The sequence below is a fragment of the Dermacentor albipictus genome, chromosome 7 (genome assembly GCF_038994185.2).
Source record: "Dermacentor albipictus isolate Rhodes 1998 colony chromosome 7, USDA_Dalb.pri_finalv2, whole genome shotgun sequence".
Lineage (NCBI taxonomy): Eukaryota > Metazoa > Arthropoda > Arachnida > Ixodida > Ixodidae > Dermacentor > Dermacentor albipictus.
This window is the reverse complement of record NC_091827.1, coordinates 64,140,041-64,385,078: the sequence shown is the minus strand read 5'-3', so window position 1 is coordinate 64,385,078 and position 245,038 is coordinate 64,140,041. Positions and strand designations below refer to the sequence as shown.

At 45.7% G+C, this 245,038-nt stretch overlaps 3 protein-coding genes and 1 non-coding gene across 11 annotated transcripts; 2 read left to right on the top strand and 2 right to left on the bottom strand.

The window, feature by feature from the left end:
* Nucleotides 1-17,374: 17,374 nt before the first annotated feature.
* On the bottom strand, nt 17,375-190,632 carry LOC135904793 (uncharacterized). Of its 6 annotated transcripts, XM_070522308.1 has the most exons (10): nt 115,299-115,433; nt 112,834-113,035; nt 100,187-100,264; nt 87,113-87,232; nt 68,403-68,469; nt 60,256-60,339; nt 56,891-56,960; nt 52,226-52,321; nt 32,618-32,743; nt 17,375-17,683 (listed from the first exon to the last, which is right to left on the bottom strand). In XM_070522308.1, exons 4-10 carry the CDS (start codon nt 87,115-87,117, stop codon nt 17,679-17,681), a joined length of 453 nt encoding a protein of 150 aa, XP_070378409.1. In that variant the 5' UTR covers nt 87,118-87,232; nt 100,187-100,264; nt 112,834-113,035; nt 115,299-115,433; the 3' UTR covers nt 17,375-17,678. The 6 variants fall into 6 exon arrangements, 5 of the variants coding, with proteins under 5 accessions (XP_070378409.1, XP_065291842.1, XP_070378412.1 ...); XR_011507427.1 differs by lacking the exons at nt 87,113-87,232; nt 100,187-100,264; nt 112,834-113,035; nt 115,299-115,433 and adding an exon at nt 190,376-190,632 and having other exon boundaries at nt 60,256-60,319; XM_065435770.2 differs by lacking the exons at nt 60,256-60,339; nt 87,113-87,232; nt 100,187-100,264; nt 112,834-113,035; nt 115,299-115,433 and adding an exon at nt 190,376-190,554.
* TRNAT-UGU (transfer RNA threonine (anticodon UGU)) lies at nt 107,185-107,257 on the bottom strand. The gene has a single exon. It is a non-coding gene; the product is annotated as a tRNA-Thr (tRNA).
* Nucleotides 123,558-144,180, top strand: LOC135904751 (protein Skeletor, isoforms B/C-like). 3 transcript variants are annotated; one of them, XR_010565201.1, is made up of 12 exons: nt 123,558-123,725; nt 127,089-127,223; nt 128,041-128,113; nt 129,547-129,649; nt 131,104-131,272; nt 132,991-133,066; nt 136,366-136,417; nt 136,480-136,495; nt 137,592-137,809; nt 141,125-141,214; nt 143,143-143,195; nt 144,037-144,180. XR_010565201.1 is itself a non-coding variant. In XM_065435714.1 (10 exons), the coding sequence occupies exons 1-9, from the start codon at nt 123,653-123,655 to the stop codon at nt 143,169-143,171; spliced, it is 945 nt and encodes a 314-aa protein (XP_065291786.1). In that variant the 5' UTR covers nt 123,558-123,652; the 3' UTR covers nt 143,172-143,195; nt 144,037-144,180. The 3 variants fall into 3 exon arrangements, 2 of the variants coding, with proteins under 2 accessions (XP_065291786.1, XP_065291785.1); XM_065435714.1 differs by lacking the exons at nt 136,366-136,417; nt 136,480-136,495 and having other exon boundaries at nt 131,125-131,272; XM_065435713.1 differs by lacking the exons at nt 136,366-136,417; nt 136,480-136,495.
* Nucleotides 146,311-178,112, top strand: LOC135904792 (protein Skeletor, isoforms B/C-like). Its single transcript, XM_065435769.1, has 10 exons — nt 146,311-146,462; nt 147,894-148,028; nt 149,443-149,518; nt 154,097-154,199; nt 155,910-156,078; nt 159,635-159,710; nt 162,956-163,176; nt 171,942-172,031; nt 176,848-176,900; nt 177,946-178,112. Exons 1-9 carry the CDS (start codon nt 146,411-146,413, stop codon nt 176,874-176,876), a joined length of 951 nt encoding a protein of 316 aa, XP_065291841.1. The 5' UTR covers nt 146,311-146,410; the 3' UTR covers nt 176,877-176,900; nt 177,946-178,112.
* Nucleotides 190,633-245,038: the final 54,406 nt, after the last annotated feature.

Sequence of the window (245,038 nt, the reverse complement as noted above, 5' to 3'; positions counted from 1 at the left end):
GAATCAACACGGCGCAATCATAGACCTGAAGTCAAAATCGATAACGCTGTCGGAAGATCAAGCGATACCGCCGGAGAGCTTTCGTAGTCATTATGCCTTGAGTGTTCTCGAAGATCAAGTGAGCATCCCGCCTCGCTCGAGCATGGTTATTTCGGTCGGCGCCGAAACACCCGCTGACGTAGAAGGCGTCATCGAAGGCGACCAACGTCTGCTGCTAGACATTGAAATTTGCGTCGCAAGAGGGATCGCTCGACTGCATGGAGGGAAAACTGAAGTGTTGCTGACAAACTTCAGCCAAGAGTTCAAGCACATCAACAAGGGCACGACAACCGCGAACATCGAGGAAATTCTGGAAACCAGTAATGCGTTCGTCCTCTCGGATTCCGTCGCATCTACCCCGACGACGAAGGTTCCCGAACCAGACTACGACATTTACCCGTCTCCCCTTGATTAAGCAACAGCAGCTCAGAATTCTGCTCCGACGATACAAAGGTTGCTTTCTGACGTCATCGAGGACTCGATAAACACCAGTCGCCAAGCATGGCATAATCACCGAGGAGTGCGCTCGACCACTCCGCCAGTGCCCTTACCGAGTTTCGCCGCGAGAACGTGCAGCTATAAGAGAACAAGTCGACGAAATGCTGCGCAACGACATCATCCAACCGTCGAAAAGGCTGTGGGCATCCCCTGTTGTCCTGCTAAAGAAAAAGGATGGAACCCTACGCTTCTGCGTCGATTATCGTCGTCTGAACAAGATCACGAAGAAGGACGTATACCCCCTCCCACGAATAAACGACGCATTGGATCGGCTCTACAACGCTAAATACTTCTCGTCGATGGACCTGAAGTCTCGCTATTGGCAAATAGAAGTAGTCGAAAGAGATCGCGAAAAGACGGCCTTCATAATCCCAGACGGCCTCTACGAGTTCAAGGTTATGTCATTCGGACTGTGCTCGGCGCCTGCAACGTTCCAGCGCGTCATGGACACGGTGTTAGCAGGACTGAAGTGGCAGACTTGTCTCGTTTATTTGGGTGACGTCGTCGTCTTCGCCGGAAATTTCGATGATCACCTCAGGCGGCTTGCGACAGTACTAGAGACAATCAAGTCATCAGGGCTTACTCTAAAGCCGGAAAAATGCCGCTTCGCTTACGATGAGCTTCTGTTCCCAGGCCACGTAATCAGCAAATCTGGTGTCCGTCCAGACCCGCAAAAGACAGCTGCCATCGCACAGTTCCCGCAACCCATCAACAAGAAGGCAGTGCGTGGATTCCTTGGCATGTGTGCCTACTACAGGCGCTTTGTCAAGGGCTTTTCATGCATCGCCAAGTCGTTAACACGTCCAACTAAATGTGATGTTGAGTTCAAGTGGGAAATGCCGCAGACCGACGCACTTGAAGAACTCAAACGACGCATGCAGTCGCCGCCGGTACTTGCGCACTTCGACGAGTACGCCGGTACAGAAATCCATACTGACGCCAGTAGTCCAGGCCTCGGTGCCGTTCTAATCCAGAGAAGAAACGGAGACGAAGAGGTGATAGCTTACGCTAGCCGGTTGCTGTCAAAAGCGGAAGGCAACTATTCTACGACCGAAAAGGAATGCCTCGCCATCGTTTGGGCTACAGCTAGATTTCGCTCTTATCTTTATGGCAGGACATTCAAAGTCGTCAGTTACCATCACGCATTGTGTTGGCATGCGAATATAAAGGATCCTTCAGGACGACTGGCGCGGTGGAGCCTGAGACAGGGGGTGGACACTCCTCGGTTCCGATGGCACAGGAAATTGGCGCCATCTCTGTAATGGGCGACGCAAAAATCCGTTTCCCTTGCATGGCCTCGTAGATCATCGCGCGCACGCGCGCCGATCCAGGTGGCCAAGCCCTTCCCCCCGCTCGACTCCTCTCCCTACGCCCTCTCTCGTAATACACTCTCAACTCCCTCACCTTCGACTGTCTATGCGCCGGGCCGCCGTGCCATCCCCGTTGGCCCGGCTGCTCCTTAGTCCGCTACGTAACGCTTTATTTTTGTTATCTACTGTCATCGAGATGCGTGCGCTGCTGTGCGTTGACCGACGTGGCTAGTTTCGTCAGTTCAGTGTTCCTCGGTAGCTGTGTGCTTGTGCTCCGCGATGTTTCACCCGTTTCACGACTCGTACCGCTCGTGCATCGTGCAATGGTGCACAAATACCTCAAAAACAAGCCCTGCAAGGTTGTTCCGGGTGCCCAAAGACAACAGGTGAGCGCTCAGACCCAAGGGCATCAGAAGGCGCATGTACACGAACACAGCCCTGTCCATTTGTGTACTCCATGAGGCTCCGGACGTCGTTGCGCCTTGATTGTGCTACACTTGCCTCTTCCCGGTAGAGAAAGCTGACAAATAGATGTTCCTCCTCATTGTCACCTGGTCTGTGACTTGTGTTTTTCTGTGCCAAGTCTCATTCTGCAACTTCAGTAACTTGCCCAGCTTTCCATACCGTCCTCAGTGCTTTTTCTGTGTATCACGTTCTACAAACCAACTAACAGCTGAAAAATTACTGTTAGTGTTTGTGTACTATCTCAGTAACCCCCGATGGGAAAACCGCGCGAACAACCTTCATGTGTAGGCATGATACGCTTTTTTTTCCTCTGGAAAGCATGAGCATTGCAAGTGTCCTACATGCAGATTTTTGCAGTTCATGTTTATTATACAAGGGACAGCCCAGTAGGTACGACTTAGTGCCTTAAGTGACGTAATTTTACTGCTAAGCATTGCATTCGGGTAGAAAGAAGAGTCGTGTTGGCTTGTTTTACCTGGTCTTTGATTGAGGAATAAGCCTTTCTGCGAATGTTTTCTATGTGCTGCTGCAAAAGCCGACTATCTTCTGTTTCCTTTGCCACCGTTACTCAAGTTGTGGCCAAGTGCGAAATAATGTGATAATGTGTGTTTCAGATTTTAGTACGATGTTATTTTTTTTGCCATGTTTTTTTTTCCAATTTGTTCAGTAGTAATGAACATGTCAAGCATTTCATATACTTTCGTGCAGATTTATAAGTAAGCTTTCTTTTGGTATGGCTCTGAATCAAACAATGTTAGCATTTTATTCTATCTTTCAGGTGTTTTGCGGGTCATTGTTTTTGCCATTACTAGTGAGTTTTCCCTTTTTATAGTTGTCATGACTATGTCACACACGCCGTCCAATTATGTGCAATATCTTAGTGCACATATCAGGAGCTCGTCTACATTTAGGTCTTGAGGACGTTATATAAAAATCTTGTTTTTATATGTGCGTACATGAAATGGCCTTCGCGTTTTCTAGCGCTTTCACTGCACGCTTTCTTTTGTTATTTCACCATCTGTGAACTTTTGTCTTTAGTACTCTTGTATATGTCATGCACCTCTCACTTTTGCTCATTTTTTGAGCGTGTATCACACCACGTTGTAAGAAAGATCTCTTTTCGGAAACGAAGTCAATAAAGCGAGACTAAACATCTGTTGTGTTGGAAGTGGAATTTTTTTTATGTCCCGGCATATGCTGGTATAATATAAGTATGGGCAAGACTGCGTGCGTGCCAACGCATAGCCCATGGCGCACCACGCGCCAGCTCGCAAGCAATGCCAATGCGCCGCGTAGCGCGCGCATTGCTTGCGAGCTGGCGCGTGGCGCGCGGTAACAAGCGCGCTATAAAAAAGAAGAAAAAACGTGCCGCTTACGGGTAAAAACAAAAAAAAAGTGATCGGCGCGCGCGGCATGGGGGAAAGAGAGAAAGGGAGTGGAGCGGGTCGGCATAATAAAAACAAAAAGGAAAGAAAAACGTTTGGGAGAGGAGGCGCCGCGCGGCTGCTGTTGCTGTTGCCATGGCAACGTAAACAATCATGTGCGCCGCCATTTTGCTTAATGCGTCGCCCATTGGTTAGGGCCGAAACTGAAGGGGACCTTGGCGCTAGCGTCGAAAGAGCGTCTGCTCGAAAACGGCCAATGGGATGTATACGGAGTGTCCGCCCCCTGCCTGAGACTACAAGAATACGACATCACTGTAACCTACAAGACCGGACGAAAACACTCCGATGCCGATTGCCTATCACGCGCACCCATTGACCCGCCACCGCAAGGTGACGAGAATGACGACGCCTTCCTTGGAATGATAAGCGCGGCAGATTTCGCTGAACAGCAACGGGCAGACCCGGAGCTAAAAGGCCTCGTCGAATATTTGGAAGGGCACACCGACCTTGTCCCCAGGGCATTTAGGCACGGATTATCTTCCTTCACGCTTCAAAACAATCTACTCGTGAAGTAGAACTTCTCACCAGTCCGCGCCAATTACCTTCTTGATGTTCCGTCAGGACTTCGTGCAGACGTATTGCACGCCCTGCATGGCGATCCGACCGCTGGACACCTCGGATTTTCCTGGACACTATCGAGGATACAAGAAAAGTATTATTGGCCGCGCCCGACCACCGACGTCGCCCGTTATGTCAGAACATGCCGAGACTGTCAGCGACGCAAGACACCGCCAACAAGGCCAGCCGGATTACTACAGCCAATCGAGCCTCCTTGCCGACCATTCCAGCAGATCGGGATGGACTTGCTGGGACCCTTTCTGACGTCAATAACCGGAAATAAGTGGATCGTCGTGGCGACGGACTACCTCACCCGCTTCGATGAAACAAAAGCACTGCCGAAAGGTAGCGCAGCCGAAGTGGCGAAATTCGTTGTCGAAAACATCCTGCTGCGACATGGTGTCCCAGAAGACCTCATCACCGACAGAGGAACGGCCTTTAAAGCGGAGCTCACCCAAGCCATTCTGAAATACAGTCAGACAAGGCACAGGAGGACAACGGCCTACCACCCGCAGATGAATGGTCTTACGGAGCGGCTGAATAAGACCCTCGCCGACATGCTAACGATGTACGTCGACGTCGAGCACAAGGCCTGGGATGCCGTCCTGCCGTACGTAACATTCGCTTACAACACGGCGGTGCAAGAAACAACACAGATCACACCGTTCAAGCTGGTTTACGCCAGGAACCCGACGACGACGCTCGACGCCATGCTGCCGCACGTCACTGACGAGGAAAACCTTGACGTCGCTAGCTACCTCCAGTGCGCCGAAGAAGCCCGACAGCTCGCCCGCCTGCGGATCAAGAAGCAGCAGAGGAGCGACAGCCGACACTACAACCTCCGATGACGCTTCGTCGAGTACCAGCCCGGCGACCGTGTTTGGGTATGGACCCCGATACGCCGATGAAGACTCACTGAGAAACTACTGCGACGCCATTTCGGACTCTACAAGGTCATCCGACGTATTGGTGCACTGGACTATGAGGTCGTGCCAGACGGCATTTCGCATTCACAGCGGCGCCGCGCATGATCTGAAGTGGTCCACGTGGTGCGCCTTAAACCCTTTTACGGACGCTGACGAACTTCTTTATTTTTTTTTGTTTTCTGAGCTACAAGTGCTTTTGTTTATTACTTTCGTTTGTTTGCAGCATCGGGTTGATGCTTTTTAAGAGGGGTGTATTCACACGTGTACCTATCTTTATCGGGCGACCACGTTTCGCCGCTTAACAAATGTAATCGCATAGCGCGGGACGCACCTGCATGTATCCGAAGTTTCTGGAAGGTTACCGATGCTTCTACCTGGCTGTTATCTGATTTCATCGCGTGGTGCGAATGGTGTAGAACTTTGTGGAAGCCGCGCGGGTCCGAACGATTAGTCTGGAACATTCGACGACTGCTCTATAAATGCCGACGCGCTTCACCCCCTGATCAGATTTTCGACGATCACCGACCGTGTTTGCCGCTATCGTTGTGCTATAAGTGTAGCCTGCTTTTGTGGGCACAAGTTCGCCCACTAAAAGTTAGTTTTGTCTTTCACAGCATTTGCCACTGTGTTCTTCAAGGTCACCACCACGTGACAATGTAATTCAAATATTTTTTTTCAATACCTAGTGCGTGCATACGCACTAAGGGGACAATATTTACCCTTCCTTTGCAAGGTCTTCAGAACAGAATGATGGCGGTTGCGGCACCCGACCTATAGTATTGTCACCTTGTTTCAATGCTGCGTTTATTTTTTCAGTGAAAACTGGCAAGCACTGTTCGTAGCGCACGTGTATATTTCTGGTCATAGTTACTATAGAACGTTTTCATAGACGATATGGTGGGCAGTGTCATGTTTATTAACGTGGTGGCGCGTCCATTGCTAGCCGTGACTGCTTCTATAGCCTCCTTGTTAACAATTGATGCGCTTAACGCCGGAGAGAACGTATGCCATGCATCTTACAGCAATGTAAATTTCTACATGATGACATGTGGTAGTCGCCGGTATAAAGCTTCGATCGAAACGGGTGAGAAGAAGTCCTTTGTCTGAAAAGAGGTTGTTTGAATAAAGCTAAAGGAACTTCGCGCACCATTGTGAACTCCATGTGCTGCGCACGACTGGAATATGTTAATGGAATGCTTACATCAAGGTATGCGACCCGCTTAATGTGTTCCCCCCCCCCCCCCCCTATCCTGACGAGTGGTCCAGCACCCCTTTAAAGTCTAAAGGTAACCATCTTTCTTTTTGTAATGGACAACGCAGAAAAGAAAAAACTCCGAAAGCCCTTATGCCATCACCAACCTCATCAAGACCGCTGCAGGGCTGCTTTTACTCGGTTTTACTGGATCGAGCGAGAGGGCTGCAAGATGTACACAGGCTGCTACAAAGGGGGTTTTGCAACTTTGCAAGCTTGCAGGAAAAAATACGGTAAGAGCTCATGTTCTTTCTTGCCTGGAATATTTCTTGCGGACCGGATGCCTTGAGTCAAAAGCCAGGAAATTATGTTGATAAAACAAATTCACCTACGCGTAAATATACCCGTAAGACAAGTGAACGCTCACCTGGTCGGTCATAGCTTAGAAAAAGCGTAACTCATGTTTAAAAACAGTGATAGGTAGATTAACAAACAAAGATGATTAAAAGAGGAGAATGGGCAAAGCAATATTCGCTCAAGGCAGCTCTGTGACTGCGTAGCACTGTCTTTGGAGTCAAGTATCTATTCCAAAACAGTACCAAAACAGTCCAGCTTCTATGATGTTTGAGTTCGCCCACTGTGAAACAGTTAGCTTTTTTTACAACATACGTTAACTTTTTGACAGAATGGATAGCTACCGTTGAAAACGCAAATAATATTAGCTAGTTCTTAATGAAGTACTGGGATTCGCTGCACATTATTTGGCCAATGTCACCCGACCTGAGAAGCTTATGTTCGACACAGAGGACTCTGACACTGATGCTATCATATATCAGATAGTCATAGGATATCACCATGCAAGACACGCTACAACAAAGCATGCCAAGCGTGCGCGTGCTGCTCCCCTTACGCATCGTTTTGATTAGCAGAGTGACTTAGCAATTATAGCTTCAACAAGGCCCTTTGCAACGCGAAGCGGTAAGAAATGCTGTGAATTGTAAATGAATTACTTCTTGAGCTGGCAATGTCATTTATTCAACACAACAGGGCTCAAGAACCTAGTGGGTCAGCCAACAGTGAGAAACTATTTAGAAACAAAGGGTCAACTAAAAGCGAGGGACTTTGTAAAATAAGCGGCACAGTGCATTTTGTGGCTATGATAAGCGGCAGAACTATTAGGGTAAATTCGGTTTGAAGTGGCGATCTTCAACAACATTATATGAATTAGGTTAGGAACTTTGCTTCGCCTCTGTCGTACGTCTTGGGGCGATATAGTGAAAAGTCAACAAAAAGCTGGGAGCACTGTCCATATTATTGTTCACAGTTTCCCGACAAGCCAGCAGCAAAGATAAGGTACAGCGGTGAGAGATGGTAAAGCATACTAATTAACAGTTATGTGAACTGTAATTTCTCCAGCTCTCGATAAGCCAAAGAGGGAGACGAGTTTAATGAGCGTAAACCAGTGCTGGTTGAAGTTGACCTGTTCGTGTCATTAGCTACACATTTGTCCTCAAGTACTTGTTTTTCCCAGTTTGGGAGCTACTATTCCACCTTTTAATTCCACAAAGGCTAACTATTCCACCTTTTAATTCCATTTGGCTAACAACGAAATCCTTGTCCAGCAGAACCATTCTCTGTTGTCGTTGACCTTTTCGGGCCACTACCACCTACTCCTGACGGCAAGAGATGGATCGTCACTGCTGTTGGCCACTTGACCCGGTACAATAAAACAGCCTCAGTACGTTCAGGAGCTGCCTCAGAACTTGCGACCCTCATTTTGCAGGCTATCTACTTACGTCACGGGGCGTTTCACGTTCTTTTGAGCGACCGAGGCAAGGTATTTATTTCAAGCACTCTTAATCAAATTCTGCAAGCGTCCAACACCGTGCAGAAGACAACGTCTAGCTACCACTCTCAAACCAACAGCCTAACAGAGCGATTTCATCGCATGCTGTATGACATGCTATCCGTGTATATTCAAGCGGACGATCGTAACTGGGATGCGATTCACTCATTTATAACATTTGCATACAATACATCTGTTCAACGGACAACCGGATATTCTCCGTTTTTCGTAGCATACAGCCGCCACCCAACCTCATCACTCGACGTTTCTTCTCTGGCCCCGTCGACGCTTCACGATTCATTTGCGACCAGTTAGTGTCTTGTTTTGCCCAATATCGTCGTCGCGCCCATATGAACACTGAAGCAAGCCAAGACGATCGCAAACATTGCTACGATGCCTCTCACCGCGTCCTTTTCTACCGCCCGGGTGACGATGTGCTCCTAAGGAAATCTTTACGAACACCCGGTTTTTGTGAGAAGCTTGAGTCTCGATATATTGGCCCCTACAAAGTGATAGAGCGGACCTCGCTCGTGAACCATGGCGTTACACCTGTTGATGCCCCAACTGACCGACGCTGCCGTGGAAAAGAGATCGTGCACGTTTCCAGCCTTAAGCCCTTTCATCTCCGTTCCACTGTCTAATGTGCGGCCAGAGTGGCCCTTTCCGTCCACAGGGGAAATTAGTGTGAGCATTTATGCAGACTTCATCTTCATCTGTAGAAAGTCATCAGCAATCATCGGCTCGTATCGGCAGAGAATGAATTTCGGCTGGTGCTGTTAACTATCAACTTGTGCAAAGTATTACGGGCTCATCGACACAGCGTTTGTGTTAGCAGAGTGGTTTATAAATTTGGGAGGAAGCTTACAACTGTTCACAATATACAGATATCTGTATCCACATTACTGCTCTAATGTCGCTATCACTAATTGTGCAACTTTCACATTATCAAATGCTGCAAAAAAGATTACGTGACGCAAAGAGTAGGCCCTCTGACAAAATATCGGCCCGAAAACTAATACATAACATACACTGATCAAGTCTGAAGTTAAGTATATGTCATGTTTACAGAATGCTGGCTATCAGTATTATCTAATTATGCTCAGGCGCCACGTTCCCTAAGACTGTTGGCATATAAAAGTGTCATTCCATCTGAATTTGACTATGCTTCATATTTATGGAATGCACGCTATGAGTATTAATGACACATATTATTAACAAGTTACCAGAACTATTGTGCTACTGTTCTTTTAAATAACTGCAGCCGTAAACCCGAGTTGATGAAATCAATCTTGAGCCAGCCGTTGCTTGTAGATATGTGAAACATTCAGTGGTGGCGTCCTTACAAGAATAAACAAAACTAACCGAGTGCCGTAAACATCGAAGATGTAAGTCCTTTTATGCGAAGCATATTAAGAGAGCTCAACCCAGCTCCTCAGGCGCGGCGGTGTCGCTTTCAATACCACGTGACACCGTGACGTCACGACAGAGGAGAAACGGGGCTCCAACTCGCGCCGTCGCTCGCGGCGTCGCGGCGGTATTTAAGCAGCTGCGCTTGCCTCTGCTAGACACTCACGAGGTGAGATGCCTCCTGGAGACAGAGCTGCTCGTTGGAATGAGAAGCGAAGGTTGCGGCGTGCTACAGAGACTGATTTTCTAGGTGCCTTTGGCTCAACTCTTGCAAGATGGGCTGGGTGGGAATCGAACCAGGGTCTCCGGAGTGTGAGACGGAGACGCTACCACTGAGCCACGAGTACGATGCTTCAAAGCGGTACAAAAGCGCCTCTAGTGAATGCGGTGTTGCCTTAGAAACGAGCTGCTTCTAAGGCTCAGGCGTGCGTCGCTTGCTCAGGCGCACATTTCGTTGCCGCGCCGAACGCTGCGTTGCTCGACGCTCACCGCGTTCAATGTGGGGCGCGTAGTCGCTGCGCCGTAGCCCATTGTCTTACACCCCTTGGCGGGTCGACGGGAACGCTGTCGCGTTCCACTCTTGAAGGCGAAGCAGAGTAACGCATGAGTTGTTTCTTCGTCTAGCCGAACCAAATATAGCCAAGCAACAGCAGTTCACCAGGCTAAACAGTGGTTGAACAACTAAAATAAAGGCTAGTATGCTTCGCATCCTGGGCTTAACCTTAGCTAAGCCACAGCCATTTTTTCTTATTTTGAAAACCATCCCCATAACATTTTCTACTATTGATAGATGTAAGCTTCTGTCCTTTTTTTCGCTCACGATGTAAGAAATGGACAGTCTGCGCACATTTGTTGTTTTGATACTTTAGTTATGTGGAAGTCATCTGCAATTGAAAACAAGTTTGTGCATAATTTACGTTTTCTTGTGGTTTGATTTGCTTGTGTTGCTATCTTTTTGGGTGTTAAATATATTTATTTTTACTCTATCTTTACACTTACAGTGGTAAGTTTTAGTACGCTCATATTATTCCAGCTTGCTTGTGCAAGGCGTTGTTGGCCGCAAAAGAAATAAAATATCTAAATATAAAAGATGTGATATTCCCCTGCATTTTTCTTTTTCAGGAGACGGCTCCAAGCATTTTAGACCTGGCCCTAAGCTTGGCATCTGAAGAGGAAGAGTGCCACATGCAGTGACAGTCGACAGCAATAAACCGTAATAAGTCGATGTATTTCTTCTTGAAGCAGCAAAATGTTTGTGTTGATTAGGAAATAACACCGTGACAGCACCACTCTTTCTATTGTGTGATAGTATCTCACTGTCACTAATTACGTCATGGATCTCTTGCCGATTAGCGTCGAACTTTTGGTCCCTTTGACGACGCGGGAACAAGTTCTAGAAAAAATTAAAGCGGACAAAGCACCTGTACAGTGTTTATTGTTCTAAAACCTTTTGAGCGTCTACTGCTTCCCAAATTCTGTTGATCTCATCCTTACCTGAGAACGTGAAATTGACTTAGAACGTTTCTACCACCTTAGCCGATGACATCACTCTTTGGAAGACTGGCGGCTCCGATGGAGAGATTCAAGACACTCTACAGGCCGCAGCAGACGCCGTCGTCGCTCATGGCGGGGCTATGAATCTCACATGCTCCCTTCAAAAATCCGAGCTGCTACTTCTGCCATCCCACCGGGGGGCCGGAAAACACATGTCTAGTATACAGGCAATCCTAAACCACATCCCCGTTACTAGAGTAGACAGGCTCCGGGTGCTCGGTTTACACATTCAAAGCAACCGGCTAAACACATATACCCTACATACACTACACACCACAGTCGATCACACCCTGCGCCTTCAAGGGCGAGTCTCCAATAAACATGGCGCACTAAAGGAGGCCGAACTTCTCCGCTTGATTCAGGGCTTCGTTATCAGTAAGATTACATTCGCAACACCATATCTACATTTCCTTAAATCAGAATCACATAGGATCGACATTCTTTTATGCAAAATATATAAATTCGCTCTAGGGGTCCCCATACCTACCTCCACTGAGAGGCTAATGCTTACTGGAACTTTCAACAGACCTACTGAACTCAAAAGAAGCCCATCTCACATCCCAATATAGCAGACTTTCTAGCACTGCAACAGGTCGACACATTCTACAAACTCTTTCTATCACTCCGGCACCCATCATCAAGACTAAATACACCATTCCGCATGACATACGCGAGAACCTGTGCATCTCCCCACTTCCTAAAAACATGCACCCTGTGCATCACAAACAGTGAAGGAGGCAGCGAGCAAAGACTCTACAAAAACAATTCTCCACCTCTAAAGACGTGTTGTATGTTAATGCCGCCGAATATGGGAAGAGAAATCATTACGCAATATCAGTCATTAACTCCCACGGCCAGGTCGCTGCGGCCGCTTCCATTCCTGGCTCTTCCTCGGAGGAGGCGGAGGAAGCGGCCATAGCCCTGGCCCTCACAATCCTAAATTCATCAGTTATCGTTAGCGACTTCAAGGAAGCCATACATAACTTCGGAGCGGGCAGGGTCTCTAACCCATCCTTTCCATCAAACTGTGGCATTAATCTGGACTCCCGCGCATGCGGGCCTTGCCGGAAACGAGGCGGCTCATGCCAAAGCCCGAGGATTTACAGTCCGGACTCAGGCATCAGATGTGTCGGACTTCGCCACGGAGAAGGCACCGCTTACTGCGCGGGATCGACTTTTTACTTACCACGACATCTGTACACACTACTGATTAGACCGCTTAACCTTTCCGCCACTATGGGCAAATCCCCGCGTAGGTGTGAAGTTCTGTGTCGACAGCTGCAGACTCGCCCCTTTCCATCCCCTTACCTCTTCCACCGCATTCATCCCGCCATTTACCTTTCTCCCTCTTGTAGATTCTGTGTTTCTCCCAAAGCAAACTTAAACCACATCATGTGGGGGTGCCCTAAGCACCCCCTTCCCTCAAGCATTTAATATCTAGTGAGGAGCAGTGGGAGGCTGCCTTGCGCAGCTCCAGGCCCGATATTAAGGAGGCCATCCTGGAGTGGGCTAAGAGGATAAAGGAGGCGTACTTCAAGTAGTTCCTCACCCTACCCTCTCTTCCATTTCCCCCTTACCTTTAAAAAGGGACAAATAAAGTTTTTCATCATCATCATTATCATCAAAAGGGAATGGCACTAAAGGCTACTCTCACGTGCGTCATTTTTTTCGGGTTGCTTTTTGAATGCTCTAAGCAACTCATTGCAACCAATGAAATAATATTCTGGGTGCTCACTTGGTTTGATTGATCCCGCTCTGTCGTACAGATTGAGCAAAAATCTATATGGGTACGGATATATTGGGGTTGTAGCAACGATATTCCTTAATTAGCGTCGAATGACTAGACCGAATGTCAAGAAGGGAATTCGTCGTTTTCAGCCTATATTACCTGCAGACATGCTCCCTTATAAAAACTAGCCTAATATCCCCAAATTGTAGTTATAGTCGTCTGAACTTCAAACGTGAAGTTGAGGCCTCTCCTTTCTCACTTGTCGAGCAGAACAACATCAACCAAAAATTTGCTAATGCTGTGTTTCCCTACAAAAAAAGAAAACAAATAGTATTCCACGTATATCAATTATTTTTTTTTTTCAGCGCAAGCTAAGAAGGTATTACTGAGCATGCGCGCTACATTGAAGCGTATGCAGACGCTTGATTTTGGAACGAAACCATCGATTCCCTACCCAATCAAGGTGCACCATAAGTGGAAATTATGAAGATTTACACAGCATAGACGCACGGTTCTCCACCTCTCAACAAGAGCTAGTGCGTCACTTTGATCCTGCATGCAGTCAGTTACAGTCTACTTAAGGATGTGCACGGGACATATGATAGTGTAAGTCTTCCACGTCATTACCAATTCCCGCGCACTTCCCGCGGGCTGTATTCTTGCAAAACGTTATATCATACTCCGAACTGGGAACAAGAAGCGGGTCCTCAATATTTAGCTTGTCCAAGTGAGTATGCAAGAAACGCGAAATTTGAAAAGTGATATATTCGGTTCCAACAAAAATAGCCCTAAATGAATTTTCCCTGCTTTTTTGCCTTTGCACTAACAAGGCACACAGTGAACGAATATTTCTTGTCTTAGCTTCACGAGAGGTACGCGTACTATTAAGCTTCCTTATCAACGTGGCAACCTCAGATGCCATCTTGCCAGGATTTAATAGGTCGAAGTACGATGAGCTTCATATCTAACATGTTCTATAATTATATACCACTTGCGAAATCTGTCAGGCAGCTATAAAAGTAGCGATACACTATGGCGACGCACACTACAGTATAATCACGAAGATCTTGTTTGCATAGAGATCATATTAGGCTATCTGTACACCACTTCGCGGTGCAGCGCGACAGCAGCAATATTTTGTGCCACCGCGAAGTGCAAGCCAGCTAAGCGATTGTCCAAAACATGGCGCAGACCATCCCCCGTCATACCAATGCCAACCAACTAAAGCTTTCCATTTATCAAAAGAAACACGCTGCAAAAACAAGAAAAAAAGATCTACAGAAATTACTAGACAACGTAAATGTAAGCGCAAAATATCAGCGATTATTCCTAGGTATCAACTGATGTCGTGGATGCTGCTGCGCTGGGCGTCATGTAAGCTCTAGGACATCTGATTCCCGAGTTGCGCACCTTCGAGGTTATTGACCTTCATGGTCGAACCTCATTACGTTCACAATACATTCAGCGCTAGCCCGTAGTGCGGCATCCGTCACTGAGCCAGTGTGCGTGCCACCGACGTGCTTGCACGAATGAATATATGAGACGACGCTTTGTTCGAGAATGGGAGCTTGCGTGATTGCCGTAGATATAAGTACGCAATGAAATAACGGACTCATCGCTAGTTGGTACGTTCAAAAATATAGTCCTGCATGTAAATTATTGACACCAACATTACTACAGCAAGGACGCCCGGAAGCATGCGTTACCAACAACTCCGGTCGACTTGCGTGGTAAAAAGAAACCGTACGATGGCGAACAGAAAGGATTTGCCCATATCGTTGATAGTCGAATTATGGCTGCCAATGCAAATTCACATATCCATCCTCAGCTGTGGGCCTTTCTAGGGCCGGCCCGGCCTTATCTTCTAGCAGCTCCGCAGCACGGCACTGCTGTCAGTTGGAGAAGGTGGTGTTTGTGGTCTACATGTCCGCGGTGTACGAGCAACGAAATTTGACGCGTTTTCTATTGAGCAAAGAACGAACGCCCATTTAAATTCGCAGGGAAAGGCAGCCCACCTATGGGGACAGGTATCTCGCTTTCAGAATTGGATGTGGTAGTGGCGTGAGTTCGCCAAAAAACCGTGAAGGCATACACGAAAATGAGCGTTTGGGGAGACCACGTGCATAACTGACTGGCGACATTTCCCACGTGGATGAATGGTGATACGTGATCGGTGTGTGGTTCTCAAGGAGATTTCCGGGGAGCTTGGCATATCGTATGAGAGTGTTTACGAGGTCATCACGGGTCCTTAGGATACCGGAAGGTTTTACATCGGTGGCTGCCTAAGCAGTTGGGTGGCATGATGGAAGGCAAGTGAATGATTGTTATAATGAATCATATGCAACGGCATACCGAGGAGGTTGAAAGTTTCCTGGGCCGCATTGCAATTGATGTTGAAACGTGGATACTTCATTTCACGCCGGAATCGAAGCAGCAGAGCATAGTATGGAAACATCCTCGTTCGCCTATAACAAAATATTCCGTTCAGTGTCATCTCTTGGGAAATTGATGTTACTGGTCTTCTAGAAATGCCGAGGGCCACTCCAGCTGGATTTGATGCCACATGCTGCAACCATCAATGCCGGTAGTTAGTGTTCCACACTGTCACATCTCCTGGCTATCATCAGGCGAAAACACCGAAAGGCTCTCGATGTGGACAACGCGGTAATCCTCCACGATAGTGCCTGGCCACACGTGGCAATAATAACCGCCTACAAGTTCCGGTAAATTCACTGAAAGAGTCGGGAACACCCCCCCCCCCCCCCCATACTTTCCTGGCCTCAGCATAAGTGATTTACACGTTTTCCGTCCACCGAAGAAGTTTCTGGCAGGACAGCGACTCACGTGCAACGAAGAAGCCACGACATCAGTCCGAGGGTGGTTCCCCAGTCCACCGGACGAATTCTACCACAGGGGTATCTCAAATTTACTGTTGCGATGGGACAGATGTCGGAACGAGTGTGGGGACAATGTGGATAAATAGTATAAGGTAAGCATAATAGTACGCATATCTGTAATTAGCTGTATCGGCTGTACTTCGGCTAATAAAACATAGGGGCCAATACTTTCTGATTGGCCCTCATACATTGAAGTCATGTCACGTAATATGTTGGGCAGTGCATCGCAAACAACGCCGCCCCGCTAATTTAGAGCGTAAGATACTGGAAGGGAATGAGAGGTAAAAATTGTTGTTGTCGTAAACCCACTCGTACTGCGTGCTCTAGAAAAAAAATGAAAATGTATTCGATGCATGTAACCACAAGCGTTCCAAGACATGTTTGAGGCTGCAGGAAAGTTTTTTCAGGGCTATTTTAAAGGGGTAGAGTGCTGGGTGCACGCTCTATTGGAAGTACTTCATGTTGACGCAAATAGCGTTCTTTCCATCGTCGAGCCAGTTTCCCTTTCGGTTATTTAACTCACAAGGAAAAAAAAAACAACATGTAGGCCCAATCCGCACGTTGAACCGAAACTTCCGTACAGCAGGTAATTAAAGCTTTACATGTAATGACGACGCATTACATTCTCTCTACTTCCAACCTACTAACGCGTATTGTCATCGACGTTAACGTTCAACCACAACAAAAAGGGCACAAAATTATTCTCAGCCAACATTTGTGTGTACGCGGTACATGCTGAAACTCAGACTCAAAATCAGGCGAATCCGCTCTGCGAGTTTCTTCTCCAAGGCACAATAAATCAGTTCATGTGGCCTCACCTTCAACGTCATGGTACCGTAGTCATTGCTTGAAAAACGACAAAGCCAGCCTTCGAAGACGTACACACAAGAAGAGAGAAATTACATAGCCATATACACGCTGCGACTAGCTACACAGTTTAATGAAACACAGGGTTCGAAAGGAAACCAAGAGATAGAGAGAGAGAAAATAATGCAGAGAAAGACAGGGAGGTTAACCAGAGGTAGTTCCGGCTGGCTAGCCTGCGCAGGGGGAAGGATTAAGAGGGATAAAAAGAGAAACATAGTAGAAGGGGGAGATAGAAAGAAAGGGAGACAAGCACGAACAAAGCGCGTACACTACAGAGCGGTAGGGGGCGGCATTCTTAGAGTCTGTCGTAAAGCCCCGTGGACCGCAAGAACCTTACTAGCGCGAGTAAGGCCTTCAACGAGGATGTTCTTTCGGAGCATTGGCCTAAAGCTTTTAGTTCTGAAAGTGGACGATTGTCCAACTGGTCCAGTACTCTGCACATCAATTAGCATGCATGCGCCATGGGGCGCACTCACTGTCTTCGTCGGCTGGCTGGTTTCGTCGCGCACATGTTCGTGTTACACAAACATACATATTTGTTCGCAATATATAAACATGTTGATTGATTTGGTAGCAATTTACAGAGTCCGCTGGCCATGCTCGATAGGCAGCTGCATTCAGTATGCATCACTTGACATCGATTCGTGCATGCATGTATTTTGCAGGTTTTTTTTTATTGAGAAGCATATATCAAATCATATTTTTATGATATTTTCAACATTTGTACCCTACTGCCAGAATCCTCAAACTATGATTGCAGTATCAATAAATAAAAAAAAATAAAAAAAGAAGAGGGTGCATTAGGACGAGCCTTCTATCGAAAGTACCATTCGCCTCCTGGAAAGCAGGCTTTGCTGAGCGTGGCGGTGCAACTCGGACATGTGCAAAAGAATGCACCGCTTGAGAAATCGGCGCTTAGTCCGTTTTTGTCGTTCGTGAGGGCGATCAACCTGCAAGGAGAGGAACCAGACCATTAGGTGCGACCCAGCGACATAATACCGCAAGCTTATATGATATTTTAGAATCGTGGATTCGTATTCACTTCGACGTTGTTGCTGATTGTAGCTTTTTTTTGCGCTAGTTTGCCCCAGCGGCACATGCGCCTGGCAAGTGCGGAGGCGGAACGAGCGAAATCGAGCAAAGCAGCTATTGTTAATACAGTTGCGGTAGGCTCATCAATTAAGATAGCGATGCACTTGCCGCTGTAACGTAAAACATCGGAGTACTCTCGTGTGGCCATCTTACTATAAGGACCGTACGGAAAACCCGTATTTCGGAACGATTTTAATTCGATTAGTATACTGGTCCTCGCGCAGCTTCTTTGCATCTGACGGAGACAAAGCACGCACGCACGCACGCACACGCACACACACACACACACGTATATATATATATATATATATATATATATATATATATATATATATATATATATATATATATATATATATATATATATATATACCAGAAGAAAAGCAGTTCTGGGTCCGGGTAAATATTCACAGCGAAGTAGACGCGCGTATGAAGCGGTTTATTGACGTTTCGGCCGGGGTCCGGCCTTCATCAGAATACATTGCATGGTGTCAGTACAGTTAATATGCACGTGCTTATCTAGCAAATGACGATACGTTAACATGAAAAACGAATAAAATGGGCGAACAAAATGCATCCGAATCGTTCGAAGGATAGCTGACGCGTGTATAGACCGATGGCGATTGCAAACATATAATCTAAAATACAAAGCACAAAAACGCACCGAAATGAATTGTAAAAACCAATCGCCACGTGACAACAAAACGTCAATATGTGCTCAATATGTGTTATGTTATCAAGCAAACACAGACACAGAAAAAGGGGAATGGCGACGTACTAGTAGAAGAAGGGACAAGTGACGGGCTACAAAGACAGGCGACTCAATTTTCCTACACCTTCATTCATACCACACGCGACGGTATCAAACTTATAAATTAGGAAGGACTCGCGGGCTTCTCTATCATAATTTGAGCGAAATCCAGATTCAAGCAACGTGACGCTCAGTTTATCAAATGAGTGGTCAGGAAGATGTACGTGTCTTGAGATGGGCAGGTTGGGCAACGTGTTAGCGTGGGATTTGGATTGTTAAAGCGGAATCTGAAAGGCCCTTCTGTGTCCGATGTACAGTTTTTTGCAGAGCGTACATTCAAGAATGTATAGTACGTTTTTTGTGTCACAGTCGAAATCGCCTTTGGTTTTAAACAAAAGTTTGAAGACGTACTAGTAACCTGTTGCAATGTGACCATGTAGGGGCATAATTTACATCGCGGTTTTCGATGGCGGTTTATTTATGCTTTGTATTTTAGATTATATGTTTGCAATCGCCATCGGTCTATACACGTGTCACCTATCCTTTGAACGAATCAGATGCGTTTTTTTCGGCCATTTTATTCGTTTTTCATGTAAACGTATCTTCATTTGTTAAATAAGCACATGTATATAAACTGTACTGATACCATTCAATGTATTCTGATGAAGGCTGGACCCCGGCCGAAACGTCAATAACCCGCTTCATACGCGCGTCTACTTCACTGTATATATATATATATATACATATATATATATATATATATATATATATATATATATATATATATATATATATATATATATATATATATATATATATATATATATATATATATATATATATATGCTTACACCAATTAAGCGGTTCCAGTTGTCATACCACCTTCGTTGTTCCATCGACGTCAATCCTTCTTCACTCTATTATTACTCTACTATCGTCACTCACTCGTGAGCATGAATATGCCACCGCTGTCGAACCTTCTTCGTCGTCATCCTGTTGTCTTCATGTCGTCGTCGTCATTGTGCTCTCCACTGTATATCATCGTCATCATTGAGGAATCCCTATTCCATTATCGAGATTCCATCGTCATTATACCTTCATTGTCGTTCCATCAAGTTCCCTTTTGGTCATTCGATCGCCCTAACTAAGATGATATATTACAGTCGTTTTCATGCCGCCATGCTCATGGGCGATCGCGGCCAGCAAAGTGGGACGATATATTGGTTTGTCGCGTATGGCCGAAGCAACGGAAGTCTCGGAATGACCCCATCAAATGTAAGATAAACATGACTTCATAAATACGGCGTGTCGCCACATTCTCCGAATGCTAATCAGATCATCGTCTTGATTCACCATGATATGAGTTCTCCCGTAACTTTTTAGAGCGCAGCTCTTAGGCGCCGTTCGTGCATTGAGCGCCAGGGTGCTTCGGCGGCGTAACTCATAATTAAAAGAACGAGGGCCGCGAAAGTTGAAACCATGACTAAAGCTGTCATCATCAAAGGCTCATACCTCAGTAAGCAATAGCTCATACTCCCATAATCAAGCAAAAATACAGTAGTTCATAGCCCCGTAAGGGTCAAGGCTTCAAAATGCATGTACGACCACTGTCTTGACACGCAAAAGTACGACGCCAGTTAATGTGGCGATGGATGTCTCTGCCGTACAAACGAACGGAGGAATTGTGATACCCACTCTGCACGTATCTGCAGGCACACCCATGTGTGATGTGGAGGAGTTCATGGCCTTGTACTTTGGATTGGTTAGCCGTGATGACACTATCCCTTTGATCTGTTGGAGACTTTTCGACGTGGACATTTCTAAACCAGACATGATATGGTTCACTGAGTTTGTGCTAGAAGAGTTCGGCAGGAAGTGTCGCACCAATCCAAGTACCTCAACTACTCGATAACGGTCGTTTATAGATATAAAATGCACCAAAAATATGTGGAAGCTTTTAAAGTGAGCCAATCAGTCTGTAGTAATCGCAAAGCTGTCGTCCCTATCATTAGAAAATAAATATATGATCCCTTTTCTAACTTTGTCTGTGGTTCTATAGCTTCCCTGGTCATCGACCTCCACACTGTAGGATGACACTTGAACTTTGTTGCATAGCTTGCGTTCCTGGCGGCACTTTCAAGTGTTTTCAATGCGTTGTGTGCTGCGGGATACTCTATAAGAATTTTTATTCACCTTTGTTCAACGACCACGTTTACCCTCACGCTCTTGAATTTTGAAGTGTCAGATCGCGTGCTGTTTGAACACATACTTCGAATAAACAAATAGGAGCATGCTGTGTCAAAGCTGCACCTACACAGTCAAAAAAGTTGTCAGTCCCTTCAGCTTGCCCGAAAGAGGACGAAGGCGAAAGCCCGCGCACTCACGAGACATTCATTACTTTACTTCACATTTTCATTCCAATGCATTGATTGTTACTACCTATTGTTTTCTCCAACCAAAACTTGCGGGTAAGAGTACTTTAATGAGCTCTAACTCAGGTAAATATGGCTTAATTACCTTCGCCCTAATTAATAACAAAGGTCAAGCGTAAGGCTCCCTCCAAAGGTCGTGGGTTCGAGTGCCTTAATTGGCTGTATATTAATAATATACTGTTCCTTAATTAACTTCTGAATGGACACCAAGGTAGTGCATTCGACTCTCGATCTTCACGATGTCAACTAGAATCCAACTTGGAATTGTGGCCGAATCACCCCTATGTGCATGACGGGTCGTGATTTCACGTGCTTAATCAACGACACGTTATTCAACACCAAAGATTGTGGGTTTGACTAGCGCCAATCGTCGAGGGTGTCACTTTCAACCTGCACGATGTCAACTGGAATCCAACTTGGGGAGATGGCCGGTTCGGCTGCATCTCCTTGTTTGGTGGTTTGTTCGGCTCTCACAAAAGGTCATGGATTCGAGTGCCTTTGCTCTACCTTTAACTTTGCCTTAACTCACTTCGCGGTAATTACCAAAAAAGGTAGTGGGCTAGACTCGACCTTCACCATGTCAAGTGCAATCCAACTTGTAGATGCCGGTTCACCCACAGCTCTTTGTTGTGTCGTAGGTTCGAGCTCCTTAATTATTTCGCCTTAAAGGAGTCCTGAATCATCCATCAGGCTTGGTGAAATAATGTTGTGCGCGGGTAGCATACGCTGCTGCGAACATCTCTGCGAAGTTTTGCTGTCATACGCGGTGAGGGGAGCACGCAAGTGGTATCTGAAGTTCCCTTTCTTTCGAACGCTCTATATTCAAACAGAAGCCTGATCCTAACTCTCTTCTGGACGCTTTATTTCGTAATAAAACGGATTCCCATGCGCGGTTGTTATCGGTAGCTGCGGTTGGCAATCCAGGTGAGGCAAGTTTGTCCACCATTTTTGATGTTCATCGGAAGCGTTTCTTTGCGAAAAGCTTCGAAGTTCTTGCCGCGTTCAAATTCAACTAAAAATATGACAAGGGGGTAAAGCGGTTGCGGATTACCTTCCCTCGTTGAACAAACTCGCTCATGACTGCGGTTTAGGCAGATTTCGTGACAGAATGCTGCGTCACCGTAACGTTGCAGGTATCGACGGCGAAGCTGTGCAGAGACGACTGCTGGAGCAGCCGGACCTCACGCTGGACATGGCAAAGAAAGTTGTTTTTGCGATGGAGGCGTCCATCAAGGATTTGGAAGCGCCTTCGATGGCACCCACGCAATCCGTTGCACCAACCAGCGCTTTGTCACGTGACTCTGCGAAGTGGGAAGAAGTGTTCATTGTGTGTTTTGGCTGTGGTCGCGGCCATCTAGCATCGCAGTGCCAGCACCTGAACAGCGTATGTCACAACGGTCGGCTGAAGGGCCATCTCTTTCGCGTTTGTAAAGGAAAAAAAAACTGTGAGCAAAAATATGGGACCAGCGCCGTCATCTGTGAAAAAAAATCTGTGCATGCCGTGACTGACAACGGGTGTGACGGAACTGAAAAGAGTGCTAAGTGGCTAGATGCGTCCCAAGAGTACGAAATGTGGACTCTGTAAGGTTCTGTAGATGTGACTAAGCTATACCGTGTGGAGGTCGCTGTGAACGGGATGTCGTTGCTGATTGATGGTGACACGAGATGAAGAGTATCCGTCATGTCTGAGTATCCGTCATATCCGTCCCGCCTGAAGCCATCAGGCGTGCCTTCAGCAATATCAATGATCTCCAGTTACTCCAGAGATCTGCCGTCTGCGCCGGGAAGTCTGGCCGTGACTGTTCATCTTGGGAACTGCAAATGCGAGGATGTGTTGTACGTTGTTTCTTGGGGTTGCCCGTGCCTCATGGGGCGCAGTTGGATGAAGGGCCTTGGCATAGAACTGTGCAATGCGAGAGCGCTTAATGGAAATGTCGCTTCGGGATGTAGTGGCTGAGTACGCCAGTGTTTTTGATGACGAGCTTGAAACCATCAAAGGCATTGCTGCAAAAGTCACAATACAAGACAACGCCAAGCCCAAGTTTTCCGATCGTCGACCTGTGCTGTTCGCGAGTTATACGAGTAACTACTCCGTATAAAACAAGTTGGGGTGCTGCAGCCGGTTGAGAATATCAGAGCGGGCTGCACCCATTGTGTGTATTCTCAAACGCAACTGACAGATCCGAATCGGGTGGAACTGCAAGGTCACTGTGAACCCTGTGACCATGCCGGACAACTATGCAATTCCGCGTGTAGAGAACCTCTTCGCCCGGCTCAGTGACGGTCAAAAGTTCACCAAGCTTATCCTTAAAGGTACCTACTTGCAAGTGGAACTGGACGAAGCATCCGAGAAGCTTCTGACCATCAACGCGCCAAGGGGGCTGTACCGACACACGCGCCTGCCTTTCGGCGTAGAGTCATGCCCATAAATTTTCAAGAGGGAAATGCACAACTTGATGCAAAAGCTGCTGCACATGATTGTGTACTTTGATGACGTCCTGTTGACTGGGCGCAATGATGAAGATCACGTTGAAAACTTGTCTCGAGTGTTCGAGCGGTTGAAAGATGCTGGACTTAAACTCAAGCTCGGCCAGCGCACCTTTATTGATACAGAGGTGAACTACCTGGGCCTCGTTGTCACGTCGACTGGGTTCCATCCTAATCCTGAGGAGAATAAAGCTGTCCTGATGGCCCCAAGGCCTCGCGCTGCAATGTTACTACAAGGGTACTTGAGATTGGTAAATTTCTTGTTGGTGGTTTCTGCCGTCTTTCATCCACTGCATCAGCTGGTCGGAGTCAAGACACCATGAATGGGGGGTGCTGCTCAGGAGCCTGCGTTCCAGCAAAGCAAAAAATTGCTGGTGTTCGCTGCAGTTGTCGCACTGTATGACCCGAAGAAGCCCGTTGTACTGATTTGTGATGTGTCGCCTTATGAAGTGGCAGCTGTGCTGGCGCACTGTGTGGACATAAGTGCCGGCCTTCCGACCGAGTGTGCATCAAGTCTTGCGCCATCTTAGCACAACTACAGACATTTAGACAAAGAAGCTCTCGCTCTGGTGTTGAGATTGACGAAGTTTCGACAGTATGTATGGGGCCGAGAGTTTGAGGGGCCACTGACCACAAGCGTTTGCTTCGCTTCCTCGCCGCTGAGAAGCCTGTGCCTGGGACGCGCACTCGGTGATGCTGCGCTGGTCATTGGTGCTGGCCGCTTACAACTACAAGCTCAAGTACAGACCCAGATCCAGCGTGGCGAATGTTGACTGAGTTGGCTGCCGCTACCTGTTCCTGCGCATAGCGGCGAGCAGCCAGCAGATGTGTCCATGCTCAGGGGTGCCTATACCAAGGTCTTGGTTCCCTTCGTAGTGGATGAAGCAACCTCCAAGGACCCTGTGCTGGCAAAAGTTCCAAAGGCACTGCGAGCTGGAAAAGAGCTACGGGACCTTGCGCTAAATCCTCATGCCCATCACAGTACACGAATGAGTGTACAATAATAATAATAATATTTGGGGTTTTACGTGCCAAAACCACTTTCTGATTATGAGGCACGCCGTAGTGGAGGACTCCGGAAATTTTGACCACCTGGGGTTCTTTAACGTGCACCTAAATCTAAGCACACGGGTGTTTTCGCATTTCGCCCCCATCGAAATGCGGCCGCCGTGGCCGGGATTCGATCCCGCGACCTCGTGCTCAGCAGCCCAACACCATAGCCACTGAGCAACCACGGCGGGTGAATGAGTGTACAAGAAGACTGCATCCTGCTGGGATCTCAAGTGGGGATTCCCAGTACTTTGCAACCGCAAGTGCTGAATCTGCTCCATGAAGGCCATCCTGGTATTGCAAAAATGAAAGCATTGGCTCCTACCCACATGTGGTGGTCTATCCTGGATCAAGATATGAGCAATGGAGTGCGTTGAGGTCATGTGTGCCAGAAGAACGAGAGGACAGCGCGGCCAGGCAGCAGTGATACCATGGCGGTTTCCTCAAAGGCCATGGTTGTGAATTCACATCGACTTTGCCCGCCCTGTCCAGTACTTAATGATTGCGACTGATGCCTATTCAAAATGAATATAAGTCCTTTCCTTGAGCACACCATCGGCAGATGTCGCCATTCCATGTTTGCGGACCATGTTCGCCACCCATGGGTTGCCGTACCTGATCGTGTCATACAATGAATGGGGAAGTGTTCGTGAGTGCCAGGTTTAAGGACTTTCGCCAGCGAAATGGCATGAAGCATGTGGTGGCCGCCGTATCACCCAACATCAAATGGTGCTGTGGAGTGTGCAGTGCAAACAATCAAAGCGAAGCTGAAGAAGGCAGTACCTGGAACCTTCGAGTGCCTGCTTGCCCTCATCCTTCTGAAATGCACGCGAAATTTCCGCGTGACTAGCCGCTCAAGGCACTTTGAGTGTATTCGCGGGCTTTTTTCACGCTGTAGCACACTGTATGTAGCACGCTTTGAGCAACAGAACGATGTACCGGTAGTTTTCCTGTTGCTCTACAAATTTGTCATTGACACTTTTTGCTACTTATATTATTTGAGAAGTTGATTAATTAGTTGTTACTAAGTATGCCATTAGGTAGAACAAAAATAATCTTAGTATCTCCAAGCAATGCCAAACAACACAACCTTGGTTCTGTGCAGTGAAGTGGCATTCGTATATTTTCAAGCACCGGCTAAATTTAGCTGGGACACCCTTTGTAGGGTAGCAATCCAAACGTGCGTCTAGTTGAGCTGCCTACGTTTACTTCCTTCTTTTCCTCCTCCTCCACGTAAGGATAGGTGACAAAATAATTCTGAATCTATGCATTACAACTTGTGCAAGGCAAGTGGAAACAAATGTATTTTTTTGTAAAATTGGAACCTAAGTAAAATATAAATGCAAATAAATACAAAGTCTCTGAGTGATCCAACTGCCTAATAGAAAAATATAAACACCATATTATCATCCAGAGTACAAGGCAGCTAACTACAACTAATGAAACAAGTAAAAACAAGGCTACTGACTTTTCATCGAACCACACTCTGGAATGGAAAACAATCACAAGAAGCTATAAGGTATTTGAAGTCAGAGAAGTATACTTCACTGCATGTACCCTGCGAATATCCTTATATGAACAATTAAAAATTTTACCGTCGTGGTAACTTAAAAGTGAGCACAGAGTATAAAATAGGCATTGCTTTACCAGAGTTTACACTTGCTTAGTGCACCTCCCAATTTTATGAGTGACGCTTTCAACAGTCGAAGTGTCTGATTCATAATTTTGCGACTTTCAAATTTGTTATGTTTGTTAGCGTCTCCAAATTGGATTTCCTGCTTAATGTGTATTTGTTTATTTGATGTACCTTAACTATTCGTAAATTTACATATATTGGGGTTATAGATATGGTTATATATAGTTATTAGATGTAGCAAAATGAGCTTTGATGCATCAAAAGATTATTAGATTCAGCAACTGCGACAAATGGTCGACAGTTCAACTCCCCCGAAAGGTCGTGTGTACGAGTGCGTTAATTAACGCTACCTTAATTACCTGTGCCTTAGTGAACCTCGTCTCAAATAATACCAAAGTTCATGGGTCCCAGGGCATTAACTATACCATAATTTTCTATGGGCAATTGGACTGCCTTAATTAAAGTGAAAGGCAGTTTGTTCGAGTACACTATCTACTTATTCATTTACTGTGCATGCATTAATTATCCTCGCCTTAATAAAACCAAATGTCGTGGTTTCGACTCATACCAAACTGGTGGGTTCGAGCGCATGAACTCTACATTAATCAACTGCACCTTCATTAACCTTGCCTTTTAAACACCAAAGTACTTGGGTTCGCCTTCCACCAAAGTCATGGGTTCGAGTGCATTATTCCTACCTTAATTAACTGTGCCTTTATTAGCATCGGATTAGTTAGCACCAAAGGTCATGGGTTCAACTGCCATCAAGGTCATGTGTACAAGGGTATTGATTCACTCTAACTTAAATAGGAGTGTGTTAATTAACATTGCATTAATTGACACCAATGGTCGTGGGTACGACTCCCACCGAACTCACGGGTTCGAGTACAATAAATAACCTTACATTAAATAACTACGCCCTAATTACCCTGGCCCATATTAACACCGAAGATAGTAGGTATGACTCCCGCCAAAGTCCTGGGTTCAAGTACATTAATGAATACTGTCCTAATTAACTGTCCGTTAATCACCATGACCTTAATTAACACCATACGTCGTGGGTTCGACACTTACAAAAGTCATAGGTTCGAATACTTTATCTAAATCTGATTAACTGTACCCTAATTAACACCAATGTCATGGGTTCGACTCCCACAAAAGTCATGGGTACGAGCGCCCTAAATAACTCTACCTTAATTACCAGCAAAGGTCGCAGGTTCGTAGCTTTGTCCGACCATGGCATGGTGACGCCAACGCCGAAGTTTCTGCCTCATGAGCCATATAATGCATTCGCATTAATAAGCGGATTCGTGTTGTTTAGTTGAATATTTGTTTAGATTTCTCCAGCAAGCAATGGCCACCTCTCTGAATATTGCTACGGAACAGTATTTCCAATGACGAAGAAGCGAGCAGTAAGAAGACGGCAACGACGATTGGAAGCGAGCGGGCTGTTGCCTCTTGGCCAAGTGCGGCGTATTACGTTGTAAATATAGTTGTATATAGTTTTTCATCTGCGTCTTCTTACGCAACATATCTGGTGGAGGCGGATGTTCCCTGTACCTCGTCACGGAGCTTCGCAGTGGACGGTAAGTAGAGCCTTCCTTCATGTCACATGCTGCCACTTAGACGACCTACATCACTCTGCCTGCTCCTCGTGATCCTAGCGTATTCTCGGAAAAAGATGGGGAAGACGTCGAGGACTGGATCACCCTATACGAACGCGTCAGCTGCAATAACCGGTGGGACCCTACTATCATGCTAGCCAACGTTGTCTTTTACCGCGGTGGCACACCTCGAGTTTGGTTTCGGACGCACGAAGATGAGCTTACGAGTTGGGACACACTCAAGCAAAAGCTCCGAGACTTGTTTGGCAACCCCTACTGTCACCAACTTGCCGCGAAGAAGGCGCTTTCCGGCCGTGTGCAGACGTCAACAGAGCCCTATGTCACGTACATTAAGGATGTCTTGGCTCTGTGGCGCAAAGTTGACGCACACATGACTGAGTCAGACGAGGAATCCCACATCCTCAAAGGCATTGCCGATGACGCCTTCAACTTCCTCGTATTCAACAATGTCGCGACGGTGGATGCAGTTTAGAAGAGTACCGCAGCCTGGAACTCGCTAAAAGCCGACGTATCGACCAGCAGTGTGCCCGTTCGCCCAAAACCCCAGCGACATCTTCCTGTGCCGACGCTCCTCGTCCCAACAACACTGGCGATGTTACCAGGATCGTCCGGCGTGAGATTAAGGCCACCTATCCGGCTACCTTAAAGTCCAGCCCCACCAACGCACCTGCAGTCATGGTTTCCCTGATCCAGGCAGTTGTCCGCCAGGAGTTCGAAAACATGGGTCTTCACACCATTTGTTCGGCCCATCGCCCTGATACGCACCCGACTTTTTTCGATTCCGCCCCGCCCCGTATCTTCTTACCCACCACGTTTCCGCAACCCATCTCAATGGCGCACTGCTGACGACAAGCCCATTTGTTTTCACTGCCGTCGAATCGGGCACATTTCTCGGCACTGTCGCAGTCGCTGGATTTCCTCGACCCGGTCTGCTTATACTGCCTACTCTCGTACCTCAGGTAGCCCTTCTCGTCCCTATGCCGCACGCTCCGACAATGCCACCAATGATTCTCCTGCGCCGAACCACCCATATTCTCGTTCACCTTCGCCCCAACGCCGACAATCTTGCTCTCCCCAGCCCCGTCGCTCCTTTTCGCCGACTCCCTTCGGACGCCGCTCCCAGCCGGAAAACTAGATGATGCAGCGCCTCGAGGTGACGCTGCATTGCTCCCTACGCTGCAAAATCCTCCACTGACGTTGCCCACTCACGTGAACCTTCTTGACGTGCAAGTCGACGGTGTTTGTGTATCTGTTCTTATAGACACTGGGGCGCATTTGTCGATAATGAGCGCTGACCTTCGTAACCGCCTGAAAAAAAATAATCACTCCCGCCACGACGCCTATTGTCCGTGTCGCCGATGGCAGAACAGCCCCCGTAATTGGTACGTGTGCTGCCCGTGTCTCCTTCGCCGGTCGCTCCACAATCGTGCTATTCACAGTCATCGCCCACTGTCCCCACGACATCATCCTCGGCTTAGACATCCTCTCCGCACATTCTGCTCTCATCGATTGTTCCGCCAGTACTCTCCGCCTCGACTTGCCTGTTCTGGATCCCGCTGAACCACACCCGAGTCGCCTCAGTTCCGTCGACTTCGTTCGCTTGCCACCTTCGGCACTGACTTACGCCGACTTAGTGTCATCCCCACCAGTGCCCGACGGTCACTACATCGCGGCTCCTATGCAAGACGTCCTACTTACCCACGGGATCACAGTACCTCATCAAGTTTTATCTATTACGGCGAATTGCGTCTGCCTGCCAGTCATCAATTTTGGCTTGATGACACAAGTACTGCCACGCAGGATGTCTCTGGCCTAGCTTTGCTCATTCAAGGATCACTCAGTAGCATCTATTGCAGTAGACGACAATTCAGCCGATCCTCCTCTACCATCGCAGTCGGAGACTCATTGAACATCATAGAACCGTCATGTAGTCCATGGGCGTCACCTGTTGTACTGGTAAAAAAGAAGGATGGCTCATGGCGCTTTTGCGTGGATTATCGGCACCTTAACAGGGTTACCAAGAAGGACGTGTATTCCCTACCTCGGATTGATGACGCCTTTGACTGCCTCCACGGTGCTCGCTACTTCTAATCTGTTGACCTTCGCTCCGGCTACTGGCAGATTGCCGTGGACGATCGCGACAGCGAGAAGACTGCTTTTGTAACACCCGACGGTCTTTATCAATTCAAAGTGATGCCATTCGGTCTATGTAATGCTCGTGCCACTTTTGAACGCTTGATGGACTCCCTTCTTCACGGTTTCAAATGGTCCACGTGCCTGTGCTACTTGGACGACGTCATAGTATTCTCTCCGACGTTCGCTACGCACCTCGAGCGCCTCTCAGCAGTCCTGGACGTTTTTCACCGAGCCGGTCTGCAACTGAACGCATCGAAGTGCCGATTCGGCCGTCGCCAGATTACCGTCCTTGGGCATCTCGTTGACGCGAACGGAGTGCAACCGGACCCAGGCAACATCTATGCTGTTACGCACTTCCCTGTTCCGAAGTGTCTCAAGGATGTGTGCAGCTTCATCGGCCTTTCTTCCTACTTCCACCGTTTCGTGAAAAATTTCGCGGCCATAGCATGACCACTAACCGACCACTAACCGAGTGGGGCGATAACGAGGCCTCTGCATTCTCGCGTCTTATCGACTTTCTCACAACGCCTCCCGTTCTGGCCCATTTCGATCCTTCTGCGCCTACCGAAGTCCGTACTGATGCCAGCGGTCACGGAATTGGCGCAGTGCTGGCACAACGCCAGCGCGGCAACGACAGTGTTATCGCTTGCGCCAGCAGGCTCCTGTCACCATCCGAGAGCAACTATTCCATCACTGAGCGTGATTGTCTGGCCCTAGTTTGGGCGGTTGCGAAGTTCCACCCATACTTATATGACCGACCCTTTTCCGTTGTCACAGACCATCACCCGCTTTGCTGGGTATGCTCCCTGAGAGATCCTACAGTAAGACTTGGTCGCTGGGCCTTACGCCTCCAAGAATATTCGTATACTGTCACCTACAAATCTGGCCGACTACACAAAGACGCTAACTGCCTGTCTCGTTACCCGGTAGGCGAGCCTGACGACACCGACAGTAGTGCCACCAACGGAATTTTCTGTGTGTCGGCCTTCGCTAATATCGCCGATGAGCAGAACCGAGACCTATCGCTGCGAATACTCATCGAGCGTCTGCGCTCTACACCTACCGACGCGTCCGTTCGCCGATATGCCCTCCAGGGCGGCATTCTGTACCGAAGGAACTTCGTCCCTGACGGATCTGATCTTCTTGTCGTGCCAAAACATCTACGACAAACTGTGCTCCTTGAGATGCATGACGCACCCACTGCAGGGCATCATGGGGTAACCCGCACGTACGACCGCGTCCGCCGCCGCTTCTATTGGCCTGGTCTCGCTCGCTCCGTCCGACGCTATGTTGCTGCCTGTGATACCTGCCAGCGTCGGAAAACACCTCAGGTGCTACCTGCCGGTCATCTCCAGCCGACCACCGTCCCTGTGGAGCCGTTCTTTCGAGTTGGATTACACCTCCTCGGTCCCTTTCCCACGTCATCCTCTGGGAATAAATGGGTAGCCGTCGCAACAGATTACGCCACCCGATACGCTGTGACTCGGGCTCTGCCTACCAGTTGCACCACTCACGTCGCGGACTTTCTCTTGCGTGACATTATCTTACTTCATGACACCCCGCGAAAGCTGCTTACTGACCGTGGTCGTAACTTCCTCTCGAAAGTTATCGCCGACATTGTGCGTTCCTGCTCCACTCAACAAAAGCTGACTACCTCATACCATCCTCAAACCAATGGCCTGACAGAGCGGTTAAACCGTACTCTTACCGATATGCTGGTCGAGTACGTTTCCAAGGACCACCACGACTGGGACATCGCCCTTCTTTACGTGACATTTGCATATAATTCTTCCCGGCACGACACCGCCGGATTTTCTCCATTTTATCTACTCTGCGGTCGCGAACCAACCTTACCCCTATGCATGGCCCTTCCTCCTCCTGCGATCTCAACAAGCGAGTACGCGCGCGATGCCATCGCCCTCGCCGACCATGCAACGCTAGCTTGCCCGTGCTCGACTGAAGGACTCGCAAACCACTCACCAGCGTCGGTTCAACGCCCGCCACCATGACGTGCAGTTTTCGCCTGGTGCACTCGTGCTCCTGTGGTCGCCCTCTCGTCACGTCGGACTCTCAGGAAAGCTCCTTTCGCGATACACAGGGCCCTACCGCGTTCTCCACCAGATGACGCCTGTGACGTACGAAATTGCTCCTGTGAGCTCAACCTCGTCATCTAGTCTGGCATCTGGTGATGTAGTGCGCGTCAGTAGGCTGAAGGCCTACTACACTGATTCCGAGTCCGGCCTTTAGTCGCTCCGGGACGGCTCTTTTGCAGCCGGGGGTAGTGCTACGGAATAGTATTTCCAATGACGGAGAAGCGAGCAGTAAGAAGACGACGACGACGACAACTGGAAGCTAGCGTGGGCTGTTGCCTCTTGGCCAAGTGCGGCGTATTACGTTGTAAATATAGTTGTATATAGCTTTTCATCTGCGTCTTCTTACGTAACAATATTCGATCACTAGGAATATAATTATGTTATGTGGAACCTACCATTTTTTTAAATTCCGTAATAATTAAATATCATCGCTCTGTATATATGAGCAAAGTGACAATTCTGATGCTAGAACCTCAGACTAAACTAGTTCACAAAGCCCATAGGCTACGGGCCCATGTGCCGTTTCTCACGAAACACATCAATGAATGCCCTTGCTCTTGTAACCAAAAATAGGTGTATTACGGCAAAAGCAGTGGCATGTAGGTGTTTCTCCCAGAAGAGTCCAAGGATCAGAGCAATTAGGTTTTTTTCCGCCGCCGCAAACCATGAGTTGGCTTTCCAGTGGCGGACAGGTCCATCCCTGTGGGACTGAAAAAAAAAAGGAATATATAAAAAGCGGGAAGTAAGGTAAGTACCGTTTTCCTCCCTCCTAGAAAATAAACATTTGTAGAAAAACACAGAGTAGCACTTGAATAATGCCTAATGCAAGGTTGAGCTTTCCAATGGTTGATCGTGTTCGTTCCGTAGTAATGCTTTCGTCGAAGGACGGCAAGAGGTGGTTTAAACCACCTCATATCATCTGTGTTCTTCACAGATGAGAAGGCAAAAATAGTCGCGCAAAATAAACCAGGACGAGATGAGAACACAGGACTGGCGTGCTCTCGTCCTCGTTTCTATTGCATTGATATTTTTTTCTCCTTCTCAACCATGAACCAACTTGCCGAACAAAACGTTTTACTAAGCCGTATTCGCATACTCTAGTGACTACAATTTGCTTTAGCCATTGGAATGCGCAGTTCTTAGTTTCTGACACTTAAGACCGTTTAGAGAATCACACAAGATTTTGAGTAGAGCTCCACGGTAATAATGCATTAACTGACCATACTACATTGTGATTGTTGGGTATTATACAGCGTCAGGAGTAGGTTTTGTCGCTCTCTTTAATGTTTCTTGTGTTTTCTGGGTCGAATAATATCAAATATTAGAGTAACAAGGACCAACAACAGCAACAACAGCAACAACCGCTTCACCTTGTCTGAAGGAGCAAGCAATACATGGCACGCGCTCTAGGCCACTTCTCTCTCGTGCTGTACTTGCTAAGTTCGCCATCTCCACACTTGCTCATGTGCACTTGGACACTCGCTTTGCAACCCAAATACTTCGGCGATGCGTACTGAAGCGCATTAAAAACGGCGGTGGACCAAACAGCGTTACTGATAAATGACACGTCTAAGTGGCACTTACCTCTGTAGCATGTTTACTCCCCCCCTTTCTAAACCGCCCCCATCGCCCGTCGGCCCATAAAGCGGTGAAGGCACTTTTGTGTTTCTTAAGGACGACGGGTTTGTGCGACCACCTGTGACTATTAAGGCAATTTCTGTAAAACCACACGCGGCAGCTAACTTGCCGCAATTTCCTTCTTTCCTTCCCTCCCCTCTCTCCCTGTGATCTTTGCTTTCCCCTTTCCCATTCCCCCGGTGTAGGGTAGCCAACCGGACGTTATTCTGGTTAACCTCCCTGCCTTCTTCTTTTCTCTTTCCTCCTCCTCCTCCCTCCCCTTTCTAAAGGTAACTGAAGCTAGGCGAAGGAACTGCCAACATACGTTTGCAAGTATCGATATACCTCTGACTAGTACCACACTTATCCTCCTTGACGTAAGCCCACGTTGCCGCGCATGAGCGCTAAGTGGAAGGTTTCGCGTCTCGATCAGGCTGTGGTTTGATGTACAAGCTGATATTTATGGAGCAAGTGAGAGAGAAACAGATAAACGGGATGAAAAAGGCAGGGAGGTTAACTCGATGAGATTCTGGTTTACTACCCTGCAGTAGGGGAAGGGTGAGGGAAAAGAAAGACTGAAAGAACAGCGGAAAGAAAAGGCCAGCCAACGAAAAAGGAATGCAGGGAATGTCGTTGACGTCCATGAGAATATTAGTGTCTCCAATAGGCTATTGAGACGTAAAAATTTCAAGATTGCCTTCACTGTCTGGTGGTATGATGACTGTATAGTTCAGCAGTCCAGGACTGTCTTCTCCAAAAACGGCCGGTCGTCAAGACGGGCCACTGCGGTGGCGAGTGACTGCCTGTGTGCGCTGTATCAGGGACACTGACGAAGAACGTGTTCGATAGTGTCCTCGACGCCGCAGTGGCCACATGCAGCATTACTCTCCCATGTAATGCGGAAAGCAAACAATTTTGTAAACACGACGCCAAGCCACAATCGGTGAATTACCGTTGTCTCGAGTCGGGATAGTCCAGGTAGAGGCTGAAGTTGCATACAGGTTAGTGTTTCAAGTAGGTTTACGGAGAATAAATAGCACCGTTCTAAATATATTTGTCTCAAACGTGTCACAAAATAAACCCACCCGGAATTCACAATAGCGCTTTCTTCCGTACTGCTGTAATAGTATGTCCAACATGATAATTAGTTGGCACTTGCTCCCACGAACAATTCTGATGTCAAAGATTTTACGTGAAGGTGTGTCCTGTGGTAGCACGCCTTAGCTACACTAAATATGGCTTAATGCACCACACTGAATGAAGATAGCCAAAGTTGTAATATCATCAAAGAGCATTCTACATAGCGACACAAATGTTCCACCTTGATGACTGGACATACATTAGTATTTGCAGAATCTTACATACTTCCCAATGTGAAAATGTAGCTTCAAAGTTCTTCATACCGCTAGAGTACTAGGCATCAAACCGGTTGCACCGTACGCCAATATGTTTATTCGACTACTGTGGAGCAACCACGGAGCACCGCGTAATTTTTTGGAGCCTAAGAAATTCCTTGTGCCCTATTCACAAGCACATACAAACACTCTCTTGCGGGAGGCAGACATATTTTTTCAGTTTTTTCTCTTGACGGGGAGAAAGTCAAAACGAGATGCAAATTTTGTAAGACCACTCAACAGTGGTCTTTACAGCTGCACTGGAAGTTCGGAAGCAAGTAAAGGTACTTGCGTCATGTATATGGTTGGAAACCTTTCAGGCCGCTTCCATTCACACCTTTCTAGTGCTGCCTGAACGCCAAATTTGCATAGCATGACAGATTGTTTATAAGCAATTATTACCTTCTTGAACAACTTTAAGCTAATTGAGAGCACTCTTTTATGACTGACATATTTAAATATGAACTATATACCGGGCTTCCCGCGTAGCATCAGCCAAACTTTAAAAATATACGAATGCCATGTAGCTGGACAGAACCCAGACAGTGTTTTTTGTAGTTGATTGGAGATCCTCAGAATAATTGTTTCATACTACCTAATTACATAATTAGTCCTAACTAATCCTAACTAATTAGTCCTAACTAATTTCTCTAATATTATATTGAAATTAGATGTGTTATTGACGGCATGTAGAGCAACGTGAAAAACTCCTTATACAGCTTTCTGTTGCTCAATACGTGCTACATAAAAGTGTTTTTCCGAGCGTGGAAGCGGCCAATCGAGCGGCCAATCGCGCCCTCTAAAATTGCCCTCTAAATATATGTTTTTTTTTCAACTCGTTGCTTGTTTTATCTGTCATCCTGTGGTGCAGGTAGTTTTTCGATAAATGTTGCAGATTGTTCCCTGAGGCAGAGCCTTCAAGAAATCAACTGAGGGCAAAGCCGTTTCTTCCAAAACACACACAAAATTTTAGTGTAACGAACGAAAATAAAAACACATAAAATAACCATTCAATGAAAACTTATAACCAGAAATATAATACGATAAGAGCTATAACAGTAGCCGCAGCATTCGAGTTTGGGGCCGATTATGAGTGTGAGCATGCATGCAAGACTTCGACGCGGAGGGGCGGAGATAAGGTGGCGAAAGAAGTGGCGTTGATCTCACAACAGCGTTGATATAGTTGACCGATGAGTCAACCTCCAAAGCGTGGCATCCCCGACTTGAAGAGGGTACGCAGTCGGCTTGGCGACACGGGCAGATGGAGGCGGCGTCCCGGCCAGGCAGCTGGGTGCAAACTCGGGCACGTCGCCCGACTACTCGCACCCTGCCTGTAGGCGCAGAAGTTCGCCGGCCTTAGGTATAGTAGTTTGTGCTGAGTAGGAGTAGCAACGCCTATAAACAAGATGCCAGGAGCTCCCTGTGGGCTGAAGCCTTGGAGGCTCGTGTCCCTGTCCGATCGCCGATCTTCACCCTGGCGTCGCTTGCTCGAACTGTCTCCCTCTTCCGCCAGTGCGCCTCGTTCTTCTGCCACTCTGGCTGATTTGTCTTTTCCTGATTGGCCCCTGGGAATACCGTGCACTTTCCCGATTGGGTCATTTTCGTTTTTGTGTTCTCTTGTTGTGCCACGCGTGCTTGACGTTCCTCAACGTGGTCGTCAACGTTCGGTAATGAATTCCCCTCCGCGCAAGCAATCAGTTGTCTTCTTCTTTCTGTTCTTCTACTACGGTAGTTTCGCGCACTTCTCATATAACAAAAGCCCTTTTTTGAAAAAACTTTTTGTGATAGAAAAACTGCCGCTAGCACTCGACCAATTTAAATACATGTTCTAAACACTCATTGTGAGTTCACAATATTGCACTCTACTGTTCCAGGAAAAGTTTACAGGACAACACTCGCAAGCCCATGCACATACACAACAAACATTCCAACAAACTACAACAAAAGAAAAACTTTTGTATTACGGTAGCATAAAATAATAATAGTATTGCACGGTGATGACACCACCTTACAAAAGTAACATTAGGAGGCGCCGGTTTGTAGGCACTGTAATCTACTCAAGTAGTCCGGATCCGCATACTTGGAATCCTTATATGCTCTATCTGGAAGGTAGATTCCTGCAGTGCCAAACTCATTCGCAATACCCTACTGTTGAGGCGTTCTGCCTATGAGCTGATGTATGAGCTGATGCAAGTGTCAGAGGTGTAACTGCGGATTAGAAATACACGGCTTAGATTGCGAGCCATCATTACGGGTCCCGATGCTAGAAGCACTTGTTTGAGTGTTTCGAAGGCGTCTTCTTTTTTGCTGTTACAACGGATTTTGTTCTTCTCCATTTTATTTGTCATTTCCGTCAGCAGCTGGGCCTTCTCCGCGTAATGAGGAGTCAAATTACGATAGTAGCCCACGAAGCCGAGAAAAAAAACGTAATTGTTTATTACTATCAGGTCACGGAGCTTTTGCAGTATTCGCAATCGTGTCCTCCACCAGTTCAATGGTTCCGTTATCTAGTCGACGACGCAACAAAGTTATCAACGTTATGCCGGATTCGCATTTGTGGGGCTTGATTGTCAGTCCAGCATCTTGGATACTATTCAACAGGCAATGGAGGGTTTCTGTGTGTTCCTGCCAGCTCGTCATAGTGATGAGAACGTCCTAGATGTAGTAAACTATGTTTAGGATGCTATGACGGAGAATTCTCATGAATGGAGTAAACACTGCAGATGTTGTCTTGATCCCAAACGCCATGTAATGGAAGTGGTAGTGTCCTAATTGAGTGGAAAATGCCGTTTTTAGCCGAGAACCCCTGTCTAGTGGTACATGCGAGTATCCTTTAGTGAGGACAAGTTTGGAAAAAACCTCTTTGGGCCGGCTTCAGCAAACACCACATCCGTGCTTGGTATGAGTTCTGCGTTGGACACGAGACCATCATTGATGCGACGGAAATCAAAGCAAGCAGGATAGCTCTGGTCGGGCTTTTTTACCAACACCAAACGCGTGTTGTAATGAGAGTCAGACCATTCGACCGCACCTAGCCGCAACATATCTTGCACTTCTTTGTTGACTATTTCCTTCATTAAGAACGGTAATGGAAATTGGAGAGTGTTAATTGGTTCAGAGTTTGTCATCTCAAGATGACACTTAGACAGGTTCGTTTTTCCGGACACTTCGGAAAAAGACATCTTGAGGGGTTAGGAGTCTGCGAAGTTCCGCACTTTGACTTTCCTGAAGGTCACTGCCAAGTTAAATCGCTCCTACACCCGGCCCTTCATTTGCCTTGAAGGTAGGTATAGGTATTTCGGTCTCCTCCTCCTCCACCACTATGAATGACGCTTACTGAGGGGACCTTTCCGGTTCGCGCTCCTCATGGCCTTTCAGCATATTGATATGTATGCAACAGCTTTGTGGTACCTTTCATGCCCAGCTAGTAGTAAGAGTTGTTTGCCCTGTGACCATGAAATGCCCTTTCCAGTGCATCAATAGTTTGTTTTTCGTCGTGGGAAGCAAGATCATGGTCTCCAACTTTCAGCTGATGTGCCCTGCTTCCGCGATGATAGTACTTTTTCTGGGTCATTTTAGATCGCGACAAGTTCTCTGTAGCTGTTTGCGTCTTTTCCACACAATCACGAATGTCCAAGACATATGCAAATGTTTTCTTGGCTTCATCGCATAGGTTGTCTCCTGTCCATAACTCCTTAAGCAGACTGAGCGGGCCTCCGACGCGTAGACCGTAGATCTACTCGAAAGGTGAGAATGCCATCCTGTCTTGAGGTACGCAAAAGTAGGAGTGCTAGCAATCGGGCCCATGACTTTGGTTCTTCTTGGCAGAGTTTCCGTAGCATATGTTTCTGTGTGCCATTATACCTATCCACCATACTATTACAGATTGGATGGTAAGGCGCCGAACTAAGATGCTTGATAGCCAGCAAATAATTTAGTTCTTTCATTAGGCCCGATCTTAAACATGAGGCCTGGTCACAAAGTATCTCGCGCAGAAATACAATGCGAAAAAACATTTATATCAGTCCTTTAGCCACCGTAGCCGTATCGATCGACGGTAGAACTATCGCATCTCGATATCGTGCGGCGTAATCTACGAGGCTCAGTATGTATCGGTTACCCTTATTTTATGTGCGCTTCAAGGAACCAACCATGTCCACTGCCACTCTATCAAATGGAGTGCCTATTAAAGGCATGCGACCAAGAGGAGCCTTGCCCACCTTGCTCTTAGGATACGTTCGTAGACATGTGTCGCCAGAACGTACGCATATTCTCATTGCCTCTTGGACTCCCGGTCAACAGAAGGGTTCTAGGATGCGATCCATCGTTTTCTTTATTCCTTGGTGCCCCGACATCAGAGTTTCGTGCGCTAAAGTAAGTACTTGGCCAGCTAATCTTTGAGGAAGTACCACTTGCGGGGTCCATTTGCCTAAGAGTAGCCGGTAATGGCGATACAGCACTCCTTGTGTTTTACTTCTAACAAGAGGGATGAAGACTTTTTTCTTGGCACACTTGGCCAAGTTTGTTCGTGCAAGAATCTAAGGTCTTATCTTCTACTTGGAATGCGATAAGGTCACTTCTGGTCATTTTTAAGGTGTTGATATAGACCTCGCATGAGTTCGGTCATAGTTTTCGGGTCTCGATGCCGACTAGCAAATGATCAGGGGAATCGTCTTCTCCTTTGGCTCCTTTCCCACCTGCTATACAGCCGGCAGAGGGCTTCATTTCCATAAGTCTTTCTTTCTATGTTTATCTTGGTCATGAACTTCCCTTGATCCTGGTGCATTTCCGACAACTAACACAAGCAGACGACGCTTGCTGTGTGCTGGAAGTGCTTCAGTGTAGTGAGAAATGCTTGTTGTGCATTCTCTTTCTGTTACTTTCTTTTTTATAGAAACAAATTAACTAACACTCCAACTATTACGAACACCATTTGTTCGCCATAAAGATGGCAAAATTATCGATGATACCCCCTGGGCAGCCAATCGCATAGCTCGCCTTAACGACATCATAACGGTGATTTATGTCATACGGCTAGGGGCGGCTGAAAATTCCGCGGAGCAGTCTGCTGCGATTGGCAGCGATGTACATTTTAAAACCTTGTAATAAATTACACGCTTTACGCGGGGCACTTAGATGCATCAATTAATGATCAGAAGGACCTGCTCTAACCATTCAGTATGTTTGTAAAAAAATCGCCAAATCGTTTCAGGGTCCCTTTACTTAAAGAAAGTAAACGCTGGTTACCAAGAGTACGTGAGAAAAGATGGCCGCACCTAGAATACTTTGGAATCTTAACCACTTATTATGCAAGCACTCTAGAACAATGCAACTACATGTACGAGACAAAGATGGAAACAAACCGGAAGCGGACGTGGCAATAAATTACATTCGAAAAATAACATCAGAAGTGTTTAAAGGCAATCACGAGATTGTTTTTGAGCAAGAGAAGTAGAGCATGAATGAGAGCCAGATGGAAAAGGAGCTGGTCCTAAGAAAATTCAACTGAAAAGAAGCCGAACACAAAATTCCTAAGCGCACAACTACAGGGCATGATGATGTTCCCGTTAGGCTGAATAATGAACTTGGAGAAAAAGTAAGGAAGCTCTGGGGAAAGCAGCAGAAAAACCTTTAAATATAGACGAATACCAGTCAGTTGGCGAAAAAGTAGAATGAGCTTCATTTGTGCAGGCAAGGGGGCCCAAGAAAGACCATTGGGAACTAATTCCGTCTGTAAGATATATGTTGGCTAAGTAGGTGATTAATTTAACTCTGCAAGCATGGATAGAACCTAATAGCATGTTGTGAAAACTTCCGAGCGACTTTGGAATAGGTAGGCGTCTGGGAATATAGCTTTTGTGTTCTTACTAAATTTATTGAAATATGCAGTGAAGAAAGATATTGAAAGACACTCTTTCAATATGCGGGATGCAAATGAGAACTGGTTTCTAATTCGTGATAAACCAACTCTGTTGAAAGATAAACACGCACCTAAGGTCACCATTACCGCATCTACAGAAAGCACATGGTTCACAAGGCACGTGAAACGATACATAAATAAAAAGAAACGGTTTTACGCAAAAGCTAAACTGACAACATCTGAACACGATTGGAACAACTACCACACACATGAGCAACTGTGCAAAAGTGTAATTGAATCAGCGAAGGACAAATTTTATAATAGTGACCTTTCACACATGTTAAAAAACAATCCTCAAAAGTTTTGCGGGTTGCTAATCCAAGTTACAGTTCAAACTCCTCAGTATCCATAAATAAAGAAGGTAATCTCGTTACTTCCATTGAAGTAGCGGAGGAATTTAACCAATTCTTCTGCTCAGTATTCGTACATGAGGGCCCCTTACCTACTGACCTACAATTCCCAACGCTGCAATCAACTATGCCTGACATAACTGTCACGCCAGAAGGCGTATATTCTGCCATAGACCGTCTCCCTACTAACTCAGCACCCGGCCCCGATGGAATATGTCCTAAATTGCTAAATATAGCAAAGCCTGTAATATGCCCCATCTTAACCGCAATTTTTCTGCAATCAATACATACGGGCTGTGTCCCAAACGACTGGAAAATTGTGCTTGTCATACCCGTTTTCAAATCTCGTGACCGCCATCATGAGCTATCGGGCTAAGCATTTATTTTTTGCGAATCAGCACGGCTTCCTCCACGGTCGATCTTGCGAAACACAACTGTTCGAATTACTTACTGACCTTCATTGCGCTGTTCATGCTCACTCTAAAATAGATACCGTATTTGTAGATTTCGCCAAAGCATTCGATAAAGTTCCACACAAACGTCTAATGAAAAAACTTGGCAATCTGAACATTAATTCGAATGTTATCTTTTGGATTAAACATTTTTTGGCCAATCGCTACCAATCAGAATTTGTTAATGGTCCCCCCATTCATCAACCCTCTCCCACTTTAAATCTGGAATACCACAATGATCCGTACTCGGAGCTATCTTATTCTTAGTTTTAATGACATAAGTAATAACCTGAGTTCTACGGTCAGATTGTTTGCAGATGATTGCGTAATATACATGCAAATAATTGAGCCTTCTGATCCACTTCAGTTACAATCAGACTTAGACAAGATTAACAATTGGTGCGCGCAACGGCAAATGGAAATTAATACCTCGAAAACAAAAGTCTTGATTTTTACCACAAAAACTGACTCCCAACCTTGCCATTACACTCTAAACAACATGACCGTCAAAAGCGCGGCAGTTTGGGTGAGTTGGTACGTCATGACTGTTTTAAGCTTGTAGCGCAGCTCAGAAAGAGCAAAAAAAAAAAGGGAGGAGGTAGGGGTAATCAAAGCAAGCGGAAAACAGAGCGAGCGCTCACTCTGTTTTGCGTTCCCTTTGATTACCCCTACCTCCTTCCTTTTTTTTTGCTCTTTCTGAGCTGCGCTACAAGCCTAAAACAGCATGACCATAGAATCGGTACCTGTCATAAAATATTTAGCGATCCACATAGCATCCGACCTTTCATGGAACATTCACATAGATACGGTCATTAACAAGGCTTCTAAAACACTCGGATTTCTCAGACACAGTCTGCGTTTAGCTAATGGAGACACTAAGTTATTAGCATACACCACATTAGTGCGCTCGCATTTCGATCACGCCTCTTTGATTTGGAACCTGTACAAACATACTTAATAACAAAATTGGAGTCTCTTCAAAATAATGCCGCCAGATTCATATCGAAGAACTACTCGCGTACGGCAAGTGTGACTGAAATAAAGAAAGCTCTCATGGTAGCTCTTCTTGAAAGATGTAGAACACTTTCCATACTGTCCTTTTTCCTCAAGTTATATCAAAGCCACTCTTCCTTTGCTATGTCCCGTCTCACGCCAGCGCATCGCATATTCCCAAGCATTGACCACCAACTCAAAGTCAAACCCATCTTTGCTCGCACTAACCTTTTCTTTCATTCGCCGCTCGTCCTAACCATCCGTCAATGAAATCTTCTATGGCACCATTACATCTGTCATCGATTACGAAGCGTTTGTAACCAGCCTGACACGTCACCTTAAGCTGTAACCTTCATCCTTCCCCTCTCCACATTTCATACATGTGTGTATATATAACGCTACCCTCTGGAACAATTGAATGTTTGCTGATGATTGCTGCTATGTGTCTTTATATATTGTGTTTCTTTTCAACATGCTGTTAATGGTCACCGACTTCTGTATACATCGCAGTACTGCGTGGCTTTGTACTTACTGCTGTCGCCCTCCCCCCCCCCCCCCATGTAATGCCTGCCGGGTCTTTAGGGCAGTTGAATAAATAAATTCAATAAATAAAAGGACACCCTTATATGTGATATTTTTAGATATTTCCGGATCATATGACAACGTAGTCCGCAACATTTTGTATGATATTCTGGAAGGAGAAGGCTTAGGGAAATACAGTATACAGCTTTTGAGGGAGATTTGCTGACAAGTTACCGCTTGCGTTGAATGAGAAGAGATGAGGTTAGAAGATAAAGTTCATATCACTAATAAAATGAGACAAGCTTGCCCTTTATCCCCGTTCTTGTTTACAATACACATGGTAAGGATAAAAAGGGTGCTAGAGGGAAACAACACCGGGTTTAATCTTACATACAAACAGGCAGATACAACAGTGGAGCAGCAGCTTCCAGGTTTGTTTTATGTCGATGACATTGTGTTGCTTGTTAACTAGCAAAGTCATATGTAACGTCTGGCTAATATCTGTGCACAGGAAGGGGTTGAATTGGGAATGGAGTTTAGCGTTAAAATCTGGTTTTATGGTATTCAATGAAAACAATGAATAGAGAATGTCAATTAATGACCAGGAAATACTTCGGGTAAAATAATACAGATGCCTTGGCGTACAGAAAAACGAAGGCAATAGATATATGGAAACGCAGGAACAAACAATATTATCAAAGGGGAAGAGAAGTGCGGCCATAAAGAAACCCAAAGCGCTATAGCGATACATCAGGTACAAGTTGCTCCGGTGTATGTGAAAAGTTGTAATGGGCCCAGGACTTCCAGAATGTGGAGATACGGTTGCTTGTTTGAAGTCAGGCGCAGTCGGACTAGATGGCAAGCAAAAGTCAGTAGGGGGCCTCGCATTGTGCGCTCACGGGAAGACCACAAATGAAGCTTTGCAGGGCGACACGCGCAGGACAAGTTTGGAAGTTAGGGATGCGCAGAGCAAATTGATGTAAAAGAAAACAACTGAGGAATATGAAAGAAAGTAAATGCGTTGCGAGAGAGTTCAGGTGCTTGTACAGGAAGAAAGTTGACTCATAGTGGGGGAAAAGAACTAGGAAGCCTACAAGCAAATATGCGACTGGTAGCATAAGCCACATGGCAACAAAGAACATATAGCGGAAAGTCAGAGAGGCTGAGATAATCTCATGGCTGGCGGCAATGGGGAATAAACCTGCTATGAATAAATATTTAAGAGGAAAAACGAAATCAGGAAAGAAACAATTTATTATATTTCAAAGAAAACCTCATTACTTTTCGAAACAGCATCAGGATTCCTTAGAACACGCATTCACAAAGCGAGATACAACAATGAAGGAGGAACATGTGCTTGCTGCTTTAAAGCTAATGGAAACAGTGGAACATGTTTTACTAGAATGTGAAGAAATCTGTCCAGCGCTTCATTACGCAACCGCTGTCCTCGTTGAAGCCCTTGTGTTAAGTGAGAGCAGGGAGGAGGTAACTGTATTCACAATAGAGATTACTGAGAGGTGATTGGAGGCTTGGGGGCAAAAGAGTAGGGAGACCACAAACGATGAAAGCGTACAAAGCCAGTGTTCCTAATTATGGTTCAGAAAGTTTGATGCCAGGAATTTCTTGGGTTTTTTTATAAGGATAGGCAGGAAATAAGGCTAAATAAGAGCAAGAGCTTAGTGGCGTAATGCACCGAACCGTTTTAGACGGCGCGCTCATAGCACTGATTGATCCATCCATCCGCGGCAGTGGCGACGGTATTTGAATTAGCATCCCTAGAATGCCTGAATAAAGGCTTCCGTGCCACTTTGCGGACATTCAATAAACACAATTTCCCGTTTAGATTCCTTATGTACTCACACAAGCATGGCTGCATATAGATTGAAACACGTTGGATCTACTGCAGTTTTTTATAAATAATGAAAGCTACACAGACCATATTTAATGGCACAAAAATATAATTAAACCTTCTCCTCACGACAATTTCAACCTCTGACCTAGATAAGGGAAGCTCAGTACGTTGACACTAAGTCACGCCAGACCTTTTTTCTTTCTTTGTTACGTGGGAAACACCACTGTAGGCACCACTGTAGGTTAACTGAGGCATACAACTCCCAACTCCCTAGCACTTAGGCTCGCTACGTCGCCAGAAATACTACGAGGTCAATTACCTCTCCCCGCCCCCCATTTTCTCCGTCACGCGTTAGCTGTACTATAACCACTGTTTAAAGCTCTAGAAAGGATGAAGACACCCCTGAGAGCCGTCAAGGTCGCCTGCTTTGTGTGAATCTCATAGCGGTATTGAGACGGTGGTGCGACTGAGCATTCTGAATAGCCACCCGGGAACGCGAGTTTTCGGACGACAAAGGACAAGCAGGCGCAATTTGCGGATCGTACATAACTCGGGGTCTCTCGGTAAGCACTGAAAAACTTTTCCTTTTTTTATTTTTATGCACTAGTGTTCATCATCATCAGCAGCAGCCTGGTTACGCCCACTGCAGGGCAAAGGCCTCTCCCATACTTCTCCAACAACCCCGGTCATGTACTAATTGTGGCCATGCCGTCCCTGCAAACTTCTTAATCTCATCCGCCCACCTAACTTTCTGCCGCCCCCTGCTACGCTTTCCTTCCCTTGGAATCCAGTACATAACCCTTAATGACCATCGGTTATCTTCCCTCCTCATTGCATGTCCTGCCCATGCCCATTTCGTTTTCTTGATTTCAACTAAGATGTCAATAACTTGAGTATGTTCCCTCGCCCAATCTGCTCTTTTCTCATCCCTTAACGTTACGCCTATCATTCTTGTTTCCATAGCTCGTTGCGTCGTCCTCAATTTGAGTAGAACCCTTTTCGTAAGCCTCCAGGCTTCTGCCCCGTAGGTGAGTACTGGTAAGACACAGCTATTATACACTTTTCTCTTGAGCGATAATGGCAACCTGCTGTTCATTATCCGAGAATGCCTGCCAAACGCACCCCAGCGCATTCTTATCCTTCTGATTATTTCCGTCTCATGATCCAGATCCGCCGTCACTACCTGCCCTAAGTAGATGTATTCCCTTACCACTTCCAGTGCCTCACTACTTATTGTAAATTTCTGTTCTCTTCCGAGACTGTTAAACATTACTTTAGTTTTCTGCAGATTCATTTCTAGACCCACTCTTCTGCTTTGCCTCTCCAGGTCAGTGAGCATGCATTGCAATTGGTCTCCTGCGTTACTAAGCAAGGCAATATCATCAGCGAATCGCAAGTTACTAAGGTATTATCCATTAACTTTTATCCCCATGTCTTCCCAATCTAAGTCTCTGAATACCTCCTGTGAACAGGCTATGAATAGCATTGGAGAGATCGTATCTCCCTGCCTGACGCCTTTCTTTATTGGGATTTTGTTGCTTTCTTTATGGAGGACTACGGTGGCTGTGGAGCCGCTATAGATACCTTTCAGTATTTTTACGTACGGCTCGTCTAGTGTTAAGCACTAGTGTTAAGTGCTGTTAAATTCAGCGAAAATATATCGTATACCTAGGTGCGCTCAAGACCGCGTACATGCGTAAGATGCGGGAAACAAGAGATTAGGACAACCGAGAATTGACACTATGTCGTGCAACCTCCAACCTGCAGAGGGCGGACAAGTTAGCGGATCTCTTAGGCATGTAGGGCCCTCTGGGCCGTACTTATAAGTGACAGGGTAGCCTTGATGCCTGCGGGATTATCTTACTGAGCTATGCTGAATGCTCGGCTGCGGTAGTCGGAAGTTCAAATCGCCCTTCCCGTTTTTTTTTCTATTTTTTTTTACATTCAACAGTGCACTCCACCTGCATGCTTGGAGTGACGTCCGCCACGGGCGAAAGATGCCAACAGTGAGTGTGCCTATACTAATACAGGTACAATCAAATTAGGAAGGCCCACTAAGCTTGAACAAAGACACTCCCGCACTAGAAGAGAAATTGGCCTCCCTGGTGCAGTATTCGGGCAGAACCTCCCTAATGATCCCTTCAATTAATCAATGGTACTCAGTCACCAGCAGCTGCGGAGCACCTGACATTGGCGGCGGTCAGACTTGCAACGCATCATAGGGTGCTAAGAATCTCTGGGTCCGGACAGGCCGCCAAGGGAAACTGTCCCTTGCAACGCTTAACGCCCGAACCTTCTAGAGTGAGGCTGGCTTAGCAGGATTCTTCGAAGAAATATAAGAGATTGTTTGGGATATTATAGGCCTCAGTGAGATTAGAAGAACTCGTGAGGCTTGCACATTGCTCAATAACGGTCATATCCTCTGCTACAGAGGTCTCCCGGATAAGAATCAATAAGGGGTAGGATTCCTGATATATAAGGACATAGCGGGCGACATTGACGAATTCCACAGCATCAACGAGAGGGTAGCAGTAGGCGTAATGAAACTCAATAAGAGGTATAGAATAAATACAGTAAAAACCTACGCTCCAACGTCCAGTCCCGATGATGAGGAAGTAGATCAGTTTTAAGAAGATGTTGAATTAGCGATGCGAATAGTGCAAACGCGGTATACAGTAGTAATGGGGACTTCAATGCAAAAGTGGGGAAAAAGCAGGCGGGAGATCAGGCAATTGGCAACTACGGTGCCGATTCTAGATATACTAGAGGAGAGATGCTGGTAGAATTAGCAGAACAGAATAAGCTGAAAATAATGAACACCTTTATTAGGAAACGTAGCAACAGAAAACAGTACTGGAAATGCCCTAATGCTGAAAGAAGAAATGAAATCAATTTTATACTTTCTGCCGATTCGAGCGTAGTGCAGGACGTATAGGTGATAGGTAGGGTTAAGTGTAGTGATCATAGGTTAGTGAGGGCCAGGATTCACCTCAATTTGATTAGAGAAAAGTAAAATTGGTCAAGAAAACCCAGGTCAACCTAGAAGCAGTAACCGTTTAGGCTGGTACTTGAAAACAAATATGCCGCCTTAGAACAAAGAGATGATGATGATGACATAGAGTTAATGAATGAAACCGCAACCAGGCTGGCTTCATAGAAGCAATTGAAGTGGGAGGCAAGGCACCAAGGCAACCAGTAGGCAAGCTCTCCCAAGTAGCAAAGGACCTAATAAAAAAACCACATAGAAGGAAATGTCCAACTCAAGAGACAGGATAGAATTCGCGGAACTGTCAAAACTGAACAACAAAGCGAAAATAAGTGATATTAAAAATTATAACGTGAGAAAGACTGAAGAAGCCGTTAAAAAATGGACGCAGCCTGAAATCACTGAGAAGGAAAGTTGGCGTAGCACAAAGCATGATGTATGCACTGAAAGATAAGCAGGGTAATATCATCAGCATTCTCGAATGTATAATAAAAGCAGCGGGAGAATTCTATACTGACCTTTACAGTACCCAGAGGAATCAGGAGCACTCTATTCGAAACAATAATGAACAGTATACAGGAACTCCTCCTATAACTAGAGATGAGGCCAGAAGGGTTTTGCAAGGCATGAAACGGGGGAAAGCGGCACGAAAGGATGGAATAACAGTCGATTTAATCAAAGATGAAGAAAACCTAATGCTAGAAAAACTGGCGGCTCTGTATACGAAGTGTCTGTTGACTGCAAGGGTCCCAGAAAACTGGACGAATGCAAACATTATAATTATCCACAAACAAGGCGACGTTAAAAAACTGAAAAAATATAGGTCCATTAGCTTACTCCCAGTAATATATAAAATATTTAACAAAATGATCTCCAATAGAATAAGGGCAACGTTGCACTTTAGTCAACCAACTATCAGGCTGGCTTCAGGAAAGGTTCATCTTCAATGGATCACATCCATGTCATTAATCAGGTTATCGAGAAATCAGCAGAGTACAATGAACATCTCTATATGACTTTCATAGATTACGGAAAAGCATTTGATTCAGTAGAGATAGGAGCAGTCATAGAGGCATTGCGCAATCAAGGATTACAGACCGCTTACGTAGATACCCTGGAAAATGCCTACAGAGATTCCACAGCAACCTTAATTCTACACAAGAAAAGTAGGAAGGTACCGATAAAAAAAGGGGTCGGAGAAGGAGACACAATCTCTACAATGCTATTCACTGCATGCTTGGAAGAAGTATTCAAGCTAGTAAACAGGGAATGTTGAGGAGTTAAAATTGACGGCAAAAACGTCAGCCACCTTCGGTTTTCCGATGACATTGTTCTATTCAGCAACACTGCGGACAAGTTACAACAAATGATTGAGTGGGGCTGAAGATTAATATGCAGAAAACAAAGGTAGTGGTAAATAACCTGGCAAGGGAACAACAGTTCAAGATCGTAAGTCAGCCTCTAGAGTCTGTGGAGGAGTACGTTTACCTAGGTCAACTAATCACAGGGAACCCGGACCATGAGAAGAAAATTCAGAGAAGAATAAAAATGGGTTCGGTCGCATACGGCCGACATCGTGAGCTGCTGACTGGGAGGTCAGTGCTATCATTGAAAAGAAAAGTATACAATCAGTGCATTTTACAGGTGCTGACATACGGCGCAGAGACTTGGAGACTGACAAAGAAGCTTGAGAACAAGTTAAGGACCGCGAAAAGAGCGATGGAACGAAGAATGCTAGGCATAGCATTCTAGGCAAGAGACTGAAAGAGAGCGGTTTGGATGAGAGAGCAAACGGGTATAGACGATATTCTAATAGACATTAAAAGAAACAAAGGGCGCTGGGCAGGTCATTTAATGCGCATATTAGCTAACCGTTGTACCATTAGGGTGACAGAGTGGGTACCAAGAAAAGGGAACCACAGTAGAGGACGGCAGAAGACTAGATCGTGCTAGGAAATTAAGAAATTTTCGGGTGCTAGTTGGAACCGGTTGGTGCAGGAGAGGGGTAATTGGAGATCACTGGGAGACCTTCGCCCTGCAGTGGACATAAATGGGCTGCTGATGATGATGATGATTACAATAGCGAACATAGTTACACACTCTAAAGTTGCGCAAACACGTACATTCGTCCAAGAAATGCATCCAGTCAGGCGGAGGTTTCTGTGCAGCTTACCCACTGGTTGCATCAGCTGAACTTTCTCGATAGAAAGATTTTGTAGGCAGCTGGTTTTCGGCAAAGCAGTGATATAGTCTAGCTCTCCGGAAGCTGTCTAAAGCGAGAACTATGAACATGTCATATGGGGCACACCAAGTAATTTTAAAAGGTAGAAACCGAATCGACCACGGCGTGAGGTTAATATCCTTTGTAAGCACCCATTGGAGAATGTCCACAAAATATATACTGTGGTATAAAGGTAATAAAGAGGCATAAGGTGCCTTTGGCGAATGTTTCGATTGGAGGTCCTAGCTTCGTCACAGACGGCCTTGTCGCTAACCTGCCGAGGATGACGAGGCCGCCTTTGATGAAGATTAGTCGTACTATCGAAGCGTTCGCCAGCCTTTCTGAGCCACCTTATCCCTGTTAATAACCTTTATGCCACAGTGTGTCACTCCATTTGTCAGCCCCGTTACGGAAAAAATAAAGCAACTCTACAATCTATGAAAGAGTAATCTATGGTATTGGCACGTGCATAGAGCCGACAGTTCGTTTAACTAGTGTGCACAGCAGCACTCTACTTTAATCAAGCTTTAAGAGGAAGTGTCTACAGATGCAATTTGACGGAAAATGTTCTAACTGCAGGAGGTATACACATCTTACGGACCCACCTAATACACCCTGATAAGGCCGAGTTAAATAGGGTGCACGATAGAAGGGATCTGGTAAAACTGACTCCATTATTGCAATAGAAACTGCTTTTTCACTCGAAGTGGAAATGTACTCCGCGCTAAATCTAACAGACATAAATGAGATAACAACCTCCTTGAGAAAGCCCGAAGAAGCCCCACAGAAGTAGGTTGCATGTGGGATTCCAAAGGATGTATGCACTTTTCGCTTCAGTTTGCTGAGTGTGTGACCGAATCCTGCTTCATCTCCGCCGCGGGTTGGGCCGGTGTCGCCATATCCCCGGGAACGGCCCACATGTTTGCCCACGGATGGAGATACGAAAAATGCCGACGAACGAGTGGCTAACAGCTTCGCTGTAAAATCGGCGAGATGCAGTTTGCCTGACAAAGAGTTGGGCTAATCCTTGGCCACCACGTGCAAGGGGGCGGAACAGACTATCGCACCGTAATGATTCAAAACTCGAGCTCAAAATATGTACTGCAAATGCGCGATGCAGTGCCTGAATGCAAAGTTGTGAGCAGTGGCATAATTGGTGCGCATACATGATACTGGAAACTATGAAGTAGCACGCTTCAGGACGAATGAACATTGACGAATTCGGTCATATTCATGAATGCATTTTAATTTGCAGTTTTCCAAATTCTCTCGATTGATGAGTATCTATATTTCGATACTCTGTGATGAGTACTCCCAAATAGCGCATATATCTTTTCCAGTGTATGTCTGCGTAGTGTTATGGCGTTGTGGCCCATACTTCAAAGAAAAAACTTCGATTTTTTCAAAGTTAATCTAAGCACCAGGAGCCGCACGAAAATCTTATGTAATTGTAAGAGCAGTAATTGCCCTTTTTTATCAGCAGAAGAAATGGCCACATAGTCTGCTTATCGAATAACCCGAATCTCATTCGAGGGCAATTTACACCTTTGAAAAGTTTGTTCTTTCAGAATGTGCATACAAAAAGACCCTAAATACAAGTAGAATTTCCTTAGAGCATTCTATTAGTTGAACAATGCGTTTCAATCGGCAAGTCTGTGTAGTCACAAACTCCGACATAGAAGCGTCTGTGCCGACAGCCCCTGTCACTACATCGCTTAAATGCTATCGCAAAGTTAGGGAAGTTCGTCTGTGATAGTGCAAAAAAAATGCTGGTTGTCACTGTAAATGAATTCAGAGCAGAAGGATTCGTAAAAACTATTTTTTTTGCTTTTAGCAGCATCAACATTGTTATTGCATCTTCTACCTACAGATATAAAACTCACCACATGTGCAGTTGCATCGGTAGGTGGATCTGTCGTCTGCGCATACTGATCTAGGCTTGTCGTCGTGTGGGCAGTCTATGCTACATGAGGAAACCACTGCAATGTAAAGCCCAAGAAAGTGCAGTATAAATTAACAATGGCGTGTGACTGAATTAGTTTGTGCACATGGGGCATGCAAGTCGAACTCCACGTCATTATGCCAAGAAACGCACCCTCCTTCACTTCGCAAAGGATCAACAACCTCAAGATAAAATGTTTCCGACCGTAAGTGAAAATTTAACATTTAAAATAGTAAACCTTCATGAGTGTGTCGAGAACTGACATTACCCCGAGCAATTCTAAATTTATTAGATCTCTCTGGCGGTGGATTTACAACCATCGTTCATGCAATTTTTTCCTTTATTGAAGAGATGACTGGCTATACATTTACATGCACTGAGTTTTGTGCTCCCATTCAATATTTGGTAAGATGAGCTTTGTTTTCATTGTGATAGTAATTATATAGAAATTCCAGGCGGATTTGTGCCATCGATGTGCAGTTCCTTAAAAGTCCAAGAGCGATGAACCCGTCGCCGCGCGCTTTCTGCTGTATGTGCGAGTAAAAGTATGCGAGGGTGAGCCGTTGATCCTGGCTCAATCTGGCTCACGCAAAGGAGGGAAATGGGGAGGAAGCACGTCGCCTTCCATCGCGGGCAAGGCTCCTTGGGAGGGGAGGCCGCGCGCACCGACCTGGGCCACCGTATCTCGAAAGCCTAGACGAGGACACAGTCCACCACTCGCTGTGTTTTCACAGTGTAGTTCACGTTGATGTGACATGCCGTGTGAAAGTAAATTCGCTCGCCGATGCTGCCGAGCTTCCATCTTGACTCCGGCGTTTTGACATCGAGTTTACGCTGTTGCTCATGTTTACTTGTGTGCGCGTGGCACCATGCTTGTTAATTTAATTAGTTTGCCTTGCTTTGCAAATTTATATACTGCTGGTAAATCTACTATCCTCACTGCGTGTAGCTGTTTACTAACTTGCTAGCACAATGGACGTTTGGTCTTTAGGGCGAAACTGCGTCCATTTTTTATATCACCAGAGAGCCGAACGCGATATTTATGTGCTTCACTTTTGTAATGAAAAGAAATTGGTTAGCTGGGAAATGTTCTACAAGATCAGCTGAAAAGTAAGCTTTATCTTGGGGGATTGCTAGGAATATACAAGGAAACGAAGGAATACTTTTTCTCGGCGGCCACAGAACAGACGTCCAGGAGGTTTGGTGCATTTAGAAACAAATTTTGAATCCATTGACTATAGAAAGCGGACTTTTTATTGAAGATGCCGATATTTTTGCTATAATATTGCTGAGAAATTGGAACTGTTCAGACAACAAAAGTATCAAGTTTACTATATCCTTGTACTGAAAGTAACATATTAATTCATCTAAAGCGAACAAGATATGTGTATTATACATCAGTTCTAAGCACAATACTATTATGCGAGTAGCCTATTTGAAAAACACTCGTAGACATCGCAATGTATTCATGTATTAAATAATTTAGGGGTAGAAATGTTTTTATTTTATGTTTGCTAACGGATGCAGGTAAGAGGGCGACCTCTGTTCCTAGTGCAGTGTTGCAAAATTGCAAACTTAATATTTTTTTTAGTTTCACATTTACCCATTTTTTGCAATTCTGTTTACTATTGGCGCCATAAATCCAAGTTCAACCGTAAATAAAACAAGCATTAGTCATCATAATCTAGCTTTATCTCTCAAATGCAAGAAAATTCACTCAAATCGGCCTTGCTAAGGGTTATGTCACAAATTATTGCTGCGTGTTACATGTACTTGAATAGCCACTATTGCAGGTGGATTCAAGCTAAAGCTGCCTCTCAACAAACCTAAGCTCCAACAATGTTTTTTCAAAATAAAATTATGGGATTTTACGTGCCAAAACCACTTTTTGATTATGAGGCATGTCATAGAGGTATACATCCGAGGCGTAAGAAAGGCCTTGCACGATGCATGTGTAGAGTCCAACATTGCTAGACACTCGCGAGCAATATTAGTACAGAGAACTAGAGCATTGAATGGGGCTACAATTCGTACACACCATAGTGTACACTGTGGGGACAGCACAATTATTTCGTACCGTCCTTCGCTGTGTTTAGGCTGCAATATTAGTATGCTATGCATGCACATATTGTATTGCCAGCGAACCTAAAGGGGCCCTGAACCACCTTTTGTCGAAGTCTAGAAAATCCATCTGAAGTTCAAATAGGCTATCTAAGAAATACTTTGCAGCAAAAGGGACTTCAATACGTTCCGCAGAAGCGGAGCAATTCGTAATCAAAAACCCCCGTATCGGTGCTTCGCTACTTCATCAATTACTCTCACTTCGAAGGCTACGGCAGAGCGGTGCGCTTCCAGAACACCTCGCCTGCTGAACGTCGCCATGGCGCACAGATGAACTTTCATTTTAGATGTTCAGGTAGACGGGACAACTTCCGATTCTGGCGCCTATGACGCGATAAACGCGGCTGTCCACAGCGAGCCGCGCTGCGCTAAGCCAGCGGACTCGTTGGGCCAAATCAAGGCGGCTGCGGTATTTACGCTAAGCAGCAGACCGCAGCTACGCGCAACTGTAGATCGTATGCACAGCGTTTGCTTTGTGCACGACAGAGCTTGAGTGTGTGCGTGGGCCCACATGCTCCAGTCTGGCCGTGTTACGCGTTGCGGACCGGCTTCGTCCTGAACCAGCTTGACTGACAGATAGTAGCCACATACATTTTGCGCATTTTGAAGCGCTGTCAATAGCTGAATACAAACCGAAGCCTGCCAATGCGTCGCACCAGGAGCGGCCAGGACTGAGCACGCACTGGTAAGCGTGTGTGTTATTTGGTTAGGTTTCGCGTGGTTAGATCGACGCTAGTTGAGCGTTCAAAAGTAGTCGTAATAAGCGTGACCTGACGGCATCGACTCCAATAAAGAGGGTGGCCAAAGTTTAATTCCCACGCGGGCAGCGGTGGGCAATCTTGAGCGCACGACTCTCGGCTTCTTCCGGAAGTACGTAATTATTATCAAATTTCGAAAACAGATTTTTCCTTTACTTCAGCCTACCGCTACTGCGCCAATAAAAATACACAGTAACAACAGGAAGAAGCGCACTGATCCAAACACCCTTCTTGATTGGTTTCAGCTAGTGGCCAATTGCAACCGCGTATGGAAATCTGCTATATCACACCCACAAAAAAACGGTCCAGAAAAGTCAAGAGGAGGCTTCTGTTGAAAAGTGAGTGTTTCCGAGAAAGGTCCCTTTGCGCTCCGCTTGCGAGCTCCACGCGCCACACCCGACTGCAAAATTTGGCTGACACGTTCACACCAGCGTTCACACCAGCATGGAAGGAGGGGAGGGGGTCCAGGACCCCTTTAACGTTGAAATGCTTGCCCTTACAAATGCATGCAGAGCCCACAATGACAACATTGATCGACCCAGGCGGTAAATTCTGCTCGCCACCGAAGGTTACGCGGAGCAAAACGTCATTGCTACACAGGATTCGGCTGGGCGTCACTTTCACTTGTGGCTACGCGCACCTCATCGGCCAGTCGAACAGCCTTGATTGTGAACACTGTCAGACGCCTGAAACGTTGCAGCACATACTGTGCGATTTCCCAGCATGAACGCTGGACCGAAGGGCGCTGGAAAGTTTGCTAGCCAGCATTGTCAGTCAACCACAGTCGGAGAACGCTATCAGCCCATGGCCTGACACTGCAAGTTTCTGCAGGACACCAAGCTAGACGAGCGGCTCTAGCTTCTCCACTGCCTAATATGCATAAGCACTCATCACTTCTCTTATGATCATCACCCATCCCAGTACTTTCACTCGTATTCCCTCTTCTCCAGTGCAGAGTAGCAGACTAGAGCCCACTAGGTCAGGTCGACCTCTCTGTCTTTCCTGTCAATAAAATCTATCTATCTATCTATCTATCTATCTATCTATCTATCTATCTATCTATCTATCTATCTATCTATCTATCTATCTATCTATCTATCTATCTATCTATCTATCTATCTATCTATCTATCTATCTATCTATCTATCTATCTATCTATCTATCTATCTATCTATCTATCTATCTATCTATCTATCTATCTATCTATCTATCTATCTATCTATCTATCTATCTATCTATCTATCTATCTATCTATCTATCTATCTATCTATCTATCTATCTATCTATCTATCTATCTATCTATCTATCTATCTACCTACCTATCTACCTACCTACCTACCTATCTATCTATCTATCTATCTATCTATCTATCTATCTATCTATCTATCTATCTATCTATCTATCTATCTATCTATCTATCTATCTATCTATCTATCTATCTATCTATCTATCTATCTATCCGTCTGTCCGTCTGTCCGTCCGTCCATCCGTCTGTCTGTCTGTCTGTCTGTCTGTCTGTCTGTCTGTCTGTCTGTCTGTCTGTATCTATCTATCTATCTATCTATCTATCTATCTATCTATCTATCTATCTATCTATCTATCTATCTATCTATCTATCTATCTATCTATCTATCTATCTATCTATCTATCTATCTATCTATCTATCTATCTATCTATATTGACCACGAGATATCTGCACAAACGTAGAAGGCAAAACGTATACTTACCTAAGATTGTGGTAGAGAGGATTACCATCACCAGAAATTCCAATGCCCCGTAGTATTGAGCCCTGCGTCGCTGTAAAGAAAAGGGTATAGTCGCTAAGTTGAGCTTCGACCAGTGGGGTTGAATCACAAAACCGAGTTTATTGAGAGGCCTACAGGGCAGCGTAGGGTACTATAAATGTGTGCATGCACGCAGACCATCAGTGCAAAAGACCTGGTAACGTTAAAGCGAACCAATACAGCTTACTAAGTTCTCTTGAAGAATCATGAGTTGCGTTCTAGGCGAACCCTTCCGAACATCACTGACCGTGGCTACTGCGGCTGCTTTTATGCCGAAAAGCGCACACTGAGGGCAGCATTTACATAACGAATTGGTTTATAGATGGCCACACCTGTGCCTCGCCTGCAGGTGCGTTGGTAACCGAATGTGTTCTCCAAAGAAATGGCGAAACAACAAATGGCACCTGAGTATCATCAGTGCAGCTGATATACGCTTTCAAGACTGTTATTTCTTCATTTTCTGAAAGCTTTCCAAGCCTTCTTTCCAGGAGATCGGTTACTCTCTGCTCGGTCGTTCTTTTTTCTCGTGTTTTTTTTTTCGTTTTTTTTTTCGAGTAGCATAGGCCGGTCGCGGAAATAAAGCAATAGTAAACTGTGCGGACCCCAGAGATGCTGTAATAAATGTTAGACCGATTACCGAGTCCATATTGGCGACGGTCGTCTGCATCACATTGGTGACTCATTGCTAATTTGCCGAGGGGGCACGTTATCGCGGCACTGCAAGACACGTTGGAGAAGATGAACAGGTCTAAAGCAGATCTTACTCTGCGAACTGTCTAGAAATTTCCCAACGGTGAAGGCTGTTTGCGGGCTGGTGCTGCTGCTTTTTTACCGATAAGTACATACATTATACAAAAAATTGATACATGTGCCCGACTGGAGGACCGATCCTCTGTCCCCTAGCACTGCAGCCTGACGCTCTAACCGTTATAGAAGTGACCGCCAACCGATACTTCTATCTTGCGCATGCCAGCTTGCTATTTCAGATGACCGCCCCATGTGTCGCATGGCGCAGCACAGGTGAGCAGGAGCAGATGCGTATGCGCCAGTTTCCTTTCCGCCACAGACGCAGAACTGAATTGGTTAAACTTATAGGATTCCTTCATAAAACCTTCGTTTTATGCTTGTTTCAGAAAGTGCAATGCAACTGCATATTGTTTTTGTGGAATTTAATTACGTTGTCCCCAATATTTCGCTTATTATATATTCGAAAGTGAGCATTAGACACGTATAATTTGCTATAGTGCAGTTGTGATACTCTGGTAAAAAAATGCTAGTAAGATTCCCTTTAAATCGAGCATCAGCCATGTCTAGCTGAGCCGGAAGCATTTTCCGCCCTTCTTGAATTTCGTGTTTTCTTACATTTCCTCTCCAGTTGCCGCGTTTACTGAAACTATGATGGATGTTTTGCGGCGTAGCACGGTCTTCGATATCAGCTGGCGTCAAGAAGCATTATTTGTTTACTGGGACAACGCGGCACCCATTGTTTCTTTCTCTCTTTGCTTGCCACAACCTAAGATGTCGCCGAACAAATAAGGCAATTAGGTAAAAAGGTAAATGATTGCTCAGAGCTGTCAAACACATATTAAATAATGCGGAATCGGGTTCAGCGAACACAACGATGTTGAACGCGCCTGAAAAAGTCTTGGGACGCTGCTCACATGTAGCTCGATGGTGTACGGGGTATGCAATGGAGTTCCATCCTAGTTTGTTTTGGGACCAAGCAAACTCTCTCCGAATCGTTCTGCGTTTTCTCTGTCGCATTCTTTCACATTTTATATCAGAAGTACGGCTCTACAGAAACGCGTGATCCTAAACTGATCGCTAACGTGAACAGACAGAAAAGTCAGGCAAGATGGAGCATGTTACGAACGACATGACATACAGATAACGAAGTCCTGCTGCCTAGAATTCCATAGATGAGATCAAATTGCCTAGCCTGTGGGAACTGATCAGCACAGAGAAAAAAGCCGAAATACAGAATCATACTATTGTATACATTACGGGAGGAATAAATGCGGAAGCGTGAAATGAGCAACCAGTCTTGGCATTTCAAGACGAGGTGAATGGGCTCAAAGACAAAATGGCCAGCTTCATCTACGAATTAGATAGCACAACAAAGGCGGTAGAAGCCTACACTGCACCATACTGTGCTGGGAGAATCCACTAACACGAATAACCATAATTCAAGTCAGAATTAGCATCACCAAAGAGAGAGGAGAGCAATTCGTGAGGGCCGTGCAAAACCGGATGTTTCAGGGAACACTTTCAATTACTTTTAATTACTTGTGGCAGATTGTACAATTGCAATCTTGATTGATTGACTGAACTGCAATTGATTGCACTTCATGAGGTGGTGGTGTACTCCACGAGGCGGACATTATTGCAAAAACCATTCAGATGTATGTTCAACAAATGAATGAAAATTCACTAATTATGTTTTAACTAATTACTTTATGGCGCTAATTGCAATCTACAACTTCCACCCTGGGAGTTTGCAAGGCGGGTGTTCATGGAACGAATTCTCGAGATTACACCCGTTTCTAGATATTGATTCCCGTACTTTAGGGAGAAATGCGCTGGCATCCCATTTACGTTTGTGCTTCAATGCATAAAACGACGTTTTGTTAAGAGAGTAAGTGCAACGACAGTGCATTTTGGCCGCAACTTTCACGGCGGATGTCTCTTATATGGCGTCATCCACACATCGTTTTCAAGTGTATATTCGTTACAGTATCACCCGCCAGAATTTGTAAATTGCAATATGTGTCTTAAGATAAATAGGCAAAAAACTCAATTACTGAATTTTTGGTAAGTAGCCAATTATGCATCTCAATTTCTTGTTAAAGTAATGTTCGCCTCTTCTTCTAGACCATCCCATAGGCTATAATTGTGCTATTTGCGACAGACAAGTTCAAAAAATATTTTTAATGAGCTCGCTGAAACACTCTATATATAGGTAATTGAAAAGGCTGGGTGTAATGCAACATACCAGTCTCTTTAATGAAATATCGTGCGAAGATTGTAATCTCAAAGTTTGCAAGCACTTAAAGTACTACCTCATAAATTATTATTACTAGAGGTCTTGAAGTATGCGAACACGATATCATTCCAGAAAATAGAATGTGTGAAAGAGCTGAGCAATCATACAGTCGTTAGCAGGCTCTTTGTATTACTTCAAAATTGGTTAAGCTAATGTCAAATACAATCAGAGCAACACTAGCGGGTGCTCTCTGTGATACCAACTGAATGCTCCGTTAATATATTATTACAATGTGGCACTAAATTAAGCAGTACTTTACACTTACGGTTCTGGGTAGAGCGATTGAAGACATAGTAGGCAAGGCTTCCACGGCATGTAACTGCCATTTCCTGCCCAGAAAGAAGACGTCCTACTCTGCAGTTATACAGCTGCGGACTCATTTATGATGATCAGCTAACTTGCGTCACTTAGCTTCGAACTATTTCGGAGACAATACTTCAATTATATTTGAGCATAAAGTATGACGTTGCATAGAGTAGCGCCATTGTCATTTCTGACGTCAACACAGAACAATGAAATGGGTATGGCGGAAATGTTGAGGCATAATGAACATAGATGTGCCTAACTGTTCACACAAAATGACTTCTGCTCGGATGCAGGCGACGCTATGTTGCTGCAATAAATCAACGAAGTCGGGCTTTCTTTTTATTCCCTTAGCATTAGGAGTGCCGAAGTAAAAAAAGATAAGTGTGTGTGTGTGTGCGTGGGCGTGTGTGTGATCTGCTGCAGATGGTGGTCTGCAGCAGTGTATTGTCATTGGACTTTATATAGAAAGGGTCCCAGCTAACTTTATCACTGAGTTTAAATTAAAATTCTGAGAATGCCACGTCGCTGAACAGAACCAATTGTTGTTTGGCGCCACTTGGAGATATTCTGATCATGTTTTTCATGCTACCTAATTACGTGATTAGTCCTCGTTGTTTGATTAAGTTATCAACTATTATAGTTAGCTGAAAATCGTCAATGATAAAATTGTAGAGCAACATGAAATACTCCTGATAGAGCTTTCTGTTGCTCAATACGTGCTACATAAGAGCGTTATTCAAAGCGTGAAAGAATCCCTCGAATACATGCACAGTGCCTCGAGTGGCGAGTAGCACGGCAATTTCGCGTGCATTTTCAGGTTCCTTTTGCAGACACTTTTGTTAGCGGCATCGGGAGAACATGAACGTAAAGGCTATCCATTTTAGGCTCTGCGCACAGAAATGTGCTCGCCAAAGATACTACATCAGCAGCAAAAGAATTGGTGAAAGTAATGACACCTAAAATGTGCCGAATACATTTTGAAACGCTTCTTATGGGAAATGTTCTGCAAGCTTGAATAAAATATAAAAATTATTTTAGACAAACGAACGATACGAACACGGTTATTAGTTATTTTTGCTCGGTGTGGGTATATTGTATGCAGCGGGTTAGCAGTCGGTTGCGGCAGGCATAATTTGCAAGTGGCTTCACAAGTGCTTTTTACTCCTACTAGACGGGAAATAGTTTATGTTCTCATATCTGATGTGCCTGCGTGAGTTGTCTCATAGAGTCCTAATTCTGTAAACTCTAAAAAACTCACTATAAAATCGAACATTCTTAATCTATTTTCCAGCTACATGCTCTTTGTGATTATTGAAATGTAAGAAATTCGTTTAAAGTCAGTTTTCATTGAACAGAATAATCGTATTTACTAAAGACAGGGGGCATGGGGGCATGTGCCTCCCCCCCCCCACCCCACTGCGTTCGCTGTCATAAGTGGGGGCCAAAGTGTGTCATTTCCCACCCCCACTTTTGAAAACGGGCACTTTGGCTGCACGCTGGAAAATCCAACAAAGCCACAGTTTAAGCAAAATTTACTTTGTGAATATGCTAGCCACGTATGTAATGCTTTTCGTTCTTACGTATCCTGTGTTTGGGCAGTGGGGCTCGCCTTTCGTGCCTCGCCGCAAAGGGTTGCAGCAGACAACAAATGGGCGCACCACGCCCGCTCGCATTGTAAGTAGGTTGGCGAGGGGCAGCTACCGCAATAAAACAATTCACCCTGCGCTGCTTCCATCATGCCCAGATTTTTGGGACCACCAAATCAAATTTGAAAACATCAAGTCAGCTTGCTCTATTAAACTGAAGGGTGCGGGATGGTAAAGTATTAAGGCGAAAGCCTTAAGAGAAGCGTTGCAATGGCTCACATCAGAAAAAGCGGTGTCTTATCCAGTGATACCAAAATAGTAGACGAGTGGTGCAAAAAATGCCATCAGCAGCAATGACTCATACCTGGAAAAACGAGCGTAATAAGGAATAGCTCATACATCCGGAAGCAAAAAAAAGATGCAATGGTCGAATATGAATGCAAAAACATAGAACGAAGGAAGGAAAGAACGAAAGAAGGAACGAAAGAAATAACATCTAGATGGTGCATTAGGTGCTCGTATGTGCCTTTGTGGAGAGGAACGAAAGAAATAACATCTAGATGGTGCATTAGGTGCTCGTATGTGCCTTTGTGGAGAGGAACGAAAGAAATAACATCTAGATGGTGCATTAGGTGCTCGTATGTGCCTTTGTGGAGAGGAACGAAAGAAATAACATCTAGATGGTGCATTAGGTGCTCGTATGTGCCTTTGTGGAGAGGAACGAAAGAAATAACATCTAGATGGTGCATTAGGTGCTCGTATGTGCCTTTGTGGAGAAGAACGAAAGAAATAACATCTAGATGGTGCATTAGGTGCTCGTATGTGCCTTTGTGGAGATCGACGTACGGCACAATACCTTTACATCACACTGCAGCCCGCTATGTCTTACAAGAAGTTTGACTGCTCCGATGGAATAAATTAATCCATTGCTACGTGTACAGCAGACCTTCGGCTTCACGAGTTGAAGGACTCTAATATGCTGCTGATCTTGTTAATCAGTAGCGCCCAACGATGGCATGCCTTATGGCAGGAATATTTTCGGTTTTGAAATACCGGAAGTATTGTATATATATATATATATATATATATATATATATATATATATATATATATATATATATATATATATATATATATATATATATATATACCTCGTCTCATCGGCTCACTCTTGTGAATAAATGCTTCTTTTATTTAACACATTCGGCGTATAGTTCATAAACATTGGCGTGTTTTAGGTGCCAAAACCACAACGTGATTATTAGGCAGGTCGTATTGGGGGACTAAGAAACCATTCTTACTACCCGGGGTTATTTGACGGGAACAAAATCCACGATACATGGGCATTTTTGTATTTCATCCCCATCGAAATGTAGCCGCCGGGGCATGTATTCGATCCCGCGACCGCGGATTTAGCATCAAAACGCCAGAGCCACTGTACCTCCAAAGCGGGTAACGTTAAGTTTACCATTAGGAGCTAAATGTTATTTACAAATAGCAAATGAACGCAAACACAAATATAAGACTTTCTCTTGGTGGTGAAATATCATAAAATTAGCTTTATTTCAATAGCAAGGTTCACCTGACATAAACTTGGAGCATGTTATTTGCGCATCCTGCAGGGCACTCTGTAGTAATGAATAGTGCTGACTAATCGAATGTGTTCTACACAAAGACCTTCGGAATCATTTAGAATGAGTACTAAGAGTTGTAATACAAAACAATTGGGAAGAAACTGTGTTGGCGTCCTAGAGAATTATGAAATGGGAGCCGTTAAGATGATAACGCTAATGTAGGGAAGGATTGCAATGATATAGTGCGTCTTCCCCACCAGTGTTTTCTATTGGGTCATCCTCTTCGGCGCTTTTGCTCGTGAATGCCGCTCATGCTGGGAGTCCGTGCCCTGCTCTAATGGTCGGTCCCAAACGCTGGTGACTAATAAACACCTTTCAAGTGGTAGAGGTGCTGGGTGCTTTGGTGCCTTTCGCCACAGGGTCCTTGCCATTTTCAGTGGCGCGGATGACACCGACGTGGAGGATATCCTGATGACATATGAGTAGGCAAGCGCCGACAACAAATGGCACGAACCTGCGAAACTGAGCAACGTGCTTTTCTATCTAGCGGATGTGGACAGTCTCTGGTACAATCATGAGTCCGATTTTCCTACGTGGTCCGCGTTCAAGACCTCTTTAGTGACTGTGTTTGGTCGCCCGGCTGTGCGCAAGCTGCGTGCGGAATCACGTTTGCAAAAACGTACGGAACGGGTGACTCATTTACCAGCTACATTGATGATCTTTCGCACTTGAGTAATAGAGACAACGTTATGGTTCAGACAAAGAATCCTAAGTCCGGGACTGACATCGTCACTCTATGCCAAAGCTACGAGGAGTTACGCAGTTAGCTGTCGTTGAAACGTCGCCGTTCATTGCGCGATGAACGACTTGTTGTTTCGGCTACCATCTCCGGCTAGTAATCGCTGCATGCAGAAATGAAAGCGTTCATCCAGGCGGAAGTTGCACTGCAACTCTCCTTGATGGCCCTCGTTCAGCCGCCGCGTAACAAGAGCCTGCACCTAATTTTAGGCCTCCGCTCCATCGCGCAATTGAGCAGCAAATAGCCGAGGTCTTACCAGACCGACGACATCAGATCAGTGCCATTTCCTGCGGCTGCTCCACTAAGGTACGCTCAAGTCATTGCGCCGCTCCAACAGGTCCTTGTGGCTGCGCCACTCAGCCACGCTGAAGTCCTCACGTGCACCCAACCACTCTCTCCTAGTATGCGCCGCTCCGGGATGCCGACGCCGTGGCTAGGCCCCAACTGCAGCGTGCCATGCAGTCATATCGGCAGCCGCCCGTACTACGCGTTCTGTGACAAGGATTAGAAATGCCCAGCAAACTCGTGGCGCACCCTTGACAACCATCCCATATGCTTTGCGTGCGGCTAGGCCGGTCACTTCGCACGTTGATGTGATCTTGTGCAGCCACCTTGCGCTGCACCATCTGTGACCAGCCACCCAAACCACCCATATAACGACCACTCTTCGGTTACGTCACCGACTTTCCACTCGACACCAAGTACCCGTCGTTCGCCGTCTCCTCGCCGTCGTTCTTTGTCGCCGATGTGAGCTCATCCCAACACTCGGGACAAGGAACACTAATTGCCGCAGTGCAAGAGGCAATGACTGCGACACCATCGAAATGTGGAAGTCCTCAACTCAGTCCCTCGAACCTAATCGAAGTTTCTGTTGACGGTGTTCTCTCATCTGCTCTCACGGACATATACGCCGCCGTATCTGATGCGGACGCTAAGCTTTACCGTCTTCTTCTAACAGTGACTATTCCTTTTTCTATTCGCCACCGAATTATCATCATTTCCTCATGCTCTCATGACGTCACCATAGGCTGGTATATTCGTTCCTGCCACAACGTCGTCATTTATTGCGCACGCGCCGGAATAGAACTCTCGCCGCTGCCAGACTTGACGCAGGCCGACAGCCCTTTGACTTCGAACAAGCCACTCGTCAAAGACGACATCTGAGTCCCCCTGACCTAGTGAACAGTTGTGTCCGTCTATTACAGCAGTCTCTTTGACACCACTGCAGTATTTTTCCATCCGACCGGTTTTGCACCTTAAAAGGTCTGGTGCTATATTTTGCCACCGTAGAAATCACTGGGGTATCCAGCGCTATCTTAGCAACCCAACCCCATGCACTGTGATGCTGCTGCGACGGTAATGCCTTGCCAGCGTCGAAGTCATCGAAGCCGCGCAAGTTGTGGGCGTGCCCAATGACACGCACTGCGCCACTTACAGTACGCTCAGTGCTATTTCTACGTATGCTCCGTCACGCTGTGATCTTTTAGGTTTCTCCACTGCTGATAAGTTTGAAATCAATGTGTTATGTATAACAGTTTAAAGGCCAGGTTTGGCCAATGAACGTCATGTTAGTGTTAATGAGTTCGCCGTAGACAGACAGACAGACAGACAGACAGACAGACAGACAGACAGACAGACAGACAGACAGACAGACAGACAGACAGACGGACGGACGGACGGACGGACGGACGGACGGACGGACGGACGGACAGACAGACAGACAGACAGACAGACAGACAGACAGACAGACAGACAGACAGACAGACAGACAGACGGACGGACGGACGGACGGACGGACGGACGGACAGGATCTAGCATCTTTAGTGCGCTCGGGCAGCAGAGTGCCATACCATGGCACCATAGTCCAATCGTCATAAATTTAGGACGTCTTTAAAGATTGAATGAACACTTTCATACGCTACCCCATGTTGCGTGGGGTAGCATTTTAAGTACGTGCATTGTTTTAAGACATTCATTTAAGACATTTTATGCGTGGAATGAAAGTAAGCATGGAATCAAGTGTACCACCTATAAATTTGTGCTTTTTGTTCCCAGGTATATGTTGCCCATAGATTTCAACAGTGGGATCTGCAACAAACCCTTTCTTTCTGGTTAAAAGATTACAAGAACTTGTGTTGGGGTTCACATTGAACCAATTTTCGTGTGGCCACTTAGAAACTTTGTTAAAGCACTGTTGTACTTGTCTCTCACAGACTGTTAGGTTGCAGGATTTGAAACCTATTTGTATATCGTCTACGTAGACGGAATGAAAAGTAGCTGGTGGTAATGACGTATGAATCGCGTTCATCTTAATGACAAAGAGGGTGCAACAGAGTACGCCTTCCTGGGGTACCTCTGGGTCCTGTATTAATGTAGGTGACAGCGCATGACCTATGTTTACATGGGATGTACGATTGTGTAGGTAGGAGAAGGATGAGGAGGAAAAACGCCTATTAAAAAACAGAAAGGGCAAGCAGGTGTCTTTCTGCTTGTGCGGGAGGCATCCTTAGTCCAGGGCTCCTGCGGCTCTTGCTTTCTCCCGGGCCAGTCGCAAACGGAATGTGCGTTTGTGTGGGTAGTTTTCTATAAAGTTTAACATATTGCCGCGGATTCCCAGCATCGACAGGTCGCGCCGCATTGTGTAACGCCATACGCCTTTTCCATATCAAGCAATACAGGTAAGCATTGTTTATGTACGAAGGCATCGCGAATGTTTCCTTCGATGGGCACGAGATGGTCGGTTGTGAATCGTCCTTCCCTAAAGTTACACTGATATGGATCAATAACTTCTTTTGACTCAAGAAAGTGTAAAATTAAACGGTTTATCATTTTTCAAATAGTTTTCAAATACAACTTGCGAGGGCGATTGGGTGGTAACTTGTTATTAAAGTGGGGTGTTTGCCTTTTTTCAGAACACGCTCTCTTGCAAGCGCTTCACTTGATGTGAAGGGTTCGTTTCGGTAGATGAAGCCTTAGATGGCACCGGCCCGGAGGTCAATTGTCCCTTCAGCTGGGCCAGCGGAGCAGCCCTAGCTGCATTCGCCAAGGGGACGGACGGCGTCACCGCCGGCCCACTGTGCGGGGGCCGGCGGTGGCCGGCGGTGTGGGGGCCGGACTGCCGGCGGATACCATAGTAGCCTTCTGACGCGTCACTCAGGTGAAACTGACTTAAAGTAGGTAGGACACCCACTTGCATGCTTACATGAAAGGGATGTTTTCGTTTACGTTTATTGTCACAATTTATTTTTCTCTTTTCCATGACGGGCGCGGCGCGCACTCGGTGTGCAGCATAGCCACCGTGCTAGCTTTGTCCGCAGCTAGCACGGTGGCTATGCTGCAGGAATGCCAATAGGAGGCCACATTTGAAGTAAACGTGACATGAAACCAGAGAAAAAAAATGCAACGTGATTGAAGCCAACTGAATCTCACAAAAAAACTGCAGAATATGGCAGCCTCTAATTTCACAGATAACGTCAAATTGGACGAACTGTAGAAACTGTTCAGCACAGGAAAAATAGACGGAATAAGGAATTATACCAACAAGAACATTGGGGTAGGACAAAAGATTTCGGAAGGCATGAAATCAATAAGGATTTTTGGATTTGACATTGCGAGAAGATGCATGCTCTCAAAAACAAAACGAGCAATGTCTTTATCTACCTGCATTATAGAACAAATATAGCCGAATACTATAGTGGACTCTACCGTATGGACAACATCCACGTACATGATTAAACAAAGTTGTTAAAAAATTGAATAGTTATGAAATAATATGAATGAAATACTCGGGGCTACGCAAGGTGTATCTGGCAAGATATATCTAGTGGAAAGGGCAGGTTTTATGTGAAATTACAGCAACCGAGGGTTTACAGGTTGTAGTCAAAGAGCTTGCAAGCATTTTCACGGCAAGGCCTCGAGATGTCCAGGTGTACAAAACATTTAATGGAAACGCAGACACAATAATCATACGAAAGAATACAACAAAGAATTGATAACGTATTCGCCCGTCAACATAGTTTCAGTACTGTTTAAAAGATTCGCTCAAAAAAGTTTAAAAACGATGAGCATGACACCTGCCTCAACATACTTTCAACGATTATTGAGTACCGTAATTCCACCAGTAATTCAAATAATATTGTATTCTCACCGGTTTTGGCAGTGCAGTTGAGGACATTATCAGTAGTTTTCTACGGCTTGTACTTTCCCTTTTGTGCCTGCAGGAACAATGACATCACATTTGGCCACCAGAAACCAACCTAGCACAAGCAGGAACAGCACGAGCAGGAGAGAAAAAAAGCGGTAGAGACAGGGTACTAGCGCGACTCTCAACTGTTTATTCCACAACGTCATCATGAAATACATATGCATTATATGCGCTTGCACAGATACAATGATAAAACAAAATAAAAATTAACAGTTCACTATTTATACGCGCCTCGATGAATGCGACTTCTCTTGCTAAGAAAAAAAACAGAACGCTCACTGACACAGCCAACGCACTCTTTTCTATGAGGAATCCTTCGAGTAAAAAGCGGGTTTGCTGGTTGCAGCTTCTGGCAAAAGGTTGGACTTCCTCAAATATAGCTCCACAATCGCAAGGTGCACACGTGTTCTGCCAGATGCATGCGGTCATTCTTTATATTGTTCAAGGCGTGCTTTCAGAATAGGTTGTTTGCACAGCTTGCGGTTTGACCGATATAGCACTTGCGGCAATACAATAATATGCCGTATACCAATGCACAAGTGGTTTTCACAATGGGAAAAGATGCTTTTTTGGTAGCCTCACTTTCTTATCGCCTGCAGCGGGCGACAACGGGCGAATTGTTTTGGGGCAGAAAGTAGAACGTCAACGTCATGCACACTTGCCGGCGTCTTAAGAGTATTTGAGCCTTTGAGTGAAAGAGGCAGAACTTCCAGCCTATGCTTCATCCTGCTGGATCGGCGTCACCATCGTTGCTGCGCCCTTGTTCGAACTTCTGCAAGAAGGTTCCAACAACAGCTGATATCAGTGGGGACGGAAAGCCTGCCGCTCGCACTTTTGAAACATTCATGATTGATTGATTGATTGATTCATGATATAATTTTTTCAGCGTTGACGCAAGGGAAAGAGTGGCAATGACTCTTCTTTAGAGTCTTAGAAACAGACGAGTGTAATCATAAAATCCTATTTTCTGCCATAGTTTTTAACACCAGTAAACAAATTCTTCAGAAAAGCTAAACCTAATGTTTCAAATCTGGACTGTCCCGCACGGAGAGGTGATGTTACGGAGAGATGATGCATGATAGATAACCTGATATGGATCCGCCAAGTCTCGGTACAAGGTTACTACCTGCGGCTTTTATGATTCTAAATATCTCTCACAAATATAATTACATCGAACACCTCTCCTCTTATTTATTGCATAGGTGGTTAACTTTAGAGCGTGAACTATTGTGGTTGTGACGTATCGTTTCGTAAAGTAGACATTCTTGACAAAACTGCAAAGGAGCAAGCCCGCTAGTTACTGGCAGGATTTCAAATAATGAAGAGAGAGAGGACGGCATCAGTGAGCTTTCTGTTTACTAAAGAAATCTGATTCCTGAAAGCGTATATTAGGTGGTCAAACATGTGCTTTTCAGTTTTATCATTAAGACATCGGCTAATGTGGATATCACGGATATGCACATTTATTGACGATGTTGTGGAATAAACGGTGGAGAGTAGACTTGTTTTGTGTCCACCACCTTTTTCTTTTTTGCGGCGTTTCATTTTTTACGCAATGAATATTCAAGTGTGGACTAACTAGTTCCACATGAAGTAACTTTACAGAAAAACATTACGTAGAACACGTTGTGGGGCTATTTAGTTCATAGCTTTGAAAAGATGAAGCTCCAACAGAGACAGCATATCAAGATTTTCTGTCCTGTCTTTCTTCTTTCTTAGCGTGCTGTTTCTGTTGGAGCTCCATCTCTTGCAAAAAAACATCACAAACTCTGTATTTGGAATTTATATAAAATTATGTATATATCGCCTCAGATAGTGTGCTTCAGTTACCGCATTATTGTTGTTTCTGGCATCAATGGCCAATGAAAACCTATTTTATTGTGATAGTGAATATATGGACACTCCAGGGGCCTATTTCTCGGGCGGCGTCACCATCACCGTGAGGTTCCGTATAAAGTCTAAAGGCAATAAAATCGTCGCTGCGCGCCGTAAGTTGTATGTGCGAGTGAAAGCGTGCGAGTGTGAGCTGGCGATCACGGCTCAATCTTATCCACGCAAGGGAGGAAAGCAAAGAGGAAGCATGCAGTCCTCAGTATGCGCAAGGCTCCGGGAGGAGCGAACCGGCGCCGGGGCCGGTCTACCCTGGCCGCCCGGGCGGCCGCGCTGCTGTCTCTTCAAAGCCATCTGTGACGGAGACAGAGTCCGTCATGTACTGTGTTTGAGCGGCTTAGTTCGGGTTGATGCAAGACGCAGCATGAAGGTAAATTCGCTCGCTGCTGCTGCCCCCGCTTCTTCGTTCTAGCGTTTCGACACAGTTTTCGCGGTCATCGAGTGCGACGTATTCATTTTCGCTTGCGCGCGCGTGACATCATGCTTGTTAATCTAGTTAGTATGCCTATGTGTACAACTTTATACTGCCGATAAAGCTACGATCCTTATTTCGTGTAGCCATCCTCGAGTTTGCTATCGCAATCAATGCTTTGCCTTGCGGGCGATGCTGCGACCTTCTTTTTGAAATATGTGGCACGATGATATAATGTAAACGTTGTTGCTCGAGTCTACAAAATATTGAGGATAGTAACCTAGCCAGATAGATACAGGCACTTCTTCTTTAATTGCATATTTGAAAGAAAGGGAACTGTTCTGCAACTGACTGGGTCCTTGTCCTGAATATTTTCTACACTCGCGTTGAGTTCCTGGTTTCATTGGTTTGCTGCTTCTTTGTTGCATTCTACAGCTAGGTTTTAGGCGCCCATTCCTGTGTTGAGCGTTGGCTTGCCTCGGCGTCCCTTGTAACGAAGAGAACGAGCGCTGCGAAGGATGAAAGAGCGAACGCAGACTGCAGCGGGTGTTGAAAGACGGCGACAGCGAAGAGAGCGCGAGGAGAAGCACGCGCGAGGAGGGAATGGCGAAAGCATGAAAAGGAAAGGGTAGTGCCGTGCCAGACGAGCTCTGGGGCGACGATGGCTCTGAGACGGCTCCAGACTAGTGCACGTCTGACATATGTAAGCGAAGCGCTTCATGAGCGGAAGCCTGTCGGCGGCCGATGATATGAATCGCGCCCCCGTGTCGCCCACGCGGTGCCTCACTCGATCGAGCAATTAGCGAGGCAGTCGCGCCAAACTTCACTGTGTTTGCCACGTGCTGTACGAGATCGCCCGCGCCGGCCAATAAGTCGCGAAATGAAATGTTTTCTTTCCTTCACTTAAGGAAAGAAAACACGAGGTGAAGGGCCGAGAAGTTCAACTAGATCAATTGTCCAGTTGGCTACTTTGCACAGAGGGATGGAGTAAGGGCCGAAAAGATAAGAAAACAAGAGAAGAAAAAAGAAGAAAAAAAGATTATCAAGTCAGTTCACACATTCTATAGTTTTTCAATCCGTCACGTTTTATTTCAAAAGCACACTAGCGCTTTAAAACCAATTCGTGCCAAGATTGACTGCGATCAGGGTCCAAGAATTCTGCCTTCCGTTAGGGAATGGTTGTCAATCCAGTCGAGCGTGGTGCTGTTGACTTCGAAACGACGACAATCACACATAAGCTGCGTTATCGTCTATCTGCACCCGCAAACTTCACAATCTGGACTTGTAGCCATTCCGATGAGGTAAGAGTACACATTGGTAAAAGCTACTCAAAGCCATAAGCCACAGGTGAGAGTTACCTTCCGTCGTGTTGAGCCATGTAGACGGCGGAGCTGCATATAGGGATCGAGAGAAGAAAGGCAGCGGTTCTTTGAGGCTGCCGAATTCCATTGGGCCAACGTAAGCTCACCAGCAAGCCCACAGATCTTTCCCGTTGTGTCTGTTGTTGACAGTTGGATAGCCACGCAGTGGGCACTGGTATGTGAGGATCGAGCGGTTGCGACTGTTTGCTCGTTTTCAGGGTTACCACAATGACTTGGCGACCACAGGAACACGACATCATGTCCTTTCTCAACTGCACGTTGGTAAATTTCACGTGTGTCCGCGACAAGTCGTCTGTGGGGTCTCCGGCGTAACGCATAGAGCAAACTCTGGCGGGCTGCCTTAGAATCACAGAAGACGGACCATTTTTCTGGGGCCTTTCATAATCGATCAATTGCATTGCAGCGCACAGAGCTGCAAGTTCGACAGCCGTCATTGATGTAAAGTGCCATGTCATGAATTTTATCACTGCAGACTTCGCTGGGACAAATACTGCAGTTGCAGAACTGGAGTGCGTGGCCCATCGGTGTAGACATGTAAGCGGTCACTGTGGACCTCATATAATAGCAATAATGCTGCCTGCTTCAATGCCGCTGACGGAATTTGTGCCTTGTCCTTGATGCCTGGAGTGGTAAGGCAATATCGAGGTGAATGCAGAGACCACACTGGTAACGAAGGCCATGCTGCTGGAACGCAATTTGATGCCAGCGATGATGCGTGAGGGTTCGCGAGACGGCTGAAACTCGTATGTGGCCTATTTGCTGGCAGGCAAGCAAGCTGGTGCGGGGCTGTCCTTGCGACATGTCGAATGTGCACATATAGCATTGAGTGCAACGTACGTTGCTGTAGGGGGGTCACGCGCAGTGACGATTGTGGCTGGCACGTCCGAGGCACGTCTGGGGTATTGGGGCTTGTATATTCTAGAGTGTGCGAGGGTTCGTTTTACTGGGACTTTCTAGCACGGGCAGGTTGGATTTTAGGAAGCTCATAAGTGATGCATGCTACTCCTGTAGCATCGACTGCACCAATGCATCCCAAGACTTTATGCCCACAAATGTTATTTGCTGGGGTTATTGCTGTAAACATGCTTTTGTATATAAATATGTGGCGTCCAAGACAAATCACGGTCGATGATGACCCCAAGGAACTGGTGCTTTGTTTGATATGAATTACTGTGTGTTGCGTAGTGGCGTAAGGGCCACGTATGCCCAGAGAGCGTCATGCTAGTGTTAGTGACATGACAGTGGAGTAATGAGTGCTAATAAGTGTATGACGTGGCTGTAGGGAGGCCTATATATAGTCGCTCTAATGTGCGTAAAATTTACGTGTGATAAAATTATAGTGATGAGTAGTGCCGTACACTATAACAATTAAAATGCATTGCGAAAAAAAACGATACTACATACGAAGTATGTCAGATGCAAATATTGGCTAGAGCACTACTGCCTCACCAGAGCCCTTGAAACAGAAAGAACTGGAGGTATGCGCTATACAAAAATACTATCACAGTGGCATCCTCTGAAGAGAGCATGCGCTGCGAATTTATGACCTAATAACCTGTAAGACAACATAATTCAGGAAACCTAGGAATCTACTGGTATCACAAAACGGTCCTGGGCAGAGAAACATTATAGGATGCAGAAGAATGTGCTGCTGGTATGCTTGGGGGAAATGTATCTTTCAGATTCGGCTTCCTGACAATCCGGGAGGATGCCCAGGATGGTCAGCTGGCGGTTCATTTCCAGTAAGTAGAAAATTATGGGTGCGAAATATGTCCCACTCTGAGACGGCTAAATAGGACACCTGTTCGGTGTTATTTTGTTGTGTAGGGCCAGAAACCGAATGATGGCTTTATTAGGTGCAGCTGAATATTTGTTTCCGCATTCCGGAAGCGGGGCCAGTGGCTTCACATTTTCCTTCCTAAGAAAGGAACCAGATCTGTTGCAGCGACCACAACGCTAGAATTATTAGCTTGCGATGCAATTGACGTAGCCATCTGGTCAGCCATTCCTGTGCCCTTTAAAGTCAAAACAGACTGAAAAGTGACAACGGATACCGCTCGTGATTTTCTGCGTATTTCAGGCAAATTCGCAGATAAGACAAGCTCCAACTTGTACGAAGAGTCAAGCTGCGCCTGTTTCTTTCGCATACCTTGTTTCCATGCGTGTCATGTGGTAAATTGTGGCGCTTACTTCCAAAGCCATCCAGTTCTTTAGGCTCCACACTGATGGGCACGTCCATTGAAGAATGAAACTTTTAAGGAAGAAGAAGCGTGCCAAGACCTGCTGATCACAAATATTGTCATGGTTAAGTGGACTTTTCAAATGTTGTAATGTATACAGCATTGATTGGTAGCAAAAACAAGTCTAAATATCATGGGTATTTCCTGCAATCTGTGTATTCAGTGTGCGATCCTGAGGTCCATGCATGTCTTCTATGACAGCATGAGTATGCTCAGCCGGCATTACTGTAGTGTTTTTCATGCTATTTGAAAGGTTTCCATGAGCCTTTGCAAATCTTTCCACTGATAACAGCACTTAATGCAGCATCATTGTTCAAGTGCTTGGACGTAATAAGGCGTCTGGCAACAGTGTACAACGCGTTTAAATTAAGTTGAACAAAACATCGCGTCCAAGTTTCGGAGGCAGAGTGCATTGCAAAAAAACTCCACATTTGCATACACGTGCACCTAGAGACCGATTGAATGGCAGTCGGCACACCAGGAATGTTATTAGCGTTCTTCCCAACATAGAAAAATTAACAGTACTCATTTTTTGACACAAGTGTTATGCACGTGCCTTTTGCTTCGCTGAATTGGCGTATAGCTCAAGGTAAATTTTGGTGATGCTCTTGTCACTGATGCCCAAAATACACTTGGCATTTCTAGTCGCGTTTTATGTAGACACTCTGACAACGTAATTAAAAGCACACCATCCTGCACCTTCCTACATGTTCCCGCCCCGAAGAAGTTATTCTGCGCCGGTAAACTTGAAAGCAGTAGTTCAAACCAGGCTGCGTATAGCGCAGCCTTGTGGGCCCGTTCTCGTTCGCATGCGGGCAAAGTGATGGGGACACAATGCAATACGCACAGAGTGCGCCGACCACTGATTGCTTTGTATGTGTTGTATGCTTGCCGCTCAGTTCGCGCTGAAGCGAGAAGCAGCAGGAAGGTCAATTCGATCGCTGCTGCGGTCGCGCTTCCTCACTGCAGCGCTTTGACCGAGAGTGTGAGCGGTCACCGAGTGAGACGTGTTGATGTTTCCTCGTGTGCGCGGGACATCGTGCTTGTCAATTCAGTAAGCATGCCTAAGTTTACAAGTTCATACGGGCGATAAAACTACTATCCTTATTTCGAATAGCTGCCCAGTAATTTGCTACCGCAATCGATGCTTCGCCTTTCGGGCAAAACTGCAACTTTTTTTCCTTGCCATGTTTAGCATCGAAATTAAGACATTTAGTCGCTTTGCAATATGGTGGTCGTAGTGGTGACGATGTTGCTACAGGCGCGATTAGCCTGGCTGACGTGGCCGGCAATTGCACCACATGAACGCCTCTTTCTGCGTTGCTGCCCAGCTGGTAGGGGAGAACAATAGAAAATGGTTTATATCTGGGCAGTATTGCAGTAGAAGAGAGAGAGATCGATGCTGCTTTGAATTCTTCCTGTGCGCGGTCGGGTAGAAGTTAATTAAAACACCATCGCAATAAGCATTCCTACACAATATGCAGGTAGATACGCCATTTCCAAGATTGAAAATATGCGCAATTGTTCGTCTCCTGGAATTTGCGACTCTTTTTTTTTATGATAATCGCCGGTGCCAATTTTTTTAACAATGGGTATGTTAACATACAATACTCACGAAATTTTTAGAAATGGTCGAACGTAGAAAAATACGTAGTTTTTTTTTCGAGCGAAGATCAACCTGCCGACGGAAATACGGAATACATAAACAGAAGCAAGATAGTGACGCATGGTTCTTTGCGCTATTATGAATTTCACAAGTAGCCCAACGAATAACAAGGCTCAGCATATCTAAGCCTTCCAGTTGATCACAAGCGAAACATAATTCGACTTTCATACAAATGATCTTCAAAACACTGTAATAGAGACACAGAAGCCTTATTTCTGACAAATTTTTCCCGTCAGCTTACAGAAATTACCCGCTGCTGAGTCCCTCTGTGTAATTTAACTTAAATATTACTCCAAAATAAATTGGAATTAAGATATATTGATTTGTTGCATCAACAAACAGGGGTGTCATGAAATATATGTTGAACAGAAAGGCCTTCGCTGTCATAGGTAAGTGCCCGAGTGCTTTGAAATTGGTAGATGTGTGCTGATTACTATAAATTTGAAAGCTGTTTGCACATTGTGTGCAATGCGCACATTCTTGGCGAAATTTTTAGAAACGAATAAATTTTTGAGAAATCTCAGCAGAGTGCTTGACTTTCTTAGGGCAAATAACGGAAAAGAATACTTTTAACCTGCGCTTTGATTGATATTCATTGCATGATAGTGTAAATTATCATAATCCTTACTCTCTACACCCGCAGGGGCGTCTGCGTCAGCAAGCGCTTGGTGTGTTGCAACGACACGTACCCGAGCACGTGAGGGTTGGACACTCCCGCGTTTTACTGTGCGTGGGTTAGCTGTGTCTTGGGAAAAGAGGGTTCTAGGGGTTCAGCTAATGCCGGGTGTTTGGACCTTTGCGGCTGCTCGGCGGCGGAAACACAACCCTTTGACCTCGGCTTCCCCTAGACTGCACCCCCGGACTGACCCACCCGGTGCAAATCGGTAGTTGCCTGTTCCTGTCCCCCTCTCTGATCTTCGTCTTTCTCTCTCACTGTGTCTGTCCTGTCTTCTACTCACTTCATTTTACTCCTCGTTTTCCAGGCAGCAAGGGTTAACCATGAGCATATACGCAGTCTTCGGTACACATACTAGGTTATAGCGGCGTTGTGTAGCTGACGTCTACAGGCGTTTGCCAAACCTCGTAGCTTAGCGTCCCCTTGTTGGGTTCGGTGATGGGAGGCTACCATCGGCACTGAATATTCCAAGAATGTCATGACAAATGCATTCCCCCGCTTCCAGATCACCCGTACAAAAAAGGGCGTACAAAAGCAATTTGTGATTTCACTTTAGGAAGCAACTTAGAAACATTCCCACGCTAACATTCGAGGCAGAGGGAAGGATCTGCACCAATAAAAAAAACTGGCTCCATTCCTAGGGGCGAAATGCCTCGTAAAAAATTTTCAAAGCAATACAAGGCCTCAAAGATGTCAAGTGGATACCTACTCCTCGAACTCGAAACCAAATACCTCCTCCTCGAACTCGAAACCAAAGACCAAGTAGAAAATCTGACTGATCTCACTTGTGTCGGTGTCATCAGTCACAGTCTGATTACACCATTGTACACAAGCATGGGCGTGACATTATAAGAAAATTTCTTGAACCTGAGCAATGAAGAACTCCTAAAAGGTTTCCAGGTGCAAAACATAATCAATGTTCAAAGAATAACTTTTGGAAAAAATGGACACTCCCCTAGTCGCCTAGGCGAGTGTCCACTCTTTACGTTTACTATGGACTCTTTTTGCGGCGATCCCATGGGCGCTGCCATGTTTAGTCACGTGGTGGCACGGCGAGTTTTTTGCCTCAACTGCTTCCGTTGCCTCCGCCTTTACAATGGGTTTGTATTGCGCCGGTGTGGCTTAGCAAACCTTTGTTTCAGGAAACATTGTAGACCGTGACTGGGTGGACGACACGAAGCTTTGGCCATAGCTTCAGAGAACATGTCAAAACGTTTTGAAAGCTGATTAAGCTATGTCCAATTGGCGCAAACGGCATATATGGCGCATGTTTTAAAAGCGAGGTTAAATATTTGTTCCAAGGTATCCAAACTTTCCGCTCATGTATTGAATCAGGGTCAGAGGGTTTGGTCTTCGTTCTTTATTCGGCAAATATTTTGAAGCGGCTTGTCACATTTCTGTCTCAGTAAATTTACTTGGTGCGGCCACTACCTGATTATTTCAGTCTAATCGGTCGCGGGTGTACTTAATTCCGATAGGTTTGTTCTTGCTGCACGCAAGGCATGAAACGTAGCCATTTTCTACATTGTAATAAATTGTAGCAAAGATTGATTATTGCTAGTAACTCGCTTACTCTTGTGGACCGTCACGAACACTGAGCTTCGACCATTCGTGCGCTATTGGCGTAGTCCGTCATTTATTGTAGGTATATGGTGCGCATATATTAAACTCTGAGCCCATTCCCTTACTGACATGTTAGCGATAGAGTGAGCGTTAGATTCCATGCCAGTTAGGACAGATGTATGTAGATAGTGTGCGCGTAAGATGCTCTGACAGGAAGTGGCGCTAATCCCTATGTCATTGTTTAACGAGCAGTACTTACCATTGCCGAAGTTCCGGGAGTGATGCACTTTCTTTGGAGGTTAGCGATACAACGCTGGCGGATGAGCAAATTTCTTCATGGTCGAAGAAAGCCTAACACCTCGAATTACCGGTAATACCTACGGACAGTTGCAGCAGCGGTCCGCAAACTTGGCACCACAGATTCGTTGCATTCGCCGATATGACAGTCACTATTTTTGCATCCAACTTCTGCCCACACCTTCAAGTCACACAATTGAATTCGGCGGCGGGACTGGAACACAGCGCGTTAGCGAAAATTCAGATGCATTTCCGAAAACTGGAGTGACGGGGGGGTGCGTTCTGTAAGAGTCCGCCTAGTGGACTGTCCATTCCGGTCACTGCTGATTGGCTAGGGCCCTTCGTCTCCTCCTTTCTCGTACATCTGCGTCCAATCAGCAGCGGCCGCATTGCACAGTCCACCAGGTGGCCTCCTACACAATACCCCCCCCCCCCCCCCATCGCACAGAAGCAAGGTGAAGCAGTAATGGTGTCGTATTCATGCGCTGTCGCTGAGGCGACGTCCGACGCGCCACCGAGAGCGCCATCTCGTTTCAGTAGAGCAAACTGCCCCGCGAAAAGAGGCAATATTACTCTATGGCGCTAGGGGAAAACGTGATCCCGCTTGTCGAAAGCTGTGCACGGTACGAGCCCACAACTTTTTGTGCAGGTGCCGCCCGAAACCAACACCGTTTTTTTCAGATTGTTTTCCTCCTTCTTAGCCTGCTTTGAACACCCTTCGGATTCTAAGTTTCATGTCGTACTCAGCACATGTGTCCAGCATATCTGAGTGAAAAATTCATATTTTTCTGTTTAAGATGCGTGAGCCAGCACGCCATGGCGCGCGGCTGTCTTGTTTCTGCAAAACATGAATAGGCAGAAAAGTGTGATTTATTCGCTGCTTTTATTAGCGACGTATCGTACAGCAGAGCATTTCATCTACAACACGATAATGCTGAGTTGAGTACCCCATTATCGAGTACAAATCGATGCATACTCTACTGCGATCGTACATACTTAAGACGGCTTCCTACAATTTCTCATAGACAAAAAAAAAAATCTATCGAGGCCATCGTTTTTTGCTGTGCACAGCACAACTATATTAAAGCAAATTCTGTCGCAACAGTTATATTTCAGTAATAAAAATATTATCAAGAGGAACAGCTTCACATTTTGCGTATGCCATTAAAACGAACTTCGTTTTTATTCGATAAAATGTATATACTTCCTAGTCCAATAAACACGCCATACCTAGTAAATTTTCTGCATAGCTCTCCTTGCGCTAGTGTGCCGATAGATATTTAGCAAACTATGTTGAACTGGTCTATGGTATTTTTTCTTTCATATTGGCTTTAGTTTCGCGATACAACATGTAAAATCCCTCGAGCTTTATTAAAGGGCCCCTGAAACGGTTCGGAGAAATTTTGTAGACGCGTTGGGTACAGCTTAAGTAGAACATTCGCACCACAATTTAAGTGAAGCGTTACGTATTAATGGAGCTACAAGCAATTAGAAGTCACTCTCCTCCTCCCCAGCCATGCTTTTCCTCCTCAACTCGTTCGCCGAGCGAGCGGGGCTAAGCTCCGTCTTCACTGGTCCTGCGTCACGATGCGACGTCACATCGTCCGCTACCGGTGGTTTTGGAGCCCGCCCCCGCCCGCGCGAAACCTCTCCGCTAGCTGCTTGGCTGTCGACCCCAAGCGAGAGCTATCGAAGCAGCGTGCGTTGCGAGCATTCTGTCGTAGCGCCGAACGTGTCTGGTATTCCGTTAACCACAGGCAAGCTGGTCATTTCGGCAAATGACTGTAGGCATAAACTCAAGCTGATGAAGGAACTTTGGCGTAGACGTACGTGAGCGGCCTGATCGGTCTGCACGGTCGAGACACTTGTTGGCGCAGCGCTTAACCAGCCAAACAAAGCGCTAATATTGCTCTAACCAAGTGTAAAACATTTTAAATATTTATAAAAACAACGTGTTGATGATTACACTCCTGCGAAAAATACGCACCAGCAGCAAAGAATACGCTTCGTTGCTGCTACTGTGTATGGTTGAGCTCTATGCCACCAGGTGGCTGCACCATGCAGACCATTCACATTTGCCCTTCTGCTCATCTCGGCTCGTCCCGTTACGGCACAGTCAAGCGGCCAGACCCTGTCCCCTTGCGCTTACGTTTGCCCTAATACGGGACTCGCGAAACGCTATTGCGTTAGTTATCTTCCGGTGTAAAGCGACGGCCACAAACGCGCAAATCCTGGCGCCGATCGGATAGCGGCAGTCCGATGCGCAGCAGCCAGTTCGCTCGTACGCTGCCTTGCAGAGGGACACGATGGCGCAGCTTGACATATTGCCAGTCGCTACGTTTGCAGTCCACAAGGAAACAAATTCGAATCATAGTGCTCGCGAAAACACTGAGACCAACTCTGACCGCGGAGCTCTCGTCAAAATGGAGTACGTTGTAACACAAGCAGACGACACTTGCTGTGTGCCGGAAGTGCTTAAGTGTACTGAAAAATTGTTCTTGTGCATTCTCTTTATGCTACTTTCTTTTTATAAAACAAAATTAACTGACATTCCAACTATTACGAAGATCATTTGTTTACCATAAAGTTGAATAAATTATCGATCACGCGCCCTGGTCAGCCAATCGGATAGCTCGCCCCACTGACGTCATATGGGTAGGGGCGGCTTAAAATTCCGCCGAGCAGTGCGCTGCGATCGGCAGTGATGTGCATTTTTAAAACCTTATAATAAATTACACGCTTAACGCAGAGCACTTAGATGTGTCAATTAATGATCAGAAGGACCTACTCTAACGACTCAGTACGTTTGTAGAAAATCGTCAGAAGCGTTTCAGGGTCCCTTTAAGATCTGCCACACTGCAAAGACGGCATCATTACGAAATTTTGCACGAGTATATTACAGAAGTTTCTTACAATTTGTAATGCACTTCGTTTCTTGTATCATCATTTAGACATAAATGAGACATTTCCAAGACCATAAAACAAAGAGCCTCGTTTTTTATTTTGTCGAGAAACAGAAAATTAAGGAAAGGCATGGGTGAATCGGCGGTTGATCGTCAGTCTAGGTTGCGCAAGCGCTGAGTAAGGCAGAAAGGTATTATTGGAGGCGTAGCTTGGGGACATGGACAAATAGTGTTAGAAATAACTCTAATCGGCTGCATTCAATGCATCAGGGCAATTGGCTCAGAGCAATTCTCATGTGAATGGTTTTCAAGGCCTTCCTCAAAACACTGAACGTACATAATGGACCTTCATTCGCAGAACACATAGGCTCATTTTCGTGTGATCTGTGTGATCTGGAGGTTGTGGTCTCACCGCCCACAAGCGACAAGTTATGTTTTTGTGCTCCTTTAGTTTTCCTTTTCGTTAATATATTCTATACTAAAATGCCAACAACATTTCATTGCGCCAGTTACTTTCTTTACTTCATCGCCTCAAAGCTTCATATGGTCATGCATAAAAAAATCGAACCCTTCTGTTTCCCTCGTCCTTGTCCTTTGTTGGCTAGCAAGGTGTATCATCCTGCATTTCAGGAAAACTACACTGCTCCACCGCCGTGAAACATAACAAGTACAAATAAACTTTCTTATGTGGCTTTGTTTCCCAAAGTCTGAAAAATATTTTTCGTTCCCCTATTTCTCCTGATAGCTTACACGCTCTTAATATTTCTCTTTGTTTGGCTATTTATTTAAGGTTTCTTCGAGCCATCACAATGACAAATGGCGACTCTCTTGACCAATACATTTCCTCTGCAGTAGGACAAAGACGATTAAAAACTCAAGCCAATTTTCTCTCACATTCTTTTAAACAAGTACCTGGAAACATAATTTCTATAATTCTTTTGTTTTATTACTTCAGTGAGGTTAGACATTTCAACTTGCCAAGGCCACAATCATGAAAACATATAATTCAGATATTAACGTCACCTCCACATCACAGCGCTACATACACATGGGACACATGAAGTCTTGAATGCTTTCTAAATATGCATTTTCTGAGAACCCCTTGCGATACTCAGCGTTGAATGGGGATGCTGCTACGCAGTATGCACAAATAAAAGGAACGGCAACATGAGAAACATGCGCATGATGCCCCTATATTGTGCTAGGGTAGTAGTAGGGCTGCTTCAAGTGTTTTTTACAGGCTGCTATGACGAGGTATAAGCAGGCCCACAAACTCATCTATTTCTCTTCTTGAAGATCTATTTAGAGCGCCGAACATATAGGTTCTGTGCTTTTCTTGTGCAATGAGTCCTTGTCAACACGTAGATTTCATTTTCGTGAATAATAGCTGAGCAAGACCTCACTTGTAGTTATTTAGGCACTGGTTGTATCCATGAAAAGGATAACCTATTCCCTAATGTTTCATGCTAGAATTGTGAAGAAACTATAAAAAATAGGTTTCTCAGTTTTGTCCCTGTTTATGACAGGCCTTTATAGATGAACATAATTGGTACTTAAACAAAATTACTGATTTGGTGCAATGTTTGTAGTATACCTCGTAATAAAAACCTAGGTCCATATTGAGCACAGTTTACTGTTCCTTTTAAATTTGCACATGTTTACGTAAGTCGTTGAGCGGTTGCTTATAGACAGCACATGTCATGTAAGGCATAATGCTAAGCGTTTCAAGCGCGATGCTCCGACAACCATGGCCGCCGGTATTTTATCTGCAGCTGATGAGGGCTAGTTAAATGTTGGCGTGCCGAATGCACTCGCAAGGTGCCACAGAATTACTCGCTTTCATTGTGTTTCATCATCCAACAACATGGTGTCCTCAGAACTCATCAGTAACTCAGAAAGTACTTGTAGTCATGCGCTTTGAGTATCGCGTTTGAATAATTCATCTCTGGCATGTCCTTGAATGGAGGAGCTCGTACGTTCTGGCCTCAAAATAATGCTTTCATTGAGTATTTAATGGGCAAAATGTACTATTACGCGTAGCCCACGTGACTTCTTTATCTCGACAGCAGCACTTTTTCATTGCCCAGACATCGAACTTTATTTGAACTTTATTTCTCTTGCCCAAAAATAGAAAAATATGGTTAGAGCCCAAGCTCAAGTACCATTGGTACTCCCTCCGCATGGTGGTGATACTGATGTGAAGCCAACAGTAGAACATTAGATTGACAGGTAGGAGGCAGCCATCTTGTTTCTTACAGTAAACATACGTGTTCGTTTGTATAAGGAAAGGCATTTTCGTGATTCTTACGCTGTCTTTGTTCCAGTAGTATTTTTGTAGGATTTCTTGCCAGAGAGTTATGTATGATTACAAATATGATCTTAAAGAGAAAATCCGGTTAGGAAGCATTGCTAGAAAATTGCATAGTGTTAACGGTTGCTTGGTCGTAGTAACGTTCTTAGGGACTTCTATCCTCTGACTTTAGGGAACATTCCTAGGGACATTTTTTTTTTCAAGAATGGTGCACATTCTTATGAGGATTCAAAGTTTGCAGGATGCCGTGTGAATTTATTCTGTGGAAAATAAGGACGACAGCAAAACGGTCCACCATATAGTACGATTGTCCTCTTTATTGAAAATTTTCTTCAGATGATTGGTGGAGTGAGATAATTAACAAAATACCAACTATTATATCTGAGGTGAATAGTAAGGAGGCCACATAATTTGTCTTGCTTGAAGAAACCTTTAATTCTTTTTAATCATTGCTGACACTTTCCTGCAAATCACAGCAATAGAAACACAAATGATGAATATGTTGAATTCAACGTTTGTGGTATTTTCGTACTCCAGTTTTCGTACTTCCTGCAAAACGAATTATTGAGCAGTAAAAAATTTGAAGTACAATAATGGAGCTTCATCTTTAGAGCTACGTAAGAACTAACCAATAAATAGTGTAGGCCCGGAGCAGAATTTCTCGCTCGCACTTGTCCTTGAGCATGGCACAGTTGGTGCTGTTTTAGTGATCGTATGTAATTTTGTTGCCTACTCAGAGAACATATCAGGTGGCGGCGTGGCGGTCATCATTGCCTGGTATATGTACATTTGCAGTCATGGTTATCACTAAAACTTTTATGAACTGACACAAACCCCAGTTATTGCTAAGCCCTGGTATTTAATGAGCGTTTGCGGCAAACATTGTTGGCTATAAATACTTTACGACAGCCTAAGATCATCAAGACTCCCATTTCTTTAGATAACACGCTTTCATTTAATTAAGTAGAATATGTGTAACGAAATTATAAACATCAGACAGCGATAACGTGTTATCAATATGTGATCAGAAATGAAACCACATTTTTATATTGTTTTGGTGCGCGAACTAATTCAGCCTAAGCAAAACAGGTTAATGTTGATGGTAGAACATTCACTGATAGGCAGCTGCAGACAAGCGCTAGGTACACATATCACGGATAGCTAACAGAGGCAAATTTGTAGCAATCCGCACATGTCTCGTATAGAACACATATACATTTCTTTTGTCATTTTCTTTTGCTTGTGGTGAACTTTTTATGTCTAGATTTTATTCAGCAGACGGTGTTACTCAATACTAAGTTTATTATCAATACACCACTGTGAATACATTATGGATCGCTTAGCAGCCTCTGTAGGCAAGGGCGCCGTGAGGAATTTTTGCTGCAGAGGGGGTGCCAACACATAAGTAGGGGAATGAGTGTGGGGCAGATTGGTGCTGGCGCATGTGGTTTTACGACAGGCATCGTGGTGGTACAAAACTTTGGTGGTTTGGCTTTTGTGTTTCTTCAGTCAGAAATTACCCCTGCTCTACTAGAACCAAACATCCCTTCTCCTCTAGTGTTGTAAAAGAAAAGAGGGACGAAAGATTATAGTAAGAAGCCCACCTAGCCTAGTCTTCAAGCTGTTTGCATTTTGTGAGGACCCAGATGGCGCACGGAATGCCTCGGGCACCGAGAACGAGAGCCGGCGATAGGCCCATTTCGCTCCCAATTTCTATAATTATATGTTTTCCGACTACAGTATTAAACGTTTGTTGATGGAGGAGGCTTTAAAACAGGAACAAAAATTGAAGAAAACGTAAATCACCACAAGGGGCCTTACGTGAAAAACGTGACTTAACGTCGTTTTTGGAGAACTAAAGAAACCTCCTGCAACGTCTGCGCTCCACGGTGCTACTATTCAACGCAGCCAGAAGACGCAAAGCCAGCTCGCTAGACTACTTACAGCTCGATGAAATGGGCGGAAATTGTTTGCAAGCGCTTCTATGAAGCGTTTTTCGAAGTAGGTTAGCAATTAAGAACAAATAATACACTAAAGCACCTATTTATTTATTTTTGCAAGACACGTTCCTAGTATTTGGCAACACTGCAGATAGGCGGCGAGCGCGGAGCGGTGTCCGCCTCTTCCTCGCTCCATGTATCCTATGCACGGAGCAAGAAACATTTAGGAGTGGAAACTCCGCTGTTTCCGGCGACCAGAAAAGGTCACAAGCCCGCGGAGCCGTTATCGTGCTGGCGGCGCCTGGCGGCCTCGAAAAAAATTACCGCCGTTGAGAGCGCGCCGGAGCCGCCTGCCCGGGCGCTGCATTTTTTTTTCGCTGCGGCTTCTACGACACGCCGCATGGCGCCGCCACTGTATACGTCCCCGTCGGCGCAAACAACGATTGTGACCTTATCTGGTCGCCCGCGCTCGCTCGCGCTGACGGGAGTTTCAGCTCCTAAACGTCTTACTCCGTTATCCTATGCCAGGGAATGACCGGTGTCGTCCAGCCGCGTCTATTTTTGCCGGGAGAAGCTTGCCGTGACAGCTTATCCATGTATCCCGGCATTAAGAGCGGCGCTTTAAAAAGGCAACACACCTTTTTGTGGCTGGGTGCACTACCTTGCTATTACGGAACGTATGCACCCATTAACTCAGTGCACAAAAAGCGTTTATCCTGAACAGTCCAGGAACCACTGACTGGTACAACCTACGGCAAGCAGATTATGTTCGTGTCTACATTTGCAAAACAAATTTAACGGCAGCATTTAAGCAAAACAAATAGTATCATATAAGGGGCCACAACCGCAATCTGATTATGAGGCGCGCAGCACTGGGGGTGTTCGTGGTAATTTTGGCCATCTCATGGTCTTGAACGTGCACCAAACGCACGGTACACGGGTCTTTTGGTAATCCGCGCCTACTGAAATACGGCCGGCAGGGCCGGAATCCAAGCCCCGGCCTCGACTTCAGCAGCGCAATGCGATAGCTGCTCACTTACGCCGCGATTAGTTTCTATGGTAGCAACGGTGAGCTGTGTAACAATATTAGACTCCAAACCGCAAAGCACATATTGCGGTTGAGGTGTGCACTGCATGCATGCGTGTGGTACAGAAACAGGCTATTTTAAGGCCTCATTCACGTTATTTCAGCACGTTTACTAAAGAAATGTTATCAACGTTTCTATACAAAGGAACAAAGGGCGTTAGCCCGAGTTCACGTACTATTAGAGTTTGTAAAGTGAGTATGTCATACATCTCCATGAACGCCCTTTCTCACAAAAGATTAGTGAATCAGTAGTGTTGATTGAGAAAAATACGGGCACCGCACTTACCGCATGTGCAGCTGCAGAATCTTACACCTGACCTAAGCACCCATTCGGTGCAATCAAGCATTCGATTCGAAGGACACGGTTTCAGTTTAGCTTTGTAGGGTGGACAGGAGTCTTCAGGAACTGGCAAAGAAAACGAAAGTAGAGGTGCTTTACACCGATGAGCGCGAAGAACATAGAGGACCGCTGCGAAGTTTATGTATGAGGGAAAATATGGGCCGTTGTATTAATTTGTTTTTGGTCCCTTTTTATTAAAAAACAGGAGCAAGAGCAGATGTGAAAATTTTCAGGTGGTTATTGCACTACTAACCCTAACGTGCGAACCCGGTTTTCGCGTGGTCGACTCGTGGATATGCGTAGGGAAACCCACAGTATCATAAGAACAACACCACAGTACTGCCAGAAAACATTTACGCACTCCATCTGAGCAAGATTGCGATACGCTTTTACAGGGGCGGTTATCAGCCTATTTGCGGCTCTTTATGTTTTCATGCACGATAAATGCTTACTAAGTGCTTACTACACCTCATCTATCTATCTATCTATCTATCTATCTATCTATCTATCTATCTATCTATCTATCTATCTATCTATCTATCTATCTATCTATCTATCTATCTATCTATCTATCTATCTATCTATCTATCTATCTATCTATCTATCTATCTATCTATCTATCTATCTATCTATCTATCTATCTATCTATCTATCTATCTATCTATCTATCTATCTATCTATCTATCTATCTATCTATCTATCTATCTATCTATCTATCTATCTATCTATCTATCTATCTATCTATCTATCTATCTATCTATCTATCTATCTATCTATCTATCTATCTATCTATCTATCTATCTATCTATCTATCTATCTATCTATCTATCTATCTATCTATCTATCTATCTATCTATCTATCTATCTATCTATCTATCTATCTATCTATCTATCTATCTATCTATCTATCTACCCGCTTGTGCCGACGGAGTGGCCCAAATTGTGTGCCTGCTTGGTGGACCGCAAAACGTGTCTCGTCTTGAGGGCGCCACAGGTCTGACCGAGGTTGACACACTGTTAGCCTGACGAAACGATTCATCGCAGTGGGGCTGGAGAGGCTAGAAGGTTGCTACCCACGCTGGCCGATCATAACGCTGGGCATGATTGATTTATTTGTAGAGTTTATTGGCACAAGGGCCAGATGTGGCCAAAGAGCGCCAAGTCGATGATCTGTGCTTGTCAATGATATGTGGGTGTTGATTGTGGGGAGTATATGATACATGGCTGCATAGTGGCCTAAAAATATTCGCTAAAAGGTGGAAAATATACATGTGATGCAATGTGGCTGTAAAAGGGCCTAAAATTCATTCGCTCTGGAGTGCGTAAAATACAAGTCTAAAAACATGACAGTGATTGATGGTGTCTGCGATGAAATTAGATGTTTCATGAGATATGGATGATCAGTAAAACAACAAATGGCTGTAGCACTAGTGCCTCAGCAAGGCCTTGAAAGCAAGGGCTGGGAGGCACGTGCTCTAGAAAATGGTTTCATTGCAGCTACGACCTCCAGGTGGAGGCCGTGCTACAAGTAGCCTGGCCAAATTACATTTAGGGTGTCAGTTTCAGTTAAAAAGTTTAATACTGTTCCAAAAGTAAAAAGGGGTTCGTTGCTCAGAAAAAATGCTGGGTGTAATGGTATGTGTTGGAGATAAGCGGAGGGGAAGTACTTTTTCCTTTCTGCCTCTATTTCAGTGCATTGGATAAGAACATGAATAACTGTAAGCCTGTTGCCACATTTGGGACATGTAGGGGGTTCGCTTCCCGTCAAAAGGTAAGAGTGAGTGGCGTACGTATGTCCTATTCTTAATCTACACAGAAGTACTTCCTTATGCCTTGCTGTTCTTTCATTTATCCAGTTCCCTAATTTTGGTTTGATAACGTGTAGCTTATTCTGTACTGCATTATCCCATTGATGTTGCCAGTACTTCCTAAGTTTATGGCGTAAGAAGGGCTTAAGTTCTGTTGCTGCTATGGGTCTATTAACATCCGTTTCATTAAAGACAACTGACGCTGCACTTTCGTCAGCAGCTACATTGCCTTTTATGCCCCTATGGCCAGGTACCCAACATAGGACGATGTTTTGGTTGTATATTAAAGCTAAGCATAGTTCTATGTATAGTTTATTAAAAACAGGATTCCTATGTTTTCGAAAACTCATTAAGGCCCTTATTACGCTTAATGAGTCACTGAAAATGATGGCCTTATTGAGATTTGTTTGTCTGATATGTTTCACAGCAGAGAGTATCGCGTACGCCTCAGCCGTGAAAATACTTGTGTTGGGATTTAGAGAATCCGAGGTGGAAAAAGATGGCCCAAGAGCTGCATACGCGACACCAGCAGATGATCTGGAAGCATCTGTATAATATTCGGCACAGCAGTACTTCGCTTGGAGTTCGAGGAAGTGTGACTGTATGTGTGCCTCAGGTGCATGTTTCGTTATTTCGACAAACGAGGTACCGCAGTCTATGGTCTGCCTATCCCAAGGCGGTGGAAGGCGAGTGGCAGGCATTAAGATATTTTCTGGGAGATGGATGTTCGTTTATTCTGCCATTGCTTCCAAACGTAGGCTCAAAGGAGTTCTAATACGTGGGCGGTTACTGTAAAGTCTGGCAGCGGACAGGTCGCTAACAATGGAATGACATGGGTGCTCGGTGTCTGATTTTACCTTAGTGTAGTATGAAAAACTTAAGAATGTTCTGCGTAGATGTAAGCACCATTCGTTGGCCTCGACGTACAAACTTTCAACAGGGCTAGTTCTAAAGGCGCCTGTTGCCAGTCGTATACCGAGGTTGTGAACTGGGTCGAGAATCATTAGCGCACTCTCAGTTGCGGAGTTGTACACCACCGCTCCGTAATCGAGGCGTTATTGTACGAGACTCTTATACAGGCTCAGCAGACACTTCCTGTCACTGCCCCAGGTTGTTCGAGAGAGCAGCTTGAGGAGGTTCATGGTCTTGAGGCATTTTTCTTTAAGATATTTTAGGTGGGGGATGAAGTTAAGCTTTGTGTCCAGGATAACACCTAAGAACTTGTGTTCAGGGCTAACAGTTAGTCTTTCTCCATTAAGGTTAATATCGGGTTGTGGTAGTACACTTCTCTTGTTAGAAAACAGGACACATGTGCTCTTTTGGGGGTTCAATTTGAAACCATTCTCGTCCGCCCACCTTGAGAATCTATTCAAGCCAAGTTGTAGCTGCCTCTCGCAAATGCTAAGATTGCATGACCTGAACCCTATCTGTACGTCGTCCACATAGACGGAATAGAAGAGTGTGCGAGGTAATACGGTGTGGAGGGAATTCATTTTAACGATAAATAACGTACAGCTCAGTACTCCACCCTGCGGTACGCCTGTCTCCTGTATGAATGGTCGAGATTGCACGTTGCCAACTCTAACACGAAATGTCCTGTTAGAGAGATAGCTTTCAATTATTCTCAGCAGGTTGCCGCGAATGCCCATTGCAGAAAGATCCCGAAGGATCCCGAAGCGCCACGTGGTATCATACGCCTTCTCCATGTCAAGAAAGACGGACAACACAAGCTGTTTGTGAACAAACGCTTCCCTGATATACATTTCCATTCGTACAAGCTGATCTGTCGTTGATCTGCCTTCTCTAAAGCCACATTGATATTGATCTAATTTCTTGTTAATTTCTAGATAATGTACCAGGCGACTGTTTACCATCTTTTCAAAAACTTTCCATAAGCAGCTCGTCAATGCTATAGGCCTATAACTATTTGCCAAAGAAGGGTCCTTACCCTGTTTCAAAATAGGAATTATGATGGCCTCTTTCCAAGCAGAGGGAATGCGGCCGGACGACCATATAGAATTGTAGAGACAAAGAAGGGTTTTTTGTGTTTCAGGCGGCAGGTTTTTAAGCATTTCATATAGGATGCGGTCAGATCCGGGGGCAGATTGGTTGCAGCTGTTTAGTGCTGCCTGAAGCTCTGCCATGCAAAAGGGTCTATTGTATGCCTCGTATTTTGTGCTTTTCCTTTCTAATGGTTGTCTTTCTATTTGCCTTTTGTACCTTTGGAATGTTTCAGAGTAGTGCGACGAGCTGGATATCTGTTCGAAATGTGCGCCAAGAAAGTTCGCCTGATCTTCCATGCTGTCGCCTTGAGTATTCACTAAAGGCAGAGAGTAAGACTGTCGACCCTTTATTCTATTAACTCTATTCCAAACCTTTGTTTCATCAGTGTAGGAGTTAATGCCTGATATATACTTTCTCCAACTCTCTCTTCTAGCTTGTCGCCGCGTTCTTCGACCCTGGGATTTGACCTGCTTGAAATTGACTAGATTTTCTGCTGTCGGAGAATCCCGAAGTAAACCCCATGCCCTGTTTTGCTTCTTTCGCGCTTTTCGACACTCATCGTTCCACCATGGAAGACGGTGTTTTGTGGACAATCCACTTGTTACAGGGATACATTTGGAGGAGATGTCAAGGAGAGAAGCCGTAAAATATTCAACCACAGCGTCTATGCTTAAAGCACACATGTCCTCCCAGGATAAACAAGCAAGCTTTTTGAACGTTTCCCAGTCAGCCGAGTGAGTTCTCCAGCGAGGTAATTGTGGAAGGCATTCATTAGCCATAGGTGTGCTTAGAACTACAGGGAAATGATCACTCCCGTATGGGTTTTTAATAACTTTCCATTGAAAGTAAGGTAGAAGAGTAGGAGATGCTATGCTAAGATCTATTGAGGAGTATGTTTTGTTTGCCATGTTATAATACGTGGGCTCCTTCCCATTCAAAAGACAGGCGCCTGAAGAAAAAAGGAACTGTTCAATCAAGCGACCTCTCGCGTCGCAGCGCGAGTCGCCCCATAGGTTGCTGTGTGCATTTAGATCTCCAAGCACAAGATATGGTTCGGGTAACTGATCTATTAATGTTTGGAATTCTTGTTTGTGAAGCTGAAAATGTGGCGGTATGTATAATGAGCAAATGGTTAGGAGTTTATTTAAAAGTACAGCACGAACGGCCACTGCCCCAAGGGGTGTTTGTAGCCGTAAATGTTGGCAGGCTACAGATTTGTCAGCTATTATGGCTACGCCGCCGGATGATGCGAGTGCATCATCGCGATCCTTCCGAAAAATAACATACTGACGTAGGAAGTGTTTATGATTAGATTTCAAATGAGTCTCTTGGACACACAGCACTTTTGGATTTAGTTCTTTAAGGATTTCTTGGACATCATCGAGGTTGCAAAGCAGGCCTCTGATATTCCACTGAATAATTAGTGTATCCATATTAAAATAAATGTTGTGCCATGTGTCAAAGAGAATGAACTTGGTTTAGCTTAGAGTGCCCTTTTGGGGCCCTGTAATTGGAGTTTTGTCTTTTCTGGAGCGGTCGACAAAATCGCGCCGCTCCTTAGGCGTCAACTGCGCCTTCTGACTGGGTGTTGTGTCCATGGCCTCTTGAGAGGCGCTGGACACACGCTCTTGCGAGCGGTGTGTTTTCCGCGAAGGCCTTGTCTCTGAACACAAGGCCTTGGAGCCCACCGTCCTGGTAGTTGGTGGGCTAGTCTTGACCTCAGAGCTGGGCTGACTGGTGCCAGCACTAGCAGAGGCCTCAACTGTGGACAAATTCGGGAGAGGTAGGGCAGCCTTCGCTGCTCCCACCGTGGGGGCGGGTGGCGTTGCCGCACGCTCGCTACGCGTGGTGCTGGCGTCCGCCAAGTGCCTTTGTGGTACTGCCCCCCGACGTACCACTTCGGCGAAAGATGCGGTTTGTGCAAATGTTTGTGAGATGCGTTGCCTTGCTTCTCTGAAAGTTATGTTTTCTTTTACCTTTATTGTAATTATTTCTTTTTCTTTCTTCCAGACTGCGCATGATCGTGAATATGCTGGGTGACCACCATTACAATTACTACAACGGGGCTCAGCCTTACAGTCATCTGCAGAGTGATCATTGATGCCACATTTTGCACATGTTAGCCGCCCTCGGCAGCTCTGAGAAGCATGACCAAACCTCTGGCATTTAAAATATCGTCGAGTGTTTGGGATGTATGGTCGTACTCTGAGTTTGGTATATCCAGTTTCTAATGTCTCTGGTAGTGTGCTAGAGCCAAAGGTAATAATCAGGTGCTTAGTTGGCAATTCCTTGTTGTCACGTCTAATTTTTATTCTTTGTACACTTATTACGTTTTCATCCTTCCATCCTTCCAGGAGTTCTTCATCGGTCAAGTCCATCAAGTCTATGTCAGAGATTACGCCTTTGGCTGTATTCATGGTTCGGTGTGCTGTCACACTGACAGGGATGTCTCCAAGTTGTACAAGGTTTGTTAGCTTGTCGTGTTGTGCTTTGTCTTTTAGTTCTAGTAACAGATCCCCACTGGCCAGCTTGGTGATCTTATAGCCGCCTCCAATGGTCTCTGCGAGATGCTTCGCGACAACGAATGGTGAAATAGTTCTTGCTTTCTTGTCGGGTTTGTCACTGTGGACAACATGAAATTTAGGGAAAGCCTGAGTGCCTTTTAGAAAAAACTGAAACGTAGCATCGGTGCGCCCCCTTTTAGAGGGACGATCGGTACAGAAGGGGTTGGAAGTTCCCATGAAATGTGTTGTGTATTCAGCGACGATGCCAGTCACCCACCACCGAGCCCAACAAGGGGACATGGCAGGGTATGCGGTGAAGCAAACCCTACCATGCCAACTGTACATCGTCGCTATAACCACATATGTTATAACCAAGGTAGGTCATAGCACACCAGGTTAACCCTCGCCGCCAGGAAAGTTGGAAGTTATCAGAAGAAAAAGAGGACAGGAAAGACTAAAAGTGTGAGGGAAAGACGAAGGTGTGCGAGAGAGAGAGACAGGAAAAGGCGACTGCCGATTTTTCCCGGGTGGGTCAGTCCGGGGGTGCCGTCTATGTGAAGCAGAGGCCAAAGGGGTGTGTTGCCTCCGCCGGGGGGCCTTAAAGGTCCAAACACCCAGCATCGGCTCAACCCCCAGGATCCCCTTTTCCCCAGACACGGCTAAGCCGCGCACGGCTACACGCGGGAGGGTCCAACCCCCATGTGTTCGGGTCCGTGGTGTCGCAACACACCAAACGCCTGCTTGCGCAGACGCCTATGCGGGGACGCTGGGCATGATGCCGTCGTGGTCATTCCAGTGTTGTCATTCTAGCTTAAGGATATCTTACTCTCGTCATAATGCCTTACGTCGCACATTGTATACTGGCCCCTTAGCGCAAGTCGTCTATTAGGCCACTATGCATGGGTTCGTGGTCGTCATGCCATCGTGGCCATTGCATCGCCGTCATTCAAGCTGTTTCATCAGACACTCTTTATGCTGTCGTCATCACGCCATCATAGTCACACATCGTCATGCATTTATAGCTACGCCGCCATAGTGAAATCGTCGTGGTAGTGCAGTCATCGTCATTCCAGCTTCATGTTTCGAGTCTCGTATTGCTACCATCATCACGCCTTCTACTCCGACCCAGTGGTCCAATTTATCTAGTAGCTTGGCCAACTAGTTATATGTTCGACGTCGTGATGCCTTCGTCGTCGTTGCGTTGTCGTCATTCCACCTTTCGCATCCAACTATCGCAAGGCCGTTGTCATCACGCCATCGTCGTCAGACAATCCTCGCCGTGTCGTCGCCATATATTGTCATTTTAACATTGTCATCACTTCCACTAACACCCTACCATTGTTGTCATGCCTTCGTGATCCTACCGCTTTCGTCGTTCCGTCGATATTAATCGTTCTTTGTCGTTGCATTTTATAATATACTGTCATCATTAAAATATGAATATGCCGCCCTTGTCAGGCTGTCATCGTCACACAGTGCTATCATGCGTCCATCATGAGACCATCGTCATAATGGCGTCGTGTTCGAGCCATCCTCAACGCTACAACTTCGTCATCCAACCCTGGTCATGCCATCGTCGTTTCGGCGTCATCCCTATACAGGTCTCGTGATACAGTAATCGTCAAGCCATGGTCATCATACACTCGTCGTAATCCCCATTGTCCTTATGCCGTTGTTACGTCAGCGTCGTCCCTGCATCGTCATCATGCAGTCGTCGTGCACTCGTTTTCATACCATAGTCACGATGTCGTCGCGGTCGCTCCATCGTGATTGTAAGCGCGAAATTCGACTGGCATCATGCCATCGTCATCATATCGTTGTGGGATCGTCGTCACGCTCTCATTTCACCATTGTCATCTCATTGTCGTCGTGTTGCTGGTCGTTATACCACCTTCGTTGATCCATTGACGTCATTCCTTGTTTCTCATTTTATCGCCATCGTGCCGTCGTGATTCGGTAGTTACTATGCCATCACCGTGATGCCATCGTTGTCGTTGTGTCGTCGTCACACAGACGCCATCATGTATGTAATATTGTTGCCATATCGTTGCCATAACGTCGTCGCCAAGGCGTTGCCGTTATACAGATTTCGTGATACAGTAATCGTCGCGCCGTTGTGATCATGCACCCGGCGTCGTCCTATTGTCTTGATGCACTTGCCATGCCGTCGTCTTCACTGCATCGTGTTCATACAGTCGTCGTCATGCATTCGTTGTGACATCGTTGTCGAGATGCCATTGCGGTTGGTCTATCGGCAACATTTTATCTATGAAATTCGACTGCTCTCATGCCGACGTCATCCCACAGCGGCGTCGTTCCACCGTCCTCACGCTTTCGCTCCACCATTGTCATGACCTGGGTACTGTCGTCCAATTGTCGTCGTGCGATCATCGCCAGGCCGACTTCATCGATCCATCATGCTCATTAATTATTCGTCATGCAATCGTCGTCATGCTGTCGTATTTCAGTGGTGATTACGTTGTCGTTTTCATGCCAACGTCTTCATTGTGTGGTCACCCACAGACGTTATCATGGATTCGTGACCATACCGTTGTTGTCATGCCATCTTGGTAGTGCTATCGTCATCATTCCCGCTTCTTTCTGTTGTCGTCATAACGCCGTCGTCGCACCACCGTCGTTATGTAGTCGTCAGCTCACTGTCCTAATATCGTCATTACATTATCATCATAAATTATGAATCGACATCTCATTCTCTCACAATGCTTGCTGCTTTTGTACAAATATAGCTAGCGCTCACAATGCTTGTCGCTTTTGTAAAGATATAGCTAGCCTTGCTCACCCTGCTCTGGGGTCGCCCCGTGGCGCCGGGGGCCAGGACCACCAAGGAATAGTGGGACCAATCTCTACGAAGCTCGGGCTTTGAAGCACAGCTCTGGGTTCTCCATCGGGCCCGCTACGCGGCGGAGGGGCTAGGCGTCTCACTCCCGACGAGGGAGCGGCCCGCTGTGAGCTAATCGCGCGCTCCGAGCGACCACAAGAATTTTATTCATCCATCCATCCATCTCATGGTCTTCATGCCGTCGTCGTTGTATACCTTTATCATTTGATCGCTATCATTTGTTTGTCATTCATCATCCCTGTATCGGCATCACACAGTCGCCGTGGCATCTCCCGACCCAAAGGGTGTCATTTTGCTTAAGAGTGTACACTCTTAAAAAAAGTTAACACCCTTGGGGCGTACCTTGTCCCACAACAGTAATCGCCATCTGTCTTGCCCGTATTTCCTTCCTTTAACGCTGCGAGCCCAGTACATCGCATTCAGAACGGCACGCTCGTTATCAGCATGACGTAGCATTCTCGACAGGAAAGTAGCGAGCGCAGCGTTTCCAAGAAAGGAAACGCAAGCCGGACTGATGGCGATAATTGGTTTGGGACAAATATGCACCTCAAAGGGTGCCAATGTTTTAAGAGTGTAGGCAGAGTGCACGAGGAGCATCCCCTAAGTTAGTTGCCAAGCGCTGGGCAGGAGCTGAACAAGTCCAGCAACAGGCACGGGCTCGGCGTGCCTAGGAGACTCCATAAGAGGAAGGAGAAGAAGCGAAAAATGAATAGCGTAAATAGGACATTACCACGTTGCTCTCAATAATAAAGACTGTGCATTTACTCGAAGTGCTTCACCATCTTTTCTAATGGTACTTCAGACTACAAAAATAAAAAATCGGACACAAAACATACAAAATAAAAAGTAAGCCTTGAAAAAGTTTCCACACTTTCCCACAGTCAAAACATTTTTGAAAGATTCCACGCGCAATGCAGGAAGTGAAACGACGTGCGTTCACGAATAGAAACGTCACTGTACCTTTTAACCTGATTGTTCACACTACGTTGTCGCTAATGATTGGCGTTCACTCTCCTCTCGTAATACCTTTGGCGTGTGTCAGGGCTCTGTATCTGGCCCCTTACTTTCCGTAATTTAAATTAATAATTTGACCGGTGGCATAATTATGCTCTTCAATTCACTTCCTCGCACATGACTGTGTTCTTTACCGTGAAATATCAAGTAACCCACATGTTAATTGTTAAGCTGGCATCTCTAGTATTATTCGCTGATGCAAAACATAGCATATATATCTAAACACTAACAAATGCAAGGTCATGCATGTATTGCGTAATAACGTACCTTCGGCTAACAACACCCTTAACAGCGCCACTTTAGATACCGTTACTTGTTATAAATACTTGGAGATTCTTGTAACATCTCACCTAAACCGGAAATGTCACATTAACTACCTTGTCAACAATGGTAACCGGATGCTAGGAAGTAGCTCCCCAGTAACTGTGAAACTAGCAATGTGTAAAACACTATTGTGTCCAAAAGATGAGTAAGTATGCTGCGCTTGGGACCCTTCTCAGTCTTACTTAGTTTACTATCTTGAAACAATCAGAATAACGCAGCATGTTATATATTATCTGTTAATTATATAGATTTATATTATCTATATTGCTTACATTATTGTTACACCTGAAAGCATCCACATTATCTATATTGTTTATATTATTATTCCACCCGAGAACTTCGGAAATAAGGAAACTTCACAAGGGCCTGTGCTCTCACTCTTTCTATTCAATTCAGCAATGTCTAAGGTTACAAGAAATCTGGAGAAAATTTTGGGTATACATTATGTGGTATACGCCAACGACATAAACATACGGAATACGAAGGGTAGGACAGACAGTGACCAGATTACAAGAATGTTTATATGTTGTAGAGAACACACTGCGAGACATGGGGTTGAAATGCTCAGCAGCCAAATCAGAAGTATTGGCCAATAAACATCGCAGAAAATGTTCTAAATGAAGAGGTTACATTACGGAAGACGAGCCAAGAGTGTGCCTATACACTCATGAAGGACCCGCAATCAGGCTAGTTGGAAAAATCAAGGATCTTGGGTATGACATAGAAGAAAACAATGCTAACTATGGAACAATAAAACATATCTCGAATAAAACAGATAAAGTCATTGGGTTACTAAGGAGAATTGCCAATAGACACAGAGGCTTAGTAGAAGACAGCGCTTTGAGGCTACTACACACCTTTTCTCTCTGTCACTTCACTTATGTGGCAGGATTATGCAGCAGGCAGAACTTAACAAAGTTGTTGTGATGCTCAGGAAGCTTGTTAAAGTAGCCCTAGGGATACCCAGTAACGCGACATCCGACAAAGTCTAGGTGTGCACAAGACAATAGAAGAAATCGCGGAGACCCAGCAGCTAGCGTAACACGAAAGATTGACAAAAACACTAGTTGACAGGAAAAAATTTCAGGCAATAGGTGCAGAACTCAATAGATCAAGCAGCCCAATAGAGGCCGAAGTAGAATTATGGACTGAAGTTAGGAATAAGATTAGAGCCAATCCTCTCTCCAGAAACATGCATCCAGAATACAATATCGAAATCTAAATCACTCTTGCAGGAAATAGAGCAGCAGAACCAATTGGCAGCTATAGTTGATGCTTCCTAGGTGAAAAGTAAAGAAGCATGTACGGCCATTATAAGAAAGTATCAAACGAAAGTGTAAGACGCTATCACTATTTTTACCAACGACCTCACGGTGGCGGAACAAACGGCAATTGCTCTAGCCTTCAGGAGTAATAAGTGGGCCTGCATCTACAGTGATTCGAAATCCGTTATAAAGTGTTTTGAAAACGTTGGGATTATGAGAATTTAAATCCGATGGTTTCCTGCGCATACGGGCAAAGTGGACGAGGCTCGAGTAAACCTCAATAAGGTTGCTCGCGATTTGGTACGAAGACTTGCTAACTGTGACAGTCACAACCGAGCCATTCACCATAAAGCCAGGGCATGTAGAGATACTTTAATAACTTACAATGTCATTACCAAACATTAGTATTTAGGACGCAGGCCATTCCCATTGCCACATTCAAAAATGAACAGGGCTCAGACAGTCTAACTGCGTTTATTACAAACAAGTAGATATCCCACGCCGTACCCCACTAATAAAATATATCCAGAGAGGGAGATTCAGATGGACTGCAACAATTGTAATGGCACCATTGGAACCAGACTTATTTTGGCGGGGTGTCCCACGACACTCCCCGTCCTTGATGAAAAATGGACGCAGTGGGAAGAAGGGATTCAAAGCCCATTGTTTCAATAGCAACTAAGGGCCGTCCAGAGGGGCCATGATGTCGCTAAAGGGCTTGGCCTGACAGTGCCAACGTGGGAGCAGCCCGCCTTGGTTCAAAAAGTCTAACCTCCGGAACTCATTTCGATAAAAGATTTCACACACACACGCCTAAGATCATGATTTGCTTTTTTTTCATCGATACACAGTTATCTAATGGCGCGTGAAGTGAGTGTTCATCTTCTTTTTACCTCATTTGCATACACTGTACTTCGCATCGCATTTGAATTTCCTCTACTGTGAGCCTTGAAAATCTCATTCTCGAATGCGTCTGCAGATGCTTATACATGTGACGTCACCTATGTTTTGTTTTGTTAACTTTGCGTACTCCCTCTGTAAAGTTTTGTGCGTTCGAGGGAACTAATTATTAATAAATAAATAACATAAATAAAACGGAAAAACTTTCCAGACGCGATGGGCTATGTACTTACCTAGCCAGTCGTGGTACATTGTTTCTGCACAGCGTTTCTTGCTTTTTTTGTGTGTGTGTGAAGTGACAATTGCGACTAGCATTTTACATACTCAAATTCCTAACTCACTCCATTTGCATTCCCACTTGTCATAGCGCGTGCAAAGTCCTGAAATATTCCACTTGTCCAATGTGCGCGAGGAAGCACCTGCAATAAATGCGCAACGTTTCACAGTAGGCTCAACCCTAGGGTACAGAAATGTAATAAACACGACATGATGACCGAAATTACCGACTTTGCTTCTGTGAAGACACCTTAGAATTCTTGATATTATGAGCTTTACGATGATCATGAAGAAATGAAAATTGGAAAGCAAAACGTTAGCAACTGAAACAATTCAGGCACGTTGAGTCGAGCAAGCGTCAATTTATTCATGTGTGGGCACCTTCCATTTGACAACTGTTTGTTTTCCATTACTAAAATACTAGTATTACGAAAGGCGGCTAACTCCTGGTCTATTTGCCAGGAATAGTGCATATAGGTAAAAATTGAGGCAATAACTAGTTTTGATTATTTAAATTTTGAGTATGACATTCTTATGCATTTTCAGAGAACATAGCATGTGCTAAATATAAACTTTCTACTATATTACCTTGTTAACGTTACCTTGCACAGCGCTCCTTTGTTTCTGTCGCGCAAAAAACGCATGCTGAATATTGTGAACAATATATAGGATTTGGCATTATAGTGAAAAAAGAAACACTTGAATGCACAGGCAAAATGTTTACAAGAACTCAGTGGTATTTGTATTTTTCTAATACTGGGGGCATATATTTACGAAATAAAAATATTTATCAACGTGAGAGCCATGGCAGAAGCTCAAGAAATTGTATTTTCTAATAATGGAACGCTGGAAGTATTGTGTAGGCAAAATTATTAAATCTCTCCTGTTATGGCAATCAAGATAGAGCCTTGTGTGCTTGACTGGCACGAGGATTAGAATATCTAAGGTACCCGTAACTACACATTTACAGTGAAATGTCATTCATTCTCCATTATCTGAAAAGTACCACAAATTTTTCAGCCCACCTCGAATTGTCCTCCTGTGCGTTTGCTCGAGAACTAAATGGCCGCCAGACCCTGATGAAGTGGAGTAGTGCTGACGGAGGCCAAATGCATAAACGCCTGTTTACTTACGTGGAGGTACACGTTAAAGGGACACTAAAGGTTACCAGAAAGTCAAGTTAAAGTGGTAGAGCAATGTTCTAGAACGTCTAAGGCGTCAATATAATCGCGAACAGAGCTTTAGTAACCGAGAAATTGAGGTAAATGCATGACACGATTTGAGACCCCCCAGCGACATTCCGGTACTAAACCGATGACGAAAGGTCTCCCCGTAATTTGTGTTACTAATACTCAACTACTCGTATTAAAAATATCATTTCATTCGATTATAAGACGGAAGAAAATGCTACTTGTCTACGTCTACTCGATTCTAACAAACACCAAGATTTTGACGTAACCCTTCAGTAGTATGGGTGGTCGAAAGGTTTCGTTTTCGCTCGACTCTGCGCGCACGACTCTGCGCCGCGCACGCTTTGGAGTTTCAGTACTTTCGTTATCGCGTCGTGCTGTGAGGGTTCTGCTGGCTCGCGAAACTTTCATTTGGAACAAGCAGCGAGAATGCCACGTCCATGTGATGTCGTAGGAAGCCCTCGTTGCTTTCCCGCTCCGGAGAGCCGGTGTCGAGGCCGCCGTCGTAGTACGCAACGACGCCGGCAGTGCGAGCCCTCAGCAGCAGGTCGCACTCGTCGGTGCTCAAATCGCTGAAGTTGAGCCCACCATCGCGAGCCAATCTGTCGGTGTCAGGGTCCATTGCGACGAGCGTCGATGTTTGCGTCATAGAATGAAGTACCAGCTTATGGGCGTCTTGCGCTGGAGCTTGAGGTATAGTAGCGGCGCCTGGTGGCGGTGCGGGAAACGACATCTGGGTCGGCTGTGGCGAAGCACGTTTCTAGGCCGAGTTTTGCGTCGATTCGCACTTTTTTATGCCCTGTTGCGAGTGCGGAAAGGCTCGTCACTTCTCACAGACCACGCCGACCACGCTGCGAGCTCGCCGCAGCTTATAGTTTAACGAAAACGGATTTTCCGTGTGCCGTGGGACGTAATGTGGGACGTAATTAGTTTCTCCTTCCGCTAGCCACCATACTCCCGCTTTCGCTCTGCTGTCGGCTCTGTCTTGGCTCTGTTTCTGGCCGCGCGTTTGCGTTTTGCGCAGAAAAGCCGTAGCGCCGTCTGCGGACGCCGTTCTACTCACCGATGGCGCAACGTCACTATGAGACCATGATGTCAGTTCTCCTCGATCGGAGGGCGGGCGATTTGAACTGCGCTAGAGGTACGCGGACGCTTCAGAACGCATTTTCTCTTAAAATAAGTCTCTCCTTGCCACAAAACAAGCGTTTCGAGGTTTCTGTGATGGTATTTCAACAGTCCACGTTGACTTAATAGTAACCTTTAGTGTCCCTTTAGGAACCTCATGAGATCGAATTATATCCGAAGTCTCAAGTACAGCATCCTTCCTACCTGTTTTAATGCATCTCAAGCTTTACCTCAACCTAGGGCCATATAACGTAAAACTATTCCAATTTTTTTTTATTCCACTCTCCTGACGTCAAATTTGCGTAACCGCCGACGCAAGCAAAGGGCGGTTACCTGCAGGGTTGTCTTAACAGACCAATCAAATGCTCTCCTCTTTTAGAGGAGGTGAATTTTGCTTGCTTCAAAACGAATAACATTACCTGCACTGAGCGGCTTGTCTTATCTAATTGGGTAACAAGAGGCGAAGAGCACGCTAAAGTGGCGAGGGATTCGATGGGGCCGAGACGGGGCACTGAAAATCGTTGACCGGATGAAGAGGGTGTCTGACCAGCGTCTGCGATTGGTCCGCTTTCCCTCACTATCTTGCGGTGGGTCATCGAAAATTGCGGCAGCATGCAACGGAAGGCTAAGGTTGCAGCTAAGACGGATCATCGTCAAAGAAGAGTTGGCAGAGCGAGGTCGTAAACGTGCCGAAAGTGTTCGAAAACGTTACAGAACCATGTAAAAAGTTTTATTGGGCGCAAATAAACTCACAGTCTCCGGCAGGTGAAAGTAGCCAGTGCCGGAGCGATCGGCGGCAGCCATCTTTTATTCCTTTCGGAACGGGGCAGCATGCGGCTATACTAAAGAAAATTCAGTTTTGTTCCGCATATTAATGCACCTTTAACGCGTACGCATCCCTCTGACGCAGTGAGTTTTTGTGCTTTTCTGACGTCGTGCGACAGGCAGATGAAGTGACTGCAGCCCGAAAACTTTTTACCAGTTGCAGAGGGCTAATGGCCAAAAGGCGTAGAATCAGAAATAACTATTTTTCTTTACTTCAGTCAAATCATGCATAATCAGGATATACACGTCCTATCAGATGAGGAGCTATCGCGGTTTTCGTGACATCGCGTGACAGCCAGGTGAAGTGGGGCGATCCAAAAAACTTCTTGTCCAATCATGGAGGGCTGATTGCAGAAATCCAATAAATTTTTTTTAAATAGTTTCACACTCTAGCGCCTGTAATTTTACATGTGATGGATCCGTTCTATTCTGACGGCTGCTACGGTAGAAATTACATTCGTGGTTGTACCCTCAAGATCAGTATCCAAAGTTTATTTCAGCTCTGCGTTTCAACTTGCCTATAACATGGTGATTACAATTAGAATTTGTTGCTATAGCCAGCTACTGAAATCGATGGCGGCTACTGCGAATAAAGTTGATGGGACTTTTGCGAGTGGAAGAGCGCGTTCCCATCTAAATACGCTGTATGTTTTTACTTTCGAAGTGCGAATGAATACCTTGCGTGGTATTGTAACGTAGTAGCAACGATGAACAAGGCAGCAAAACTTTGGTTAACGAAACTAGCGTTTTATTGGGTGAACTTGCGCTCTTAAAAGCAGGCTACACTAAAGAAACAACGATAGGGGCGAACACACTCAGCGATCATCGAAAATCTGATCAGAGGGTCAAGCGCGTCGGCTTTTATAAATCAGTCTCCGAATGTTCCAGAGTAATCGCCCGGACCCGCGTCTCTTCCACAAAGTTCTAAACTATTCGCGTCGCGCATACATGCAATCAGATTACACAAGGTCCGGTGACAGACTGCGAATGTAACCATCGATAACATTCCAGAAACTACCGATACATGCAGGCGCGTCCTGCTCTTTGCTATAACATTTGTTAGGCGGTGACAAGCGGTCATCCTGAAATTATAAACAAGCACACGTGTCAATATGTTCATAGCGCCAGAAAGCAAAACCCTCCAATGCGTTATCGGCCCTTGTCTGCATTATGTATACATTCGTTGCGCTTTGTTTTATTAGTTCCGTTCGCGACCTCTGTTCACATATCTCCCAGAAAAAGTATACTTGCTGAAAATGGTGTTGACCATGGTGATAACCAGCAGTAATTGAAACATGCCGTAGGTTTGACGTATAGCCGGCTGAAAAAAAGAAGGGTACGGGTGATGAAATAAGTTCCGGGCTGCCATCTTTGTTGACGTTGGCGAACCTGATTAAAGTGGTGGTATGACCTTTGTGTAACACAGAGCGCAAAGAATATATGAACCCTAATAAATGACCATCAGGAACTAGGCAGCGTACAAATCACTGGCACTATTGAATGAAAAAGCCAAGAATGGTTATAGCATAGATGTATAACGCTTTCAGAAATGTCTACCGAGCTAACAAGAGGGACAAAATGAAAGAAAACGTACACGCAATAGAAACCACACGATGTGTATGCACGATAATGTGATTAGCGTTCAACTAATGGGGCGACACACCCCTTAGGAACTAGCAAAATGCGTCGCGTGTGAGCTAGTTACTGCAACCGGGCTGCTCTCTCACTATAATTGCTCTTAATGAGCGTGACCACGACGCTCTACACGATGTGCATGAATTCTCGCTATTTCCTCTATACACGCTGTGCTATTTAGCGGCGCATGCGCGAAGTTGGCTAGAAGCCGGCACGAAGTCACCCCGCTTCGGTGTGGCCTCCGAGAAGCGTGACGCGCCGGTGCGCGCTAACTTTGTCAAATAGTCGCTATCTGCCCGCAGGCATTCGTGGCCCAGCGCTAAAGCGTTGGGCTGATGTGATGTGTTGAATTCCGCCCAGCATTGCAAAAGCCTAACGAATTTCATTTTCGTTGAAGAACGGCGCAAATATGTTCGATAGACCTAACCTGGCTGAAATAGGCTAAGAATGCTATTCGCGATAAAATAAAGGTAAACAGATCAACAAGGCGAGCGTCCGGTATTCTACCCTACACGTTGAGCAAGAAAGAAATGGCGGAGGAAATGAACAAGCGGGAGAACATTTGCACTGCGTCCTTGCTACGGAATGCACCTGATAAGGTACATACAGGGATATTTACATAAGGTATAATACAAGTGCAAATTTCTGTACCTTGTTTAAAAGGTTCCAATAAGCGAGGCATCGTGGTAGAGAATTGTCCACATGCACGGGAATCTCTGGGTTTGAGCACCCATAATGCTGAACAGTGCAAACGTATCAATTTTTTTATTCAGTAGAGATTTTTTCCTGCCTATTGTTCCGCTGCTTGTCGGATTCTTATCTTGAAAGGAAGCCATATAAAGATTTCTCGGTGTACAGATTGGGCGCCGATTTACAAAACACAGACAAGAGAGGGAGAGATAAACATAAGAGATGGAATGCAGTTTGGTTGACCAGACGCCCGCCGAGTTTGCTACGTTGTAATGGGGGAAGGGGTAAAGGGATAAAGAGAGAGAGAGAGATAGAGGATATAGAGAGAGCACAGTGTCCCGCACATTTGAAGGTTCGCGCCTAGTCTACACACGGTCGCCTACACCTCTCGACTTGATGTAAAGCAACAACGCTTTCGTGGCTACAAAACACAAAGAACATTGCCGTAGAACATCCGTTGTTTTTGTGGGATTGAGACCACGCTGAGAACCTACAGGCTAAATGCATACATGTGCGCTCCCAGTGAGGTACTCAGCTAGTGCGATAGCTGCAGGCTTGATAAAAAGGTGCATCGCCCCAAACTGAGATCACGTGCAGGTATAGGCGCTTAGGTGCAGCACACGGAAAATAGCCGAAATCGGACCGGCACAAGAACTACTTTACCGACATTTGCACGATTCGCGCCCCTTCGCTTTACTCGTCACCCATGAAGAATGCCAATTTTGGGGCTCCAGATGCTTGCATGCAGCTTTAAAGGAGTCTGGCCCATGGCACTGATTACTGAACCAGCGAGCTCTCGCAGCCGATCCGGGAAATGATCAGAAGGCTGAGGCTTTTCAAGCGCAGAAGCATGCGGCTGAAATAGCGTTCCACGTTTGCCAACATTGCTTTGCGTGGCTGGGTTTATTGAAGGTCCGTCACAGGGACTAGGTTGAATACACCTGCTACAATTCTACGAATACGAAAGAAAGTGGACGAACGAGAAGAAAGGTAATTTAACCGAGAGGCCCTATCTTTGATAATCACATCATAAGAGACCACTAGACCCAAAGGGCAACATAGGGGAAATTACTGGTACAAACTAATTGAATTAAAGAAATGACAAACTATTGGCTATGAAAGTGGATGAAGAAACCACTTGCGCAGCAGGGAAACGATCCCACCTCTTCGCATTACACGTGCGATGCTCTACCCAATTCAGCTACAGCAGCACCGTTTCCCTATCAAGTTTCTTGAGTATTTATGCTTTATAACTAAAACCTAGAAGTTTTCGCCAGAGCCACCACTCACAAACCCGGGCGGCGGATGTGGAACATCCTTTCTGCCGCTGGCGTTACGCGAATGTGATGTTTTTGGGTGAAATCAACTGGTCAATAAACCCACACGTGCTACGTGAAGGCATCAGTGTTGCCGGATTCGAGACCCTCGTTATGTAATTAAAAGGTTTAACCGAGGGGCCAGATTTTTATTATTCATATCCCAAAAAGCCAACAAACAAGCAGACCAAGGACAACATAAGGTGAATTACTTGTACTTATTACTAATGGAATAAAAGAAACGATGTAATAATGGCAACAAAAGTAAATGAAGAAACAACTTGCCGTGGGTGGGGAACGATCCCACGTCTTCGCATTACACGTGCAATGCTCTAACCAACTTAGCTACCACGGCGCCGTTTTCCCATCAACTTTCTTGGGCGTTTATGTTTTGTACTAGAACTAACCTAGGAAGTGTCAGCCAGCGCCACCACTCACAAACCTCGGCGGTGGATCTGGAACATCCTTTCTCCCGCAGGCGTCATGAGCACGTGATCTTTTCGGTGAAGGCAACTGGTCAGTAAGCCCACAAATGCTACCTGAAGGCATCAATGTTGCTTCGAGGCTTTCGTTATTTAATGAATGAGAAGAATGACCGTTAACCGAGCTGACCGATTTCTAATAACAATATAATATAAAGGCAACCAAGACACCAAGGACAACATAGGGGAAATTGATTATACGTAATAATTGAATGGATAAATGATAAATTAATGGCAATAAAAGTAAGTGAAGACCAACTTGCCGCAGGTGGGGAACGATACCACGCCTTCGCATTATGCGTTCGATGCCCTTACCAATTAAAACAAGAACAAACTAGTACCTTTGTTTCAAGTAGTTTGGAATCCATCGAAATTCTCGCATTGCTAGTTCAATTGTCAAAAGTGCGCCTAGGATGGCTTGATGGGAGACGTTGTCGTACGTGCCTTTCAGGTCAAGAAAGAATGCTATTGAAAATGGCTTCCAATATTTTTGCTGCTCTGCAGGCGACGCTAGATCGATGACACTGTCAATCGATGAACGGCTTTGTCGAAATGCCGCTGTATATTCAGCGTAAGTCTTGTGGTGTTCAAGGAACCATTCGAGACGCATGAGGGTCATATGTTCCATGAGCTTCCTGATGCAGGTGGCGAGCGCTATAGGCCGATATGATGCCAGTTCTAGCGGTGAATTTCCTGCTGTGGTGCAGCAGGCAGGGCTTGGTTTTTATTTTACTTATTTTTATGTTTCATTACCTTTTATTGCCCAACAGAATTTTTATGTTAGCAGCGGTGTCGTGTGGCTGTTTTTCCATTCCTGTACGACCACGCCATCTTGCCATGAACTGTTAAAAAGATTGACAAGTTGTGGTCGTGCTTCTCGATCTAGGCGGCACAAAGCTGTATATGTTATTCAATCGGGTCCTGGTAAAGATGAATACCTACAGAGCGCCATAGCAGCTTCTAACTCTTCCATAGATAATTGAGCGTCTATACTTGTTTCTCCGGGACCGGGAATAATGCCTAAAACCACGTCAGGGACCTAAACTGTTCCTCCGGATACTTTCGCACAAAACTCCTCTGCAACATTTATCTCACTACACTTTTCATAGAGAGGAATAGCGTTAACCGCTTGTCGTTGTTCGAGACATGAGCAAAGGACCCGTACAGTAGCACTACACAGTGGATTGCGGGAGTGCGGTTACTCGCAAAAGCATTTCACCTTTGATCCGCTAGCTTATCCATTTGGCACTGTATCTTCTTTTTCATGCGTCGAGGTACTCTGAGATCAAGAATGGACTTCGTGTGCCTGTACCTCCTTTCATCTCAGCGACGCAGTGTATGAAGTCTTTCCAATTCAGTGTCATATACACAGCGATGAGTGTGTGAAACAACGCGTACAATCTTGCATTGTGTCTGCAATTAGGTCGTCTAACCTAAGTGCGGTATTTTTCTTGCATGTGTCTTCTACAAGATCGTCAAAGACTGACCACTTGATTTGGGGAGGTACAACAGCTAATGAGGCTTCTAGTCTTTCGATTCTCACATGCGTGGGAATATGATAACTTCCACGGGTTTCAATATCAGTGAACCACTGCACACCCGAATTCAGGCACCGTAACACCAGTGTCAAGTGAAGGCAGCTGCTGCACGTTGGTACTAGCAGAAATCTCAGGCTTCTATCATTTAGAAGACATATGCTGTGGCCTGATGCAAAGGATATGAGTGACCTGCCCCTTATATTTATCCTGGAGCTTCCCCATATCTGGTGGTGAACGTCCAAGTTTCCTGCTATTATCCAAGGGCTGGTAGTCGCAGCCATTTTAGTCTTTTGCAATCAAACTGACTTGTGGGGGAAAAAGTAGACGCAAAGAATTGTAAAACACAACCTCATTTTTTTTAAACATTAATAAAGACGTATTGGTTTCCGTCAGGTGGCGGTGCGATTTCGGTAAAATACGTAAGGTACTTGCGAATGTAAACCAGAACTTTACTGCTATCGGCATACGTAGCTGAAACGAAACGTTCATATTCCGATAGTGTTATGGTGGCTGGTAAGTTCGGTTCACAAATTCAAAGTGGTTTTCAAGCACGAACTGCCGGAAATCCGAAATGCATGACCTCAGGTCCCTTGCATTCAATTGGAATATGGAGGTTGGTTGTCGATGAGTCAGCGTTCTGTTATTGAATTCTCAAGCACTGGACTTCTCAAGGTTTGTGAGAACCAGTTTCATGGCATGCAGCACTTGCAACGCACTTCGAGCTGTTGGCGTGTGTAGCTAGTCTAGAAGAACACGAATAACACTCACAAGAGAGCTGATCATCACAACAATTTGGTGATATTGGTCCGTGAATTTACGAAGAACAGACGAAGTGTCCCTTGCCGTAGAAGTCTGATCCCACTCAGTAGGTACATGTAGCCCCGAGAGTTCAGGCCAAGCGGCAGCTGTCGTGCTGTCCGATGCTCCGCTGCCCTTAAAACTGACGGTGTTTTCCCTTGGAGAGAGAGGGGCTAGCGATGTACGCGGCTCCCATTTTACAGAGGCTTTGGAGGTACTTGATCGGCGTCGGCGATGTGACTGTCGTCGCTTAATAGATGTTGCTACTTCTCCGTGAGGCGAGTGATCTCTTACCAGTTTTTTTATTACTGCCATTTCCTTTCGAACTAAAGGGCACTCCTTCGAGGAGGTACCGTGAGGGCCGCTGCACTTTGTGCACTTCAGCACGCTGGCCTCGCACGTGTTGGTGGTGTGGGGCTCAGTCCATCGAGCACACGCGGCAGTGTTTTTGCGCACACTACTCACATGAATTTACTTAGTGCGCTTCCAGCACTGCAGCAGTTTTGGTATAAAAGGACGAAGTGCGTATCGGAAGTGGCCCACCTTTACTTGTGATAGGAGGGATGCGTCCTTAAATATGATCTTTACGTACCATGACGTGCTGAGACGAAACGAGTTTGTGATAACGGTGTTTTCGTTAGTTAGCTTGATCAAGAGTGACAGTTCGCAGTCGGTAACCTTCTCCCCAACATCGTAAGTTACGCCAGTACTGGGGCGCTATAACGTAAAGCTATTTCAAACTTTTCTATTCCAGTAGTGAAATCAGCCCTCCGTGAATGGTCGAAAACTTCGCCTGTCTGTCACGCCAAGTCATGAAAAGTGCGATAGTTTCCCATCTGATATGACGTGACACATTGATTATGCATGATTTGACCGAACAAAACAAAAATAGTTATTTATGATTCAAGGCCTTTTCAACATTAGCCCTCGGCTATAGGTCAAGAGTTTTCGGGCTGCACCCACTTCATCTGCCTGTCACGCGACGTCACAAAACCGCGAAAACTCACGGCGTCAAGAGAGAGAAAGCAAGGACAGGAAAGGTAGGGAGGTCAACCAGAAGAGTATCCGGTTTGCTACCCTACACTGGGGGTGGGGGGAAGGGGAATAGAAAGAAGAAGAAAGGGAGAGAGTAAGCACAGAGTACGTGTGGGAGGGACACTATGCACAGGGACACTATAAACGGTCTCTTAAACCGGTGTACCTCAAGTATTGCAGTAATGCACGATTCGCTTTTCGTGCCAGTGACGGGTGTGGCCACGGTCCAAGTATCTTCGACTCGGTGAAAGGTCGTAAGTCTAGTCGGTGTAAAGTTTCCTGCAGAGAGAGGCGTTGTTCATCGTAGTGGGGGCAAGTACATAATAGGTGCTCGATGGTCTCCTCGCACCCACAGTAATCGCACATCGGGCTCTCGGCCATTCCCAAACGAAAGGAATATGAGTTTGTGAATGCTACTCCCAGCCACAAGCGGCGCAGCAAGGTTGCTTCACCGCGGGAAAGGCTAGATGGCATTTGTAGCCGTAGCATGGGGTCCAGTTTATATAATCGGCAGTTGAAGGCACCTGAACTCCAGAGATCTTGCGACTTTTTGCGTGCATGTAGGCGAAGTTCCCTGGCAGCGTCAGACCTCGCCAAAGGTATGGAACGCGTCTGGGTATCTTCGTGGGCAGACCGGGCAGCCTTGTCTGCTAGGTTGTTGCCGACAATGCCACAGTGAGCAGGAATCCATTGAAATGTAATGGTGTGCCCTCTTTCCAGAGCATGGTGGTGTACTTCCCTGATGTCAGATATCATCTGCTCGTATACTCTGTGACATAATGCAGACTTGATGCTGTGAAGCGCTGCCTTAGAGTCACAAAATACGACCCATTTCTCTGTGGGCTCTTCGGTGACGTACATCATAGCGGCATGGAGAGCTGCAAGTTCTGCCGATGTCGAAGTAGTTGTGTGCGACAATTTGAATTTAACCGTAACCTTCTTGGCTGGAACGACGAATGCGGCAGTTGAGCTGGCACGTGAGGTCGAACCATCGGTATATATATGTATGCTGTCATGATACGTCTGGTGTAGTAATAGGAGCGTAAGTTGCTTCAGAGCCGGCGATGGATGATTGGACTTTTTTGTAATTCCAGGAATATCAAAATTTACTTGAGGCTGTCGTAGGCACCACAGGGGAGATGAAGGCTTTGTCGCCGGTGTAAAAGATGACGGTATGCACTCTTGATGAGCGTCAAAGTGACGTTTACACCTTATAAATGCATTAATATGCCGAATAAAACTTAATATTACTGTGAATAGCCGCAGGCTGCCCGGCTCCTAAAGGAATGGCTGCCGCAAATCACTCAGGCACTGACTACTCGCACCTGCCGAAGAGCATGGGTTTATTTTCGTATAATAACGCTGTCTTCGTGGCCGTGTAATATTTTTGAGCACTTTCGGCATGTTTACGACCTCGTTCGACCAGCGCTTCCTTGTTGAGGATCCGTTGTAGTGTCATTCTTAAGCTTCCGTTGCATTCCGCCGCGATTTTCGACCAGCTACCGCGAGCTAAGTGAAGGAAAGTGTACCAATCGCAGACGCCGGCACCACCGTCTTCATCCGGTTATCAATTTTCAACGCAGTGGCTGGGCCCCATCGAATCCCTCTCCCTCGCCTCTTGTCAGCCAATTAGATACAAGCCGCTTAATGTAGGCAATGTTATTTGTTTTTCAAGCAAACAAAAGTTACCGCCCATGATAGAGGAGAGCGCTTGATTGGTCTATTCAGGCAACCCTGTGGGTCACCGCCAGATGCTTGCGTTGGTGGTTACGCAAATTTGACGTCAGGAGACTGCAATAAAAACACATTGGAATAGTTTTACGATATGGGGCCCTTGACGATTTTGACCAGCGGGACATAAGGATTGAGTTTCATTCCGTCGAGCTCCACGACTTTTCGCAAAGAATCCAACGCAGCCGCGTGTTTAACGTCAATTGCTAGGAAATTCCTATGGATTTTTACTCTGATTTCTTTGATTCATTCGGAACCAGCGCCTCTAGATGTGAAGACACGGCTTTCCTGTTGAGGCGTCTCAGTTTGTCAGTGGCGAGAACTGGCGCGAAAAGGATGGTGAGTACCTCGGTATTCCGTGGAGATCTCACCGTGGAGCCACTCAAATTCGACGATGGGCTGAGAAACGTTCTCATGCTTTATGGCTCCGCACCAGCTTGAAGGTGTCGTCCTAAGACTCTTCACTCTTCCCATAGTAGTGCATGGTGCCGTCGCTGTCAGTGTCACTCTCGGTGCCCTTGCGCTTCCTGTAAGTAGCCACCGTGGCCACTGCCGAGCCAGGTGGATGCATGTGAGACTCCATCTCCATTGCAATTAAGCAGGAAATAGTAATTAACTGACAAACCCTAAGAAATTCACAAAAGCAGTAGAACTCGAAGACTCAGCATTCTGCCTGAAACGCCGTGTGCCTCAGATTACCCTGTGCAGCTTAGTGACACTAAGGTATGAGGCAAAGTTGCAAACTTAATTTATCTAAAAGTCGTGTTCTTTATTTCTTTCTCATTTCGATCGCTGATTCATCGGAGATTCAGCTAAGACTATAGTCCCGCGTTGTTTTTATGAAAAAAGAAATGTAGCGATAGCTGTAATTCTAACCGGTGCCTGTGAAACCAAATCTGAAAGTACCGGTTGATGTCCAAGCGAAAGGCACCAGAATGACCTAACATATTTTTATTTAAGGTTATTATCAAGTGTAAAGCAGCAAAAAATGGTTTAGGTTGAATTGTCTGCAAACTCTCTGTATGTGGACGCCCTTCTTGCAAAACATGTTTGAACAATGCAGACATTTGCCCGTCGAAGGAACGCTGGTTTGCTTTCTCGGTTGTGTATATGCGCTGCAGCTTTCCCATTTAAACTAGTACCTGCAGCAAGTGCCAAGTGCAAAGGAGAAGGAAATAAAGTTTGCCTGGAATCGTAACACAAATGCCACAGTGCGCGATGGACCCGGCGAGAGAAGTCCTTAAAAAAGTCCATACAGATTTGTTATTGTGGAGGGAAGTTGCAGTGTTCTGAAAACAAGCTCTGCTCTGCAAGTAAACAATAATTGATCTCGCCATTTTCTCAAACGTTTTTTTGCCCTGAATGAGTTCTTCAATCATAGGATTAGGCAAAGTCCAATCAGACGCTTAACTGTGGGCCTTCTGACTTTCAAGTTTCCTCTACAAGACACTCTGCGTCATATGTGAACAGGCTAGGCAGGCATAAAAGGTAGGCTAGATCAAGTTAAAACAGAACCTGATCCTAAAATTACTTATCTGAGCAATATCCAGCCGCTCAATGAAAAAGGCTTTTTTTTTTCAATTGTGGGGTTTCGCGAGCCAAAGCCAAATATCTAATAATGAGGCACGGGCTCGTCGGGGACTCCAGACTAATTTTGACTATTTGGCGTTTTTTTAAGATACACCTAATGCAGGGTACATCGGCGTTTTTGCATTTGGCCCGCATCTGAACGCGACCGCCGTGGCCGCGATTTGATCCCGTGATTTGGACTCTGCCGTGATACTCCAAAGCCACTGCGCCAGCACAGAAGGCCAGAGCGAACGTCTGCAGTCACGGTATTGAAGGTACAGAACAAGCTACAAAGAGAAAGACCAACTGCTGCATGGCCGAATTCAACCAATAACAAGAGTGCGCAAGTGACGGGCTGTGAACAGAGGAGATTTTAAGACTTCTGAATGTTACTTGCGCGTGCTGCAGATGTTCTAAATGTGTTTCTTCAATTATGCCCGAGCCCATTTCTTTGAATACATTGATATTATAACAAAAATAACTTCGTTTTTGAAGAAAGACTATATTGCAAGGCATTTATCGCCTCATTCCAGGCACATTGCGATAGATATGTGACTTTCTGCCTCGCATTGTTAGGCGCATCTTCAATAATTTTAAAAGCACATTTGCCCAATACTACGAGTGAACTGCGACATCCTAGCACAACAGACCGGAGCTCTAATCATGAGACCACAGTCACGTTTCTTACTGCATTTGGCCACATTGGCACGCAGAAATCTAGCATGCCAGCGCCAAATGACCCTTTGGCATGACTTGCTCATGTGTCACGTAGCTTACAGCTCAAGGGAGAGCTGCAGCTCCGACGAAACGTTAAGGTAATAGGCAACCTTACCATTCCCTCTTGCGTTCTTCACCCTGCCTTATAACAAATTGCTCCTAAAAGCAAGTGTAGAGCACTTTCTCTCATTCTCTCGCCATGGCCAGCTAGCACTTTGAGGTGCTGTCTTTGAATGCACCACCTTCGGGATCGGTCCACATTTCCCAGTGTTTCCCCTCGTCGTACGTAGCACTAAGCGGACGCTGTGCGAGATTGCTTTCACTGCGGGCACTCACTGGCATCCCTAGGCTGCCTCCTAGCGCCGCGGCAGATCGTCGACCAGAGCCTCCTGTTTGCGAACGTGACACTATGCCCCTAGATCTCTCTCTCTCTCTCTCTCACACACACAAACACACACACACACACACACACTTCTCAGATTACCTTTTCTTTTAAAGACTAAATCCAATATAAACTTTTTCTTACCATTGCTGGCAGGTTTGCTGCACGGTATTACGCAGTATGCCTAGACGACGTGTATTCGCTCTACCGTACGTATACGCAGAAACCTACATCGCTGAAGTGTTAGGCTTTTTAGCGACAACACCTGCGTGAGGTATGGCGCAGTCGAGGTAGGACACTGCTTACAATAGCAGCATCGCTGCCGTTTATGACGTCGATGAACAATACTGAATTGTTCATGCGTTCAAAAAAGGTCCTTTATCAAGAAATATGGAAATGGCTTTTCTTAAACATTTGTACAGCGCTGATCGATTCAAAAGCTATGTTATCTAGGAGCTCATGGCCGCGGCACATTCCTTGGCGCCGCCTATTGCCGCTGGTGACACCGAGTTGATGTATATTTTTTAAGCACATCAAAGCCGCAGCCACTGCGACACATCTGGACTGCATTTCGCTTCCGTAGTGATCAAGCAGCCCCGACCGTTGGCGTAAGAAGCGCCGGCGGCAATGCGGTCGGGGTATCGCGTTTCAATCGCTGGGAACTGTATAATGTCCAGCTTGAATATCTGAACTGCTGCACTTCGAAAAGTACCTTGATAATACAAGCACTACATGTAGGTCAGTAAACTTTCGGGGACTCGGTAAGCAAGGAGAAAAGGTTTCAGTGTGAACATCATCTCAGTACTAGAGGCTCCCGGCGAGGACCACTCGACTCCGCCGGCTCCAACACCTGCTGCCACTTCGACGACCTAGATCACGCTCCCCGCTCCCCATGATCCTGGCGTATTCTCGGGTAAACATAGGGAAGACGTCGAGTACTGGATCAGCCAGTACGAACACGTCAGCCGCAATAACCACCGGGACCCTACTATCATGCTCGCCAACGTAGTCATTTACTTAGGTGGCACACCCCGAGTTTGGTTTCGGACGCAGGAAGATAAGCTCACCAGTTGGGATTCGCTGAAACAAAAGCTTCGAGACTTACTCGGCAAACCCTACGGTCACCAACTTGCCACGCAGAAGGCGCTTTCCAGCCGTGTGCAGACGTCGGCAGAGCGCTACGTCACGCATATTCAGGACGTCTTGGGTCTGCGCCGCAATGATGACGCACACATGACTGCGTCAAACAAGGTTTCCCACATCTTCAAAAGCATTTCCGGTGACGCCTTCGACTTGCTCGCTTTCAACAACGTGGAGTATGTGGATGCACCTATAAAAGAGTGCCGCCACCTGGACCTCGCTAAAAGCCGACGTATCGGCCAGCAGTTTGCCAGTATGCCCAACTCCCCAGCGTCATCTTCCTGTGCCGACGCTGCTCGTCCCAACAACACTGGCGATGTTACCAGGATCGTCCAGCGTGAGATCGAGGCCGCCTATCCGGCTGCCTTCGACTCCTGCCCCTCCAACGCACCTGCAGTCACGGTTTCCCTGATCCAAGCAGTTGTCCGCCAGGAGTTCGCAAACATGCGTCTTCACACCATCTGCTCGGCGCCAGCGCCCTGATACCCACCCGGCTTCGATTCCGCCCCGTCCCGCATCTTCTTACCCACCACGTTTGCGCAACCCATCTGAATGGCGCACTGCTGACGACAAGCCCATTTGTTTTCACTGCCATCGAATCGGGCACATTTCTCGGCATTGTCGCAGTCACTGGAGGTCCGCGACCTGGTCTACTTATGCTGCCTACTCTCTACCCCCAGGTGGCCCTTCTCGTCCGTATGCCGCACGCTCCGATAAGGCCACCACTGATTCTCCTGCGCCGAATCGCCCCTATTCTCATTCGCCTTCGCCCCAATGACGACAATCTCGCTCTCCCCAGCCCCGCAGCTCCTATTTGCCAACTCCCTTCGGGCGCTGCTCGCAGCCGGAAAACTAGACGATGGAGCGCCTCGAGGTGACGCTGCATTGCTCCCTACACCGCCAAATCCTCTACTGACGGTGCTCACTCATCTGAACTTTCTTGACGCGCAAGTCGACGGTGTTTCTGTGTCTGCACTTATAGAGACTGGGGCGCATTTGCCGGTAATGAGCGCTGACCTTCGTAACCGGCTGAGGAAAATGGTCACGCCCGCCACGACACCTGTTGTCCGTGTCGCCGATGGCGGAACAACCCCCGTAATTGGCATGTGTGCCACCCGCGTCTCCTTCGCCGATCGCTCCACTATAGTGCTATTCACAGTCATCGCCCACTGCCCCCACGACATAATCCTCGGCTTAGACTACTTCTCCGCTCATTCTGCTCTCATCGATTGTTCCGCCAGTACTCTCCGCCTTGACCTGCCTGTTCTGGATCCCGCTCAGCCACATCCCAGTCGCCTAAGTTCCGTCGACTTCATTCGCTTGCCATCTTCGGCACTGACTTACGTTGACTTAGGCTCATCCCCACCAGTCCCCGATGGTCACTACATCGCGGCTTCTATACAAGAGGTCCTCCTTACACGCGGGATCACAGTACCTGATACAGTTTTATCTATTACGGGGAATTGCGTCTCCCTGCCAGTGGTCAATTTTGGCTTGACCACACAAGTGCTGCCACGCGGGGTATCTCTGGCCTAGCTTTGATCATTCAAGGATCACTCAGTAGCATTTATTGCAGTAGACGACAATTCAACCGATCCTCGGCTACCATCGCAGTCGGCGACTTGTACCATCGCCGACTTACAGAAAATTATTGCGCCGGACATACCATCGGAGCATGCTCGTGAGCTCTACCACGTTCTGATTTCCTACCACGATATTTTTTACTTTAACGATCATCCTTTGGCCTAAACTACAGCTGTTAAACATCGCATTAATACCGGCGATGTCCCTCCTATTAATCCCCGCCTGAATCGAGTGTCGCCGACTGAACGTCAAGTTATTCACGCCGAAGTTCGCAAAATGCTTGCCAAGAACATTTTGAACCGTCATGTAATCCATGGGCGCCACATGTTGTACTGGTAAAAAAGAAAGATGGCTCATGGTCCTTTTGTGTAAATTATTATTAACAGGGTTACCAAGAAGGACGTGTATCCCCTACCTCAGATTGATGACGCCCTTGACTGCCTCCACGGGGCTCGCTATTTTCCTCTATTGACCTTCGCTCCGGCTACTCGCAGGTTGCGTGGACGATCTCGACCGCGAGAAGACTGCTTTTGTAACCCCCGACGGTCTTTATCAATTCAAAGTGATGCCATTCGGTCTATGTAACACTCCTGCCACTTTTGAACGCATGATGGACTCCCTTCTTCACGGTTTCAAATGGTCCACGTGCCTGTGCTACTTGGACGACGTTATAGTATTCTCCCCAACGTTCGCTACGCACCTCGAGCACCTTTCAGCAGTCCTGGACGTATTTCGCCGAGCCGGTCTGCAACTCAACGCATCGAAATGCCAATTCAGCCTTCGCCAGATTACCCTCCTTGGACATCTCGTTGGCGCGAACGGAGTGCTACCGGAGCCAGACAAGATCCATGCTGTTACGCACTTCCCTGTTCCAAAGTGTGTCAAGGATGTTCGCAGCTTCATCGGCCTTCGTTCGTACTTCCGCCCTTTCGTGAAAAATTTCGCAGCCGTAGCACGACCACTAACCGAGCTTTTGAAAAAAAGCGCCCCTTTCAAGTGGGACGATAACGAGGCCTCTGAATTCTCGCATCTAATCAACCTTCTCACAACGCCCCCCGTTCTGGCCCATTTCGATCGATCTGCTCCTAATGAAGTCCGTACTGATGCCAGCGGTGACGGAATTGGCGCAGTACTGTCACAACGCCAGTGTGGCCACGACCGTGTTATCACTTACGCCAGCAGGCTCTTCTCACCCGCGGAGCGCAACTATTCCATCACTGAGCGTGAGTGTTTGGCCCTAGTTTGGCGGTTGCGAAGTTCTGCCCATATTTATATGGCCGACCCTGTTCCGTTGTCACAGGCTATCACGCGCTTTGCTGGTTATGCTCACTGAAAGATCCTACAGGAAGGCTTGGTCGCTGGGCCTTACATCTCCACGAATATTCGTGTTCTGTCATCTACAAATCTGGCCGACTACACAAGGAGGCTGAATGCCTGTCTCGCTACCCGGTAGACGAGCCTGATGCCGACCGTAGTACTGCCAACAGCATTTTTTGAGCCGGCCTTCGCCAACATCACCGATGAGCAGTAACAAGACCTATCGCTGCGAGCAGTCATCGAGCGCCTGCGCTCTACACCTACCGACGCTAACCTACCGACGCATTGGTTCGCCGATATGTCCTCCAGGGGGGCATTTTGTACCGAAGGAACTTCCTCCCTGACGGCTCTGATCTTCTTCTTGTCGTGCCAAATAATCTACGACAGACTGCTCTTTGAGATGCAGGAGGCACCCACTGCAGGACATCTTGGGGTAACCCGCACGTACGACCGCGTCCGCCGCCGCTTCTATTGGTCTGGTCTCGCTCGCTCCGTCCGACGCTGTGTTGCTGCCTGTGATCCCTGGCAGCGTCGTAAAACTCCTCAGTTGCCACCTGCCGGTCATCTCCTGCTGACCACCGTCCCTATAGAGCCGTTATTTCGTGTTGGAAAGAGACCTCCTCGGTCCCTTTCCCACGTCATCCTCTGGGAACAAGTGGGTAGCCGTCGCGACTGATTACGCCACCCGATACGCTATTACGTGGGCTCTGCCTACCAGTTGCGCCACTGACGTCGCGGGCTTTCTCTTGCGTGACATTATCTTATTGCATGGCGCCCCACGACAGCTGCTTACTGACCGTGGTCGTAACTTCGTCTCGAAAGTTATCGCCGACATTGTGCGTTCCTGCTCTATTCAACACAAGCTGACTACCTCATACCATCCTCAAACCAATGGCCTGACAGAGCGGTTAAACCGTACTCTTCCCGATATTCTGTCCAAGTAGGTTACCAAGGACCACCACGACTTGGACATTGCCCTTCCTTACGTCACATTTGCGTACCATTATTCCCACCGTGACACCACCGGATTTTCTCTATTTTATGTAGTGTACGGTTACGAGCCGACCTTGCCCCTAAACACGGCACTTCCTCCTGCTCCGATCTCAACAACCGAGTATGCGCGCGACGCCATCGCCCTCGCCGACCATGCACGCCAGCTTGCTCGTACTCGACTGACGGCCTCGCAAACCACTCAGCAGCGTCAGTGCACCGCCCGCCACCGTGACGTTCAGTTTTCGCCTGGTGCGCTCGTGCTCCTGTGGTCGCCCTCTCGCCACTTCGGAATATGAGAGAATATCCTTTCGTGATACGCAGGGCCCTACCGCGTGCTGCGCCAGGTGACGCCTGCGACGCATGAAATTTCTCCTGTGAGTTCAACCTCGTCCTCTACTCTGACATCCAGTCATGTCGTGCACGTCTGTGGGCTCAAGGCCTACTAGACTGCTTCCGAGTCTGGCTTTTAGTCGCTCCGGGACGGCGCTTTTGCTGCCAGAGGTAGGGCTACGGAACAGAATTTACGATGACGAAGAGGCGAGCAGTGTGAAGACGACGACGACTAATAGAGGCTTGCGCAGGACTTGGCCACACTTGGCAAATACGCCGCACTTGGCCTCTTGCGGCGTATTTTCTTGTAATTATACTTGTATATGGCTTTTTTTCTGCGTCTTCCTGCGTAAAAATATTTTAAAATAAATTGCTATATACAGTTGTCCAATACACCAATGCGTACTTTGGACGCTTTGCATACAGGAGTAAGCTTGTCCACACAAAACTTTATCGCGCAAACAGATTTCGCGCTGCCATAGGTCCTGGAGGCGACCAACAGGCCCTACTCAGAGAGAACAACATCCGGCACTCCCACGTCCTGCACTGCTGATCGCTGACAGCTGGCGCCTAAATACAGGACTAGAAGGGAAGGCTAGTTGGTGTTAATTCATGTTTTGAAAAGTAAAAGCCCAACGGACAAAGACTTAGGCAAAGAAATACTCGACACTGACGCTGACTCAGAATTGCAGTTTATTTCGAGGAATATCGCATTGATAAACATGGGCTCACAGAGTGCTTTTGTACAAACGGACAACGAGGGGAGAAAGTATGGTAGAAAGAAAATGCAGCGAATGAGTAAAGCCGACGCCCTCACGCTATGAGTGAATAATAGCCACTCTTCTCTCGTGGTGGCTTTTATACATGGAAGGATCGCGGAGTAATGGAAAGGCGCCGTCCGAAGCCATGTTTCTTTGGGGGTCTCTTGAATAAAAGAAACGCCACTACTAGACCTAGCAACTCTTGCAGACAAAATGTAAAAAAACATCCTAATTCAAATGGCGATATGGGACGTTTCTTCTACTTTTGAAAGAGAAACACCGTGCAACTTTGTACATGCGAACTATTGACGCAGGGCTCGCAGACGCAAAGCTCAGAAACATCAACCCGACAACACGCCACCGCGCAAGTGGCAGTTCAGGAGATCACTTCTTCAGCCACGATCCGATGAGCGCGCGTGAGGGAATGGCAGTACATTCTCGCAGGCTAGGAACAATGGCGCACAACGCCTCGAGCAAACGCGTTTCGCTGTGTGTGCTGCGCACTGTGTAGAGAAACAAATATGGCGCACGCAGGGTAACACTTAACATGACATCGTGACTGTCGTTGGCGGTCAACACCCAAGCAAAATATCGTCAACGAACGGCAACAGAAAAGAAAGCTTCGCTTACATCAATTCCCACAGTCGTGGCATATGCGCGATCTTTTTTTAACCTTGACCGCGATGTCCTACCAGACAATAAATTTGAAGCACGAAGGGCAATATTGCTCCTAAATGTCTACTATTAAAGCATAGGAGAACTAATCTGCAGACAGATGCATTGAAATGGTCTACAATTTTTTTAGTAGCCACCTTTCAGTCCATCCTTTCAAATATTCACCTGCCAAATCCTCTGCCCGTAACCTAAGGCGACCCTCAAGGATCGTTACATAGCAGCATATATCTCTCACGCACATTGTTGACTTATTTCTGCTTGTATCCTGCAACATCCGAATGTTCACCGATAATATTGTCGTTTATCGCACAATACATAAAACATCCGATTGTACATGTCACAGGAGAAATTGACTAACATGCTAAAATTTCGTGACCACTGGTTATAAGCTGCTTCAGTGCAAAAAAAAAAATTCTGACGCAGTAATCTCCTGGTATTTTCTTACCAAACCCCAAACAAATCTGTCCAAGTAACACAGTCATATAACTACATAGTGTAGGAGTTGAGGAGCACGTCGGGATGAAAAACTCGGAGGTTTATTTATATTATTTACAGTGAGACGACCAAGAAATAAACAGTCATAGATTCAATACGGGCCGGCAGCAACTCGGACGCTGCGGCCCGTCGCAAGAAGTTCGAAAGAGATGAATCAAGGGATGCTCCAGGAATGCTCTCCTGTTGCTCCCGGTCTGTGTCTTTTTAAGCCCTTCGGTGTCTCAAAGACACGTCACGTTCAACCAGTGGGAGAGCTCGCACAGGTGACGCCATCTTCAGCCAATCGGCGAGCCCGCTCAGGTGTCATTTTCGGCCAATGGTAGGCGCCCCTGCGATGGTGTCACACCCGGCGGAGAGGGTCGCTGCTTGGCCCCCAATTGTCCGAGGGCTTACTTCTCCCTGCGGTCTTGCCTTGCTGACTTGCAATGCGCCGTCACAATAGGCGGGTGGGGGCGACGCTTCCAAGGTTTGACGGTGCATTACACCCGTCTTGCCTGTTGGACCCAAGCTACCTGGAACAGTGCCAGGCTCTTGCTTCACTTTCGGGAAAAGTCAAGCAGTGAATAGCTCCACCTGCGGCACAACTGGTGGGGGCCGCCAACTTGTTTGCATGTGCCGCGCCTCGGGAATGTGGTATCCGTGCTTCTGCGCTTCTTAATGAGCTGTGGCACGATTCGATGTGGTCTGGTGAACTCGAAGGAGGCTCAGGAAAAGGTCCCATATCTAACAATAGCCAGCACTGTGTCTAATGATATCTGCTGGTGTATACATTTTTCTAATATCGCATGATCCGTCAGTGAAAGTTTAGGTTTGTTGAAGTGCAATCACAGACATGCCCCACAATACGTAAAATTCGTTGCCTCTAAATCACCTTCTTGCATTCTCTTGGCTAGGTCGTCTTTTAGCGTACCGCAATTCACGTCGCTAGTTCCTGTGTGGGTTATGTAAATCTTACCGCGCCGGTGGCGACTGCGCCATCAATAAATACCGCGACACTACAGCAGCAGTGACGGCCTCTGTCGAGCCTCAATTGTGATAGACATAACCGCGCGCTAGTAATCAGTCACGCTCAACTGCACTGCGCTCGATGATCATGCTCAAAGAAGAAGATGAGGACAACGATGAATCGTTCGGTCGGGGCAGATAACAACTAACGACAACTCTCTACCTTGCGCTGAGAGTCCTCCGAGTTGTCCAGCTCAAATGATGAGCGTGCATTCAACGCTGGCTCTGCGATTGGCCCACGCATTCCTTGTGATGTGCATTATACCGAAAGGTACGTTTAACTTCCTATTCCCATTCTTACGCACCCGACCGGCCACTGTAGCCATAGTGGCCATCGCCCATCGTTTCCACTTCCCTGGGTTTAACTGGTGCGTAAAGTGCAGTTTTCGTTCACCGTCATCTGTTAAGAGGAAGCTTTAGCTCGGGTGCTCCTATGTAAATACACGTAAAAGGAGAATCCGTTCTTCTCGGCAACCACTGCAGCGAATTTGACGATGTTTTGGTGCATTTAAATGAACAAATTAAGATCTAGTGACTTGATCTCGAATTTCTGATTTTGGTCGTCAATTCTTTATTACAAATTGGCAAAAGTGGAAAATTTTCACAATCAAAGCTGTCAAGTTTACAACTCTGTAACTCAGCCACGAAAAATGATAATACAATTCTGTGAATTGCATTTAATAGTGCATCTAAAGCGGACGAAACTCATATGTTATACATGAATCTCAAAAAAATTTTGTAATATGGAAACACCGCTTTTGCATAATCCTTGTAAACAGCGTAACGCATTCACGTAAGATGTAAAACGACGTATTGAATTTGTCCGCTTTCGATGATATAATGGATGCCGTTTCCAGAACCGTGATGTCTGTTCTTGGTGCAGTGCTATGAAGTTGTAAACTTCGTGCTTCTATTTTTTCGAACCTGCGAGTATTAGAAAATTCTTGTAACGAAATTCAGGACCTAAATCGAAATTCTCCTTGCAACAGTCTCTACAACTAAATTTTTATCTCAAATGCAAGAAATTTCATTCAAATTGGTCCGAGGGTTATGTTAGAAGAACGGTTTTGCGTTTTGCATGTATTTCAATACGCCGTGTTGGAGTTGCACCCGAGCTAAAGCTTCCCCTTAAGCTGACTCACATTTAGCATAAGCGAAACCAGTCAGATACGTTTACGTACCAATGGTTATGAACAGTTCGACTGATGAATTATTTGTAGCGAATAGTTGTAAAGAGATCAGGAATGCACTCAATTATAGCGTACCAATTTTGGTACCTGACTGTCATTCATTTAGTTTTTTGAGAACAAGTTCTCTTTTGATGTCTTCCCACTGGTTTGGGGTCTCTGGGGTCTTGCTATGTTGTAACCACTTCGCGAAAAAAGAAAAACAGTTAGGTATCATCTAGATGCGGTCTGAACTTGAAAATGGTACAAGTGATGCCCCTCCGTGCCGCGAACACGTAACTATAGTCAGAGGCTAAGAATATAATTAAACAGGATGAAAATGAGCATTAAAGTTTCGATGATGACTACCATATTGTGAAACTGATGCTGATGATGATGATTTCTGGTATCCAATTTAAACTGGGCGGTGACAAGTAGTGACCTAGCCGGCATAAGGTTATACGTATATGCTTTTAATTCTAGTATAATTGTATATATTTAATATGTTAATTTCTTCTTCAGAACTTCATCTACCTTCTACTTCACCCGCCATGGTTGCTAGTGGCTATGGCATCGGGCTGCTTAGCAAGAGGTCGCGGGATCGAATCCCCTGCACGGCGGCCGCACTACAATGGGGGCGATATGCGAGAACACCTGTGTACTTAGATTTAGGTCCACGTCAAAGAACCCGGCTTCCCTCGCGTGCTTTCACTCACACATGGCGGGGAGGTAGGGAGGGGCGGTGGTGCTGCGCTCTGGCAGCAACTGCACATTTCGCGACCGGGTGCAAGGGGAACTGGCGATCGCCCCTCCTTCTCGCGAGCGATATATGGAGGACTGTGGGGAGGAAGCGCTGGAAAAAAAAAGGGGGGGGGGGTGGCTTTGACTACACCAAGAAGTGCGCACTTTACGCGAAAGGGATCTGCGGATGGCTCATACCTTTGTGCACGCTGTGTTGTCGTCGCTCTTTCGTTGAAGCCATACACCGCAAAAAGGCTACTTCGCTCGTTACTGCTGCCGCGCTTGTTCGCACCAGCGTTTTGAGAGCAAATTTCCACGTTCATCGAGTGTGATGTGTTCTTGTTTGCGTGTGCGCGCTGACGCCATGCTTGTTAATTCAGTTAGAGAGCGAATGTTTCCATGTTTACACGGCCAATAAATCTACTATCCTTAGTTGGTATAGCTGTCTGCTAATTTGCTATCGCAACCTGTGCTTCCCCTTTCGGGCGAAACTGCGACTCCATTTTTCTTTCACCTTTATTTCAAGGACTAAGTGCGTGCGATTATGTCACGATGGGCGCTTCAGGGACCGAGATGGAGCAGAACATTGTAGGTCAATGTAATAATAGCTCTGTGTCCTGTGTTTCATAAATGTGCCGCAAGATGGCCCCCTAAACACCTTTAGTCAGGTAAACGCATGCGGCAACCCGGTATTGCGAAAATGGTAATAGCTATACGGACCAGCTGTAACTCTTATACGAAGCAAGCAAATTCTGTATCTGAGAATTCTTGAGACCAGTAATAGCAAGTCTGTTTCTCGCTTCCGAAAAGTTTGTCGCTTGCGGTGCGTTCTTCTACCCGATGATGACAGACCTGCGCTGAGCTCGTGTACGCAGCATACGCATGGTAGCTTGAGCAGAGAGTGGTTTTATTTGTGAAAAGAACACCAGTAACATGAATATTTAGAAGAAACCATGCACACATTGTGATTCGATGTGTCGATCACAGAAAGAACCACCTTGCGCTGCCGCTCACAGAACCACCTTGCGCTGCCGCTGCAAGGTGGTTGGACCCTACCAAACTGCCGACAAATCTTACGAACAATCAAGCATTCTAGCTCTTGTCTCCGACAAGTGCCCTCCTGGGCCTCATACGGGGTGTGTAATAAACACGGTGCAAGGCAAGGTGCACTTCGTGGAAACCCTTGTTTCCTTTAGGGCAACGTCGTCGGCGTGGTAGAAGTTACGGCTCTCCTTAGCGTTCAATACGCCATTATGATTTCTTCAAGGACTGCGAAAAATTTTTTTCTTAGAACGTATTTCTTATTAGAGTTGAGAAATTAGTGTCATGAGGACAACGGCAGGTAACGTACTTGAATGTGGTTGCGCGGCCCTTGGAACGTTGGGCGCTTCGCAGAGAGCCGTAGACGCCGTTACGCTTCCACGCAAAGACTGTCACACGGCCGATCTTCAGACGCTTCTCGCGCTGAAGTTTTTCGCAATAGGTGAACCGGGAAGATGGTAATAATTACATGCCTGTAGACGGAGCAATCCTTGAGGGCCACATAACCCAACCTACAGCGCTTGCACCGGAAATGGCCGATGTGCATGGCTGTAGCGAGTTCAAAATGAGACTTATAAGCAACTCTAGTTGCGCATTCACTGTGACCATACTGCTGCAGTACTCGGTCGATACCATTGATACCGCAATCGGTCATAAAACGCGGTTGCACTGCTTTTTCCTCGCAGGTACCTTGGCTGTGTACCACGGCAAGCTTATTGGCTCGATCACAACCTACTATCACAACTTCAGGGGCACTGTGTACGCCGCAACTGCTAAGAGCGTCGTCATCACGGATCTCAACTACGATGGCGGGGGTCCCGGTAGGTCTACTTCATTGCTTTGATGTTCTTGCATCGAGGCATCGGCACATTGTTTTCTGTTTGCTTTTGCTAGTCACAATATTTTTATGTTGGGCAGGATATCTAAAATTACCAGTGGCAGTTACTACGATGGCGTCATCAGTGCTGTAATAATTTTAAAGGCGGCCCTTCTGTAAGATCTGTAAGATGACTCTCTCTTTAAAAGATTATGATTTACAAATTTTCGCAATTAACGTGCAGTATATGCTTTTTAGGATATACTGCTTTTGAGGTAATAAAACTGGTAAGTGTTTGTAGCATGCACGAGTGAAAGCAGATAGTAACTCAATTTTTTTTTATACCTGTAGCTAGAACCGTTTGAAAAATTGAACGGCGTTCAACGATTTTTATTGAAGTCTGCCTAGCGCTTGGTGGAATAAGATAGCCGGCCACGCGAAGATATTCAGCAGTGTATTTCTCAAATTATTATATTGAATCTCCGGCTGATATTCTGCCCGAAGTATTTGAAGTAGCGGTTTTATTGCTTGCGTCCATCGTCAAAATATGCTGCTGAAAACAGTGTAACAACTGCCGCCTAATGATGTAATTTGTTTATTTCACTAAATTTTAGTGCACTAGTCTAGTATTGATTTTATTATTTCCTCGGGCAGCTTGCGATACTCGAGTATATCTGGCGGGGCATACAATCTCCTACAGTTCTTAGTATATTTTGTATAGTCCCGCCGATCCCACCTGAACACACTTGTAACGGTCCGCGAAGATTAAACCCAGTCGAAATACTAAATGGCTTGCACTATTCCTCTGAATACGCTTGCAGCGGCCCATTTTTGGGCGGGTTCCAACGTCGGACTGGACAATTATGGCGACCAGCTGCTTGACGAAGAAATGAGGTGTGTACAGCGCATACCTCGTGCATCCGGACATCAACACAGAGTCACAGCTGACGAGCGCAATAACGACAGTACGAAATGACAATGTGCTGTCAAGATTCAACACTTCTATCGACTTTGCTTCCACGACAGAAATGAATAGTTATCGAGAAAAAGCAGACAGGGCAAGCGTGGTCCTACAAAGCTACCGCTGGCCACGCCGACACCCCTGCGTGTAATGATGCTCTGCCTAATATTTAGTCTTAGCGGCCTGCAGCCCATATATTTGCAAGGTGTCTACATTCAATTCAAAGGTGGGCTATGCTTATAAGATGTGGACCGTTTGCACCATTAACTCATCACAATTAACTTTCCTAGAGCTAGACATGTTCCGTAGAAGCTCCGCCCAGTAAGAATAAAAGAAAGAAGAAAACCCAGGTGGCAGCAATACAGCTCATGCTTGTGCGACAAATTGCCAGTAGTCCCCATCACTGGCCACCGTTTTAACTGGTTTCTGCCGTACACTGTGCCTCCTAATAAGCGCTGTGTGCGGGCATCTGGGCGGCAATAGCAGTGCCATGTGTGTTTCCTTCTTTGCCCTTTGTTGTTTACGCGGTTACATGATGCATCCCAATATCGAACATCGACTAGCCCGTCTCTCTCTGTCAAATATGTGTTAACATCGCAATTATTTGAAATGCATAACGATCATGAAGAAAGCGAACAATTCGCTACGTCACTCGAAGCCAAAGCAATGCTTTGCCAAATTCATGTACAAATCCATGCTGCCGTGCTGCCTTACTGACAGCACCAATACATGTTTCCATATTATTAATGTTAGTATGAAAATTTTTACTAGACAGTGAGCTTTTCGTATCAGCCAGTGTACTAGTACATTAAGAAAGACAGAAGCACTTCGATGCGCTCTTTTAATTTCAATATTTACAGCGGCTTATTGTCAGCGCAGTTTATTTTGTATCTTTGTTTTATTATTTCAAGTTCAACGGCATGCGCGCTGCTAATACACGATGGCTTTCTCTAGATGTATCCAGCTTTTGTTCTCTTCGGCTAATTACTTTAATTTCCTTTCCTGAAAGCCCTATACATTACTAAAGAAGAGGCTGGGATAGGTCGCACTGAGCGCTGCTAATCTTTTGAAATCGACGAAATCTGAAACAATACTGAGAGCATAAGCGTTTTTTAGAAAATTGCATGTATTCAGCCTCGAGCCAAACACCCACACAAAGTATGCGTTCTCCTAGGGGCGAAAGGTCGAATAACGATCACCCCCGAAGGCGTGGCATGTACAAGCATTATTGATCTGTACATGGCTGGTGACAAAAAAATACTGCGAACATTATACCCCTTGGCGCCTTATTGTGCTCGAAATTCTCTGCGCGCAATATCGGTGCGTAACACAACAATGTAAGCTATTGTCTTTGCTCATTTCGTAGCACCAAGGTATTGAAGCCCTACAAGAATGCCACGGTTTTCCTGAGGTTGCCCAGAAAGATAACCGAATACAAGTCTTTGGGCATCTACTGCGAACTGTTCGGGGTATGTGGCGCTTCTTGACATCTGTTCATGGTTATTCTAGATGAATATTCCCTCAGAGCTTTTGAACGAGAAGTGCCGCTCATAGTTTAGTGAATATTCAACCAAAACTGTGTTATACAGGACGCTTTCCTCTCTTAAGACCATCTTCTACGTTTTCATTAAACGAGTAATTATCGCCATCTACCGCTGTCGATTATTAGCCATATCAAACGTTTTGCGCAACGTTAATAAAGATGTATGCTTCTTGGCGGGTTTTGCTTGATCTTTTGCAACAGATCATGCGCCAACTGCATTTAAAAAGACTACCGCTCATTGATCGCTCCAAAAATCACTTATTATTCTACTGGAGGTTGAAACATTCATTATTCTGTAGGTGGGAGTCTTAATTATATAGTTAACGGCGTCGCGTGCTCAGTTGTCACAAGTTCATATGGACAGTCCAAGCGAATTCACGCCGTCGGCATCGGCGTCGCCCATGATGTCGCGCCGTATGCTGTAGGTGCGAGTGAAAATGTGCGAGGGTGAGTCGACGATGGTGCTTCGATCTCTCGCGCGCAAGGGAGAAAGACGAGGAGGAAGCGCGCCGTCTTCCGTCGCGTGCAAGGTACCAGGAGGGATTCTATTTTGGTGGCGGCTGCGTATGGTGCGACCTAGCGCTACCATGCAGGCCCTACAGTGAACGCAATCTGCGCTGGAAACACAGTGCGCCCAGTGCTGATAGCTTCGTGTGCGTGGTGTTCTCGCCGCTCAGCTTGCGTTGAAGGGAGAGGCAGCAGGAAGGTCAATTCGCAGCTTTCGTGCTTCGTCCCGCCAGCGCTTTGACAGCGGGTGTCCGCGGTCATTGAGTGAGATGTGTTCATGGTTGCTTGTTTGCGCGTGAAACTATGCTCGTGAATTTTGTTAGTATGCGAATGTTTACAAGTTTATACAGCCGATAAAACTAATATCCCTACTTCGTATGCCTGTCTCATCATTTTCAATGGCAACCGATGCTTGTCCTTTAGGGCGAAAGTCTGACTTTTTCACATGGTTATAAGCGCTTTATCTTGCACACAATACAACAGCGTAAGCTAAATTATGAATAATCTGTCACCCCCCCTTTACTCACTTTTTTTAATCACTCTGCGTAGTCGCTTATCAGTGATGATCGAATGCTGCCACTGTAGAGTGGTAGGTGAATGTGAATCATCATTTGCTAGGTGTCCCTCGGTGAATTTCTATTGACGTTTTAGTAGAGTAGTTTGCTGGGCCAGTTGGTGCATGGCCCAGCATTGTCCTGTCCGTTTCTACTTACTTGTGCTCGCGTCCGTGCCTGCAGGAAACCCTTATACGTTCTATTGACATACTAGCGTTCACTGCGATATATATTTGGTTTATGAATTGCTTTCAAGCATACAATATTGGATTTTTTGTTCATTTTCTTCACTGACCAACGCGTCAAACTTGCATCGAAGGCTGACTTCGGCAACGTCCAGATTCCGGTCGACTACGAGCTGCCCAAGGAGCAGAGCCTCGGCACGCTGACCGCCAAGCAGCACAACACAATGGCTGCCGAAGTCATCCTCAAGGACAGCGCCACGATCCTGCTCAAGGGGTTTGAGTACAGCGCCGCCTGTCCAGGATGTAAGCAGGCCTACTTTAGTGTACATGACTTTGGCAATAGAAATGGAAGAGCGGAGACCTAAGAGATCTTTCCCGCATTCCTTGCAAAGAGCGATGGCACAATGGTATTAAATTCGTCGTTAATTTTTTTCTCTTGACCAATAGTTGTTTTCACGTCGGAGATGTCGTCGCCAGTGCTGCTTTAACCTCTCACGCGAAGTGTCATTCCTTGGACTTTGCTCAACTTGATTATCACCTGCTTCGACAATTCGTGTGTGAAAAAAGATGCTGCGCAGCTTAAGCTGCACAGCCGCGCAATAGCGGGTGTTTTACGCTGGGCAAAATTACACTAATGAAAGCCAGCCAGAAGTGCGTGATCATCAATGAAATTTACTGAAAATATTGTCAGAAACGCTTGACACTATACACAAGTATCTCGAGCAGAATTCCTAGGTGAGTGACATATTGCACACGGAATACTAAAACGATATTCACTTTAGAGCTGGGCGCAAGTTTAACAAAAGAAACGTGGGAGCTAAAATGAATTATATGCCCACCATTGCGGTCGGTCTGGTAGCGCTATGCTGGTTCTGAGCAGCAGAAGGAATCAATCAGTCAACTATTTCATCAGTGACAGCATGAATATTTATTCATTTGGCGATTCATTCTTTAGTTACCAATAAGAAATTGGAACAAAAATGGGCGCTAATGTTTTGAAGGTGACAATCAATTGAATATTAATTTATTTTAGCGCATATACATATGTGTGGGCATAATTATATTTCAGAGAAAGGTCCCATAAGAAACCGTGCAGCGGGATTTTTTATCATATACGGTACACTGAATAGCAAGACTGCGAAACGGTAAATAATATATAATAAGAAAATTATTCGAGCAAAAATGCCAGCAGTTTACATATTGCACAAATTTTCTTACGATAATACTACTAAACGCACGAAATAATTCAGAAGCACAAAACATAAAAGCTCTAGTTGATGTCAGAAATTAACATGCATAAATCGTGTTATTGGTTAAAAATGAAATTATAAAACTGGCGTTTAAATGACGGCACATAAAAAAGCATATTTATTAACACAAGACAAGGGATTCCACAATTTATAACAAAGCCAACTCTTTGGGAACTGTAGATGGTACGGAACTTGGGAAGTAAGAAATCGTTATGTGGCGAAAATAGTGTACCATTTGAAGACGATAACGTGCAGGTCATTACGGTTTTGTATGATTGATCCTAGTGGCTGGTGGAAGGTGACTAGTCAGCATAACAGGTTGGTTGGAATGGTACAATAGTTCACTGTGGTGACGGTGGCCGATGATCTAAGCGAAGAAAACGAGGGCGTGAGTTTTAGTTATAACAAATTCGCTGTATTTTTCTAGACAAGGATTTTTGAGTTCTGTTCCATTGACTTATAAAAGACCTGACAAAACCTATTTCTTTCTAGAGACACTTAAGGAGCGTGTATACTTATGAACAATATATTCACTCTGGAATGCATCAGAGCCGCTTGCTCTTGCATATTCCCGTAGCTGTTTACGCATTCTCGTGACACCTGAGCCCCCTGTCTTACCGCCGTTTTTACACGTTACTCTAGGCATCTTCGATGCCTTGAGGAAGCTTTTATTCGATTACAGTGCAGCACCTGTTTCTTCAAGTAGGTGTTCTGGTACGCGGAACATTGAGTAAAACGACAGAGCCAATTGTTTATTTTAATTGCCTGCAGCTGCCTTTTTCGTGGCGGGCCTTACTGCCAGCACCCAACCAGATCAACTGACTCGCCTAATCAACGACAATGGGAAGTAAGTAGATGTTGAATTTACGTCCTAAATGTGTTCGTCCACATTTAATCGCCTATCATTTGCACGACGAATGACACTTGAATGCCGTGGTGCTGCCGTTTCTTTCCGTACGTCGCACGAGTGTTATATCAAGATTTCACGTTGTCACTTTGTGCATATTCAGATGATTGGGCATACAGGAAGGTAGTTTGTTTAGACTTTCTTGCGTGATTTCACTGCACGCACTGCAACATCGTGCAGCCGCAAATAATAACAAACCTACGACAGAACTAGCAGAATAAAACGAAAGCACGCGAAATGTTGTTCGGCTAGATATCCGCCGATGTAGGCATGCCACACAGGCCGACACGCAAAGTGTCATTCTCGCCGTGGTGACATTAGACCACACGGCTACGTGTGACTTTTCATACATCATGACCGACCTGCAATTTCGGCTGTAGCCGTCACTTGAAAGCTTTGAACTTTCGCATACCCCACTGGCTCTCTCGACGTGGGCTCAGATAATCGCGGCTTCTATCAGCGGCGATTCCTGGCGCAGCCGAGAGATGGCGAGAGCAGCTCGCTCGCTCTAAAGCCCCTTGATGTTTGAAAGTAGCGACACTCTCCTCCTCACGGCGCTTTCCTCCTCGATTCTCCTCGCCCGCCGGCTGCGCACGGCACGCTATTCCTCCCTGGCTACCGCGGACGGGCCGCAGGATTCTATGGAGGCGTGTTATTTTGGGCCAGTTGCGCGCCCCAGTGGGGTTGAAAATTTTGAGAAATGCTAACTGCAGCATCGATAATGCTAGAGGCAACATTTATGACGAGGTTGGTTTTTTCCTAAAGCCGTATGAACGGGGTATACCGATGTAAAAGGAGCTTTTGAGGCGAGTTCTATACTCCAGACAATTTTTCTGCCGCATGATGAGATGCTTTATTTCGTGCGTCTGATATAGTATTGCTTGTGACACATCCCTTTTTGTGTGGCTTATTAAGCGAAAGCCTTAGACCTCTGTATCAAGGTCTCATTGTGGGCTACAGAAAATATCACGTGACCGAAGGAAGGCGGGAAGCGAACCAAAGCATGTGCAGCCGCGCATAGGAGATGATTAATGATTAGCAAAGTAATGATTGATTAGGATTGGATTAAGATGAATTCGGGTGTATTAAGGAGGGTTAAGGTGGATTAAAGTGGATGAAAGTGGATTACGGTGCATAAAAGAGGACAAGGTTGGATTAAGTTCGATGAAGGTGGGTTAGGGTGGATGAAGATGTGTTGAGGTGCATTAAGGACGATTATAGTGGACTAGGGTAGATTAAAGTGCATGAAGAAGGATGAGGATGGATTAGGAAGGATTAAGGTGCATTAAGGAGGATTATGGTGGGCTAAAGTGAATTAAAGTGAATGAAGGAGGATAAGGGTGGACTAAAGTAGATGAATGTGGATTAAGGTGAATTAAGGACGAATATAGCGGATTAGGGTGGATTAAAGTGGATGAGGAAGTAGTAGCGTTGGTTAAGGAGGATTAAAGTGCATTAAGGAGAGTTAGAGCAGATTAAGGTCGATGACGTTGGTTTAGGGTTCATTAAGGCGGACTCTCGTGGATTATGGTGGATTAAAGTGAATGAAGGAGGATTAAGGTCGATGAATGTGGATTTGGTGGATTAATGTGCATTAGGGGGATTATGGTAGACTAATCGGGCTTAATACTCAATGAACCCTTCTTCACCTTAGTTCACCCTAATCCACCTTAATGCTCCTTCATCCACCTTAATCCAGCTTAATACTCCCAATCCACCTTAATACAACCTAATCAATCTACATCGCCCCTAATGCACCTTACCTACCATATACGTTCTTAATCCTCCTTTATCAACCGCGATCCATCATAATCAGTCTTAATCCTCCATCATCCACCTTAATCCTGCTTAATAGTCCCAATCTACCTTAATACACCCTAATCCACCTCTATCAAACCTAATCCAGCTCTATGGTCCCTAACCCACCTTAATCGGTCTTAATTCTCCTTTAGCAACCATAATTCACCTTAATCCACATTAATCGGCCTTAATCCTCCTCCACCCACCTTAATCCTTATTCATGCATCTTAATCCTTCTTAAGGCACTCTAATACACCTTAATCTTCTTTAATACACGCTAATCAATAATCCTCCCTAATCCATTTTATGGCAATCACTGATGATTCATTAATTAACTTGGGCAATCATTCTCTTATGCAGGCGCGGACATGATTTGGGTCACCTCTGGCCTTCCTTGGGTCACGTGATACCTCCAGTTTACAAGGCGACCTTGAAACAGAGATCTCAAGGCTTTCGCCTTAAAACTTCGAAAAAACTCAATGTTGACTAGCTAACCCTCATCACCTGCAATAACACGGGTATACTTGCCACTAATTTTTTCAGGGCGCAAAGCACAATCTATAAGGCTGCACTTCCGAGTGAATAACAACAGTTCGCGACGTGTGAGGGGAATATTAAGCATACTGAGGACAACCGCAACATAAACGCTGGTGAGCGTTTATGAGCGTGGTGGGCGTGGTGAGCGGATGAATGAAAAAAAATGCAGCATTACGGGATGCTTTGCTACGAGCTATAAGAAAGACGCCTCAGCTCGCAAACACCGCTGTTCTTTGTCGGAACAAAGTTCTTTCGGCCATTGTCAAGCAGCCACTGCTTCCTGCGCAAGCCGTCACGCTTTCCTTGTGGTATCATAAAAACGGCATAACCATCTTCAGGCTTCTTGCTGCAGTTATATGCGCAACAGCCCGGCATAGCGTTAGCACATATAGCAGGAAACACGGCGTACAACGTTCGCTACGCCGAGCTAAAGCGCCGAGCCAGCCGTGCTGAGGAGGAAAGTGGCGCGAACGAAAAAGAAAAACACAAGCAAAACTCAAGATCCGCGCGTTTCCAAGGGCAACGGCAGGGAGACCAATCGTCGTGCAGAAAAACGGGGGCAAAATTGGTTAACGCGGGGGGAACGCACAAGGGGCGAGGAGGAGGCGAGGAGGTCGCGCGGCGGCGGCAGAGTTCAAAGAGTGTCGCTACTTTCAAATCATCAAGGGACTTTAGCTCGCTCGCACGGTGCTGGCTTGCGCGCAGATTCACAGCAGACGCTCAAAACGAATCGAAAGGACTGCTTTTCGGTAGTCTCTATGGTCAGTGGCACAAGGCACGGAGTAAGGAACAAGAATATTTATACAGCCTCTGCAAACCTTTTACCAAAAGCGGCAGAAGCTGTCGTGTGCAAGCTGTTCAAGGCCCTGTAATTTATTTGGATATGTGGCTCCTCTGCACAGTGACCTGGAGGAGGCGTACGAGCCGCGCAAGCGCTCTCGGCCATTTGTTCCGGTAATGCCACTATGTTACTATCAGTGATAGTCTACTCAAATTACGGGTTCACATTCCCACAGTCACCTTACGTCGCACGTAAGTCCAACTCTGCCTTTTTAAGACAAGGTGTTTTTTAGCGACTTGAGACGGGTTAACCGTACGTAATATCTTGGTGTCTATTTCACCTCATGGTCAGAAAATGACCCTTTCGCGCCTCCACAGCGTAATAGCGGGTCGCAAAAAGTATCACAACGAGAACTACCAGCTTGGATTTGTCCCAGAGAACGTTAACATTAGCGGTACTTGCGCAATTAGCGTCAGTATAATAGAACATTCACCACTTTGCATCGCAGACTATAGTATCTCCAGGATTCGCAAAAGAGGAAAGAAAGTATTGGTCAAAATGTCTCGGTCAAGAAAGGCAAGCATTCCAACCAAAGTTAACGCAAAAGAAAAGAACGCTTGGGGTATGTTCGCGAAAAAAAAGCGAATGAAAAAACTCTACATGAATACTTGAAATAGACGGCCCAAAAAAATGTAAGGGCTGGCAATGAAACAAACAAAATAATGCAAATATTCCAGGAAATATAATGTAATTATGCAACAATGCATTATCCTGAATGCCCCAATTCCAGGGCATCTATATACAGAGACCATTTGCATCGACTTTGTCATCTTTCAGGTCACCTTTAGGTGACACGTCTTTTTGACATGTTCTTTTGTTCTTTCCACGTAACAACAGTTTCATTCGACATTCACGTCGCATAACACGAATCAATCATGCGAACGTCGTTTATCACTGTGAGCTAACACTGCGACATACTACAAATCATTTTTCTTACGTTATGCCCAAAATTGGAACAACATTGCTGCCAGCGTCATTTCTTTCCTCTATAAATCAAGTATAACATCGAAGAACACCTCAATAGCGACATGCGACTACCATTTACTCACGCGAAACCTGCATGCAGAATTTTGGTACAATAAAACAAAAAAATTGGGGGATTCTATGTGAAACTGCAAGAAAACACATTGAAGCCGCTGAGCCCATCGCTCGGTCTCTGAGTTCTGAGCAAATTTCGGTGGCACGTAATAGGCGTTTCGCAATCCCCGAAGAACTTAGCAACAACCGGAGCAAAAGTTCACGCGCAATACACAATGCCGTTCACCCACCGGCATTGTGCATTCTCAGGACGAGCAAGCTGGGAAGGTACGACAAGAAGGACGTCACGGCCAGACTGCCCCTTGGTCGACACTGGAACGAGTTCAAGTGGTTTTCGGTGTATTGCGTCGACGCCAAGCAGAGCTACGCTGAAATCGCTATCAACCAGGCGGTGGCCGAGAAGCTGCCACTGCACGATCCCAAGACTGTCGTACCCATGCCTTCGACTGAGTCAACGGACAATGAAGGTAACAACTAATTACAACGGAATTGAAGGGGAAGCCACACCTACTTCGTTATAACAATCACTTCGTTATGTCCATTATCGCATGTACTCTACTGAGAATCTCTGCGGACATTTCAGAGGGAATTTCACTAACTTCTTTTATAGGCGTCATTTTATAATATCCTGTTTAGTTGTAAGAAGGCTTGAATGTACTTGAAATACACCAGGAAAGGTACAGGAGTTCGACGCAAGATGATAGCTGGCAGAGGTATTATCTGTTATACAAAAACCGTAACGTTTCAGATACATAGTGATAAGTTTGCAACACGTTTTCCTGAACAAAGGTAAAAATTCAAATATAAAAAATTAAAATCATGAAAAGGTACTGCAATCATAAGTAATTCTACTTCAAGGAAAATAAACAGCATCTGACAAGAGCGCTAATACATAAAAGCTTTCAGATGTAGAGTGCAAATAACACAAGCATGAAATACAAGAGAATGTGCAGAGCTAGTCCAATCAATATAAATCAAAGCATGTTCATATGCACTGTAAGGAAATAAATTACGTGAACGAAATCGAGTGAGTGTCAACGTGCTGGTAAATAATACATTTGTACTTGTTTTCAAAAGGTTTAAACTGGCGTCAAACGTTTGTAGTTTGACACTTCTTTCCCCCTTGTGAGAATGCTATCTTGTACGCGAATGCTTACGGTTGTCACGCGGTGCATTTTTCGGCGATCGAGCCAGTTCGGCATAGAGTTTATCGACAACTGATTCCACCCTGCATAGAAAGAAACACGTATGCTGGCAGTCTGCGGCCAAGGAACAGTGACGTGCGATTGAAACGCTATACGAGGAGCGCGTGGCTGCCGGCACTACTTGTGCGAGCAAGAAGTGCCGGCAGCGACGTCAATCATCAAACCAATCTGACGAATCGTCAAAACGATTGCAGCACCCGCATCTCCAGTGGTGGGATTTGCGCTCAATATACGGAGCTTTGGATTAGTGGTTCCGCACATTCAACACCAGCTACAACTATGAGAACGCAACGAGTAGTGCGCACTCCTGAGGAAGAAGCTGCCTACCGCAAGCGTCAGCGAGAGTTGGCTCGTGAACAGGCTCGTCGTCGTAGAACTGACCCCGAGATGCGCGCCAGAGATACCGAGTACCTCCGTATTCAGAAATGCAACTTAACTTGAAGCTCATGCTAGATTTGATATAAGTGACGCCTGGTGCGAACGCGCCGAAGACTCTCATTGCATTTCATGAGGTGCGTTGATGACAGGCGTCGTTTAAATCAAGCCAAGCATGGGCTTCAAATTAAGATGTATTTCTGAATACGGGGTAAATGACAGCGCCGGGAGGCGGATCAAGAAGCGTGTGCCCGAGACGCCGAAACACACCGGCGGCGTCGGAATGAACACAGCTTCACTGTTCGACCATCTTCACGGCATTGGTTTTTGTGTGTTGTTATATCCATAAATCGCACAAACAAGGGCATTGGGATCGGTTTTGCTCATTTCCTAAGCGGCGCGACGCGGCAAAAAATGTAGGGGTGGGCATTTTGCAGCGACAAATATCAGCTGTCCGATGCCAATAGAAGCGCCACAAGTCGCTTGCGCTTTTCTAAAAAAAAAAAAAGAAGAAGCTCGAACAAAGCGGCTGCTGCCTTGTCAGTGTCCTGCTTCTTTCATGCTGGATGATGATGACTTCAAAGAACAAAGGATGCAGCTGCCGGGGCTGATGTGATCTTGTTGGCGTTTACGTGCTGAAAACATCACATGACATGTAGGCAGCTCTCTGCTTCGTATACTACATTGATTTAGTGTGAAATACTCCAGCAGTCATTTGCTACTGTACCGAACAAGCATTTAAATCTCCCGCTGCATTGACTGATGCCACACTGGCACTTTCGACTGCGAACGAACAAGATCTGGATAAAACGCCGCTGCAGCGGCACTTCCGATCGCGATTTCGCTCGATCCTAATCCCATCAAATGTTGGAGAGCTTCTTGATCGCGATCGAAAATGTGGATAGCCTGCACCATCAATGTGCAGTGAGGTCAACGAAATGTCCGCACGCGTTCCTCCATGACACGGCCGTACGCCTTAAACGAGCTGCGAGATGTCATTGCTCGTCTGTTACGAGGTAAACAAATATTTTGCTGAATTGCGCGTTCGGCCAGGACTTCGGATCGTTTTTCCAGGCGTCTATAACGATATGATCAGGGTACGGCAGATAGGGACAGCTTCTCACCGTACCACTGACAGGAAACTTCTGGCAGGGAATTCGCCTACCTGGAAAAAGACGTCGCAGCAAGTGCGATGCCGCGAGATGAATAGTTTGCCCACCATCTCTTCGCACACGTCTCGCACTTGGATTTGCGCACGGCCGGCGGCGTCCCGCTCTTTACGACAAAGAGAGACTCATTGCGCCTTCAGCAAAACTATCGCAAGCAATAACTCTGCATTGCCGAAATACACTAGCCCAGAAAATTCCGGGAAATATATCCATAGCGCATTTCTGTTGCTGCATGTAGGCTTCTTAATGTCATGCTAAAATGTTGTACTATCCTCAAGTTGTTGTCGCGTTCCCTCAATTTGTGCGGATTTTTGTGGGATATTCTTTGGCGATCTGGCATCGTCAAAGTTCTAAATTCAGTGTCTTTTTTTCTTCGAGGTGCTTTTCTGGTGTTGCAAGAAAATAGACTACCTAGTTATTGCGGTGTTCTTCTGCGCGTACGAGCAAATGCGTCGGCTCCAAGGTACACGAACCTTTCCACTGGACACACCACTGACTCAAGCCCTCATATTCAGGAACACTTATCTTCTCCACCCTCCACCTCTACTCGACGATGTGGATGGCATGCACACCCATCGACTCAAGTGCTCATGACTTCTCATATGCGCTTATAGGCAAGTCTTCAGAAGCACAGCGTTTTTTCTTTTTTTGTCGCCTTGCGATGCTCTGCTCAACTTAACTGGTGGAAGAGCTTCGAACGTTGGAGAATACGGGGGTAAGGCCGTCGAAGCTCCTCGTGTACCAATAGTTTATTTGCTGTTTATTCGAAAGACTATCCATTTTGAAGGCCTTTGAGAGGTTGGTATGACACTGGTATAAGGAGAAACATAATGAGAGGTGCACACCATTAATGCTTCACACAAAAAATGCACTGAAATAAAAACCATGCTATTTGCTGCTCACCCTTGTACTCATTATCACAGCCAAAAGTCGCAGCCTCTTTCTTTTCTTTCTACGTGCGTATATGTGGCAGAATGTTTGTGTATTTGTACTGAAAGCAAGGCAAAATCTTTGAATGTATTCACTGGTGCAGGTGCGACCTTCGCTCCATTCTCAGCACTGTGGGTGTTTACTCTGATTTCGGTCTCATTGGCGGCAGCTTTCGCCATTCGGCGATGCCTTGGTGAGTTCCCTTGTTTTCTTTTTTCATTCTTGGTTCAATTAGTGAGAACAATGCGCTTGTAGTTGTGAATTTCCTCTAAAATATGGAAAGTTGCTTCATGCCAAAATGTACCCTGCAGAAAGTAAAAAAAAATTGGGCGGGTTCTAACGGAAACGCAGCCGAAATTGGGTACACGCCTTGAGGGTGCTGCTGAGAGTGTAATGGATACTTGGACACATAAATGAAGCAACCAATAGGAACGATGTTTTCTCCGTTCACATAGCAGATGGAGGGGGCTAAGAAGAAAGGCGAAACGAACCTTTAATTTGAAATGGCCTAAACCCACAGCACAACTAAGCTCATATGTTCTAATACATTACAATCCGACATAATTATTGCGCAAACATGTGTACATTGTGGGAAATGCACAGAGTAGCGCAAATAGTAACAAAACAGAACACAACCTTTCAACATATGTAACAAGTATTTCAAAAATATGTTACCTCTTTTGGCAGCCCCGTACCTTTCAGTTATAGCTGAACATTAGTACACAACGGAGAATATCTATAAAAACTACAAAAAGCGATAAGCAAATCAGCCATCAATACAGAGATCATTGTTGAAGATGGATTTTAACTGCGTTGAAGCCAACTTCGAGCGCCTGTGGTGCTTGGGCGCGCATGTGATCTCCTCTGGCTCTGGTTCCGCACTGGGTGTGTACCCTGCATTCTCCTAGTGGATGCCGATAGGTCGGCCTTATTGCCTAACTCTGTGGCTGTCGCAACCACTGCACTGGTGATGCTCGAAACTGGGCTACGCCTCTCGAGCACGCCCCACTCGCATATGATTGGGCTTCCTGGGCTTGCGGTTCCTACGGAGAGCACGCTGCGCTGTGGTCAGAGAGCGGTGGGCGAAGTACACCTTCCCTGTGCGACTCTCTTTCACCACATTTCTAGGCGCTACAGTGTGGAACGTGGGGGCGCTCTGTCAGCCGTCAAAGCCGCCAAGCAATCGGCCAATTTCCCCACCTCATCACGGAATTGTAGGCTTTACAATCGTGATGAGCGCCACGATTTTTTAAACCTACTGTGGCAGCATCAGCCCTCCGAAATCCGACCACTCCGTCTCGGAGCGTCAAATGTACTGCGGAGCTAAGCCTCTGTGAACGCCGCGAGCGAGGCTCAATATAGTTCCAATTTCGGCATGTGTGACGCAATAACGGCGACATCAGTGGACGCGATACATGCGCGATCGAGCGATGGTTTGGTTTCTCTGTGCAACGGTATCAAACTCATGCGTCTGGGTAGTACGGTTACAAAGATGCCAACCAGGTGGCTAGCAGATCACTCTACAATCTGATAGCCTCCTGGTTGCCTCAGATTGTGAACAAACCGTCTCGCAAAGGCTATTGGTCCCTTGTTCGAGTCCCGAATAAGGACAAAACTTTCTTCAACTTGAACCGAAACCCGTACGTAGCTTCGTGCTACAAAACGGTTAGGTGTTAAATTTGTTCTTTCGCAAACTTTCCTTTGCCTTGCAGACTTCCGCCAGAGTAATTTGTCAAAGATGTAAGCAATATTAGCGTAAAATGTTTTACAAGTTACAGTTTACGTCTTTACATGCGTTAGAGCAAGCTACCCGCTACTGACCGAAATGAAAGACAATGCACGTCAAAATTCTGAACTGACAAGCGCGGGAACAAAGATCCTCGCTTAATAGAGATCGATGTTAACGAGGAATATAAGCTGGTTTCACAGACGGCCTGTAAGTTAGATCCATGGATCAAGGACTAACATAGAGAAGCCAGGAGTTTGTTAACAAGTAAACTTGAAACAAAGTAAATACTGGCCTATATATTTAGGAGCTTATTGCTAATTGAATTGCAGACAAATATAGTCATGAAGTCAGTGCGGCTGCTTTCCCCTTACAACGCTGTATTTTGTTCCCAGAAAGCGACAATCGCATCAAGATATGCTGAAACCGGCTGCTTCCTACTTTGAAGGTGGGTAAAGCACGTTGTAAAAAAGCCTTCCTACGTAGCACTGCAAGACACAAAGAAATTATGTATGAGTTTGCGTCTCACCAACGCCCTTAAAGTTGCCCAATTCAAAACCGATACAAATTTTGAGGATGTAGACAAAGCAAACCTATTAGCAATACCCGTATTCTCAAATTTCGATTATATGAGATAAGATTGCGCCACAATGAAGGGAAACAGGAAGCCGAGGCACGTTACCCGCGCATCTGTGTGCCGATCGGCATCTCAATTGTTTCTGAAGATCTGCCATTTTAGCATTTTGTCGTTGTGCGGAAGTATAGTAAGATGAAAACTTCACAATCTGCATTCTTTTGTAGCACTTGCCTATTGCATCTTCAGGGTGCCAAACAAAAGTCGCACATAGGCTAGTTAATCCCCAGTCGCCGCAACTATTGTACAGTTCTCTTTAAATACAACGCAAGGTGATGCCAAGCCTTTAGTTGAAATCGCAAAGAATTAAACGTGCCGGTACGAATGTGCACAGTTCGGTGCAAGTTGCACCATTTCCATTCCCAAGTGATGACGCGCAACCTAAATTATGGGACAGTTAGAGCCTTTTTCTTACACGCAGTGAATGGTTTATTTATTTATTTGGAGTAGGTTGAAGGGAATGTCACAGAACATTTATTATTAGTGTAATGCCCTGCATGACATTATCATTACCCAATGAAAGAGCAAGGAGAAAGGAGGGAGCGTTTGTATTCGCTGTGGTACACGCACTCAAATGACGAAGATAGTATTCCTCTATGTCAGCTCTTATTCCCGATCTAGGTATATAACATTCGTGTTTCGACGTTTCCTGCAGCATCGCAGGCTTTCCGACGGGTGTCCTGCGCTCGCAGCTCTTCATGTTCGGCAGCCAAATGCTGGACCTGTCTTCTCGGCGCCATATGCGTGGCGTACGGAGCGCAAAGTATACAATGATCTGTGGCTGCAAATAAAGACCTATTTCCTGTCAAATATCTTTCGCTTGACCTGTGCACCATCTGCTGCCATCGCATTATTTGATCGTGGCCCAAAGCTAATTACAAAGAAACCTGCGCCAAATAGGGGCTCAGAAATAACGCAACTTACTGCATTGTTCCAGCTGGCAACAGAATATGCCTTTGTGTCAACTGCCCGTAACGTTACATGTTCTCAGAGTGTACGTTGATAGTACGCTCCTGGAGAAGCTGGCAGTCCTTTCGCGCCCCTAATGATACAGAGTAATAATACTCAAAATTTATCAAACCGTTCAATTGTTAACTTTAAGCCCTCGATGTCAACGCACCGTTTGTACAGCAATTAGAAAAAAATCATATTCATTTGTCTGCGATGTGACTACGTTTGCGTAATGTTCACTGTTTACTAAAATAGCAACATTACTAAATGTGTGTGGGACCACAGTTCTTGATTTTCAGGGCTTTTATCGACCGTGTTCACGCTTGTAACCTTCTCGCAGTGCTTTATTACGAATTTTCCGCAGCTAGTTAATCACTAACTGCCAGACCACCGAGGCGCAAGAGTGCCAATAGCATTTGCGCAGCTAACATAAAATTCCGATTATGATTATCCATAGTTTAACTACGAAGGCGCTGCGCAAGATCAGTGCAGATGATTGCAAACTTAGTGATTCCCAGCATCCCTCCCCCCTCCCCCTTGTGGTAAAACATTTCAACACATACCCATGCATGCGAACGGCGCATTTCTGTAGTCACTGAAGGATTACTCCTGAACCATTTCGGTTTGCTCGGGACATGGAAGACTGCCTTTCCCAAAAACATGAAGATAGAAGGTATATTATGCAATAAGAAATACGCTCACTGAGGGGCTGTACAGGCAAGTTTTGTTGGTGTCAATTCAAGAACGGCACGTGTCCAATGCATCTACGCAGTGACCCAAGTTATTGTTAAAGAGATTCATTGAACAGTGGCACGTATCTAGTGGCCAAACTTGGTCCGACAGTTGGTTTGAAACGCTGTTCCATCAGCGGAGCACCCAGAGGCACCAGCCATTACACCACTGAATGCCCACTGCGAGTGACCCAAATTAGTAGGGGACTGTTTTGATGGATAGAGAAATATACAGATAGAGTCATCCCCGGAAAAAAAGGAACAATAGATGGATGGATGGATAGATAAATATATAGATAGAGCATCCCCTGAAAGAAATGAACAATGGATGGATGGATAGAAAAATATATATATATACATCGTTCCCGGAAAGAAAGGAAAGAAAGGAACAATGGATGGTTGCATTAATGCGTAGATCGATCATGCTTGGAAAGAAAGGAACAATGGATGGATGGATGGATGGATGGATGGATGGATGAATGGATGGATGGATGGATGTACGGACGGACGGACGGACGGACGCATCGATGCATGCCTGGATGAATGCATGGATGAATGGAGGGATGGATGGATGGATGGATGGATGGATGGATGGTGCGTGAAAAACCCTAGAAATACCTATCGCATTAATACTCACGAAGCGATAGGGCTAAACGCACACCAGAGGAACGAACGGATTTGCTTTGGAAAGATCGCCACTTCATTCCTGCCTCAAATATCCGTGGTCCTCTAGTGCTACAGTATTTAGCATTTTTGTCACTTATACATGGCGCTGACCATGGCAGCTTGCATCTGTTCAATTGTGTGTGTGTTTTTTTTTAAATAAACACAGATCCATCATCATCCCTTGCAACGCTGGTTCTCGGTACCGCTGAGCTTGATGATGGTGATGACGATTCCGGCAGCACTAGCACATGCCTAATTGAGAATATGTAGGAAACAAAATGCAGACAGGTCGACATCATCGTCTGCGGTCTGTAATTTGCTAATCGACCAAAAAAAAAAGATAACGCACTCCACGTCGCCAAACCTCTGCAGGACAATTCAATAAATTTCTTAACAACCAACACGTTCAACGATATTAAGAGAAACAATGCAAAACAAGCATATATATATACCGCAAACTAGTTTAGAGAGAAGGCGGAATCATTTAGCAAGAAATATATTTTGCAAAGTGAAAAGAAAAAAAAACTGCCTTTTCTTTCTTGCATGCTTAAAACACAAGCAAACCAGACGCATAGAAGAAAACGACGAAGCGTTTGAGAAGCCGTTTCCTGCTGGTGCATCGAACTTGCTGTAAATCTTTGCAGATCCCTCACGCTGCGTCCAGCGAGTGTGCATCTAAACATGGCTCTTCGTCTAACCATTCCTGTTATCCTGATAATAATCACTGCAAAAGGTACCTTTCTTTCCTTATTGCCAGTCAAACGCTATCTCTTACTGATCCGACTAGCGCGTATACATTCATGCTTGTACAATAGAAAATCACTTCCTCTTTCATTCTTCTAATTCATACTAATCAGAATAACACGTTGTGCTCTCACGTTCCTGAATTCTGTCTACTTAACTTCATTAGGCCCAGTCATGCTGTCCACACCCATTAGCTTATGAACTTCTCCAAAAAAGCTCTTCTTTATGGAAAATCAAACGTTCTGATTTGATTTGGTAGAGCGGCGCGTGTTGCGACAACAAATAAGTCAATTTTATCATGTGCCAATCCTTTGAAAACCTGAACTGAAAAGCAAAGTATTTATGAAGTTTGGAAACAGCACATGTAGCGTTTTCGTGCTGACCACGAAGTAGATAATTGGGATCCCAAATTCTAAGGTGGCGTGTTAAAAGGCGCTCGATCCAGAAACGCTCATATGCTGTCCGTTGAGTGAAAGTTAACGTAGAGCATGTGACCAAATCTCTTCCGAGCCGACGCCTTTGTTGTACAATGTCATTGGCAGGACTTGCGCAGGACTTACGCTCCTCATTCCGATTCACCAATCGTAAACTTTTCAGTAAGCCTCCTCGGAGTTTACTGACATAAATGGTCACGCGTGAGACAGCTCTCAACAACGTGGTATCGTGTTCATCATTACTCAACATTATCGCTAGCCAAAACCTACATTCTACAGAATTAGTTAACACCAGCCCGTCTGCACCCAACATTGCTCATGCCTTGAGCAGCTCATGGACATTTTGTCGAAACATTCAAAAGGAAAACATGTTGCAGCTGAATTAGCACTGTGCCCAGAGGCCCTTTCCACTATGGACATAAAGGAGAGAGTCATCAACCACCTGGGAGTTTCACAAACCGCCCCCAATTTCGTTAAGACATCCGGAGAACCAACTGAACTTTGCCGACTTGACCCTGTTTACTGTTTGACAATGCGTGCCACCTCATTTAGTACAAACGGAAGGCCTGCAGATTGCGCTTCAGTGTAAAAAAGTACAAGCCCACATATGTTTGAGAACGAGACGTTGTAACCGCATAACGGGCCCTCAGGCATTTCTAATTAATATTTTTCCCTCTTGTCAGGCAAACTCAGCAAATTAAATGAAATAGCGATATGTGCAAATCGACAATTTCGTTATAAAAAGAACAGTAGGAGAAAAATGCCGAGTAACTCTGACAACTTCAAGCCGGTTCTCTTGGAACCAACCAATGCTGTATAGAGAGTTCTCAATTTCCCACAGCTAGCCAGTTCTCTCGTTGCACATATGAAGCGAATCCGCGACTTCGTGCTGGATACAAGAATGCTGTAGCAAGAGATCCACTGTGCCTGGTACGCATATGTGATTAAACATGACTGTTGCTGAGCGCAGACTCATGTTCTCGCAGGTGTCTTTGGCGCGTACTATGGCAAGCTGATCGGCCAGATCGAGACATTTCAGCACGGTTTCAGCGGCACCATGTACGCCGCGGGCGATAAAAGCATCGTCATCACAAACCTGAAGTACGACGGCCGAGGTCCCGGTACGTCTCGGACATGTACAGTTTTAAATATGGTGAACCATTCTTTCTGAACCACTCATACAATGCACTTCGATGTAGGTAGCTTCCTGCCTTGTTTCGGGTGTATTCAATAAACAAATTTGGTGTCCCACGGTCGAATCGACAAGAGGGTAGCCCAGAATAAACATGCATTGACTTGTGCATTAGTCTACAATTGGATACCTACTGCTCTCACTCCGACGCGTACCATCGCTTAGAGATCATTGGCGCCTGTATCACGTTACCTAGCGACACAGTGAAAACATCGTGGTGTTTCGTCTCCCTGAATACAAAACGGGTCCCACTGCCTTGACGTGCGAGAACACGTAACAGCCGGGGTTGAGGCAGTATTTTTCTGGCAATCGAAGGCATAGCCGAAAGTGGTGGGAAAGAGCCCGAGTACGCCATTTTCAGTTGCAGCATACGACCACCACCTCAACTAATCGGCAGCAAGAGTTTAGTCGTATATAGGTACATTTGGATCGATGAAACAAGCGTAATTATAGTGGCTTGGTCAGCGGTCGAACGGGGTGAGCACGAGCACTATTTTTTGCAGGCGCCTATTTTTGGCCATACAGGTAAAAAAATAAATTATAGGGTTTTACGTGCCAAAACCACTTTCTGATTATGAGGCACGCCGTAATGTGGGACTCCGGAAATTTTGACCGTCTGGGGTTCTTTAACGTGCACCTAAATCTAAGTACACGGGGGTTTTCGCATTTCGCCCTCATCGAAATGCGGCCGCCGTAGCCGGGATTCAGTCCCACGACCTCGTGCTCAGCAGCCCAACACCACAGCAACTGAGCAACCATGGCGGGTAAAAAAAGAAAGCAAGACAGAGAGAAAAAGAGAGTACATGTCCACGTGCAAGGCGGCTAGGAATGAATCGTATGCGTCGTTGAAAAAACATACCATTCACCTGGGTCACGTCAAATAGTAACAATGCGCTTATTGGAGTGAGAGCACACCAGTAATAGATGAATAATATGAATAGTAGTAATAGTAAATGGAGTGAAACTGTCATCATGCTGTCGTCATCGCCTTCTTTCCCTAAATGTGGACTACACTGAAGTATGCAAAAACCCATAGAAAGAAATTATTATCGAAAACTTTACTGTGCCACAGAGGCCACAATAGGAGAAAAATTTGTCGTTATACATGACGTCATGCCTATCTATTAACTCCGTGATTTCCACGCAACATAAAAAAAGCTGACTGTGATTTTCATTTTACATAGTAGTTATCGACCTCGTACCAGGAAATTGTCCACAGCGATCTCGGAAATATGAGTTTATCAGTAGAAACGTTAGTGTTTCGTTTCTCTGGACGTTCAAGTGAGAGCTTTGTTAGGTAATACTGAGCAAGCCAACAATGAACGATCACTGTGCTTTCGCAGCGGCGTTCTTCTGGGCGTCAACCACAGCAGCCGAGCTCAAAGAAGACGGCGACCAGCTGCCCGACGAAGGAGGAAGGTGTGTACAGTAATTCATGCATGCCTGGTGTCCAGCGCACGCCGCACGCGTCCTTATCGCAGCCGGGTAAAGCTGCCGGGGATGAATACAATAAGAAGCATTTAAAGGACGTACATATACAAACACACATACTTACACGCCCATACACACATACTGCAATCTAGAAAAACAAACAAAAGGACGCCAAAGAAAATTATGAAGCTGAGCTAGAATGAAAGACTAGGCTCCTGTATTAACGAATTCCCAATCGAAATGAAAACCAAGCTGTAGTTCTTCAAGAAAATGACAAAATTAGAAATTGAAGGTGGCGCCATGTCTTGCGGACTATAGTGCAGCTCAAACGGGACGTCAGCATGTCCGATTCATAAAGAGAGGCTGCTATTTCGTGCCACTGTGAGCTGCATCGCTTTCTTCCACCTTGCTCGCTCCGGCCACTGGCACCCGAAAAGAGTGAGCGTCTCCGGTAACCTGAACCAAAGCAGAGCCGCGAAGCGGTGACAGCTTCAGCGACAAACGCAAGCAGACTACCAAAAGACTGTAAAACAACAGCGGCACATATGGAAGTCACGTGGAGATTAGGTGAACTGGTTCGTTTTAGCAGGGAGTAGTTTTCTAGAAAAAAGTGACATAGTGGCATACAGAATGATGACAGACATATAAACGAATACTTTATCCATCGAGATCAACCTAATATTGTCCCTTAGTGCCACTCGAAAATCTGGGTTTCTGCATGCCGAAACCATGATATGATGATGAGGCAGGCCGTCATGCAGGGACTTGGACTAATTTTGACCAACAAGGAGTCTTTAATGGGCACCTAAATCTAAGCAATCGGGCTTTTTTTCCGTCTCACCCCATCGAAATGCTGCCGTCACGGCACGGATCGAACGCACATTCTCGAACTCATACATACATACATACATACATACATACATACATACATACATACATACATACATACATACATACATACATACATACATACATACATACATACATACATACATACATACATACATACATACATACATACATACATACATACATACATACATACATACATACATACATACATACATACATACATACATACATACATACATACATACATACATACATACATACATACATACATACATACATACATACATACATACATACATACATACATACATACATACATACATACATACATACATACATACATACATACATACAGACAGACAGACAGACAGACAGACAGACAGACAGACAGACAGACAGACAGACAGACAGACAGACAGACAGACAGATAGATAGATAGATAGATAGATAGATAGATAGATAGATAGATAGATAGATAGATAGATAGATAGATAGATAGATAGATAGATAGATAGATAGATAGATAGATAGATAGATAGATAGATAGATAGATAGACGGATGGACGGATGGACGGACTCGGCCCCGCTCATTAGGGGGCCTAAGTCGTACCTTCGAGCACACGCGAACGTTATGCATGGCATGGCCCAAGGCATTCTGCGCCAAACTGGCTCTTAGTGTATTTCAGCAAAGAACATGGGAAAACAGTTGAAGTTCAAATTTTGTACTTTTGCACAAAGAAAAAAGAACGAGCATTGTTTCAGCGTAAGAAAAAATGAATTACACAAAAAAATGCTCTTGAACCCATTTCCCTCTCACCGCTTTTGCGATTGTCCTATTCAAATGTCGATACCAGTAAACCATTTTCACACTAACGCAAGGCATGTCCCTCTGCTAGTGCGTTTATTTTATGCTGATTGCTTGCGAATTCCACTATATATATAGATATATATATTCGCACGCTAAATGACATCTTAGGACCAAATCGTCAGATCAAGGTAAATGCATGGGCACCAGTGGGAAAACCAACAGCATAGGCAATGGGCCAGACTACTGATGTTTTCACGGGAGAAAAATATTTCGCTCTTGTATTGCTTACACACTGCAACTGATTAGACATCTAGACCGTAAGGCTGACACATAAGGTAAAATCAGCAAGTGAAAAAAAAATTTTACGTAGAGGCCCGGCCTATGCATGCACACGCGGGCCCCGGCTAAGCTTAGTGATAAACGCCCGGGCATGTCTCGGGCTTCATAAAGCGAACCCGGGCCGCACCACTCCGTGCTCTACAGTGGACGTGGGTACGAACTTGATGCACTGTGGCTGAAGGCGAGTGGACGTTAGTGTAATACCACTGTCACACGGCCGCTTTCGATCGCTATAAAGTCTTATCCGGTTCGAATTTCTCGGTCACGATAGACAATCATCGCTGCTACACGTTCCGACGATCACGATTGCGTTTGGGTGAGCTCAATCACACCACATGTCGTAAGTGGGTTGACAACAACGTTTTAGATGGCATGCCATTGTAATGTAACTTGTTTCGCAAAAAAATATTGTTTTGTTTGGCATTGCGGTTAACGCGATTTCTGCCTGCTGATCGTGGGCAAGTCTCAAATCTACATGGTCGTCAGCTTAAGATCGGATCAAGACGCTCTATCGCGACGCGCGGATTCCAGTTGCCTTGATCCGGATCAAGCAAGATTGGGATAGAAAGTGGCCATGTAGCAGCAGCCTGATCGCGATCCGGATTGAACAGTGTGACGTTGGTGCGCGCTTGAGTGAATGGCAGTCAGTAAGTGTCGGCGCAAGTACAAGCGTGAGTGGGTGCCAGAAAATGTGAATGGAAGCGAGTATGAACGCGGGTGATTGTTGGTGAGCTCGACTAGGGACATGTAGGGAAAAAGTGGGAGTGCACGTGGGTAGAAGTGAACACGCAGCCCACATAAATACTGGGAGGTATTCACTTATTGTGCCAACCTGTGCTTCTTAGCCACTCAGCTACTAAGACACGAATTGGTAGCGCCTGTTTTAAATACGTAACATTTCTTTGCGTGCACAACTAGGATAACCGTTCGGCCGGCCGGCTGGCCGTCTGTCCGTAACGTACGACGATCGCTTTCAAGATTGGGCCTGCACCAGCGATCGAATAGACCCTCGTGCTGCATCTCGCTTCAACGCGAACTCAAGGACACAGCGCACGAAGCTATCAGTTTTCCCTACAATCTGTGCCCATCGCAGATTGCTTTCAAGATAAGGTCCGCGCGGCCGCGCCATACGGAGCCGCCCGCGAAGTAGAGTTGATCATGGTTTGTATCGACCGGAGGCAGCGTCATTGACAGGTCTACATACGAAGTCTACGAAATGTGAAACTATTCAATTACGTCACGTACTACATCACGCATCGGCCAGTGCTCATTTTACACGAAGCAGCGGTATCACCCAAACGCACCAACCTCCAATTTTAAGATAAAGAAGCGTAAAAAGAAGAGCCAGACAACAGTCTGTGTACACAATAAATGTACGATATATTTGCTTCCTTGACAATTTCTCCTTGACATTTCATTCCACGTGCACATCTTCTGGGGATTATCTACAAGATGAGTGAACATCGCTACTACTAGCCTCTTCGCCGTCTTATGCTGGTCTCAGTTAACATAACGCTGTTGAAACCGCGAATCTCCCTTTCACAATTCTTTCGCGGTGTTTCTAGCAAAATTATCAAACACAGCAGCAAATGATGATGACATAGCAGGTGATTAGCAGCAAATATTTACGTATCATTTAGATAACTGCCACAGGAAATTCTGCGACTTTTTTTTACTCTGATGACTGATCTATTACCTCGAGCACTACTTTATGCTTGCTCGTCACTATAGCGCCCTTGTAATGCTCCTTAATGTATATCTGCCAGCCTTTTTATGAACGTCACATTGTGAGGCATTCATTCTGAACTACGACGCTCGTAGCGTCAAAGAATGGTCATTTAGCTCACTTGAAGGTATGCTCGAGTAGCTTTTACAAACGCTTGCCCCCGAAGCTTGAAAAAATAGTGCCACGATTGGAAAGGCTTCGTTTCACCAGAAAGCAATTTGTTCTTTGAGGCCCATGTATGTGATAGGTGTCTCTGGCGCACAAGTAGCTAGGTATCGCTACAATACCAGGAGTGCGATGGCGGGGTACTGCTGCCCTTCATGCCCTAGCTCCATCTCGTCGCCGTGATACCGCAATAACTCATGAAATAAGTGACAGCTGACAGCTCTAAGCACAAGGGCATTAACGCAAGAGCGGACTATTTTCCATCCGTGACACGTTTGCTAAGATCACGTATAATTTTTCGCTCAACTTAAAGACGTCTGTCGGTTTACATCATTGCTTCGTTTCACTGGAACGCAGTGCGTCGCGGAAATAAGAGAGCGTACCTGAAATATTGAAAAACTTTGCCAAAAGAATGAGGTTCCCTGGAGGCAAGCAGAAGGCACGTGCATACTAACCCTTGCGGCTGCTCAAATCGAAAGAAACTACTTCTAGGAGAACAGCAAAAATCAGTGCTCGCTGGGCTGTTGGATGAAGTGCTTCACTTTTGGGATGCTGATGCTTGCGCTGGCTGACGTTTTTGAACATGCAGTGTCCACTACTTTTGCTTCATTGCACTATTTATTGTGTGTGCCCCCAATATAAATATGACCGTGCTACATACGACACTGTCTTGCAGCACCCAGCCCGTCAAGGCTTACAAGAATGACATAGTGCACCTCAAGTTGCCCAGGAAGATCACCGAATACAAGGCTATCGGCATGTACTGCAAACTCGCTTACGTAAGTTAAGCCCCGATGAAGTGTTCCCCGGGTAATTTCTCGTTTGTTAAGTTGCGCATGTGGACGCTTCGTTAAGGGCGCTAATTTACATATATCAGTTTATTAATTTCTACCGGTGCGGTGGCAAAGCAGTGGTGGCAAAAACAATATTCTTTTTCGGAACGCGGGCGTTGCAAGAAACAACATGAGTAGATTGAACAAGCTTCAATAAAGTAAATTACAAGCACACTCTTTTGGTGCGATGCACCAGCTACATAAGTGGAAATGCCGTCACCAAATTATTTTTCAGGGCCGGTATTTTGTAGCGATGCATTTTCAGATTCTATGCTTTTTCAGGCTTTTTGCGATTGGCCAGTGGTCAGATCGACGGTCTGCCCACATTAGCAACGGGATCAGGCGGCCGTGTGTGGTGGATGATTAGAATAGCATAGAATAAGGCATAAGGCAATGCTATAAAATAGCGGCCCAGTAACATCATCAGCACGGAGTGGATTGGCATTTTGTTCCCGCTGCCGGACGAAGGCTTATACCAGTGGGTAAATCTCCAGTCACCCCTCTCGTTTGTCTGCTGACGCCCTTCCTATGCCTGCAAATATCCTAATCGATTCATTCACCTTAATGCTCCACCATCTTCAATTCCTTCCTTACCGTTGGCGCTAACCATGTATAGTCATACTAGACGACTCGGTTATATGCTCTCCGTATTGTGCGATTTGCCCAGCTCTCTCACTGCCGCATTAAATAACTGCAAGCGAACGTAGGAACACACCGTTGTGCATAATCGGAATCCACCGTTGTGCATAATCGTTGCATTGGATTGGATCTTCTGGTCACTATCGAGCAATAATTGTTCGTCGCCATTTCGCATACATTCTTGCGAGCCAGGGAAGGACACCTGAAGAAATGCATATATAAAATACCGCCGCGTGCTCCTCGTGATTGTGTCTTTGCAATCGCTGTAGCCTTTGCATAACCACGCTATCCAAAGCCTTTGATGTGTAATTACTCAAATTTACCAAAGTTGTCTCCGTACACTTATTCGTCTTCAGTAAACTTATGATCCCTCCACCGACCTTGGGATAATCGCCTTAGAAAAGCAGCCGCCTTGTAACAGGGCGGATGCAAGCTCGTTAAGTAAATTTTCAATCATGCTTCAGACTGAAATTTTCCGGAAGTGTGCTTTCGCGCATGTTTAGCTGTAAAATTCAGAAGTAAACTCGTGCGTAAGTGCACCTGGAGACACGCAAGAGTAGCGCTGGCCATAGAACATTATGTTCACCACCCTACAAAAACCAATAAGACGCGTCGTCACTTTGTACTGCATCTCATATTTATCGACGAGGTTTCTCGCGAACCCCCAGCACTTTTCTTTTTCAGGTCAGTACAAGAGAAATTTACAGTAAACAGCTGGTTAAAAACCGTACACTCCACTGTGATTTCTAATTAGCCCCTTATCAAGCATGAACTACGAAAAAGAAAAGTCACAGTGGTGTTTGCTCATTTATTTCTCTTCGCGGTTCAAACTTGCTTCCAGAGCGCTGTGGGACACTATCACACTCGACTGGTAGTGAATGGGCAGTTGACATTAGTTGTCCACATGGCTTCTTTAGTGCCTGCAGTAATAAGCACCTTAAAACAAACTCTTACAAGGGATGTGGCCACGTGGTCCCACTGAGCAATTTGTATTTTCCTCGCGGCCTACTCATGCAGGCCGACTTCGGCCACGTTAAGGTGCCGTCCAACTTCGAGCTGCCCAAGGAGCAAAGCCTGGGTATGCTCACCGCCAAGCGGCACAATACCATGGCCACCGAGGTTATCCTCACGGACAGTGCCACAATGCTGCTCAGGGGGTTTGAGTACGGCGCCAGCTGCCCTGGATGTAAGTTACGCCTGGTTTATGTGGCACACTTACAGGGACACTGTATAGACAAACCATTCTTCTACATATTAGTAAATTGCACATTAACCCCCGTATTAAGAAATGCATCCTGAAGCCCATGCTTCACGCTATAAAGTTATCAGCTATAAAACTGAACTCACCTAACATCAGACGCATTAGTGTTCGCCGTAGGCGAATGCCGTTGTTGAAGGAAACGGGCGCACTGCATATTTTCATAAAAGCACTGCGCGGAGACGAAATGCCTACGTCCACTCGTATCATCATTGCAATGGTCGTGACAAAAAGTCGCTGCTTCCACATTTATGCACAAGCGTTTCTATCCTACTGCAATTGTGCGCCTGTTATCGCATTATTTTTCATTTATTGTCATTGCCATGTGCTCACATATCGCCGTCGTTTTGGGTCGCTATGGGCATCGTATTGTCTTGGTGCCAGTAATATCCAGTAACCTTTCACGAGGGAACAACAGCGGTGTGCATTTACTATAGCAACTGCCCCCAGGTGTCTAATTCCATTCGGAAGCAGTGTTTAAGGAAGGATAGCAGACGACACGCATGTATTGTATGGCGAAGAAACGGCACTGCGCAGAAATACAGGCGTGTGAAGGCATAGCGAGCAGGGCGGCGCAAGAGACCACGTGGTATGCAGAATGTGTTAAGAGTACGTGGAGCTGAGGCGCACATGTGAAGTGAGTCAGAGGTGTTGTAGGCGATAATAAATTATGGGGTTTTACGCACCAAAACCACTTTGTGATTATGAGGCACGCCGTAGTGGAGGAGTACGGAAATTTCGACCGCCTGGGTTTTTTCAACGTGCACCTTAATCTAAACACACTGGTGATTTCGCATTTCACCCCCACCGAAATGCGGCTGCCGTGGTCGGGATTCGATCCCGCGACGTCGTGCTCAGCAGCCCAGAACCATAGCCACTGAGCAACTACGGCTGGTTTGTAGGCGATATATTGCATGTACAACACAAAACTAATGTCTCCTAGTGTAAGAATATGCTTACTCTGAGCGGGATGATGAATTTGACGGAGACGAAGACACACGAGGCCGTGACACATCTGCGGAAGTGTGTAGCGTGAATTAGAAAAAAGTATGATAAGAAAAGAAGGACGAACGCCTACTTCTAGCTATGCGTGGTACAAAGGTTATAAACAAGGATAAGGTGCCTCAAAAAGGCTCGCAGATGTTTTGATAGGAGGACATATCGAGATGGAGTACCACATTGTGCTACCAATGCTTTACTTCTAGATCAGTTGCTTTGAGCGTGATTGCACAGGATATATATATATATATATATATATATATATATATATATATATATATATATATATCCATACATATACATATATATCCCGTAGGCAAGAAAGCGAGCTATAGGGTGCGTCAAGCGAAAAATAAAAGCAAGAAAGTACGAGAAAAAGTATACTACAAGCACAGTAAACCACAATACCGTCTACGTTGTTACAGTTCTTTGTCTGCTAGGGACAAAGATGGCTTGGTTCACGCAAACATCCTGATCTCTTGATCTGTTCTGCCCATGTACAATGATGTGAGTGTTATGGTCCTTGCACTTGAACGCCACACCTGTGCGCTCGAAGTAACGCGCAGAGCCGCACATAGGGCTATGCAGGGCGGAAAAACATCCTTTTTTCACAAACACTATTAGAGTGTGAAAAAGAATAGTGTGTTTAAGGTACATGTTTATCTGCCGAACGTAGTAAGCACCATGCTTGCTACGAGCGCTCTCAATCCATCGAGCGCTGGCAATCCACGCAGCGGTTCCACAGCTTAAGGCACACTAAAGAGAAAAATGATTTCTTCAGCATCAGTACATTAGCTTTCTACGACACTAAAAACACCACTCTTAACACAATAAGAGGCTTGGTAAGCCAGAGAAAGCTCAATAAGGAAAGATGGGTGGCGACGCCTCATTGAAGTTCCCGAACCTGGTCGTTGTGGATTTTCATTGCTTCTTCTAGGACCCACTTACTTGCACAGCGCTACAGGTTGACTACATTGTGGTGTAAAGGAACGAAATATTTAACATAGCAAGTTTCGGGGACCTTTACGCAGCCAACGTGGCCCAAATGCAAAAACATGCTTTGGAATCCCTGACGTCAGACTGACGTACCGGCCTCGGTCTTTCGGCGCGACATTCAAATACTGATACTTCCACCTTCACTTTCTCATCTAATAATCAATCTATTATTTTCAAATGGCTGCCTACATGGTTCTCAAACCATGGTTCAATAATCTAAACTGATTTATTGTTTCGCATTAGTGTCGCTTTATCTTTGGATACGCTTCTTCCATGTCCCGACAGGCCTGTCTCTCTTTGAAAGCACGGTTAGATTGTGCGGGGATGAAAAAAACAACATGACTTTTGCGAACTGCTCAACATTGGCACCTAGCACCGGTAAAATTTTCGATTTTATTACCGCTAGTGTCGCCGACACCGTTCGCTAGCAAAGGGAAGCAAAAAATGATAAGCTACTGCAAACGACGACAAGCCGTGTTTCCACGCTCACGTTCCCAAATGTTTGCTCTTTTGATATCGACCGCAAACGCCTAAAGTCATGCGCACAGCATGCGAAATTTGATATTATGGCACTCCACCTCGAACTCTCGCTAGACTCTTATATATGCCATCGAAAATGCCACGGCGATCGTTTGTCGCCTCCTTACCCATTTTGTTTCTACGACTCCTGAGGCTGTGTGTTCTTGCGCCGCTGTACAATCCGGAAAGCTTCAGCTCAAGGTGTCCATATTACAGCTGTTTCAACAAATCGTGCTTGAACAGGATCACCGGTGGCCTCGTGTCCCTTATGCGTGTTGTTTTAGGGAGCACCGCCTGCTTCACTGTCTTCATCTTTTCCTTTTCCCGGCCGATTGGTTCAGCAAGCGAGACAAGCAGTGAATGCTGGCATTCCGTCGCTTAGGGCAATCTGTATTTTCATCGAAGATACTGAACCACGGCATAGTGGCCAGAATTTTCTAAAGTGTTCGAGAAGCGTCCGTGAAGAAAGACCCCGTTAACGAATTTGCCATATATAAACTGACGCATATGGCAGAAGCGCGTTTCTGTGCACAATATTGTAAACTCCCCTAAAAGTGTTCAGTACAAAACCATAAATATAGTGGAATTTAGCGGTCGTAATTTCCATTGTCGACCTGTTCTCTGATTCACCCTCTGCATCGGTTCAGCAAGAATGGATCCCCAACTTCCTTAATCTACCACATTTTTTCGTCACGTTTAGTGGCCGGTATCAGTGGTAACACCCACCCACAAGGAGAGACAGAGAACCGTAGTAGCACACTCTGTGAAGTAGAACAAGTAAGGCTTGTAGCTACTTAGCAAAGTCATTGACGAGTTTCTAGTCAAGGCCACGTCAGCTACTTAGCCCACTCAATCACTCTTGCTGAATATACGCGCTTCTGCATGGTTTCTGTTTTGTCGTGTAGTGACTGCAGTATGCCGAAATTTTAACCGAAACATTCATTCAAAGTGCTATACCAATTACTTGCAGCTGCGTTCTTCGTGGCAGGGCCCAGTGTCAACCCCAAGCCAGAGCAACTTACTCATCTGCTCCACGACAACGGACAGTAGGTGCTAATTACGTTGCGCTTTTTGTTCTGTATTGACAAACGTACAGAACGACGAACGTCCTGATGTTTTACTTCTAGCTCATTCGACTCGTCTTTTGACAGCCATTTAAAACTGCTTCTACGCTCGTGTAAACTTACAACGAAGTTTCATTGCGTAGACAAATGACTATAGGAGCATTATTTAGGATTTGTTCACACTACAGGAGCGTGCTTATTGTCATGGCAAAGCTTAGTTAAGATATTTTGGGCATTTGAAACGACCAGCCGACGTGCCCGTTCAATTGGAGTGGCCGATATCAGCGAAACTTTCAGCTAAACCATTGCTTGATTTTCGCTCAAATTTGTCACAGAGGCAGTAAATTTCAATGCGCTTACTTTTAACCTAAGTTTACAGGCATTATTTACCTATTTTGTTCACGATATCCCCAAGTGCGGGCCATCTGCCGCGACGCAACGAAAAAGAAAAGTTAATTTTAGTGCAACGCAACTGTGGCGCCATCTGACCCCGCTGCTGTGAAAGAGGTGTTCGAACAAAGCGGAGGCAGATGGCGCCACGGTTCCAATGCAGTTAGAGAACCGTCATGCGAATCTTGAGCAATGCTTTTTAAGGAAGGCTCAATAAACTTGACATCTTCCGCCTTTGCAGTCTACGTGTTTTACCCCGACGGAGTTAACGACGGGCGTAGCCCCGATGGCGTTCAATAGTCATAAAAAACGAAAGACAAAATATGGTACACAAAGTATCCAATACGAAACCATGCGTTTATGCAATGGGTGCGCTAACATTGTTGAGGAAGCTACAAATTTTAGAACAATTCACAAATTGAAGAATGAAATACTAAACATGCTATTTCCTGATCAGAGATGTTTAATGAATGTTAATGGAGTTCTAAATTGCTCAATGTTGATAGTATTATTATAAATGTTGCATTATAAATGTATAACTTATGCTTGTAACCGAATGTGCATTTTCTTTTGTTTTTTTTTGCAGTGTTGCATATATTTATTTACTTGCTATTTTGCAAGCAGTTGATAATATGCACTCTTTTTAAACATTGTGCTGTAAATAGTTTCGATGTTTTCTGCTTTATTAGTTGCATTTGGTTTTATTAGTATTAATACTTGTAAACTGCTACTTATGCTGCTCCAGAGAGGTAAAGGCCTTATTCAGGAGGTTTACAGCCTCCCTTTGCCCTACTTTGCGGGCAAACGATGTATTTGTTTTGCCCAAACAAAGAAACAAGGAAACGGACGAATACCCGTGGTTAAGGTGATGCGAGACGATTTGTGTGATGGCGAGGAATATGTCACTTGCTTTTACTTACGCGAAATTTCCGCGCAGCACTCAGCCACGTGATGGTTCGTGGTTAGTGCTATGTGGTGCTCATAAAATGTTTCACTAATGAATGTGTGCAATTTTTTATCTTACTGCCATTGTTTTCGCTCACGGGTGGCAGAAGTTGCTCGGCAACGCACAATGTAGTTCTATCAGTTATCAATTGATTCGGTAAAGCAGAGTCATGTATCTCTAATTTGTTCCATGAGTCGTGTATGAGACCGAATGACGTCATTTGATAATTGTGAGTGACATCAATGTAGGCATTCTTGCGCAAGAACAAGATGCCCGTCACTCATCTTGTTCGTCGTATGCATCGTGGTAGTGGCATACCGCGCCGATACTAAATTGTAGTCTAACTTCGTGTCGGCAAAATAACACGACGCGATTCGCATGCATGTTAGAGGTAGATAAAGAAAGTGTGTAAAAAACATCCTTGTTTACTCGTATATGACTGTACAAATGTGTATAATATAAATCGGTTTTTTCGCCCAACGATGTATACGCCACTGCCAATCTTGTCCGTTTCTAGCAATTCTTTGATGAATTTCGACATTATTAACGGTCTAACCTCCTACATAACCAACGAGTTGAGGCTTTTGATGTAGAACAAAAAATGTTGTCACAGCTACTTCGACAAGAAATATCTGTCATCGCTTTGTGAAGCGATGAAAGCAAGTGAAACCGTTATCATCTTCCTACATCTACATGGATTATAAATTTGCATGCATTCTTGATTTAAAGCGGCGCTACCTCAAACTTATTCTGCAAATCACTGTCAGATGCGAGCACAAATCCAACATCTTTTCACTGGGTATTCACTGACGCAATGCAGTGTATTGGCAAATTCAAGTACCATAAGTTAGTGGGCACCGAAAGACTGACACCAGCACTGACACGACGCTTGTGTCCTGCTGTCGTCCACTCTACATGCTTGAAGTTTAAACATGAACACGCAGCAACTTGTTTAGTTTACTCATCTTCTAATGGAACTGAAGACCGCTTGGACTTGAGGACGCGCAGCTTCAGAAAAACCTAAGCAACTAATAGAACATTGTACATGACTTAAAGTAGCGCTCTTCTGTGTGTCTGTCACACAGAGACAAAATTATTTGAGTGTGTATACTAGTGCTGGTCGTAATCTCCACATTCACGGCACTCTTAAAAAATTTAAATTATGGGGTTTTACATGCCAAAACCACTTTCTGATTATGAGGCACGCTGTAGTGAAGGACTCCAGAAATTTCGACCACCTGGGGTTCTTTAACGTGCACCTAAATACAAGTACACGGGTGTTTTCGCATTTCGCCCCCATCGAAATGCGGCCGCCGTGGCCGGGATTCGATCCCGCGATCTCGTGCTCAGCAGCCTAACACCATAGCCACTGAGCAACCGCGGCGGGTTTCACGGCACTCTTGAGAGACGACAAAAGACTAATATTTCATATGCTAACACAGCGTGCGTAGTGTCCTGAAATATTGGGACTTGGTGTTGTGGAATTGGCGCCGAAAATTTTGAAATTAGTGAACCCAGCACTCTTTTGTTTTAGTAGATTGGAAGCGAATAATCTTGTCGCTCCTCAGTAGAGTATCAAGGTAATGATTGATTCATAAATACACTGATTCGTGAGGTTCGACCTCCACAAGCGGTGGTCACATACGCCGTAGAGGAAGATTCGTGAAAGAAAAATGAGTCTTATCACCCAGGCAATAAGTTCATACCTGGTGTTATAATCTCGCGACTCAGCGCACAGCAGCTGAACGTTATAGGGAGTTGATCCGGCATAGATTTCGTAACGCGCTTACCGACGCCTTGCGCTGATTTTTTTATGGAGCAATATCTGGCGCAATTGGTCACGGGTAGCGAAAACAACCGATCTTATACGCCTGTCCCTCCACGTGCACAGGGATGCCAAGCTGGAGCGCTACGACAAGAAAGACGTGACGGTGAGGCTGCCCGGTGGTCACCACTGGAACGAGTTCAAGTGGTTCTCGGTGTACTGCAGCGACGCCAGGGAGAGCTACGCGGACGTCGCCATCAAGCAGGCGGTGGCCGAGCAGCTGCCCCTACACGATCTCACTACTGCCGTGCCACCCCCACAGCAATCCCCAACTTCGGATAACGCAGGTAATTTCCAGATCCTCTAACGGTTCGTCGTCTGCTGGTGACGCAATCAACTGTTAAGTTTATCGCCGGAATCCAGACTATCTCGCAGTGAAACATGTTCAGGCGTGCGCATATTTGATCTGGTGCAATGCCGTCGGCAGGGCTTGTGCTGAAGCAGGGTCTGACGTGCTTATGTCTTATGCCAACTTGTAACTGGTACAGTCAGTACAGTCAGCACGCTTGCCGCAGCACTCGGGCGCTGTGCTCCGGGCTACAGCGGCGCTCTCTTTCGATAGCGGTCGGAGATATATGGCTTGCATCTGAGTATGCGCCACGTCACTGGTAAAACTACTCGAATGTGTTTCGTCTCGCCGGTTACCGCAAGGCTTCAACAGCTGCGACTACCTGCGATCGCCGGCGTTTGCCGGCGAAGGCACCGAAGGGCCGCTGAGCCACAGCAAAGATAACAGATCTTAGATCGTGGTCCCCTGAATGCTTGGCTTCGGCTTTGGCTCAGCGGCTACGTGGCATCTCGACCAACGATCACCGGTGACTGCACCTGCTGAAGCCTCGGTAACCAGTAAAACTAAAATTTCGGGCTTAACCATGGTGCCGGATCAGTCAGCGAAGCCGTTCCAAGCAACTATGGTTAAAATAGGCTTCCACAAACGTTCTCTTGAATTTGGAATTCGCCCCAATAAAACTCGAACGAGGTAGCCACTCACTCTTCTGCCGCTTGGACGCAGACTCGAAGGACCTAGCTTCACGCTTTCGAGCGGCCTCTAGTGCGCGATCTTCGTCGGTAGCTTGAGCTCGAGGCCGATGATTAGACTTTCACTGACGTTCTTCGGAGGCAATGTCAGTGGCCGCATTCTCGGCTTTCGCGCGAGCACGTTGTACTGGGTTATAGTCGCCTTTGTGCTGTCGACGCCGCTCTTCGTACTCGGTTTGTTTTTCGGCCGTGCGCACAATCCATGGTCTTCGCATTTTCGTTGGAGTCGCAACTGTTGGAATGGTTTACCTCTGCAATACGCAATCCGGTGCTTACACACCGCGACTGCTACCACTGCGCATGTCCCCGTGTTTTTCCGCCACAACTGCCGCACCATTTTATTGGCGGTATACGATAGCAGGCGTTAAGGGATAAGAAAAGAGCAGATTGGGCGAGGGAACAAACGCGAGTTAATGACATCGTAGTTGAAATCAAGAAAAAGAAATGGGCATGGACAGGACATGAAATGAGGAGGGAAGATAACCGATGGTCATTAAGGGTTATGGAGTGGATTCCAAGGGAAGGGAAGCGTAGCAGGAGGCGGCAGAAAGTTAGGTGGGCGGATTAGATTAAGCAGTTTGCAGGGCGACATGGCCACAAGTATTACATGACCGGGGTTGTTGGAGAAGTATCGGAGAGGCCTTTTCCCTGCAGTGGGCGTAACCAGGCTGATGATGATGATGATGATGATGGCAGACGCAGCCGGCAGCACAGGCGGCCAGCACGGGTGCACTCCCCCCGTAGGCGCGGCGCGGTGCAATCACGTGTCCTTCCTTTCTTCTGCGCCGTACTATCGTTCGATATCTGTTCTGTTCCCATTAGAGACAATGGCGAGCCCCCCCTCCCCCCCCCCCCGCTACGAGGCCACGCATACGGCTCATTCGCACAGATCCGTCAGGTAAACAGCGTCGCCGTAAAATGATTTATGTGTGGCCAGCATGGTGGCTGCGTATGCTCATATGCAAGCTATCTCGCACCAGGCGTTATCGTTGGACGGCGCTAATGGAGCGTTTATAGTCCGTCGTTCTCGGCGCGCCTGCTTACGTTGGCTGCGCCAGCGCGTCAAACCATCGGTCGAACTCGTTCTCTCCAACGCGACGTAATATGTGTGCGCGCTCACGCTTCGTAGGACTATATTTAGCCCCTAAGCACAACGTTTCCTGGACTCTGGACAAGCGTGCGGTTGACTGTTCAAGTGGTTTGTGAATTTTCATGTACCTACTGCGGGCGAATTTTATCCCGCTATTGAAAAGCAGTTGGCAACTTCTCGTTGCTCCGCCATCCGGCTTAGGGCTGGCGGTGAGATGTCGGCAATAGCTGTGGTCTTCTTCTGGGTCTGAAATCGTACAGTCAAGGGGGTAATCATCATACCGTGTGGCTGAAGGCGAGCGTACAGTGACCAGGACAAAGCGGAGAGGCGCAAGAATACTCGACGCTCGACGCGTGTATCGTGTCCCTCCGCTTTGTCCTGGTAACTGTGCGCTGCTTCTCCCAAACGGTATCATAATTAGTCACCAACACGGCCTAATTATCACATTACTGAGCCCAATGGCACTCACCACTTTTTAACGCGAAAGCCTTATATTGTCATGTGGTCGTGACGTCAAACAACACAGTAGCAGTACTGTGAAAAGCAAAACTAGCTTTTATTGGGCGAACCTGTGCCCACAAAACAGGCTACACTTAAAGCACAACGAGAGCGGCACACACAGTCGGCGGTCGTCGTAAAATCTGATCAGCGGGTCAAGCGCGTCGGCTTTTATAGAGCAGTCGTCGAATGTTCCAGACTAATCGTTCGGACCCGCGTGCCTTCCACAAAGTTCTACACCATTCGCGTTACGCGATGAAATCAGATAACACAAGGTTCGGCGACAACAGACAGCCGGGTAGAAGCATCGATAACTTTCCAGAAACGTCGGATACATGCAGGTGCGTCCTTCGCTGTGCGATTACAGTTGTTAAGCGGCGAAACGTGGTCGCCCGATAAAGATAAGTACACGTGTCAATATGTTTCATTAGTCCGTCGAACTTAGGCGAAAACGAAGCGATTGCATTAAACATGCAAAAAGGCTGCGAAGCGTCGGCCTTTGGTGGGAGTCGAACTTAGAACCTCTGGTGTTAGTTAAGGCTACGAACCTTCGACCTTTGGTGAGAGTAGAACCACGACCATTTGTGGGAGTTGAACCAATAACCTTTGGTGTTATTGAAGGCCAAGGTAATTAAGATAGAGCTAATTAAGGCACTCGGGCCCTCAACTTTTGGTGGGTGTCAAACTCGCGACGTTTGGTGTTAGTGAAGGTGTCGTTAATTCAGGCACTGTTAATTTAGAACTAAAGCACTCGATGTCACGACCTTAGATGGATGTAGAGCTCACAACCCATGGTCGGAGTCGTACCCTCGGCCTTCGGAGGGAGTCGAACTCACCCCCTTTGGTGTTGATGAAGGCGTAGGTATGCAGGTACCCTTAATGAAGATATAGTTAATTAAGGCACTTCGGTGAAAGTCGAGCCCTCGAACTTTGCAATTAAGAGAATTGACTAAGCGAAGTACACCAAGTGAATTAAGGCGGATGACTAAGCATAATATGAGGCACGACTTCGCCTTCAAGATAGTTTAAGAATAACATAGGAGACCCTGTGAATTTTTTATTGGAATAGCAATTATATAGACACTCCAAGAGCGTTTCAGCCGTCGCCGTGATGTTTTGCATAAAGTCCGAGGGCGATAACATCGTCGTCGTACGCCGTGGGCAGTATGCGGGAGTGAAAGCGTGCAAGAGCGAGCCCACGATAGTGGCTCAATCTCGCCGTGCAAGGGATAAAAGCGGGTAGGGAGAGGGGATTCTAATCCAGCGGCTTCTGCATACGGTGCGGACGCGCGGGCCCGATCTTGAAAGTAATATGCGATGGGGACAGAGTGCGGCAGGTGACAATAAGTCCGTGTGCGGTGTGTTTTCGCCGCTTAGTTCGTGTTAAAGGGACCCTGAAACGCATTTGGCGATTTTCTACAAACGTACTAAGTCGTTAGAGTAGGTCCTTCTGATCATTCATTGACACATCTAAGTGATCCGCGTAAAGCGTGTAATTTATTATAAGGTTTTAAAAATGCACATCGCTGCCGATCGCAGCACACTGCCCGGCGGAACTTCAAGCCGCCCCTACCCATATGACCGAGATCCCCCATATGACGTCAGTGGGGCGAGCTATTCAATTGGCTAACCAGGGCGCGTGATCAATAATTTTTCCTACTTTATGGTAAAGAAACGATCTTCGTAATAGTTGGAACGCTAGTTAATTTGTTTTTATGAAAAGAAAGTAACATAAAGAGAATGCACAAGAAGAATTTTTCAGTACACTTAAGCACTTCCGGCAAACAGCAATGGTCGTCTGCTTGTGTACAACGTACTCAATTTTGACGAGAGCTCCACGGTCAGAGTCGGTCTGTCTTTTCGCGAGCACTATGATTCGACTTCGTTGCCTTGTGGACTGCATACGTAGCGACTGGCAATATGTCAAGCTGTGACATCGTGTCCCTCTGCAAGGCAGGGTACGAGCGAACTGGCTGCTGCGCATCGGACTGCCGCTATCCGATCGGCGCCAGCATTTGCGCGTTTGTGGCCGTCAGTTTACACCGGAAGATTACTGACGCAATAGGGTTTCGCGAGTCCGGTATTAGAGAGTTTTAGCCCAGCGGGTTTACGGCCAGCGGAGCGGAGCGGGCGAGCGGAGACGCGACTGCGCATGCGCACCACGCTGAGGCGGCCAGCGGTTTTACGGAGCAGCGTTTACGCCCGCTGGAAAGCACTCCCCAGCGGAGGGTATACGCAGCGCGCGAGCGTGCGTAAGGGCGCGCGGGCGTGTATGGGAAATGCAAGGCGGCAGCCGCGAACATGAACGCCGGCAGTTCTGCATCGAAGACGGCGACTGCCGCGCTGACCCGTACATTAATACTCAGTACATTATTAACAAATAATGCACTGAGAACATGTAATATACTTTTATTCAGCATTTCTTGCATAATAAAAGCAAGCGTAATTCAATTTCCTTTCTCAGTAACTCCTATTCGAACCACTAGGTGGGGCAGCAGAGCGCCCTGCTCCCTACCCCGCTCGAGCGGGTGATCCGCTGGGCTAAAATTCTTTTTTCGCGAGCCGCCCCGCTGGCGCAACGGTGGAGACCGCTCCGCTCCGCTGGCCGTAAACCCGCTGGGCTAAAACTATCTATTAGGGCAAACGCCAGCGCAAGGGGGCAGGGTCTGGCCGCTTGACTCTGTCGTAACGGGATGAGCCATGAGATGAGCAGACGGGCAAATGTGAATGGTCTGCACAGTACGGCCACCTGGTGGCACAGAGCTCAGCCATACACAGTAGCAGCAACGAAGTGTATTCTTCTTTGCGGCTGGTGTGTATTTTTCGCAGGAGTGTAGTCATCAACGCGTTTTTTAACGCGATAGCGTTAAGGAGCTCGTGTCGCAGAAAAGCCGGTGTCGTCGGCGTCGGGTGTCGGCGTTTTGCGGCGTTGACCGTGAGCGATAAATCACGGCAGGCACTCCATCAATAAAAAGCAACTTCCAAGATGGGCTGGGTGGGAATCGAACCAGGGTCTCCGGAGTGTGAGACGGAGACGCTACCACTCAGCCACGATTTCGATGCTTCCAAAAGGTACAAACGCGCCTCTAGTGAATGCGGTGTTGCCTTCGAAACGAGCCGTGGAAAGTTATACTGTGGTGTATATCGGTAATTATGAACATGTAACTTACAGAAGCCGCGATTAAACGAGTAGCGAAGTGCGTTTCGCTGCATTTCTTCTGCGCTTTCCGCACACGGAGAGCCATCTTGCGGCAAACACAGAAGACCCCCTCCTCTCCATGTACGGCGCTGCCCCGACAGATGGCGCGCCACGCGCGCATTGTAGCTGTCGTGGCTCGGACTCTCTCCCCTGACAACGCTTCGCCTTGCTCCCTCTGTAGAATCAAGCGTCCTTCCTTTCTTTAGATCACTATCTCTCTATCTCTCTGCCCGTGCCGATCACGGCGTTTGGCTGGCGTGCATCATTTCCCCCTCCGGGATACCGAGTTCTTTGGTTCGCTCCGCTTGCTCAGGCGCACGTTTCGTTGCTGCGCCGAACGCCGCGTTGCTCGACCATATGGCTCGACGCTCACCGCGTCTGATGCGGGGCGCCTCGTAAGTGATGGCTGCCCTGTAGCCGATTGTCTTACACCCATTGGCGGGTCGACGGGAACGCTATCGCGTTCCACTCTTGAAGGCGAAGCTTAAGCGTCCTCCAATTTTTTTTATAAATGTTTGAAATGTTTTGCACTTGGTTAGAGCAATATTAGCGCTTTGTTTGGCTGGTTAAGCGCTGCGCCAACAAGTGTCTGGACCATGCAGGCCGATCAGGCCACTCACGTACGTCTACGCTAAAGTTCCTTCATTAGCTTGAGTTTATGCCTCCAGTCATTTGCCGAAATGATCAGCCTGCCTGTGGTTACCGGAATACCAGACACGTTCGGCGCTACGACAGATTGCTCGCAACGCACGCTGCTTCGATAGCTCGCGCTTGGAGTCGGCGGCCAAGCGGCTAGCAGAGAGGTCTCGCGCGGGCGTGGGCGGGCTCCAAAACAACCGGAAGTGGACGATGTGACGTCGCATCGTGGCGCAGAACTAGTAAAGGAGGAGCTTAGCCCCGCTCGTTCGGCGAACGAGTTGAGAAGGAAAAGCATGGCCAGGGAGGAGGGTAACTTTTAATCGCTTGTAGCTCTATTAATACGTAACGCTTCACTTAAATTGTGGTGCGAATGTTCTACTTAAGCTGTACCCTACGCGTCTACAAAATTTGTCCGAACCGTTTCAGGGGCCCTTTAAACCGATAGGCTGCATGAAAGTAAGCTCACTCGTTGCTGCTGCCGCAATTCCGCACTCCAGCGTTTTGACAGCGAGTTTCCACGGTCATCGAGTGAATCTGTTCATGTTTGTTGGTGCGGGCGTGTCACCATGTCTGTTAATTTAGTTAGTAAGGGGAATGTTTACAAGTTGATACGGTGGCTAAAACTCCTGTACTTCGTTAGTTCTGTACTAATTTTATATCGCAATCGATGTTTCGCCTTTCGCGTGAAATTGCGAGTTTTTCTCACGTGTTACTTGCTTATCATAAAATGAATCAGGGGCCGAGACCTCGTCAGGCTTTCTTGCCTTTAGTCTTTGCCTCCCACAGCGAAATTTTGCATTCTTCCTACAAAATAAACATGTTTGATTTGATTTGATTTGATTTGAAATTCCTTACAGAAATCAACGCAAGAGTGGAAGACACGTTAGCATGCCTATGATCTCGCGCGCCTCCTTGATCCTGCTTGAGACCATAATCGCACCAGTTATATGAGATTTGTTTCTATCTGGCAGCAAATCTACGCTCTGATAGAATTAAATTGGAGATTCAATGAATCCAGTGCAGGATAAAGTGAACTTGAAGAATCCTAAACTTGGAGAAGAATTAGTTCTACAGCGCAGTAACCGAATGTATTCTTTTTTTTAGAATATACACTGATCACAGCGTGTTTACAGGAGGTATTCAGAGACCTGGATTGGGAAGAATTGGGGATAAAAGTTAATGGAGGATACCTTAGTAACTTGCGATTCGCTGATGATATTGCCTTGCTTAGTAACTCAGGGGACCAAATGCAATGCATGCTCACTGACCTGGAGAGGCAAAGCAGTAGAGTGGGTCTAAAAATTAATCTGCAGAAAACTAAAGTAATGCTTAACAGTCTCGGGAGAGAACAGCAATTTACAATAGGCAGCCAGGCACTGGAAGTCGTAAGGGAATACATCTACTTAGGGCAGGTAGTGACGGCGGATCCGGATCATGAGACGGAAATAATCAGAAGAATAAGAATGGGCTGGGGTGCGTTTGGCAGGCATTCCCAAATCATGAACAGCAGGTTGCCATTATCCCTCAAGAGAAAAGTATATAATAGCTGTGTCTTACCAGTACTCACCTACGGGGCAGAAACCTGGAGGCTTACGAAAAGGTTTCTACTCAAATTGAGGACGACACAACGAGCTATGGAAAGAAGAATGATAGGTGTAACGTTAAGGGATAAGAAAAGAGCAGATTGGGTGAGGGAACAAACGCGAGTTAATGACATCTTAGTTGAAATCAAGAAAAAGAAATGGGCATGGGCAGGACATGCAATGAGGAGGGAAGATAACCGATGGTCATTAAGGGTTACGGACTGGATCCCAAGGGAAGGGAAGCGTAGCAGGGGGCGGCAGAAAGTTAGGTGGGCGGATGAGATTAAGAAGTTTGCAGGCACGGCATGGCCACAATTAGTACATGACCGGGGTTGTTGGAGAAGCATGAAAGAGGCCTTTGCCCTGCAGTGGGCGCAACCAGGCTGATGATGATGATGATGACACTGATCTCTGGTAGGCCGCCCGTACATCAAAGCCTAACATAAACGAACCGATATAAGACATAACTAAAGCTCATTAAGATGTGTAACGTAAGCTTCGTCGTACAGAATATTACATCAAATAAAGAAGAAACTAAGGCTAATTAGAAGGGGACATTTGTTTCGTCACTCTGACGACGTCAAGCATCATCGTCGGAAGTGCGTACAGACGAAGCAGCTATATGCGTACACGTAGAACAAATCGTACTGCCCATTATGTGAGATTGGCACCACGCCATCTGTGCAATGTAAATCGGACAAGTGTGCTCCAAACGGCATGTGTTTTCTTCATTTCAAATATCCAGTTGTTACATCGGAGAAATTAAAATTTATCGAACTTCATTTAAATAAAGGCCGCCTGCCAGTTGCGAGAATGTTTATTTTTGGTAAAATTGATAAAGAGAACATCCTATGGATCTGTCTCAGGTTCAGCCAAGAACACCTCACGGATATTAATGCAGAGTACGTAGTTTGTCTGGGTACTGCTCTTCTATTGGTTGAAACATTTCGTACAAGCTGTGCGAGGCGTGCTGTTTTTTTTGTGTGTGTGTCTACCGTGGTGCAGCTGCCTTCCTTGGCCCATTCTCGGCGGTGACCACTTTTGCTCTGAGCGTGGCCGTAATACTAGGCGCTGTTGCTGTCCGGCAACTCTTTGGTAAGTTGTTCTTGCCAATTCCAATGCCACTCCTCAGGCAAGCCAAAAAAGTGTGATGTAGTAAAGGGTTAAGTCGGGCGAATGTCGCCTGCTTTAAAATGGTAGCTTCCAAGGAGAGAAATAAAGGTACTCGGTATTATGTCAAGAATATTTTTAGCTGACGAAAAAGTTCCTGTGTCTATACTCACAAGCACACAAAAACGCGGCAGCGGTACTAGTAAATAATCAAGAAGAATTATTCAGAGGACTCACGGCTGAGGTGGCTAACGTAACCGAGGCAGAGGAAATTGCTGTCGCACTGGCAGCGGAAGAAGGTTATAGAACAGGAATATCCCTCAATAGTCTAACAGATTCACAAGAGGCGTGCCGCAGCTATATAAGAGGCAGAATTGGTAACGTGGCGCTCAAGATCATCAGCAGAGTTCCAATCGCTGAGGGACAACCCACACATAACATTATCTGGATACCAAGCCACGCAGGGATCAGGGGCAATGAAGGGGCAGGCAGCCTAGCTCGAGGGATGACCAGCCGAGCAGGGACGTCAACCGCCTCAGATGGGCCACATATGAACTACGGGAACAGCTATTCAGAGCTATTAAACCTCTATAAGGAGCTAAGATATCAATATCCCCCACCACATAAAGCATTACCAAAGGAGGAGGCCGCAGGATGGCGGAGACTGCAAACGGGCTCCTTCCCAAACTTACACATACTAAGTAGGATGCTCCCCACGCAGTATAGCGCAACCTGTCCGTGGTGTGGAGCTAAACCAACATTATACCACATTACATGGGAGTGTACAAGAAACCAGGCATTCCACAAACACAAAACACCAAGTGCGGAGCAATGGGAGAGCTGGCTCACCAGGGGCGAGCTAGGGGCTCAAATAGCTCTAATAGCGCACGCGTGCGAGGCGGCCCGGGTCAGTGGAGCCCTGGACTAGGGGCCCATTCATGGCTGAAGAGGACCCAAGCTTCAAGAATGAAGACTTCGGCCTCGACCCGCTAAAACCTTAAAAGAGTCAGTAAAGTTTTCCATTCCATTCCATTCCTGTTCGGGGCCGGCGCTGGGAGCATGGAGTGTGTAAGAAGGCTGAGAATCTTCATAGCGCTGACGAACTAACGTGGTGACGATTTTAGTTTTGTAAAGCAACGCGTAGAAAGCGCTGCAATTTTGCACTAGCTAGCAATTGCCGCGCAGCTTTCTGTCAGCGCCCTCTCGGAACGTCGACAAAATCGCTAGCTTTACATCTTGATTATAGCCTTTCTCGGACCTCTTCCAGCTGCGCCCAAAAACCGGAAGGCATACTTCTACGACAGGATTCACAAGAGATGGCTGCCGCGTTTCGTGATGTTGACATGGTCCGACGGGCTGAGGGGCATCTGTTCCTTCTCTCGCGATAGCCCTATTTTGAGGGTGTACATACCATGCACCGAACAAAAGACAGAAGAGACAGTCAGAAAGTGAGAGAGCGCTGATTTGCAGCTCGCTGAAAGGTGACTTTTGAGGTCAAAGTCAGTGATACTTCACCCTCTCTTACACTCGGTGACTCATGCCTAATTTCTCAAATCTGTTTGTGTATCGAAGCTAACCACGACTAACACTCCTATGGTTCCGGAATCGCTTGGCCATATTTATTTTCCTAATGTTAGCCTCTAGTTCGTCAGTATTTTTCGCGGCATCGTCCTCACGAAAAAAAGAAAGAAAACTCGGCAATTGAAGCAAAAAAAGTCCATGCATTCTTTGGTGTCAGGCATGCAACTAACAGCGCAGCATTCGTCTCCATAAATAACGAGCCGAAAACTAGCATGCAAACCACATAATTGACAATAAGGCACTCCTCCTGCTAACAAAGCGAAGCACCGATAGCGCGCGGCTCATACCTACCCAGGTAAACATTACTATGGTGCAAGCTTGCAACGTGGGCAGCTTGTGACGTCGGGAGTGACGTCACTAGACATATATATATATATATATATATATATATATATATATATATATATATCTATATATATATATATATATATATATATATATATACATATATATGTATATATATATATATAAATATATATATATGTAGTCATATAATGAGAAGCCAACAAACACTTACACCAAGTAAAACATAGGGGAAATTGCATGTGCTTAATAAATGAAATAAAGTAATGATAAATTAATGGAAATTAAAGTGGATGAAAAAACAACTTGCCGCAGGTGGGAACCGAAACCACAACCTTCGCATGTCGCGTGCGATGCTCTACCAATTGAGCTACCGCGGCGGCGTTTCCCCATTCACTTTCTTGGGTATTTATGTGTACTAGTAGAACCGTCTCGTTCTCGTGACGCCTGCGGCAAAAAAGACGTTCCACGTCCGCCGTCAAGGTCTGTGAGTCGGGGCGCTGGCAAACACTCCCAGGGTTCTACTAGTACACATAAATACCCAAGAAAGTGGATGGGGAAACGCCGCCGCGGTAGCTCAATTGGTAGAGCATCGCACGCGACATGCGAAGGTTGTGAGTTCGGTTCCTACCTGCGGCAAGTTGTTTTTTCATCCACTTTATTTTCCATCAATTTATCATTACTTTATTTCATTTATTAAGCACATGCAATTTCCCCTATGTTTTACTTGGTGTCAGTGTTTGTTGGCTTCTCATTATATGACTAATAAATATCGGGTCCCTCGGTTAACCCCCTTTATTCTCGTTCATATATATATATATATATATGTATATATAAAGCACCAGCTTAGCAATTCAATTCATTAATGTTTCAGCACCGCTATGGGTAAGGCACGCATGGTTAGAACCCCAGAGGGGCAGTGTGAATACGAGGAGCGGCGAGGGGAAAAGCAACGGCAGTATGACTAGCAGCGGTGTGCTGCCGAAACTGACGAACATCGTTCTCAAGAAGCTCAGCGCGAGCGCCATGGTCCTAAACATTGCGTACCTACTCCAGTCGTTGCAGTGGTAGTTTACAACAGCTGTGCTGGAGATCCTCTTTCGCGGGCCCAGGGTGACGAGTGAATCTTTTTTGATAGCGAAACGGATTGCGATAAACAATCGATTTAGAGAGCGCAGGCGACGCAGGCCCACGGATTAGAGGATAGGAGCAGATCAAGAGGGCGATTTGAAACACCAGCTACGGCACGTTGCAAAGGCGTTACTGCAAGGCGGTTGGGCGCCTCTGCCATTACAGAGGTAAAGGCACCGAACGAATCAACAGATGGAGGAGTCGGATGTGTCGTGCTTGGGATGGAAGCTACAGTGGGGCATTTGCTAGGCAAACGCAAATTAACAGCGAGCGGCAGCAAAACTGAAATAGTGGGCCAAAGGGTCGTAATATAAGGGCGTGACCATATATTGATGTTAAGGACATGGCAGCCACCGCTTCATCTTTATTTTTCTCTTTTGTTTCGGAAGGCAAGGTGTTCGTTGCAGACTTCATATGGGTTTCGTGTTTGTGGCATCTAGCTACCTTTGTATTTAGCCTTTCAACCAAAGAAACAATTTTGTTACTTTGGAATGTCGTAATGAGCCACAAATGGCATGAATATGTAGGTATGAACGAAACGAGAATTACTGAAAACAAAGAAGAATCAAAGTAAACGGGAATTACTCGCGAAGTAGGTAAGGTTAACGGTACGAGTGTAATTACTGCCAATGCAGTCGAAAGCTAACCGCATTGCTTCATAGACTACACTGCCGCCGGGATCGGCCTTCTTGCAAAAGAGAAAAACAAAGGAAAAAAGATAGGCGTGTCATCCAAAGGTGACGCGAAAGACGAGAATGTTGACGTATATGCACGGCAAAAAGAACAGATAATGAAAAAAAAAAACTTGACATAAGTACAAGATATAAAGGGCCCGGGAAACACTGTATAACGTCTGACAATGGAACGAAGACAATAGCACAAATATATCACGCAGTTATGCGACATTACATAATTGCCGCGTTGTGCCAAATGACCAAGGTGACTACAACGAACAGATGGGATTAACCGTTAAGTTACGCGAGCGTGTTGCGTTTACAAGACATTGCATTTCCTCTGCAGAATTCATCAATAAAACATTTGGTTTCGCTACGCACTCACATTGAATAAACATAAACACGTGTTTCAACACACCCTAACTATTTAGGTTAATTTTCTCCGAATAGAGACTCCAACAGTGCACGTTGGAGCTGCTGCATTTTTATTTTATCCGCGTTCGAACGATGTCTGCTCAGTGGGCAAGTGTAGTATCGCTTCGCGAAGAAAGCAGACGACGGAAAGCAGGGGGGATTCATTCAGTTCTTGCTCCAAATGGCGACGCCGTCTGCACTTTTTTTTTATCGAGGTTGTTACCGCAGCCACAGCTCGCGTATTGAAGCCGATATTCAATGCGATAGTACTTCGACTTTGCCTTTTTTAACGTCGACCATGTTTGACATCTCTCTCTCTCTCTCACTCTCTCTCTCTCTTTGTGGGTTTGTTGCCTCTTTGCGGATACGTTTAGAAGAGAAGGCTTGTTACGTTTCTAGTGTATTGAGTCGCTATTGCTTCAACAGCTTCTACTTAGTGAGAAAGAAAAAAAGAAAGGAGGCAGACAATACTGTGCACGTGGGTGATTATTCTTGTAGTCAGCGGCGTGTTTTTATCCATGCTTGCCGTATTTTTCTTATCGCAGCACAAGTAATTACAGTTGTCGCCCATCGTTTTTTCATGCACCTACTCGATGTCTTTCGTGGCACAGAAACTTGACGGCGAATTTAGAAATTTGTTAAATATCGTTCCGCCAACCGTATTCCCTTGCACTAAGAATGGTGCTCTTTGATTACAGAGACCGATAATCGCGTCAAGACTTGCTGAGGACGGCCTGTTATTTGTTGAAAGGTAGGTGTATAATGTGAATGGCTTTTCTTAACGCAATGCTTCACATAGAGCAAAAGCCTGCAGGCCTGTGTTGATCATGCTCACTGAGAATGAGAGATCTTTGAACTGCTGAGCACATATCTATGCCCATGGCAACGCGAATTTAGCGGTAACATTTGGCTAGGCAAAATAACGTGGCTGAACGAACAAAATAACGAAATATGTAACTGAGATCTTTGTGTGCCCCTGCGAAATATGCCGCTGAAGATGTATGCAGTGTACTGCGCACTGAATAACATTGCGGTTGCCCATGAGACGGCACGTATTACGACACAATTTATTTGACGCAGTATGTGACCACAATTTACACTGCGCCCACGTTTTGAGTTTTGTTATGTCTGCATTGTATTCTTGAAATACACTGAATAAGATTACATAGAATAACTACTAACAAGCGGCTTTTATGTTTACATTGTTATCCGTGTGTTCTGGAGTAGTGTCCAGTAATTCCGGACATGTGCAACCAACTTCAGAGTCGCACTCTATTTGCAAATGAAATCAACCTAGTAATTTAAGAAACTTAAGTCTCGTTCAGTCACGTTTTTCTCGTACTAACCGGCAACAAACGTTTGCTTCGCTCAACTTTGACACTGTATCTCATGTCATTATGTTTTGCATGATGTGCCAGTTGACGATGTATAGCTACGGTAACAGTGTGTTGCATTGTGTTTTACGATATTTGTTCTAACTCTATCTTAACCGTACTGTTATACGCGCCCTCCCTACTGTGATCTAGTGTGAGATAGGCAGTATTGGTAAACAAAAGAATCAATAAATAAATCGTTAAAAACAATAGAGCGAGGCGAGTACACTGGTATGATACACACTTATTTTAATTATATTTTCATTCTGAATTGCAATGTAAGGCTGTTCATCAATTCCTTGATAAGTAACAACAGAAAAATGAAAAAAGATACACTGGTTGTTGTAAACATTAAATCTTTAGAAATAGCAATTTTTATACATCAGAACATTTTCTTACCCCAGTGTTGAACCATCCTTTTAGGTACCAAGGCGTCACGTGTGGAATGCCAGCGTACCCGATATGTCAAGTTTGACCGCAAAGAGCCGGACCCATACTGTTCGCGCCTACCTCGCGGCGAGATCTGCACTTCCACAGTACTGTAAATAAACACTGCTTTTAGCAAATATATATATATATTTTTCGATGCACTAGTTTAATCACTGCGTCTTTTTGGGCCGGGACAAGGCATAATCGCGATACACTTGGCAGTTTAACCCAAATGGTAAATTCACGCCAAGAAGCTTTCCATCCCGCGAGGAGGGGCGCGATTGTCGGCGACAAAATGGGCGCATTCAAACCGGCATTCTCGTCACGCTCGACGAAATGTTTGTTGCCGCCCGCTAATGTTCACGGGACGGGCTGAAACTCGCAAGATCACTTCTCGCGGCTTTGTTCCGGATTCATGGTTAGTGCCAGAGTGTATACTGCGTACGCGTCCATGTGAAACAACAAAATACACTGCACACACAACCATCGCAGGTATGACATCACGTGGGCAAATGCGGCAGCAGCTTCCACAAAATTACGAATAGCCACTCGCGTCTCGTTTCGTTCCGCGCCACTTTAGCGTCGCAAACACTCGCACTATGGCTACGGCGACGCCACGCCAGCCAGCAGCACCGCGTCGAACGCGTGCTCACCGCTACAGCGGGTGCGTGACAGTGCTGTCGGTGTCGACTCAACTACGTATAGGGAAGGACGTCGGTCGTTCTCACCAGTTGCATTGCACCACACCTACGTGGCAGGGCAGGATGAACCACTTGTCTATTCGCACGTCAACGAATTTCGCAAATGATCGGAGTGATGACGTTTTTGCTTCTACGCAATCATACCACAGAAAATAAAAGACATTTGGGCTGAAGCTCCCCAGTGGGGAATTGTCACATAGCGCGTAGCCTTGTTCTTTGTGATCGTTAATTTAAAATTGGAAACGATAACAACGTCAACGAACACTGCGCGCACTGTAACAATCTCGCCAGTAAACTCATTTTTATTACCGATGTGGTGTTCGGTAAAATAAAAACACTGCCTCGATGATTTGGCAAGACCTGTAATGATCTGTCGAAATGACCAACTTTTGAGTTATGATAAGTAAGGTTTCCGTAGAATGATGCACACTACATGAAACTTCCCAGTGGGGAGCTCTTGCCCCAACTTTTGTTTTTGCATTCAAAACTCCTCCTTCGGATGGGTTGTGTTTTTTATAGTCTTTGTTTTGTCTTGCATAATTTTTCCGTTGGTGAGCGCGTTGGCGGGTAAATTATGGCACGAAAAGGAAAAAGAAGAAAAACACTGTTACAAGAGACACCCTAATGAAAGAGGAGTCCAGAATGCAAAAATAAACACAGTTAAAAGCTTCAAAAGCTTCTAACTGTAGTTGTAAACTCGCTGCTGGCATTTCCGCGTGTACCTTGTCCGGTGAAAGCTCTCGCTTGCGTTTCAACTGCGCTTCCGTAGGAGGGCTGTGATTTGTATACGTTTGCTAGCCACATACTCACGTCTACTTCCCTCGTCACTGGGTAGCTTTTAGGGCGCGGCATAGTTAGAGAATTGTCACATTTAGAGCAATAGACGCTACGAACGAAACACAAATTGTTATTTTCAGGCCTGTGATGCGACGCAGGCTTCGGCCGGTTGTGTGTCGGCACCTGGTGGCTCGCGTCCAAGGTTTCTGTGCCTGCAAGTAGGGGACGATAAGCGCACTAAAGTTTGCGTATTCACAGAAATTCCACATGTGGAAAGCTAGATTGCGCTACGAGCTTTATTTTTTCGGGGGAGGGGGCGGCAAATGGAAGGACAAATGGAACGGAGCGGAAAAGTAATGCCGGGCACCTAGCCAAGTAATGCTACGCATTAAAAACGCCATTTATCAATGCAATTTACGACTTACCGAGATACGAAATGCACTGATGCCGCAACACCCACGCACTAAGTTTTCACAGCCAGAAGTGCTACCCATGGTTGTTCTTGGACCGTTCCTCGTTTTACACCGGCTGGCCAACTGAACATGTCACTGTCAGAGTGGAGGGAATCGTTTAAAGTATTAGCTGCTCTTATCTCTTGCTCAATTGCTTGCTCTGCTCTCGTTCTTCCTCAGGTTTTTGCGCAAATTCCTGCCGTTGGCACTGGGTGCGTTCGCACAGCAGCGCTTGGATGCGCTGGAGAAGGTGCTGCTTAGGCGCACCTTGAATGGTGGAAACGAAAGTGATGCCGGAGTGCGCTTCCACCAATTAGAGAGGAAAGTTCTCGGTCGCGATTCCCTACAAGAACAGCAGTTGCCTTGCTAGTTGAGGCTCGAGCTGGTTGCCTAAGGACCAAAAACATACCGGAGCAAATATTCGCAATTAGATGAGCCATGTGTGTGATACAGCGAGAATCCGGAGACCACTCGGCACATTCCTAATGGAATGCGAAGGAATTCCACCCACCGAGACCAGTACGTATGGTACAACTTCCAGAAGCGCTTGGATTTAAAGAAGTAGAAAGTATCAACCGGTCGGCAGTCGAGATACGCAAGAGTCATTTGAGCTGCGGTGGGAAAGAAAGTAGGGAAGAGACAGGACCGAATGCATTAGAGGCATAGGCACGGGTTCAAGGTAGTTAGAGAATATTAAACAGGTGTATACAAGAATGCTAGAAGGAAAAGTATTGATAGCGTACCTGACTAACTCAAGCAGGCCAGGGGACGATTTGTCTCCGTACCGTTTCAATGAGGATGCCAATAAATAGGAATCATCATCATTATATTCATCATCATCGTCACCTACCGGGTGGTGGGGCACACCGGCTGCACCCGCGCTATCGAGGACAAGAAACTTGCCAAACACCGCCATTACAAAATATGGCATTCTGGCAGAATATGACGCTGCCCAGAAATGCATCTCCTGCCATATATTTCTTCTCTGGTCTGGCTCGCTATGCTATCAGCCTGTTGTGCAATCGCGTTTGCGATCGCTTAGGTGAGTTTTTACTTCGCTAGTTACTTCGGTAGTACCTTGCGTATATGTCCCTGCATTAGGCAATAGCCTCATCATGCGGAGCAGATAAGTTGCTAATCCGAAATTCTTGTCTTTGACGTCGCGTTTGACCGACTCGCTGTTTGAGCTCAACTACAAAAGGGGCACCAAGCGAGAAACATTGTGTGGGCACCGTATTTGCACGAGAAAATCGAAATATAGCTCTCTCTTGATGAGTGCGTTGTTACCTGGCTTTTTTTTATTGCCTCTACCTCGGGGCTCGCTGTTCGTCATCGGTTCCATGCCGCAGACTTTTGTGGATTTATATCATCAACTTTAGACGCTGTGTCTTTGCTGTCTCTCCGCCTTTTTCATTCCACCTTTCTCCCTTACCCAGTGTAATGTATCCAACCGGGCACGTCCTTGGTTAACCTCCCTACCATTGCCTTTTCGTCTCTCTCTCTGTGTGTGTGTGTGTGTGTGTGTCTTTGCGAGCAGACTACCGAAGCCACTCAGGTATGTGCATGAACAGACATGCTCCATGCTGCTGTGTCACCTAGTAAACAACGTGTGTCGCTGTGTATGTACCACTAGATTTGTGCCTGAACACGCAACTTCGAGAATGGGCATGTGCAACTGAGTAGGTGTCAATCACTATATGCGCCCATCCTTGGCCAGTCACCAAGAGTCAATGTGCACATGCGACACGATCTGTATCAAGCCCTAGGTGTACCAACGCAAACCTGCATCTGTTGGCTACTGGTGAATCGGACAGTATCATGGCGGATATATTAATGCGAAGGTAATATGCGCGCGGAATGCAAGTACCAGGAAATGGCCTTCATAAGCCCTGAACGCTAATCCACAAGACAGTGCCCGTAAATACACATCTCTTCCACCCAGTAAAAAAAAAAATAGCCCGATAGAAAACTTTGACATATAGGGTGCGATCTTGTACGCGTTCCAAACTCGAACGGAGGCGGTCCGTTCTTTCCGTCGCGAAATTGGCGGTCCAGTCCGTTGCGTTCGTCCGATAGCAGACAACACGGAATGATTGACAGCAGATATCACTTCACAATTGACGTCATGGCGTTCTTCACTGTTCAAACTGACCGACCGTGTGCGGCTCGGTGGAACGGACCGCCTCCGTTCTATTTTGGAACGCGTACAAGATCGCACCCATAATGTCGGCTCACAGTTATCTCTAATGAACGCTTGTTACATAATATGGTTTAATTTTTAATGAACACATTTTGTAAGACTACGACACGCAAGAATATGCTGCAGAACTGTGTCGAACCTTACAAGTTCTTAGAAGATGTCCGCAGCTCCTTCCAGTAAAACAAAACACGTTTATTTACAACTCACTTTTGATTCTCACCTGCAATATTGTCATTTAATTTGTGGCAACTGTACCCGAAAAACGCTAACAAACATTATACTATGCAGGAACATGCTTTGCGAACAGTTGTTAACTTGTGCTGCTGCAATTAGACTAGACGATCTCTTTGAACATACAAGGTAAAAAAGTCATTGTTCTCTGTAGTTATCTATTTCTATTTCTTTTGTAAAGCTGAACTTCACAAATGGTATAACAACCTGCGTGACAGTGCTAATGTGTGGGAAATATATGCATTGGGTAACACAAGACATAGCGAATATTGGCACATACCAGGTGTACGCACAAAGTCTGGTTTCTGAAAGCTGGCCATCTGTCTACCCCACACACCTATTAAATGCCCACTAACTGAATACCGCTTACGCCTTCTTCCTAAAGTAAACCTGTGTACTTTATGTACTTATTCATGTGATTAGCTTAGCTGTATTTAACTATTTTCCATTTTGCATAGCGACCATGACTCATTGCGTTGTATCTAATCCATAACGTAGATTTTCTTTCTCTGCTAGCTTGGTCGTTTCTCCAAGTTTCGTACTACGCACCTGTTGCTGCTGGATGAAGAGGAGTTGGGGCCAGTCAAGCTACTGTTCACGCAGCTTTATTCACTTGTTCGTCATCATAATTTGAGCAATCTCTGCACATTTCTGGGGGAAAATAATTACCTTTAACAGTAAATACCAACACCGACTCCGCAGAAACATCGCTAATTTGATCGCTTTTCCAATAACTTTTTTCACAGAAAGGAATTGAATTACCTCAGTTCAACTGTGAATGTTCCGGGAGGAATAGCTGCGGTTTTCCTCTATATAATTCAGCCCTCCTTTGCGAAGAGTATTTGTTATAAAATTGCACGAAAGCGGTTCACTAGTTTTATCTCGGACAAAAATTAAAATGTCGTCTGCATACGCTGTAATCTTTATTTTATTTTCACGTATCACTCGATGACCCCCGGCACATTAATGCTAAGAATTTCTGCAACATTGGAAGAGGGCATATTCCTGAAGAACTCATCCATGTATTTTAATAGGCACGGTTAAATTGCCATTGACTGTAGTTACACTAGAGTTCGCTGACTGATTTTCATGTGCAACTGCTTTCGAACCAAAGCGCAAAGCGCAACAGTTGGTTGTAACAAGTTATGTCTCGCTATACTCGATATATAGTCGCGAAACGTACTGACAGGCTACAAGGACGAAATATAAACTAGAATGATAAAGCGTTCGCAAAATTTGTCGCCTTCTAGCATTACCTCCTATCATGAGAAACCATCAATGCTGCTCAAGCTTGCACATTTGCGTTTGGGAACGAAATTCTTCAAGAAAATGCCAATGGGAAGGATGCTCAGAGAATGCAGTAAAGTTTCCTCCTTTAACAGATAACTTTTATCATAATTTGTCAAGAGAAATTACCACAAGGAACAATACTCGAGTTTAATACTAGCGAAAATACGTCATTCTTTAGTTTTATGGCAAGACCTACTTCACACCTGTCCCATCGCTTAGCTCATTACTGCGCGTTAGTAGAAGAGGCTCTTGCGACATCGTAAACTTACAACGTAAGTTCCAGGGCAAGTGTTTGATGCGAAGCATTCGTTGCCTCATTCCAGGCACTTTGCGGTACATCGGTAGGTAGGTATTGCCTGCCTTGCCAAACTACGGACCTCTGTAATAAAGGTAAATGCACGACCGACAATGGAGTCAAACCTGACACTTCGAAAATTAAAAAAGAATTGTGGGGCCTTACGTGCCAGAACCACGATCTGATTCTGAGGCACGCCGTAGTGGGGCACTACGGCGTGCCTCATAATCACAGTGTGGCTAAATTATCGGTCTTTAATGAGCGTGGCCATTGTGGGAATCTGTCGCTAGAGGTATATGAAGGCGAAGCTCTTCTTTAGGAACTTCGCAGGGTTTTCGCGACCGCGAGGGCTGCGTGGATGTTCTCTAGCCGAATAGACCGACCAATGACAGTGGAGGACGCGCGCGACATCGCCGCTCGGTTGCTTGCACCACCACTAGATGGCGGTTTCCTGGGCGAATCCGCTCACGAGAAGACTACAAATGAAGCTGTGCAGGGTGACATGGGCTAGACTAGATTTGAAGTGAGGGAACCTCGCAGTAAAAAGAGTATGAAGAACGGCTGAGGAATATGGAAGAAAGTAAATGGGCTGGGAGAGTGTTCAGTTATCTGTACAGGAAAAACATTGACTCACATTGAAGGAAAAGAACTAGGAAGCTTACCGTTAAGTATGCGGCCTGTAGGGCGAGCAACACAGCAACAAAGAAGGTCAAGCGGAAAGTCAGAGAGGCTGAAATAATCTCATGGATGGAGGCAATGGAAAAGAAACCTGCCGTGAGTAACTACTTGAGAGGAAAAAACGAAACCAGCAAGGAAACCATTTATGATAACTCAAAGGGAAGCTCATTACTTTTCGAAGCGAGATCGGGATGCCTTAAAACGCGCACCTATAAAGCAAGATATAAGAAGGAAGAAGAAGCATGTGCTTGCTGCGGTAAAGCTAGGGAAAACGAATGCCCTGCTAAATTCTTTTTTTCATTACTTTTAAATTAATTATTACTCATTCAACAGCACCTTCCTGATTTTATTTTAGCCGGTAATTCGACCCTATTAAATGCTATTCCCATAGACATTAGGAAATTTGTGCTCTATATTATTTTGGAATAATCTACCCATTTCTTGGCCAATCCCCTATCGTGGGTAGGAGCCACACGGGCCACAGGCTACAACAACTACAGCAACCACGGAGCATGTTTTATTAGAATGTGACGACGTCTACCCAGCGGTCGATTTAGGCACCACTGGCCTCCTTGAAGCCCTTGAGTTCCGCGGAAGCAGTGGTAAAGCAAACATGTCCGCAATAGGCTTTAGTAAGAGGTGATTGGAGGATTGGTGGAAGAAAAGTAGGGAAACGACAAAAGACGCAGACGTACAAAAGCACAGTTCGCATTATGGGACCCGAAAATTTGGGCGTCGTAGTTCATAGTGTTTTTTTTATTGTTTATTCTAGGTAGGACATTAGGCAGTATAATAGCAATATAGTATAGTATAATAGCAAGAGCTCGGTGGCGCAACCCACCGCCCCATTCCAAAGAGGATGCTTATAACATCCATCCATCCATCCATCCATTCATCCATCCATCTGCAGAGGCAAGCGAACATATAGTGACTCAAACTGATCCAGCAACAAGAAAGAAGCCTGATGTGTAAATTTCGAGTGAGTGAGTGAGTGACGAAACTTTGTTGTGAACGCCTGCAGAACGGTTAGCTTTCCCCTGTTAGGGAGGCGTTACCGTGACGCGGCCATGACGTCTTCGCGGCGTGTGGCGCCTCTACTTCGGCCGCGGCCGCACTATTCCCTTTGGTCGACCGCGCCTGCCCCTCTTTTAGGGTGGCAGCCTCCCTCCGGTTTCGCTCGGTCGTTGCCTTTCGAGGGCCGCCGAGATCTGCTGGACGGCCTGGGTTTGGACATCTTGGTCATAGCATCTCGGCGCGGCCTCGTGCCGCGGCGGGATCGTTGTTATTGTTGCAGCTTCATGCGGATTCTTAGCACAGTCCCAAAGGATGTGAGCTGCAGTGGCTCTTTCCTTTCGGCACACACAACACAGATCACTTTCATAAACACTTGGACACACGTGCCTCATCAGCACCGGGGTGAATAACGACCCCGTTTGAAGTTGTCGGTATAAAACTGCCTCCTTACGGGTCAAGCCCGGATGAGGTGGCGGCATAGTCCTTCGCTCTAGTCGGTACCATTTCACAATTTCATTGTAGGAAGTCATTTTGTCCTTAGTTTCCCACCACCACGACGGGTCGGCTGTAGTAGCAGTGGCACGGTTGGTTAGTCCTCGCGCCGCCGCGTTCGCCGTCTCGTTGTGGTTGGCGTTGCCGCAATCTTGATTCCCAAGCCGGGCAAGCCAATTTCAAGTGGGAAATATCATTGTGAAAATGCAGAAAGAAATGTAGCTAACATCACTGCCACTGGTGCAACCTACCGGTGCAAAAATTCGCGACAGCTTGACGCATGTATGCTGCCGCAAAAATCAGGATATCCCTCTTTCACTATGCCGTGCCACATGATCTGATTCTGATTTTGGCACGTAAAGTCTCATAATAGGATAAATTTAACGCTTCTACCATGACGCGATGTGCCACATGTAAGGCGATGACAATGCTCAACCCTCTTAGAGGTTATGAAGAATGGCGCCCAACAGCGCCTCAAGCGAACACGTCTCCCTCTGTGTTCTGTGAACTACGAAGACAAACAGTAGTGGTGTATGGAAGGCAATTTTTAACAACTCACCACTTTCGTACTAGACTACACATTGCAGAAATTAAACATTCGCCGTCAACATATCGCTAATTATAGGCAATCAAAGCAAAGAGCCCAGAAAGTTGCGCTTACATCGATTCCCCCAGTCCGCATATTTTCTTTTTTCTCATGTGACTTTCAAAATAATAACTTCACCCTTCCGAAGCATCTTTCTTCTTTTCTTTTTTTTTACGTTGCCCACATCTCTCTCCTTTCATTTGCCTTATGCTGGGTGTATAAACGTGGTTCTTGTCTGTGGCTCTAATGTTCATTTTCTTTCTTTTGTATTTGTCGGCTACGCCTTGCTTACCGAAGGCGTATGAAGCGAAGACCCCCAGAGTGTTTCCGCTTACAAGTGAAGATTTCGCGCAGGATCTTCAACTGTGCATCCGGCCATTCGCGCAAGAGCTGCGGCAAAAAATAACAACAGCCGCCATCTTTCTCGCACTGCGCGACACGTACTCCAGGGTTCGGTAGCCGAGGCACGGGCTCGCGCATCTCGCAACGAGGCACTTCGCAGCTACTCCGGCTACGAGCACCCCGAACCCCGGACGAGAATACGAGGAGCTTCTCAACATGGGAAGCGCGACGAAACGGGCGACCGTAAACGCGCCGGCGTGTCATTAGGTCGTTACGAAGCCATTAGCGGCGGGCCTCCGGGAACGAGAGCGTTTCCCCTTGCGGACTTCCAGAGAGGAAGATCTGCGGTTGATCCCTGTTGCCCTCCCCTAAGTCGTCATAATCGCGTTCCTTCCACTCTAGCCTCCTCTCACCCACAGGCGACGCCACTGTCGGCCGGGACGGCTCGCAGAAGTACGCACTGCTCCTCGGAAAACAAGCCGCTAATCTTAGCAACCCTCGACTCACCGCTGCTGACACCCCTCGTCTCTTAACGTAGCACCATTTCCTCCCAAGGATCCGAGTGCGCGTGTACTTGACTACGTGAAGCACTTACCACGTAAGGGCTAAGCCATTCGCACTTCATGAGAGAATGAAGAGAACGATACAAGTGCTGGGGAAAGGGCCTGCTCCGGCATGCATTGTCATCTTGAGGTGAAAGTGTTGGTCAGGTACATATAGAGATGGAATAAGAAAGTCTCAATGTATGAGGACCTGAGGGAGAGGAAGAAAAAGAAGCGCGGCTCGGCCCCCTTGATCATTGTCGCGGGAGTCATTAATTGCTTCTTCTAAATTGGGACAATGTCCATTCAGCGAGTCATTCTGTCGGCATTGTGGCTGCTACAATGCGCTGTCTTACATTTAGTACCTATTTTTCCCGCGGTATTCTTCCATAACGTGACGTGGTGTGCCTCCGATATCAATGTCTTTCTCGTCTACCTCTATATCGGAGCACCGCAATAAATTAGCCTAAACAATAGCACTTTTGGGACAAGTAGGTCAATGTTACTGTAGTTAGAAGCTTAGACAAGGATATAGCGTGTTATTCATCATATATGTGTGTTTAAATTGAAACCAAGCAGCTGAATCAGAAAGAAAAACATTTATTTTTTATTTGGCACTGTTGTCGAACCCTTTATTTTTTATTTACTTATTTATTTACAACATACTGCCAATCCCATAAGGGATTATTGCAAGAAGAGCACAAGGTCAAACAATGAACATAATAAAGTCGTAGTAAATGTGTGAAAAATAAACGAGATACAAATACATATTCTGAATAGCAAACACAGTAAGTAGCAACACCGAAGTGCGAAATCTAAAGAAGGGTTCAATAGGTACATCTATACATTCTATCAGTATTCACAGAAACGTTGCAAAGAAGGTTAGCAATTGATCAAGTGGCAAAGGTGCGCAAGAGTTAAATTTCATAATCGAGAACCCAGTAAGTAACTTTCACGAAGAGACAAGATATGTGTAAGCGAGAAACTGTTACTGATAGCGGAAGTGAAACCATACCGCTACCTTATGGAGAGCGAAAAGAAGAGTTTTTAAAACATTCAGTTGGAAAACGATATTCCTTCAGGTTGTACGAATGCTTAAGTCGTGTTATGCTGGTGTTCGCGAAGGTATGTACTTGGAGCTATTTACGTTTAACTTGTTATGAATTAACTGGTGCAGTAACTTCAACCATGCAAGCATGGCTTGGTTTTAGATCGTGAGAATCCTGGCAGTTTTTAGTAGAGCATTAGGAGAATATGTGAGTCGATATTTGGAGAAGAGGAATCTGATTGCTTTTCTTTGCACTCCCTGCAGCACGTTAAATAATTTGTTAGTCGACGGAAACCAAGCTGAGATTGCATATTCTTGGGTTGGTCTTAAGAGTGCATTATTATTTTCGCGTGGAGCTTGGTGTAGGCGCTGCTTAAGACAGAAAAGTTGACTTAGGGCCGCTGAAGCAATATGATTAACGTAGGAGTCCCATCTAATGTCAGACGTTACTGTTAGACCAAGATGCTTGTGCTCTGTGACTGCTTTTATGGGGTCATCGTTTATGGTGTAAGGAAACTCCCGCACATGGTGTTTTCATGTTCTACTCAAAAGAACGATATTTTTTTTTTGCATTGGGAGTCATTTGCCACTTCGTACACCACACAAAGATTAGCTTGAGCGCATCGCTTAGAATTACATGGTCATCTGGTGAAGTAATTTCTTTATACAGTATGCAGTCGTCAGCGAATAGTCTTATGTGGACGTGAACGTCAGTGGGCAAGTTGCCAATTCAAACTAAAATTTGGTGGCGTTATTTAGAAATATTCAATATCGTTTATCAACTACGTTCCGGTGACTACTACGAAGTTAGGTTCGACGCTAAGAAGCAGGAATTCAAGCGAAGTTAATTTTGGCAGTATGCTGCGCTCACTTAAGTTAGCAAAGCTTATTTCTCGGTCCGTTGTGCGCTGTGGGGCCGTAATGCACGTCTCTCTATTTCTACGTTTTCTTTTAGAACTAGACGCGTCAGGTTGGTTTTCAAGGAGGGTTGCCTTGTTGCTTTGAGTGTACCATCAGTAAGTGTTCCCATGTATGCGAAGTTTATCGCACGCAAAAGAGACTTTAGCTCCCGCATTTTTCTTTGTTTTCGCGATGTCCACGAGTTTTTTTCTGATGTCGTGCGCAGGGACTAATAATCCTCTCCAATCGAGAAGATCACCTTTTTTGGTTTATATAAGTTTTTTTAGGATCTTTCCATTACCACGGAAGTCTATTAATTTCATCATAATGGGCCTAGTTTTCCAAGCTACTGACTTTCCAACTCTGTGGATTCGCTCTATGGTTATTGGTTGAAGTTCTCGCTACTGGTTGAGTGCTCTCGACGATTCTGTCATTAATAATTCCTTCAAGGGAGTGCTAGTTCTAACTAGCTTCCTCTGGGATGCCGCAAACAATGAGGTTGCATTGTCTTGTTCTGTTTTCTAGGTCGTCTATCTTGACTTCTACTCAATCTGCTCATGCTTTAGGTGTGCCACCTGGTCAACGTAGGGCAAAATCTTGCTTTCTAGAGACGTTAATTTTTTCTCCAAGTTTGGCTTTGATAGAATTTACTCGGTTTTCCTTAACATGTTCTCGGTCTTCAGCAACTTGTTTTAATTGCTCAGTTAACTGTGCCGCGTCAGGACCAGGGTTCGTCTCGACATCCCCAGCCAAAATCACTATTTAGTTTAGGTGCAGCGACAGGTCATGTAGAGCCGGGCCGTGCAGCCTAGGCCAGGACAGCACGATCGAGCAAATATCGTTCGAGCGGAAGCATTCACCGAAACGGTTGCTCACCTGCACGAGGTCAAGCATGGGTTCACTCTGCACGTACTGCTGTGCCACCGGGCCCTACGACGAGCCCAGGCAGGATTCCATGTTTTGTAGTACACTACGAAGCGACCGCAGCGCCACCGTTGTGCCATCAGATGCGGCGTCCGTGCGCAGACCCGTCTAGCACCGTGGTCGAGGCCGCCACTCACCTCCCGGAAAGATCGGCAGCGCAGTGTAGTTGAGCAGATGGGCGATGTAGTGGTCCGATGTCGACGCACCGTTCCGTGCTGCTGGTATCAACACGAGTGCGCCGATAAGCTGCACGAGGTAAAAAAAAAAGGTTCACTCTACATCTCTGTTGTGCCACCGTGCCCTGTAATATACGAGGCGATCATTTTTGTAAGCGTCATCAAATTTTCAAATATCGCCTGTGGCAGATAGCATAATACTTCTCCGTGAGGTGTGATATTCGAAGTGGCGGACATTGCTACCGCATGAAATCGAAACGCAGTTCAACTAATTAACGAACACTCTCTAATTATCAGCCTAATTAAGTACTTACTGGCACACATTGTAATCTACTAATTGCAGCCGTTGAGCTTGCAGGACGTCTCTACAAAAATGAATTTTGAGGATAACACCACTTTAGAGATATGATTTCCCGAAGTGTGCGACGAAATACATGGGCGTTCTAGTTACTTTTGTGCTTCAATGCGTAAAAGAGCATTTTCTTTAAAAAGTAAGTGGATCAACAGTTCACTACTGCAGCGAGTTTAAGGGCACACATTTCCAACCTGGCGCCGTTCTGAAAATTCATTCCCAGTGGATAGGCCTTGCAGACTGAACGGCTACAATTAATAAATTGCAATCCGGGCCGTAACGTAAATAGTGCAGTTGACAATTAGCCAATTTTTTCTAATGAGTTGAATGAGGTGTTTCGAGTTCTCTTGGAAGTAGCCTCCGCCGCTTTGAATAATCCAGCTCAAGGATTAGAGTAACGTTATCTGCAACAGGTTATTTATGAAAATTCCGTAAAACTTTAACATTATCATCATATATATGTGTATCGCCTTTATCGCTATTCTGCCTCATTTCAAGTTCCCTTTTTACAATGAAGCATGACGCCTCTGGTGGTACATTAGCTCGCAGGGAAGAGATATCTTCATTTATAGGCTCAAGCAAAGCATAAAGTTGCGTGTTCAAGACAAAGCGCACCAAACAGAACACAGCTCTGATCACAAGTAAGCTAACCCGGTCCCTAAGGTAAACACAGCGAAACACGCAAGATGCTTCGAACAAGCTGTGCCTGCCTTCTCGAAACAGGTTTCGGACAGGGCGCCCTGCAGAACACGATCGATGCCCCTTCTGTCGTGTTCTTCCGATGCCTCCTTTTTCCCCAAGTTATTTCTTTGCTCGGCATTTGCTGTGCCCTGACTTCTATTAATGCGGGAATAGCAAAGACTGCATGCCAGATTGCTTCCCTGCTGTGTGCTGTTCCTCGCCCATAAGTGTGCGGGAATTAAACGAAAATAAGGTTAACAATTGAACAGGAAGAAGGAACGGCGCTGGTGATATCGACGAGCAAGTCCTCATTGATTACTGCTGCCGAAGCATTAGAACATAGAGCTCGGCAGTCACGGGGATTGAAAGTGGCGCCACTAGCTGGAAGCGGCATGCGTGAAAGCGTAGCGGCTCTCCGGCATCAGTCCTCAGAGAACTCCGCCGGAACTTCGACGAACAAAAAGCAATGTATTGTTAAACGAACAATGATGATTACCAAAAAATAGAGAGAAAATGTTTACTGCTTTTTTTTTTCCTTCGTGCTTCAGTGGCCCAGCGTTGCGTCATGTTGTTCACGTCTGCAACACCTGGTAGCTAGCACCAGCGATACATCATGAAAAAGCATGATCAAAGCTAACGTGCTCTCCAATCGAGAAGATTGGAGAGCAAGTTTGCTTTGATTCAGTGCAAACTTCTTTAGTGGGCCAAGTAGATACGGCGGTGGCGTGAAGGAACGAGACCCACAGATGCCAAAAAAAAAAGGGAGCGAGATTTTATATAATATTTCATTTTGAGCATTCATTCTTCACCAAACAATTGCAAGTTTCGCTTCGCATTACCGCAACAGCTGCAGCCTCCGTACGCTCTGCCACAGGGTTCAAACTTTCGACCAGATCAATTTGCATCATCATAACGAACGAGTGCACTGGTTGCACGCAGCAGAGTTAAAGGTTGATATCGTAAGCGCCGGCCGGCGAAAGATCTGCGCGTTACAGCTCCCACAACGCGTGCAGCAGATAACAGCTGCTTTTTTCAGACTAGCAAACTGAGCGCCGAGGCAAGAGAACAGCTCTCGATGGCGGTAGAGGATGAGGTGGAGGGTTGGATATCGAAAAATCTCGAGGCACAAACAAGAGGCAGCTTTCACAAGGGGTAAACGTACATCGCTGGGAGAGGCATTCGTGCTGCCGTGTACATAAATAAGCTCATGATTGCGGGGCACGATCTAGAGTATAATGTGTGTGAAGCTTCTACCTCGCAAATATTTTGCAGGTGTGCATATCAAATTATTCCTTACTTTTCCGTTCAGCGGGTATGTTTTTCAACGGAATGGTGTGATTCTATTCGAAATAAACATCCCATGATGGTTTACGTCAAGACAAGGCCAACTTAATAGTAAACCACTGGACGTCCCGCTATTGGAGCACTTCTGGATAACATTTTCAGCCTTGGTAGGTTTGACGAGGAATGTGTACGACCGATTATATTTGCCCCCGAATTAGGTGCTGCGTCGTCGGGAATTAAACCTAAGACGCTTTTGTTAGCTGAAGAATGCCACAAAGGGCGTGACTTCTCCAACCGTTCATGTCCGGAAGAAATATTGCAGCGTTCGTTCTGACATTCTACTGAAGCTAGAAGGAAAGGTGATTTTAAAAAGTAGCAGTTTCGCCCAAAAGGCGAATCATCGATTGCGATAACAGATTAGTAGACAACCATACGAAGTAAGGATAGTAGCTTTATTGGCCGCACTTACTTGTAACTTAATTACCAAATTACTAACTCAACGAACGAGCATGGTGTCCTAACACAATGCTTGACACCGCACAGACGAACATGCACACATCATGCGCGATAACCACGGACACTCGCTGTCAAAACGCTTGCGTGAGAAAGTGCGGCGGCAAAAAAGAAAACGCAAACTGAGTGGCGACAACACAGCACAAACAAACCTACAGGCCATCGGCTCACCTAGACTCGTGCCCCAAAGCAGATCAGTTTCATGAGAAGGTCAACCGTTGCGGCGGAAGTACAACGGCACCCCTACCTTCCCTCCGCCCCCCTTTCCTTGCGCGTGATGGAAGACGGCGCGCTTCCTCCCGGCTTTCCTTGCTTGCACGCGCCGGGTGGTAAGATCGTCGGCTCACCCTCACACGCTTCTACTCTCACATACAGCATACGGTGCGCGGTGACTGCTTTGCCACCCTTGCACTTGATACCTGACATCACGCTGATGGCGGGAGAAATGCGTTTGGAGTGTCGATATAATCGCTATCACAATAAAAGTTGGCTATGCTTGCTTTTCGACAGCCCAGAAATTAGTGGCAAGAAGTGTATATATTGGTCCGTTAGTGCTAGATTTACTTTGCATGTGGCACCTGTATTGTTGCATTGGTCCAATAATGCTTAATCTTTCTTTTCTTGTAGATACCTACAAAATAGATGTCGGTAATATTGTGACAAAGCTTGCTTCCGCCTTTTATTTTTGTTAAAAGAGCAAAGGATGCTGCGCAATAAAAGTGCTGCAAGTCACAGCAAAAAGACACAGATAATAGTTTAATGATACGAAATGCAGTGAAGTCAACCTGAGGTACATTGCTCCAGTCAGCTACTCTGCGCTGGAGGAAAGGGAAGAGAAAAAGAAAGAAGGAAAGACGAGGCGCATGATGGGTGACGATGACGAGAGAAGGAGGATGTAAAACATATTGCAAGCAATTTGGCCTACTCAAAGCCTACAGCCCAGGCCCGTACTTTTTGAAAAGTAAAGTAAGGCCTGGATGGGCCTTAAAGCTCGATTTAATGTTTGACCAGGGGACTAGAATAATGTCCTCCAAGAGCGGCGAACTGTCGAGGCGCGTAAGATGTTCGGTAAACTTTTGACGCTCTTCCACGTACTGAGGCTAGCTACACAGCACATGACCTATATAGTTTCATTCACATTACGCAGCTGCAGGCTTGGCGCGTCGCATGAGCTTTTCGTACCCCCTCGTAAAAGCTACTCCCCACTTAAATCTGCGCAAAAAGATATCACAGCTGGCTTGGATTTTTGGTGGTAGTCTAAATTTCATAGTAAGATCCAATCTTCACAGTCGTCTGTGGCGATTCTCCGAATGGTCCCAGTGCTTTGGTGTAGCTTTTAATATGACACTTGAAGGAAGGCAGTTTGTGTCCGCTTTGGAAGAAGAAGAAGAAGAAACTTTAATAAAGAATAGTCCGGCAGTGCTTGCTGTGGTGGCCTCAGGTGACGGCTCGAAGTCCTTGGACTCGAGCGGCATCTTCGGCTTGCCGGACGGCCCAGAGCTGGTCTGCCAGCTCTGAACTTCTGATAGCCGCCTCCCAGCGGCGGCGACGCTTACGGAGAAGGTCCCCGGCGGCTCCCGCATCCGGGGCGGCGTCGGGAAAAAGCGAGCTCGAGCCTTCTCCCACCCTGGCAACGGCCGCGATTATGGACGCGTCGCTAACGGAGCTGGTCTGGTTGCCGTTGTTGCCGGCACACTCCCAGAGCATGTGTCGCAGCGTTGCTCTCTGTCCGCATGTTTTACACGCGTCTGTTGAATATAAACGCGGATAGCAGTGGTGTAAGATAGCGGGGCTAGGGTAGGTGTGTGTTTGGAGCAAGCGTAACGTTACGGCCTCGTTCCTATTCAATTTGTCGTGCGGTGGCGGGAATGTGCGTCTTTCGAGTCTGTAGTGTTGGGTGAGGTCTCTGAACGTGGTTAGGCGATCGCCCCACGCCCAGTGTGCTTCTTGTTGTGTTTCTGTTGTAGTGTCCCGATCCGGCAGATCCGATGCCCCGCTCTCGGGGGCGGAGGCGGCCACATAATCAGCGACGGCTCGGCGTGTGAGACCTCGAGCCGTGGCGTGGGCCGCCGCGTTGCCCGCGAGCGGAACATCGGTATGTGCCGGGGTTCAGAGGAGGAAGACCGTAGAATTTTGGCGTTGCGAGGGCGATGACGAGTCGCCGTCGTCAGAAATTTGGAGTATGCGGGCCGCTTCCCGCGAGACACGACCGCGCGCGAAGCCGCGGATTGCCGCCTGCGAGTCGCTGATCACGATCGCAGCGTTCGGCACCGCGACGAGTGCTAGGGCTATCGCGGCTTCTTCGGCCGCCTCCGTGTGTCCCGTGGTCACCGTGGCGCTCGCGAGGCACTTACCCGAGTGGTCTACAACCGCTATCGCGTGTGCGCTTCTCCCTCCTCCATATGGAGCCGCGTCTACGTATACCGCCTCGTTGCTGTTACCAAACTTCTTCTGTAGGTCGCTTGCTCGTTTGTTGCGTCTCCCGGTGTGGTGCGTAGGGTGCATGTTCTTGGGAAGCGGCGGGATGATCAGGCGGTCGCGAACAGAGGCGGGAACCGCCGTCTTCTCTCCATGCTGGGTGTGGTACGCGATGCTGAGCGACTCGAGGATGCATCGACCTGCCTTTGACCTCGATAATCGTTCGTATTGTGCAATGTCGTGCGCCTCGATTAACTCGTTAAGGGAGTTGTGAACTCCGAGCTCTAGAAACTTGTCGGTGCTCGCGTTGAGTGGAACGCCGACCGCCCTCTTGAAAGCCTTTCGGATCATGCATTCGAGTTTGTTTTTTTCGGACCCGATCCACCTCAGGTAGGGGGCAACATACGTTATGCGGCTTATCGCGTACGCCTGCACGAGACGGATCGCGCACTCTTCACGCATACCATTGCGTCTATTCGTGATGCGATGCAAGAGTCGGATCGTGTCATCTACCGAACGACGAAGTATTCGCACCATCTCTCCGTTATGGCCGTTTGCCTGCAGGTGTAACCCTAGGATTCTAATTTTCTCTACGTGTGGTACGGGAGTACCATCTGCCAATGTGATGCGTATTTTGGAATAATCCCGTTCCTCTTCGAGCAAGGTTTTACGACCTCTCCTTGTGGGTTTGTGGAGTAAGAGTTCGGACTTGGTAGCCGAGCACTCGAGGCCCGTTCCACGCAAGTAATTCTGAACCGCATCTACTCCTGCCTGTAGCGTTCGCTCGACGTGACCGTCACATCCTCCCCCGGGAACCCAGAGGGTGATGTCATCCGCGTAGAGACTGTGATATAATCCTTCTATTTATGTTAATTTCTCGGGTAGACCAAGTAGAACTAAATTAAAGAGCAATGGTGATATGACGGATCCTTGCGGCGTGCCGCACGGACCCGTCTCAAATTCCGGCGATTCCTCGTCGCCGACGACGACGCATGCGCGCCTGCCCGCGAGGAAAGCTCTAACGTAATTATACATTCTTTGGCCTAGTCCTAATGTTCGAATTGTTTTTAAGATCGATTCGTGCTTAACGGTGTCAAAGGCCTTTTTAATATCTAAGCCTAGAATTGCCTTAGTGGAGCTGTTAGTGTCGTCTACGATCTGGTGTTTAAGCTCAAGCAATACATCCTGTGCGGAGAGGTTGCGGCGGAATCCTAGCATGGTGTGCGGAAACGCGTCATGATCTTCGAGAAAGTCTGCCACGCGGGTGAGAACTGCGTGTTCCATGACTTTGCCGACGCACGAGGTAAGGGAAATCGGTCTTAGATTATCGAGCGTAACTTGCTTGCCAGGTTTAGGAATCATGATAACGCGGGCCCATTTCCACGCTTCGGGAATCGAACCCTCTCGCCAGCACTCATTGACGTAGGCCGCGAGTCGGGAGATTGACTCGTCGTCTAGGTTTCGGAGAGTCTTGTTGGTAACCCGGTCTGGGCCGGGCGCCGATCGAGTGTTGAGTTCGAACAGGACTATCCGAATTTCCGATTCGCTAAATTCCGCGTCCAGTTTCTCGTTTGTGACGCCGTCGTACTCGGCGTGCTGGATGCTTTCAGCCTTCTTAAAATAACGGTCACGTATTGCGTCGAGGAAGTTATCACCTTTATAATCTCTGACTAGTCTACGAGTCTTGTGGCCTTGAGCGGACCGAGTCTCCTCCGGATCTAATAGATGTCTAAAAAGGCGCCAAGCGCTCGCCCCGGTCATCTTCCTCTCGATGCCGTTGCACGTGTCTTCCCATTGTGCCCTGCATACCTGAAGTGCGTGTTCTTCGATGCCTCTGTCTAATTGTGCTATGCGTTTGCACAACGCCTTATTATGTCTTTGGCATTTCCATCTCTTTAGGAGGGCTCGCTTTGCTTCCCACATGTGTAGGAGCCTACTGTCAATTATTTCGAGGTTCGCTTCGGGCGGAACATCGCTAGTTGCTGCGCCTACGTCCCTTCTGAGCGTCTCGGTCCACTCATCTATGTCCGTAATCGGCTCGTCGCCTCGCCCCGCTTCTTCTCGCTTCTTGCGGAACATGTCCCACTTCACGAGTTTGAGCTTACGACCTTTGCCCTCGGGGTTAGTACCACGACCGCTCGTGCCCGTGCCTATCGTGATCTCGATCAGCGCGTGGTCGCTCCCCAAGTCTTCCTGCGTATTTTGCCAGTGCGCTGTTGTAACATTTGAAACGAACGCAAGGTCTGGTAACGTATCGGCACTCACGCTGTTCCCTCTGCGTGTAGGATCGGCGGGATTCGCGATCAGTGCAAGCCTTTGGTCTTGCGAGTCTTCCCAAAGGTGTTTGCCCTTGGGTGTTTCTCGGGTGTAGCCCCAGGCTCCGTGGGGTGCGTTAAAGTCGCCCGCAACAAGTGGAGGCTCGCCGCCGGAAGCCTGAAGTTTGTGTCCGCTTTGGAAAAAGTAATTGCAAGCAGTCACTCTGGTTCTTCGAGTGCTTTCCTCGCTTCGCCATCGGCCAGTTCATTGCCAAGTACGGCACAATTACAGGGAATCCACCTAAATATAAAGTGCTGGCCGTTGTCTTCCGCTAGAGCGTATAGCTCGGTAGTTTGAAGAGCCAACCCTCCGAAAGCGCTTTCTTTCATTACAACTCCAAGTAGCTGCAGAGCCAATTTCGCGTCACTGAAGACTGTCTATACGCGAGGAGGCTGGCGCGAAATATAATGAACTGCCTCTCTGATTGGCACTAGTTGCGCGCAGGTTGGTGTTGTCTTGTTACGCAGGCAAAACCGTCGAATCACGTGATGCGCAGGCACGACAAAAGCCGCACCCGACGCACACGACGAGACCAATCCGTCTGTATATTCGTTCGCCAATGAGCCACATTCATTTGACATATATTCGAGCGTTAGATGCCTGAGGCCCACGGAAGGTATTCGCAATTTTTTAGACATTCCGGAAATAGGCACACGTACACATACTTCCGACTCTGCCCATGGGGACGTACGTGGAATGTCAGCAGGGGCAATGTATGATGGTATCGTGGATTCTTGGCATTCTTGGCAACAGAAAAAAAAGTTCTGAGTGCAGTTAATGCGGATCTCCAAGCGTTGGCAGTAAATGAAAATCAATAAGCAAACATTGGAATGTTGCCTATTTTGGTTACGCGTACCATGGCCCAAGAAAGGAGTGCTTGTGAAAGGACAAGGATTGGCCAATTTAATCCGTCTGTGGACTAAGCAACAAATTCCAGAAGCTGAACGCATCATCATTAGCCCGATGGCTCTTGTATTCGTTATTGCTATTTCTTTGCTGCACACGTGCTCTTACCGACGTCCACGCAATAGCGGAAGAGGTCAATAGAAAAGTACTTCCTGCAACTGTGGCACGAATATTTTCATGTAGTTATGACAACTTTCGATTATGGTAAATCCGGCTGCTCCGCAAACTATGTAACCTTCCAAGTTTAAACGCGATAGCATGTCCAATATGATTTTAGAACAGTGAGTTGCACAAATGATAATAATAGTACCGCAAATCAGATAATTTGATTGCGAACAGACAGTTTCCTGGTTTCGAGCTGAACACGCTATGCTCCTGGCGTAGGTTACGTATTACTAAAATCTAAAAGTAATTGAGGCCACTGTCAGTGTTTCCACATAAAAACAAAAGCTTCGTTCACTTGTTACCTGCTGGCTAACAATCATCTGTTTCCAGAATCGCAACAGACCGGAATGACTTGCGACATACCTGATTCAAACGCTTTTATATATGCGCTGTCAAGCCGGGTGCGGAAAGAAGCTTATGAATGGTTATTCCTTGTGTGTTCGTGTTACTTTAAATGTGCAACCATTTCCGCAGTGCGCTTTTTCTTTTCTGTGTGGCTACGTGTGCTCCTACACTCTGTAGTGTATTTATGCCCTCAGATTATTACCAATAATAAATTCATTAATATAACTAAATGAATAAACAAACTGATAATGTTTTATGAAAAATTGCTCTGTTTCTTTCCCTCCGAAACACAGGTTGGCCTGAACAACAGTAGATACACGGTCGCGACGCTTCAATGAGCAAGATCTGCAGTAATGACTGACAACAGAAAGAAGTGAAACTCTTTCGCGCGTTCTTTCGGCTGCAAATCACGATAAGCACACGCGAACAGGTAGCAACCACGTAGAACGTAAATCGACGCAGCCTAAATAAAAATGCTAAACAAAACACACATGCAATGTATGTAACGCCGACAACCTGCCGCAACGCGAACGAACGGTTCTAGCGCCGGCAGTATTACACAAAAACCTCGCTGTAAAAAATAAATGTAAAACAAAACGGGAGACTGCGTCCTGTGTTGCATGTTCCTAAAGGGCACGTTGCTGCGTGGTAAAGCCCGACTTAGCAAGGTGATTGTTATCGGAACACAAAAGGAGGCAATTTCGGTGAGCCCGGAAAGCTCGCTTGTTTTTGGAACGGCAACTGCCTGCAATTTCGGCTTGCACAATCTGGGAGCCCACTCCTCTTATTACTCTGTATTCAAACCAAGTCAAGCGAAATTCAGACAAAGAGCAGAGAGACACCGCATTGAGGATGCTTCTCTCAAACCCAAGCTTCAGTGATTCAGGTTGCACACGATGAACGGTGGGGCCTGTTTCACTGTTACGCCCTTTCAATATCTTTTTTTTTCTCATTTTAGTATCTCTCGCGATTTCTGCTTTTCTGCTTTGCTTTTCAATATGCTCGGTGTAAACACGCCCCTCGTTATTGCTGTTCGCAAACACACCGGGAAAGGTTATTTCCTGCCATTTCGCGAGCGTGTTTTTCTAAAGGCAGCACTGGCGCATATACCTCATCTAGAATAAACACGTATAAGTACTGTAAATACCAAAACTTTTACAAGAGCGCATATTCTCACATGGCAAACGTCACCGGCTCTCTTTACCTGAAACAATATTCCTTAATGGCCTGGTTTGATTTACCATATCTGAACTACTGGACTTGCTCACATGCACCGTAAACAGCGTATGAATTACAAAGGAGCGTATTTTCACATTGTAGGCGTAACGCACTCCCTTTACCTGAAATAATGATCTGAAGCACCCCGGATTCACTGCTTTGAATTTGTTTGTTTTTTGTAGAGTCTAACGCTAACGCCTGCTCAAACAATGTATGAAGCAGTTACCTATAGGTAAGTGCCAAGATAAGTTTATGCTACGTTACCTACCCCGTTAACGCTGGAGCTGAAGTGAAGTACACATTGCCTCTGTAATCTTCAGTAACGTGGTTCCTGTGTTGAGACGTTCCCTGAGAAGAAAAAAAAGAGCGTGCAGGAATGTGCGGTTGTTGCTATCGCTATAGTGGAAGTGTCATTTGTCTTAATGTGCTCGATGTTAAAGCTTCCATGTTTCGAGCGAAAAAGGGGCATTCCGGCATGGATACCAAATTCACGCGGTCCGCTCGTAGGGTTTAATTATCTTTCTATATCCTGAAGGTTCCTAATCTGTTGCTTGTGATTGGTCATCAAGGTGCTTATATACATTCTGCTGAAAGTGTTTGTTTTTAACTGGTCAGTAAAGGGAACTGGGCAAGTACACACATTACTGTGCGCATCATTCTTCAGGAACACATAAAGCTTCGTGATTGTTATCATCGTCAACACTTAGCCCCCCTAGGCACCAAGGGAGCTGGGAATGAAACGGTAAAAGTAACAAGGTAGAGCACCTCTTACGCATAAGTGCAATGCATCATATTTTATGTTTTTCATAAGTGACTGTTCTTGCAGGTAGTCATTTTTTACAATGTTCCTTTCGTTTTGTTGAAAGTTCCTTTATGTTTAGCACTGATTACTTGGAGTAGCACGGCAATAGTTCTCTTGAATAACGCAAGCAGGAGTTTCCTCTTTAAGGCCCACATGAAAGCACCGAGAACGCATGTTCTCCTTACGTGAAGTTTGCCGCTAATACAATTTACCCACGAGAGTGATTTATTGCACCCTTTCAAGCTTCCTAAAGCCATTGAATAGTGCAACTGAATGAAGTAACGTCAGTAAATTAAGAGTGTGTGAAAAGACGTTTATTATGGTGCGGACGATTGAAAGCAATATTTTATGCACTGTGTCTTTCTTCAATTTTCTGTCTTTATTACCTTGTTCGGCGGAGCGATTCGGTGTGCTCTCCCAACTGCTCAGATTTACCCTCAATTGTTCTGAACTGTAATGAGTGATAAGATAATCACGACAAATGAAATCGGCATCGTGCACTTCTACAGAGGCCATGGTAGACCGTATCGTTCTTTTTTCTAATTTATCAGCGCAATGGCGTGCCTTGCTCTTTCTAACTGTTTAGCAAGCATTTTTGAGGGAGTGACCGATCGCGCTGGCTTTTTCTGAAGTTGAACTATTGTACATTCTTTCTTTGGTACTTTTCGTAACAACTTCCGAGAGCTAAATATACATGAGGGGCATCTTTATTACGGACCAATCGGATAAGGCAACTTGATCCCATCAAAGGTGAAGCCGAACGTTCACTTTTCCTCGCAGTGTACGGGACACATCTCGGGGTTTATTCAAGATAAATATGAATGAATGATTACGACGACTTTCAAGCTTTGTTTCACAGCTCTTTAAAGGCGTGCGAGGCTTCAGTCACATGATTCCGTTCATATAGCGTTATAAAAATACCCACGTACAGAAATTTTGGACATAACCCCTTTCAGAATTTTGTAGAACGTCATTGCAACACACCATCTTAACTGAAGGGGACCAGTATGTTATGCTATTTCAAGTTATCGGCAGAGCAAGTTCAAACTAACAGCGCCCAGTAGTTTGTTCTTTCTACCACACTTCGATAGGGCACTTAGTGCCGTAACATTCGCGCTGCGTTAACGCAACGTGGTGGTCAAGGATGAGCCATGAAGTCAAATCACCAGAGCAAACCGTTTTCCACCCTCCCGACACAGGGCATATGAACTTGAAGAAGAGGTGCCAAAGTTAAACCGTGAAACGATTTATTACAGCTGACATTAGAAGTAGTAATGACAAAGGGAGCGTCACTCAGTCTGTTTGCACGCACAGGTTCCATAAAGGCAGAAGGTATAGAGAAAATAGCGACCGCGCGTGTGCGTGTCTTGGGCGTGCTTGCGAGCGCGTGCGTGTAACCGGCTGCTTGCATTTGTGTGTGCATGCTTGTATATGAAAGTGCGCGTACGCCTGCGTGTGTACGTGCGTCTTAGCGTATGTGTTGTTGTGTGAGCGAGCTCTGTGTGTGCATGTGCGCGAACCTGTGTGTTCGTGTTTGAGCATGCATGCGTGTGAACATGTATGTACATGTCTTTGTGCATACGTATCAGTGCATGCGTATTTCTGCCCGTGTGTGTGTGTTTGGATTTGTGTGCATGTATGACTGTGCGCGCGTGAGCATTTTCCTAATTACACCTCGGCAACAAATGGGGGCGACAGCTTATTTCAATCCATATTTAAATCCACTAGACAAGAACGATTGACACTACATCTTTAGCGTAATTCTTCTTTGAAGGCAAAACATACCCGGGAAAAAACTCATTGTGAAGATTGTTTTCTGTATTCTAATTCTACCATCGTCATTCCATCACGATTCTAGATACCTTTTCATGCCGTCCTCGTCAGGCTGTCGCTATTATGCCTTCCTTCTCAGACCATTGCCGTAATTATGTCATGGTTGTTCCATCATCTTCAATCCAGTTTCGTCATGCTGCCGTCATCACACCATCATTGTCACAAATACCCCGTGGTACAGTCATGCTTACGCCATTGTGACTGCACACTCGTAGCCATTCCAATGTCCTCATGCTTTTTTCATGCCATCATCGTCAAACAGTCGTCATGATCCATTCGTTTTCATGCCATCGTCGGGATGCCATCGCGGTCGTTCGATGGTCATCACAGTAATTTTGACGTGCGAATTTGACCACGCCATCGCCATCCTACCGTTATCGTCATGCCATCGCCGGCACACTGTTGTTTGACTATCGTCATCATTTAGGTATCGTCATCCCGTTGTAGTCATGCCATCGTCGTCCTAGCACTTCGTCGATCCTGGACGCCAATTCTTGTCCGTCTTTTACCGTGATCATGGTGTCGTTATTAAGCCGTGATTATGCCACCGTTGTCATGCCAATGACCTCATTGCGTGGTCGTCCCACAGACGCTATTGTGTATTCATTGCCATACCATCATCGTCATGTCGTCTTAGCTTTGCCATCATCGTCAATCCCGCTCGTTCAGCGGTTGTCGTCATACCATCGTCGTCGCACCATCTACGTCGTATAAGCGTCATCATCTTGTCCCGATGTCGTCGTTGTACCATAGCAATAATTTCAGAATCGACATTCCATTGTCGTCATGCCTTCACCGCTGTTAGTCTCTGTTATTTGATCGATATCATTCCTTCCGCGTCACAACATATTCCCTACGTCGGCATCATACAAACGTCGTCATGCCCCGATGCTCCTTGGCGACCTTGGCAAGCGAGTGCCATAGCAAAGTGCCACGATAGTGGAGCATTTGGCGTATAGCGGACACAACTAAAGTCCCACAATTGTAAACACGCGTGCTAAATCGTAAGACGACTTCAGGAATATGGTCTGTCGCCCAATCGCTCGATTGCTATTCGCATTACCGTCGACAGCGATCGTAAAACAAGTTCTGCCACAATTCCTTTCTTGCGAAGTACTTAGGCCCGAGATACGCTTTAAAAATTCCAACCTTTACTTGAGGACACAAGCCTACGTTTAATAATATAAATGTGCATTTTCGTGCTTCCAATATGCGACGCGCTAGGCGGCGTTTGCGACGCTGTGGCCACTGGTCCCAGAAACGTGTCACTCCACAGGTTATCGTAGTAAATGGGTTCACATCCTCGACTGCACGTAATACATACGTCATACTTCGTGGTGAAGAAAGCTGGATACCTAATTTTACATGGAATTACATGATGCATACATATATACTTTGCTGATGTGTGACGCGTACTCCTGACGCGAGCTGCTCGATAAAATCATTCTAGCCTTTACAACACTGCCTGCCGTGCATGAAACGGAGTACATCCCTGTAGTGGGGTAGCGATGGCGCGATGACGTGACCTTCTATGCTGGGTGTGCGGGAAGACGACGCCCCTCGAGCCAACACACTCCTCGGCTCGCCTCAGCACTGATACCCGACACTTGGAACTTTATTCGGGACTAGCGCGGTGACAGTAAAGACGAAAATGTACCTTGACGGTCGCCATTGTTTGTATCGCAACAGAAGTACACGGCGCTATGCACTTCTTTTTTTATTGCCAGTATTGTGACGGTGCGCATATCGGGACCAGTGTCCTCCTCAAAATTCGTTCCGAGTAGACATGCCTTGCAACCTCATCTGGCTAGTGTGCGCAAATTGCAACAATCACTCTACGTTATTTGGTTAGAAATTTTCATATTTAAAATAGTCTTACTTCATTCATTATTCATTTTGGTTCCTTGCGCAACTAATTGCCGCCTACTTGCGCAATCCAGTCTACGAAACAGAATTGAGCTGTCATGGGCAATATTAAAGAATTCTAGGTACTCTCAAAATACCTGGCATATGTATTACATCGCTGAGAAACATAGACTTGGAGACTTGCTCTTTCTTTATTCACCCTACTCGCAGAAACTCCGAGGGGGTCCTATTTCCGTTTCCTCCTACATAAATGATGTTTCTACGGTGTGTTTTACAATGAGGTAGCAATGTTAACAAAACTACGATAGTTTCCTGAGCAAATTGTTCGCGCAGGCCAGCGTGCTCAGTCTTTTATTGCTCCGTTCCTGCTTTAGATCCGCACCCTCGGTGAAGCCCGACTGCAAACGGCCTCTGCATGCATAATATGCCTGCATTAGCTTCTTGCAGAACCACTGGCAATGTGGACTCGTGGCGGCGCGGAGCTGCCCGTTTTAGTACACCCAGAAAGCAGGTACACGTTGCGGCTTTCCTAATATATGGGAAGTTCCAAGTCCAAATTCAATTCCCTACTGTACTTCTCTGTTGTCATTGAGGCTTCGTTATGACAGCGCTTTTTTTTCAATAGCTGCCGAAAGATTAATGTTTGCCAGCTGCTTCAGCCTTTGGACGGCGTTGCCACGCAACAAGCTTTCAGTTCTCGGGTCTATTTAGGAGGAATTTGCGAGTCGTAATTCATCGAAGTTAGGGCCTGTTTTTCACTGAAGCGGTGTAGCTTCTCACTTCCTACCTCCCCCATGACACATTTATTTGCTTTGCGATGGTATGCACTATCCTGTAGCCGTGCTTTTATAGTCAGCTACAATTGGTTTTTGTATTTTCGCAAACTATTTTATTAGGCGGTTTCTAGGAGTCGGTGACAAGATGACAATTTACAAGCAAGCTGTCACCACAAAAATGACGGCCCCTGCTTTTCAGCTCTGAAAGAGAGCCGAGCCTGCCGCAATCCGCTCACAGGTTAGTGACTTTTTTCTGCTAATGTAGAAGCTAGGGTAATCGGAGAATAAAACTTCTTTGTTTCGAGCTAAAAGGCTAGCCATGGCTAAGAAGTGATGTCAAGATCACCCTTAACGTTTGCCCTAAAGGTTCAGGTTTGGTCCTGAAAGAAGGGACATTAAGACCGTACGGAGAGAACGGTTGCTTTACACCGGCGAAAAACTATCGACGTCCGGCAAATAAGTGGAGCAAGTTTGTCAAAGAATCTATGGATATGGTTTTCAAGTCAGGCAGCGCACATAATTATAGCCTTCTAATTCTTAGGTTGTCACCGACTATATAGTTCGTGACCACCTAAGGATTACAAGACTAAATGTACGCTGTCCAACAAAACAAAATTCACATGGATGACATTAAAATTTATTCACCCGTAGGGATGCGTACAATCGTGGTAGGAACGTAAAGTACAACATAACGTATCGCGCCTGCTGTACATCACATTTAATATAAGCAATAAATATGAGCAAGCAAAATAGTAAATGTTGTCTGCTTTACAATGTCTTTGCCACATCCACTTCAATATCATCATTACATTTTACACGCAAACACATTATTGTCGGCCTCAAACTCAAGAATGGCAACCAGGGGACAACACAAGTACAGAGTCTCTATTCAGGCGAACAGAATTTAGGCATCATTTTGGCTGCATGAAAACTATGCCTAGAGATGTGGTTAGGTACCGCGCAGACCACCGGCGAAGAAAGCCGGCTTCACCGCGTCTGAACAGCTGTTCTAGATGTTCCATCCTGCCACCCGTAGTTCACGCACCCTGGGGTGAGTTTGCTCGTCGACGAGACTTGAAAACCGATCTTGCCGTTATGGTGGCGGCACAATGGACGTTCCAAACCTTCTTGCAGGCAGCTTCCGGAAGGTGCGTGCCACAACGCCCTCCTTTACTACGTGCGTGTTTGCCTCTGTTTGTGCGTGATGTATGCATTTGTCCTTAGGTACCGTAACCCAGCGCTCAAGCCTGTCTCTTGTAGGTAAAATGCCCCACTGATATTGCCAATGGAAATCCTTTACTTGAGAGGGCAAATCAGGCGAAAAGCGCGTGTGTCCATGTTTGTGCAGTAGCTGTGCCTGTAGGTATAGCTGTCTTACACAACATTCCAAGAAGTCTTGAAACTGGTGTGGCACTTCGCTACAAATTTGTAAGTTCTACAAGCTGGCTTTGTGAGCGCGCAGCTGCCTATACTGCGGTGCTGGCGTTACCGCTGTCGGATGCATGTTGCCTCGGTTTCACGCCTTGGCAGCTTGCTTGGGCTCAGCCAGATAATGGCTCAGCCAATAAAGCAGCTGTGGCCTACCTGGGTACTCAGCATCATTATGTAGGTCACGCGTACTCTTGGTGCACAGATGCCTACGATATGCAACTACGCACGACAAGCTACGTCCTCCGCTACCATTCCGCCGACGCAAAATTTGCTAAGATACGCACGGCGACTTGTTTAGCAAGAACCATGAGAAGATAAGTGCGTTTACTGCGCCTACTGCTAGTAATGGCGGGAGAGCCACCCTGGCAGCAAACCACAGTTTACTGCACAATACGTTCTGAATGAAGAAAGCCCTTTCTGCTAGCGGTAGTAGGGACTGTTCTCTAATGGAGCTAACAGCGTCTCCCGCTTGTGAGGTGAAGCACCACTTGTACAAAATTTGATGCCTAGTATTTCCATATGCTTGATATGTTCAACGCCTCCTCGTAATGTTTTTACGCCAGCCAATTAGATTCGCTTACTTACCTGACGTTAAGCGATTTAGCGAGTTTGAAACAACTCTTTACTCTGTACGCATCGGTCTTTGTGTTACGGGTTACAGTGTGAAACCAGTAAGTCTAGGCACATTCTATTGGGCATCCTGATGGTTTACTTGTAGGTAATATTTTAGCTTGAAACAACTAGCTTTTATTTTCTAATTAGTCTAGCGTTTACTTTAACCGGCCATTAATACGAGACCGAATTACAGCGGGTTTAGCTTTATTTCAGAGGTCGAGAGCCGGTTCAGTACTTTTTTATAGGTGCAGGTGTTTTCTTAGGTTCTCACCGACAATGTGTTTCCTCCACGATATTATTTCAAATTATTTTACCACGTCTTGCTTTTCCACGATGCGTATTCCGTTTGCGATATTAGTGGTTATCTCAGGAAGGTTTCCAACTAAAACTGTCACGCATAAAAAGTATACGGAGAATTAAAGTCATGTCAGAATAGACGGGTGCACATTGTTACTCAAAAAATTAGGAGTGCGACGATTTCGTTGAGTTTGGTTTATCTCCCTGGCAAATATACTCATAGCAAATTTTTCCTGTCCGCAGCGCCTGTACGGTTCGAAAAGACAAAATGGCATTGGCTTAGTTCGAAGAATGCGTTGTGGGACACATACCGTGGTACGTATACTGTGGTAAATATACGGAGTGACCATTTTTAAGTTTTACTGAAACATTAAAAATTGTCCATATCTTACTTGTATAGTTCTTGAGCTGTATAACTCGTGGAGGCGGACATTACTTGCATCAGAAATCAAACATCATATTGAAGCACCTGAAACAGGGTCACTAATTGAATTCCCAATTTAATGTCTTATGGCACATACTGAAATTTGAAAGTAGCAACCGGTGAGCTTGCAAAGGCATATCCACATATATCAATGCGCGCCGTCCCACTACCGATAAAGATGCATTCTGTTGCACGCATTTTCGTACCAATCTCTGTTTTGCACATTGAAGCACAAAAGTAACTGAAATGCCCATACATTGATCGCAAACTTCGCCAAAAATATACCTAAACTGGTGCCACCCGGAAACTTAATTTCAAATGAATACGCCTTGCAAACTCGTAGGCTATAATTTGTAAACGTTAATATATGCCGTAAAGTAAGCTTTAAGAAGACAATGATATAATTTTTTTATTAGTTGAATAGGGGTTTCAATTTCATGTGCACTTAATGTCCGTATTTTGAACATTCCAGCTCAAGGACTACAATTACATTATCTGCCACAGGTGATTTTTTAAATCTATAAAGCTTGAAAATGATCACTCGGTATACGCTATCTACAGTGCATACCGAAAATTTACATACGAGATTACAGGCGTGACGTACGTCTCAACACTAAATCAAACTCGAAGAGCAGCAATTTTATCTGGTTCATTTTGCTACACACACGTGTAGGCAGACACATGCAACCGCACGTCATCAAATTAAAGCTTTCCTGAATTCAGGTTAAAATAACATATTAGCATAAGAAGGGAAAAGCGGGTGTACTTTGTGTTCATGCAGTGTGTATCTTGCAAGGGAAACCACACCGAATGCTACGAATCACTCGGGCATACAGTCAACTATTCTCGCGAGGGGAGGTCTCTGGGCTTGTGCAAGGTATACGGAGAACACATTTTATGACGTTGCCCTACGGCATATTCCGGGTGTCGCCAACAGTGATGACAACCTGTTCTCTGTGATCTTATGTCAACAGCTCGCTATGGCCAAAGGGGAAATCACTTTAAATCTCCAAAATATTATGACATAATTTGTGTCTAAAGCACAGCAAAAAAATTTTCAGTTCTCGTCGCTGTAGATACCGTACAAACGTCAAGCGCCACGTGTAAAAGCTCGGCAAACATGGGCCTTTCTGTTGTCCTTGTCGTTCAGCTTGCGCTACAACAAAATAAGATATGCCGTACCAACAAGCCTCTATCGCTATCCTCCTCACAAGTTGCAGGAGTTCACGTGTACTCTTTCACTGACTTTATGGAGAATACACAAGTATGTTGCCGAAATATAACGTCAGAATAAATGTACTAGGGAGCTCAAAAAAAGCAGGAGCGATGGCCAAAATCAGAGCTGATGTAGAGGGATTAAGAGAGGTATATGAAATACTGCAGCGTAATGCTTGTGGGCAATTTAATGCCTAGGACACCACATGTACTGATATACTGTACATTCCAATATGCACTCAGTTCAAACTTACGCAGAGAAACTTCATCCCATTCTTTAAGCTCTTGTGCTTCAACACTAGATGCTTGGCCCTTCTTAAAGAAACCGAAGTCTGTGCTTACTTGGAGCGACTACGATATCGGCTTGCTCGTCATAAGCTAAAATTTGGTGTCGGGTGCTCGCTGATGCAACCTGCATTCGCATGTGCTCTTCAAAGCCCGCGATGAGGCGCGCCATCTAATTTGCTGCGTTGTAATCTGTGCTGTACGAAGTGTCTCCGGACCAGACAAATAAAAAAAAGAAAGAAACCATTTGTAGGAAATTAACTACAATGGAAATTCGGCCTGCGGTTCCTATTGTTTAAGCAGGGGCATACACCACTCACCAATAGCGGACACCACTCACCTTTATTATCGCATATAATCTTAATTTTTTCACAACTGCGACAAAATAAAGTAATTTTGAAGACGGGCCCGCAATGGCGAATCAAACCGAGGTGAGCTCTATCGCGTGGCCAGAACCTCTGATCTGCACCACCGGGACCTTCCCGATAAGCACAACGCTACTCCCTCGGGCAATCGCGAGAAACAATATATGGGTACGTTTATTTGTGGTTGACGTCTGGAAAGGGAAAAAGAGGGGCGGACACATTTCGTGACCTGCGATTTGACAAGAAAGAGGCAGTCATCTCTTGAAAGCCCTCCGAGGAGAAACCGTCGGGCTGGACTTTCTTTGTGTACTTGAGCACTCCATTTGGTCTCGTTTATTGCTGGAATTTCGTGGGGCCTTCGTCTTCAGGAAGACTGTTTCCAATGTTCATTTTCTGAGGTGTCAGTGTTGTGCACTTTCCCAAGAGCTGGGAGGCGTCCGATCTTTTTTTTCGGGCGTTACACAACAAGCAGCAATCTATGGGCGTCTCGTGTAGACAAGCAGTGGAACTCCACCCGAAAAAAAAAACATTCCAGTCTCACAGCTTTAATAAGCGGTCCGTCTTAAATCTCGTTATATGCAGAGATTTTTCTGTTAGCCCATTTTTTTCTCTCCGGAACAGCATGTAGATAATCTGTCAGTAGACATTTTGTTTATTCACAGTAGATCAAATGCTCCATATGTGGACTTTACATGATAGATGGGCAAAGACTAGATAAAGTTTCAAAGCCCAAGCATATTGCAAACGTGTAGTGCAACTCAGTTACCCATGAACTGCCAATAAAAACACTTGGGTAGTGCACGAAAAGTGGACGATATGCATAAACATTGGACGCGAAATGATCGGGCACACCTGCAGAGAAGCATAAAGCAAGAATAATAAGCAACAGAGTTGTGTGAGGTGCCCACTACATCAGTACCCAATGACATTTTCAGTACCCAATGACAGCGCGTACTGCGTGCGTAGCCAGTGATGCTGAAGTCGCATATTTTTTTACTGATAACAGCGGTGAGGGTTTCAAGTAATTTGACAGGTGCAGACACCGAGCGTGGATGCGGGCTCGGAGGCTGCTGCAGCTACCTCGACACAGTTGTGTGATGAAGCAAAAGCTGGTACTCGCTCAATCAACCATGCAACTCGTCAATTTGCCCAGTCGAGCTTAAGTTTTAGGCTCCTATATGCTGCAATCAGTAGCTCTGCTCCGGGAATCTCCTGTCGTAGTTAGGCGAGTAAATTGGCTGGAACACTGCACGTTTTTTTTTTTCAAAAGCAACTCTACTGCCATAGTTATCACGCTGAACTAAATATAGTGCTTTACAGCATAACAGCCTTCAATTACCTTGTGAGCTTTCAAAAAATTAATGTGGGGAAAGAGAGCGGTTCTGGCTCTCGTTGATGGTTACGGCATTTATGTGCGATCTCAGTACTTTCTAAAACGATGGCAACTATTATACTGTTGCGATAGTTCTTTTAAAGTGACCTTGAGTGTTTGCTCATGTAGCTGAATAGAGATGCTCGCCGCAGTGTCCTTACTACGATAAACTCTTGTTCAGAAAAAGAACCCTCCTCTCTCTCTCTCTCTCTCTCTCACACACACACACACACACACGCGCACACACACACACACACACACACAAACACACACACACACACACACACACACACATGCACACGCACACTTATACAAACAATACAAAGGTAAAGAGAAAAACATACCTCGTCAAGATGAGTCAAGCGGCAGCGGCGAGTGCTCATTTATTCTGCGCCAGCCTTCCCGGTAGGGATGTTCCTTGACAGCAGGGACGGCTTAATTCGTGCCAGCACGTCACTTCCTCTGACGGCTCGGTGTGCTTGGAAATTGCGTTCCATGCTCCTACGCCAGCCGTGACGAAGTGGGTATTCACATATAAAATTATGCAAGGAGGCAGCCACCACAAGTTTGCGCTGTCTTGGAAGGGGCAGAAATTAGAGGAGCGGGACCCGAAACTGGCGCAGAGGAATCGAAACGGGAAGTGGCAATACCTTATGCGCGGAAATGTCGTGACGTATGTCTCCGGCTGTGTGAGGGATGAATTTGGAGTGCGCGTGTAATTTAGTGAGAAATTTTTTTTGGTCAGGACAAGCTGGCAGCACAGAAAATTATGCGTGCATCTGCGCTTGGTATTCGGGGGAACGAGATATTAGCGTCACCTATCTGCAGCGTTATGAACGTTGCTGAAATTTTAAAGGGCTACGTAGGGATATTTGCGACGCTGTCGCCTCCTTCATTGCAAACGGTATGCTAACTCCCATGATTCTCAGTGGAGTTGGAAAGCGCAGTATTTCAACTACGCTTCTTTGTTTATGAACTTCTGCTTTTTATGAACCTTTGGCAGTTACACGAACAAAGTCGTTGCCGAAATCAACCAGAAGAATTAAACAGCATCTGCTCTCCTGGGCGATGTCGATAGTATTTTTGAATTTATTTTGACAGAACATCAGCGTCATGGTTACGAAGCAAATTCAACACTTAACCTCCTAAATAGGGCCCTGCCACCATATGGCTGTAGCAGCAGAGAAATAGTAATAGTGGAAACAAAGAGCACAAACAGGAGGAATATTGCAATATGAGGTGAGTTTCAGTTGTACCTGACATTCTTATATATGTTAAAGGAAGCTGTATAGAGCTGTCTGTTTTAAGCGACAGCTAGTGGTGCCTCTACATGGAATCATTTACTTGAAATTATATACCGATGTTCTGTATCCAACAAGAGCTACTTCCGGCTTGCTTGTCCTATTGAATTGCACGAAACTTTCTGCAATTAATCACCATTTGAGACAGATATTGGTACAAACTAAGGAGACCTGCAAAACATTAGTTCTTTCGAGTGACAGCATAAAGCATGCCGAAAGTTATTTTTGAGTTGGTATATTGATACCTCGGAAGAGCACGTTAGCTTTTTTTTTTGTCTGTGGAAAATTTCCTCAAGGACTGTTGATCGAACTGGACAGAAATATCTGAATCGCCACCACTTCTGCAGAATCTATAAGCACCGTTCTGCATTAGAGCTTGATAATTACGTCTGTTTGTTCAGACGGCTTCAGAAAATGCTTACCGATGAACAAACGGTAGTTTTTTGGGGATTCGCAAAAATACGCTACCATAAATTTAAAGTATATATTGTCTGGGAGACATACAAATTAGGCTCTACTTGTGGCCATACATTGCTTCGTGCTGCCACTGTAGCGTGGCGTATCAAGTGTTTGCTGGCAAAATTTGCAGACTTTTTGTCCTTCTTGCTCATGAGCACAATAAGAATATAAACATATAGACAACCAAGAAGGGTCCTGTTGCGCGTGTAGGAAAGTGTCGTTGAGAAATGTATCGTTTCCTTTAATGCAGCGCAGAATTGAGAAGTTGAAAACGCAATACTGAAGTAACAACAACCATGATAGTATAAATAGTTTCTCAATTTACACCTTTCAATTTGTTTCAGCAATCTCTGCCATTATTTACTGTGTTGTTTTTCCGGTGGCAAGGTGCTCCCTATAGGTCACCGTTGTTCGGATGTCTACCTGAGCTACTTAAGGCGTTATTGTTCTTTGAGCAATATGCGTTAACATCAATGCAGCTCATAAGCAACTCTTGTCAGAGTGCCTTTTTCTGTTTGGCTAATTTCAGGGGTGCGGGAAATTCGGTTCGCTCGTTAGCCGTGTCATAAAAAAATCACCGAGGTGTCCACTTCCGGTGATGCTCAAGAATAGGCTATCACTTCTGACAAACCGTTATCACTTGGACTAGCTTGAAGTCAACTGAGACAGATTGCTCATCAGCTTGCCCCACCTGACAACACATCACGCTTCGTCATTGGAGTCGCGTAACGGCACAACGCTTCCGTTGAATACTGGGGCTTCCTGAAGAGCTATAATTCATTACGTTCATGACTTGAGTAGTTCTAGCAGCTCGACCGGTTAACTAATTTCCTCAGAAGGCAGCTTCTACAGCTTAGCAAAAAGAAAGACGCGTCGCCGTAAAAGATTGTTCTCCAACCCAGACCAGCGAGTGCTATAAGGCGTGATATCCGGCACATCACCATGCGTGCGTTCATCGATTATTCGCGCCTTATCGCGCTCTGAGCAGTTAACTGCGCATCGGGCCTTTCGCTCGAGAAAGGCGGGTAATTATTCGCATCGACGGGAAGAGGCGCAGTGGGCGCGAACAGTCGATATGAATCAATGCCATTCGAAGCTACGAGTCTGACGCCACCAGGAAGATGTGTATTTAGTTTCCACGCCCGTCGTGTGACGTCTGCTATAAATGGAACATGAAGCATTGTTCGCGGGAAACGCATGGCCCCTTTTGTGTGGACTCGCTTGAAGGATGATCGCGAAATTAAGTCACAGAGAGAAAGTAGATTACCGCGAGAGCGTTCAAAAAAGCAAATGCCTGTATATATTCGTTGAAGCCATTACGTTAAGGATGCGCCGTCCGCGAAGCTCGAATGCATTCTCCTTCGGCGGTCGATGAGGAAATCTCGGGCGGATTAGACGCCGTGGTTTATAATACGAAATCGCTTTGTGTGTCCCCAATATGTCGAAAGTCATGCGAGACAGGCTGGGCATGGGAAGGGGCACTGAGTTGGGGGCTGTAGAGGACTGTGTCTGGTGCTGAGGTTTAGGAAATACGTAGCCATACACTGGAATTGGCTCACTCTCCAGAATAGTAATGTGATGCTTACGGTCTTTTTTCCACCTGTGGACATACACAGAGGGATCGCGATGATGTCCCCTTGGTGACGATTGGTGGGGTAAGGTCAAGAAGGTTGCTCTTTCACAAATTTCGTCACACTTCTATGATGGAATTCACCAGATTTCACCAACTCACGGTTGCGGTCTCTAAGCCCTTACACGCGACTTCGCCTGCCAGCTGGACTCTCCCGTCGCAAAACAATTTCACTGTGTCGCATGTAGTTGGGCGTTGCATTTACCAATGACTATTCATTCCAAATGGGGATGGCCAACAGTCCGGCGTGCAAGTTGTGGGGGGGGCGATGAGACTCTGGAGCACCTTCTGTTTGACTGCCCATCCTTTGACACTCAGCGACCTCCTCTGCCTCGAAGATAATAGAGCGCTCTCAGAAAAAAATGATCCTTGGACCATGGCGGATACATTCTTGCAGACAAAAGGCCACAAAAGCCCTTCTGCCCTTCACTAAAGATAGTGGATTGTATGAACGCTTGTGACGGTCGAGATTCCTGTGCGACTGACTCTGAATGACTATTATTTTTCTTTTCTCGCCTTATCTATTGTTGCCCTTTCTCCCTCCTCAAATGTAGGGTCGCCAACCAGACACGTCCTTGGCTAACCTCCCTAGCTTTCCCTTTTCATTTCAATCTCTATCTCTTTCTCGCCACAAAAATTTCTTACAGAATACTTCAACTATTGACTGTGCAAAACGACACGAACTACACATACGTGCCGTCCTTTTCAAGAACGTACAGAATAAATCGAGCGTTAGGTTTTGACGACTCGAATGCATTGTGAAAAAAGATTTGTAGGGAAAAAGCCTCTAGCATAGCGACAAAAAAACTGAGTTACGAAAATCATAATTATTATTATTTTTGTGAAGCAGTCAAAATATTTCATTTCTGTAACAATCCTTCTAATGGGTCGTGCGTATAGCGCAATAACTACTTTCGATGCTCTAGGTTCTATCCATTCAGGCCTGCTAGGTTCTATCCATTGCAGCCTAACACATGACATATAGCATAAAACACTCTATCTTTCGCACAAGACAACGATAGCAGTACTACAAAACATTATCTGTGCTCTCTTTCACGTACTCTTTTGCTCGCTGATTCATATGTTCTTCAAACACCAGACGGGCGAGTTCATGACTGCTCCGTATAGATGTCTGTAAACGTAATCGCCCTTACTCGTAGCCATATCTCCAAATCGCTAGCCTCTACACTTGCGGTCCCCTGATACAAGCTGTCAACAAACAACTACTCGTCAGCAAGCAGGGTGGTTCCGCCATCGTGATCACAAATATCTCTCCATTCGCCTCCTCGCTTATCACCAATGAAGCTTATGGGTAGCGGTACAACCTATCGCCACATATCCATTCTATCAATACACAATGGTAGTGACATAAGGTGCTTTTTCTTCGTTTATTTATCCAGCAAGGCAAAGGTTTATCCAGCAAGGCAAAGTAAAAAAGCGATGTATTAGCGCATGATTTTTTGCGCCAGAGAAAGTGAAAAGAACGATGGAGTGTACGTATTCTGCATCGTCAGAATACGGTGTCAGAAATCCGTCTGTGCCAACAAATCAACCCTACAAATTAGTACGATGGCTTCGCTAGGTTTGGGCCAGGGAGTACACCAAGCGTAACGAGTAATATTATATTAAGGAGGTGAAAAAAAGGTGGAGAGGGGAGAAGCTGCAGCGTTAGAAATCGGTGGATTCTACGAATATGTGTGTATGTGTTACGGACGAAGCTTTCCTTCACGATTCCTGAAACGTCTTTAGTTCACATTTATATAGATCACCGCTGCTGGCTAAACAACTGCTCCTGTATGATTTTGTTTCCTTCACATATTTCTCTAGGCTCGGCTGCTTCTTGTGCTGACTTGTTTATTTCCATGTAGCCGACTTGCTAATTTATTTTGATCGCAGGCTTCTTCAATTCTTGCCTCTCGTTCTGCTTGTCTCTTCGGTAGTCTACCAAAGGACGCACAGCTATTCTGTAGACTTATGAAGAATGTTCACATATTCAGTGGCACACGCCTAATTGTAATACTGGTGTCTAGAGTTTTCTATAAGTGTAGCAATGCTGCGACAGGGCCTACTTCGGCAAACTTCACAGCTAGGCGCGCTGCTTTTGGAACACGTTAAGAAAACGTTGACTATCTGTTAAAGAGGATTTCGTGAATATGTCATCGAAATATTAATTACTCCGTGCAGCAGTGAATCTACTACGCCGTCTCAAATGCAGAAGGATTTAAAAAATTTTGGCGCACGAGATTTGAAAGGTGACATAATTTTATAGTGATATAATTCTATATTTAGTGAGAAACTTGTATCAGAGCCGATTTAAACGGTAACAAAGAACTGATTACGAAGAAGAAGACAAGTGGAAATGGTCACGCCTTGTCTGTCTTCTTGTTGTGACGGAGCCCTTGTTACGTCTGAGCCCGCTACGTTAGCCATGATGTCTATAAGTGCACATGCCTAGTTTGCGCTCGTGCCCAGTTTTACATAAGCAGAAGCCCAAGTTGTCTATAGAACCCACCGGCCAGCCCCTGCAAAGTGGTAGGAGAGGCCGAGAAAGCTGCGTTCTACAGGTAATGACTACAGTGTAGAGGAAAGCCCACCTTTGGTATCCAGTATTTGGATCGAGTCATTGTTGGCCGCTAGCACATGAACCAATTAGGCTGGGTATCCTTCTGTGCTTCCGTTGCACTGACAGCACCATTAAACCGCTTCGCTTCGTCTGTAGTAGTCTACAGCATATGATATTGGTATACTACATTCGTATAGCCATTACTGCGAATTAATATGATTGTGAAAGTAATAAACTCAAAGGTGAGGCTATTACATGATGTCTGCACGTGAAGATCTTACAGCATGAGAATCGTGGTGTCTGCACTAAAGCCTAAACTGCCTACCGCGTTTCCTGGTGTCCTGTTTGCATGGTAAATGTATTAGCCTAAACCACTAGCTATGTTTGCTTCAACTTAGTACTCTGCAGTAACACCTGAAATACATGCAATGAAAATTATCAACAGAAACAGTGCGTGTAATCCGTGATCGCGCGCAACGCGACCACTTATTACACGGACCACGCACCAACGTGCGTGGGGGTAGCATTGTGGTGCTTTCCCTGTCTCGCTTAAATGATGCACAGGAACGTAATCGCTATGCTGCGATACGCGTTGCTCAAGATGGTTGCATGGTTTTATAGAAACTATTCAACCGCTTCATAAGAACTCGGTTTCGCGCAGATTCGAAAAGTGTGCGTGGGATGTGAACACTGTTTTTCGCTTTGTTTCGTACGTGTTGAACGTTCGTATTTGACAAAATAACCCTAAAACTGAGGATCGCACGAAAGTGTATCTATACCTGACTTTCTTTGTTCTCACCTGCTATAGCGCTTTTTTGTCGTGCATGGCTGCTGATATCGCAGTGGGCCAGTGCATCATTGAGATGCAAGGGACGCCGGTAGTCGGCTTTTTTTCGTTCTTTGCAAAGACATGACGAAGGTGTCATCTGCCAGAAAAAGTGCGCAACTGGGCTTTCCACATACGGGAAACCGTAGCGTACGCCCATGCCAGCAAAAGTCCACGTAACAGCCTACAGCCTCTAAGGACAAAGCTTAGGCTGATGCCACTATATTCTGGAGCATAGCTCCCAAACTTAGATTCCGAATGTTGTAATTTAGATGTTTGTTTCTAGCATTCGAAGAGATTACCATAAAGCGCGTTCTTTTGCCTAATCAACGCCTACGGAGGTGCGCAAAGTGAAAACACGGCGATTTGCTTTGTGAACGTATCATAAATAATTACAAAAAACGTTTTCTTGCAGGACGCATGGTCGTCACCTCAATTTTCCCAGCTTTCCTCGAACCACTCCAAGTACTGAAGCAAGGATGTAAGAATAAGAAGTTCGCGCAAAAGCTAGAAGCGTGTGCGGGCGCCGTTGCAGAGTAAATTAGTGCCTACCCGAGTAGAAGAAGATTGGATGTGAAAGAGTATCCGGGAAGAAACGATGGTGAAAGTAAGGGGGGGGGGAGGGAGCGGGGAAGAAGGGCACGGTCAGTCGTCAGTGCCGTGAAGCGTAACGAGTAGAAGCATTTTTCTAGCTCTGTGCTATAGCATCCTGGCCAACTCTGTAGCGCCACTCTGAGCCCAGCGAGCACTCTATTTCTTTTCCCGCTTATCGCTAGTGCTTGGATATCGTGCGTTCCTCTCTCAAAGGCGCTTCTTACATCATCCGTCCCCTCCGCTCTTTCCAATTTCCTTTTCGCTCGACAGCATCCTGCGCAGATGTAGATGTAGGCGCTTTCACGCCGCAGCTGCTCGGCAGCCATTAATTACCTCTCGTAGCCTTGTTTAGTTGGTGCTTCTTACTACGCACTTTTTGGCCTGTCTTATAAATTTTGTTTACCTTTTGCTACTACACTTGCTCGGAGGTGCTGGCTCCCCCGAGAAGTACATCATCCCTGTGGAGCTCTCTCACACGGGGCTTCCACCTGAAGAGCACGCAAGACAGGCGCACTGCATGTGTTAGACGCAAGCATTTGTCTTCCTTAGAGGCACTCCCTATGAAACGCGCTCACATGAACATAAATCTTTCTTACGAATAACAATCTGCTAACTGATCCAGAGTCACTGATAGGAACAGGCAGTCGAGCAGAAAGTCATAATCAAATGAAACCACATTTGTAACCCAAGGTATCGCTGTGCTACAAATCTTAGGTGTTGTTTACGCAGCAAAATATGACAAAAGAACTGACAAATGATTGACGAATCGCAAATGACTGACAAAAAATGATAGCGCTGAAAGAAATATACCAGCCGAATCAGTGTGCACCTCTAAGTTTCTCAAATTGGCGAAGACTTAGATGATAGCAGGAATAAAACTGCCGGTTGTGGTGTTGAGCCCCAGCAATGCTTTTCATGCGCACGTGTACTACACACAGTTCAGCACATGCGCATAGACTTAGGGCTATTAAGAGTAAGGAAAGAAAGTCGAGGAGATTAACAAGACATGACATTAAGAAGAGATTAACAAGTCAGCTGCCAAATATAAGGTGAGACAGATGAGAGAACACAAGGGTCCCATCGATCACGATCACAAGAAAAGAACACAGCGCGTGCATAGCTGGGAACACGTGTCTGTCACCATGGTGTATAACTGCAGAAGAACTCGAGTGACTTACCAGCAGCAGGAATTTGCCTTCGCCGTGGTAACAAAATGTAAAGCGATGCGGTAACGGGCAGTGTATTTAAGATAACATCAGAACAGGGGGTGAGCGAATGACAACGCGATCGCAAATAGTCAACGACACCAAAAGCTGGTATCTTGAACAATTGGTATTAAAAACGTTCAACTGATGTCCGCTAGGTGGAGCAGATTTCATGTGCCGGAAAATGGGCTCCTTTCATATAGGAACACCAATGGCTAGGATGTCGATAACGAATGGCATTGGGCCACTACGCGTGCACTCAAAGCAACCTATTCACATGCCTCGGGCTTGGCACTCGTGCCAAACTCAAAACATTAGGTATGGAAGGAATGGTCCTCAGCTTTGCTTCATCAAACATGGTGGCTCCTATAGAAGTGACGGCTGTCACCTAGCACCGAATCAGACCTTATTTCGCAGAAACTGGCAATGATCATAAACATGGCGGCACCTGTGGAAGAATCAGCTATAAATCTGGTCTAATTTCGGAGCAGCTGGTGCGATTTTGTTTCCCAGCCGCTGCTTAGAGAATTGGCTTTGCGGACGCAAAGGTATGAGGGGGGAGGGGGGGGGAGGGAGGTAGGGAAGGGCTTATTGTTAACAAGTAATGGTAACACAACCGGGGAACCAGATAATAAATACTCTATAGCATGCCATTATACACTACAGAAAGCCATCAAATTGGGCTGTAAGCAATTTGGACAAGAAGACAAAGCTGAAGCAACGCGACGGCTCGTTGGCGGACTCTACGCTTGCGTAGTGTTAAGGACAGTATATACACAGTTACACACACATCTACCTAATATACTGGGTGTCCAAACTATCATGCACCAAGATTTAAAAAAAAATTGCAAATGCCACTTAGCTGTACATAACCAAGGCAGTGTTGTTTCCCGTCCCTTGGATGTACTCAGATCATTTTCTTTTAATTCCGCTGAATCACGTAACTAGTTTTAATTAAATAATCAAGTTCTAAATTATTATAGTAAGAATAATGGTTTTTATTAGAGAACAGTAGTGCAACTCTGGATACAGATTTGTGCTGCTCAGTATGTACTAAAAATTTTTTTCTGAGCGTGAAAGAAGCCCGCGAATACGCTAAAATTGCCTGCAGCGGCCAATCGCGAGGCACCTTTGCGTGTATTCGCAGGCTTCCCTCACACCTGGAAAAACACTTTTATGCAGAACGTACTGAGCAACAGGAAGCTCTATTGGGAGTTTGTCATGTTGCTGTACAATTTGCTCATTGACACTCACCTAATTATGACATTTGAGAAGTTGAATATGTATTTAAGACTGATTATGTAATTAGGCACAACGCCAAGGTAATCTGAGTACCTGCAAGCGACAAAGAGCATCACCTCCTTGGTTCAGAACAGCTATTTGGCACTTCAATATCTTTAAATCTTGGTGCATAATAGTTCGGACACCTTTAATATCCATGCCATATTCGTAAAATTAAAGCAGGTAGTTTTCGCATATTTGTTATTTTTGAACTTACGGGCCCTAATATACACAAGAATAGTGTCCGCCAATGCCCGTGTACCACCTGTGCAAGTAACATTTGCGCAGATACAATGGCCTGACGGATAGTTTAACATAATAACATTAGGGATAGTTTAACTTTTAGGCCCTGTATACAGAATTTCACTGTGTGTAGTCCCTTGTATGCCGGCCACGAAGAATGGCCGCTGTCAGGCTACTTATGCTTTCAGCTCCTATTACAACTAACACGCCTGACATCTGCTCAACTTAAGCAGAATTCTCCACAGAGCTCATGAACTCCGGTAGCCTAATTAGTTTGCATTCAGATTTTGGGGGCTTAGACTAACCTTGGGAAATCCAGCGACTGACTCCAGCCAAACTTCTCATGATGAAGGAGCCTGAAGCGTTCTAGCACACTCTTCTTTCTGTGATCCCCATTTAAATGATTTTAATTTATTACCAGTAGCTTGAGATGATCCTCGAATACTTGTCCAATTGCTGTTTCTAATAAAGTAAGCCAAAGTAAGTAATATATTGGACTTATGAATTGTTATCATGCAATAATTTGTATTATTGTATTCAGTCATTTGTCACTCTTACCTTGATTGCCTCGCAAACACAATAAATCAACCGATTACAGTTTATAGTCCAGGATTGCTGAAAAGCAGTTTTGTGTGCTTACTCTTTGTTCCAATGGTAAATTATTCCGACTTGCCGTGCGTTACCTTAAAAAAGGCGCATTAGTTTTATCCCCTCATTTTAGTTTTCCCTACACGACCTCCAAACTGCATCTACTTTCTCATGCAATATATTACCCGGCGACTTCCGTGCTCACGTATGCGTGTAGTTTCTTGCCGTCCTCATTATCAGTGTTCATTCAGTTTTTCCAATTTTTCGGTTTGCAGAATGGCGTAGCAGGCTAGTACACACTACCTTTCCTCAAACGTCTCCGCATTTCCTCATATAACCTTTATCTCTCCACCCACTGATTCACACTGAGTTCCACTAATAACTAGAATTACCATAACCACTGCGTAACTAACTAAAGGAGGCTGAAAGCCGATCGAAGTCAAAACAAGGCGAACCACTTCAGGACGATAAGCAGAAGCAGAGAGCATTCCTTCTGCCCCAGAGTGTTCGGAGAATCGTCCCTATAAGCCGCTTTAGGTTCCTGTTTCCCGCTAATGCACTCGCAACTAAACAAACTTCCATCTTCGAATCCTCTTAGCCATTATCGGGCCCGTCTGCTCATCTTCATTTCTTCCTAACATCATTTCAGAGCGTGAAGACCAGGAAATGAGGGCCGAATTTCCATTAGTTATTTATCAACGTAAGCCGCCCGCATACATTCATGCGCTATTAACATGAATTGTATCACCATTTTAATACTGATTATTATTATTGCTGTTATTATTGAAACAAAAATAGCAGGGGCACTATAACGTAAAGCAATTCCAAGTTTGCTATTCCAATTCAGCGATCAGCCCTCCACAATTGGTCGAAAACTTTTCAAACCATCAACCAATGCGCCTTTCTGTCAGGCGACGTCATTGAATGCGCGAAAACGCCCCATATGATATGGTATGTGCACACAGATTATGCAAGATTAGGCTGAGTGAAAGAAAAAAAAATACTAAGTTCTTATTCGACGTGTCTGTCGCCATTACCATAAAAGGTGCCATTTCACTTATTGATATTAGCCAAAGCTTTAGGGCTGCGCCTATTTTACTTGTCGCACGAGGTCGCGGGATCGAATCCCGGCCACGGCGGCCGCATTTCGATAGGGGCCAAATGCGAAAACACCCGTGTGCTTAGATTTAGGTGCACGTTAAAGAACCCCAGGTGGTCAAAATTTCCGGAGTCCTCCACTATGGCGTGCCTCATAATCAGAAAGGGGTTTTGGCACGTAAAACCCCAAATATTATTATTATTTTACTTGTCTGTCATGCGACGTCACTAAGCCGCAAAAACTCACCGCGTCAAAGTGACGTGTACGCGTTAAAGACGCATTATTATGCCGAGCAAAACTGAAAGTTTTTCTGAATAGCCAGATTGTCCCATTCCGAAAAGAATACAAGATGGCTGCCTGCCGATCGCTGTGGCGCTAGCTACTCCGAGCTGCCGGAGAGCATGTGTTTATTTATGTTAAAGCATTTTGTGTGACAACATAACATTATCAAAACCTTTCGGTACGTATGCGACATCGCTCTGCCAACTCTACTTTGCTGAGGGTCTGTTTTAGCGATTTTTTTTGGTTCCGTTACATGCCGCCACGATTTTTGACCAGCCACCGCAAGCTATGAAAGGGGAACCGGACCAATCGCCGACGCCAGCACCGCCCTCCTCATCCGGTTATCTAATTTCAATGTGCTGGCTCGCCCCCATCTAAACTTTCTCCACTTGAGCGTGCTTCTCAGCCAATTCTCAGCTAATTCGATAAGAAAATCTGCTTAATATAGACGAAGAAATTCGCCTTGAAAGCAAAAGAAAGGCACATCCTATAAGCGAGAAGGGCGTTTGATAGGGCTTCTTAAACAGCGCCGGGGGTTACTATGCTTGCGTCAATGGTTACGTAAATTTGACGTCAGGAGATTGGAATAGCTTTAGTTTATGTGGACCGGGCATCAGTTTGTGCAAGTGTAGACGGACTTTGAAAGAAATCATGGAAATTTTATTTCGCGTCTGCGAAGATTTGATTGGAGATAAAAGGAAGTAGTTTTAAACACCGCACGGTTCCTCACTGGCTATGATATCCTGCTGGTGAATGCGAGGTCCCGGGTTTTCTAGTCAGCAGTGCGACCGCATTTCCATATGGCAGATATTCAAAATGGCTACCATGCATATATTTAGGTAAGAAGTCCAGGTGATCAAAAATAATCTGGAGGCCTCCGCCACGACCTGCCTTACCTGGCTTGTTGACGTGGTCCCACATTTGACATCGCCATTTTCGCTAAGAAAATTGTCGTATAATACTTTCTTTTTGCACGTAATGAAGATCAATAACGCTGTCTGCCTAATAAACCACCCCTAATTTACAGCGCTACACACGAAACGTCATGTAGACTATTCGAATCGTTGTCTTCAACCATTCAAACCTACGAGGGCCGACTACCTTCTTGAGAAATTGGCCGAGGAACTGCGCATGAGCCTCTGAATCAAGAAAGAAAGTGATGAGCTTTGCAGTCTGTACATGTTGGCAAACAGAAATAAGAGAGAAGTCTCTTAACTAAACTGTAGAGGATATGCGTACCAATATATGGCGGTCATCGTAATAATAATAATAATAATATTTGGGGTTTTACGTGCCAAAACCACTTTCTGATTATCAGACACGCCGTAGTGGAGGACTCCGGAAATTTTGACCACCTGGGGTTCTTTAACGTGCACCTAAATCTAAGCACACGGGTGTTTTCGCATTTCGCCCCCATCGAAATGCGGCCGCCGTGGCCGGGATTCGATCCCGCGACCTCGTGCTCAGCAGCCTAACACTGGCGGTCATCGTGGTGAGGAATGTGTGATGAGTGGTAACGATGTGCAAAGGGGTTATAGTACGAGTATAGTACGAGTAAATTGTTTATATATGGGTGAGAAGCACGAGCAGAGAGTTGCATATATTTACACTGCCTAATATATACATTCCGCACCCCGCCGACTGTTACATAATGCTACGCATATCTTCAGCAGTTCCCATTCAGGGAGGTTCCGCTTAATTTATTCGCACGATGCCTGGCGTGGCATAATAAATGCGTGAATACCATCATAGGCAGCGGAGGGGGAAAGGCTGCGCGTGTACGCATAATTAATGGCTGACTGGCGCATCCTTTCGTTTCTGGGTCCCCCTTAGTCACCTTCCATCAACACTGGTGGAGTATATATGAGGGTTTGCCATAGCACTTGCTGTCCCCGGTTTAGTGAATGCTTAGAGATTTCGGACCTGGCTTTCACACCTCCGTTCTATAGACGTATAGCGCATGAGTAACGGCAAAAGCGGACGGGCTTGTAGAAGTTAGTTGCTCGCTGTACTCCGGATAGCAGCTATCCACCACGCACACAATGCACCTAAACTGTGCATTCTCGCCCTGCATTGGGAAAGGAGTTATCTGGCTTCATACGGAGATTTTCGACTTACTTACCATGCAATGATACGAAGACACAGTGCACGGGCATTTTTGCTTTCTACTCCCATAGTGATTCCGTAGCTGCTATCGGGAATCAAACCCCCGTCCTCGTGTCCAGCAGTATACGGGGTGATCATTTTTAAGCTTTGTGGAATTGTTAAGATCGCCTGTGGCAGATAGCATGATTCTTGTCCTTGGGCTGTATTATTCGAAGAGGCTGACATCGCTAACACGAGGTATTGAAACATATATATGTTGTGTTAAATAACGAAGAGTGCATTAATAAACTTCTTAAGTACTGACTTTATGGTACATATTGCGATTAACGAGTTCTAGCCGGTAACATTGGAAGACGGACCCACTTGAAATGTATTTCTTGCACCAGTTTCGATATTTTATTTTGGAAGCTGTAGAAAAAATACATCGGCGTTCCAGTTACTTTTGTGCTTTATTGAATGATAAGGCGTTTTGTTAAAAAAGTAAGTGGAACAGCAGTGCATCTTTACGGCGAGTTTGATGGCGCGCATCTCAAAACTGGAGCCATTCTGGAAATTCGTTATATGTGGATACGCCATTTGAGCTCATCGGCTACAATTCGTAAAATGCAACGTGTACTGTACAGTAATAATTAATAAAGTTACTGATCTTTCTATTAACTTGTTGAATGTATACTCTGATTTCTCGTACAAGTAATGTCCGCCTCTCCGAATAATCCAGCTGAGTGACAATAATGTGGATATATGCGACAGCCACACCCAAATATGATCATCCTGCAGAATGCCGTGTTTACTGACCCAACACTGTGAATGAAAACATGCACATGGCGTGCTCTTGGGTATAATTTATAAAGTTGTTGCTAGTACGCAGCGTTTGTCAGTCATCGGTCGCTGTTGTTAAATTTTTCCACCAACACATTTAACCGCAGGCAGACTCCGTTGCTGGTGGCCTTGCAACACCCCAGTGGTGAAAATCACCAGGTGACCTCCAACCTGGAGCCAATAAATCACAAAAATGATAACAAATTCTGGATTACGGGCTAACAATACGGCGCCACTAAGATGCTGTCTACATGTGTGAGGCGGATGCAAGGCCACATTTATTTCATGTTCATCGATAATTGTGTTCTAAAGCGTAATTTCGGGAATGTGGTGTCGATGGCATTGCTGATTGATACCGAGAACATACCGCCATCAGAAAATGGCTGCGAAACTTACCTTAGCAGATTTACCTTCAAACTTTTAGCGAAAGAACTTTTCGGTGAATCCAGGCCACGGGGACGTATTAACGCATCTTTTTTTCAGATACAGTATAACGATTGGCTGAAATTTGCACTTTTTCTGAGATTTGTATTTGTCTGAGTATAGGATCTGCGTTTGCAAGTGGAATGAAACACGAGGATTTGTTAGGCCCTCGCTTTGCCTGAGACAATCAAGGTCCCGCCGTTGAGACCACCTGCGGCTGCCTTTTTCTTCACAACTATCTTAGCTTTATGTTTCACTAAAAACGGGTGTAGAAAAATGGACTCTTGAAAAGTGAAGACAACATGGTCGAAGGTTCTTCCAGGTATCTTGGCAAAACATCAACCCCGACGTTTTGATCGGCCATAGAAAACAAAAGTGGTGAGCGTTAACCATGAAAGAACAGTTCATTCACAAATGTTGCAATATACATTAACAAATTAAAACCTCATTTGGTTAGAACACGCTAGAATGGCAGACCGTTTCATTACTATAGCAGCCTCACAGCTGACTAGCGTTATTGCATCGAGCATGAAGTAATGGACATATCAATGTCCCATATGCGCTAAGCGATTTCATCTACAGAGCAGGGAATGTTCCTGCGCAAGGCTAATAAGGGGAAGGCTGCGAAAGTAATTGATTGATTTGTTGGCCAATACGTCGAATTTAACGTTCTGAAGCAGCACTGATGACATCATCGGTGCTGTAGACAAGGGCTGTAAATTATTTCTTTCCTTCTAGTGCTCGTAAACCAGAACATAAATCAGAGTGTTTTTATTTAGGTTCCACTAGAAATGCCTTCGCTACAGCCGCAAATAGAATCTTTCAACCTGTTCCTAGCCGATGAACGTTGTAGCCGCCCAGTTACCACGTCTTGCGACAGGAAATTGGCGAAGAAATTACCTGCGCTTCAGGTTCCATGTGGTGTGTCTTTAATGAAATAATAGTTACCTCGGTAATATTCACGGATCAGGTAGTAGAGGAATGGTGGCGTGGAAATAGAATAGCGCTGGGTTTGCGCGACGGGCAGTGGTGAAAAATCTTAAGAGGCGAAAATACGCAGCTATTTAAATTATGAAGTTTTAAACGCCAAATACACGATAAGATTATGAGGAACGCCGAAGGGGAGGACTCTGGGAATTTCGACCACCTGGGGTTCTTTAACGTGAACGTAAAGCGGAGTACACGGGTGTTTCCACATTTCGCGCCCATCGAGATGTGGCCGCTGGGCGCGGGATTCGATCCCGCGACCTCGTGCTTAGCAGCCCAACACCACAGTCACTAAGCAATCGCGGCGGGTACGCGCAGCTATCTGATAGGAATGTCGTATGCTAATGCGGGGATATGGAAGTCCATGCGGAGAACGGCACAGAAGTTCATATGCAAGAGAAGTAGGACGAGAGTGAGCTTATCCTGTTTTCTTAGACACCTTTGATTGGCAAAACCGCATAAATTCCCAAGAGTTAGCGTTCGTAGAAGAGTAGCTAAACATACACTGGCGACAAATATTTTGATTGCCTAAGCGGATATGAAGGGAACCTTAAAAGCACCGAAAAATAAAAATAAAGGTACGTGACTAACTGAGGCGGTAATGCGTGAGTATGAAGTTTTCCAGGATCACGAAAAGTTTTCCTAGCTCACTTTTTAGAGCATGCGTGAAAGTGTGCTTGGCGAGGCTTCACTGTGAATAAACAAACCGAAAAAAAAGGAGCTAAAACCTTGAGTACAAACTACTTCAAAGCGACAGCAGGTGAGTGCAGGTCGTTGATAGAGTGGGAATTGTTAACAGGATGAGATATACTAAGGTGGAAGGCAGAAATTAAAACACACACACAAACACACACGCACACACATACAAACATATTGGCGAGCTTGTTTCTTCGTGCAGCGTTCTGCAGGCTTCTCGCATTGGTTGAACCAATTTCCCTGTCATCTAACAAAAACAAACGTTTGATCAAGGAAGGTTTGGGGGGTTGGAATGCAAATATATTTTTTTTCTCATATCCTCGGCAGTTTGTCATTCCCGTCAAGTACTCTGAAACATTGCGAACAATAACAAGCATTCCGTAATGGGAAAGAAGTCGCGCAAGAGGCGCCTGTCCCTTTCTTGTGTCTCTTATATTGCAAATGACGCACTGATTGTAATTATTAGAACCATCTCGGGCAAACACACGCCTTGCTAATTATTACCCACGTCAGTATAAGATACGTCGCTAGTTGTAGAAAGTTGCAAGGAATTTGAAAGGAAAATGTAATAACATGGTTCTCACACGTTTCTCGGAGCTTTCCGAACAATACACAATGAGCTGCATCGTCTTGTGTCAGGAATTTGGTCTATATGCCTACCACATGCCAGTTTCTGACACCAGGTTCAAAACACCTTCGACCGAGTCGACAAGACAAGGCCAGCACACGACGCCGCTAGTAACGAGCGTCATGGGAGGTGAACAGGAGGGTGTGCAGGCAGGTGGGGGGGGGGGCTTCAGATGGGGCGAAAGAATCATGCACATAATCAACAAGCTCCATCCCTGTCATCGTGCCCACGACACATCAGAGTCGTTCCCAAGCCCTGGAATAATAGCTAGAGCATGGCGCGCGGGATGTGCTTGCCTCGTTCAGTAACATGGTTAGGGATCGCTGACGGTCTGTGCGAAAAACAACGTATATCGGGAGGAAAGAAAGACAAAACTGAAAGAAAGACGAGGACGCCAGAACACCCGTCGAATGCGCACGCAGAAATTCACATTGTGCGTTTTCTATGCTTCTTGGTGCGTCATGGTGGATGTTTTTTGTGGTACATTGCGTTTAGCGTAACCAACCACGAGCAAGCCTATATAAGAACAACTGCTGTCTGTATACGCCCGCCAACCTGCCAGGTTGTTGTCATTGTCATTGTCATGTAAGAGTGGCGGCATGGCCCCGTTGACAACTCAGCTTTGTTGTAATGACAGAGCAGCATATGTGGGAGGGGGGCACCAACTAGGCTGACATCAAAAAACATAATAACAAACCCAGCGGTGCAATTCCAGCAAGATAGATAGATAGATTAGATAGATAGATAGATAGATAGATAGATAGATAGATAGATAGATAGATAGATAGATAGATAGATAGATAGATAGATAGATAGATAGATAGATAGATAGATAGATAGATAGATAGATAGATAGATAGATAGATAGATAGATAGATAGATAGATAGATAGATAGATAGATAGATAGATAGATAGATAGATAGATAGATAGATAGATAGATAGATAGATAGATAGATAGATAGATAGATAGATAGATAGATAGATAGATAGATAGATAGATAGATAGATAGATAGATAGATAGATAGATAGATAGATAGATAGATAGATAGATAGATAGATAGATAGATAGATAGATAGATAGATAGATAGATAGATAGATAGATAGATAGATAGATAGATAGATAGATAGTACTTTTATTCATGTCGATTCTCGTAAACCAAAATCAGGCCTGCCAAAGCCTCACCAAGGGCTTGAGTGACAGCGGAGGGTGGAACAGGCAAGTTTGCGCTATGCTGCTGTCCGTCTAGTTGCCAGGAAGCCTATACGGTGAACTTTAGTTGCCGGTAATTTCCCATGGACTTCCTTCACAGAGCGGCCGCATTCAGATAAAGAAAAAAAGCGGCCAGACACTTGGACAGTGGTCACGGTTCAGAGAGAGAGAAAGCTAGGAGAAAAAAGATAGGGAAGCTCACCAGAGGAGTGTCCGGTTTGATCACCCCCGTGGGGAGCAAGAAAAGGAGAAACGGTAAATGAAAATATGCATACAGTTGGCACTGTGCGAAGTGAACAGGGTGCGCAGCAGGACTACAAACGGTCAATGAGGCCGGTGTTGCTAAAAAAATCGCAGTATCGCAAGAATACCTTTGTGAGACATTGGCGCGTGCAGACGCCGACCAAGAATTTTCCAACCAGGAAATTTTTTAGAGTACTCTCGACTGAGTGCGGCCGGCACAGAGAGGCGCTGGACGTCGGGTTGAGGGCAAGTGCACCTGCAGCTGCCCGATCGTTTCTTCCGACACTATTCTCACACGATGGCGTATCAGTCACAGCGAACGGCCGCGCCACTAAAGGCAGCGTGCTATTCGCTTCCTGCAGTGTATGGGCTTATGAGATAGGAGATGATAGTGGAGGGTGCCATGTGAATTTATCGCTCCAACTTATGTTTGGATACTCATCTTCCTGTTTAAACACCCAGCCTTTTCTTTGTTTCCAGGCTAAATGGAATAACTGGTATGTTGAGGATTTGGGGTAGTTTAAGGAAGCTCCAGAAGGAAAAAAAAGAACGTATTCAAGAACTCCACACTTTGATTGCCTTTTATCCTGGTTCTTAAAATTAAGGGCTCCGTCCCGGAAAACGTTAAGGGCTCCCTCCCCATCATTGTTAATATTACACCAACTCTTTCTCTCTTGTCAGAATGCTGGAGCGCTTTTCTTGTGACCTATCCTTTCTTTCTTTTGTGAAGTCACCTTAGCAGCCGCAATGTTCTTTTTTGAACACAGCATTTTAGACACTGGGTTGGATAAATGTCCTAGAAGAAGATTCTGTATTGGCGCGGAGAGCAAATCTTTGCGAATAATTCAATAATATGTTGCTCTAGATGGTGGTCACATGAATCGATAAGTAAGAAATTACACCATCCCTTGATGCTGCTCTGCTACTTGTGGCTGAGATTACGCTTGACGACGTATGGTGATGAGTTAGGTAACCTGACTTCCGTGTTTTGCACACTTGCGTATTAGATATAGACCATGTTTTGTAACTTTCGATGATATACAGCTAAGTAACTACATGGTACTAGTTTTTGTTAAGTCGGCTTTATTGACAAAGTGTGTTTATGCTCTCCATTATCTTAACGAACCTTACGGTAACTTCATCCGTTACTAATAAGTTGCCAATCATTTGGCGCTATGGTACGAGTTTAGTACTACATCTACGTATTTAGCTGTTAGGTCTTTTCTGTAATGTGCCTTACAAAATCACATGGTACAACCGCGTTACATTCAAGCCACTTTTCGACGTGAGAGTGCACGCAGTGAAATAAGGCAAGTTAGAAAATACTATACTTCACCGAATCTGCGAGTACGTGCAGTTTTGCCGCAGCTTGGCCTAGACCTAACCTTTACGCTGAGCGTAAACCATCCGCTCCTAGTTCGGATTTCCACCACCGGGTTGCCCAAGTTTACAATGATTATTCACGCTGAAATACGAGGAGCGCATGCCTCGCTCTTTACCTCCGAGGTATGACGTATATAAACGCATAGAACCAGCCTGCACGCACGTTACGAATTTTTCGTTACGACGTATAAGCCGCGAGAGCGTCAAAAGGATTTGCGGCACAGAAAGATCGTCGATACGCGGGGAAGGCACCATTGAACAGTTTTGACGAAAACAAAGAAAGACCAGCGCAGGGAGACCATCGATTACATTTTTCCGTCCCAAATTCCTGCAGCGACATGGCCCGACTTCTATTCTGTACAGAAAACTGTGCTTGCGGGCGAGAGGCTAGCATTTCGTTTGAAACAAAGGGACCTTGGAAACATACCGGGCGCGATTGATTTCGTAGGGCATGACGAAATGTCCTTAAAAGATACGATATATTTAGGAACTATAATTATGTCCTCTTCTTTCACGTCGCCGCGGTTTCAGCTCGGTGCAGGCCAGAAATAAAACGAGAAATGCCGTAGAAAGCCCCCACGGTTGGCAAATACCGGTTGCTCACGTTGAGTGCGACGTCATTCGATCGCTGTTGCGAAATTACGGCGAACCCTGCCGTAAATTCGAGACGGGAAGCTGTGGACCGGCACAGAAGTGCACGTTTCAGGGAGCGCCAAGTAAAAAAAAAAGAACTTGGCTGGGGGTTGGGGCAGTGCAAGCTTACGCAATTTTTCAGAACTTAAGCGGCTTATTTGGAGGTCAACGTGCCGTCAGGCACTCCCAGCCACTGTTCTATCAAGGCGCCGCATACATCAGGCTGCAGTCGTTGGCGGTCTAATGGGTACTTGCGTGCCCTTCGGTTTCGCAACGACGTTCGCAAACACGGCCATTTGAATGAATTGTTTCTTTATTTGCCGGGGTGGTCAAGCGTCCGTTGCCGTGAGCAGGGAGAGGGACAGAGTGGAGCCCCAATATCATCAGGTTCGCGAGCACACTAATACGATCGAAAGGTGAACCAAGGTCACCTGTTTATTTTATCACTCTTTTCTTCCGGAGGCTCAAGTTAGGTGGGGACTTGTAGTAACCACCGCTACTGTGACGACGACGCGTTCCAGGCAGCAGCTGCGTACAGAGTAAGCGGGAGAGGGAACGAGTTCATTCCAGTGTGCTTCAAATAACATCTCTTGGAATGGCTTGAAGCACCGCCACGCAGAATTTATGTGAGCAGTAGGAGGAAGAGTTGTTGACCGATCAGCGACACTTAACCTGGAAGGAAGAGCCATGCCGAATGCCCTAACTCAGGTTTGAATGCTTCAATAGATTCTACATTATTCTATGTTGTGCAAATTCAACTGTCAATATTCTTTTGCCTTGTGAAATAAAAATTACGGCCTCAAAAGTACATATACGGTGGAGTTGGGCTATGCTCGATCGAATGATTTGTATATTTATTCCACTCTTGGAAGTCTTGGTAATTCATATGTGGCGCAGGCTTCATAACTGTAATAAATTGCTGTATGAATAAAAGGACGATGCAAGGTGTAGTAAGGCCTTACAAATGATAAATAGTCTGTTACTACTCGCGAGACAGTGGTCTCCAATAATATTCAAAGAAGGCACAAAGGAACAGAGCTGCAGCACTTTTTTCCGAGTCTGACATAGTCAGTACACGCACTAACCTTCAAGTATACGAAAACGGACACTTTCCACAAGAGAGATATAGAATGAGGTTAGCTACATTTGCTTTCTGAATGAAACTGTATGATTTCAGAAGCTTAGCTTGGTTAGAGGTACGTCCACAATTAAATTAACGACCAAGATTTTTGCAAGAACCAGCTCATGAATGATGCACTAAAGGCGCACATTTGTTGAAGGGAGAAGACAATTTTGTAGTGAACACAGCCAGCTAGTGGGCATATTTTTTTACACGTAGCACAGATGGCTCTGCTTACCCGTCTACTCGTTATATGTTGCTTCATAGAGACTATGGAAGAGGCAGGCCGCGGCGGCAGCAGAATTTAATAAATCCTACAAGAGCATTTGATGGGTGAAAAGGCAAAGAAAATTTGTCTTTAAATGTCTAGCTGCGCACGCATAGACCCAATCAACTGCACCTTCGAGCAAATCTATTTCCCAGTAAAATCGACGGGGCTTCCATGATACCCTTCGTTCAGTTGTCGGCCACGCGCTGGACAGTTATGGAGTGGTCCGCTGATTTTGGCTTCCCTTTCAACCAAGGTATTTATCTATCCATGGAGGTGTGGCAAGCCCGGCTTCTGAGAGGTCCACACTGTTGTTATGGTCAAGCTGACCATGTTCGCTGGCCTTACAAATGAGCCCGATTAGGATTAGCACTCTTGATGGAAAACTATCGGTATCGCACCTAAAATTGTCGATAAATTAAAAGAAACCTGCCGATACAATTGATAGTCAATTTCTCGATACTTCTTTTTTTTTTTCATCCAAGCAAATGGGAACCCAACACAACATTTAGGAGCGAACATAAGACGAAGTAGACGACCGACTTCCTTGTCAATTTCCCCCTCCATACGGCCTATTTTGTGACTGTCGCTAGGAAGTGACAATGCAATGCGGACGTTGCAATGATTTCTGACATTCAATATATTGTTTGACCGAACATTGTACGGGCCAGGCTTGTTCACTGTTCCCCACAGCGCAGTGTATTGGCGCTCTCATCAACGACAGCTATCCACCCAAAGGCCATTCGCTCGAAACTGCGTTCATGGATCCGCAAAATAATCACCCAACTAGCAAACCTTGCGGTTCTTTGCGCATAAACATTTTCCGGGCGCTCGCACACATTTAGTGCCGAATGTAAGGAACAGCGCTGCACCGTGTCCACAACGTTGATTTGTATGCAAAACTTGTTGTTTTCTAAAGTCTTTAAAGATAGCTTGAGCACACGGCTCCTGTTGGTCTGCTCGTGAGTCGAGAAAGTGAGAAAAAAAATAGATGCACTTTTCGCGTTTTGCGACGTTAAACGATAGTCGTTCCTACAGTCACGAGCCGAGCTGTGCCCTTTCCCGTTCCTGACATTAGGTATAAACAAAGATGTAGGAGAAACGTGCAAGCATTGCTAACGACAAGGCTCCCATTTCCTCAGCGGAGCCGAACTTGGCTTTAACGGTAAAGAAAGAAGATTTTGCCCTATCTATTTCCCAGAGATAAGCGGAATGTTTACTCCTATATATAGCTCCGTTTAAAGGAGGCACCACCATGCACGTATATATATATATATATAAGAGCGGCGAGAGGGACAACGGAAATTTTCATGCGCCAGGGGCAGAGAAAGGGTTTGACAATGAAGCTGCATTTCCTGGCCTTAAACATAATCTACGTCACTTGCTGGAATGCATTGGAGATAAAAATAAAGAAGAAAGTGCAGAGTTCTGGCGCAAAAAAGTGTCGACAGAAGTGCAGCGCAAGTAAGATTCAATGTATTTTTCATATGAAAATGAGCGCTTTTAACTTGAAAATCCCTCCAGCACCAGCATTTTTCAGGAAGACGCATTAGTCAAGCCCAATATTGAAAAGAAATACGGTAGCAGTGGCACCACGTGTGATATATTGCCAAGCAGTAACGAAGTGTGGGGTGCAGATTCTAAGGGCCGGGTTGGTATGGGAGAGGAGATCAACAAAGAACAAATACCAATACCATAGCTGAAAGTGTAATAGGTTACACACGGGATCACATCCTGGGAAAAAACATCACAAATGAGAAAAACACTGGCGCACTGAAAAAAGGATTCGATTTTTAGTTTCCGCGGAGCGCGAAATAATCGATGACTGAAGACACTGATGACGGGAAGTCGTTGACTCGCAACAATGTCTTGCATTTCTGTGAACACTTCAAAAAATTACGAAATGATTTAACTTTCTCGAAATAGTTGCAGTAATAAGGCACACTCCATGGCGAGCTAACGGCCGTGCGATTTCTATTTCCCATTTAATTTTGCTTGATACATCGTTGCGTCGGCCACCGAACACCTCCACGAAACCTGCTCTATTTTTCATACCTGACTTAAACCGCAAAAAACAAAAGAGGACGCAAGAAGGAAGCCCAGACAGGAGTAGTCGCGTTTCATAGAATAAACTTCGAGTATCAAATTTTGTTTGAGGTTACGCTTGTCTTGTCTGCTGTTCCTTCTTGCGTCCTTGTTTTCCTTTCTTGCGTTTTAAGTCAAAGTATCAGTTAATAAGTGCTTCCCCAAATTTCAGTTTTCGTACTCTATTTTATTGAGGAAAATTAAAGCAGAACCACACGCACACACAAAGAAAGAGCCGACACAGAAAAAAAAGAAGAAAACCAGCACCTGCAAATGAAGCACCTTGGCCCATTTTCACAAAATGCGCTAGAATTATTCGTTATAAGTAGCAGGCAATCTTGATGCTGGAAATAATATTAGCGAATAATATTATTATATAGTCGCAAGTAATTTATCCGGAAAGGCTCAATCAAGCTTTGAACCTCTTTTACATATTCATATACACAGTGTGGAGAAAACAGCAATAGAGGCAGGAATGGTTGCAAGGAAAATTGAAGCTTCAGCACGAAACGCGTAAATATACGTATAGTGCAAGGGTGCGCTTTGGAGAATGCAAATGTTTGCAAACACAATTTCAGCATTCACGGGTCGAATGGGCCTTCGTTGTTTGGCTAGGGGTGTGAGTAGCTGGTGCTGTGATTGACATCTTTGGACGCGTAAGTGCATGTACACACTGCGAAACGTCATAGAAGAACTCAGAATGCAGAAAACTGCGTATCAGATTCGACAGATGGTCGTTGCAGTGGTGTTATCCATGTGGTAAGTAGTATTTGGGATGTTTACGCCAGTGTTGATGCTTCTAATAAAATATGATAGAAAAAATGGCTCTTTATTGCTGCTTCTCCACCCATGCTCACCGCGTTTTGCGACGTGTCGGCGCTGATACCTCGTGCCTCGATTGTGATGCCTGATGGATGATGCCTAATGGGTTAAATACATGAAACATCTTGCATGTCGGTGCTTTACGAGTATATGTACTTCATACACATACCATCGTATCCCGAACAACATTACCACCGCCACCACCACCACTACCACCACCACCCCCACCACCACCACCACCTTAAGCTGATCTACGATACCACCTAATCAGTTTCTCGAGAATATTGTTATTCACGTTTGCTCTGATGGCAAAAGACCCCGTGAACTATTCAGAGCGCGCTCAGACATTCCGTGAGATATTATGGGCGCTTCGGACTTTATGAAAAAACTGAAACTAAGCAAGCCTGCGCGAGTGTTTGAGAGATATTTTTCACCGCTCTGTTGCTCTTATCAAGTCAAAGTAGCCACTCTGCCTCTACGAGCTCGCGAGCGATACAGCTCTTAAAACGCGGAAAGAGCCTTTGTGTGCACTTGGCCTATACGAAACGTCCGGTTGTGAGTTGCTTCACTGGTTCCGTCCCCAGAAACAACTCTACAGCTTTCAGTCGGTCCGCATTGAAGCGGCAGCTGCATTTCCTCTTACTTCAGCGTGCTTTTTCTTTACTACATCTTCGATCTTCTCATCTTTTCGATTTCGTTTCCATGTCCGCGAAAGAAACAATTTAACGGCGATTTGACTCCTCGCCTGACTTGGACTGCAACAACGTCAGTACATCGTACGGAAGCAGGACTTATGCCCAGTTGGCTTCGCTCGCTCGGGCTTTTTTACAGTCCGGCAGCTTGATATCTTCAGTGTTGAAGCTATGCTTTCATTGAAAACCCTCCAGAACTTCGCCGACAGTGATGGCCGCTGCAGCTGTTCGCGCGTGCTGTTTTGCCGAATAGCGTACGAGCAAGACAGCACCCATATGAGTGGTCGCCGTATAGATAGCCGTCTGTACAACACTTACGGATATGCCAATGGCTGACTTTTTCTGTCTAAGCATTTACGCGATGAACCAACACGCGGTATCAAAGATCTTCGCTTCGACAAATGTGCGCTTTCAAGCGCAGACTTCCTGCATAAAAGTCAAGGTTCCCGTGTTTCCTACCGTGGTGTTAAACGCGTCCGCTTTGTCGGTTTCTCGCGGAATGATGTCAGCCGATCCCACAGACACTGCAATAGTAAAGCAGGTCTATCGCTGACATGGCACTCGTGAGAAATGAGTGAATGGCCGGGTACAGTGTAATCCATGATCGTGTGGGTCACGTGTTTTAATTCGGTAGCATTAGCATGATAATTCACCCACTTTACTGGGGATATCTGTCCACAAACCTATATATGCTTGTGTCTATTTATCTATGTATGTTCGCATCTAACAGTTTTATTGCCTACCTGGGTCACTCGGTATTCTGCGGTCAGATGTGTCGCCCATCGGGCCGCGGGGCTGAGGTAGCGTGGTTCTAAACCAACCGCCGAACCCACCTGCGTCACTGAGTATGCGACAATGCGTACTATATATACGGGGTGTTTCAGCGACCTTTAGCCAGAGTTAAAAAATATGCCGATGCAATCTAGGACTACGCGACCAAATGCATGTTGCTCACTTTTTATGTAGTATGTCACACTATTATTTTTTATTTTAATTAAGTAGATTAGATTTTACTTAATTAGATTAGAAGCAACGAAGCTAGGAAAAGAAATTCTAATTAGAAAGTTGCAGAGTGCTTTGCAAAGCGACCGAACAAACAGTTTCCGTCTTTCTATCTGTTAAGTATTAGCGTTCCTCAGCTTACAGCGGATGCCCACGAAAGACCCCCCCACACACACACAAAAAAAACACTACGTGATATGCTTGTCTGCGCGTCGTGATTGCAATGATCCCAAACGATCCGCGTACAAACGAACATAGCATTTAGCCGGGTCTGCTGCCGCTGAGTCTGCTTATCTCTATCATGAACCGCCGCGAGGGAAGCACATCGCTAACGTAAATCGCACAGCAACCGCCTTCATCTCTGCCCTGTCGCCTATTGAGCAGCAACACGCCACGCGAGATGCCATGTTCCTTTGTACGCTGACAGTTTCGGAGCGCTGCAATCACGGCGGCGCGCAAGCGGGTATGTCACGTGGTATTTTTTTTTGTATTTCGCGGGCATCCACAGCAAGCTGAAGAACACTAACACTTAATAGATAGAAAGTTCGAAACTGTCTAATCGGACCTTTCACAAAGCGCTCCACAACTTTCTAATCGGAATTTTGTGCCTAACTTCGTTGCTTCAGAAGTTGGTTAACTAATCACTGGTTATTTATCTGATTAAGAAAAATAAAAAAATATCGTTACACACTACATATAAAACTGAGCAGCACGCATATTTTTATATTCCGGCTAGAGTTAGCTGGAACACCCTGTATACCGTACTTCAACGAACCTCTTTCACGCCGACACTGGTCCCTGTAGATGCGGGACTGGATACCTACCGCTGTTCGAAGAAACTCTTTAGTGCCGACTTGGACGACAGGGTGTGTGCCAGTAGGTGTGCGCAACTCTTCAATGACGCTCTTAGACGCCAACTTAGGCAAGTAGATATCTAGTCGCTGGAAATGTGCCATTCTACAATGACGAAAAGGATCCCTTAAATTTATCCGATGATGAGCGGAGCCGAACCCACGTCGCAAGGGTTTCTCAAGGTCAGGAACCCGAGGCGATTGCAGACTGCGCCGCAAAGGTGCTGAGTATGTGCCGCTTTTCAGTGAATGCATTTCACGCCAATTAATTAAAGAGGTGCACCAAGAAGGCACTCGGTGTCTAGCACTCTTCGATGAACCTCTCCCCAGGTTGAGTCACTGAGTGTATGCCACTGAGTGTTCCGAAAACAAGGGAACATTCATTTGCTGCACAGAGACACTGAACGCGCAGATGTCCGTTGCTGTCCATACACGCTCGGCATACATGACTTGCAGATAAACACAATGTAAGTGGCACAAATGTTGAGCAATACGATACCTGCACAGCGAAAGATCAAACGCAGGCTCCTGTAGTCCGTGCCTCAAACAAAAGAGAATATTGAGCGCTGAAATTAACCGGCACTCGGGGCCAGTGGGCGCGGAATGGAATCCCTGCCACGGTGGCTGCATTTCTATGGGGGTGAAATGCAACGACGCCCATGCACTGTGTGCACTGGATGCACGTTAAAGAACCCCCCCTATGAGGTCAAAATTAATTCGGATGCACTGGCTATCGCTTGCGTCATATTAAAATCACGGTTTCGGAACATGAAACCCCGGCATTTTTAACGAAGTGGAAAACGCCACACGAAAAACGAGATAACTGCGTGGCATCAGAGGTAGTGGTGCGGCGCAATCCGGCAAGCTTATCTTTCGCAACTCCTTCGATATCTTTAGCTCATGCGACACTCGTTAGCCTCCGTCGAACTTTTCCGACGCTATTCCATTTCGCGCTTTTCGCGCTTCCTCCGTTGTCAGAGGCATATTCCACCTGCTTTACCAATTTAATCTGCCGGTGGTGAACGATAAATCTCGAGTGACATGACGTTTCTCGACGTGATGTTTTGTGTAAAGTCCAATGGCGATAACATCGTCGCCGCCTGCCGTAGGCTGCATGTGCAAGTGAAAGTGTGTGAGGATGAGGGGACGGTGGCTGCTCAACATCGGGCGCACAAGGGGAGGAAAGCAGGGAAGAAGCGCGCCGTCTTGAGTCGCGCGAAAGGCATGGAGGTAGGGGTTGGGGCATCCTATTCCTGCGTCGGCTGCGTATGCTGCGGCCGCCTGGGTGCTATCTTGAAAGGATCTGCGACGGGGTCAGAGTCTGCCATGCACTGTGTTTTCGCAGTTGTTCGCATCGAAGCGAGAGGTCGCCCGAAGGTCAATTTGCTCGCTGCTTTTGCCGCGCTTTCTCACTCAAGTGGTTTGACAGAGAGTTTCCACTGTCGTCGAGTTACATGTGTTCGTGTTGGCTTGCTCGCACGTGATATCATGCTTGTTAGTTTAGTTAGTAGCGAATGTTTCCAAGTTTATACGGCTGGCAGAACTATAGTTCTGCCATTCTTACTTCATAAACCTCTTTGTATCAGTTTGGTCCGCTTTAGATATTCTAATAAGCTCTGTTATCAGAATTGTGATATATTTTTTTTCTTTTGCCGACTAACAGACTTCTATACCTGAAAGTTGTGTTTTGAGAAAATGTACGATTTTCAATAAAGAATTATCATTTACGGTCTAAGCAGTAAACTGGCTACGGACATTGACTAGATCTTATTTTTTTTTGAAATAGAAGAAACCGCATGAAAGTTGGAGCTGAAGTTGCAGAGAAAAATAATTTAGCCTTTCCCACTTATCTAGATAGCAACCACCGAGCTAAAGCTTCCTCTTAACGCTTGATTGTGCCCGTTTCGCACGTCCTCGTGGGTGTAGCGAGGCCTTTACATTCCAGAATGCGCGGTAAAGGTTTTTTCTTGTGAGACCGTGAAAAATACTACCTATTTTGTCTTCCAACACGAAAAATCTAAATCGTCATAGCCGCAAGAAGGCATACAGGCTTTCCGGTAATCTAACCGTGAATGGCGCCTGTGGCGTGGAGAATAAAGTAGAGAATGTCGAGGCGCGCAGTCCACGTGGGCGTCTTTTAGCAAATGATGTGCGTGACTGAACGGAAAATTTGCTTTCACGCAGCACGCGAGGTAGGCGTTTAAGTTTTGCATAAAGATCTTTACGGCATTGTTAAATAATCGACATTACTGCTTCGTGCAAAATATGCACACTTATAATGCACTTCGCGTGCTCAGACATGCATGCGGCGTTTCGAGGAGAAAAAAAAATATTTGGTAAAGTTTATTAGAGCTCGGCATAAAGGATTCATGGGAACGTGTCCGACATGTTTGCTAGGCTGCCATTTTTTAAGCTCTAAAAGGTCGCTTCGGGAAATGCTTAGGGGCTTATATGTCTCACTAGGTCCCCTTCCACTGAAGTAGTTAGGTTTCCGTGGAAAGCTAATACATATTTGAGCGCCTGTTATTATCTGCAACAGCATCGAAAATACCCATGTAGCAAGCTTGTTATAAACGCCACCATGTCTTCGAGAGCCTATAAGTGCATACTAAGATGGCCGAATTATTAATTTAGCCTTGTACTCCCGGTGCTGGCGCAGGGGTTATGGCGTTGCGGTCGAAGACCGGGGACGTGGTATCGAATCCTGGCCACGGCGGCCGAATTTCCCTGTCCGTGCAATGGAAATAAAAAACGCCAATATGTTATGCACTGGGTGCACGTTAACGAATCCCAAGTGGTCAAAGTTAATCCGGTGTCCCTCACTATGGTGTGCCTCATAATGAAATTGTTGTTCGGGCAACAAAAACCGCAGAATTTAAAAGATAATACAATTCTTCGCCTAGGGACTAAATGCTCTCAACTTATCTAGCAGCAGTGACAGTGCGTAGCCGTAATAAGTTTCGGTACAAAATAACAGAGAGCTACGAAAATCTATCAAGTTAAGAAACAGGTGATGCCCCAGAAGGAACGTTATTCTGATGTGCCAATGTTCGAATTTTAGAATTTCTTCCTTTCGCGAATCCCAAAAAAAAATGTTCTTGAACAATGCAATTGTCCCTGCACTATGACAATCATGTTAACAATTTCCAAAAACATTAAAACCAGAAACAAGCAACTGAAGTGTTTAACATATGACGAGGCAGAGGCGCGCGAGCGCTATTGGGATATGTTTTTTCTGAAAACATGAATGGATATTACGTATGCTTAGTTTACCCAACAGAAAACATATGTGCTATGCAAAGGTTTTAAAATAAAGATTTCTTGAATATTGTCTTGCTGCTATATTTTGCTTATTAGCTCGCTCATTCACAGCGAACCAATAAGCTCGATCTTGTTTCAACGTAGGAGCAAGCACACCGCGCAGAGCTCTTATATCAATCCAAGAAAACGCAGATATCAATTGATCTGCATCAAGTATAAAGAGTTTTGTTGCGTGTAAGCAAAAGCAAAGAGTGATTAATTGCAGGGGTTCCTATGGCTAGCAAAATTCGATAAAACCAAAGAACGTAGTGTAGAATTCTGCAAGAATGCATAACGATCAATGAAACACGAACACTGAGTTAACACGACAGAATGACGATGGTATTTCACAGTTGCACTTGATTCACAAAGCCGATATCTGCACCATCCCCATCCGTCGGGGCACCGACGTCATTTAAAGGAGCCTGTTTTTGCCGAATAAAAGGATGACCGGCGACATAGGCCGGTACTCTTAATGTCATTAGCACCCCGGTTTTGAAGAGAAGCGAGTAAGGGAGGAAACGGTATTTCCCGACAGACATCAATGCTATAACAGTGAGCGGATGGAGCATATGATGGCTGTGTGAATAGTGCCTAAAGAAAGTGAACATTGCCGTTTCACTATAGAAGAACAGTAATACCAAAACCCTGGGTTGTGATCTTCAGCTGCAGAAATAGGGACCAGTATCACTTTTTATCGCATACATTTGAATACAACACCTGCCACGACAGAAAATGTTCCAAAGGAATTGCAGCTTTCCTGTCCGCTGAAGTGTTCGAACAGGTTCCAGGTGCCATATACTGACGCTCAGGTAGGAAAGGGTCGCGATTGCGTTTTCGCCGTCTCGAGAGATTCTTTGGAGCGATCTGTGTTTGCTTAACAAAAGAAATTCGCTCATAGGCAGCAACCCGGAGAGTACCTGGCCAAGGTATCGCTGATGGCGATGATGTTTTTGATGCTGAAACCCGTATGGGTAGTAGTGAGACCGGTGCCTTGCTGAAGGCTCTGCGCGCGATGGTGGCCACATGCTCACGTTACTTCAGAAGGGTTGAAAACTGAGTATCTTTGTTATTGGTCCCATTATTTGACAACATCTTTAAAGAAGCAATGATTTTGTGGCATACATCATTTCCTGAAGTGTGAGAAAGTTACAAGAAACTGTCTAGCACCTGGTACACAGGCGCCACAAGGTTTCGGTGTTAATGTGCACTTAAGGATGCCATGGGCAGTCTGGGTGAGAACCCATCTTTTTTTCACTTAGTGTAACCCATAGAAATTCAAAGTGTCAAGCCTAACTATCCATGCTTTTGTGGTAGATTACAGATATCGAAATGAACGCTTTGTGATTAGATGACAAGAAGAAGGAATCATTCATGTAAAATATTGAGCGATGCCATTCGAAAGAAGGTAGAGCAACATTATTTCCTGAGGTCTTCGCCCACACCTAAGCGAAGCTCAGTTCTTGAACGCAATGCTTCACAATGTGCGCTTTCTGTGCCCAATCCGCTCTGTATAGCTCCGCCTGTGCAATCTGAGTTCAACAATACCCGATTACTACGACAATAAAGCATGGTGCGCTCATTTTAGGCAACTCCTTCATGCTATTTACGGCGCGA

Bases quoted from the DNA above. Each gene is read 5' to 3' on its own strand.
- LOC135904792 (XM_065435769.1), top strand. From the start codon at position 146,411: ATGGCTCTTCGTCTAACCATTCCTGTTATCCTGATAATAATCACTGCA. The intron at 156,079-159,634 runs GTAAGTTACGCC...AATTACTTGCAG, and splicing joins CGGCGCCAGCTGCCCTGGAT to CTGCGTTCTTCGTGGCAGGG. The intron at 163,177-171,941 runs GTAATTTCCAGA...ACCGTGGTGCAG, and splicing joins CCCAACTTCGGATAACGCAG to CTGCCTTCCTTGGCCCATTC.
- LOC135904793 (XM_065435770.2), bottom strand. From the start codon at position 190,503: ATGGCACAACGGTGGCGCTGCGGTCGCTTCGTAGTGTACTACAAAACA. The intron at 56,961-68,402 runs GTGAGAATACAA...TTTTCTTTACAG, and splicing joins CAACTGCACTGCCAAAACCG to CGACGCAGGGCTCAATACTA. The intron at 52,322-56,890 runs GTAAGTATACGT...TTTACATTGCAG, and splicing joins CCTCTCTACCACAATCTTAG to TGGTTTCCTCATGTAGCATA.
- LOC135904751 (XM_065435713.1), top strand. From the start codon at position 123,653: ATGATGAGCGTGCATTCAACGCTGGCTCTGCGATTGGCCCACGCATTC. The intron at 127,224-128,040 runs GTAGGTCTACTT...ATACGCTTGCAG, and splicing joins CTACGATGGCGGGGGTCCCG to CGGCCCATTTTTGGGCGGGT. The intron at 133,067-137,591 runs GTAAGTAGATGT...GTGCATTCTCAG, and splicing joins CTAATCAACGACAATGGGAA to GACGAGCAAGCTGGGAAGGT.